We start from the raw sequence: 288,358 nt of genomic DNA, 5'->3' as shown, positions 1-288,358 counted from the left end.
AAATATCAATGACAAATTCAGCCACGCACTTGTTCATTTTCAATCGCCATCGAGCCCGACTTTGTGGGGACCCCTTTTGGGACCCCTACCTCCTGTTCACGCGCGACTTGGGCCATTCGCCCGCGCGATCGCTGGGGACACGCAGTTCCAAGCCTTATTTTGGATAGCGTACATTCCCCGCGGCCGCTGGCACCGGCGCGACGCGGAGCCTGCTGCTTGCGCGCGCGGCTCACGTTACGCCGCGCGTAAGAACAGTGCCTGAGGAGCGGGCCTCTCTCGCCCTCTCTTAGGTTTCTCTCTCCTTCAGCATCAGAGGTGCGCGGGCGCTTTCGCCCGGACGCGTATTCGCGTAGATTGACTTTCGGTGCTCTTGGCTGTCGGACCCTCTTGGTCCCGCGCCCCACTGAGCAAGGCGGCCCCCTTTTGTGTGGCGAACCTGCTCGGAAGAGCCAGCGTGGCGGAGCAGACTTCCCGGGAGCTTTCACCCGTAGTCTGCAACTGCCACCCCAGTGCCGTATTCCTGTATTGTACACGCATTTTGTACATAGCAGGGAATAAAGCCCCATTCGTTGGTGCCACGGCTGGAGTCGTCTCTACGCCTTGCCGGTGAGTCAGCGAACCCGCCGCGGCGCCCCTTTGCGTGCGCTGAGGAGTGGGGACGAGCTACGTGTCTCCTTAGACCTTAGCTAGCCGGGTCCGGGCACGTTAGCCCGAAGCCCCACAACTTGGATCTACTTTATATCCCATATGGTGTCGTTCTATAGCTTTCGCAAACTAGCCAGTCGGGATCGACGAATTTTATCTCAACTGGGCTTGATCGCGATTGAAGTGCCCGTACCACAGCGATCAAATGGGACGCTTCCCATCGCGATTGAGATCGATCGGTACAGAATTATACAATCACGACTGGTTTTTAACAGTGACCGTAAAGAGCCTGAATTGTACAAACGAAGAATGCGAACATTCTACTTTCGCAATACCGGTGTTACAAGTATGTGAGTGCTAGACTGTCTAACGGGTGATCGAATAAGGTTAATTCGGGGCTTTATGAGCCAAAACGGGCTTTCTGATGCGCCATTTCATCACCCATTGCTTTCTTTTATCGATTGTCCAAAGGAAAACTATGGCGGCTTGCAATGCCGTTTACGGTGCGGTTTGAGCGTTGCGGCACAGAGCACATGCGATTACTATTCTAATTGCTTCACGTTTTTTTTTAAATGCCAAAGTTTGACTCTGATGTTTCAACAAAATCATTGGTCATTCACTTTCTGCACGCGCAAGAAGTCAGGAAGGACAACGACGACAAAGCACAGATCGCACGTTTTCACCAAGCAAGTATTCGTTCTATCAATGGATGACTGCTTTCGGCAGTCACCTTGTGAGACCGCCACCGTACCTCACCGTCATCGTGATCATTTTGGGTAGTGGTGCCGAGGGTACCCCAAGCTGTTCCTGCAAATGCGATGTTTAAACTGAAGACGCTCACTTCAAGTCTGCTTCACAGGATACGATGATTAACTCAGTAGTTGCAAAACTCAACCAAAAGCGAAGTGTTCAGCGAGGTATAAGATTGTTTTCAGAGGTTTATGATTGGCAGGGCCTCGTTGTGATGAGGGCACGCCAGCAACTTGCATGTGTTTCGGTCATGCACTGAGGGGCATCGCTTCCACATCGTTTGCGTTCGTCGCATGCAGTTGTGAACACTTCTGTACTTGTGCTGGTATACGGGTGTTGCTTTTGCAGTTTTTCGCAGTATGAACCGTTTTGTGAACCTGTTTACCAGTTCTTTTCACCATGACAATCGAAACAAACGAGTGCAAGACCAAACCAACCAAACCAAACAAGCACGAGCGAGATCAGACGTGAGCAGACGATAGTATGAAACGAGCAGTCGGGCAGGTCGGCATGACAGCAGTTTCCCGCGCGCACGTTACTGAAGGAGCCACTCATTGGTCTCCGCCGTTCAGGGCTCGTGTCCTTTGATCTTCCCACTCCTCGTTTGCTCTTTCATCTTTCGCCCTGCTCGTTTGCTGATGACCCTTGCTGACAGCCCCAACACAAGCACGCCACCTTATGGAAACTGCTTAAGGCTGTTTCACATGGCGTGATTGGGGCAAAAAAAATCGTTCTACCACACACGTCACCGAGCAATTCTCGCTGATACCTTTCAAATGCGTTTGCGGCAACGCGATTTCCGAACAGAACACCTATAAAAACTTAGGGAAGGGAAACTGCACCTTCCACAGTGCAACGGAAATAAGATTAGCGGTGGATTATCATCATCATTACGTAGTGAGCAATATGGCCGCTACGGTAGCGGCTGGTTGAGTTCGTTGTCCTGCTCGCTCGCTAGTTTTGGGTGTTTTGCTACCGCTTTTGGAGCGGGGTTTGTGTGTACGATACTCTAAAATGACTATCGATACCTTTATTATATCGTCAGGTGAGCGAGAGGCCTCAACTGGCAAAAAAAAAAAAAAACACGTCAGACACTTGTCTGACGTGCTTAATTGTTTATTGTCAATCGTGAATGAAGCAGTACATGATCACAATTTTAGTACAGGTCAGGTGGAGCTAATGCTGTCATTTACTGAGTTTATAACATACAGGAACACAGATAGTAATCTATTTAACGGAATTGAAAGCTGAATTGAGCGAAGTTTTCTCATCGCGTTCGGCGTGCCGCTAAAGCAAGGACACCGATATTTTGCTCGCCTACACTAGTACTTGTCTTGCATACAGTGCTGTTTTACGTGTTACATACCATGCGTATGTTGTCTGTATTCGACAATTTCAGCTAGATTAAAAAAAAACCTAAGAAGTGCTCAGTAAACATGTACTAAGGTAAGCTCGAGTTGCAATGTCGCATTGTTTTCATAACACATTGGCGATCGGCACGAAGTCTAGAGGGAAAAGAACGTTATGCTAAATTTTAGATCACATATTTTGTGAGTGTCGATTCGGGCGCCGTCAGATTACACTGTTGGGACACCTAATTGACGCCTCAGGTCTCCAACCAGATCCGGAAAAAGTTCGCGCAGTGCGAAGTTTCACTGTGCCACATTCTGCTTCTGACGTGCGCTGCTTCGTCGGCCTGTGTTCGTGCTTTCGGCGTTTCGTCAAAAACTTTGCACACATTGCTCGGCCTTTGACAGATCTAAAGAAGAACATGCCATTCTCATGGGGCCTCGAGCAGGCTCACGCGTTCGCCGCTCTCATCGCGTTTCTGGCCACCCATCCCATACTTGCCCACTTTGATCCATATGCACCGACCAAAGTCCACACTGACGCAAGGGGCCATGATATTGATTGTACCGAGTGCGTGATAGCTTATGCCAGCCGCCTACTGTCGCCTGCCGAGAGAAATGACCCCATCACCGAGCGGCAGTACTTGTCTTTAGTTTGGGCGGTTGCCGAAATTCCGGTCATACTTGTGCGACCCCACGCTTTCGGTCGTTACAGACCACCATAAACTCTGTTGGGTGTCTTCCCTCCGGAATCCAACAGAGCAGCTTGGTCGCTGGGCTTTGCGGCTCCAAGAATTTTCATTTATTGTCAATTACATGACTGGACGTCTCCACAAGGACGCTTACTGCCTCTCTCGTGACCCGATGGATCCACCTGATCCAGCTGCGCATGATCCAGTGACCTGCGTGATGGCTTTCACTGATGTGACTGACATGAGAGCCGAACAACAACGCGGCGAGCCCTTACAGTCCATCATCACTGGAGTGCCATCAGCAGCGACGGCACATGCCGCATGTTCGTGCTGCACTACGGCATCCTCTACCACCGCAATATCAACGCTGACAGACCTAAGTTGCTCCTTGTCCTTCCTCGTCATCTGCAATCCGTCGCTCTCGAACAACTTCACCATGCACCGACGGCGGGGCACCTTGCAGTTTTGTGTACATACGACCGCATACGACGCCGGTTCTTCTGGCCGGTTCTCTACCGCTTCGTGAGCCGTTATGTCGCAACTTGCGAATTGTGTCAGCGCAAGAAGAATCCTCCCCTGCCACCTGTCGGATGACTCCATCCAATTGAAGTTCCCTCTGAACCGTTTTTTCACGTAGGCCTTAACCTGCTTGGCACTTTTCCGACGACGCCTAGAGGCAACAAGTCGATCGCCGTCGCTGTTGATTACACGACACGCTACACAATAACAAAGGCGTTGCCGACTAGCCGCGCAATAGACGTCGCCGATTTTCTCCTCCACGACGCCATTCTCCACCACGGTGCACCTTGACAGTTACATACAGACCGTGGCCGCTCATTCTTGTCTCGAGTTGTGGGCGACCTCCTCCGCTTTTGTGCCACTGAGCACAAGCTGTCCATCGCCTACCACCCACAACCAAACGGTCTTACGGAATGCCTCAACCGAAAAATCAGAGATGCTGTCTATGTAGGTCCAACGATCACCGCGACTGGGACGCCACGCTGACCTACGTGACGTTCGCGTATAACTCGTCCCGACATGACACCAAAGCATATTCACCCTTTTATCTCTTGCATCGTCGCGACCCCACATTGCCGTTTGACACCATCCTCCATTTTGTGCCACGTGTTGCAACTGAGTACGCTCGTGAAGGCATCGATCGCGCTCACATGGCATGTCAAGTCGCTCGATCTCGTTTGTGAGCCTCGCAGCATATACAAAATGAGTGTTATGACCGGTGTCATCGCAATGTTAAGTTCGCGCCAGGTCTTTGGGTGCTCCTTTGGTCACCATGTCGTCGGGTTGGTCTCTCCCAGAAGCTTCTCTCTCACTACACAGGGCCTTATGAAGTCCAACGTAATGTTAACGACGTAAACTACGAAATTTCCCCGCATCAGTTTGATGCATCCTCAAGTCCGACGCCTGATGACGTAGTGCACGACAACAGACAGCTGGGTAGAAGCATCGATAACTTTCCAGAAACGTCGGATACATGCAGGCGCGTCCCTCGCTGTGCGATTACAGTTGTTAAGCGGCGAAACGTGGTCGCCCGATAAACATAAGTACACGTGTCAATGCCCCCCTCTTAAAAAGCATCGACCCGATGCTGCAAACTAACGAAGGTAATAAACAAAAGCACTCGTAGCAAAGAAAAGAACAAAAATGGCGAAGTTCATCAGCGTCCGTCAAAGGGTTTAAGGCGCACCACGTGGACCACTTCAGATCGTGCGCGGCGCCGCTGTGAATGCGAAATGCCGTCTGGCACGACCTCATAGTCCAGAGCGCCAATACGCCGGATGACCTTGTAGGGTCCGAAATAGCGTCGGCGTATCGGGGTCCAGACCCAAACACGGTCGCCAGGTTGGTACTCGACGAAGCGTCGTCGGAGGTTGTAGTGTCGGCTGTCGGTCCTCTGCTGGCTCTTTATTCGCAGGCGGGCGAGCTGTCGGGCTTCTTCGGCGCGCTGGAGATAGCTAGCGACGTCAACATTCTCTTCGTCAGTTACGGACGGCAGCATGGCGTCAAGCGTCGTCGTCGGTTTCCTGCCGTAAACCAACTTAAACGGCGTGATCTGTGTTGTTTCTTGCACCGCCGTGTTGTACGCAAGTGTTACGTACGGCAGGACCGCGTCCCACGTCTTGTGTTCGACGTCGACGTACATTGCTAGCATGTCGGCGAGGGTCTTGTTCAGGCGCTCCGTGAGACCATTCATCTGCGGATGGTAGGCAGTTGTCCTCCTGTGGCTTGTCTGGCTGTAGTGCAGAATGGCTTGGGTGAGCTCTGCTGTAAAAGCCGTTCCTCTGTCGGTGATGAGGACTTCTGGGGCACCATGTCGCAGCACGATGTTCTCCACGAAAAATTTCGCCACTTCAGCTGCACTGCCTTTTGGTAGAGCTTTAGTTTCATCAAAACGGGTGAGATAGTCTGTCGCCACGACGATCCACTTATTCCCGGGATGTTGATATCGGAAACGGCCCCAACAAATCCATCCCAATCTGCTGGAATGGTCGGCGAGGAGGTTCGATCGGCTGTAGTATTCCTGCTGGCCTTGTCGGTGGTGTCTCGCGTCGTTGACAGTCTCGCCATGTCTTGACGTAACGGGCGACGTCGGCGGTCAGACGCAGCCGGTAATACCTTTCCTGTATTCTCGACAGCGTCCGGGAGAATCCGAGGTGCCCAGCGGTTGGATCGTCGTGTAGGGCGTGCAGTATTTCTGGACGCAGCGCTGACGGTACAACAAGAAGGTAGCTGGCGCGGTGAGAAGTTCTTCTTCACGAGTAGGTTGTTTTGTAGTGTGAACGAAGACAACGCGCGCTTAAATGCCCTAGGGACAACGTCGGTGTTCCCTTCCAAATACTCGACGAGGCCTTTTAGCTCCGGGTCGGCTCGTTGCTGTTTAGTGAAGTCTTCCGCGCTTATCCCAAGGAAGGCGTCGTCGTCCTCGTCGTCTTGCGGCGGGGGATCGATAGGGGTGCGCGATAACCAGTCGGCGTCGGAGTGTTTTCTTCCGGACTTGTATATTACCGTGACGTCATATTCTTGTAGTCTGAGGCTCCACCGCGCCAGCCATCCTGAAGGGTCCTTTAAGTTAGCTAGCCAACACAATGCGAGATGGTCACTGACGACTTTGAATGGCCTGCCATAGAGGTAAGGGCGGAATTTAGCTGTAGCCCAAATGATGGCGAGGCATTCCTTTTCAGTCGTAGAATAGTTGCTTTCCGCTTTTGACAGAGACCGGCTAGCATACGATATCACCCTTTCAAGTATTTCTTTCCTCTGGACTAGGACGGCACCGAGGCCTAGGCTACTGGCGTCAGTGTGGATTTCGGTATCGGCGTCCTCGTCGAAGTGTGCAAGTACCAGCGGCGACTGCATGCGTCGTTTGAGTTCTTGAAATGCCTTGGCCTGCGGCGTTTCCCACTTGAACGCGACATCACATTTGGTTAGATGTGTTAGCGGCTCCGCGATGCGTGAAACGTCCTTGACAAAGCGCCTACAGTAGGCACACATGCCAAGGAATCTCTGCACTGCCTTCTTGTCGGTTGGCTGCGGGAACTTTGCGATGGCAGCTGTCTTCTGTGGGTCGGGGCGTACTCCTGATTTGCTGATCACGTGGCCTAGGAACAAAAGCTCGTCGTAAGCGAAACGGCACTTTTCCGGCTTCAGAGTGAGCCCTGATGACTTGATGGCTTTTAACACTGTCGCAAGCCGCCTAAGGTGATCGTCGAAATTTCCGGCGAAGACAACGACGTCATCCAGGTAAACAAGGCACGTCTGCCACTTCAGTCCGGCTAACACCGGGTCCATGACGCGCTGAAACGTTGCAGGCGCCGAGCACAGTCCGAATGGCATGACCTTGAACTCGTAGAGGCCGTCTGGCGTGATGAAGGCGGTCTTTTCCCGATCCCTTTCGTCGACTTCTATTGGCCAGTAGCCAGACTTGAGGTCCATCGATGAGAAGTATATAGCATTGCAGAGCCGATCCAATGCGTCATCTATCCGTGGGAGGGGGTATACGTCTTTCTTCGTGATTATGTTCAGTCGACGATAATCGACGCAGAAACGTAGGGTTCCGTCCTTTTTCTTTACCAGGACTACAGGAGAGGCCCACGGGCTTTTCGAAGGCTGGATGATGTCGTCGCGCAGCATTTCGTCGACTTGTTGTCTTATAGCTTCGCGTTCTCGCGTCGAAACTCGGTAAGGGCTCTGGCGGAGTGGTCGAGCGCAGTCTTCGGTTATTATGCGATGCTTTGCGACTGGTGTTTATTGAATCCTCGATGACGTCGAAAAGCAGCCTTTGTATCGTCGAAGCAGACTTCTGAGCTGTTGGTGCTTAATCACGGGGAGACTTGGATTTATGTCGAAGTCTGGCTCGGGAACTACGGTCGTTGGGGTAGATACGACAGAATCCAAGAGGACAAACGCAGGTGATGCGACAGTGGCAGGCAAATTCCCCCCCCCCCAAAAAAAAAGCACAGGGTGTGAGCGATGATTGCACTTGTGGTTCTAAAAATCGAATGCACTCTACTGATGGCAGTTCAGCACAAGAGAGTGAGAGAATCTAGACCCTAATAATCTCGCTAGGAAGCATACTGTGGCTACCTAGTGGCAGAAATTCAGCAATTCGCAACCAACCAAACATTGCCGCTCGTGGTAGGGACATGTGTTCCATACAAGACGGCACCAGACCGCGATGTACGCATCTTGACATTGCACCAACCCGAGCGATGAGGCGAGTTGCATGGGTGGATGAGGGACCGCACTTTCAGCTGTAGTATTTGAGTATCGGCAGGACTGTTGCTTTGGGGGGCATTTTAACAATGTCGGCACCAACTTTTTTTGACGTCCCCATGCATTCAAGAATATCGCATGAGTGTACTGTCAGCAGCCGAGATGATGGTCAATGATAACGTTAAAAACAGAAAAGGGGCCGTTCCTACACACTCCAGGGTTTATGGTCGCGCTGCTGCTAAGGAAATGAAAGCCACACGTGTAGGCGACCAACCCACACATTTGGAATGCACCAAACGCCAAATGTAACGCTTGAAAACATTAACAGTGCATGTCCTTACACTGTTCCTCAAGGTAACTTGCACAATGAGCAGAGGCAAAGCGATGTGCTGACTATTCTGTAAGAGAATGTCTCGCAACCACGCAAGAACGTTCTGCAGCGAACATGGCAAGAACAACATCACAGGTCCTTCCAGGTTGAGAACCGTATTGGTAGCTCTTAGCACATTTCAGGTCTCCATTGTGTGGTTGCCAATTGGCGTCGTGGAAATTAGTCTACGTATAGTTCGTACAATTTAGGCATATTCCCTTTGCATGGGGTTGTGACGGATGGTATCTTAATTCCCTTTCCAGGAAAACATTGAAGATTTGAGGGAGCACCGGCCAACATGTCTGGCGCATGCTTTGTGGGGGCGCATGCTTGACGTTATCTGCTCAAGGCTGTTGTCAATTATGGAAAGAGCCTCAAAAGTCTGTGCAAGAGATCTGCCATCGTAGCGGAGACGCTAGTTTCTCTTCCAATATCTTATTGTGTAGAGCAATTTTTACAACCGCTGGATCTTCAGTGGCAAGGCTATGAGACATAAGTTCGTACAGACACCGCGCAAAACTGCGAAGGTACCTCATAAGAGATCCCCGCCGTGGTGGCTTAGCGGCTGTGGTGGTGCACTGCGAAGTGCGAGCCCGGATGCATTTCGATGGGGGTGAAATGCGCTAACGTCCGTGCCCCGTGCGTTGGGGTCACGTATAGGACGGTCACAACTGATCTGGGGTCCCTCACTACGGCGTGCCTCATAACGAGATCGTGGTGTTGGCACGTAAAACCCCAGAATTGCCACATGAGACACGACGCTGCCTGTCGCGTACGTCAAGTTCCTCGTTTGCGCCTTGTCATTGCACGAGCGAGGCGAGTCTATTTCCCATTGGCACAAGCCACTGCCAGCACATTGTAGCAAAAAGGGAGGACAGCGTTGGCATTGTATCCACTTTCATTTGAGAATAGTCTTTACCTCGCGAGGTACGCGTTATACAGTGCCGAATGCACGACAAATTCTTCGTTCCACGACCATGCACGCTGCTCGCGGACGTCGTAAAGTTAAGTGTAAACTGCCGCCATGCGAGCCCTTGTGATAGTGTATATACAACAACCCACCTGCCCCTAGGTGCCCAATGAATTTCGCAAAACTTAGCGACAGCACGATAGGGTGACGTACTCGGCAGCCGCTGGGCGAGATTAGGCCTACCGCTACGTACTATGAACGAACGGAATGACACTCAACGACGCAACGGTACACACCTGTACTGCTACGCTATCTCAGAACTGTCAAAAATCCGATAAGCTATGCAGTCGTACGCCCTGCATAAAATATGAGCAAAAAATAACCTACATGTGCACAAGAACCGCACAAAGACACCAGCGCGTACTCGACCACTTTCAAGCGCCTCCTCGAAAGAAACAGGCTTCTTTTGTGATGGCACACATTCGTTGGAAACAAAATACCAGCGACGATGCAAAATATTGTACAAACCTTTCACACAACGCGTTGTTTATTCCAGAAAGACCGCTTTCACAAACATACCTACCACAGAATCTAAACAGCTGATCGGCCGCCATTTTGTTGTGCATTTTCAATGGGTGACTCTTGAAAAAGCATACAAAGTTTTTGGCAATTTAAGCAACGTCAAGATGCTTTGTAGCGCAATTCAAGTGTTCCTTGTAAGGCTCTGCTTTACAATATTTTGTTATTTCCCCGTACGCGGTCTTCATACTGCGCACTACTTTCTCGAGCGGCATAAATTGTTACACGGTCTGCATAGAGTTCTTAAAACAGCTAGGATGTGCCTCGATTTAGTCGCGTAGGCTGCGCCATCTGTTGAACAAAAAATTTCAAATCAGAGCAATAATTCAGCTAAAGCTTCCTCTTAAGGATCAACGCAGACAATCAATTTGGCAGCAAACACAGACAAGCAGTTTGGCAGCGGCAGCAGCGGAGCGCAAAAATAGGAAGGTTCAAATTACAGAGATAGACCAACCTGTAAAACAGAAGACCGTTCAGGCCTTCGTGCACGATACGCTCCACCGCTGCAGCCAAAATGACGCGAGGCGCCCCCCGCTGAGCTGGCCGTGTTATCTGGTCGCGTTTAGCGGATTTCCAGGAAAGGTGGCAGCGCAGGCAGCCAGGTAGTCTCGAGGCGCGCAGATCAAACCCGACTTCGCACTGGCCAGCACCGGCTTAGCATGCTCTCAGAAGTATTGTTTTCTACCGTTATCGGGAAGCGAGCGCTGGCTGCCGCAGGCAGTTTCGTGGTCCTCGCTCACTGTGGGCTTGCACGTTACAATATTTCGCAATTCTCACCGTTCATGCATCGTGCTATGGTGCACAACTACTTCAAAAACAGTTCCTCCTTTTAAATGAAACAAATTTTTGGGTCCTTTGGAGTTTGAATTTTCGAGATTCGACTGTAGTTAACTTATCTACAACTCAATCTGAAAGGGGTTGGAAGCCGGAGCTGCGCTCACATTGTCATTAATTTCTAGCGTATCGTCCAGTGAACGTATAGAACACCAAACAGCCAGTGGCGGCTTTTACTTATGTATGAAGTCCCCAGTTCAGGAACAAGGCGACGGGGCTTACCATTGCAACGACTCACCTCATTTTATTCGGCGTCCAAGAATAATGCCAATCACCACTGCCAGGCCTGCAAATAATGAGAGAAAATGCATGGTGGTAATTAAGTCAGCATTCTGATATTGAAGCTCTATGAAGGTAGCAAATCGCAAGCGCCACTCATAATATCTTCAGTCAATATCACGTGCTACATGACCCTTCTGGAAAACTTGGAAAGTATGTTTTATGCAAATAGATGGTTTAAGTGGAGACAAAATTGAAAATAAAAGGCGCTCACAATATTTTCTCCAATTCACGTCGTTCCTGCATGGCTTAATATAATAGCCTGCATCGGTGATCTAGATGCTCGAGATTTGCCTATCACTATCGTGCACCTGATCAGGGGGGCACTTAGGGAAAGCGTGTTCGTTCTGCAAATAATAACGTACCTTCATACAAGCGAGTAGGCTTGTAAGTTTTCTAGTTAGAGCGTCGAAAAGAGCAGTATGGATAATGGTGGCTTTGTCTTTCTTCCTATACAAATTCACATGGTGAAACTACACTTCATTTGATTAACCATCCAAACAGTTTAAAAATTCTATTCTTTAGTATGTATGTATGTATGTATGTATGTATGTATGTATGTATGTATGTGTGTGTATGTATGTATGTATGTATGTATGTATGTATGTATGTATGTATGTATGTATGTATGTATGTATGTATGTATGTATGTATGTATGTATGTATGTGTGCGTGTGTGTGTGTGTATGTATGTATGTATGTATTTACTTAAGGAAGGGAACTGCGCTAAAAAAGACACGGACGAGTAATGACATGGACGGGCGCAAACTCGCGACTGATTTTATTCAGAAAGAACATGAATATATATATACCTAGATTCTTATGCAATCATTGCCTAAGCGCACATGCCAAGAACGTTTTCTCTTTGTTATACAAATTGATAATAGAATCGCTTACGCATTCATCATCTGACTTATCAATGTAAAAAGCCTCTGCGAGTTCACGTGCTACCTGGTTACGACTGCGCCTTAAGATTTTGGTTCTAGGCAGCACAGGCTGGCATGCTTTATCAGGCGTAGCCAAAGGGCATGCGCCGCAATGTAAGGCCAAATTTGAACCTTTTTCGTTAACCATAGAAAGCTTATGTTCCCTTAGTCGTTCATTTATACATCGGCCCGTCTGACCAATGTAAGCTTGTCCACATGTCAGGGGAATTTCATAAACAGCCCCGACCGAACACCTGACAAACTGGGTGGCGTGACGTTTCGTGCAGTCTCGCACGCATTCCTCGCCGGAGACAATCCGGGGGCACAAAGAGGCCAACTTGCGCGGGGCAGAAAATACCACCGGCACACCGTAGCGATTGGCTACATTCTTTAGGTTGTGGGAGACCCTATGAATATAGGGGAGAACCGCCGGTCTGGTCTTCAGTTGACCGCCACCTTCTCGAGGTGTTCTAGGTTTCAAGCTTTGCAGAAGCTTCTCTGCCACAGCAGCCACGACGGAAACGGGAAAACCAGCCTTCTGTATCCTGCCAATCTGATTGTTGAGGCTGTCCTTTACCAGGTGAACACATGATTTCTGCAGGGCTTCCTTCAGGCACAGCATAACAATGGCGCGTTTTACCGTCTTAGAATGAGCGGACTCAAAAGGCAACAGGTCTTTCCGGGCTCGTGGTGAGTACATCCAACACGTGTGATCTGGTGTTAAAGTGATGTTAATATCTAAAAACTGCAATCTATCTTGTTCAGGTAATTCGTGGGTGAAGGCGCGCGCGCGCGCATCAAATTGAATTCAAGCAAAAACGATTCATTTATAAGACGGGTAAACACAAGCATGCGTGCCACTCATTCAATCAACTACGATTAATTAAGGCAAAATGAGACATCCACCCAGTCGTAGCAATTGATAAAACCAAACCCATATGGGTTCCTCGCGGTTGAACAAAAATTCGTACTGGTCGAGGACTTGAACCCGGCACCGCCCCCTTTTCGGGGGCAGGCGCTCTACTATCGGGACTCTTTAACATGCACCCAATGCATGGTACAGGGGAACTGTTTGATTTCACCTCCAACGAAATGGATTCGCTGCGGCTATCGGGCTTAGCAATGTGACGCTACTACATCATGACGGGCGAATGTGACGTGCAGACGTTCTTTGCAATTGCTACTAAGCGAACCCATACGCCTTCCTCGAAAGAAAAGCCTTGTAGTTGAAGAAAAATTTGTCCTGGTCCGTGACTTGAAAGTCTGCTCCCGGTCTCCGTCTTTTAAGCCCTTCGATGACTGGAAGACGCGTCATGTTCGGCCAATGGGAGAGCCCGCTCAGATGACGCCATCTTCGGCCAATAGTAGGCGCCCATGGGGTGGTGTCATATCCGGCGAAGAGAGTCGCCGCTTGGTCCCCCTGCGGTCTTGCCTTGCTGACTCGCGCGCCGTCACAATAGCCAGGTGGGGCGACGGTGGACCAAGGCGGGCAGAATTTCACGCTCTCTGCGGTCTTGCCTCGCTCGCTCGCAACGCGTCGGCACAATGAGAAAACGGGGACGACGCTTGGGCCGCAATTGTCCGAGGTCACTCTACTCCCGGCGGTATGGCCTCGCTGGCTTACAAATGCCCTCTTCAAAGGCGGCCGGTGCGACGCTGCCAGGCCTACCGGTACACCACAGCCGTCCGGTTGTCACGGCGCATTACAGCCGTCAGGTTGGGACCCACTTTACTTCCAACAGTGCCGGGCTATCCCCTCGCTTTCTGGATGAGTCAAGCAGTGAATAGTTCCCCCGGAGGCACACGAAGTGGGGGCCGCCAACTTGTTTGCACGTGTCTTGCCTCAGGAATGTGGCATTCGTGTTTCTGCATCCCTTACTTAGCAGTGGCGCGATTCGATGTGGTCTGGGGAACTCGAAGTAGCCTCAGGAAACGGCCCCATATCTAACACCGGCTGTTTAGCTCAGATTGTAGAGCGGCTGCCCCACAAAGGGGGTGGTCCCGTGTTCGAGTCCCGGACCAGGACGAATTCTTATCCATAGTGTAGAGTACATAGTATAAAGCAGTCTGTCGTATGTGCTCCGTCATTGCAATAGTGCTTAAAAAAACTGAGGGAAAGGTTTAACAAATATGGGCATTACGTATCACCCACCACCCACGACTTCAGAAATTATTATATATATATATATATATATATATATATATATATATATATATATATATATATATATATATATATATGTATATAGGCATCCCACATATGCATATGGCAAAACTGCGTCGTTAGAGTCCCAGAGGCCATTGAGCATACGCATTCGTGCAACTCTTTGGCGAGTGTGCATACTGAGTGCATAACTGAGTTGAAGGCGGTCACACAGTTAAAAGCGAGCAACTATGGCGGAGAGGGGACACCCTTCCCTGTGGCCTCCCCTTTTCAACAGCCCCTGCCAACCACCCATCCTTCCATGGGCGAATGTTTCCTCCCCCCTCGGTATCGTCCTAGCCTTCTCCAACTGTCCTACTTTAAGCTCCCACTACCCCACAATTATGATTTATTGCCATCCACTTCGAAACAAGGCGGCGGCGAATAGCCAACTAGCCTGCTTCAGCTTATGAACTAATGTATACATATTTATCAGTCCAGCATTTAACCTATATCTTCTTAATGTTACCTTTGTTCCTTAAAACTTGCCTGATATTCACTGACGAACACTGATAGTGACGACCGTGAAAGTGGCGGGCGTAGCTATCATATATATAAGAAGCAGTTTAACATTTCAAGAAGAGCCTGGAATATGGAACCATGAAAGTGCTTGGTGCACTACTTAATTGGATGATATGCCATTGTTAGTAGGTATTTGCAGGTGCCATGGAGAGCCTGAGGAATGCCTTTTGAAAGTGCATGAACCCGCCGTGGTTGCTCAGTGGCTATGATGTTGGGCTGCTGAGCACGAGGTCGCGAGATCGAATCCGGGCCACGGCGGCCGCATTTCGATGGGGGCGAAATGGGAAAACACCCGTGTACTTTGATTTAGGTGCACGTTAGAGACCCTCAGGTAGTCAACATTTCCGGAGTCCTCCACTACGGCGTGCCTCAGAATCAAAGTGGTTTTGGCACGTAAAACCTCATAATTTAATTTTTTAAAGTGCATGACTACCTACACAGCAGAATAATTAATTGTAGAAAGCTGTTATTAACTGATGATTTCAATCTAGGTGGGATAGACTGGGTTAAGTTGACTATCGGCAATGCAAAAAATTGTGAGCACCCGTTTGATACATTGTTCAGTTTTTCATTATCACAGATTGTTAAAGAACCTACGCGTGTCCAAGAAGACGCCTGCTCAGTGCTTGATCTTGTTTTAGTATAGATTCAAAATTCATTTATTTCTCCAAGAGAAAAAGGCCGGGGACAAAAAGCTGCCTTGAAGCAGCTTGACGGGGTCCGGGGCCCATTTACAAAATGGCAGCAGTGAAGGGAAAAAAGTACAATTTGACATACATCATGAATCAAGGAACCATACACAATGCAGAATTTCAATTAAGCTTAATGTAATACAAAGTAAAAATTCAAATATACAATGCACTGAGAAGTAACAAAAAAGCATAATACAGCGGTATAGCAGAAACAGAAAGAGTAAAACTTAATTGCATTTCAACACTACGATATCAAATGAGGGATCTCAAATCACACGGCGAAAATAACATTTTTTTCATCCTGAGTATGAGCACTAGCTGCAAGGCCAAAGCATCTTGAATAGCTTTCATAGAATATAGACGAGATAATGATGATAGTGTTAATGATAACTTAGATTACACCTCTGATAATTTCTCAGCTCAATCCTGCGGAGGCATTGCCAGTGTTTCGGTAAAACTGAAAGGGGGTATAATGCAGTGCGAAAAAAAATTTGAAAGAACTGCGCGGAAAACACCATGGATCACAGGAGCATAACTCACCTAAAACAAAAATCAGAAAGACGACAAAGAAAAAGGATAACTTCTGCAGAGGTAAGAGAGCTCACATGCAAATTGAAGGTAGAAATAAAAGCTGTATAATTTCTTTTAAAGTACGTTCAATTTCATAAGGAAGCAACCTCAAAAGTTTTGTTTTACTCGTGTAGCCAGGAGAGGGCAAGTAAGCAAGCGCGACTGATTGCGGGTGGCCGGACGTTCTCGCACCACGCTTATCGGCTGTGTTGCCTGTTCGCCTGTCTTTGCGCTGCATGTTAGCAACGATGGATGGCGCATTTTGTATGTACACAGTAAGGCAACCTTGCCAAATCTGCAAAAATGTGCGGTCACCCGCCATCACAGGTGCTTCCTTGCCTGGCCACCCCGTTACACGAGTAAAACATGGAAGCACGGCACTGCACTAGCTTCCGTGGCAACGTCATATTAAAACCACATAAGCATGCAGCGTAGCCTCTGCGAAGCAAACTAACGAGGCGGGAACTAGAACAAGGAAGCGATGAGTAGGCACGCGGCTTTTTTGCTGCGCATAAGCAGTGAACACCATCTCGAACCCAGCGGCTGATGTTATGGCGAATTCAGCAAATCGCACCGGTGAGCACCAGGGCGCCCAATGTGCCGTTTCATCCAATCATCGTTGCCCCAGGGCTCACGGGTGCGATTTGCTGAATCTGCCTTGCTCCACGGAGGCCCGACGGAACGTTCCAGACAAGGCTGCTCACGTCTGCACGTCACATTCGCCCGACATGTTGTAGTAGCGTCGCATTGCTAAGCCCGATGGCGGATATCAAACCCTGGCCGCAGTTGGAGGCGAAATGAAACAGTGCCCGTGTATTATGCATCGGGTGTATGTTAAAGAGCCCCAGGTGGCCGATATTAACCCTGATCACCTCCCTACGGCATGCTCATAATCGTATTGCTCTTTAGGCACGTAAAACCACCGAATTCAGCTAACATCGCCTCCTTCCTCATGAGTGACACGGCTGCATCAACCACAACATTCTTTCTTTGTGTGATTTGGTGTTTTGATTTTGGCATAGCTTGTGAGTGGTCAAGTGCACAAAGATTGAAATCCCATCAAATAATCTGACATGTGTAAAATATGAACATAAACATTACATGGGAATGATGGGATTACACATTGCACCGGATAAAATTGACACAACTGAACGGATCGCATTAAGTTCTGTAAGCTTTAAGTATACGCTCCAGATCAATTGACAGGTAAGCAAACATCTGCACATACTTGAATCTCGATATCTGGTAAAGGAAAAAATTATGAGTTTTTACGTGCGAAGACCACAATCTTATCATGAGCCAGGCTGTAGCTGGGGACTCTGGAATAATTCGGACTACCTGCGGTTCTTGTAAATGTCCATGTAATTCGAAGTGCACGAGTGTTCGCATTTCGCCCCCAATGCAATTTGGCCGCCGTGACATCTGACATTTTACGTATTTGACATTTGATCCCGTGACATTGAGTCGAACATCATAGCCACAATGCAACCACGGCGGGTTTTCGATATCTGCTTGTTTTTCGCATGTTATGAATGAATATATATATATATATATATATATATATATATATATATATATATATATATATATATATATATATATATATATATATATATATATTGTCACGTGGTGGTGACGTTGAAGAACACAGTAGCAATACTGTGAACAAGAAAACTAACTTTTATTGGGCGAACCTGTGCCCACAAAACAGGCTACACTTATAGCGCAACGATAGCGGCGAACACGCTCGGCGATCGTCGAAAATCTGCTCAGCGGGTCAAGCGCGTCGGCTTTTATAGAGCAGTCGTCGAATGTTCCAGACTAATCGTTTGGACCCGCGTGCTTTCCACAAAGTTCTACACCATTCGCGCTACGCGATGAAATCAGATAACACGAGGTTCGGCGACAACAGACAGCCGGGTAGAAGCATCGATAACTTTCCAGAAACGTCGGATACATGCAGGCGCGTCCCGCGCTGTGCGATTGCATTTGTTAAGCGGCGAAACGTGGTCGCCCGATAAAGATAAGTACACGTATCAATACCCCCCTCTTAAAAAGCATCGACCCGATGCTGCAAACAAACGAAGGTAATAAACAAAAGCACTCGTAGCAAAGAAAAGAACAAAATGACGAAGTTCGTCAGCGTCCGTAAAAGGGTTTAAGGCGCACCACGTGGACCACTTCAGGTCGTGCGCGGCGCCGCTGTGAATGCGAAATGCCGTCTGGCACGACCTCATAGTCCAGAGCGCCAATACGTCGGATGACCTTGTAGGGTCCGAAATAGCGTCGGAGTAGTTTCTCACTGAGTCCTCGTCGGCGTATCGGGGTCCAAACCCAAACACGGTCGCCGGGCTGGTACTGAACAAAGCGTCGTCGGAGGTTGTAGTGTCGGCTGTCGGTCCTCTGTTGGTTCTTGATCCGTAGGCGGGCGAGCTGTCGGGCTCCTTCGGCTCGCTGGAGATAGCTAGCGACGTCAACATTCTCTTCGTCAGTGACGTGGGGCAGCATGGCGTCGAGCGTCGTCGTCGGGTTCCTGCCGTAAACCAGCTTAAACGGCGTGATCTGTGTTGTTTCTTGCACCGCCGTGTTGTAAGCGAATGTTACGTACGGCAGGACGGCATCCCAGGTCTTGTGTTCGACGTCGACGTACATCGCTAGCATGTCGGCGAGGGTCTTATTCAGCCGCTCCGTAAGACCATTCGTCTGCGGGTGGTAGGCCGTGGTTCTCCTGTGCCTTGTCTGACTGTATTTCAGAATGGCTTGGGTGAGCTCTGCTGTAAAAGCCGTTCCCCTGTCGGTGATGAGGACTTCTGGGGCACCATGTCGCAGCAGGACGTTCTCCAGGAAAAATTTCGCCACTTCGGCTGCACTGCCTTTTGGTAGAGCTTTAGTTTCAGCAAAACGGGTGAGATAGTCTGTCGCCACGACGATCCACTTATTTCCGGATGTTGATATCGGAAACGGCCCCAACAAATCCATCCCAATCTCCTGGAATGGTCGGCGAGGAGGTTCGATCGGCTGTAGTATTCCTGCTGGCCTTGTCGGTGGTGTCTTGCGTCGTTGACAGTCTCGCCATGTCTTGACGTAACGGGCGACGTCGGCGGTCAGAGGCGGCCAGTAATACCTTTCCTGTATTCTCGACAGCGTTCGGGAGAATCCGAGGTGCCCAGCGGTTGGATCGTCGTGTAGGGCGTGCAGTATTTCTGGACGCAGCGCTGACGGTACAAGAAGGTAGCTGGCGCGGACTGGTCAGAAGTTCTTCTTCACGAGCAGGTTGTTTTGTAGCGTGAACGAAGACAACGCGCGCTTAAATGCCCTAGGGACAACGTCGGTGTTCCCTTCCAAATACTCGAAGAGGCCTTTTAGCTCCGGGTCGGCTCGTTGCTGTTTAGTGAAGTCTTCCACGCTTATTATCCCAAGGAAAACGTCGTCGTCCTCGTCGTCTGGCGGCGGGGGATCGATGGGGGCGCGCGATAAGCAGTCGGCGTCGGAGTGGTTTCTTCCGGACTTATATATTACCGTGATGTCATATTCTTGTAGCCTGAGGCTCCACCGCGCCAGCCGTCCTGAAGGGTACTTTAAGTTAGCTAGCCAACACAATGCGAGATGGTCACTGACGACTTTGAATGGCCTGCCATAGAGGTAAGGGCGGAATTTAGCTGTAGCCCAAATGATGGCGAGGCATTCCTTTTCAGTCGTAGAATAGTTGCTTTCCGCTTTTGACAGCGACCGGCTAGCATACGATATCACCCTTTCAAGTCCTTCTTTCCTCTGGACTAGGACGGCACCGAGGCCTAGGCTACTGGCGTCAGTGTGGATTTCGGTATCGGCGTCCTCGTCGAAGTGTGCAAGTACCAGCGGCGACTGCATGCGTCGTTTGAGTTCTTGAAATGCCTTGGCCTTCGGCGTTTCCCACTTGAACGCGAACTCACATTTGGTTAGATGTGTTAGCGGCTCCGCGATGCGTGAAACGTCCTTGACAAAGCGCCTATAGTAGGCACACATGCCAAGGAATCTGCGCACTGCCTTCTTGTCGGTTGGCTGCGGGAACATTGCGATGGCAGCTGTCTTCTGTGGGTCGGGGCGTACTCTTGATTCGCTGATCACGTGGCCTAGGAACAAAAGCTCGTCGTAAGCGAAACGGCACTTTTCCGGTTTCAGAGTGAGCCCTGATGACTTGATGGCTTTTAACACTGTCGCAAGCCGCTTAAGGTGATCGTCGAAATTTCCGGCGAAGACAACGACGTCATCCAGGTAAACAAGGCACGTCTGCCACTTCAGTCCGGCTAACACCGGGTCCATGACGCGCTGAAACGTTGCAGGCGCCGAGCACAGTCCGAATGGCATGACCTTGAACTCGTAGAGGCCGTCTCGCGTGATGAAGGTGGTCTTTTCGCGATCCCTTTCGTCGACTTCTATTTGTCAGTAGCCAGACTTGAGGTCCATCGATGAGAAGTATATAGCATTGTAGAGCCGATCCAATGCGTCATCTATCCGTGGGAGGGGGTATACGTCTTTCTTCGTGATTTTGCTCAGTCGACGATAATCGACGCAGAAACGTAGGGTTCCGTCCTTTTTCTTTACCAGGACTACAGGAGAGGCCCACGGGCTTTTCGACGGCTGGATGATGTCGTCGCGCAGCATTTCGTCGACTTGTTGTCTTATAGCTTCGCGTTCTCGCGTCGAAACTCGGTAAGGGCTCTGGCGGAGTGGTCGAGCGCACTCTTCGGTTATTATGCGATGCTTTGCGACTGGTGTTTATTGAATCCTCGATGACGTCGAAAAGCAGCCTTTGTATCGTCGAAGCAGACTTCTGAGCTGTTGGTGCTTAATCACGGGGAGACTTGGATTTATGTCGAAGTCTGGCTCGGGAACTACGGTCGTCGGGGTAGATACGACAGAATCCGAGAGGACAAACGCAGGTGATGCGACCGTGGCAGGCAAATTCCCCCCCCCCCCCCCCCCCCAAAAAAAAAAGCACAGGGTGTGAGCGATGATTCCATTTGTGGTTCTAAATATCGAATGCGCTCTACTGATGGCAGTTCAGCACAAGAGAGTGACAGAATCTAGACCCTAATAATCTCGCTAGGAAGCATACTGTGGCTACCTAGTGGCAGAAATTCAGCAATTCGCAACCAACCAAACCTTGTCGCTCGTGGTAGGGACATGTGTTCCATACAAGACGGCACCAGACAGCGATGTACGCAACTTGACATTGCACCAACCCGAGCGATGAGGCGAGTTGCATGGGTGGATGAGGGAGCGCACTTTCAGCTGTAGTATTTGAGTATCGGCAGGACTGTTGCTTTGGTGGGCATTTTAACAATGTCGGCACCAACTTTTCTTGACGTCCCCATGCATTCAAGAATATCGCATGAGTGTACTGTCAGCAGCCGAGATGATGGTCAATGATAACGTGAAAAACAGAAAAGGGACCGTTCGTACACACTCCAGGGTTAATGGTCGCGCTGCTGCTAAGGAAATGAAAGCCACACGTGTAGGCGACCAACCCACACATTTGGAATGCACCAAACGCCAAATGTAACGCTTGAAAACATTAACAGTGTATGTCCTTACACTGTTCCTCAAGGTAACTAGCACAATGAGCAGAGGCAAAGCGATGTGCTGACTTTTCTGTAAGAGAATGTCTCGCAACCACGCAAGAACGTTCTGCAGCGAACATGGCAAGAACAACATCACAGCACCTTCCAGGTTGAGGACCGTATTGGTAGCTCTTAGCACATTTCAGGTCTCCATTGTGTGGTTGCCAATTGGCGTCGTGGAAATTAGTCTACGTATAGTTCGTACAATTTAGGCATATTCCCTTTGCATGGGGTTGTGACGGATGGTATCTTAATTCCCTTTCCAGGAAAACATTGAAGATTTGAGGGAGCACCGGCCAACATGTCTGGCGCATGCTTTGTGGGGGCGCATGCTTGACATAGTCTGCTCAAGGCTGTTGTCAATTATGGAAAGAGCCTCAAAATCTCTGCAAGAGATCTGCCATCGTAGCGGAGACGCTAGCTTCTCTTCCAGTATCTTATTGTGTAGAGCAATTTTTACAACCGCTGGATCTTCAGTGGCAAGGCTATGAGACATAAGTTCCTACAGACACCGCGCAAAACTGTGAAGGTACCTCATAAGAGATCCCCGCCGCGGTGGCTTAGCGGCTGTGGTGGTGCACTGCTAAGTGCGAGCCCGGATGCATTTCGATGGGGGTGAAATGCGCTAACGTCCGTGCCCCGTGCGTTGGGGTCACGTATAGGACGGTCACAACTGATCTGGGGTCCCTCACTACGGCGTGCCTCATAACGAGATCGTGGTGTTGGCACGTAAAACCCCAGAATTGCCACATGAGACACTACGCTGCCTGTCGCGTACGTCAAGTTCCTCGTTTGCGCCTTGTCATTGCACGACCGAGGCGAGTCTATTTCCCATTGGCACAAGCCACTACCAGCACATTGTAGCAAAAAGGCAGGACAACGTTGGCATTGTATCCACTTTCATTTGAGAATAGTCTTTACCTCGCGAGGTACGCGTTACACAGTGCCGAATGCACGACAACTTCTTCGTTCCACGACCATGCACGCTGCTCGCGGACGTCGTAAAGTTAGGTGTAAACTGCCGCCATGCGAGGCGTTGTGATATTGTATATACAACAACCCACCTGCCCCTAGGTGCCCAACGAATTTTGCAAAACTTAGCGACAGCACGATAGGGTGACGGACTCGGCAGCCGCTGGGCGAGATTAGGCCTATACCGCTACGTACTATGAACGAACGGAATGACACTCAACGACGCAGCGGTACACACCTGTACTGCTACGCTATCTCAGAACTGTCTAAAATCCGATAAACTATGCAGTCCTACGCCCTGCATAAAATATGAGCAAAAAAAAATAAACTACATGTGCACAAGAACCGCACAAAGACACCAGCGCGTACTCGAGCACTTTCAAGCGCCTCCTCGAAAGAAACAGGCTTCTTTTGTGATGGCACACATTCGTTGGAAGCAAAGTACCAGCGAAGATGCAAAATATTGTACAAACCTTTCACACAACGCGTTGTTTATTCCAGAAAGACCGCTTTCACAAATACACCTACCACAGAATCTAAACAGCTGATCGGCCGCCATATTGTTGTGCATTTTCAATGGGCGACTCTTGAAAAAGCATACAATGTTTTTGGCAATTTAAGCAACGTCAAGATGCTTTGTAGCGCAATTCAAGTGTTCCTTGTAAGGCTCTGCTTTACAATATTTTGTTATTTCCCCGTACGCGGTCTTCATACTGCGCACTACTTTCTCGAGCGGCATAAATTGCTACACGCTCTGCATAGAGTTCTTAAAACAGCTAGGATGTGCCTCGATTTAGTCGCGTAGGCTGCGCCATCTGTTGAACAAAAAATTTCAAATCAGAGCAATAATTCAGCTAAAGCTTCCTCTTAAGGATCAACGCAGACAATCAATTTGGCAGCTAACACAGACAAGCAGTTTGGCAGCGGCAGCAGCGGAGCGCAAAAATAGGAAGGTTCAAATTAGAGATAGACCAACCTGTAAAACAGAAGACCGTTCAGGCCTTCCTGCACGATACGCTCCACCGCTGCAGCCAAAATGACGCGAGGCGCCCCCCGCTGAGCTGGCCGTGTTATCTGGTCGCGTTTAGCGGATTTCCAGGAAAGGTGGCAGCGCAGGCAGCCAGGTAGTCTCGAGGCGCGCAGATCAAACCCGACTTCGCACTCGCCAGCACCGGCTTAGCATGCTCTCAGAAGTATTGTTTTCTACCGTTATCGGGAAGCGAGCGCTGGCTGGCGCAGGCAGTTTCGTGGTCCTCGCTCACTGTGGGCTTGCACGTTACAATATTTCGCAATTCTCACCGTTCATGCATCGTGCTATGGTGCACAACTACTTCAAAAACAGTTCCTCCTTTTAAATGAAACAAATTTTTGGGTCCTTTGGAGTTTGAATTTTCGAGATTCGACTGTAGTTAACTTATCTACAACTCAATCTGAAAGGGGTTGGAAGCCGGAGCTGCGCTCACATTGTCATTAATTTCTAACGTATCGTCCAGTGAACGTATAGAACACCAAACAGCCAGTGGCGGCTTTTACTTATGTATGAAGTCCCCAGTTCAGGAACAAGGCGACGGGGCTTACCATTGCAACGACTCACCTCATTTTATTCGGCGTCCAAGAATAATGCCAATCACCACTGCCAGGCCTGCAAATAATGAGAGAAAATGCATGGTGGTAATTAAGTCAGCATTCTGATATTGAAGCTCTATGAAGGTAGCAAATCGCAAGCGCCACTCATAATATCTTCAGTCAATATCACGTGCTACATGACCCTTCTGGAAAACTTGGAAAGTATGTTTTATGCAAATAGATGGTTTAAGTGGAGACAAAATTGAAAATAAAAGGCGCTCACAATATTTTCTCCAATTCACGTCGTTCCTGCATGGCTTAATATAATAGCCTGCATCGGTGATCTAGATGCTCGAGATTTGCCTATCACTATCGTGCACCTGATCAGGGGGGCACTTAGGGAAAGCGTGTTCGTTCTGCAAATAATAACGTACCTTCATACAAGCGAGTAGGCTTGTAAGTTTTCTAGTTAGAGCGTCGAAAAGAGCAGTATGGATAAAGGTGGCTTTGTCTTTCTTCCTATACAAATTCACATGGTGAAACTACAGTTCATTTGATTAACCATCCAAACAGTTTAAAAATTCTATTCTTTAGTATGTATGTATGTATGTATGTATGTATGTATGTATGTATGTATGTATGTATGTATGTATGTATGTATGTATGTATGTATGTATGTATGTATGTATGTATGTATGTATGTGTGTGTGTGTGTGTGTGTGTGTGTGTGTATGTATGTATTTACTTAAGGAAGGGAACTGCGCTAAAAAAGACACGGACGAGTAATGACATGGACGGGCGCAATCTCGCGACTGATTTTATTCAGAAAGAACATGAATATATATATACCTAGATTCTTATGCAATCATTGCCTAAGCGCACATGCCAAGAACGTTTTCTCTTTGTTATACAAATTGATAATAGAATCGCTTACGCATTCATCATCTGACTTATCAATGTAAAAAGCCTCTGCGAGTTCACGTGCTACCTGGTTACGACTGCGCCTTAAGATTTTGGTTCTAGCCAGCACAGGCTGGCATGCTTTATCAGGCGTAGCCAAAGGGCATGCGCCGCAATGTAAAGCCAAATTTGACCCTTTTTCGTTAACCATAGAAAGCTTATGTTCCCTTAGTCGTTCATTTATACATCGGCCCGCTGACCAATGTAAGCTTTTCCACATGTCAGGGGAATTTCATAAACAGCCCCGACCGAACACCTGACAAACTGGGTGGCGTGACGTTTCGTGCAGTCTCGCACGCATTCCTCGCCGGAGACAATCCGGGGGCACAAAGAGGCCAACTTGCGCGGGGCAGAAAATACCACCGGCACACCGTAGCGATTGGCTACATTCTTTAGGTTGTGGGAGACCCTATGAATATAGGGGAGAACCGCCGGTCTGGTCTTCAGTTGACCGCCACCTTCTCGAGGTGTTCTAGGTTTCAAGCTTTGCAGAAGCTTCTCTGCCACAGCAGACACGACGGAAACGGGAAAACCAGCCTTCTGTATCCTGCCAATCTGATTGTTGAGGCTGTCCTTTACCAGGTGAACACATGATTTCTGCAGGGCTTCCTTCAGGTACAGCATAACAATGGCGCGTTTTACCGTCTTAGAATGAGCGGACTCAAAAGGCAACAGGTCTTTCCGGGCTCGTGGTGAGTACATCCAACACGTGTGATCTGGTGTTAAAGTGATGTTAATATCTAAAAACTGCAATCTATCTTGTTCAGGTAATTCGTGGGTGAAGGCGCGCGCGCGCGCACGCATCAAATTGAATTCAAGCAAGAACGATTCATTTATCAGACGGGTAAACACATAGTTTAGAAGAACTTGTTGTTGGGCGAGTTGGTAGATATTAGCGAACATTGTTTAACTGCGCGAACAAACGAACCACAAAGACAGCGAACCACAAACACGAACCACAAACACAAGCATGCGTGCCACTCATTCAATCAACTACGATTAATTAAGGCAAAATGAGACATCCACCCAGTCGTAGCAATTGATAAAACCAAACCCATATGGGTTCCTCGCGGTTGAACAAAAATTCGTACTGGTCGAGGACTTGAACCCGGCACCGCCCCCTTTTCGCGGGCAGGCGCTCTACTATCGGGACTCTTTAACATGCACCCAATGCATGGTACAGGGGAACTGTTTGATTTCACCTCCAACGAAATGGATTCGCTGCGGCTATCGGGCTTAGCAATGTGACGCTACTACATCATGACGGGCGAATGTGACGTGCAGACGTTCTTAGCAATTGCTACTAAGCGAACCCATACGCCTTCCTCGAAAGAAAAGCCTTGTAGTTGAAGAAAAATTTGTCCTGGTCCGTGACTTGAAAGTCTGCTCCCGGTCTCCGTCTTTTAAGCCCTTCGATGACTGGAAGACGCGTCATGTTCGGCCAATGGGAGAGCCCGCTCAGATGACGCCATCTTCGGCCAATAGTAGGCACCCATGGGGTGGTGTCATATCCGGCGAAGAGAGTCGCCGCTTGGTCCCCCTGCGGTCTTGCCTTGCTGACTCGCGCGCCGTCACAATAGCCAGGTGGGGCGACGGTGGACCAAGGCGGGCAGAATTTCACGCTCTCTGCGGTCTTGCCTCGCTCGCTCGCAACGCGTCGGCACAATGAGAAAACGGGGACGACGCTTGGGCCCCAATTGTCCGAGGTCACTCTACTCCCGGCGGTATGGCCTCGCTGGCTTACAAATGCCCTCTTCAAAGGCGGCCGGTGCGACGCTGCCAGGCCTTCCCGGTACACCACAGCCGTCCGGTTGTCACGGCGCATTACAGCCGTCAGGTTGGGACCCACTTTACTTCCAACAGTGCCGGGCTATCCCCTCGCTTTCTGGATGAGTCAAGCAGTGAATAGTTCCCCCGGAGGCACACGAAGTGGGGGCCGCCAACTTGTTTGCACGTGTCTTGCCTCAGGAATGTGGCATCCGTGTTTCTGCATCCCTTACTTAGCAGTGGCGCGATTCGATGTGGTCTGGGGAACTCGAAGTAGCCTCAGGAAACGGCCCCATATCTAACACCGGCTGTTTAGCTCAGATTGTAGAGCGGCTGCCCCACAAAGGGGGTGGTCCCGTGTTCGAGTTCCGGACCAGGACGAATTCTTATCCATAGTGTAGAGTACATAGTATAAAGCAGTCTGTCGTATGTGCTCCGTCATTGCAAAAATGGTTAAAAAAACTGAGGGAAAGGTTTAACAAATATGGGTATTACGTATCACCCACCACCCACGACTTCAGAAATGATTATATATATATATATATATATATATATATATATATATATATATATATATATATATATATATATATATATATATATATATATATATATATATATATATATACGCATCCCACATATGCATATGGCAAAACTGCGTCGTTAGAGTCCCAGAGGCCATTGAGCATACGCATTCGTGCAACTCTTTGGCGAGTGTGCATACTGAGTGCATAACTGAGTTGAAGGCGGTCTCACAGTTAAAAGCGAGCAACTATGGCGGAGAGGGGACACCCTTCCCTGTGGCCTCCCCTTTTCAACAGCCCCTGCCAACCCCCCATCCTTCCATGGGCGAATGTTTCCTCCCCCCTCGGTATCGTCCTAGCCTTCTCCAACTGTCCTACTTTAAGCTCCCACTACCCCACAATTATGATTTATTGCCATCCACTTCGAAACAAGGCGGCGACGAATAGCCAACTAGCCTGCTTCAGCTTATGAACTAATGTATACATATTTATCAGTCCAGCATTTAACCTATATCTTCTTAATGTTACCTTTGTTCCTTAAAACTTGCCTGATATTCACTGACGAACACTGATAGTGACGACCGTGAAAGTGGCGGGCGTAGCTATCATATATATAAGAAGCAGTTTAACATTTCAAGAAGAGCCTGGAATATGGAACCATGAAAGTGCTTGGTGCACTACTTAATTGGATGATATGCCATTGTTAGTAGGTATTTGCAGGTGCCATGGAGAGCCTGAGGAATGCCTTTTGAAAGTGCATGAACCCGCCGTGGTTGCTCAGTGGCTATGATGTTGGGCTGCTGAGCACGAGGTCGCGAGATCGAATCCGGGCCACGGCGGCCGCATTTCGATGGGGGCGAAATGGGAAAACACCCGTGTACTTTGATTTAGGTGCACGTTAGAGACCCTCAGGTAGTCAACATTTCCGGAGTCCTCCACTACGGCGTGCCTCAGAATCAAAGTGGTTTTGGCACGTAAAACCTCATAATTTAATTTTTTAAAGTGCATGACTACCTACACAGCAGAATGATTAATTGTAGAAAGCTGTTATTAACTGATGATTTCAATCTAGGTGGGATAGACTGGGTTAAGTTGACTATCGGCAATGCAAAAAATTGTGAGCACCTGTTTGATACATTGTTCAGTTTTTCATTATCACAGATTGTTAAAGAACCTACGCGTGTCCAAGAAGACGCCTGCTCAGTGCTTGATCTTGTTTTAGTATAAATTCAAAATTCATTTATTTCTCCAAGAGAAAAAGGCCGGGGACAAAAAGCTGCCTTGAAGCAGCTTGACGGGGTCCGGGGCCCATTTACAAAATGGCAGCAGTGAAGGGAAAAAAGTACAATTTGACATACATCATGAATCAAGGAACCATACACAATGCAGAATTTCAATTAAGCTTAATGTAATACAAAGTAAAAATTCAAATATACAATGCACTGAGAAGTAACAAAAAAGCATAATACAGCGGTATAGCAGAAACAGAAAGAGTAAAACTTAATTGCATTTCAACACTACGATATCAAATGAGGGATCTCAAATCACACGGCGAAAATAACATTTTTTTCATCCTGAGTATGAGCACTAGCTGCAAGGCCAAAGCATCATGAATAGCTTTCATACAATATAGACGAGATAATGATGATAGTGTTAATGATAACTTAGATTACACCTCTGATAATTTCTCAGCTCAATCCTGCGCAGGCATTGCCAGTGTTTCGGTAAAACTGAAAGAGGGTATAATGCAGTGCGAAAAAAAATTTGAAAGAACTGCGCGGAAAACACCATGGATCACAGGAGCATAACTCACCTAAAACAAAAATCAGAAAGACGACAAAGAAAAAGGATAACTTCTGCAGAGGTAAGAGAGCTCACATGCAAATTGAAGGTAGAAATAAAAGTTGTATAATTTCTTTTAAAGTACGTTCAATTTCATAAGGAAGCAACCTCAAAAGTTTTGTTTTACTCGTGTAGCCAGGAGAGGGCAAGTAAGCAAGCGCGACTGATTGCGGGTGGCCGCACGTTCTCGCACCACGCTTATCGGCTGTGTTGCCTGTTCGCCTGTCTTTGCGCTGCATGTTAGCAACGATGGATGGCGCATTTTGTATGTACACAGTAAGGCAACCTTGCCAAATCTGCAAGAATGTGCGGTCACCCGCCATCACAGGTGCTTCCTTGCCTGGCCACCCCGTTACACGCGTAAAACATGGAAGCACGGCACTGCACTAGCTTCCGTGGCAACGTCATATTAAAACCACATAAGCATGCAGCGTCGCCTCTGCGAAGCAAACTAACGAGGCGGGAACTAGAACAAGGAAGCGATGAGTAGGCACGCGGCTTTTTTGCTGCGCATAAGCAGTGAACACCATCTCGAACCCAGCGGCTGATGTTATGGCGAATTCAGCAAATCGCACCGGTGAGCACCAGGGCGCCCAATGTGCCGTTTCATCCAATCATCGTTGCCCCAGGGCTCACGGGTGCGATTTGCTGAATTTGCCGTTAAACGGCGCTGCCTTGCTCCACGGAGGCCCGACGGAACGTTCCAGACAAGGCTGCTCACGTCTGCACGTCACATTCGCCCGACATGTTGTAGTAGCGTCGCATTGCTAAGCCCGATGGCGGATATCAAACCCTGGCCGCAGTTAGAGGCGAAATGAAACAGTGCCAGTGTATTATGCATCGGGTGTATGTTAAAGAGCCCCAGGTGGCCGATATTAACCCTGATCACCTCCCTACGGCATGCTCATAATCGTATTGCTCTTTAGGCACGTAAAACTACCGAATTCAGCTAACATCGCCTCCTTCCTCATGAGTGACACGGCTGCATCAACCACAACATTCTTTCTTTGTGTGATTTGGTGTTTTGATTTTGGCATAGCTTGTGAGTGGTCAAGTGCACAAAGATTGAAATCCCATGAAATAATCTGACATGTGTAAAATATGAACATAAACATTACATGGGAATGATGGGATTACACATTGCACCGGATAAAATTGACACAACTGAACGGATCGCATTAAGTTCTGTAAGCTTTAAATATACGCTCCAGATCAATTGACAGGTAAGCAAACATCTGCACATACTTGAATCTCGATATCTGGTAAAGGAAAAAATTATGAGTTTTTACGTGCGAAGACCACAATCTTATCATGAGCCAGGCTGTAGCTGGGGACTCTGGAATAATTCGGACTACCTGCGGTTCTTGTAAATGTCCACGTAATTCGAAGTGCACGAGTGTTCGCATTTCGCCCCCAATGAAATTTGGCCGCCGTGACATCTGACATTTTACGTATTTGACATTTGATCCCGTGACATTGAGTCGAACATCATAGCCACGATGCAACCACGGCGGGTTTTCGATATCTGCTTGTTTTTCGCATGTTATGAATATATATATATATATATATATATATATATATATATATATATATATATATATATATATATATATATATATGTATATATATATATATCTATATATATGTATATATATATGTATAACATCTAATACCCTCCCGCAAAATCCAGTACAATTTAAACACCAAAGCCTTGCTGGTTCACAACTCTGTACAGAATATTGCTAACATTAGAGTTACTGATTTACTCGTCATTGTTTTCTTGCACTAAGTGCAGTCAACTACACAAGAGAACGCATATGACGAAATATGTCTTACCAACCGCGACAATGGCGAAGATGATTATCACCACAAGATCGCTGAAACAAGAAAATAGAGAAGGTTGTGTCATGATAGAAAAATGTAACATTTTCGTTGTCTTCAAGCTCTTGCGGATTGCATGCACTCATTAGGTGAGTACTAATTGCCACTGGTACTAATAGCCATTTGGCCAAGATCACCGTGTGTTCCTGACTGCACGGTGAGACGCAAACGCGGCTTCAAAAGCTCGCTCAAAAAATAAAATTTCATTTTAAAGTTTTCTGATTTTATCATTGTCAAGCAACTTGCAGGAATCTGATGGGTCGCTCTGCCTTTGACTAAACTTTGTAGATTTCCGAAGTTCCATACAGCTGGTAACGTTACCACGGGCCAGAACCATTGATGATAATGGAGCTAATCGGTTCTGCGTTTAAAAGGGACAATTTTTTAGCTGACGCAAGCTGCCGATTTTTAGTCACACATTTGCATTCGTTTGTCTATTTTATGTATTCGTAACTTTCATCGGCTATAGAGAGTGCCACCACCATCCAATATGGTTGTCGATTAGATGATCACCTGCGTGGTGGCTGTGTTGTTTTGGCCGCTGGTTGCCATCGCTTACTGATAGTAAAATCATTTTGCATGGCATTGCACTTCCCATTCAGAAAGCAGCTCACGGTTCAGTGCATAATGTCACACTTATCAGCCACCACAGGGTCACCAATGCGCTGCCTCATAATCAATATATCAAGAAATATCAATGACAAATTCAGCCACGCACTTGTTCATTTTCAATCGCCATCGAGCCCGACTTTGTGGGGACCCCTTTTGGGACCCCTACCTCCTGTTCACGGGCGACTTGGGCCATTCGCCCGCGCGATCGCTGGGGACACGCAGTTCCAAGCCTTATTTTGGATAGCGTACATTCCCCGCGGCCGCTGGCACCGGCGCGACGCGGAGCCTGCTGCTTGCGCGCGCGGCTCACGTTACGCCGTGCGTAAGAACAGTGCCCGAGGAGCGGGCCTCTCTCGCCCTCTGTTCGGTTTCTCTCTCCTTCAGCATCAGAGGTGCGCGGGCGCTTTCGCCCGGACGCGTATTCGCGTAGATTGACTTTCGGTGCCCTTGGCAGTCGGACCCTCTTGGTCCCGCGCCCCTCTCAGCAAGGCGGCGCCCTTATGTGTGGCGAACCTGCTCGGAAGAGCCAGCGTGGCGGAGCAGACTTCCCGGGAGCTTTCACCTGTAGTCTGCGACTGCCAACCCAGTGCCGTATTCCTGTATTGTACACGCATTTTGTACATAGCAGGGAATAAAGCCCCATTCGTTGGTGCCACGGCTGGAGTCGTCTCTACGCCTTGCCGGTGAGTCAGCGAACCCGCCGCGGCGCCCCTTTGCGTGCGCTGAGGAGTGGGGACGAGCTACGTGTCTCCTTAGACCTTAGCTAGCCGGGTCCGGGCACGTTAGCCCGAAGCCCCACAACTTGGATCTACTTTATATCCCATATGGTGTCGTTCTATAGCTTTCGCAAACTAGCCAGTGGGGATCGACGAATTTTATCTCAACTGGGCTTGATCGCGATTGAAGTGCCCGTACCACAGCGATCAAATGGGACGCTTCCCATCGCGATTGAGATCGATCGGTACAGAATTATACAATCACGACTGGTTTTTAACAGTGACCGTAAAGAGCCTAAATTGTACAAACGAAGAATGCGAACATTCTACTTTCGCAATACCGGTGTTACAAGTATGTGAGTGCTAGACTGTCTAACGGGTGATCGAATAAGGTTAATTCCGGGCTTTATGAGCCAAAACGGGCTTTCTGATGCGCCATTTCATCACCCATTGCTTTCTTTTATCGATTGTCCAAAGGAAAACTATGGCAGCTTGCAATGCCGTTTACGGTGCGGTTTGAGCGTTGCGGCACAGAGCACATGCGATTACTATTCTAATTGCTTCACGTTTGTTTAAATGCCAAAGTTTGACTCTGATATTTCAACAAAATCATTGGTCATTCACTTTCTGCACGCGCAAGAAGTCACGAAGGACAACGACGACAAAGCACACATCGCACGTTTTCACCAAGCAAGTCTTCGTTCAATCAATAGATGACTGCTTTCGGCAGTCACCCTGTGAGAACGCCACCGTACCTGGCACTCATCGTTATCATCTTCGCTGTTGGCCTGGTCGTGGTGCTCCTGCACAAAAAAACAAAGAACAGGTGAATCATATGTTCACAAATGTGATGTTTAAACTGAAGGCGCTCACTTCAAGTCTGCTTCACAGGATACGAAGATTAACTCAGTAGTTGCAAAACTCAAACAAAAGCGAAGTGTTCAGCGAGGTATAAGATTGTTATCAGAGTTTTATGATTGGCAGGGCCTCGTTGTGATGAGGGCACGCCAGCAACTTGCATGTGTTTCGGTCATGCATTGAGGGGCGTCGCTTCCACATCGTTTGCGTTCGTCGCATGCAGTTGTGAAGACTTCTGTACATTGTGCTCGTATACGGGTGTTGCTTTTGCAGTTTTTCGCAGTATGAACCGTTTTGTGAACCTGTTCACCAGTTCTTTTAACCATGACAATCGAAACAAACGAGTGCAAGACCAAACCAACCAAACCAAACAAGCACGAGCGAGAGCAGATGTGAGCAGACGATAGTATGAAACGAGCAGTCGGGCGGGTCGGCATGACAGCAGTTTCCCGCGCGCACGTTATTGAAGGAGCCACTCATTGGTCTCCGCCGTTCAGGGCTCGTGTTCTTTGATCCTCCCAGTCCTCGTTTGCTCTTTCATCTTTCGCCCTGCTCGTTTGCTGATGACCCTTGCTGATAGCCCCAACACAAGCACGCCATCTTATAGAAACTGCTTAAGGCTGTTTCACATGGCGTGATTGGGGCAAAAAAAATCGTTCTACCACACACGTTGCCGAGCAATTCTCGCTGATAGCTTTCAAATGCGCTTCCGGCAACGCGATTTCCGAACAGAACACCTATAAAAACTTAGGAAAGGGAAACTGTACCTTCCACAGTGCAACTGAAATAAGAGTAGCGGTGGATTATCATCATCATTACGTAGTGAGCAATATATCCGCTACGGTAGCGGCTGGTTGAGTTCGTTGTCCTGCTCGCTCGCTAGTTTTGGGTCTTTTGCTACCGCTTTTGGAGCGGGGTTTGTGTGTACGATACTCTAAAATAACTATCGATACCTTTATTATATCGCCAGGTGACCGAGAGGCCTCAACTGGCAAAAAAAAAACGTCAGACAAGTAAGCCTAATTGTTTATTGTCAATCGTGAATGAAGCAGTACATGATCACAATTTTAGTACAGGTGAGGTGGCGCTAATGCTGTCATTTACTGAGTTTATAACATACAGGAACACAGATAGTAATCTATTTAACGGAATTGAAAGCTGAATTCGAGCGAAGTTTTCTCATCGCGTTTGGCGTGCCACTAACGCAATGACACCGATATTGTGCTCGCCTACACTAGTACTTGTCTTGCATACAGTGCTGTTTGACGTGTTACATACTATACGTATGTTGTCTGTATTCGACAACTTCAGCTAGATTAAAAAAAGAAACCTAAGAAGTGCTCAGCAAACATGTACTAAGGTAAGCTCGAGTTGCAATGTCGCATTGTTTTCATAACACATTGGCGATCGGCACGAAGTCTAGAGGGAAAAGAAGGTTATGCTAAATTTTAGATCACATATTGTGTGAGTGTCGATTCGGGCGCCGTCACACTACAGTGTTGGGACACCTAATTGACGCATCCGGTCTCCAACCAGATCCGGAAAAAGTTCGCGCAGTGCGCAGTTTCACTGTGCCACATTCTGCTTCTGACGTGCGCTGCTTCGTCGGCCTGTGTTCGTGCTTTCGCCGTTTCGTCAAAAACTTTGCACACATTGCTCGGCCTTTGACAGATCTAAAAAACATGCCATTCTCATGGTGCCCCGAGCAGGCTCACGCGTTCGCCGCTCTCATCGCGTTTCTGGCCACCCATCCCATACTTGCCCACTTTGATCCATGTGCACCGACCAAAGTCCACACTGACGCAAGGGGCCATGACATTGATTGTACCGAGTGCGTGATAGCTTATGCCACCCGCCTACTCTCACCTGCCGAGAGAAATGACCCCATCACCGAGCGGCAGTGCTTGTCTTTAGTTTGGGCGGTTGCCAAAATTGCGGTCATATCTGTGCGACCCCACGCTTTCGGTCGCCAGAGACCACCACGAACTCTGTTGGGTGTCTTCCCTCCGGAATCCGACAGAGCAGCTTGGTCGCTGGGCTTTGCGGCTCCAAGAATTTTCATTTATTGTCAATTACATGACTGGACGTCTCCACAAGGACGCTTACTGCCTCTCTCGTCACCCGATGGATCCACCTGATCCAGCTGCGCATGATCCAGTGACCTGCGTGATGGCTTTCACTGATGTGACTGACATGAAAGCCGAACAACAACGCGGCGAGCCCTTACAGTCCATCATCACTGGAGTGCCATCAGCAGCGACGGCACATGCCGCATGTTCGTGCTGCACTACGGCATCCTCTACTGCCGCAATATCAACGCGGACAGACCTAAGTTGCTCCTTGTCCTTCCTCGTCATCTGCAATCCGTCGCTCTCGAACAACTTCACCATGTACCGACGGCGGGGCACCTTGGAGGTTTGCGTACATACGACCGCATACGACGCCGGTTCTTCTGGCCGGTTCTCTACCGCTTCGTGAGCCGTTATGTCGCAACTTGCGAATTGTGTCAGCGCAAGAAGAATCCTCCCCTGCCACCTGTCGGATGACTCCATCCAATTGAAGTTCCCTCTGAACCGTTTTTTCGCGTAGGCTTAACCTGCTTGGCACTTTTCCGACGACGCCTAGAGGGAACAAGTCGATCCCCGTCGCTGTTGATTACACGACACGCTACACAATAACAAAGGCGTTGGCGACTAGCTGCCCAACAGACGTCGCCGATTTTCTCCTCCACGACGCCATTCTCCACCACGGTGCACCTCGACAGTTACATACAGACCGTGGCCGCTCATTCTTGTCTCGAGTTGTGGGCGACCTCCTCCGCTTTTGTGCCACTGAGCACAAGCTGTCCATCGCCTACCACCCACAACCAAACGGTCTTACGGAATGCCTCAACCGAAAAATCACAGAGATGCTGTCTATGTAGGTCCAACGATCACCGCGACTGGGACACCACGCTGACCTACGTGACGTTCGCGTATAACTCGTCCCGACATGACACCAAAGCATATTCACCCTTTTATCTCTTGCATCGTCGCGACCCCACATTGCCGTTTGACACCATCCTCCATTTTGTGCCACGTGTTGCAACTGAGTACGCTCGTGAAGTCATCGATCGCGCTCACATGGCATGTCAAGTCGCTCGATCTCGTTTGTGAGCCTCGCAGCATATACAAAAAGAGTGTTATGACCGGTGTCATCGCAATGTTAAGTTCGCGCCAGGTCTTTGGGTGCTCCTTTGGTGACCATGTCGTCGGGTTGGTCTCTCCCAGAACCTTCTCTCTCACTACACAGGGCCTTATGAAGTCCAACGTCAAGTTAACGACGTAAACTACGAAATTTCCCCGCTTCAGTTTGATGCATCCTCAAGTCCGACGCCTGATGACGTAGTGCACGACAACAGACAGCCGGGTAGAAGCATCGATAACTTTCCAGAAACGTCGGATACATGCAGGCGCGTCCCTCGCTGTGCGATTACAGTTGTTAAGCGGCGAAACGTGGTCGCCCGATAAACATAAGTACACGTGTCAATACCCCCCTCTCAAAAAGCATCCACCCGATGCTGCAAACTAACGAAGGTAATAAACAAAAGCACTCGTAGCAAAGAAAAGAACAAAAAATGGCGAAGTTCATCAGCGTCCGTTAAAGGGTTTAAGGCGCACCACGTGGACCACTTCAGATCGTGCGCGGCGCCGCTGTGAATGCGAAATGCCGTCTGGCACGACCTCATAGTCCAGAGCGCCAATACGCCGGATGACCTTCTAGGGTCCGAAATAGCGTCGGAGTAGTTTCTCACTGAGTCCTCGTCGGCGTATCGGGGTCCAGACCCAAACACGGTCGCCAGGTTGGTACTCGACGAAGCGTCGTCGGAGGTTGTAGTGTCGGCTGTCGGTCCTCTGCTGGTTCTTTATTCGCAGGCGGGCGAGCTGTCGGGCTTCTTCGGCGCGCTGGAGATAGCTAGTGACGTCAACATTCTCTTCGTCAGTTACGTACGGCAGCATGGCGTCAAGCGTCGTCGTCGGTTTCCTGCCGTAAACCAACTTAAACGGCGTGATCTGTGTTGTTTCTTGCACCACTGTGTTGTACGCAAAGGTTACGTACGGCAGGACCGCGTCCCACGTCTTGTGTTCGACGTCGACGCACATTGCTAGCATGTCGGCGAGGGTCTTGTTCAGGCGCTCCGTGAGACCATTCGTCTGCGGATGGTAGGCAGTTGTCCTCCTGTGGCTTGTCTGGCTGTAGTGCAGAATGGCTTGGGTGAGCTCTGCTGTAAAAGCCGTTCCCCTGTCGGTGATGAGGACTTCTGGGGCACCATGTCGCAGCAGGACGTTCTCCAGGAAAAATTTCGCCACTTCGGCTGCACTGCCTTTTGGTAGAGCTTTAGTTTCAGCAAAACGGGTGAGATAGTCTGTCGCCACGACGATCCACTTATTCCCGGATGTTGATATCGGAAACGGCCCCAACAAATCCATCCCAATCTGCTGGAATGGTCGGCGAGGAGGTTCGATCGGCTGTAGTAAGCCTGCTGGCCTTGTCGGTGGTGTCTTGCGTCGTTGACAGTCTCGCCATGTCTTGACGTAACGGGCGACGTCGGCGGTCAGACGGGGCCAGTAATACCTTTCCTGTATTCTCGACAGCATCCGGGATAATCCGAGGTGCCCAGCGGTTGGATCGTCGTGTAGGGCGTGCAGTATTTCTGGACGCAGCGCTGACGGTACAACAAGAAGGTAGCTGGCGCGGACTGGTGAGAAGTTCTTCTTCACGAGCAGGTTGTTTTGTAGCGTGTACGAAGACAACGCGCGCTTAAATGCCCTAGGGACAACGTCGGTGTTCCCTTCCAAATACTCGACGAGGCCTTTTAGCTCCAGGTCGGCTCGTTACTGTTTAGTGAAGTCTTCAGCGCTTATTATCCCAAGGAAGGCGTCGTCGTCCTCGTCGTCTTGCGGCGGGGGATCGATGGGGGCGCGCGATAAGCAGTCGGCGTCGGAGTGTTTTCTTCCGGACTTGTATATTACCGTGACGTCATATTCTTGTAGTCTGAGGCTCCACCGCGCCAGCCGTCCTGAAGGGTCCTTTAAGTTAGCTAGCCAACACAATGCGAGATGGTCACTGACGACTTTGAATGGCCTACCATAGAGGTAAGGGCGGAATTTAGCTGTAGCCCAAATGATGCCGAGGCATTCCTTTTCAGTCGTAGAATAGTTGCTTTCCGCTTTTGACAGCGACCGGCTAGCATACGATATCACCCTTTCAAGTCCTTCTTTCCTCTGGACTAGGACGGCACCGAGGCCTAGGCTACTGGCATCAGTGTGGATTTCGATATCGGCGTCCTCGTCGAAGTGTGCAAGTACCAGCGGCGACTGCATGCGTCGTTTGAGTTCTTGAAATGCCTTGGCCTGCGGCGTTTCCCACTTGAACGCGACATCACATTTGGCTAATTAGATGTGTTAGCGGCTCCGCGATGCGTGAAACGTCCTTGACAAAGCGCCTATAGTAGGCACACATGCCAAGGAATCTGCGCACTGCCTTCTTGTCGGTTGGCTGCGGGAACTTTGCGACGGCAGCTGTCTTCTGTGGGTCGGGGCGTACTCCTGATTTGCTGATCACGTGGCCTAGGAACAAAAGCTCGTCGTAAGCGAAACGGCACTTTTCCGGCTTCAGAGTGAGCCCTGATGACTTGATGGCTTTTAACACTGTCGCAAGCCGCCTAAGGTGATCGTCGAAATTTCCGGCGAAGACAACGACGTCATCCAGGTAAACAAGGCACGTCTGCCACTTCAGTCCGGCTAACACCGGGTCCATGACGCGCTGAAACGTTGCAGGCGCCGAGCACAGTCCGAATGGCATGACCTTGAACTCGTAGAGGCCGTCTGGCGTGATGAAGGCGGTCTTTTCGCGATCCCTTTCGTCGACTTCTATTTGCCAGTAGCCAGACTTGAGGTCCATCGATGAGAAGTCTATAGCATTGCAGAGCCGATCCAATGCGTCATCTATCCGTGGGAGGGGGTATACGTCTTTCTTCGTGATTTTGTTCAGTCGACGATAATCGACGCAGAAACGTAGGGTTCCGTCCTTTTTCTTTACCAGGACTACAGGAGAGGCCCACGGGCTTTTCGACGGCTGGATGATGTCGTCGCGCAGCATTTCGTCGACTTGTTGTCTTATAGCTTCGCGTTCTCGCGTCGAAACTCGGTAAGGGCTCTGGCGGAGTGGTCGAGCGCACTCTTCGGTTATTATGCGATGCTTTGCGACTGGTGTTTATTGAATCCTCGATGACGTCGAAAAGCAGCCTTTGTATCGTCGAAGCAGACTTCTGAGCTGTTGGTGCTTAATCACGGGGAGACTTGGATTTATGTCGAAGTCTGGCTCGGGAACTACGGTCGTCGGGGTAGATACGACAGAATCCGAGAGGACAAACGCAGGTGATGCGACAGTGGCAGGCAAATTCCCCCCCCCCCCCCCCCCCCCCCAAAAAAAAAAGCACAGGGTGTGAGCGATGATTGCACTTGTGGTTCTAAAAATCGAATGCACTCTACTGATGCCAGTTCAGCACAAGAGAGTGAGAGAATCTAGACCCTAATAATCTCGCTAGGAAGCATACTGTGGCTACCTAGTGGCAGAAATTCAGCAATTCGCAACCAACCAAACATTGCCGCTCGTGGTAGGGACATGTGTTCCATACAAGACTGCATCAGACCGCGATGTACGCATCTTGACATTGCACCAACCCGAGCGATGAGGCGAGTTGCATGGGTGGATGAGGGACCGCACTTTCAGCTGTAGTATTTGAGTATCGGCAGGACTGTTGCTTTGGGGGGCATTTTAACAATGTCGGCACCAACTTTTCTTGACGTCCCCATGCATTCAAGAATATCGCATGAGTGTACTGTCAGCAGCCGAGATGATGGTCAATGATAACGTTAAAAACAGAAAAGGGGCCGTTCCTACACACTCCAGGGTTTATGGTCGCGCTGCTGCTAAGGAAATGAAAGCCACACGTGTAGGCGACCAACCCACACATTTGGAATGCACCAAACGCCAAATGTAACGCTTGAAAACATTAACAGTGTATGTCCTTACACTGTTCCTCAAGGTAACTTGCACAATGAGCAGAGGCAAAGCGATGTGCTGACTATTCTGTAAGAGAATGTCTCGCAACCACGCAAGAACGTTCTGCAGCGAACATGGCAAGAACAACATCACAGGTCCTTCCAGGTTGAGAACCGTATTGGTAGCTCTTAGCACATTTCAGGTCTCCATTGTGTGGTTGCCAATTGGCGTCGTGGAAATTAGTCTACGTATAGTTCGTACAATTTAGGCATATTCCCTTTGCATGGGGTTGTGACGGATGGTATCTTAATTCCCTTTCCAGGAAAACATTGAAGATTTGAGGGAGCACCGGCCAACATGTCTGGCGCATGCTTTGTGGGGGCGCATGCTTGACGTTATCTGCTCAAGGCTGTTGTCAATTATGGAAAGAGCCTCAAAAGTCTGTGCAAGAGATCTGCCATCGTAGCGGAGACGCTAGTTTCTCTTCCAATATCTTATTGTGTAGAGCAATTTTTACAACCGCTGGATCTTCAGTGGCAAGGCTATGAGACATAAGTTCGTACAGACACCACGCAAAACTGCGAAGGTACCTCATAAGAGATCCCCGCCGCGGTGGCTTAGCGGCTGTGGTGGTGCACTGCGAAGTGCGAGCCCGGATGCATTTCGATGGGGGTGAAATGCGCTAACGTCCGTGCCCCGTGCGTTGGGGTCACGTATAGGACGGTCACAACTGATCTGGGGTCCCTCACTACGGCGTGCCTCATAACGAGATCGTGGTGTTGGCACGTAAAACCCCAGAATTGCCACATGAGACACTACGCTGCCTGTCGCGTACGTCAAGTTCCTCGTTTGCGCCTTGTCATTGCACGAGCGAGGCGAGTCTATTTCCCATTGGCACAAGCCACTGCCAGCACATTGTAGCAAAAAGGCAGGACAGCGTTGGCATTGTATCCACTTTCATTTGAGAATAGTCTTTACCTCGCGAGGTACGCGTTATACAGTGCCGAATGCACGACAAATTCTTCGTTCCACGACCATGCACGCTGCTCGCGGACGTCGTAAAGTTAAGTGTAAACTGCCGCCATGCGAGCCCTTGTGATAGTGTATATACAACAACCCACCTGCCCCTAGGTGCCCAATGAATTTCGCAAAACTTAGCGACAGCACGATAGGGTGACGTACTCGGCAGCCGCTGGGCGAGATTAGGCCTACCGCTACGTACTATGAACGAACGGAATGACACTCAACGACGCAACGGTACACACCTGTACTGCTACGCTATCTCAGAACTGTCAAAAATCCGATAAGCTATGCAGTCGTACGCCCTGCATAAAATATGAGCAAAAAATAACCTACATGTGCACAAGAACCGCACAAAGACACCAGCGCGTACTCGACCACTTTCAAGCGCCTCCTCGAAAGAAACAGGCTTCTTTTGTGATGGCACACATTCGTTGGAAACAAAATACCAGCGACGATGCAAAATATTGTACAAACCTTTCACACAACGCATTGTTTATTCCAGAAAGACCGCTTTCACAAACACACCTACCACAGAATCTAAACAGCTGATCGGCCGCCATTTTGTAGTGCATTTTCAATGGGCGAGTCTTGAAAAAGCATACAAAGTTTTTGGCAATTCAAGCAACGTCAAGATGCTTTGTAGCGCAATTCAAGTCTTCCTTGTAAGGCTCTGCTATACAAAATTTTGTTATTTCCCCGTACGCGGTCTTCATACTGCGCACTACTTTCTCAAGCGGCATATATTGCTACACGGTCTGCATAGAGTTCTTAAAACAGCTAGGATGTGCCTCGATTTAGTAGCGTAGGCTGCGCCATCTGTTGAACAAAAAATTTCAAATCAGAGCAATAATTCAGCTAAAGCTTCCTCTTAAGGATCAACGCAGACAATCAATTTGGCAGCAAACACAGACAAGCAGTTTGGCAGCGGCAGCAGCGGAGCGCAAAAATAGGAAGGTTCAAATTACAGAGATAGGCCAACCTGTAAAACAGAAGACCGTTCAGGCATTCGTGCACGATACGCTCCACCGCTGCAGCCAAAATGACGCGAGGCGCCCCCCGCTGAGCTGGCCGTGTTATCTGGTCGCGTTTAGCGGATTTCCAGGAAAGGTGGCAGCGCAGGCAGCCAGGTAATCTCGAGGCGCGCAGATCAAACCCGACTTCGCACTGGCCAGCACCGGCTTAGCATGCTCTCAGAAGTATTGTTTTCTACCGTTATCGGGAAGCGAGCGCTGGCTGCCGCAGGCAGTTTCGTGGTCCTCGCTCACTGTGGGCTTGCACGTTACAATATTTCGCAATTCTCACCGTTCATGCATCGTGCTATGGTGCACAACTACTTCAAAAACAGTTCCTCCTTTTAAATGAAACAAATTTTTGGGTCCTTTGGAGTTTGAATTTTCGAGATTCGACTGTAGTTAACTTATCTACAACTCAATCTGAAAGGGGTTGGAAGCCGGAGCTGCGCTCACATTGTCATTAATTTCTAGCGTATCGTCCAGTGAACGTATAGAACACCAAACAGCCAGTGGCGGCTTTTACTTATGTATGAAGTCCCCAGTTCAGGAACAAGGCGACGGGGCTTACCATTGCAACGACTCACCTCATTTTAGTCGACGACCCAGAATTATACCAATAACCACGGCCAACGCTGCAAATAATGAGAGAAAATGCATGGTGGTAATTAAGTCAGCATTCTGATATTGAAGCTCTATGAAGGTAGCAAATCGCAAGCGCCACTCATAATATCTTCAGTCAATATCACGTGCTACATGACCCTTCTGGAAAACTTGGAAAGTATGTTTTATGCAAATAGATGGTTTAAGTGGAGACAAAATCGAAAATAAAAGGCGCTCACAATATTTTCTCCAATTCACGTCGTTCCTGCATGGCTTAATATAATAGCCTGCATCGGTGATCTAGATGCTCGAGATTTGCCTATCACTATCGTGCACCTGATCAGGGGGGCACTTAGGGAAAGTGTGTTCGTTCTGCAAACAATAACGTACCTTCATACAAGCGAGTAGGCTTGTAAGTTTTCTAGTTAGAGCGTCGAAAAGAGCAGTATGGATAAAGGTGGCTTTGTCTTTCTTCCTATACAAATTCACATGGTGAAACTACAGTTCATTTGATTAACCATCCAAACAGTTTAAAAATTCAATTATTTAGTATGTATGTATGTATGTATGTATGTATGTATGTATGTATGTATGTATGTATGTATGTGTGTGTGTGTGTGTGTGTGTGTGTGTGTATGTATGTATGTATGTATGTATGTATTTACTTAAGGAAGGGAACTGCGCTAAAAAAGACACGGACGAGTAATGACATGGACGGGTGCAAACTCGCGACTGATTTTATTCAGAAACAACATGAATATATATATACCTAGATTCTTATGCAATCATTGCCTAAGCGCACACGCCAAGAACGTTTTCTCTTTGTTATACAAATTGATAATAGAATCGCTTACGCATTCATCATCTGACTTATCAATGTAAAAAGCCTCTGCGAGTTCACGTGCTACCTGGTTACGACTGCGCCTTAAGATTTTGGTTCTAGCCAGCACAGGCTGGCATGCTTTATCAGGCGTAGCCAAAGGGCATGCGCCGCAATGTAAGGCCAAATTTGACCCTTTTTCTTTAACCATAGAAAGCTTATGTTCCCTTAGTCGTTCATTTATACATCGGCCCGTCTGACCAATGTAAGCTTTTCCACATGTCAGGGGAATTTCATACACAGCCCCGACCGAACACCTGACAAACTGGGTGGCGTGACGTTTCGTGCAGTCTCGCACGCATTCCTCGCCGGAGACAATCCGGGGGCACAAAGAGGCCAACTTGCGCGGGGCAGAAAATACCACCGGCACACCGTAGCGATTGGCTACATTCTTTAGGTTGTGGGAGACCCTATGAATATAGGGGAGAACCGCCGGTCTGGTCTTCAGTTGACCGCCACCTTCTCGAGGTGTTCTAGGTTTCAAGCTTTACAGAAGCTTCTCTGCCACAGCAGCCACGACGGAAACGGGAAAACCAGCCTTCTGTATCCTGCCAATCTGATTGTTGAGGCTGTCCTTTACCAGGTGAACACATTTCTGCAGGGCTTCCTTCAGGCACAGCATAACAATGGCGCGTTTTACCGTCTTAGAATGAGCGGACTATAAAGGCAACAGGTCTTTCCGGGCTCGTGGTGAGTACATCCAACACGTGTGATCTGGTGTTAAAGTGATGTTAATATCTAAAAACTGCAATCTATCTTGTTCATGTAATTCGTGGGTGAAGGCGCGCGCGCGCGCGTCAAATTGAATTCAAGCAAAAACGATTCATTTATCAGACTGGTAAACACAATCATGCGTGCCACTCATTCAATCAACTACGATTAATTAAAGCAAAATGAGACATCCACCCAGTCGTAGCAATTGATAAAACCAAACCCATATGGTTTCCTCGCGGTTGAACAACAATTCGTACTGGTCGAGGACTTGAACCCGGCACCGCCCCCTTTTCGGGGGCAGGCGCTCTACTATCGGGACTTTAACATGCACCCAATGCATGGTACAGGGGAACTGTTTGATTTCACCTCCAACGAAATGGATTCGCTGCGGCTATCGGGCTTAGCAATGTGACGCTACTACATCATGACGGGCGAATGTGACGTGCAGACGTTCTTAGCAATTGCTACTAAGCGAACCCATACGCCTTCCTCGAAAGAAAAGCCTTGTAGTTGAAGAAAAATTTGTCCTGGTCCGTGACTTGAAAGTCTGCTCCCGGTCTCCGTCTTTTAAGCCCTTCGATGACTGGAAGACGCGTCATGTTCGGCCAATGGGAGAGCCCGCTCAGATGACGCCATCTTCGGCCAATAGTAGGCGCCCATGCGGTGGTGTCATATCCGGCGAAGAGAGTCGCCGCTTGGTCCCCCTGCGGTCTTGCCTTGCTGACTCGCGCGCCGTCACAATAGCCAGGTGGGGCGACGGTGGACCAAGGCGGGCAGAATTTCACGCTCTCTGCGGTCTTGCCTCGCTCGCTCGCAACGCGTCGGCACAATGAGAAAACGGGGACGACGCTTGGGCCCCAATTGTCCGAGGTCACTCTACTCCCGGCGGTATGGCCTCGCTGGCTTACAAATGCCCTCTTCAAAGCGGCCGGTGCGACGCTGCCAGGCCTTCCCGGTACACCACAGCCGTCCGGTTGTCACGGCGCATTACAGCCGTCAGGTTGGGACCCACTTTACTTCCAACAGTGCCGGGCTATCCCCTCGCTTTCTGGATGAGTCAAGCAGTGAATAGTTCCCCCGGAGGCACACGAAGTAGGGGCCGCCAACTTGTTTGCACGTGTCTTGCCTCAGGAATGTGGCATCCGTGTTTCTGCATCCCTTACTTAGCAGTGGCGCGATTCGATGTGGTCTGGGGAACTCGAAGTAGCCTCAGGAAACGGCCCTATATCTAACACCGGCTGTTTAGCTCAGATTGTAGAGCGGCTGCCCCACAAAGGGGGTGGTCCCGTGTTCGAGTCCCGGACCAGGACGAATTCTTATCCATAGTGTAGAGTACATAGTATAAAGCAGTCTGTCGTATGTGCTCCGTCATTGCAAAAATGCTTAAAAAAACTGAGGGAAAGGTTTAACAAATATGGGTATTACGTATCACCCACCACCCACGACTTCAGAAATGATTATATATATATATATATATATATATATATATATATATATATATATATACGCATCCCACATATGCATATGGCAAAACTGCGTCGTTAGAGTCCCAGAGGCCATTGAGCATACGCATTCGTGCAACTCTTTGGCGAGTGTGCATACTGAGTGCATAACTGAGTTGAAGGCGGTCACACAGTTAAAAGCGAGCAACTATGGCGGAGAGGGGACACCCTTCCCTGTGGCCTCCCCTTTTCAACAGCCCCTGCCAACCCCCCATCCTTCCATGGGCGAATGTTTCCTCCCCCCTCGGTATCGTCCTAGCCTTCTCCAACTGTCCTACTTTAAGCTCCCACTACCCCACAATTATGATTTATTGCCATCCACTTCGAAACAAGGCGGCGACGAATAGCCAACTAGCCTGCTTCAGCTTATGAACTAATGTATACATATTTATCAGTCCAGCATTTAACCTATATCTTCTTAATGTTACCTTTGTTCCTTAAAACTTGCCTGATATTCACTGACGAACACTGATAGTGACGACCGTGAAAGTGGCGGGCGTAGCTATCATATATATAAGAAGCAGTTTAACATTTCAAGAAGAGCCTGGAATATGGAACCATGAAAGTGCTTGGTGCACTACTTAATTGGATGATATGCCATTGTTAGTAGGTATTTGCAGGTGCCATGGAGAGCCTGAGGAATGCCTTTTGAAAGTGCATGAACCCGCCGTGGTTGCTCAGTGGCTATGATGTTGGGCTGCTGAGCACGAGGTCGCGAGATCGAATCCGGGCCACGGCGGCCGCATTTCGATGGGGGCGAAATGGGAAAACACCCGTGTACTTTGATTTAGGTGCACGTTAGAGACCCTCAGGTAGTCAACATTTCCGGAGTCCTCCACTACGGCGTGCCTCAGAATCAAAGTGGTTTTGGCACGTAAAACCTCATAATTTAATTTCTTAAAGTGCATGACTACCTACACAGCAGAATGATTAATTGTAGAAAGCCGTTATTAACTGACGATTTCAATCTAGGTGGGATAGACTGGGTTAAGTTGACTATCGGCAATGCAAAAAATTGTGAGCACCTGTTTGATACATTGTTCAGTTTTTCATTATCACAGATTGTTAAAGAACCTACGCGTGTCCAAGAAGACGCCTGCTCAGTGCTTGATCTTGTTTTAGTATAGATTCAAAATTCATTTATTTCTCCAAGAGAAAAAGGCCGGGGACAAAAAGCTGCCTTGAAGCAGCTTGACGGGGTCCGGGGCCCATTTACAAAATGGCAGCAGTGAAGGGAAAAAAGTACAATTTGACATACATCATGAATCAAGGAACCATACACAATGCAGAATTTCAATTAAGCTTAATGTAATACAAAGTAAAAATTCAAATATACAATGCACTGAGAAGTAACAAAAAAGCATAATACAGCGGTATAGCAGAAACAGAAAGAGTAAAACTTAATTGCATTTCAACACTACGATATCAAATGAGGGATCTCAAATCACACGGCGAAAATAACATTTTTTTCATCCTGAGTATGAGCACTAGCTGCAAGGCCAAAGCATCTTGAATAGCTTTCATAGAATATAGACGAGATAATGATGATAATGTTAATGATAACTTAGATTACACCTCTGATAATTTCTCAGCTCAATCCTGCGGAGGCATTGCCAGTGTTTCGGTAAAACTGAAAGAGGGTATAATGCAGTGCGAAAAAAAATTTGAAAGAACTGCGCGGAAAACACCATGGATCACAGGAGCATAACTCACCTAAAACAAAAATCAGAAAGACGACAAAGAAAAAGGATAACTTCTGCAGAGGTAAGAGAGCTCACATGCAAATTGAAGGTAGAAATAAAAGTTGTATAATTTCTTTTAAAGTACGTTTAATTTCATAAGGAAGCAACCTCAAAAGTTTTGTTTTACTCGTGTAGCCAGGAGAGGGCAAGTAAGCAAGCGCGACTGATTGCGGGTGGCCGCACGTTCTCGCACCACGCTTATCGGCTGTGTTGCCTGTTCGCCTGTCTTTGCGCTGCATGTTAGCAACGATGGACGGCGCATTTTGTATGTACACAGTAAGGCAACCTTGCCAAATCTGCAAAAATGTGCGGTCACCCGCCATCACAGGTGCTTCCTTGCCTGGCCACCCCGTTACACGCGTAAAACATGGAAGCACGGCTGCACTAGCTTCCGTGGCAACGTCATATTAAAACCACATAAGCATGCAGCGTAGCCTCTGCGAAGCAAACTAACGAGGCGGGAACTAGAACAAGGAAGCGATGAGTAGGCAGGCGGCTTTTTTGCTGCGCATAAGCAGTGAACACCTTCTCGAACCCAGCGGCTGATGTTATGGCGAATTCAGCAAATCGCACCGGTGAGCACCAGGGCGCCCAATGTGCCGTTTCATCCAATCATCGTTGCCCCAGGGCTCACGGGTGCGATTTGCTGAATTTGCCGTTAAACGGCGCTGCCTTGCTCCACGGAGGCCCGACGGAACGTTCCAGACAAGGCTGCTCACGTCTGCACGTCACATTCGCCCGACATGTTGTAGTAGCGTCGCATTGCTAAGCCCGATGGCGGATATCAAACCCTGGCCGCAGTTGGAGGCGAAATGAAACAGTGCCCGTGTATTATGCATCGGGTGTATGTTAAAGAGCCCCAGGTGGCCGATATTAACCCTGATCACCTCCCTACGGCATGCTCATAATCGTATTGCTCTTTAGGCACGTAAAACCACCGAATTCAGCTAACATCGCCTCCTTCCTCATGAGTGACACGGCTGCATCAACCACAACATTCTTTCTTTGTGTGATTTGGTGTTTTGATTTTGGCATAGCTTGTGAGTGGTCAAGTGCACAAAGATTGAAATCCCATCAAATAATCTGACATGTGTAAAATATGAACATAAACATTACATGGGAATGATGGGATTACACATTGCACCGGATAAAATTGACATAACTGAACGGATCGCATTAAGTTCTGTAAGCTTTAAATATACGCTCCAGATCAATTGACAGGTAAGCAAACATCTGCACATACTTGAATCTCGATATCTGGTAAAGGAAAAAATTATGAGTTTTTACGTGCGAAGACCACAATCTTATCATGAGCCAGGCTGTAGCTGGGGACTCTGGAATAATTCGGACTACCTGCGGTTCTTGTAAATGTCCACGTAATTCGAAGTGCACGAGTGTTCGCATTTCGCCCCCAATGAAATTTGGCCGCCGTGACATTGAGTCGAACACCATAGCCACAATGCAACCACGGCGGGTTTTCGATATCTGTTTGTTTTTCGCATGTTATGATTATATATATATATATATATATATATATATATATATATATATATATGTATGTATAACATCTAATACCCTCCCGCAAAATCCAGTACAATTTAAACACCAAAGCCTTGCTGGTTCACAACTCTGTACAGAATATTGCTAACATTAGAGTTACTGATTTACTCGTCATTGTTTTCTTGCACTAAGTCCAGTCAACTACACAAGAGAACGCATATGACGAAATATGTCTTACCAACCACGAGAATGGCGCAGACGATGATCACCATGAGGTCACTGAAACAAGAAAATAGAGAAGGTTGTGTCATGATAGAAAAATGTAACATTTTCGTTGTCTTCAAGCTCTTGCGGATTGCATGCACTCATTAGGTGAGTACTAATTGCCACTGGTACTAATTGCCATTTGGCCAAGATCACCGTGTGTTCCTGACTGCACGGTGAGACGCAAACGCGGCTTCAAAAGCTCGTTCAAAAAATAAAACTTTATATTAAAGTTTTCTGATTTTATCATTGTCAAGCAACTTGCAGGAATCTGATGGGTCGCTCTGCCTTTGACTAAACTTTGTAGATTTCCGAAGTTCCATACAGCTGGTAACGTTACCACGGGCCAGAACCATTGATGATAATGGAGCTAATCGGTTCTGCGTTTAAAAGGGACAATTTTTTAGCTGACGCAAGCTGCCGATTTTTAGTCACACATTTGCATTCGTTTGTCTATTTTATGTATTCGTAACTTTCATCGGCTATAGAGAGTGCCACCACTTATCCAATATGGTTGTCGATTAGATGATCACCTGCGTGGTGGCTGTGTTGTTTTGGCCGCTGGTTGCCATCGCTTACTGACAGTAAAATCATTTTGCATGACATTGCACTTCCCATTCAGAAAGCAGTTCACGGTTCAGTGCATAATGTCACACTTATCAGCCACCACAGGGTCACCAATGCGCTGCCTCATAATCAATATATCAAGAAATATCAATGACAAATTCAGCCACGCACTTGTTCATTTTCAATCGCCATCGAGCCCGACTTTGTGGGGACCCCTTTTGGGACCCCTACCTCCTGTTCACGCGCGACTTGGGCCATTCGCCCGCGCGATCGCTGGGGACACGCAGTTCCAAGCCTTATTCTGGATAGCGTACATTCCCCGCGGCCGCTGGCACCGGCGCGACGCGGAGCCTGCTGCTTGCGCGCGCGGCTCACGTTACGCCGCGCGTAAGAACAGTGCCTGAGGAGCGGGCCTCTCTCGCCCTCTCTTCGGTTTCTCTCTCCTTCAGCATCAGAGGTGCGCGGGCGCTTTCGCCCGGACGCGTATTCGCGTAGATTGACTTTCGGTGCTCTTGGCTGTCGGAGCCTCTTGGTCCCGCGCCCCACTGAGCAAGGCGGCCCCCTTTTGTGTGGCGAACCTGCTCGGAAGAGCCAGCGTGGCGGAGCAGACTTCCCGGGAGCTTTCACCCGTAGTCTGCGACTGCCACCCCAGTGCCGTATTCCTGTATTGTACACGCATTTTGTACATAGCAGGGGATAAAGCCCCATTCGTTGGTGCCACGGCTGGAGTCGTCTCTACGCCTTGCCGGTGAGTCAGCGAACCCGCCGCGGCGCCCCTTTGCGTGCGCTGAGGAGTGGGGACGAGCTACGTGTCTCCTTAGACCTTAGCTAGCCGGGTCCGGGCACGTTAGCCCGAAGCCCCACAACTTGGATCTACTTTATATCCCATATGGTGTCGTTCTATAGCTTTCGCAAACTAGCCAGTCGGGATCGACGAATTTTATCTCAACTGGGCTTGATCGCGATTGAAGTGCCCGTACCACAGCGATCAAATGGGACGCTTCCCATCGCGATTGAGATCGATCGGTACAGAATTATTCAATCACGACTGGTTTTTAACAGTGACCGTAAAGAGCCTGAATTGTACAAACGAAGAATGCGAACATTCTACTTTCGCAATACCGGTGTTACAAGTATGTGAGTGCTAGACTGTCTAACGGGTGATCGAATAAGGTTAATTCGGGGCTTTATGAGCCAAAACGGGCTTTCTGATGCGCCATTTCATCGCCCATTGCTTTCTTTTATCGATTGTCCAAAGGAAAACTATGGCGGCTTGCAATGCCGTTTACGGTGCGGTTTGAGCGTTGCGGCACAGAGCACATGCGATTACTATTCTACTTGCTTCACATTTGTTTAAATGCCAAAGTTTGACTCTGATGTTTCAACAAAATCATTGGTCATTCACTTTCTGCACGCGCAAGAAGTCACGAAGGACAACGACGACAAAGCACACATCGCACGTTTTCACCAAGCAAGTATTCGTTCTAACAATAGATGACTGCTTTCGGCAGTCACCCTGTGAGAACGCCACCGTACGTTACACTCATGGTGATCATCCTCGTGGTTGCCTGGTTGAGCCGCTCCTGCACAAAAAAACAAAGGACAGGTGAATCATATGTTCACAAATGCGATGTTTAAACTGAAGGCGCTCACTTCAAGTCTGCTTCACAGGATACGAAGATTAACTCAGTAGTTGCAAAGCTCAAACAAAAGCGAACTGTTCAGCGAGGTATAAGATTGTTATCAGAGTTTTATGATTGGCAGGGCCTCGTTGTGATGAGGGCACGCCAGCAACTTGCATGTGTTTCGGTCATGCATTGAGGGGCGTCGCTTCCACATCGTTTGCGTTCGTCGCATGCAGTTGTGAACACTTCTGTACATTGTGCTAGTATACGGGTGTTGCTTTTGCAGTTTTTCGCAGTATGAACCGTTTTGTGAACCTGTTCACCAGTTCTTTTAACCATGACAATCGAAACAAACGAGTGCAAGACCAAACCAACCAAACCAAACAAGCACGAGCCAGAGCAGATGTGAGCAGACGATAGTATGAAACGAGCAGTCGGGCGGGTCGGCATGACAGCAGTTTCCCGCGCGCACGTTACTGAAGGAGCCACTCATTGGTCTCCGCCGTTCAGGGCTCGTGTCCTTTGATCCTCCCACTCCTCGTTTGCTCTTTCATCTTTCGCCCTGCTCGTTTGCTGATGACCCTTGCTGATAGCCCCAACACAAGCACGCCATCTTATGGAAACTGCTTAAGGCTGTTTCACATGGCGTGATTGGGGCAAAAAAAATCGTTCTACCACACACGTCGCCGAGCAATTCTCGCTGATAGCTTTCAAATGCGCTTGCGGCAACGCGATTTCCGAACAGAACACCTATAAATACTTAGGGAAGGGAAACTGTACCTTCCACAGTGCAACGGAAATAAGAGTAGCGGTGGATAATCATCATCATTACGTAGTGAGCAATATGGCCGCTACGGTAGCGGCTGGTTGGGTTCGTTGTCCTGCTCGCTCGCTAGTTTTGGGTGTTTTGCTACCGCTTTTGGAGCGGGGTTTGTGTGTACGATACTCTAAAATGACTATCGATACCTTTATTATATTGCCAGGTGACCGAGAGGCCTCAACTGGCAAAAAGAAAGACACGCCAGACAAGTAAGCCTAATTGTTTATTGTCAATCGTGAATGAAGCAGTACATGATCACAATTTTAGTACAGGTCAGGTGGAGCTAATGCTGTCATTTACTGAGTTTATAACATACAGGAACGCAGATAGTAATCTATTTAACGGAATTGAAAGCTGAATTCGAGCGAAGTTTTCTCATCGCGTTCGTAGTGCCGCTAAAGCAAGGACACCGATATTGTGCTCGCCTACACTAGTACTTGTCTTGCATACAGTGCTGTTTTACGTGTTACATACTATGCGTATGTTGTCTGTATTCGACAATTTCAGCTAGATTAAAAAAAGAAACCTAAGAAGTGCTCAGCAAACATGTACTAAGCTAAGCTCGAGTTGCAATGTCGCATTGTTTTCATAACACATTGGCGATCGGCACGAAGTCTAGAGGGAAAAGAACGTTATGCTAAATTTTAGATCACATATTTTGTGAGTGTCGATTCGGGCGCCGTCAGATTACAGTGTTGGGACACCTAATTGACGCCTCCGGTCTCCAACCAGATCCGGAAAAAGTTCGCGCAGTGCGCAGTTTCACTGTGCCACATTCTGCTTCTGACGTGCGCTGCTTCGTCGGCCTGTGTTCGCGCTTTTGCCGTTTCGTCAAAAACTTTGCACACATTGCTCGGCCTTTGACAGATCTAAAAAAGAACATGCCATTCTCACGGGGCCCCGAGCAGGCTCACGCGTTCGCCGCTCTCATCGCGTTTCTGGCCACCCATACCATACTTGCCCACTTTGATCCATATGCACCGACCAAAGTCCACACTGAGGCAAGGGGCCATGACATTGATTGTACCGAGTGCGTGATAACTTATGCCAGCCGCCTACTGTCACCTGCCGAGAGAAATGACCCCATCACCTAGCGGCAGTACTTGTCTTTAGTTTGGGCGGTTGCCAAAATTCCGGTCATATTTGTGCGACCCCACGCTTTCGGTCGTTACAGACCACCACGAACTCTGTTGGGTGTCTTCCCTCCGGAATCCGACAGAGCAGCTAGGTCGCTGGGCTTTGCGGCTCCAAGAATTTTCATTTATTGTCAATTACATGACTGGACGTCTCCACAAGGACGCTTACTGCCTCTCTCGTCACCCGATGGATCCACCTGATCCAGCTGCGCATGATCCAGTGACCTACGTGATGGCTTTCACTGATGTGACTGACATGAGAGCCGAACAACAACGCGGCGAGCCCTTACAGTCCATCATCACTGGAGTGCCATCAGCAGCGACGGCACATGCCGCATGTTCGTGCTGCACTACGGCATCCTCTACTGCCGCAATATCAACGCTGACAGACCTGAGTTGCTCCTTGTCCTTCCTCGTCATCTGCAATCCGTCGCTCTCGAACAACTTCACCATGCACCGACGGCGGGGCACCTTGGAGTTTTGCGTACATACGACCGCATACGACGCCGGTTCTTCTGGCCGGTTCTCTACCGCTTCGTGAGCCGTTATGTCGCAACTTGCGAATTGTGTCAGCGCAAGAAGAATCCTCCCCTGCCACCTGTCGGATGACTCCATCCAATTGAAGTTCCCTCTGAAGCGTTTTTTCGCGTAGGCTTAACCTGCTTGGCACTTTTCCGACGACGCCTAGAGGGAACAAGTCGATCCCCGTCGCTGTTGATTACACGACACGCTACACAATAACAAAGGCGTTGCCGACTAGCCGCGCAACAGACGTCGCCGATTTTCTCCTCCACGACGCCATTCTCCACCACGGTGCACCTCGACAGTTACATACAGACCGTGGCCGCTCATTCTTGTCTCGAGTTGTGGGCGACCTCCTCCGCTTTTGTGCCACTGAGCACAAGCTGTCCATCGCCTACCACCCACAACCAAACGGTCTTACGGAATGCCTCAACCGAAAAATCACAGAGATGCTGTCTATGTAGGTCCAACGATCACCGCGACTGGGACGCCACGCTGACCTACGTGACGTTCGCGTATAACTCGTCCCGACATGACACCAAAGCATATTCACCCTTTTATCTCTTGCATCGTCGCGACCCCACATTGCCGCTTGACACCATCCTCCATTTTGTGCCACGTGTTGCAACTGAGTACGCTCGTGAAGACATCGATCGCGCTCACATGGCATGTCAAGTCGCTCGATCTCGTTTGTGAGCCTCGCAGCATATACAAAAAGAGTGTTATGACCGGTGTCATCGCAATGTTAAGTTCGCGCCAGGTGTTTGGGTGCTCCTTTGGTCACCATGTCGTCGGGTTGGTCTCTCTCAGAAGCTTCTCTCTCACTACACAGGGCCTTATGAAGTCCAACGTCAAGTTAACGACGTAAAGTACGAAATTTCCCCGCTTCAGTTTGATGCATCCTCAAGTCCGACGCCTGATGACGTAGTGCACGTTTCGCGGCCGACCGCGACGCAAAGGCCAAATCGGCACAGCCAGGTTGATCGGTGAAGAGCTCTTCGTGCTGGCATAACAGTGCCGACAAGCGAGTCTTCTGTCTATCATCCAAATGAACCGCACAGGCGGCCAGAGGATGTTGTGCCCCTTCGTGCCGTGTCGCTCGATCCCTATGGGGACTTTGAATCGACAAGCGCATAGCGCAGGGGCCTGCCCCCGAATTCTGCGCGCGACGCGGTTCGTGCCGTGCCTCTCGTTCCCAAAGGGGAGTCTTAGCAGGCGAGCGCACAGCTCGAGGGCTCGCCCCCGAACTCGGCGCGCGGCATGTTTTCGACGCCCCATCTGCACAGGCAAGATCGGACGCCGGCGGGCTGATGAACGGCTTTCGCAACGTGAACGGTCCTTCGCGATAGCCGCCATTCGCAATGTCCACAACGATTCCTGTTTTAAGGAGAAAGTCCCTTCCGAGAATCACAGGAACACTGAGCCCGGGGAGATGAACGAAACGCGTGCGTCTCATTCGCTCTCCCCACCTGACAGTCAGGCTTGCGGCGCCCGCCGAATGGGCCACGCCTTTCGCAAGATTGAATGTCGTTCGGCAATCCCGCAAGCGCACTGAGTGCTTCTTCAAGTAGGATAACACCTGTTCGCCGAACAACGAAGCGCTTGCGCCCGTGTCCAGCAGCGCAGAGAATTCGCGGCCGACAATGGTCACCGGAATAAAGGGCGCGTGCGCCCCAGCAACACAACCTGCTCGATACGCCGAGGGGACAAGCAAGGTTTCGGTCACTCGTGCCTTCACGAGCGACCCACGCTCCCGTTTCCCGACCTCGCAGGAGACCTGGGCGCGGTGCAGTCCCTTGCAATGTGCCCTCGTTGTTGGCAGCGAAAACAGCGCACTCCGCCGCGGTACCTTTCCCGAGGCGGAGCGGCCTCAGCTACCTGCCGGGGTCGACTCGCTGCTTTACCAAAGGGCCTGTTATCACGAGCGTCCGCCTCTGCGATGCGTTGGGTCGAAGTGCGTCCCTGCGCATGCGTTTCGGGCGGTGGTGCAGCACAGGCTGCCCGCCTCCCGTACGTGTAGCGATCTAGAGCGCGCGCGCTCAGCTCCCAGGCACACCCGCTTGTAGCCGCAAAGGCAGCTTGACCGGGTTGTCGCCATTGGGGAAGGGGCACATGCCCTCCCCACGCACCGCGTGGCTCAAGGGCCTCGCTGGCGGGCGGCGGTGGGCGATAGGGTCGCGCGGCGAGAATGTCGCCTTGAATGCGATTTGCCTCGGCGGCCAATTCTTCTAAATCTCGGAAGCGGCCGCCGCGCAGGTACGCCGACAATGTCGGATGTGCCTGCCTGATCACCCGCTCGACGCGTTCCTCGTTCGAAGCTTTGGGCTCGGCGACTACGAAAAGGTCTTGCATCGCGCGTACGTACTCCTGAAGCGACTCGTCAGGAGCTTGTGTACGTAGCTCAAGCTCTCGCCGCATCCTACTCTGGTAGTCAGCGGGTAGGAATTCGCGCACGAATGCCACGCGGAACTCCTCGAAAGTTGTTGCACGGTATCCGCAAAGCCGGTACCACCTAGCCGCCGTGTCAGTAAGTGCTACGGGAATGACGCGTTCAAGCACCTCCTGATCCTACAAACGATTAGCCATCTGGTAGCGTACCAGGGAGTCGCAGTAATCCCTGGCATTGAGCAGGTCACCGTATCCGCTGTAAGTCGGGACTGCCAACCGTACAGCGGGGTGCGCGCATTTCGGGACAGCGGAAAGCGCCTTAACTGCCCCCGAGAGTGACTGAATCATTTCGGCGGCGTTTTGCAACAGCGTCTGTGCGCCTGTTCCAAAGGGAACCGTTCCCAAACAACGCTACTGCTCCAATGGGAGCTGGTACGTAGCGCCTCGTGCTGTAGTCCCCACAGGGGGCTGCGACCGGTGAGGGCGCATAAGTTCGCTGCAAAAGGGGAGCACTGGCCACTGTTGTAATCGCACCGCTGGCACGAGTTGTTGGAACCTCAGTGCTGACGCCCGTTGTTGCAAATGGGTCGCAAGCCCCAAAGGTAGCGTTGGCCTGGCGGCCTGGGGCACTGGAAGCATCCGAAGGTCCCGGCAAAGCATGAGTCAACTGGTAACAGAACAACTTGTTTATTCTAACATCGCAAAAGAGCGGCCGGTCAGGTCGACCGAAGTGGAGAGACGGGAGAGCACGTTACTCAACAGAAGAAAGCGGAGCCTCTCTCTCGGCGTCCGGGGGCAGCTGCTCTTATACTCTCAGAGTTGAGGGCAAGAAGGAACGTCTCGGGTTGAGACCACGTGACTCTGGGCCCGGACAGGCTGAGAGACATGTTGAGACGAGTGTAGTGACGCATCGCCGAACCGGCGCCGATCAGACCTCCTCGCTTCACACTTGGGGAGCTCCTCTCCCCGGCTGCTGCGCTTTGACAAGCGTGGCACACACACACACACGCACACACGAAGACACGTGGCACTGAAACACGCCTGGACGCGCTTGGCGGGGAGGCGTATCGGCGGCGCTGAACGGGCCAAAATGTCCGCCGCTTTGAACGAAGCCCCGGCGTCCGTTGCATCCGCGCCGGCTATACCGCGCGTCGTAGGCGAAACGTAACACCACGTTATCGAGCAACGTGGCGTCTGCTCGCGGTAACAAGGGGCAAAAGTCACCTAACAAAGGTCACTAGGTCTAGCCGACATAACGCCGCGAGTATAATATGCTAAGGCGTACTAACTCGGCTAAGCACAGACAAAGGCTTAATGAGTCCCTGAGTCCGCGTTGGGCGCCAGTATGGGGGAGTTGGGCGCCAGTATGGGTTGGAGAAGTATGGGAGAGGCCTTTGCCCTCCAGTGGGCGTAACCAGGCTGATGATGATGATGATGGGGTCTTAAGGGTCTCACAGGAGTACCGACCACCGCGGGTTCGAGCTTAGCGAGCCACAGGGCCGCGTCAGCCGTCAGCCTCTAGCGCCGCTGCGCGCAAGCGCAGGCCGCAAGGGGCTACCGAGCGACGCACGCAAGAACACAGTATTGCCCTAAGTTGACGGAAACCGTTTATTAGAGAGTTTTAGCTTAGGGGACGCAAGCGGCTTGCGCACGCAAGAACTAGGGGCGACGGTACTGCGCACGCGCAGACCGCTACGTCTACTTGCGTCCTTGGGTTGTTTGGCCGACCGAAAACATCGCTGCCCCTAAGTGGTCACGTTACCCACGTGATTCTCGCGGTGTAGGACAACTTACGAGTAGCCAGCGGGTAGATAATCTAATAAATATTTCGCCAAGTGTCCACAGACGCCGTTTTTAATGGTACGTTCACACTGAGGAATCCGGCGTCTACAGTGAATGGAATTCTCCTGCCGATGAAAATCGCTTAGATCACACTGCTTGCGGACCGCGCCGCCGGAAAGACATACAGCGCCATCTGCCCCATAAAGTGCTAACCTCCAATCAAGCGCGATATATCCCGGATGTTCGCGCGGCTCGAAATTGCGCAGTTGTCTCCGCTCGCGTCGAGTTCGTGTGTTTATGTTGCGCGTCTCCCCCATTGCTTGGAAAGACAATGATGAACCCCGAGCAAGAAGAGGCAGTACTACTCGGCCTGTTGGCAAGCGCCTTTCAGGCGATGGATGACGCGCAGAAGCATTCGCCGAAGAGACGGCGGCAGCGGCGTTGGTGGGTTCGCCCAGCTCTGCAAGAGCGCTAACAGCTTGGTCACGCCACGCAACTGCTACCCCTCCTGCGAAATCGCGACGTGGAGTACTTGTCGCGGTGGGCTTTGATGACTGCGACATGACGTGAGACTCGGCCGCTTTCTTTGGAAGTTCTCTTTCGCGCTCCCCGATTGGTCAGCGCCGCGCGGCGGCGAGGCAATCCGGCGGCAGCTGCCGCAAAAACCGGTACGGGAGCGATCGGCGCGGAAGGGGTTATTTATGCTATCTTCGGCTGGTCGTTTCTGAGCACTCTGGAGTGCTCTCGCGAGCGGCGTTGTCTTCGACTGGTTGAAAGAGGGTGCGCGCCCTGCGTTCGGCTGGTTCTTCTCGATTGCTCTCCTCTATCTAAGATCGCTCTGAGGCGCTCCGAGCCCTGTCGTCGGAGCAGTCATCGAGATTGAAACGTCATCGCAGCGCCGCGTCGCTGCTGTTGGCGACGGCCCACCGTAACCTTGGCAACCTAGGCCACTGCATGCTGGCGTCTCGACGAACGTTCGTCCCGCCGGCACGTCCGCCGGCTTTTTGGGCAGCGCCGGGAGCTTTTGATAGGCGAAACATCGGACGTTGGCAGTAGTCAGGTGGTTTCGCATCAGCAATTTCCTCCTCCGAGAGTGAGTCGCACGTTCGGTTTGCGCGCTTGTCCCCTTCCTTTGAGCTCGGGAAACGACCGATCTACCCGACTCTGCTTCGGGGCATACAGGCGACCAGTCGAAGATACCATTAGTGTGTGCGGTATTCGGATAAGCGCAGTTGGGGTAGTTGGGGTGTTGGGGCGGAGCCATAAACGGGAGCGGCCTGCATGGTGCATCCACCTGGCGGCGCAAAGCTCAAACGGACAAAAGCAGCTAATATTGTTGTAACCAAGTATATTCTACTTCGCTGCTGGTGCAAATTTTCGGCACTGGCGTAATTGTGTTGCTGCCAAAAATTTATACCCTCAGCAAAGTAAAATACACTTGGTTACTGCAATATTAGCTGTTTTTGTCTGAGTTTTGCGCCACCAGGTGGCTGCACCATGCAGGTCGCTCCCGTTCATGGTTGACAAAAATTGTTACAGCGCAATCACATGCAACCACAAAGTACGAAGGACGGGACACAAGCGCTGGGACACAAGCGCTGAGACATCAGCGCTTGTGTCCCGTCCTTCATACTTTGTGGTTGCATGTGATTGCGCTGTAACAATTTTTATGTCAAGTATGCACCAACTCGCCCAGAAAAGTTTTAATGAAGTCCCGTTCACGCCCCAGCCTGCGTTTACCCGAATACCGGACACTCTAAACCTCTATATTAACTGCTTTTAATAAGAATAGTTTTATGTGCTTTACTTCATATGCTTGATTTCATGTTTTAAAGAATGATAACGCAGCAAAGGTCAGACGTTGATGGCGCTGCGAGCGCATGCGACCTCACTGCGGCTTGCGTTTGGGGCCGCTAACCTATAACGTGTTTCTGCTTGCTTACGCAAACGCACCCAAGCGCTAAGGGCCCCAACGCCTTGCGTCCCCTACACTGCACAAACGCCCGGTCCCGGGACGGCGGGGAACCAAAGGCGTCCCGCACCAAGGGCGAAAAATACAATTAGGGGCGCCTGTAGCACGTCGATGCGAGAGCACAGGCTCAAGCTGGGGCACGCCGCTAGGAAAAGTCCCGGCGGCTATGCTACTTGCTCTCGCGATAACCAATGGGCCAACTCGCGAGAGCTCGGGCAATCTCCTTCGGCTTGGGCCTCCGATAACTGCGGCTCGGCGTGGTACGACCTCGCGCGAGCACTAGGCACCCGTTCTTAGGCTTAGCGTCGGGATAGGCTCAACACGAGGTACGCGCTCCCCGCACGGGCAAAGGCATCGTGCGTGGGCTCAGTCCTAGTCACAAAAGTGTCGGCGGACGAGAGGAAGCATGTATGTACTCACAAAGATTTTGGGCCCGGCCTGCGCTGACGCTCTGTTGCAGCAGGTCGCCTGATGCTGCTCGTGCTCTGCTCGTACCCAGCGCGCGCAAGGCCAGAGCGAGCCACAGCGAGTGGAGCGCCACCGCTAAAAACTGGTTCGGAGCGAGGACGAAGTGGCTTGAAGGGACACTAAAGGTTACCAGAAACTCAAGTTAAAGTGGTAGAGCAATGTTCTAGAACGTCTAAGGCGTCAATATAATCGCGAACAGAGCTTTAGTAACCGAGAAATTGAGGTAAATGCATGACACGATTTGAGACCCCCAGCGACATTCCGGTACTAGCCCGATGACGAAAGCACTCCTCATAATTTGTGTTACTAATACTCAACTACTCGTATTAAAAATATCATTTCATTCGATTATAAGACGAAAAAAAATGCTACTTGTCTACGTCTATTCGATTCTAAGAAAAAATAACATTTGACGTTACCCTTTAGTAATATGGGTGTTCGAAAGGTTTCGTTTTCGCTCGACTCTGCGCGCTCAACTCTGCGCCGCGCACGCTTTGGAGTTTCAGTAGTTTCGTTATCGCGTCGTGCTGTGAGGGTTCTGCTGGCTCGCGAAACTTTTATTTGGAACAAGCAGCGAGAATGCCACGTCCATGTGATATCGTGGGAAGCCCTAGTTGCTTTCCCGCTCCGGTGAGCCGCCGTCGTAGTACGCAACGATGCCGGCAGTGCGAGCCGTTAGCAGCAGGTCGCGCTCGTCGGTGCTCAAATCGCTGAAGTTGAGCCCACCATCGCGAGCCAATCTGTCGGTGTCAGGGCCCATTGCGATGAGCGTCGAAGTTTGCGTCATAGAATCACAGAACACCTATACAAACTTAGAGAAGGGAAACTGTACCTTCCACAGTGCTACGGAAATAAGCGTAGCGGTGGCGTCGTGAACTAAAGTATGCGACCACAGGTGGCGCTGTACAACAGGAAACGGGTGATATGGGCAAAGGGTGACATGGGCTGGACTAGTTTTGAAGTGAGGGAAGCTCGCAGTAAAATTGAGTATGAAGAACGGCTGAGGAATATGGAAGAAAGTTAATGGGCTGGGAGAGTGTTCAGGTATCTGTACAGAAAAAACATTGATTCACAGTGGAGGAAAAGAACTAGGAAGCTTACCAGCAAGTATGCGGCCTGTAGGGTGGACAACACAACAACAAAGGTCAAGCGGAAAATCACAGAAGCTGAATTACTCTCATGGGTGGCGGCAATGGAAAAGAAACCTGCCATGAGTAACTACTTAAGAGGAAAAAAACGAAATCAGGAAAGAAACCATTTATGATAACTCAAAGGGAAGCTCATTACTTTTCGAAGCGAGATCAGGATGCCTTAGAACACGCACCTATACAGCGAGATATAAGAAGGAAGAAGAAGCATGTGCTTGATGTGGTAAAGCTAGGGAAACTACGGAGCATGCTTTATTAGAATGTGAAGACGTCTACCCAGCGGTCGATTTAGGCACCACTGGCCTCCTTAATTCAGAGGGAGCAGTGGTAAAGCAAACATGTCCGCAGTAGACATTAGTAAGAGGCGACTGGAGGATTGGTGGAAGAAAAGTAGGGAAACGACAAAAGACGGTGACGTACAAAAGCACAGTTCGCAATAGGGGAACAGAAAATTTGGGCGTGGTAGTTGATAGTGTTTTTTTGTGTGTCTTTTTCATTGTTTAACCTAGGTAGAATATTACGCAGTATAGTAGCAAGAGCTTGGTGGCGCAACCCACCGCCCCGTTCCAAAGGGGACGCTCATAATATCCATCCGGAAACGGGGTTTTGCACACGCTTTACCAGGTGTTCTGTGGCTTTACTGGGTTTCTGGATGCTGCGCCTCGATCGTGCTCCCGCCAGTTTAGTTGCTGTGTGCCAAACGTAGCGCCTACATTATGTAGGCGCTACGTTTGCCACACAGCAACCAAACTGGCGGGAGCACGATCGAGGCGCAGCAGAATACATGTAGCGCTGAGTCATATCGAGTTAAGGCACACTCTGAACTGACTTTTAAGGACATCCCGAGCGGTTTTTCGTTTATTACGCCGCCGTTACGCCGAGTTGTGCCGCCGCGCTCCAGCTGTTGCATTTCGTGTTGGGCTACTGACAGAATGCGGTTTCCAGGTGGCACGATGGCCTCGACTGGAATAAACGCACACGACACCAAAGATTGAGTAAGCCTGAAAATATTTTATTTGCATTTTACAAGTACAACAAAAAGCACACGTCTACGCATCCACACAAACGCGGTTACATAGTCAAGAACACAGTCAAGAAATGGCTCATTAATAAGGGTAGCACCAACGCACAAGAAAGAAGACCTAAGCTACAAAGCGTACGGTCGGCTGCTAAGTATAATAATTTCCCTGTCACCGCGTGTCACTTTTATACAGCATCTTTACAGCATCTTTACAGCACTACGAGGCCGGGTAGTTTGGCGGAAAGAAGGCAACAGCTTACGGCCGTCAGCTGCCTCTTCCTTACGGGTATCATAATTATCCTAATCTGCGCATCAACGTCGTGCAAGTCCGCATACAGGCATCTGTATCTGAACCATATGTGCCAGCTTAATACATGTGTAGTAAAATTATGATAACCACTGCGTCTTATCAAACGTATTGCTTTTGCAAATGCGCATTACAGCTGACGGAACGACATACTGTAAGTGAAGCACAAGAGAACAAGGACAAAAGGAGGATACAACACTTGAAGAAATGAAGAATTAGTAGGCGTACAGCAAACAAGCGATGACGGAGAACACACAATGATGCATCGGGTGTTCTGTGACATCGGTTTGCGTACTTACGGTGTTATGGAGATCATCATCATCATCATGAGCCTGGTTACGCCCACTGCAGGGCAAAGGCCTCTCCCATACTTCTCCAACTGCCCCGGTCATGTGCTAATTGTGGCCATGTTGACCCTCCAAACTTCCTAATCTCATCTGCCCACCTAACTTTCTGTCGCCCCCTGCTACGCTTCCCTTCCCTCGGAATCCAGTCCGTAACCCTTAATGACCATCGGTTATCTTCCCTCCTCATTACATGTCCTGCCCATGCCCATTTCTTTTTCTTGATTTCAACTAAGATGTCATTAACACGCGTTTGTTTCCTCATCCAATCTGCTCTTTCCTTATCCCTTAATGTTACACCTATCATTCTTCTTTCCATAGCTCGTTGCGTCGTCCTCAATTTAAGTAGAACCCTTTTCGTAAGCCTCCAGGTTTCTGCCCCGTACGTGAGTACTGGTAAGACACAGCTGTTATAAACTTTTCTCTTGAGGGATAATGGAAACCTGCTGTTCATGATCTCAGAATGCCTGCCAAACGCACCCCAGCCCATTCTTATTCTTCTGATTATTTCACTCTCATGATCCGGATCAGCAGTCACTACCTGCCCTAAGTAGATGTATTCCCTTACCACTTCCAGTGCCTCACTACCTATTGTAAACTGCTGTTCCCTTCCGAGACTGTTAAACATTACTTTAGTTTTCTGCAGATTAATTTTTAGTCCCACCCTTCTGCTCTGCCTATCCAGGTCAGTGAGCAAGCATTGCAGTTGGTCCCCTGAGTTACTAAGCAAGGCAATATCATCAGCGAAGCGCAAGTTACTAAGGTATTCTCCATTTACTCTTATCCCCAATTCTTCCCAATCCAGGTCTCTGAATACCTCCTGTAAACATGCTGTGAATAGGATTGGAGAGATCGTATCTCCCTGCCATACGCCTTTCTTTATAGGGATTTTGTTGCTTTCTTTATGGAGGACTACAGTGGCTGTGGAGCCGCTATAGATATCTTTCAGTATTTTTACGTACGGCTCGTCTACACCCTGATTCCGCAATGCCTCCATGACTGCTGAGGTTTCGACTGAATCAAACGCTTTCTCATAATCAATGAAAGCTACATATAATGGTTGGTTATATTCCGCACATTTCTCTATCACCTGATCGATAGTGTGAATATGATCTATTGTTGAGTAGCCTTTACGGAATCCTGCCTGGTCCTTTGGTTGACGGAAGTTTAAGGTGTTCCTGATTCTATTTGCAATTACCTTAGTAAATACTTTGTAGGCAACGGACAGTAAGCTGATCGGTCTATAATTTTTCAAGTCTTTGGCGTCCCCTTTCTTATGGATTAGGATTATGTTAGCGTTCTTCCAAGATTCCGGTACGCTCGAGGCATTGCGTATACAGGGTGGCCAGTTTTTCTAGAACAATGGAGATCAACGGCATGGAGATCAACGGCATCAACGGAATTATGGAGATCAACGGCATAAAAACGTACCTTCAAGCGTACTCCCTCAAGCTCCGCCGCATTCATTATGATAATCAACGCCTAAACAAAATGAGGCACTATTTTTTGCCAAGAGTAGACCTCTTTACAGCAAGTCCATGTAATGACTCGCAGACGAAACCAGCATGCTTTCGAAAATGTTTTACCGCCGTAGTATTCGAACGCCAACGGCCAGGAAACACATCGATACCAATAGGCAACACATCGATACCAATAGGCTGTTGGCTGTCGGTGGTTAATCAAGTACAAAAACCTTGACGCTATAACTAAAAAGCAGCTTCAACAATCAAATTAAAAAAAAATCAACTGCCTATTTGCCTGAGGTAACAAAACGTCCTTAGACACCTCGATTGTTTATGTCAATGGTTTGTGTAAAGTAAAAAAATTAGCATGTTCAGCGCCCCTAGCAGAAAAAGCACAAGAGAGAGAGAGAGACAAAGAGGAGGAAAGACAGGGAGGTTACAAATTAAAGTATTCGACCAAATTACAGTAGCTCCACTTGCGCGCTTACGCTGAAACACGCCTCGATTGATTTTTCGCCCTCTGTGGCCATTTGTTGAACTTGAGAGTGTGCGGGGCCTGATAGAATGAAGTACCAGCTTATGGGCGTCTTGCCCTGGAGGATGGATGGATGGATGGATGTTATGAGCGTCCCCTTTGGAACGGGGCGGTGGCTTGCGCCACCAAGCTCTTACTACTATGCTGCCTAATATCCTACCTAGGTTCACCAATGAAAAAAAAAAACCGCTATGAACTACCACGTCGAAATTTTCTGATACCCTATTGCGAACTGTGCTTTTGTACGTCTCCGTCTTTTGTCGTTTCCCTACTTTTCTTCCACCAATCCTCCAATCGCCTCTTACTGATGTCTATTGCGGACCTGTTTGCTTTACCACTGCTCCCGTTGAACCCAAGGGCTTCAAGGAGGCCAGTGGTGCCTAAATCGACCGCTGGGTAGACGTCTTCACATTCTAATAAAATATGCTCCGTCGTTTCCCTAGTTTTACCGCAGCAAGCACATGTTTCTTCTTCCTTCTTATATCTCGCTTTATAGGTGCGTGTTCTAAGGCATCCCGATCTCGCTTCGAAAAGTAATGAGCTTCCCTTTGAGTTATCATAAATGGTTTCTTTCCTAATTTCGTTTTTTCCCCTTAAGTAGTTACTCATGGCAGGTTTCTTTTCCATTGCCGCCACCCATGAGATTAATTCAGCCTCTCTGACTTTCCGCTTGACGTTCTTTATTGCTGTGTGGCCCACCCTACAGGCCGCATACTTGCTGGTAAGCTTCCTAGTTCTTTTCCTCCACTGTGAATTAATGTTTTTCCTGTACAGATACTTCAACACTCTCCCAGCCCATTTACTTTCTTGCATACTCCTCAGTCGTTCTTCATACTCAATTTTACTGCGGGCTTCCCTCACTTCAAAACTAGTCCAGCCCATATCCCCTTGCACAGCTTCATTTGTAGTCTTCCCGTGAGCGCCCAATGCGAGGCGACCCACTGACCTTTGGTTCCCGTCGAGTCCTGATTGTACCCCTGATTTAAAGCAAACAACCGCATTTCCAAAAGTAAGTCCTGGAACCATTACCCCTTTCCACATACCTCGGAGGACCTCGTACCTATTGTATCCCCATAGCGCTCTGTGCTTCATTATGGCTGCATTTCTCTTCCCCTTGACTGTTATGGTTTTTTCCTGTGTTTCCATATATCCGTTGCCTTCGTTTATCCATATACCAAGGTATTTATATTCTGTTACCCGAGGTATTTCTTGGCCCTGTATCTCCACTGTCTGTTCACTGTTTTCATTGAATACAATAACACCTGATTTTCTAACACTAAATTTCAAACCTAACTTGTTGCCTTCCTGTCCACAGATATTAGCCAGACGTTGCAAATCACTTTGCTTGTTTGCGAGCAACACAATGTCGTCCGCATAAAATAAACCTGGGAGTTGCTGCTCTATTACTGTACCTGCCTGCTCGTATGCGAGATTAAACCCGATATTACTTCCTTCTAGCGCCCTCTCCATCCTCACCATGTACATCATAAACAGCAGCGGGGATAAAGGGCACCCCTGCCTCAGTCCCTTGTTGATATGAACTTTCTCCGCGCTCCTCATCCCTTCCCATTCAACGCAAACAGTATTTTCTATGTAAATCTCTCTCAAAAGCTGTATACAATCGTTACCTAAGCCTTCCCCTTCCAGAATATCCCACAAAATGCTGCGGTCTACGTTGTCGTATGCTCCTGTAATGTCCAAAAAGGCCACATACAACGGTCTGCTTTCTGCTTTTGATATTTCAATACACTGAGTAAGAACAAACAAGTTATCATCCAAACGCCTACCTATTCTAAAGCCGTTCTGAAGCTCTCCCAAAGTGCCATTATTTTCTGCCCATGCTTGAAGCTTTAATTTGATTGCCTGCATTGCTAGCCTGTATATTACCGATGTAATGGTCAACGGTCTATACGAGTGAATTCTGTCTTTCTCCCCCTTACCTTTATAAATTAAATTCATTCTACTTTGTCGCCAACTGTCTGGTATTCGTCTATCTTTTAAAGTTTTTTTCAACTGCTTTCACGAGAGCTTCCTTACTTTTTGGTCCCAGTTCATTTATCAGCCTAACGGGAACCTCGTCTAGCCCTGTGGCTGTGCGCTTAGGAATTTTCTCTTCCGCTTTCTTCCAGTTTAAATTTGTAAGCACTAGCTCCTTTCCCCCTTGGGTCTCTTTCATGCTCTTTTTTCCTTCAAATACAACCTTGTCCTTGCCTTGGAAAGATTCGGCTGTTACTTTTGGATGTAATTTATTGCTGCTTCTCCTTCCAGTCTGTTTTCATCTTCGTCTAGGATATGTTGTTGTATTGTTGTTGCCTTCCTGCCTAATAATTTGATGTGATCCCAAAATATTCTAGGTGCGGCCTTCTTTTTCTCACGTATTTCTGACAACCAACGTTCACTTTCACCTTTTAATTTTGCTTGCACCAGTATTTGAACCATAGACTTTTTCTCCCGGTATATTTCCCATTTACTGGTTACTTCATCCTGTGGCAACTGCGCCTTCTTTGCCTGCCTGTGCTCTCGAGATGCTTTCTGTCGTTCGGCGATGGCTTCTCGTATCTCCTTGTTCCACCAGCTTTTCGGTTTCCTTTTTCCTTTCCAATGAACATGTTGTTTCTCTTTCCGTATTTCTGTCGTTACTACACTTAGAAGCTCACCATATTCCCACCCCTTACTTGGCGACTTGCCAATTTCTTCCTCCACTCTAGTGACTATATTTGCTATTTGTTCAGCGTTCAAATTTGGACTGGCCATTTTGCTTTCGTTGCTCTCTTTCCCAACTACATATCCCATTTTCAAGATGATGCGTTTGAGGTATAGTAGCGGCCCCTGGTGGCGGTGCGAGAAACGACGTCTGGGTCACGCCAGCTTGCGTATTTTCATCCGCTAGCAGCTACAACGGGGCGTGGCACTATAGGCCAAAGCAGGTCACGTGACTTCCGCTGCTTTGAAAAAAGTCAGCTAAAAAGCTAAGTGTACTGTGGCGTATGTATTGTTAAAAGATTTTGTAAATCACAAAAATACTGTACGCGACGCCCATTGCTGAAATTAACGCCTGTTGGAAGCTACGACATTTACGGCACCGCCAACTTCGCCCTGGCAAATGGCGACGCCCTAGGATGAGTACTGCTGATCGAGCTACCGAGCGTCGGTGGAGCGCCCCAGCCTGCAGAAAGCGAAATGTGAGTAAACTTTTACATCATTAGCTGTGCTGTCTCAATCGGTGCGCTCGACTGTGCTACTAGAAAGCGTGACGAGTGGGCTTGTTGGTATGTTACTTATGTCGCGTTCGTAGCTTGTTGGTATGTTACTTATGTCGCGTTCGTAGCATTTGCTGTGTTGACGCCAGGTACGCTTCAGCACGAGTTGGAATTGTCTGTGCTGTCTCAGTCGGTGCGCTCGACTGTGCTACTAGAAAGCGTGACGAGTGGGCTTGTTGGTATGTTACTTATGTCGCGTTCGTAGCATTTGCTGTGTTGACGCCAGGTACGCTTCAGCACGAGTTGGAATTGTTGGTCGCTGCGAGCGCGTGAGGTCCAGGAAATGAAGATGCAGTGTTTATCATAACAATAATAACTAGAGAGAGTCAATGTATGCAGCTGCTTGTTTAGATAGTCGCTCTCTCTTAACCGTGGGAAAGTGCAAGTAGAATGCTGGGAAAGTGTTGCACTTTTCTGTTCGCGCTTTTCGAGTGTGCAAAGAGGACAAAACGCGGATAATTGGACACATGCATGCAACATTACGAACTATTCGAATGAACCTTAAACAAAACTTTTATGGTGACGCTTTCTGTTACCGCCTTTCTGCGTTATCCGCATCATGCTTATTGCAGCTTCGGTGGATACTTCAAAAAGAAAACGAGAAACCCTCGGTTACAGAGGCAATCTTTATTTGCTGCATAAAGATACTCTGAATTAACTTCGATCATGCCATTCACAATAACACTGACAAATTTAATTACTTCAGGTCACTTGTTACTCAGTCAGCTGCATTGGCTGTTTTAGAGTTCCAAGAAATATGAAAGGATGTTAAAGACACAATTATGCTTCTACGGAAAAGATTTGCTGACAGCCAGCTAAATGAGCAAGATCAGCTGTGAAGCCTGCTTGAATAGCAGGCTTTACTGCCAGTGTACCCTTTGGCTTATATGTATCGCCTGTGTGGCACATCAGAAGGTTAAAAGCCATTGTTACAAGTCTCGCCACATACTGCTTGATGTTGTGCCGTGTTCAAATTCTGCAAACGAATGTAGTCCTTCGATTTCATGAAACAAATTATTCATCATGAGCAAGCAGCAAGGATTCTCAAAGGAATCAATGAGTCTGCCTCAACGAAATCTGCAGTCTCTTCTGATGTTCTTCAGCACACAACTTTTGGTGCAGGTAGGCTCTCGGTGAGACCAAGGTGCATGTTGCTCAGAACAGTGTTAAGCCATTGACATTTAAAAAAAGTGCTCCATTTCACAAAAAACAGCCACCTTTAAAAGCTCAGTATAGGCAGATGCACCCTCTTCTTTTTGCGACTCTGCTGAACCTAGTGCATCAAGCGAAACAATAAAAAGAAGACTGCTCAACAAAGCTGGGAGATGTTTTGATCGCCTCAAGCAAGGGCCTCTGTGAAGGAAATGAAGAGACATGTGAAACGCAGTCTATGTTAAAACATTGACGGCATTAGTACTGCAGCAAATAAATGTTACAGCATGGTCAACCAAGGTTGATCTTGAAGGTGGTACAATGTCATACAGTTTCTATATAATGATAGCTGGTACGAGGAAAGTACAAGCGAATTTGAGCCAATCCCAAAGACAGTGCCTCAAAGCACGAGGAGCTCCCGAGAAACTACCGCATGACACACTCGCCACACAACTCAAAGGGCTAGTGGGCTTCGGCACATTAGGAGTCTCCGTCCGATCATAGCCTAGTGGTTAGAGCATTTGGCTGCTGTGCTCAAAGGCAGAGGTTCGATTCCATTGTTGGTCAGGCATTTCTTCTTATTACAGAGGTCCAAGTTGAGTAGAGGCATTGCAACAAGGCTAGTGCATCTATGCAAACAGCAAAGTAAGCTAGATCTCCATGCACAATGTTTGAGGATGCAGATGCAGAATGCAAATCAATCACTGAATGCATTAATGTGGATGAGGTGCCCAAAGATGGAGCTTGCATTCCTGAGAACAGTAGACACTGCAGCAGCATTGGAGCATGATCTGTGCTAGAGCTCAACGAGGGTGTGCCAGTATAAGCACAGGCACTCCGTGTACAATATGACAAGGCAGCTGTCTACCGACACCGTTCCCTATGTTTATGTCATGTGCCTCCAACAAACATCTTTGAAAGACAACCCGCGGATCTCACAGGCTCAGTTGATCGCAGCACATTCAATGATGCAAGGGTCAGACGATGAGTGGAGCGGGAGAAACAGAAGAGCTCTGAAGCACAGACAGCATAGGTCTCATCCAGCGAGCAAACCGAATAACAAACTATATAAGTGAAATTCTAGCATGTAATCATTCAAGTAATACAGTTTTGTTATCATCTTAAACGAACCAACACGTCTTTTTCCACCATGTAATCATTCAAGTAATGCAGTTTTGTCATCATTTTAAACGAACCAACACTTGTTTTCACTGTCAGCATGCGGCATCAAGAGAGTGCTCAATGAGCTGGAGCTGGATATTGGAGTTGTACAACGAAGCACGTCCAGCAAGCAACTAAGGGGAGCAATTCACAAGCGCAGACAAGGGTGCTTGACAACTCTAAAGTTGAAAAAAAAAAGACAACTTGAAGTGAGTGTCACCGAGCAGTGTCATGTTGAATGGGGCCCAACTTATGGAGCAAGGGCCTTTGACTAATCACTACCCTCCTAAAAGTTGCATGTTCCACTATTTTTAAATTTATTCTCCTTTGCAAAAAGCTGCTCTGCTTTCAAGGTCGTTTCTAGAGTGAAATTTTCAGACTGGTATTCAGGCTAAGTCTGCACAGTGTAATCTCGCAACGGAGTCGCACCCAACATGAAAATACCTACATTATATTTTGTATGAGTATTTCATTATAAGCATACGTGTGTATACATGGAATGCAATGAGAAAGATTTTTAAAAAATTAGATTTACTTCGCTATACCTGGGTAGTACATGCAAGGAATAGTATTCTACGCTTTTACTGCCTACGGCCGCAAAATGCTGCAACATTTAAAGTTTTTTTAATCAAGAACTTCGTCAACTTGACGTTGACTGTGCATATGAGATGCTGTAGTACAGTTTTGTTATCATCTTAAACGAACCAACACTTGTTTTTCCAGCATGTAATCATTCAAGTAATGCAGTTTTGTCATCATTTTAAACGAACCAACACTTGTTTTCACTGTCACTTTTGTACTGTCACTTTTTTACTGTCACTTGTTCACTGTCACTTGTTTTCACTGTCACTTGTTTCACAACACTTGTTTTTCCAGCATGTAATCATTCAAGTAATGCAGTTTTGCCATCATTTTAAATGAACCAACACTTGTTTTCACTGTTTTTCGCTTTTACTGCCTACGGCCACAAAATGCTGCAACATTTAAAGTTTTTTTTAATCAAGAAGTTCCTCAACTTGACGTTGACTGTACATATGAGACGCTGTAACAGTTTTGTTACCATCTTAAACGAACCAACACTTGTTTTTCCAACATGTAATTTTAAACGAACCAACACTTGTTTTCGCTGTCAGCATGCGGCATCAAGAGAGTGCTCAATTGTCATCATTTTAAACGAACCAACACTTGTTTTCACTGTCACTTGTTTCAAAACACTTGTTTTTCCAGTATGTAATCGTTCAAGTAATGCAGTTTTGTCATCATTTTAAACGAACCAACACTTGTTTTCACTGTTTTTCGCTTTTACTGCCTACGGCCACAAAATGCTGCAACATTTAATCAAGAAGTTCCTCAACTTGACGTTGACTGTGCATATGAGATGCTGTAACAATTTTGTTATCATCTTAAACGAACCAACACTTGTTTTTCCAGCATGTAATTTTAAACGAACCAACACTTGTTTTCACTGTCAGCATGCAGCATCAAGAGAGTGCTCAATCGTCATCATTTTAAACAAACCAATACTTGTTTTCACTGTCACTTGTTTACTGTCACTTGTTCACTGTCACTTGTTTTCACTGTCACTTGTTTCACAACACTTGTTTTTCCAGCATGTAATCATTCAAGTAATGCAGTTTTGTCATCATTTTAAACGAACCAACACTTGTTTTCGCTTTTACTGCCTACGGCCACAAAATGCTGCAACATTTAAAGTTTTTTTTAATCAAGGAGTTCCTCAACTTGACGTTGACTGTGCATACGAGATGCTGTAACAGTTTTGTTATCATCTTAAACGAACCAACACTTGTTTTCACTGTCAGCATGCGGCATCAGGAGAGTGCTCAATTGTCATCATTTTAAACGAACCAACACTTGTTTTCACTGTCACTTGTTAACTGTCACTTGTTTCGCAACACCTGTTTTCCCAGCATGTAATCATTCAAGTAATGCAGTTTTGTCATCATTTTAAATGAACCAACACTTGTTTTCACTGTTTTTCACTTTTACTGCCTACGGCCACAAAATGCTGCAACATTTAATGTTTTTTTTAATCAAGGAGTTCCTCAACTTGACGTTGACTGTGCATATGAGATGCTGTAACAGTTTTGTCATCATTTTAAACGAACCAACACTTGTTTTCACTGTCACTTTTGTACTGTCACTTTTTTACTGTCACTTGTTCACTGTCACTTGTTTTCACTGTCACTTGTTTCACAACACTTGTTTTTCCAGCATGTAATCATTCAAGTAATGCAGTTTTGTCATCATTTTAAACGAACCAACACTTGTTTTCACTGTTTTTCACTTTTACTGCCTACGGCCACAAAATGCTGCAACATTTAATCAAGAAGTTCCTCAACTTGACGTTGACTGTGCATATGAGGTGCTGTAACAGTTTTGTTATCTTAAACGAACCAACACTTGTTTTCACTGTCAGCATGCGGCATCAAGAGAGTGCTCAATGAGCTGGAGCTGGATATTGGAGTTATACAACGAAGCACGTCCAACAAGCAACTAAGGGGAGCAATTCACAAGCGCAGACAAGGGTGCTTGACAACTCTAAAGTTGAAAAAAAAAAGACAACTTGAAGTGAGTGTCACCGAGCAGTGTCATGTTGAACGGGGCCCAACTTATGGAGCAAGGGCCTTTGACTAATCACTACCCTCCTAAAAGTTGCATGTTCCGCTATCTTTAAATTTATTCTCCTTTGCAAAAAGCTGCTCTGCTTTCAAGGTCGTTTCTAGAATGAAATTTTCAGAAACAGGACGAGGTACTTCACCAAAAATAATAATAATTTATTTCTGCCTCAAAAAATACAGACAGGGGGAGCTGCAGAAAAAGCTGTCGTAAACAGCTTGACTTGGCCGCAGCCCCGAAATACAAAGCAGCAGCGACAGGCAATCACATCGCTGACATGGTGGCTTCATGATAAAGAAAAAAGAAACAAAAACAACAACATAGCAAGAACATACGAAGACTAAACAAAATCTTATCTGCACTTACATGTGCAGAAACCAAGTTGCTTCGTCACAAGCAGGATTACACTTTAACATAATCGTCAAATAACATCAAATAACAGCACAAATGACAAAGAATAATGGAGACAATAAATATAGAACAAAGAAAACATCCTATATTAAGCATTAATTATACCTAGTGATTATTCAGTGGCACATTCGTGTGCATATGAATTGCATATGGCACGTATATCTCGTTGGGTACAGGTAAACAAGTTGATGTTAGCAGATTCGTACGCGTTGAGTAGGGAAGGAAGTGTGTGTTGAAGGCGCTCTTTCCCGGTATTGATGCGTGCTGTTGGCACCAACCAGTTTTCGGGGTGTCTGAAAGGGTAACTCTTTTTATTTTCTTGTAAGTTGGCTAGGTGCCGAATGTTACTTATATTATTTCTTGTTTCTATTTTAGAATGAACGCTGAGCCGATACTGATACAAATTAAAAATTTTGATTATACCAGTTTCAATAAAAAAGTGTTTGGTGGTTGCTCCGTAATTTGCGTTAAAGACATTGCGAAGAAACTTTTTTTGCAAAATATAAATTTTCTGTAGGCAGGACGGTGTTGCAGTGCCCCATACCAGCTCGCAATAGTTAATGTGAGAATAATATAATGAGTTGTAGAGAAGCAGTTTAATTGGTTTAGGAAGAATGTATCTAATGCAGCCAATTGCACCAGTTATTCTAGCTAATTGCTTGACAACTTGGTCCACATGTGCTGTCCATGACATAGTTGAAGAAAATACTACACCATGACATTTAAAGTGGTCAACTATTTCTATTTGTTTGGAGTTAAATAGGATACTTTTGTGAGGAGGAACCAGTTTATTTTTCGTCCTGAAGATTACCGTAAATTCTCACGTAAATTAAGTTTCTGCTAACAGAATGAAAATATCAGGTATTGTACATATGGCGACAACACAAAAAATAAACTTGGTTTTCAAGTGATGGGATATTTACAGTTTTTACACTTCCTAAAAAAGAAGTGGCTGATCGCGCTGTCACCACAGCAGCTGGTGCGCGCAGCGGCTATTCTGGCAAACGACGCACCTTGGCTTTGCTATAAGAGCCCTGTCTGGATGGAGCCAGCATCACTTGAGCTATCCAGGCAGCAAGTAGCACCTGCCATGTACTAAATCCGGACCTTGCATCTTTGCAGGTACGTAAGCGTTCAAACGTTCATCTCGAGTTCAAAGTATAGCTGCTGGATTGCTCTGAATTGTTGAATTGTTGCTCTGTTGTAGGAAAATTGTAATGGGTGAAAATCCGCTGAAATCATTTGGACAGGTTCTTGCGGACAAACCGCCGGGTACCACTAAAGAACTAGCCAAAGTCTTGGTTGACATAACCTCAAAGCTGGAAAGTATCACAACAAGCATCAGAGTTGACATAAAAAGCTTAGTAGCAGACAACAAACAGTCCCAGAGGGACATGCAGGACATCAAGACATCCATGGATGTCATGAATAGGACATTTGAGCAACTAAGGACTGACGTGCACAACGTGCACCGCGAACTATCAGAAGTGAAACACCAGCAGGCTAGCATTATTGGCGATGTGTGCCAGTTGCAGGGGGAAGTGAGAGAAATGCGACAGGAAATAATCGAGCTTAAGCAATACAGTCGTCGGAACAACTTTGAAATAAGAAATGTTCCATTGTCGGCAGACGAATCGCTGCCAGACATGATGCAAAACATAGTGACTTGTTTGAAGATGGAACTTCGTACCGAAGATATCGATGTAGTGCATCGAGTTCCGACCAAAAACAAGGCTCAACAGAATATTTTGGTAAGGTTTACCTCCATTGCAGTCCGAGACAAAATGATAAAGAATACCAAGAAAGAGAGATTGTCTACATCGGCCCTTGGCTTCCAAAAGAATGAGCCCATATTCATTAATGAACACCTCTGCCAAGAGAATAAGATTCTTCTCGCAAAAGCTCGCCAAGCGAGAAGAGAGAAAAATTGGAAGTATGTATGGGAATCGCAGACCAAAATTCTAATGCGGAAAACCGAGAATTCTCGTGTATTGCACATCATTTCTGAAGACGACCTGGAAAAGGTAGTTTAGAGCCTCTAGAGCTAAGTCTTGTTTGCCACACCAATCATGGCATTCTCAATCCGTGATGTTGAACGGGAATTCCACAAAACCCAGGGTATATCGATACTTCACTGTAACATTCGAAGTTTTGGAAGAAACAAAGATGCATTGTGTTCCTTTTTGGCACAGCATAATCTTACCTTTGATGTAATTGGCTTAACGGAAACTTGGTTAAAAGAAGGTGAGCACATCTCCATTCCGGGATACAGTCTTGTAAGCAATCCCAGGAATGCTGTATCGCGCGGTGGTGGCGTGGCTCTACTAATCAAGCAGACGGTACCGTTTAGGATTATCACCGATACTGAGATTAGTAACAGTACGGTTGAATCTCTCTTTGTTCTTTTAGATTGATGTTCAGTTGTTGGTGCGATATACCGGCCACCAAACTCGAGTCTGCCCGTTTTTTATCAATCGTTGGAATCTATCCTTTCCACCCTAAGCAGTAAGAGCTATGGTACCATCACTATTGTTGGCGACTTTAACATTGATATCAGCAAAGACACAAATTGTGAATACACACACCTACTGGAGTCATACAACTTTAAGAATACAATCTAAGAACCTACTAGATTGTCACCAAGTGCATCTACAACTATAGACCATGTATTGTGTAACAGTGATAACATACATTCTGGCGTATACGATACGAGTCTCACTGACCACTGCCATATTTTGTGTTATTACACAGTGCAAATAATACCATTTCAAAAAAGACCATCTTGGCAAATCGCAGGATAAATTACAAAATACTGCGGCAAAAAATTAAGGAAAAGGAATTTCAAGATGAATTTAGCAGTGACGCTCATATCGAATGCGCAAACTTTACAAATGCATTAGCCCACATCATATCTCAGTGTACCACATATAAACAAAACAAATACGAGGAACCTTTGTGCCCGTGGATGAATAACGCCATACTTGCAGCAATAAAAGGAAAAGACTGGTGGTACCAAAAATGGAAAAAACATAGAGATAACGCCTATTATTTGCAAAATTATCGAATATCTTGTAACCATGTAGTAGCTGTTATCCGGGGGCGGAAAAAAGAATACAATGCATTCTTAATAAAACAAGCACAAGGCAATACCAAAAAAATGTGGGAAATTATAAAAGCAGTAGTTGATAAACCAAATAAAAAAAACCGATCACTCTTGAACATGTTGATGCCAAGTGCGCCGACACTTTTAATGCATATTTTACTAGCATTGGCCCAAAGCTAGCGGAGCGTATTCCAGTTACTGAAAGCAATGTCGATTGCCCCATCATCCATGCATGTTTTTCCTTGGATCAAGTGGACGAGCATGCCATAACCTCAATAATATCAGGCATGTCTTGCTACAAAGCTACTGGCCACGATGGCATTACCGTAAAAGCATTGAAAGACAATATGGATATTCTTGTGCCAGTACTCACTAAAATAATTAATAACTGTATAAGCCGAGGCACATACCCTGACATATTAAAGATAACAAGAGTTCCTCCTAACCAGTTTTAGTGGCTCTTAGCTGCCGGCACATTCGCTTGGACTGAGTCACTTAATTTGTGCCCGCGTTTTGGTTTCCTTGTATTGCCAGCTTTGGCTGGTCGACCAGAAGGAATTCGACCGGACTTTCTGGTTACTCCGCTTCGGCGCCTTGCCGAAGCTGTTGGCTGGACCCGCATTTTTTTACCATGGTGTCTGTGCGCTCGAGCAGCAGCATTTAGCCTCAGGAGCATGCTGTATGCTCCACTGCTGCTGGAAACTTTTCCTATTGCAGCAGTAAAGCTCCTCAGCAACACTCCATAGCCGGGGTTCCCTTCTGCAAGCTTGTGCATTCTCCTGAATGCCCTCTCCAATGCAGTGTAGCTTTCTTCAGTGTCCTGCAAAATTATTTTACATCATATTGCACCATTCTGTTCACACAGGGAAACAGCACAAAAGCTCAAATATCAAGCAGAGTCAGACATGCAGCTTCACATAATGTTAACTATTGTAAGCAGTTCCATCGTGAAGTCTGTAATCTTTAGTTACATCACATGCCTATAGGTTATTTGCATTATGGGCAAACTTTGTTCTGTCTTTGCGTAGACGAACCTGTATTCTTATTGATTTGGCGTTGTCACATTATGCAATGTTCTTGCACATGCTTTGGTTGTCTGTTCGTTGTGTCCTTTTAATACCGAACATTACTGCCAGCCATATGCTGTCTGCATATGGCTGGCAAGGTTGGCAAGTAGCAAAGGTTGTGAGAAATAAGTCACCCTCAAATAGGCTTGGATGACATAAACACACTTTGTGGCCTTGAAGTACCCATGCGGTTTCAAATATGCGTGGAGCAATATGTAAAGAAGACTTTTGTGTTCGCAGCTGCCATTGTACACAATCAGCCACAATTATGTCAGCTGCAGTTGTACATTTTCGACTACTATTATTACTCTTCTACGCATGGGGCACAACTCAATCTTGGATATAAAGCACTGCACACTGTCATTCACACCTCGAAATGACTTCATATGGAAAGAGTCAGAATACCTCCGGTTGTGCACAGAAGTCGGGAGCAGTGCTTGGCCCTGGCTGAGGACAGAAGTCGGGAGCAGTGCTTGGTCCTGGCTGAGGACAGAAGTCGGGAGCAGTGCTTGGTCCTGGCTGAGGACAGAAGTCGGGAGTGGTGCTTGGTCCTGGCTGTGGACAGGAGTTGGGAGCAATTCTTTGCCATGGCTGTTGTTGCGATGGCGCGCCTGAGGCACTTTCCGCCATGTTGAGGGCTTCATCTTCTATTAGCTCACTGGGGGCATCGCCTTGTTGTGCTGGCCTCATTGGTAAAAAGAAATCCAGCGGGGGGCATCGCTCACCTAATGCAAGCTGCCCAAGCTGCTTACAGTCTGCTGGTGTAAGCTTAGGGCTATTAGGGAAGCACCCTCCGAAGGCCCTCTGCACTGCAGCCTGGTGCTTACAGAAGGCACCTTGGCTGCCTACCCAACAGGTGCAAACGCCCACATCAGCTTGTACCTGATATGTTGCGTTGCTGGAGGAACTGGGCACATAGTATGTTTCGCCAGATTTGGTAACACTCCCTGCGGGCAGCTCTGGAAGGTCTTGCAGCAGGTGTTCAAACGTGAGGCGATGTGATGCCTCTCGGTGGTGCGCATGCCGCAGAAGCCTGGTCTCAAAATACTTCTCCCAAGTCGAGACTATTATCTCGACCAAGGCAACTGCATTGTATGCCTTTGTACGGCAAAGGACAACATCTTTGAGAATTCTTATTGAGGCTTCTGAATAGTTATTTGTGTTGTGCCCCCTTGTTGCAAGATTTGTTCGGTACATCTGTGCCCATTCTTTTTCGCAGCAAAGAAATGCCTCGACTCGGTGGACATAGCCTTCATGGCCAACAGTGCGGAGGTGCTCTTTTGCTGCTTCCAGCTGGCTCTTGTCCTTTGCATACAGTATCTGCAAATTACAAGGCAAGTAGGATCTCGCTCAGGACATTCACGGTTATATACATACTTCACATACCCCACCCTGAGTGGGGATGAGGAAGACAATAAGAAGGTGCACCTAGCAAGTGGAAGTTATTGCTTAAAGAAAGGGTGAGGGAGGATAAATAGAAAAGGGGATGGTGTTTAGCTGATATAGAAAAACGACAGGTATGGGTCCTGCTGTTATTTGCAAGCAGGGCTGAAGAAAACAAAAGCAGATTCAAACATGCTAGCAGGGGCTGATCATACAATGGGCTTACCTTCCTGCAAAATAGGAAATAAAGGGAATTAAGATTAAAATAAAAATGGTAGACAAAACCAAGTTTCCCAAAGGCTTGTTCAGTTGGGAGTAGAAGTACTAATACAAATCTTTTTCAGTAGTGAGGGAGAAAGAAATCTGATTGACCAAATATTAAATAAAACAATCACTTTATGCTTGGTAAGATAGCATTTTAGTAAAACATGCCTTGTCAGGTAAGAAAGTCAAGAAATCTAACAACTTAGTAAATTAGAAAAGAAGATATGATCAGCTGTGGTCTAACAAGCTGTCAGACCTAATGGCATAAATGTTTCAAAGGTAGCCAATGAGTTCATTTGTTACACTAATGGACAAATATAACCAGCAGCCCTTCATTTTTTGCAGTCTGCAGATGGGCTTAGAAGCATTGAATCATTGAAAACAAGAAAAAAGCTGATTTTATAGAAATATATAAGTGACTTTTCTTTTGCTTCTAGAAACAAGCAATACTGCTCACAATTAGTAGGTCCCCTTTTCCTTCTTGTATTTGATTTCTTACTCTCCCATTAGAGCTGGGATATTTGCAATGGCGCTGCTAATTATAGTCATTAGTATGAGCAGATGGACATGTTATACCAAGTTCCCATGGTGAGTGCTGTTTATGCAGGCTTATTTTAGATTATTTTTCCCTCCTTTTAGGCTCGGCAATAATAGTTGCATTATGCACTTTTTCATGTTGAACATACAATCAAGCTTACTGAAATGCAAGAAAGCCTGTGGCAGCTACCATTGCAAATATACACATGCCCCAAAGATGTAAGGTTTTTTTTTTTCTAAAGAAAACATATGCAGTCTCACATTCAACACAGGATAGCTTTTAATTAAGTCTTGAGGCCTGTATGCCTGAATACCTCAAGGGCAGCCACTGCTTTATTTTTATTGGTAGTGGACTGTATGTCACAAGTAGAAGTAATTTGTGCTTCCTTGATGAGTGTCATGATGTATGCCACACAAATTTTTTTTACTAGGATGTCATAAAAAAATGTTCATTTCCATTGCACTTTACCTCATTTCAACACCTCTTGGTATGTACGACAGTCACTTCATCATGCAATTTTTAAGTGTTCATTTCTGTACCTTTTGGAAGGCAGCCATCAGTTGACGTCGGTCTTCCTTGGGGACTTTGTTACCCGCTGCAGTCAGCCAGCGCCATTCTGCTTGCAGCACATGAAACTGGCATAGGAGCTGTTCTGCTGCGGGCCATGCCTTTTTCAAAGCATCCTTTTCGGGACGGGAATTGTCCGACATCAGTACTAAGGGAACCTGCAATAAGGATTGCATAGATTGCAAATATATTCTAACATCTGGATGTAGATATCTAAGTAGGCTTTCTGCTGCCTATTCATTGCTAACTTTCCTCCATAACCCTATTTCATTAAACTAAAATACTGAATGAATGGTATAAGAATGATGTCGAATCTATGTGTTGTGCCTGTGCTTGTACAGAATTTATAACATTTTGAAAATTTGCTTTTTCAATGCATTTATAACACCAAGTTTGCTGTCTGGGCTCTAATGTTTGTTAAATACAACACCATTACAAGAACACTCACTGCCATACATTGAATGAATTAGCCACCCAAATGACAATAACCAATTGCAGTTAGAGTAGCAACAAGTTTGAGCTCCACCTGCTAGGCTATTACCTTCACTGCTATGAATCCATTTGTTCATACCAAATGCTATAATGCAGCTGGCACCGAACTTAATGGACATGTGTCAGTAAAACTATGGTCGAAACATTATTGTAGTGGCTATTTCTGATGCTAACTGCTGATACAAATTGTGAATAAATCAAATTATTGGAAAAGAAACTTCACCAATCTTTTGAAACTATATGCAGTAGCAACTGCTGACAACACTAGAACAATGTTGTTAACACTTGCTTCATGCCTTGCCCATCGTTTTTTATGCCACACAATTGGAACCTAAAACCAAAAAGCTTGCTCTAATTCCCAGAGAGTTTTATTTTTCCTATCATTTATAGAACTTGACAAATTTAAACCGTTATAAAAATGAAGAGTGGAAAATGAAAAGTGGGGGACACCATAATTTTGTAACTAGGTGCCCTCGGAATCTAGTTTAATACGATGGAGTGGAGATGCATTTCTCAAGCAACTTCCAGTTGCAGTAATCACTGAAGAGCTTTATTGGACTGCAGTGCATTGTTTGCTTTATGGAAAGCACCGCGCTCCACTTTGAAATCGAGGGGCAGCTTCAATGTCCTCATTTTTTCCACTGTCAGTGTTTTATTTGTTCTTTACCTGCCTTAACATGTCACCGTACTAACCAGCTCACATGAAGAGCCTAGTTCAGTGGGGCAGCTTCAAGTCAAGGCTCGTTAGAGAATGTGGCAGTTAGTGTGCACTTTCATGCATGTACTTATCCTCATTTACTTAAATCGCACCACCACAAGTCGCTCGTTCACAGTGCCGTTGGTCCTTGTGCGATATCAGATTTAGGTGCCTGTACATAATACTACACAACAGTAATGCATGCAATGGTGATCCTAACCAGTATTATTTTTAGGAAAGTAGCTCCTCTATGAGGCTTAAGCAGAACCAAAAATTCAGCTATCACAACATCGCTTTCTTCTAGAGTCTGGCCAAGGTAACTATGTTCATTTGCAGTTTATTTGTTAGATTGTCTGGCAGTCCCTAAAGTTCTCAACTCTGCGGCAGCACCAGAGCTAAAAAAAATAGTTTATTTCAAAATTCTGCAAGGTCCATGGCTTGGCCACACATCGCCACAGTGAATACTGGAGCATTAACAACTGTATTTTTTTTATTGAACTAACATTTGTATCTGTCGTAATTATTCAAAGTCAACTCATTGCTTTCTTCAGTGAAATAAATTCTGGTGGTATGCGTGGCAAAACCACTATCTGATTATGAGATCCTTCGCAGGGGACGCTGGATTAATTTTGACCATGTGGGATTCTTTAACGCATGCCTAAATCTAAGTATATGGGCTTGTTTGTGGCTGCCATGGTAGGGATTGAACTCGCAGCCTTGCATTCAGCAGCGCAATGCCATAGCCACTAAGCTACCTATTCAGCCTTGCTTACTTTCCTGGTAGTGTTCTTCTTTGTATTTTTTTACTAGAGCTGCCACATTTATATGTTATGGACACTAGGAACACAGTGTTCTACAGAGCCTATTATTTTCTGTCCAAGTGTGCAGGACACGTTGAGAATAAGCGTTATGAACAAAAAGAAAAATATTTCACAGAAGCTTTTTCAGAAACAGGGGAGGAACACGAGGCAGAAAACTGGAAGTGGGTTTCATCCCAAGGCACTTATATGCACAGACAGCGCTTGTGATATGTGAACCATGGGTGAACCATTTGCTTTACGCCACGTGCGTGACAACACTGCAGCCGGAGATGTTGCGTCAGTCTGTCTCCTCTCACCGTGCTTTCAAAAGACAGCGAGTCACTTGCCAAAATTCCTCCTTGTCCAGTGTTCCAGCTCTAAACGAACAAACGACGATTGCTGCCTGTCATTTAGTGTTGATAAAATACATTTAGCCAGAAGCTTTCTGCACAATACCGAAACTGAGCAAGAAATTTTTTTCCAAATATTTCGCCTGTAGACAACACTTGTCAATAGTTTTAATCTATGCAGCGAAAACGGGCATGTATGAGCCTATCTTCTAATTGTCTCTAGTGGTTGCCCTGCTAGCCTAAAACACTACTTGCCCACTCAATAGCCCTTTTACAATGCAAGAAACAGTCTTCTGTTTGAAACACCACTGTTGCTCAGAAGGAGCACTGAGATCATGATTTTTGCCATGGCCAACACTGACCAATAACAAATCTTATTCAGGATGCCTCAATAAATTATATGTATAGCTACTGATATTTAAGAAGTCAACGAACACTGACACCAAGGATGACATAGGGGAAATTAGTTGTGCTTAATAAATGAAATAAAGAAGCGATAAATTAACGTAAATGAAAGTGGACGAAAAAACAACTTGCCTTAGGTGGGGAACGATCCCCCACGCATTTCACGTGTGATGCTCTGCCAATTGAGCTACAGCGGCACCGTTTCCCCATCCACTTTCTTGGGTATTTATGTTTCCTAGTGGCTAGTGCAACTTAATGTGGATAGCTGCAAGATTGAATTTTTCATTAACAGGAACCTGTACCTGTCTGTTGCCGAAGCATGATGGGCAGCTATCCTTGAGAAGTTGGAAGGCAAGGCTGTAGCCCTCCGTGGTTTGAGAGCTGTGCAGCAACACAGCAATAGGCACGGCACCTGCTTTTGTGGCGGTAAGCATGATTGTCACTGTGCTTCTTGTCACATCACACGAGGAGGTTGAATCAACAAATATTATCTCCTGAGCAGCATCCAGAGACTGAGCTCGCTGCATGATAGGAGTGACCACAAGCACCGCCCAGCAGTCTGGTGTGCCAGCTGTGTAGATGCACGTCCCTGCATAATGCGAGCATACGGTCATCAAGTGAACTTCACAATGTCAAGCAAGAGAATCGGTGAATTGAAAAGCTTCTATGACATGTTACATAAATTTAATACATTGTTACGCGAAGAGCTTTTCAATTGCTTTTATTGCACTGTTTACTAAAATTTCTTTAACAGCTGTTATTGTTACTGTACATTATTCAGAGCAGCTTCTACGTCATATTGGGAAACTTGACTAAACGCACAAGTGAATACATAAGAAATTCAACTGTTTTCAACAGTTATATATAAATGTAAAAAGAGGACAAAAGTAATTTCATTCATTCTTTACACTTTGCAGCAACAAAATGTAGGCAATGGTGAAGTGGTGCATAAGGTGCTAAAATAGCATAATACCAATGCATTTTGAATGGCTGAATACTATTGCTAGTCTCAATTTTTACGAAGTGTTGCCTTGTGCTCTGGATGGACTAATTTTGTGATAGGAACGTGCCCTTTAGTGTTTTCATCGAGTGTGTTAATAGTGGGATTTAAATTGGTAATTACTGGCCTCCGACAGATCCTAATGTTCACCACTGCAAATCATAGGTTCATAATTAAGGACCCAAATGCTTTTGGCGCGCAAGAAAATAGTGGCCCCACAACTGTGCTCATGGAGATCCAAGGGCAGCTTTCTAGCTTTTTTAACTTCAAGAAAGAAAAAATACAGGCATGGCTGTTTGTATTGTTCTCAAGAGGAATGCAAAATTGCATGAAATCCAACATAGACAAAATGAGCCAATATTACGCCATATTTTGCAGAGTGTTTTTTTTTTCTCCATGGTACATTCTCGGTGCACCATGAACGTTATGCACTGAGGTCACATATCTCGCTACACAGTAGTTGGTCACTAATGTAAAATCATTGTCTTGGGCCTAATTAAATGATAAAGTAAACATAAAGGTAGCACCACCCATTTTAGTGCTGAGCGAGACATGCTGTTAATAGGTAAGAAAAACAGTGTGGACTATTTATGCAAAAATAAAGACATGCTTCACTTCTTATGCAGCACAATTACATAGATAAAGCCTAAGGCACTCACTAAGAAATTCACACACAGCCACATACACGCACAATAAATTGTCGTCTTATGTCTCACATACTCAGAAAAGTATGCATTCTTTGCTGACATTGTGCGAGTGCACTCATGTACCACTTTGTAAACAGACGCAATGCTGCTTCAATTCTACTTGCCAAGTGATGCAATCTTACTTCCCAGCTACGACTAAGCAAGCCTGGCTTTGAGGAGGAACATTCATTTGTGTCAATGCTTTGTCCGCATCACTGTGGCTTTAAGAGGGGATCACCGAGTAAACTGCCAAGAAGCTTTTTAGGTGTTAGCAGCAAAAAAATTAAAAGCAGCCTGAGAAACAAGACAGCACAAAGCCAAGTGTTGATGACCACTGTAAACCATTTAAAAAACAGTACACTGATATTTAAAAAAACAGTTTGAACTTGCATGTCATAACAGTTGTGTTGGTTGACACATTTTTTGTATAGAACAATGCCACTTTTTATGTGAAACGTATTTAGTTCGGCACATTTGCTACATCTTGCACCAAATTTTTATAGTGTGCCGGCTGTTGTAGTGTATTGCTTGCACATGACTTTTCTAAAATTGAAATTGCCCTCCCTGAAAAGTGAAGTCATTGTCACTTTGTTAATTTTTGCCTGTTTTCTACATATACCGGTCAATCTAAATAGTCATCTTTTTTATGCCTCATGAGAAAAGTACACTGAAATGCAAAACTCTGAAATCTGGTACAAAATTACACAATCTCTTAGAGATACCGCAACAAAAAAGTTATTAAAAGTTAAAGTAAAGGGAATATACATTCAGCACACAAAATCACGGACTAGGGTATGATCAGGAAAGGACATGGGGGGGTCCCAACTTTTTTTTTTTTTTTTAAGTGAAAATTTTGTATGAGGTGGGGGGCAAATATCTCTCTAGAATAGACTCAACCTTTGTTTTGCTAAACATAGCATAAGTTTCCTTGAAAAACATTCTGATTTACTAAAGGTGGAAAAGAGCATTTATTCAATACACATATTACAAGTTTGAAGACTTGTCACTCCAAAACTAAAACATTGTACACCACCAAACATTTTTGGTAATCTTATGATGTTAGAACTAGTGGCCCAACGAAAGTTGGATCTATATCGCCTAGAGTATTTTTTTTTAAATTGCTAAACTTTGCTTTTTGAGCAAGCGCATCAGTGACCCGAAGATAGGTGGCTTTTTGGGACCATTGTAGCTAACGTGATGAAGCAGAAAGATTTTAGGACAAACCTTCAAATAGTTTCTTGCAAATTAATGCAAGAAATGTGCAACTGCATTATGTATTTATTTCGTGATAAAATTTTAAAAAATGCTGAAATTTTAAAAGCAGTGAAAATTGGCCAATTTTAAAGGCATAAAAAAATTGCCGATATTGCGTGGTTTACATGGATTGTGCAAGGGAAGCTGTTTTGTTTTGCATAATGCGTTTCTTTACCCATGTTACTGAAAATGCTTCATCCATTTAGTTCCAAACCAGTAGCCGTTACTTTTTTTGCTCAGGTTTTGTTCTTGATTTAGATGCTCTTCAAAATTATTGGTTTGGTACTGTTCTCAATTCATGTTCAGTTCGACAGCTGGTATGACATCTTACCTTGTGCTGCATAGTCTGCCAACTTTTCTTGGAGTTTTGGAAGAGGGTTTCCTATGGAACCATACTTTGCTTGCCTCCATTGTTGGTGCCAGTGATAAACACTCCTTTGTTGTGGGTTCACCATACCGTTGGCAAGCAGAATGTGGCTGTTGTCTTGCATTGCCAGTGCCTCCTCGTGGTGCCGAATGGCAGCTGCAGGCGTGAAACCAGCCTCGAAATATGCATCGAATGCGGCCCTTGTTTCTGGGCTGGCACGCAGTAACTTCAGTGAGTCAGCACATTCTGTGCTGTGATTATGTGTTGCGGCCAATTTGATGACAGCTGGGAGGGGAGTGCTTCTGCACAAATACTTATCATTTCTTTGGGTGTCAGGGTTCACTTTCTTAATTTTTATATCGAGTTTTGCTGGGCAGTCAGTGTTGCGCCGTGCAGTAATTTTGTTTCGTTTGTGGTGTTGACACCGCCACACCTTGCGGAAGATCATTCTGTAACAAATGTGAATACAGATAAAGAATTTGTTTCACTTTTGTAAATCATATTCGAATGGCTTCTATACATAACAGCTCTGCCACACATCAAAAGCGTGGTAGCCATAGAAAAGTGGTAATGGTCGCATTTGGTACGCTCAGAAAAGGCCATCAAAGCAAGAAAAAAACCGCCCTTCCCGCCCTTCCATTCGAGAAAAAAATTGAAGGGCGGGTAAGATGGAGTTGCACATCGCCCTACACATTTTCGCAGAAGTTCATCAACGGTATAGAGAAGGCCCGCACGTATTGTCCTCAAGCTTCGCTACGCAGCGCGCTGTGTAATCGCACGTGCGTTAGATTTCCGTATTTGCATTAGACATTTAGTTACTTTGCGTTTCTTTCGTTTTCGGCTCTGGCAGCGTGACGCTGCGCTATTAGTGCGCCCAACCGCGCATTTGCCGGGCTGCTTAATTTGTCGCTTGCTTGTGACGTGCTTGAAACCGGAGTGCCTGTAAATAGCTAAGTCCACAATATTTGCGGACGCCTGCAGCACAAAGGCAATGCTGAACACGAGTCAGAGAGAACATGCACAGCGCCCTATCCTGCGAAAATCTGATACTTGCAGCGGAGAACGGCAGAAAACAGGCCACGGAACAAGTTAATTGCGACTGCCAACTCGCAGATCATGTTTGTCCTTCGTTTTCACGGGACTTGCATGTGCGATCTGACTCGCACAATTTCAGTTCCAACGCAAACGGAGCAATCACAGTTTATTAAGATTTATCCGCCCCGACGAACAACACTGTTACCGCGGAGCTTCGATTTGCAGCAAAGATTTTTTCACATGAGACGTCTTTTCTTGCGAACGCAATGAATCTGTAGGATTACAATGCAATGCAAGGTTGTTTTGGAGGTTTCGGTAGGAAATTCGAGAGGGTATAAGCAGGGTAGATCGCCGCGAGATGCTCGCTCGGCGAAGGTTTCGATTTCAAAGCAGTACGCTTCTTGAGAATGCCGTCAGTACGGATATCCAAGGGTGCAAATACCAGCGGACATGGCTTTATTGGATAGTTGGGGGCACAGTGAAGTTAATTACTAATTAAACGCTTGACGATAAAGGCGACTGTTGCCACACAGCGACGATCGCCGATCCGCTCTGCATGCAGGCGCTTCGCAACTATGCCCCAGAGAAGATGGCGGACGCGGCCATTGTTACACTATGCATTTTGAATATCCACTATTTTGACAAAATAGCTTACCTTGTGCATTTTGTGGCAACGAAGTCCACAATCCACGATGTGTTGGTTTCGGCGCTGTAGTTGCGCACCCACTGTTCTGCTTCTGCTGCATTACTCAAGTTGCAGCGGAGCACCTTCGTTTCCAGCGTGGACAATTCAGTGTCTTCAACACACTCAGGAACGTCGGCGTCGCACATTTTTGCGGTGGCAAGAAACCTCGGTGTTATCAGCTGTAACAGCACCGTGTTCGCGTCAACCGCGGCTCATTGGTGTCGTCTACTATAATGAAAAGCAAAACGTGTGGAGTGGGTAGCGAGCGCAGGTTGCAAAGGTACGGCTGATGGGACTCCTGCTTTACCCAGGGGGCGCTGCGAAAACGGTTCTTAAAAGCATCTTCTGTCCTGAACGGAGCAGTACCAAGCTCGGTCGTCTGCTTCGGAAAGCACGTTTACAATATGGATCCGCCACTTTCGGTTGTGTTGTACCACGGCTTCCAGCGAATATCGCGCGCCGAAGATTTTTTTCAGGGGTCGCACGCTGCGTAAAGGCAAGAAATTATGCAACACCGAATACGTGTCCGCCGTTCAAGAAATAGGCGGCGAAGTTTCAGCGCGGTGTCAATCGCAAGTGAAGAGAGTCGCGTACGAAGTTGAACTTCAGTTAAGGTTTGCACGCTGCTAAATTCAGGCGCACAAACGCGAGGAAATGCTTGCTATAAATGCATTCACAGCAGCGATGAGCAGACATCGTGTGCAAGGAACTGCTCGAGCGCACGATCGTACGCACCGCGACGGCAGCGGTCTTTCGACATGCCGCGGAACGGCGGGCCTCCTGCAATCTCTGTTGACTGCATGCCGCTAGACAAGTAGTTATGCCTGCGCTGTAGTAGCGGTCATCTGTTCCTTTAGCAACTGATAAATAACTGATGCAATGCATATGAGATCGCAGTAACGTACGTGCGAATCGCGCTGCAGCGCGAGCTCGTGCGCTCGTGCGCTGCGCGGTTCTGATGTTCGGCGCTGGTTCCCACGGTTTGCCATCGGGACTGTAGATGAAAAAGACCGAATTTTAGCAACGCAGATAATCAAGGAAGCTTCAAGACAGGCGATGCAGTCAGCATGGCGCGAAGTTTCGCTTACCCAGTGCCACGAACTGCAGTTATCCAGCGTGCCCGACGCTCGGCTTCGTGAGGCCTTGAAGGAAAACGGTAGAATCTGATCTTGGGATTCAGGCCTTGTTCATGGCAGCCCACGACGCAGCAGTAACGACGGTGACGCTTTTTCGAGGCTGAGCTAGGTCTCTCCGGATCGGCGTCGCCGATTCCTTCTGCTTTCAGCATTACGTCCCACGGCGCACGGAGAGTCCGTTTTCGTTAAACTATAGGCTGCGGCCAGCTCTCATCGTGGTCGGCGTGGTTTGTAAGAAGTGACCAGTCTTTCCGCACTCGCAACAGAGCAGAAAAAAAGTGCGAATCGACGCAAAACTTGGGCTAGAAACGTGTGATCGCCACAGCCAGGGATCAATACTACCCAAGCTTGTACTACCCAGATAATGTTTCTCGCCACCACCAGGCGCCGCTACTATTAGCGGCGAGAATTAGGAGTGGCGCCCTCTCGCGAGTGACGGCACGGCCAGGACGCCGCTCGCTCGCCTCGCTCCCCTGCCGCGCGCGCTCGTTCCCTTCGTGTATGCTTGGGGTATGAGTGGGTCGAGCCGTGCTTATTGAACGATATGTCGGCTTCTTTCTGCTGCCATGACTGAACCACAGTTCCTTCTCCTAAAGCGCATGATTCAATAACCTTTGCGGCCTGGATATCGCAAGCTATACGTAGCGTTGAAGGAGTCTACTGGCATTGCAATGGATATATGAGCCGTGCCTGCCCATAAACTTTGCGTAAAAGGAATGTCTGCAAATTCAACACGCGAAGTTGTGTATGATGCCTGGCTAAACATTTAACATTCCGTTATTATTTAGCTATGAGAGACACTGCATTTTACATAGAAGAAAAATCTTCATAATTGGCGTCAGCATGTTATCCGTGCTAGAAAGACACTGCCCAGCAAAGCTGTCATCATGATTCCTATTACTTCGGTGTGTTGTTCTATTCAAATATGGCCATTCATTAATGCGTAAAAGATAGTTAGGCGCGCATTTCTTATGAGAATGTTTGCTGCTACATTCATCCCCCTCTGAAACAGGCCTCTAAAAAACGAATTGCTCATGGCTGCTAACACGACGGCGCGTCATGTAGACTATTTACATAGTTATTTCACAAGCACCATAGTAGCAATCACCTGAGAGAAAAGTTTCGTTATTAAGATTGAGAGCCAATCAATTGCAAGTGATAAAATGTTTGATAGTGGCCCTCAGTAGCCTTTATCGACAATATGGCACATCCCTGATCACGTAGCGGTAGCAACCGACTGCTGGTATGGCGAGGCATGCTATGTTCGCGAAACCCATCAGTTCACTACAACTTCGAATTCAAACCATAAAGCATTTTTTTTACAGCGCCAACTGGAATGGCTATAGTATTCTCGAGCTACTACAGCGCAGTTTAGATTGCCTAGAAAAGGAAAATTCAAGCACCTTCTGTCTCACCATGTCTCGATCCAGTGTTTAATTATACAAACGGATAACTATTCACTTCGTCGGTACATAAAAGAGAACCTTGTCCAACTGCAGGATAAATAGTTTTCTCCAATCCAATCGCAAACATTCATAAAGAAAGCACTACAAGCCTTGCATATACTTTCACTTGATTTCTGACCCTCCGCTGGACAATTTTGATATCTTCAATATGTCCCATACTACTAATGATTGACGCTTCGACTTCTTTCTAGCTGCAGCCATGCGGTCCAACAGGCATATTTCACTAAAAAATTTGGACCGAACAGCCTGTGTCAGTTCGCCAAAAAGATTCCTCATGTATATTCCTCAAGCAACAAGCACCAGTAAATTTCTCAAGTGAGTTGAGGGAATATATATTGGTACATTCCTATTTGCAGTCTGTAGATAGCTATAAGCCTTCATTAACTTTACTTCAAATTTCCACCGCTTAAAATAAACACGCGAAGAACCGCCTAATGTTGACAAGCAGTTAAAGAAGCAAGTGGTGCTTGTAGAATCTAAACTGCAGTATTAGTTAAGTCCCCGTGTTACTGCCGAGCGTTTCTGTGAAGAAATGCAAAAATTCCATATTATATCATGAACTACTCGTCGTGAGCAAACCTGTTTTAGCGGATTAAAATCAACGTAACTGTTGTAGAAGTCATAGATAGCCAGCATTTGTGACATGTTGTACCGCAGCAGGTATGGTATCATAACTGGATTCTTATATGCTATGTTTTTGCGATTGTCCATCACCGAATAAAAAACCCGCAATGGGCTGGTCTGCGTTCCTTCGGCTGGCACTGTAGCATTGCCTTTGAGAGCTGCATTGTTGTCTAAGGAATTAGCTCTTTGAATAAATGTTCGCAAAGTGAGACGTTGTAAAAATATATTTGAGACAACCACCATAAGTATGCAAGCAGAGAGAACGAGGGCAAACGAAAATACCGCAGAAAGCGCCCAGACAACGCCCGAACTGTAGCAGACAGGCGCGAGTCCTTGCCCTGACGTCACGCGAGCGGCGCTCGCAGCACCCCTGTAGTTCGTTCTCGGGGCTAATACCTCAAACTCCAGTGCAAGACGCCCATATAGACGGCCGCAGACGCCAAACAGGTGAGATCGCCTTCGTATTTCATACCAGCGCTCTTGGCGGCTGGGCTAGAGGAGGAGTTGCTCAGGAAACGAAACTAGTCATGACTGATGGGTAGGCGTGAACCGACCGCGGCACGTGCACAGGCTCATCTCGACACGTTTCGGGATGCCTTCGAGGTCGGCTGCGTGCAGAAGTTCTTTGAACGGCAGGTATGACTGCATCGGCTGGGTGATAGCAAGTGGCCGAGGCGCTGTCGCGGTCATTCCCACGCAGAAGCGTGAACATCAGTCACCCGCGCCGCTCGTTGTCGTGTTTACACGTCTCAGACACCGCTCTCTGCCTGACAGCGCCGCATTGAGGAATACCCACGATTTTAAGAAAACGCTGCATACTTCTTTCGCGACAGTAATGTGTGTCTCAATACAAATGAAATCAAAATAAAGTGGCAAGTATGCTGAGTACTAACTTTGCATGATCGAAATTTCTTCAACAGTGCTATATGAAATTTGGCACACTAAAAATCTCCGTGCTTCTGTTCCAAATTATGTATTAGTAAGACATATAAAGCTTGTGGACAACTTTCTGTGGCAATAAACTAGAACAATAAAGACAGAAGTTCTGCACATGTCTTACTGTGCTATGCAGCTCGGAATTAATTCATAACCCATTTGGTTTCATGAGCAGATAATAACTTCACTTAGCTTCCACTGAAAATAAAGAATAGCCATGTCCAGCACACAAATTATTGTAATGTATATTAATCTTAGCATCCATGGAGTCGGTCTCGCTTATTTACATGAGGCTTTCACATATGCTAAATTTGAAAGGGAACAGTGATTTTCCAGTATTAAGTTGCACGTCCTGCTTTTCTCTAGTTTTGTACTGCAATTTAATAATACGCCAGTGTAATGTTGTATGAATCTCCCCAACAATAATGCTTTGTGAGTAATGTAGATATGTATAATAAAAAAATGGTATATACCTCTCGTCTGTGATAAGATGCACCCACTTTAACTCAATTCGTGTGATCGTGGAATACCATACTTTCCTATTTCAGTGCGTTGCAGTTCCATAAACAAATTTTTACGAGCTGCAAATGGTAGCGGAAAAAAAAAAACGTGAATCCCAAGCATTGCAAGAATCAGCATATGGTGCTAAGGCATAACTGCACATCTTGGTAATGACTGAGCAGTGGATTTTGGCGATGAATGCATTTCGTATCTTTGGAAACAATGGCGGACTTGCAGAAACAAAGCACATCACCTTCACCGACCATCAACCTGAAAGCTTCACTAAACAAAGGAATTTGAGTTGGTTTTAGACCTTGTTGATGCGATCATTTTTCGTCCAGTGCCAGGCGACTCAAGCCAGGTGATGCAGAACCCACCCAGCTCCACTGCCAGCTTGCACTGCCCTTTTGTGTGTTTTTGGAATGGGTCAAGATGCCATCACGTATACTAGCACCTTTTGTGCTGCTATTTTTCGGCTGCCACAAGGTGACGCCACCCAGGCAATTGTTCTTGTCAGGGTTGAAAGTGAGGCAGTGCAGGGGGCCATGGATTGGGCCTATTTTGGAGTCAGAAGCGCAGAGCAAAATTAGTTTTGAAGACTTGGGAACATGGATCAAAATGAATTGGCGGCTAATGTGCATAAGTACCTGTACCTGAAAAGCGTGGACACAGAATAGAGGAAGAGGTTAAGGAAGCAACCAAGCACACGGTGATTGAAAGTGTAAATACACAACCAGAACTCCTGAGAAAGAAAGTAAGAGAAACAGAGGCAGCGAATGGGATGCAGAGAATGGAAACAAAAAAGAAAAAGCCATGGATATTTACAAAAATGGGAAGAAAAAAATTGGAAGGGAAAATCAGCGCGATAACACAAAGGGCAGTGCGTTGCTATTTGAGGCTAGAGCTGTTTGCCCAAGTACAAATTCAGGGTCCTGATTACATGGCTGCGCGTGTTCAAAAAAAGATCTTGCTCTCATCGGTGCACTGGTCTTGTTCAAATTTTGCAGAAGGATTGCATTTTGGAGTCGACTTTGTTTAGTATAATATTGGGCACAGTTAATTGCCTGGTTTCCAAGAAAAAAAGTGCAAATTTGTCTCCGCTTATGGGCATATGAACTGCTGCCAGGACGATGCAAGCATAAAGCATAAACAGTGGCCTGCTCCAGCAGCGGGCAACACGTGGCAGCCCTCCCTGAAACGCTGCTTTCTGCAGATGACGACAGGTGGCTACACTGCCAGGGCTGCTTTTCAGACAATTTTTCCCATAGACGACAAGAGTTTCTAATTTGTCTTAAAAAACAGTTGACGACGGTTGCAATGTGGGCTTGTTGGTAATGCATCTTCTTCTTTATCTTCGAGTGTTGGAAGTTAGCGCTGTGTGTGTCCCTTTGTGTCTTCTTTTGTCCCGTCTTTGAATCGCGCTACTATACCCCCCTTAAAAAACAGGCGACTAGTCCTGCCAAGTGTTATACTAAAGGAAGTCAATGCCAAAATGCGATCGTTCTGCAAAATTTGAGCAAGAACAATGCAGTGGTGAGTGCAAAATCTTTTTTTTTTTTATTGACCACACACAGCCAAATATTCAGGACCGTGTACATACCAAAACAAGTATTCTCAGCAGAATGAGGCATGTGTGCGCTGCAGAAAAAATCCGGAGACAACTTTGCACATCCTGATGGAATGTGGAGGGATTCACCCAGTGGGACCCATAGGTAATGTACATAGTCCAGAAGCGCTTGAATTTAGCAAGAGATATGCAAGACATTTAAAGTATTGGTGGAAAAAAAGCAGGGAAGAGATTGATAGAACCGGATGTGTTACAGGCACAGGTAGCCACACAAGGTAGATAGAGCAGTTTTGAGGAGGAGAAGAAAGCTTCAGGAGATGTACGCAACAATGCTAGAAAGAAAAACATGTACAGCGTACCTAATTAAATTAAAGCAGGCTAGGTGGCTATTTCTCACCGCTCCATTTCAAAGGGGATGCCAATAATAATCATCATCAGTAAGCTAATAATTGTATTGCTAGGTGATGCCACCCTTCCATACACATAGAGTTATTGCTCTACAGGTGAGCCTGCCACTACATGTAATGCGCGCTTTTTGCACTTACAGCTGTAACCAAATGGGTAGAAGATCAGGCTATTACTTGTTTGAAATTAATAGCCAGATGCATTTCATTTTAAGTGATGCTTCCCTTGCCTGCTTTCCTGGGTCTGGTGTGCCTGCCTAGCTGTTGGGTTATTTGTTACTTCGTCGGATATATTTGTGAATTTAAGTACGACGGTTATCGGGAAGTACCTGCAAAGTGGCTTATATAGCCCTTGAATGCTCACCAAGCATGCCCACAAAAATTGTCTGCATACCCAAAAATAACTTCCTGCGTAAAGCTTCAATATACAATGTCAGCTCACGGGCATCTCTAAAGAACCTCGATCCCTTAATGGAATGGTGAAGTATGTTTAATGGATTCTTTAATTTAGCCGATTTTCTTTACATAGTTTATACGCAGTCATATGGGCACTTTCAAAGTCCTTCGAACCAAAGATCCTTTACTTCAAGGGAGAATGCGCACTGTCACACAGGCACAGCAAAGGAGCCCTACTGGAAGGGAGCTTTTAGTAAAGGAGTGCGCATTTGTCCTTGGAAAGCTCAAGGGAATACTCTCGAGCCTAGAGGGCGTCCAACAGCAGAAAAAAAATATCTAAAATATGAAAGTTCAATTTTTACCTCTTCAGAACAAGCTTATAAGCACTGAATACTATTGCTAAAGTACTAAACACTTTCGGGACACCCGCAATCATTATGAACGCGCCGGTACAGCAGCGCCGGCCCGGCCTGTCGTCAGCAGCAACATCGACGCAACACGTGTGCCATGCATAGAGTTAATAGTGCCATGTGCGATTTGGTTCTTTGGTTAGCAGTTGCTAGGCATCCCAGTCTCCTTGGCTTTTTTCTGCGCATCTTCTTCCCTTGTCACTTTTGTTTTGTAGTTCTTTATTTTACCGCGTTTACGCTTACCTACCGCTGCCTAGCCACAGGGAATGAAACAAAGCGGCTGAAGCAAGGGCAACACTGAATAATCGACGCCAACATGCGGTGTACGAAGCGGTACACATGGTGGACATCATTGCAATAAATACATCTGTATTTGGTAAAGTAATGCCTTTACTATGCGTGGATTTTGTTTTGATGTTTCTATGTATTAGGAAAAATAAATATTGCTGAAAAGGAATATGACAAATTTATTATAAGACGCATTTGGGCCATATTTTTTTATTACTATCGAGGTGATGGCAGCGCTAAGGATACGTTGCAGTTCCCTGTTAAAAGCTTAAACGGAGACCATCTGGAGACCGTGTAGCACCGAGACATATCCCTTGAACTAATGTGCCTTTGAAAGCTCGATGCTCCTTAACTTCAAAGGACCTTTGGCATGCTCATGTGACTGGGGCTAGCTCTCGTCAAACCAAACCAGTCCTTATACAGCATCAGATAGGTATCGCCAAAGCTTCACAGCATGTGTCTTGGATGTGCTTAACTTTTTTAGGAAGTGTCTACTCAGGGAGAACCCAGCCAGCAACTGATCAATCCACCCCAGAACACAGGATGGTGGACAAGAAAACTTTAAAAATGTTCAACAAATGCTCCTCTTGGGTACAGGAAGGCAACATTATTGCAAACTGTGACGAGGTGTGCTTTTAGGACAGGGACAGAGTAAGGCACAGATCAACAAACAAGAGCAGACAACATTTAGCTATGTGCCTTACTCTGTCCCTGAGTTAAAAACGTACCTCACCACAGGATTCAATTTCAACTTGCCCAAGAAGCAGCACTCTTAACTTTATGACACTTCATTCTATGTTCTTCTCCTGTGATGCAATGTCAAACATTTCAACTGCCACTGTCCCAGTCATTGGCCTCTGGATTGCGGCTGGGTTCCACTTCATTGTTGCACTCAGGTGGACATGCAATTAGGCCAGCTTTCCTGAAGCCTGTAGTGGCCCAGGCACTGTGGCCCAGGCTTTGTGGACTGATTTGGCCACTTTGTCAAATGAAGTGGCCTTCATGCGCCAAGAGAATCTGTAGCTGTGCTCAGCATCTGTCATTTGTAAATCGCACTGGCGCTGCAAAGCGGACATAGAGCTGTGTGGTAGCAGCAGTATCAAGTGGCTACAGCATTTTTGCCTTTCCACTGATAATAACCATGGATGTTCAGTTTGTTGCCTTATTTGATTTCGGAGTTGCAGCTGTGACGTGCCCTTATACTGTACCTCAATAGAAGGTATTTTCTAAAATTGACAGAGAGAGAGAATAAGCTTTAGTGAACCAACTTTCTACCAGGGGAGGGGCCCTTATTCAAAGGTTCTTTTGACCGCTAAGCAGGCACGGGCCACCAGCTCACGCTGGTCTTTCAGGCTGGAGCTGAGCAGCACAGCCTCCCATTGGGATTGGTGAGGGATAGGAGGTATTGTGGGGTTCCGTTGGCATAATTGGCACAGAATGGGCATTATTTGCTGTGTTTTTCAGGGTATGAATGGTGAAGTAGGCTTAGGTGTCTTGAGCGCCAGTAGCCAATTGCCGTTTCAGTATCATTTTTTAAATATAGTGGCAGCTTCATTCTGTCCACATCAGAGACATTGATGGTAGTGAAGTGGGGTCCTGTAAAGGGACTTTGTCCTTCTTGATGATGTGACTAGGGCAAACATTAAGATTGTCAATTCGTTCTTAAATTATTCCTTGAAGTTCTGCAGCTGCTGCTCAGTTGCCTGGCAGCTTTTGGCACATGATTGTGCAAACTCGAATCGCCAAGTCGTGCCTCGTGAATGTTGAAGACATGAACCATGCTGGTCTACTGACAAAACTATCAGCATTCATATATTTCACCAATGTCCCTGTGTTCAGATGCAACTGCACTGTTGATTCCCCTGCCTTCAGCCCATTGCACTGCAACCTATGATCAATGATGAGCTCCCATTTCCGGCCATTCTGCCTTTTTACCCTTGTTCAGGACCTTTTTGCCCTTTATGGAGCTTGTACTTTCTGAGGTTATCTGCCAGTCACAAATCATTATTTTGCTGACAGTGAAGTGCTATCCTGGTGCATGGTTATCATTGTTGACTGCCAGGGCAATAGCAGACAATTTAAACTTGGTAGTATAATGTTTAAATTTTCTTATCATTGATTGTGTTTGGCAGCTGATAACAGCAACAGCGTAGTGTGCCAGTGGCTGAGCCAATGATGAAGAAAATGAAAAATGAAATGTAGCTCCTGTAGAAACTTTTCAATTTTAAAAGCAGTTTCCTCCACTCTTATCAAATAAATTTTGATTTGAACACTCCTACTTCAGTTGTGTCGGTGGGCCTACACCGCCACCAATGCCAGTGGATTAGCTCGAAATAAGAACAACATGAGAAACAGGGACACACTCAGTGCTGACTTCCAACCTGTTTGGGCTTGTCTCTCGTGCAGTTCTTTTTTTTAAACATGAACTGCCAACACGCCCAAGTATGTACCCTTCATAGCCATGATTGGCTTCCTAGTGGAGCAGGAACATGCTCACACTTCTCTTCTTTTCAGCTCTGTGAATGTTTTATCTTCAACTTTTAGAACATTGAAATGATGTTACCTTTCGTAACTGCATATACTCAATTCCATACATAGCAGTCAACATTGTGGAGGCTAAAGAGACTTCTTGCAGTGGCTTCATTTGCACTTCGAGCTAGTTTGATGCTTTCTGACCACAATTGTGCACAACTGTTTTATATATAGACTCAGTATTGAACGAAACAAATTTTAATCCTTACAAACAAACGTACTGTGGTATACGGTGGCTAATCGTTGTTTTAGATCATTTTTTTTTTGTTCTCAAATTTTTTTATTTTCAACCCGTCGAGCAGCCTTGCGTACATGCTCGTGTGAGCAAAGGATAGATGGAACACACGGAGTGATAACTTTTCTTGACCGAACTTCTTGCGTAGCTTCCACAGTGTTGGCTGCTACGTATGGAATGGAGTATAGTGAACGTATGTGCCATTTGTGCCATTAATTTAGTGGCAAGTACAAAAAAAGCATCAAAATAAGTGGTAGGGCATCAGAGGTTGCACAATGTGGTGTGATGTTTCGCTACTGCTCCAAATCTGTCGCAGGCAGTTCTTCTACATTATGTTGCAGAAAGAGCACATTTTGCAAAGGTGTACTTATTTCTATAACTCTATTATAACTCTATAACTCTATTTCTATAACTTTAAATCTGTTCTTGAAATAGCTCTCTGCACCATTGCTGATACTTTCTTAGCATGCTTAGGATCCCTATTCTTTTACCAGTAATGCATAACATGCATGGGCCGAGTTGTGGAATGTGTTGGCACAACAGCAAAGCCGTGGGTTTCTTTGTGTGGTAGCAATGCAGATGAATATGGATTGCTTTTTTTTTTACAGGCGCATCTCATGGTGGTGCTGCTGCGTCAAGTTTTGCCAGCAAATGACCTTCTGCAAGTGTCGCTGACAGAATGTTCTTCCTGCTTTTTTTATCTATATTGCAATAAATAGCTTTTGAGCAAGATCTTTATTTTGCTTATGGTGCTATTTATTTTTCTTCAAGGACACACTTCATCTGCTTTGTTGCAATGGAATTAAAATCATGACAGATACAGTTATTGTGCAGTGAAAGCGTTCACTGCCATGTTGTGCTACGCTGAAATGACTTGACATGTGTTGAGCTGCATTGGCTGAGTAGGAGATTCATGTCTAAGTAATAATTTGAAGTCTCTACGAACTACAAAAACAGTGATGTGTGCATTGTGGTCTGCCTCTACAAACCTTTGTCGTGATTGACAGAAAAATTGGTACTAATTGAAGCAATCCTTAGAGTAAAATATTGCAGGGACTTCTTTTTTAATGGAACAACACAAAGACAGGACTGTGGACGAGACAAAATTAAGTGCCAACTCCAAAAAAAATTTATCGAAATAAGGTGTGAATATGTTTTCATTTGCTATGTGTTCTGAGATGGTTGACCAGGACAGATGCACAAGCTGGAATGGTTTGTATATATATTCGCACCTTGTTTCAATTTTTTTGGAAATCAGCCTTGTCCATCTTCATCCTCTGTTTGCCACATCAGTTCAGTATGGATTACTGACATGCCATTGCTTTAGTTACAGTGCATGTCATATTTAGGGCGTAGGGGGGCTCAGTGACATTGCGAAGAACATGGCTTTTTGGCGTGCTCGCCACTATCGTGCTAGCAAAGGCGCCACTGCAGTGTTTTGATTAACTGATGTCTGATATCCATTCTAAAATGGTTAGCCAAAGTTGCTGGTACAATTGAAGTGGCAACTTATAAGTGTCTCGAGACTTTGGCACCCCACTTATATGCTTGCTTCATAAAGAAGAAATGCAAGCATATAAGTGAGCAGGCGATCGCTAACCTCAAACAGCACTATACTTTGATGCCCTTTAGCGATGTCATCAATTCCAGTATTGCAACAACGTATTCCAAACACTCTTAAGTATTCAGGCATGGCTTGTACGTTCCACCACAGCAACACCATCCCAATGAATCCCGGCCGCGCTTGCTGCATTTCGATAAGGGTGAAATTAAAGAACGCCCATATACCATGCATCGGGAGCACATTAAAGAACCCTAGATGTTCCAAATTAACCTGGAGTCCCTCACTATGATGTGCCTCATAATAAAATCATGGTTTTGGCACAAGAAATGCCAGAATGAAAATTTTGATACAAGTGGTGCAAATTAACCGAATTCTCTCCGCCGCATGTGTTTCCATGTAAAATTCTTGACTGCTCTGGGAAAGGATTGCATAGCATTTAAGTTAATGGCACACTTCGTAAAGTGACAGTAAAAAGAACGATGCCATAAAAGAAACACACTCAAAGGCAAAAATTAGCACTGTTTAGAAAAATCTATACAGCCGAGACATTAAGCCTATAAGAGTCCTGTTTAGTAACTAGACTTGGGTCAGTAGGCCAATCCTCAAGTGTGTGGAATATTTTAGGTAGTTCACCGTACTTCTTTAGGAGCCACACAAACCTTAAAGGATGACTTCAAAAGTTTCACCCGTACCCTGTCCACTCTTTCTCCTGGTGCCTTTTACCAGCATAGGACAGGAAGTCATGGGGGCTGCTGATACTATTTTCCTCTGAATTTCACTTTAATTTGCAAGACAGTGTTTACTTGAGTGCATTTCAAAATGCTACATTTCCTGTGTAGTCCCTGCCCAGACAGAAAGCAATACAATATTGAACAGTATGCTGGGAACAACCAAGTCAAATATTACTGAAATGCGAAATGTGAAAACACCCGTGTGCTTAGATTTAGGTGCACGTTAAAGAACCCCAGGGGGTCAAAATTTCCGGAGTCCTCCACTACGGCGTGCCTCATATCAGAAAGTGGTTTTGGCACGTAAAACCCCAAATATTATTAAATATTACTGAAATAGAAAGTGCTGAGATCATCACTAAGCACAGCACTGTGCGAGGTTCTTGTGTATCCGAGGGTAGAATTAAGCTCGGCAGCAGACTGATTGCTGTGGTAACAAAAAATGTCTGCCATTCCTCTTTTGTTTTCAGGGCCTTTTTTTACTGGCACTTCATCTTACCCAATTTGGGAGGAATTTGTCTGCGGTACAAAGGTTTCTTGACGAGTCGCTTGTATGCCAGAGCGGCGAGCTCTATAAAAACGAATGCTGAAGTGAAAGTTGAGTCTTGAAATGTTACCTGTGGCAAGGATGATATATAGCATGCTAAAAAAATTATTTTGAGAACTCCATCAGCATATAATAAGGAAACTTTATGCCTTTGAACTTCATATTTATGCTGAAATAAATTTCCTTTAGATTTGTGTGGCATTCTATATTTCTGTAGTTGCCATTATGTGGCAAGTTTTAATTGCATTTCACGTTTTTTTATGTTGCAGATGCTACGTACACCTGCTTCAAACTGTGTTTCATGCTATGAAGGGTGCAAATAGGCTTTATTTTCTGAATTCCCTGCAATCACATGCTTCTTTTCTTGGGCAATGGAGGACTTGAGAAATGTATTTTCTAAATCTTTTATTACAGTTATTGTAATGAGTCAATGTGTAACACAAAAATGAAGCTTGCACCAAGTGGTCATATGGACGGATTGACTCCATTAAAATTGCTGGCTTTACTCCAATATTCTGAAGAAGACCTCCGAAGTCCATGTGCATTCTTGAGCAGCATCTGTAACGAGTGCAGAATTAGTCCAGCTTAAGACCAGAGAGAACAAGGCACTCATGTAATGGAACATTTGTCACATTTTGCAAAATGGAGGGGAGGGAAATAACTTTCACTACCGCGATTAGTCAATTCTAATCAAAATAGAATGTAAACAGCATATATTCTCTTGGGAACTGAAGACAGCACAGAGCCTTTAAGTCGGTTGTTACTACTACCGCCTGATAGGCTTTGTGTATCTGCCAACTCTTACGATTTTATGGCAAGATGTCCGATTCATAGACCACGTAAAATTACTGCCGTACATACGACAATCATAAACAACTTTTCATTTGCTTCCTACTTATGGCTGAACTGATTTCAGCAGAATGCAAATATATAGTCATCAAGATGTTTTTTCAGAGAGTTACTATTTGTACCCACTACACTATTCTGGATGGATGGAAGGTAGGAGAATCCCCTTTGAAACAGGGTGATGGCAGTCGCCACCATGCTCAGGTTTTTATTTTGCCTTCTATTTTTGTTTACCTGTGTTGTATGTTATTAAATTTGTGATTTTCTTTAAATACGTCTTCCTACCCTTTTAACCTTACGTCACCTCTGCTTTTGAGCCACCAATCCTCCAATCGCCTTTTGCTAATTTCCACCGCATATTTATTTACATGACTATTGTTATCTCTGAACCCTAGGCCTCGGGAAGCGTGACTGTGGCCGCATCGACATCGGGCTTGATACCATCACATTTTAGTGTGAGGTGTTCCATTGTTTATACATATTTACCACACACAGTACATGTGTCTTCTTTGTTAAATTTCTTTTTATAGCTCCACGTTCTAAGACATCCTGACCTAGCTTTAAAGAGTAGGGCACTGTCTCTTGAGTTATCATAAAATGCTTCCTTGCTGATCTGATGTTTCCAGTATCGATATAGTTCCACACTATGCTTCTTTTCAATTTAATTTATCCAATTTTTACCTTCAGCGTTTTTAACCTGTCGTTTAATGCTCTGTCTTTCTTCGTCCTCGTGTCTGGCATACTTACTGGTTAGCTTCCTAGTTCTTTTCCGCCATTGTGAGTCAACGCTCTTTCTGTATCGGTATTTAAATACCTTAGCTGCCCACTTGTTATCGTCCAATTTCCTCAGACGTTTTTCGTATAGGTTTTACTCTGAGCTTTCCGAGCTTCGAACGATGCCCAGCCCATATCCCCCTTTACTACTTCGTTTGTGGTTTTCCCGTGGGCACCTAGTGCTAATCTTCCCACAGCTCTCCGATTTACTTCTTTTCTTGACTGAACCTCTGCCCTTAAACACAGGACCGCATTCCCGAAAATAAGCCCCGGCATCATTACTCCCTTCCAAATACCTCTCAGTACCTCATACCTGTTGTACCCCCACAATGCCCTATGTTTCATTATCCCGGCATCTCTTCGCCCTTTTGCTATGCGAGACTGTTCGTGCTTTTCCGTGTACATCTGTCCTTGAAATACCCCGAGATATTTCTATTTGGCCACTCGGGGTATTTCATGGCCTTGTAAGCTCCTCATCAGTTGTATCGTTGAAAAACATGTATCGTTGACTCTGACCTACCAGCGGCAGCGCCACCACTAAAATGGCAGGTGAAATTTTGGCTCTCATTATATGAATATTCCATGAATAAGCAATATGAACATTTCTGTTTTTCAGTGATGCAAATAATGTTTTGATGCCAATTTCTGATGCTGATTTTTTGTGCATTCTTTTAAAGTGTCTCTACAGGTAATTCTTTAAGAATAATTTCTGTATGTCTTCACTAATGAAAGAACTAGTATTTTTCGAAAAATTTTAGTGTTTCTTGGCTTTAGCAGTAGTAGTAGTATGTTTTACATTCTAAAGTTGGCTCATCGGGCTTTTCATTAGAGACTCAAGATAACAAACTCAGTTGCACTGAATGCTCTTCTACTGTACTAAATAATGCAGTCAGGCATGGTCTGTCTTCCTGGCTTTTAAGTTGTTCACCAATTCAGTATCAAGCAGCAGGAAGTCGCCACCTTTGTGGCACATCTCTCTTTACACATGTGGTTTTGAACAAATTAGACAAATTGTCAGTTATGCAGGTTCATTAATACTGGACTGACCAACAGCTTTTGCATAATACTGCTATAGCAAGTAGACTTGTTTCTGCAAAATTGCTGGAAGTTGCAAATGGTGCATATTGTCAAACAGTTACAAGAATGTGAATATTTGAGACAATGTTGGGGTCTTTCTAAAGATAATGTGGCAACTTAAGTTTGAAACATACTTCTTGCTGCTGGTGTGTATTCACTGCATTTCCCAGTCAATCTCGTAACGAAGTTTGAACATCTCACGAATCCAAATATCAGAATTTTTATTCTAAATGTCTCTAAGAAAGATTATATATATATATATATATATATATATAATTTGCCTTATGGCAGCTTTGAAAGAAAAAAATATGTACAGCAATAATGCTTCGTGCAGCGATGCTGCTCGCGTGGTCATGAATAGAGCAAAGGACAATTATTCCTGGCGCTAGTACAGGGGCAGGTCGAATGTAAAGATGCGCTGTTTTGGTGCTCCTTTGTGCCATAGAAGTATCCAGCGAAAATTATGTTAAACTTCGCGGGAGCGTGTAGTTATTTCGTGGTGCGAAGAGCCCCGCGCTCAGAAGAGCTGGGTGCATCGTTGCAGAGCCAAGCATAAGTGCCACGTTGCCAACATGCTTGCTAAGACAGCACACGTATAATGCAAATTGTACTTACATTTCGTCCAGTGTAGTCCGAAGCACGGTAATGTGGCCGACGGGCATGCGCGGCTGTTCAGTCAGTTCGCATAAGCGCCGCCATTTGCACTCGGCAAGGTCGCAGCGTCTCCACCATTGCCATGACAACAGGCGTTAATTTCAGCAATGGGGCGTCGCGTACAGTATTTTTGTGATTTACGAAATCTTTTAACAATACATACGCCACAGTACACTTAGCTTTTAGCTGACTTTTTTTCAAAGCAGCGGAAGTCACGTGACCTGCTTTGGCCTATAGTGCCACGCCCCGTTGTAGCTGCTAGCGGATGAAAATACGCCACCTGGGCACGCCGGCTACGCCGTGACGCCGGACTGTAGACTGCGCGCTTTTCACCGACGTCGCTTAACCGCGCCTCGCGTGGCCGCGCGCGCGCGTTACGCCGGAGTATATAAGTGTGCGTGCGTGTGAGAGAGAGGCCGCATCGCGGACAGTGCAGGAGATAAACGAAAGAAGCCACCGAAGAAGGAGAAGACCGCGGAATGCAAATAAAAACGCCCCGTCCTCCCGGGGGCAGCACCGGCGAGCTTCTTCTTCTACTACTCAGGGGCCCAGCACGACGAGCCGACTGCGTAGAGTACGGGCTGACGGCTTCCTCTTTTCTTTCCGCACACATCGGGTCTGCGCCGTGTCGGGCCAACCCGCCTTAACGAAGGACGTCGGCTTTCAGTGTGCGGCGACGAACTGCTCGCGCTTACATCGAAGGTTTATTTGTGTGCGCACGGTAATCGCTTTATATATATACGTAGGAGCGCTACTTCAGGCGACCGCCGAACCCCCCTCCGATGAGCGCGAGATTGTGTTGCACGCGTAATATTCACGGCCCGTCGTCTTTTATTACACGCAGCGTAAAATACGCGTCATGCGTTATCGTACGATCGCCCGCTAAACTGTGTCACCGTGCGACTCCAACGTGCAACGGGGCGTAAGCGGGCTCGCGCTTAACGCAACGTAACCAAAACAGAAAGGTCGCCATTTTGAATGCGCGAGTACATGCATACGGCGAGGCGACCGCTGGGAGCGCCACCTGTAGCTCCGGTCTCGGGCGGTAATTGGCAGTGGCGCGGCGGTTAACGGAAGGTTCGACGAATGCGCAAGCAGGCCTATAAATTTTCTATGAGGCGCACTACAGGCTGGGTAACGGCGTTGCGTTGCAGAGCGTAGGACATATATATACCTCAGTCTTTGGCAGACTGAGGTACAGGAAAAGACGTGACAGCACGAATTTTCTCCGGGTCTGGTTGAATACCGGAAGCGTCGACGAGGTGGCCCAGCACTGTAACCTGCCGACGACCGAAGTGACACTTCGAGGAATTTAGTTGGAACCCAGCCTCGCGGAAGCCTTGAACAGCTATTAAGCGCTCAAGGTGTGTCTCAAATGTAGGCGAAAATACGAGAACGTCGTCTAGGTAGCAGAGGCACGTTGGCCATTTGAACTCATGAAGCAAAGAGTCCATCATACGTTCGAACGTTGCTGGGGCGTTGCATAGCCCGAATGACAACTTTGAATTGATATAGACCATCAGGAGTGACGAACGCGGTCTTCTATTGGTCTTTTTCTTCCACAGAAATCTGCCAATAACCAGACCGCAGGTCTATTGATCAAAAGTAGTTGGCACCGTGGAGGCAACCGAGGGCGTCATCAATGCGAGGCAAGGAGTAAACGTCTTTCTTGGTAAGGCGGTTTAGATGACGATAATCTACGCAAAAACACCATCTTTCTTTTTATCTTTGCTCAATCTTTCTTTTATCTTTGCTTTTTATCTTTTTATCTTTTATCTTTGCTATCTTTCTTTTTAACAAGCACCACGGGCGATGCCCCAAGGGCTCGACGAAGGTTCAACCATGCCTTTGGCAAGCATCTTATTTGTTCACTTCATCTTGAATAACCATACGCTCTGGAGCAGAAACTCGATATGGCCGGCGGTGAATAGGACTGCATCACCAGTATTTGTGATGCTCAACGATTGAAGTCTGGCCCCATTGGCGATTGCTGAGGTCGAATATGTCTTGGTAGGAAACCAAAAGGCGACACAGAGCTGCTGCTTGTTCAGGCAACAGGTCCGCAGCAATCGTAGGACGAAATGTTGCGTCAGGGCAAATAGCCTCCTGTGGACATTGTGAAGAATCTGAGCAGACGTGTACGGAAAACGTCGTGACATGGGGGGGGGGGGGGTCATCTCCGATAGCACGGAGCGTTGCAACCGATATACCTTTGGGTAGAACTTCCTTTGTCAGCCCTAAATTAACGGCAGGGAAGCATGTCCGTTTATCGATGACGGTGACGACGGAGCGTGGCACAGTGATATTGCGCATCAAAAGGACAGGAACAGATGTGGCGACGTGATAACCATCGAGCACAGGAAGAGATGATAGCAAATCGACGAAAGTCAAGGCTTTAGGTGGCAGGCCCACGAAGGCGGTTTTACTAAAGTTGTTCGGCAGTTCAGGACGAATATGCGCGAGTAGAGGAAGTTCGAGGCAAAGGCTACCGGCAGAAGAGTCGATGAAACCTGAATGCGCCGTAAGAAAGTCGAGTCGGAGAATTAGGTCATGGGAACAATTGGTTAGCACTGTAAAAAGAACAGGAACGTGGCGGCCGGTGATACTTATACGGGAAGTACACATTCCAGTGACGTCAAGAGTGCTGCCATCAGCCACGCGTACGGCTCGAGTAGTAGGAGGCGTGAGAACTTTCCTCAGATGACGACGGAGGTTACAGCTCAATATGGACACCTGGGCTCCAGTACATACTAATGCCGTCAAAGGGACCCCGTCGACGTGAACATCAAGTTCTGGTTCATTGGGAGCGTCAATGGATGAATTCGACACGACGAGGATAATGCAGTACTGCATCCAGGAGCTGCATGGTCTAGTTTTCCGTCCGGGATCATCCATAACTTGTCGGCGGCGAATAGTGGCATGGCTGGGGCGACAGGGACCGACGGCTCTGAGGTGACAGCGGGCGAGCAGGACTACTGTCATCGACGGATACATCAGAGGTAGGAGGCATACGGCGAGGCGAATAACGGCGCGAGTCGGCATATGGGCGAGGAGGCGGGGAAAAGGAGCTCGAATACGGCGACGTCCAGAAGGTGTGGCAGTTGCGAGCGACGTGGCCAATGCGGAGGTAACGGAAGCAAATGGGCTTGTCGTCAGGAGTTTTCCACTCGGTAGGGTTGCGGTAACTGGGAGGGGAATACAGATCGCCGTGAGGCGAAGCAATCAGCACCGGTTAGGCGTCAGTTCGGGAGACGGAGCAGGCAGCGGGAAAACCTAGGTTTGCAAATTCTTGCCGTACAACTGCCTGAATGAGAGAGATCGCTGGGGCTGGTTGGTCAACGGTGGGTTCAAGTGGGCGTGAATGGAACGGTGCAGGACTTGTAGCCTGGAGGTCGCGGTGAACAATACATGTGACGTGCTCATTTAAGAGTGGTAAAGCGATAAGGTCAACGCAAGAGGACGTCGCAGCCGTGTTAGGGAGCCGGGAGAACTGCGGAAGGACGTGGTGGCTTTTGGCCAGCTCAAAGTGGCGGCATATATTCCTTGACAATGACATCGATGGTGGACACATCTTTGAAGTCCAACAAGTTGAAGGCGTCGTCCGCGATCTCTTTGAGTACGTGGCTGAGTTTGTCAACCTCACCCATTTTCTCGTCGACTTTCCGGCAAAGAGCGAGCACGTCTTGTGTGTACGAGACATGCGATTCAGTAGAAGACTGAACAAGGGTAGCAAGCTCTTTTCCAGCAGCCAGCTGCCAACCGGTATGATTTCCAAAGAGGTCGACGAGCTTCTCCTTGAAAGCATCCCAGCTAGAGATCTCGTCCTCGTGTGTCCAGAACCAGACACGAGGAGTTCCGCCCAGGTAGAGTAGGACATTGGCTAGCATAATGGTAGAGTATCAGCTGTTGTTTTGGCTAACACGCTCATACAGGTTGAGCCAGTCCTCAACGTCGACATTATCTTGGCCGGAGAATATGCCAGGATCGCGGGGATTGGTAACGGTAACGTACGCTGTTGTCGGAGTCGCAGGAGTAGGAGGAGACGAGGTGTCACCGGGAGCCATGACAAAGCAGGACGGTGCGGAGTTCCGTGGCGAGGACGGGGAACGGTATCCTCCACCAAAATGTTACACTAACAAAGGATTAAGGCTGGAGGCTATTTACAAAGTATATTTACAAAAGGTAACTGCAGTGCTGGCCAGTTCAGCCGACAGCTCAAGAGCCAGAGAGCGTTCGTCGTCTTCGTCGAGGCGCCCACGTGCATCGGCCACAAGAAACACGCAATATGCATGTATCAATGATGTTACGGGGAGGAAGAAGCGTGCGTCTATTTACAGATGGCTTTTAATGGCTGAGCCAACAAGCGCAGAGCAGCGATATGGTATGGTATGGTATGGTATGGTATTCCTTATGCGATGGCGCACACCCACTGTGGGGGATTGGCCAAGGTTTGGGTGAAATTAGGCAATCATTATTAAATACTAAAATTGGTCAAGCTAACTGGAGGAAACGAACAAAAATAAAATGTTTAAGAATTCAAGACAATCTCTTTGTAGCAATTAGAAATTCCTCCACGCTTGAGCAAATATCCCTGTAGCACTTTCTAAGAGAGGAGGCTCCTAGAGAAAGGATATTTATAATTGAAAAGCTTAAACCAAGCTGTACGATTACACCAGCGATAATGCTAAACTCTTCTTCGTCGTCTCCAAGGCCACCATCATCGTCCTCTTCCTCCCACATTACCGACTGTGACATCATCAACATCCGTTAATGCTACGAAGTCTAGTCGAAAGAAGTAACCGATGGCGAGTTTGACACAAGAAGAGTGCCACCAGAAGCATTTTTAACTACTAAATACAAACACATGCAGGCATAATGTGTTTTTTTCTACATCGTACAGATCCTCCTATAAAATGTCTCTGAGCCCAGCGAACGAAGCTTTTATTGTAGATAAGTTCTTCTTCGAGGCGCTCATCATGTTCTGTGTTGCGTATTAACTGTGTGAGTTTATTGTTGTCCCACGTTCCATGAAATCGATCAGCAGTATCCCCTTACCATCCCAAGAAACACTGGCCATGACTTTGCTAGCAGAAGGAGTTTGAACTTCTTTGCGACTGGTGACTCTGGGTGAAACCACTGTTTCCATGCACTTTTGTTTCGTTTCGGGAGTGAAATGCAACACCCACGTTTCGTCTCCCGTAACAATGGAGTCCAACAATACTTCCATACCTTCTTGGCACTTTTGAAGAAGCTGGCCGAGCACAGTCAAGGCGTTTCTCTTTCTGGTATGATGTCAATAGCCACGGTACGCATCGAGCACAACACTTGTGATACTCCAATTTTTCAGTCAAAGCTCTGTCCACTGTACCGTAAACTCCTAGGAATCTGCAACACGTTCACGGATGGCGATCACGGACGGTTCTGTTTTGAAGCACTTTGCGTTGGACCATCTCGATAACCGCCTCCGAAACTGACGGTCTTCCACTCCATTCTTCATCGTGGACTTGCTTCCGATCGGCACTAAACTCTCTGCACCACTTTCGGACGTGTTGAACGGACATAGACTTGTCGCCATACACCTGTGTCAACTGACGATGAATATACACGGGTGGAGTCTCTTAGGCGCGCAGAAAGCGAATTACGGAACGAATCTCGCAATGTGAACCTGCCTAAGGACGGCTGCCTGCATATCGGACGGCTGCATATCGGACGCCAAGAATGAGCGCCGCCGCAAAGCGCGGCCGGGGGGAATCGAGAGTGGAGGAACAGCCGCGCACAGCAGTGTTGCCAGATTTCGCCTCGCACCTACCCGTGTGGCTGAAGCTCTTTGGGAACTTTATTTCTGGATCGACCCTCGTATGTTTATGGTAATCTTATAGGCAACCCAACAGCACAGAATTCTGTTAATATAATGAATGCCTTCCAATTAGCTACTAGCGAATCGAATGCCTTTTGATATTCACATTTTGAGTGAGAGAGAGTGAGAGAGAGAAATTTATTTACAGAAAGGCAGAGAGGTTGGCCTGAGCTATAACTTACTCTGGCCTGCTACTCTACACTGAGGAAAAGGGACGGGGAGGGATAGAGCTGATGAATGATGATGGTATAAGGAAGAGATGCGTATATACAAATTCACAGAGTTGTCGCATCTCTAAAGCCGTGCGTCCAGCCCAGTGGCTTGCAGAAAAGCTATAGCGGCTCTCGTTACCAGGGCTGCGCTGTTTGCATTAGGCCATGGACTTAAAATAAGCTCGTCTGATAGCTGTCTCTCATGGATTTTTTCAATGGAAGAGACAAGTTGTTGTCGTACTTGCGTGTACGCGGGACACACACAAAATATATGTTCAAGTGTTTCTGGCACCTCACAGCATTCACAATTTGGGCTAGTATCACTGGCACCTATCATGTGTCTATAATGGTTGGTGAATGCGACACCAAGGCGAATCCGGTGCACCATGCCCGTGTGGCTTCTTTTGAGCTTGTGAGGCATACGAAATTTCATTTCTTGGTCCCATTTGTGTAATCGCTTGTGTCGTCGATCTGGTTGGGTCCAGTGCTCCAAATTAGAGTTGCGGTTTACGCGACGAAGTAGGGCGTTTGTGTCTGTTCGTGAGAACGGAATGCGTACTTCACAAGCATTCTCTAAAGCAGTTTTCGTTTCAGCGTCTGCCTGTTCGTTCCCGACCAGGCCACAGTGTGAGGGTATCCACAGAAAGGTGACATGTGTGGTCAACTAAATCTGCATAGACTCTGAGTCAAATACACTTTCCTAACATTGGCAAACTAAATTCGTGCCCAGTGTGAGAGCACTGAGCCTGTCCTAACTTTAGTCAACTAAATCTCCACCGAGCGTATTAATTCGAAATTGACGTTGAAATGATTTTCCATATTGGCTCAAAATTATCTTGACGCACAGCCATTTGATTTGAATTGACATAGTCAATTGAACTTGGCGCGCACTTCACGGGGGCTGAGCCTGTGGCGTTTTACTGAACGAATCGAAGCTTTGCCCGCATAGCCGAGGTTTCGTATGGATCGTCGGTGGGCGAAGTTTGGTCGTCGGTATCTCGCTGACAGGCACGCGAGGCAGGCGTATATGGGATGTCCCACATAACTTGAGCCAAACTTTAAAAATATGCAAATGCCAAGTAGCTGGATAGAATCAACGTAATGTTGCTTGCCGTCCCTTAGAGATACACGGATTAATTTTTTTTGCATTCTCGGGAACTATGGTTGCCGAGAAAAACGATTTCTCCTTTCCCATGCATTTAGACAGGAGCCTCAGAGCTGAAGTTGCCCCGAGATGAGCGGTAAATTTGCGAACGCCATATTGCAGCATATGTCGCTGTAAACTGTTTTCAACGCCTATTCAGCTTTGTGTTACGGTGCTGCTGTTGGCATGCAAGGTTTAACCGTTTCAGCACTGGTACCGCATTCGATCCTTTCTGCTCTCAGCCGAATATATTGGTCACGATCGACTAAATCGGGTCATTACGAAGGCTCCATATTGCTCGGACAACCAGCGAAGTGCTATAAGGAAACAACTGAAAACAAAAGAATACATAATTCTGACCTCAATTTTATCCTTTCACACGCGCATGCTTTTGCAAAAGAAGCAAGCTTATTCATACCCACAAATGCCTTGTAGCCTGCATACAGCAAGGCCACTAATTATGCCCCCATGGCCCTATAGTAACAGATATTATACAGGAATACTGCTGCTGTCACCCCATTACAAACAACCCCTGAGTTGAATAAGAAAGTGTTCCCAACAGGATGGCCTAAACGCAGTAATAACAGTAATATGTAATACCAAGCACAATAGAATCATGAACGGCGGTCTTGTTCTTTCACGACACTAAGTCATTTATTCATCAATACAGAATTATAAAACTTTAAGGCTGTAGTACAATAATTGTGGGCATAAAGCTCTCTAAACTGCTAAGTGACACATAATTGTGCTCCTTTGCGCATACACTTCGACATCAACGGAGCAAATATTTCAGCGGCCATTCGCTTATGCACATTACGCAATTAACGCTGCACATTCAACTTCGTCACGATACGGTGAAATCGCAATTCGTGCAGCTCCGTCCACAGCAACACAGTACGCGCACGCCAAACGCCCTACTTTCGGTCTACCAGAAAGAGCATTTGCTCGGCGCGTTCATGTAGGCGTTGGCACTGCACCCGAACGCCGCCGAGAATTGGGGCATGTGCATGAGGGGCACGATGCAGCGGGAGCGACCTCTGGCGTATCCGGGGCTCCGGTGCACGGTCAGCGAGCGGCACCACTTGACGCAGTGGCCGATGAAGAAGAGCTGCTCGGAGCCGAAGCCGTGCACCGTGAGCGCGCGCCTGTGGTCGGGCAGGGACCGGAACGCGTCGTACGCCAGCGAGGCAGCGGAAAAGTCGGCCAGGTTCTCCGGGTCCTCGCCCACACCCAGCTCCAAGGCGAGCCTCTTCTGCTCCACCTGCGAACGTGGAGGGCGAGCGGTGCGTTGACGCCGCAAGTGCGAAGTCGAGTCATTTGGTCGGTGTTTATCTATGACGGGCACCAACGGGAATTATTACCGCTCGTCTGCTTTGCTTCGAGTGCACGTTGAAAACTACAGGTGGTGAAAATAAGCCCGGACCATCACCATACGGATATTCTTATAAACCCCTCTGCACTTTCGCGACCTTAAACGACACGATTTAAAGGGGCCCTCAAACACTTTTCTAACTAAACATAAGATGCCGTCGCTATTAAGGTACCTCGTCCCACGAAGCTCATGCCGCAGAAAGTTTATCGAATCCTTTAACTGTACGTGGAGTTATCGCACCAATACGCTGCTGTCTCTCTTTTCGTCTACGCTAGAACGCTGGAAGCTACATAGCGGTGAAGCCACGAGGGCAAAACCCCGCCAAAAAGTTTAGTGTCGCGGCGGCGAAAGGGCTCGGCGCGGCGCTCCGTGGCGGCCGCGGTAGCGTACGCTGTGCTGCACGCCCCTGCCATCGCGGAGGCCACGCGCAGCTGACGCAGCTACGCGAACCACAAAAATGATTTTAGTGCGCAGCTCTTCGGCACCCGTTCGCGTTTTGCGTCGTCTCTCGGCGTGACCGAGCGAACGAGCTCAGCACTAGATGAAAGAGCGAACGCGGAGCGCAGCAGGAGATGAAAGATCGCGATAGCGAAGAGAGCGCGAGGAGGAAAGTGGAGGAGGAGGTAGCGGTGGAACCATAAGGCGGAAAGCGGAGGAGGAGGCTACGGTGATTTGGTTAGGGTGACGGAATTGCAGTTGTGAGTGAGCGCATGTGGTGTGTGTTTCTTTTCCTCGCTCCTGTGTTTTTATAGTGCTCCAAGTTTTTTTTGTAATAATGCATTACCAACTGATCCACCTGTCTATCCTCGAAAACACACTCATTTTCTTAGGTCACCCTAAGTAAACCACGCGAGAAATCTTGGAAACCTATCATATCACCAAGAACGCCGCAGTATGTCTAAGCCAACCATCCTTATTACTACATGATAAAGAATTGAATTCTATTAACAGATGTTAGCACGTGCCTTAGATGTATGCTGGTTTTGTACATTGTAGCCCAGGTGCGCGATGCGTTCGTTTTCTATATATGTATTTTTGCATACGTGCAATAAACATCACTTGCGAGCGCGAGTGGTATTTGTTCTTTCTCTCCGTCCTGTGTCTTTATAACGCTCCGAGATTTTCGGAATAATGCATTACCAACTAGCCCACCTACCAATTCTTTTGTAATAAATTGCACAAGGACATATAGAACAAACTGGCATAAGTGTATGTTCTTGTCTCATTTATTCGCGTTTACTTTCCCAGTCAAGATGTCAGACGAACTAGCCCAAGTGTTAGTATTTCTGACGTATGACATACATGGCAAATCATGAATGATTGTTTAGACACTGAAGAGTGCCAACTATGGCATATTCGGGTGGTACTTCGTAGCGCTCTGGACGCGCTACAAAGGTCATGTCAAAAAGCAACTAAGCGCTACCCCTGGCATAACTAGCCTTAATTGATAACGAACCCGCCGTATCGCCACTTCCATGGCCCAGTTATAATCGTAATATAGCTTTGAAGCTGTTTTTCACCGCATTCGTAGCACGGCCAGAGCGCTCTCAAGCGATCACCCAGGTACGCCCGCCACAAGTTAGAACGCGCATAGGAAGTAGCGCAACAAACGTGAACATGGACTAGAAAGACCAGACAGGAGCGCTAAGAAGTGCCTTTGTTACGAAATAAATTGGTTCCAGAAATATTCGCTATTTGCAACATAGCCTTATGTGATAAATGCGCGACGACAGTAGAAAACACAGAGAGAGAAAAAAAAGGAAAGGAGATGATTATCAAAATATTCAAGCAGAAACTCCTATTTCAGTTCTCTAAGTATGCGCTATAAGCATTGTGTCTATTGCCCATCTCCACGCAGCCCGTTGTCGTTATCGATGTTGTTCAACTTGATCCGACCAGTATAGACGACAGCGCTGCGGCGACACGAACTGGTGCGGACGGCGGCGCAAGGTGCACTGATAACGCAAGCAAAGTACTGCAGGTGGCGGCGCCAAGTGCGTTGATGACGTTCCGATCATTACAAGCTGTTATCGCACCTTAGCGCATTATCCATCCGCGCCGATCCATTATGGACCATGATCAAACGTACTATAGCGGCATATGCGTATGGCACGACCTCGCAGACGGTATTAACGCGATAGCGTTAATGGTCCCTGTCGCAGAAAATCCGGTGTCGCACGTCGTCTAGGCAAAAAAAAAAAAAGAAAAAAAATTTTGAACCAGTCACACCAAGGGCCTCCACTTGGTCCAAGGAAACTACGGGACTAATCGAGCTTCTCCAGCTAAAATGCGTAGAAAATCGTAAAGTACGATTTACACGCAACCTACAGACACGGTATCGTCGCATTGTAATTTGACTATATTGCGATAAAACACAATTCATTTACGCAAAAACTCAAAGAAATGCCTTTTCCAACATTTATATCATACATAGACCGGCCACAACGTCCGCAATTTGTGGTCGCCGGCGCATGAGTATCTTGGAGGCCATGGCACAGCGGGCCCGGTTCTTTGCAATATCTCTTGATGGCGCTCGCCTCCGCCGCATGGGGTCCTACGCAAGAGGCCGCGTTTCTCCTAGAAAGCCCGCCTTCGTGCATAGCGCTCGCGGCCAGTGTTTCATGGTAAACATTACGGTTACATACGCTGCACTTGCCGGGAAGTGTGAGAGACAGTCAGGGATCTTTGAATGCTATGGCGTTCCACTTTTACACACGAAGCTTAAGCGTCCTCCATCTTTCTTTTTGTTAGAGCCATTTGCGACGCGCACAAAGAGTGCCGACTGCTGATAGCTCCGCGCGTTGTATTTTCGCCGCTTCACCTTGAAGAGAGACGCACGGGCCCATACCTTGAAAGCGATCTGCGAAATGGGCAGGGTGGGGCATGTGCTGAGAGCTGCGTGAGCGCTGTGTTCTCACGGCTTACTTCGCGTTGAAGTGACAGGTAGCACAAGGGTAAAGGCGCTCGCTGCTGCGGGCTCTGTCTAGAAAGCGATCGGTTTACACGACAAACGTGCGGGGGCACAGACGGACACGCTTTTCCACGTTGGGCAAGCATTGAAATGCTTTCGCATTTAGAAAGGTAAGGATAGGAGCATAACATCTCATCATAGTGCTAACGGCTCGGTCTAATCTTTAAACCGTTGCCCTCTTTAAACGCGGCTAAGATACGTGAATAATTTTTTTTTCACAGCGAAGTTGTTTCTGGCTAGTTCCCAGCGGATCGATGTCCGTGTACCAAACATCATCGGCCGATCCTGAAGATAGTGCAATACCGGGCCGATCCGCTGTGGAGGTGAAGGACACTTCAAGCACTCCGCTAACTTGCAAAAATAAGTTTTGCGATGTTACGTTGATTAGAACAGATACTACAATTTGACCCGCGTCGGCCATGTTTACGTTCGCACCGCCCTCTTTTTCTCGGCGATCCAAGAGCTTGCGTATCTCCTTTCCTCTCCTTCCACTCTCCTGTGGTGGCGGTGCCGTCGAAACCTCACGCGTGTCTAGTTTCCTCGAGCTTCTCTGGGCGGCGCTCCTGTCTTCCACGCGAATGTATATAAAAATCACGGCAAGTGAGTCCGTATCTATGTTCAAAATTCTGTGTCACCTCTGTGTCGTATGCTAAAGAGCTTCGCTGGTCATGCAGCTTCACAGAGTGGAATGGCTCATGATTTTTTTCCCTAAAGGCTGATAGTGGCTACGCTAGGTGACACCACATTTTCTCGATTTCTGGTGTCTGCCCACTTGGGATATTTTCCAGACCTTTTAAACCAACTTTCCCAGGGCCACACACTCTTGCAGTTTATCGCACTTAATTAGTGTAATGGCTTGAAAAATCTTTTTCAAGACGCAATCGGGCATTTATTTGGCGAGGAAAACAGTAGCCTAATGCACAAAGAATTTTGAGTGTAAGTGCTGCATGCTAGTGTCCGAATACCCTCGATCATACTACGCCTACTATACCGATTGCCTGCTAAATGCTCTTACGAATATCTCGAGAGTAAAAAGAGTTTTTTAAATACAGACCCTGATTGTTAGCTCGAAAAAATTAGGGAAAAGCATCCCTTCTACTTTATATATATATATATATATATATATATATATATATATATATATATATATATATATATATATATATATATATATATTACGTGTGGAAAGACACAGATGACAGAGGCTATATACAGGCTATGTACACTGGAGCCAGATCGCCAGGCCGACACTCGCTCACGCCAAGGGCACAGACCCCCTTCGTCGTCGTCCTCGCGGCGGCTCGTCTCTTGAGCATCGCTCGATGATATCGTAATACTACCCCCCGGCGGCAAAAGCGCCGTCACGGTGCTGTTAAATATCCAAGGCGCATGGAGAGTTGTAGGGTTTGAGTCGGGCGACGTGGACAATGTCACTGGTTGTCACAGCAGAGGACGTAGTGGGCGTGGCTAGAACGATTTCATAGGGGACATCGGTCACTTGGCGGAGCACGCGATATGGGCCTGTGTAGCAGGAAAGCAGTTTTTCACAAAGGCCAACTTTACGCGATGGTGACCAAAGCAAAACGAGGGTGCCGGGCACAAAATGGACATCACGGTGACAGAGGTCGTAGCGTTGCTTTTGTTTGCCTTGAGAGACTTGTAGACGAGCGCGCGCAAGTTGGCGAGCATGGTCAGCATGGGCGATAGCATCACGGGCATAAGCGCTAGTTGAAGCTGTGGTTGACGGAAGCACAGTGTTCAGTGCACGACCTACTACTGTATAAGGGGCGACCTGCGCGTGCGGCGCTGCGCCAGCGCCGTTGATTTGCTTTTGCTTGTGTGTTTTTTTTTAGTTTTCCAAACCGCCGCCGCGAACAGTGGCGCTAGTGCTCTCCCCCACCTACCCCAACCCCGTGGCCGGCCGCACGCACGGGCAGCAAGCATTTTCAGCGAGAGCACGGAAGGACGCAAACGCACGCGCGCGAAACAATCGATTAGCTGAGTGCTTGGTGATCTGTTGGTGTCGCTAGATCTTGATTACCAGATTCTATTTCAGTGACACTGTGATTCTCAGCCCCGTGGGCGCCGGCTTATCGCGTTTGCGGCTTCTTCATGCACGATGGTTTACTTCTAGCTGCATACCGTTGTGAAAGTCAAGCGGCCGAGCATCAAGAGGAATTTCATTTCATGAGTTCCCCGTGACCGATATTAGGAGCCAATGGTTGAAACCTGAACAAAAAAAAATTGGCTGGGGCTTAGCTAAGGTTAAGCCTGGATATCTTGAAGCGAGAAGGTTCGGTGATGCTTATGGTTTAGCTTATAGTTATGCTTTACGATTTAGCCTATGGTTATTCTTACGGTTTAGCTTATGGTTATGCTTTATGATTTAGCCTATGGCTATGCTTACGGTTTCACTTATGGATATGCTTTGGTAAGATTATGGTTATACTATACGTGTGCCTTGTGTAGTTATGCAAATTGCTTATCAATGATATATACCATAAGTTATGCAGGATTATTAATCTTCTTTATTCATCATTGTTAGGCACATTGTCTTGCTATTTCTGTACAGCCATAAACACAGCTGTCGTATCGGTAGTATCACTCTCTTCTCCTTCCATGTTGAATGCGCACGCCTGTTCTCTGGAAAGCGGTTATATCACCTGCGCCGACTCCCCGACTCCGAACACGCTTACGGAGCCAATTCTGACATACGCCGGCTCGCGCGAAGCGTGGTTCAGTGGTAGCGTCGGTTCACGGTCATACAAGAGGTAAAAGGCGAAAAGCCAGCAGTTTCGAGACGGGAAGAGTTGTACGCAAACGTAATGTAAGGTAGAGCCTGGTCCCAGTCACGGTGGCCGTCTGAAACGTATTTGGATAACATGCATGTAAGGGTGCGGTTCAAACGCTCAGTGAGGCCGTTCGTTTGAGAGTGGTAGGAGGTGATAAATTTATGCTGTATTGAGCCGGCACGCATGATGTCGTCAATGACATTGGCTAAGAACGTACAGCCACGGTCTGTTGCCAATTGACGTGGAGCACCATGAATCAAAATGATATCATGCAAGAGGAAGTCCACAACATCAGTTGCGCAACTGGTCGGAAAAGCGCGGCTTACGGCGTAGCGGGTCGCGTAGTCCGCCGTGACTGCAAACCACTTGTTTCCTGATGTAGATTCCGGAAATGGGCCGAGAAGGTCTAAGCCGACATGATGGAAGGGCTCGGCAGGGATGTCGAGCGGTTGCAGGCAACCAGCGGGGAGCTGGGAAGGCTTTTTGCGTCGTTGGCAAAGTTCACAAGCAGCGACGTAACGCCGTACAGAACGGGCAAGTCCCGGCCAGAAAAAACGGCGATGTACACGGTCATAGGTTCGAGATACGCCGAGGTGTCCTGCCGTTGGTGCGTCGTGAAGCTCTTCTAGAACGGTTGAGCAGAGGTGTTAGGTATGACAAGTAGGAACTCAGAGCCGTCCGGATGAAGGTTACGACGGTACAGAGTACCGTCGCGGAGGACGAAGAGGCGTTGAGTGGCGTCGGTGGGAGAGTGTTCAAAACGGTCGGTGAGTGCTCTGATGTAGGCGTCATGACGTTGTTTCTCGGCGAAATGAAGCAGCTGCGATACAGAGAATACGTAAGCAGCAGGTAATATTGGAGGAGTCAGGGTCGTCAACAGGGTAACGCGACAAGCTGTCAGCGTCTTGCTGCAAGCGGCCATACTTGTAGACCAGGGAATATGAAAATTCTTGTAGCCTCAAAGCCCATTGACCAAGCCGGCCTGTAGGATCTTTTAGTGATGAGAGCCAGCAGATGAGAGTCAGCGACTGCGGAAAAAGGGTGACCGTAAAGGTAAGGACGGAACTTCGCAACCGCCCAGACTACAGCAAGGCATTCTCGTTCCGTAATGGAATAGTTGCGCTCCGATGGTGTGAGGAGGCGGCTCGCATAAGCAATAACGCGATCCTGGCCCCGCTGACGCTGGGCTAAGACGACACCAACGCCATGACCGCTGGCATCTGTACGCAATTCTATAGGGGCATCAGGGTCGAAGTGGGCGAGAACGGGTAGTGAGGAGAGAAGAGTGACGAGACGAGAGAAGGCGGCGGCTTCTGCAGTACCCCAGGAGAATCGCACGCCTTTCTTCAAAAGATTAGTGAGGGGTCTAGCAATTGCCGCAAAATCTTGAACAAAACGACGAAAGTACGAGCATAGCCCTACAAAACTTCGAACGTCTGCGGCTGTCTTCGGAACCGGAAAGTCTCGGACCGCGCGAGTTTTGTCGGGATCAGGCTGTACTCCGGAAGCGTCAACGAGGTGGACCAGAACAGTAATTTGGTGGCGGCCGAAACGACATTTGGACGAGTTAAGTTGCAGCTTGGCCTTTCGGAATACATCAAGTATAGCTGTTAGACGCTCAAGGTGAGTGTCGAACGTGGGCGAGAAGACGATGACATCGTCGAGGTAGCAGAGACATGTGGACCATTTGAAACCTGGGAGCAAGGAGTCCGTCGTACGCTCAAAAGTGGCAGGGGCGTTGCATAATCCAAACGGCATTACTTTAAATTGGCATAGGCCATCAGGTGTGATGAACGCGGTTTTTTCTCTGTCCATATCGTCAAGAGCAATCTGCCAGTATCCAGAACGAAGATCAATAGAAGAGAAATAGCTGGAACTGTGGAGGCAGTCCTGGGCGTCGTCTATACGTGGGAGCGGGCAGACGTCCTTCTTAGTATTGTTGTTCAGATGACGGTAGTCTACACAGAAGCGCCACGTGCCATCCTTCTTCTTAACCAACACTACAGGTGACGCCCAGGGACTCGAAGAAGGTTCAATGATGTTTTTATCTAGCATTCTGTTCACTTCACTTTGAATTACTCGGCGTTCCGACGCAGAAACTCGATACGGTCGTGGGTGAATAGGAGTAGCATCGCCAGTAAGAATCCGATGCTTGACCGCGAACGTCTGGCCTAAAGGGCGATCGTCGAAGTCGAAAATATCTCTGTAGCACGATAATACTTCGTAAAGGGCTTGAGCCTGCGCAGAAGACAGGTCCGTCGCAACCATTTTCTATATCTTGGGATCGGCGGCCGAGGCTGGCACGATGGGCCTGCTAAGTTCGCAAGAAGCATCGGCCGATAACGTTGCCACGTGATGGTCGCCGAGACAATCAACGTTGGCAAGGCAAATACCTCATGGTAGAATTTGCTTTGCCAGTCCAAAGTTAAAGATAGGCATGAAAGTTCGGTTCGCAGTAATAGTAAGTATACTGTGAGGCACGGTAACGTCATACTGTAGTGGAATGTCGGGCAGAGGAGTGACGAGGTACTCCCCATCAGGGGACTGGTGGGTAAGACAAGAGTTCAATATATGCTATTGATTTTGGCGGCAGGCGAATAAAGCCGGTGGGGCGTAGGCGGCACTGGGGTGCGTCAGAAGGTTCTGCGGGAATGGGCAACTCAACGCGAAGGGTACTGGCAGAGCAGTCAATAAAAGTAGAATGCGCGGAGATGAAGTCGAGGCCGAGAATGAGATCGTGGGGGCAATGAGCAATCACGGTGAAGAGTACAGGAGTGTGGCGGCCCGCGATGCTAACACGTGCCGTACACATGCCGACAATAGGTACAGTACCGCCATCCGCAACGCGGACGACGGGTGCCGACACTGGGGTGAGGAGCTTGTTCAGTCGTCGTCGGAAGGCAGCACTCATAATAGAAAGATGTGCACGTGTATCGATGAGTGCCATGACAGGATAGCCATCAACGTCAACGTCAAGAAGGTTTTGGTTCGTGTGTAGCGTTAGCAGAGGATTTCACGGCAGGGTGGACAACGCAGCTTCACCACCAGAAGCTGCGGTGCCTAGTTTTCCGGGTGGATCCGGGAGGCGATAGGCAACGGAGAGAAGCGACGGGGTTGGGGCGAACGAGACTGATGGCGTCGTGGTGATAGCGAGCGGCTGTAGCGAAAGTTCGGGGCAGGAGCATCAGCGGCCGTGGGTTCATGGCAGGCGGCCTAGGGAACAGAAGGTCCAAAGGGGCGTGAATGAGCGGCGGTGTATGTCCGAGGAGGTGGTGGCTATCGGTGTGGCAGTGACGAGCGACGTGGCCGATACGACAGCAGTGAAAACAGATCGGCCTGTCATCAGGGGTACGCCATTCGGACGGGTTGCGGCGAGATGTGGCAGAAAAGGACTGCCGGGGACGAGGAGGGCTGCTAGAGAACTGGGGAACCGTGGGTGGAGACGATGAACACAAGGAGTTGAGACCCATGTTCTCAAATTCCTGTCGCACGACGGCCTGAATTAGCGCGATCGTGGTTGCTGGTGGATCGGGAGGCGTCGCGGAGAATGCTGGCAAACAGGCGGCCTCGAGCTCGCGGCGAACAATAGGGGTTACGTCGTCACAGGGGGTGGTCTGGCGCGGTCGACCTTCACATGTCGACGTAGCAGCAGTGTTGGGTAGCCGCGTGATGTGTGATACGGCGGCTCTTAGCTTGTTCCAGGCGACGGCATTCTTTGATAATGGCGTCGATATTCGAGACGTGGCCGAAAACAAGCAAATTGAAAGCATCGTCGGCGATGCCTTTTAGTACTTGCGACACTTCGTCTGCTTCAGACATAGTATCGTCAGCTTTGCGACATAGAGCCAAGACGTCGAGGGTGTATGAAACGTACGGCTCTGTAGATGTCTGAACACGAGACGCAAGAGCCTCTCTCGCGGCAGCCTTGCGCCCGATGGGGTCGCCGAACAGTTCCCTGAGCTTTTCTTTGAAACTGTCCCAACTGGTTATCTCGTCGTCATGCGTTTGGTGCCACACGCGTGGGGTGCCGCCGAGATAAAAGATGACATTGGCGAGCATGATCGTTCGGTCCCACCTGCTATTAGCACTGGCGTGTTCATAGAGCTTGATCCATTCGTCAACGTCCTCTCCCTCCAGGCCAGAGAACACACCAGGGTGGCGATGTTGGGCAACCGTGTCGGACAAGCTGAAGCCGTTGCAGAGGCGGTCTCGTCACCGGGAGGCATGGTGACAAGCTAGATGTACCGACCACTCCGGAGTTCCGTGGTGAGGGCGGGGATCACTGACCTCCACCAGAATGTTACGTGTGGAAAGACACAGATGAAAGAGGCTATATACAGGCTATTTACACTGGAGCCAGATCGCCAGGCCGACACTCGCTTGCGCCAAGGGCGCAGACCCCCTCGGTCGTCCTCGCAGTGGCTCGTCTCTTGAGCACCGCTCGATGATATTGTAATAATATATAGCACCTCCTACTCGCTCCACCAGTTCTTAATATGTCGCCATTGCTTTGAGAGTATTTTCGCATGTTTTAGCAGTTTTTCGTCCGATAAGGTTCCCAAACATCACTAGCTTGTCAATTCAATTCAATTATGGAGTTTTACGTGCCAAAACCACTTTCTCATTATGAGGCACGCCGTAGTGGAGGACTCCGGGAATTTCGACCACCTGGGGTTCTTTAACGTGCACCTAAATCTAAGTACACGGGTGTTTTCGCATTTTGCCCCCATCGAAATGCGGCCGCCGTGGCCGGGATTGGCCGGCCGCCGTGGCACGTCGAGATGGCGCGGGAAGTTTACGGCGGAGTTGCCAGCCTCCTTTCGTCCACGCGTCTCTTTCAGGCTTGTTCCAGTAAGGCGGCATTCAGACCAGCGAGTCGCAGAAATCGCACGACCACCTTGGTCACAAAGCGACTTTGGTCGAAAAAGCGGCCGCTCAGTTCAATCAGTGGCTCGCGGGTTGGATCGTTAAGCTCCGGAGTAGTATACCCGCAATGTTACTGAACCAATCAGGGACGCAGGAGCGGAACGTGGGTGCACGCGGACGCTTTTCGGGGTGACGGCGCGCTGCGAGCAGACGTGAACGGCACCAGTCGCGAGGTGTTTCGCGGGTGGTGACGGCTTGCCAGTGTGAACGTCGGTCGCCGTGGCTCGCTATTTGGTCACCAGTCGCGGTCGGTCGCGCCCCCTTCGTCACTCGGAGGCGTAAGTGCACCACTATGGTGGCCGGCTTTCCTTTTGCGGGAAGCACAACTACTTTCTAATCTAGCCTGATATTCATGTTTATTCTTTCTTTATTTAAGAAAGTGAAATTCGGGGATTTTAAGCACCAAAAACCACAATCTGATTATGAGGTACGCCGTAGTAGGGGACTGCGGATTAATTTTGGACATCTGGTGTCCTTTAACATGCACACAATGCACGGTGCACGCGAGCTCTTGGGTTTCGCATCGACAGAAATACGGCCGCCGCGGGTGAGGCTTCATCCCGCGCCCCGGGCTTAGCAGCGCAACTCTATTTTTTTGTCTTTTCTTTTATCTGCACAGAGCTTTTATAGCAGTTACAGAAACGCTGTGATTATGAGATCAAAAGAGTAAGCAAAGCAAAAAAAAAGAAAGAGCACTCTGAGGTTCACAAAATATGCTTTCAACTGAACAATGCAACTCCAGTGAGCATGCCATCAAAAATGGCTACATAGTCGTACAACATTAGTGTGCATAATTGCAGAAAATAAAACCGCTGAATTGCAATGGAAGTGCACTTATGCGCAATGTAACACAGCAGCTTTGACACCTGACGCTGCAAGAACTCGACGGTATGCGATGGTCCATCTCACCTCGACGTGGCTGCGGCGAATGCATTGAAGCCTTTGCTGGTACTCGCGGGCCGAGGTGATCGTCCAGGCCCACGGCCGCCCGTGGTGGTCAAACTTGCGACCATTCGTGTCGTACGCGTGCATCATCTCGTGACCGACTGCCTGCGAGTGTGTTCAAGTCAGTTCTGGCGGGCAAACGTTTACATTAACGTCTGACTCACATCACCACGACAAGCGAAACTAGGAATAGGGACCGTGTTGCTTATGTTTGGATTTTATTGCGATAGCAATTATATGGACACTGCAAGCGTATTTCTGCCGTCGCCGTCGCCGTGCTGTTCCGTAACAAGTCCAAACACAATGACGTCGTCGCGGTGCGCCGTACGCTGTATGTGCGGGTGAAAACCTGTGACGGTGAGCCAGCGATCGCGGCTAAATCTCGCGAGCGCGAGGGAGAAAGGCGGGACGGAAGCGCTCCTTCTGTCGCGCGACGCACGAGGTTGAGAAGAGGGAAAGGGGGCGTTCTTTTTCGGCGACTGCTGCTTAGGGCGCGTCTTCGCCGGGCCTAATTTGAATTCGTATTTTGAAAGCGATCTGCGACGTGCGCAAAGTGCGCGTCCACGCAGGCCTAATCTTCAAAGCGATTTGCGATGCTTGCGAAGTACGCCTGGTGCCGGTATCTTCGTATGCATGCGCCGGGCTTTCGACACTTCGTTCTGGCTGAAGCGAGAGAGAGCACAAACGTCCATTCGCTCGCTCGCTGCTGCTGCCGCGATTCCCGACTCCAGCGTTTTGACAGCGACTTTCCGGGGTCATCGAGCAAAATTCGTTCATGTTTACCTGAGCACGCGTGACAACGTGCTTGTTTTACCCCTGTCCCACGGCACGAACAATGTCATCCGCAGCGAATGACATCACGCCTCAATGCCATTTTTGTTGCTTCTACACGGGCATAGTGAATGGCATTCACAGCTAATGACACTCGGCCATTGAATAAGCTTCCCAAACCCATGCAAGTGCGACTACTGTAATCAAGCTTGGCAAAAATTACGAAATCGGTAAATTAAAATGAACTGTTATCAGAGTAAAGGCTGTCCTAATTGCTGTTATGAATAGTTTAATAATTTTATAACCTAAATCACGATAGTTGTAGCAATTTGTGCCAATTTTCCCACTCTCCGACAGGACGCTAGCACCTCTTGTCGGCCATGTTATAAACGGTCAGCTGTTTTTTTTTTTGCACTTCTGAACATTTTATTTTATTTATTTATTTACAAATACTGCAGCCCAGAAGGGCTATTGCAGGAGTGGGCGAATGCAAAATGTGGAGAAAAAAGCAAATCACCCTACAAAAGAAGCATATGTGAGTAACATGGCTAAGGGGAGCACTTAATAGCATCCCCAAATTCTCTATGTGGTAAACAACGGATGGAACCAGGCAGGTCATACCAGAGTTCAATTTTCCTAGAAAAAAGAACTGTATTTAAAAGTGTTGGTGCGAGCAAAAAAGACAGATAAGTTTAAGTCATTGCTGTTTCTCGTGATTAGGGGCTTTGCACGGGTAAGGTATGTGTTAGGGAAGCATAATGTGGAGAGTAAAATAGAAAATGTAGAAGTTTCAGAGAATTAATGTGACGACGGTGGGAAAGAGTGCTTAAACCGAGCATATGCAGATGAGATGACGGTGAAAACATTCTGTCATAACGGCGGTATATGAAACGAACCGCCTTTTTCTGAACATGTTCAATTTTGTGGATGTCCGAAATTTTGTAAGGGTTCCATATGGTAGCCGCATATTCGAGAATAGGTCTTACAAGTGTGTTGTATGTAATGAGTTTAGTTTCTTTGTGGGCAGCACGTAGGGTTCGGGTTAGGTAACCAAGTTTCTTTAGTCCTTTGCTGCAGGTTGTTAGAATATGTTCTGACCAGGATAACCTTGGAGTGAAAAGGAGGCCTAAATACTTATATTCATATGCGCACTGCAGAAAAGTCGATTTATAGGAGTAATTTAAATATGAGCAATTAGCATGCTTGTGAAAGGACATGACGACTGTTTTTTTTTAAGTTAATGTTCATTTTCCAGAGTTCGCACCATTCACAAAAACTTACACAGGATTGATTCAGAGTGTTATGATCGTTAGGTGAAGAAATGACATTGTAGAGAACGCAGTCGTCAGCGTAAAGCTGAATTTTTACTGAAACAGAGTTTGGAATGTCGTTAATATAAAGCAAAAAAATTAATGGCCCTAAAATAGAACCTTGGGGTACTCCGGAAGATACTGATACGTCAGGATAGTTGAATGAATTAAAGGAAACATACTGTGAACGATCATAAAGAAAACTACGGATCCAGTCAACGAGAAGAAGGTTATTAAGGATAAGGCTTAGTTTATATGTAATAGTTTAGGATGTGGTACAGTGTCAAATGCTTTGGAGAAATCAATGAAGAGCGCATCTACTTGATGACCTAAATCAAGAGCAAAACTGATGTCATTTGTAAATTCAGGTAATTGAGTCACTGTGCTAAAACCACTACGAAATTCATTGTTGTCAAACAAATACATCGTTTTGAATGTGTTGCCGCACTTCAGCCTATCCGCCAACCACGGAAGTCAACTCGGCAGCTTCGTCAGCTGAGAATTAGAACTGAAAAGCGCACTGGAATGTCAAGACGCGCGCGCTGCTGAAAATGTGGGAAGACCATATCACCGATTTGCGCGGGGCGAAGCTCAACCTGAAAGTATACATGTCGATTGCCAAGTGGGGGGCCGGTCTGCGCAAAGCTGCCGATAAACGTCGCCATCAATTGCGAATGCCATGCTGCATACCCGTGTAGACAAGGAACGCAAGACCGCAATGACATTCGGTATGAATGTAATTTACCGTGAATGCACATTACACGTGCCATGTCACAGAAGGATTATATTGGTAAGCGAATACTTACAAGTTTATACGGCCATAAAACTACTATCCCCACTTTGTATAGCTGTCGCAGTCGATGCTTCGCCTTTCGGGCAAAAGCTGCTACTTATTTAAAATGTGCTTTCAAGGGTAAGTTAAAATAGAGAAGGGCGTGCTTCCGAATCGTCCTCAAGAGGCTGTGCAATGTATTTTTAATGCGTTAGCGACATTAGCGTTAGGAATGTCAAAGGGGAAAAGGTGTATGTGAGCAAATTTTGCGAAGCGAGTCACGTGGTAGAGAGGGGGCCTAATGGGAGAGCTTTCGAGAGCGCGGATGTCTGTATGTGGACACACAAACTCACACACACACAAACTCACACACACACACACACACACACACACACACACACACACACACACACACACACACACACACACACACACACACACACACACACACACACACACACACACACACACACACACACACACACACACACACACACAAACACACGCACACACGCACGCACACACACACACACACACACACACACACACACACATATATATATATATATATATATATATATATATATATATATATATATATATATATTGATCCGTTACCTCAAAGAGGTGCAACGTAATAGCTACCGCATGTCTCACGCATTCAAGGCCATATCGGCACTGCATTATTTTTCTGTTTTTTTATCCACTCCAGGGAGTAGTGCTCTCACTCCTCTATACACTCTTAACCACCTTACGCTCAAAGTCGCGACAAAATCGCTCTTCGGCCTGATGCTGATTGTATTTAGGCGTAATAGGGACTTTGGAAAATTGTCTTCGAGTGTCCGCTGGCAAAACAGCGCACAGTTATTAGCACTCGCGTAGTGTTCCCCAAGTTATCCTATTGTAGATGAACCAGGTGCCAAGACCATGTACTATAATACACACTGTCTGGAAACATGTTTATAAGACAGCTTTCGAGAGCTCGAAGGAAGTAAGAAGGGAATCGAAAAGGAGAAACACTGGAAACAACTGTTAAACGTTCCTTTCATATAGTGATGGCCGTTGCTTTCTTGTTGAAAACAATCGAAATGTTTAACAGTATCATTTCTCCGACTACTACTAATTTTTCAATGAGGTAACTAGCTCTATGTATGCTCAGCAAACATCGAGCTGTATGCTGAACAGACTAATAGCTCGTTGCTTAAATAATACCTACCGTTAAAGGGAAGCTGAAGAGTCTGTCGAATTCAATACGACGCTCATATACGGATACGGGAACCTTATAAACCATGAAGGTAAAATTTTGGGGGGGATTTTTCACTTAGGAGCGACGCAATCGTCGGTTAAAATTGCGCTGTAGCTCCGCCCCCCGTCTGGCGCCGCGCGCTGCTGCTGACGCTGACGATGCGAGCGCAGACCGGAAACGGCGGCGTAGTGACGTCAACACTGGTGTTCCGCTCCTTCGCAGCCTCCGCGACCGTGCCTGACCGGGCTTATTTCTGCGTGCGTGCCGTCCTAATGTGCTTCGCTCGACCCTACATTCCTTTATTAGTGTGTATATAGGAGTGGTAGTTGACGTGCGCAGCATCAATTGAACTTTTAGGCCAATCATGCCGGCGTTCTGTGCAGCCTACGCTTGCACGAACACTGGCGGCCGCGACGATGTTCCGATGTTCCATTAGTTCCTGCAAGACAAGAAGCTTTCAGCTAAGTGGGAGGCTGCTGTGAAGCGAAACAACTTCAAGCGCTCAAGAACAAATGTTGGGCTCTCACCACTTCCGTGACGATTACTACCGGAGTTTATCAATAATGCGTACTTTGGTTCTCCTAAAGAAAAGATAGTTAGCACGCTGAACGGAAGGTGCATGTTTATCGCCCACCCTTGACGCAGGTTTTATCGCCAAGCGCCGCGAATTTTCTATTCGCAAGTGTGTTGTGAAACAGCCTGCATGCAGCTACCATAACGCAGTGCAAGCGTAAAGTTTGCGTGTGTTGGAAAGCCTGCTCACGCCAAGACGCTGCACTCCCCCTACTCTCGCACACATAAGAAACCGACCATCTCACGTAGCCGACGGAATTCGCCGGTTACGAGTAGCGTGCGGATGGCGCGCTGATGAAGGTTCTATACTACACGTGCTAGAACAGCCGCGTTTAAACCGTCTTTGTAGATTGCCGGCAGCTTTGGGGCAGCGCACAAATGCTGAAGATCCCATCACCGCTTACGTTCTACGAAGAGGCATGCAGGAACATAACACTACTGTTGTTTGCCTGGAAACGTACTCACTGGAACGCTGAATGCAGCTTAGCAAAAAACATACTCGCCAAAGAACATTTCCAACACAAGGAGATGCTAACACTTCGCCTTCGTTCGCGTGGAAAGCAGTGCTTGCACCAGCATTCTTTGCTTCTTGGAGAGGCCGGCTCTTCGCAATCGGCTCGTACATGTAGTATGTACAAGTATGTGCGCACGTGTAGTATGTACAAGTATAAACCCCTTGCAAGTGATCTTGCACGCGACAACGACAGCGCTACAAGCGAGGCGATGGCTGTCGCGTTCACTCATCGTCTGCGAGCCGAACTCCACGCGAGCGACGGCTTTGAGCGACGACTTCCCGGTATGAGGGCAGCAATATACGCGCCGAAACTAGCGTGACGCATGCTTTATCAATTTAAGTTGATGTATTTCATTGAAGAAGGAGCATAAAATATTTCTGAAGGTCTTGCACTAGGTTCGTATTCTTGCACGTGTAAATAGTTTGCTCGTTCCGTGCGACAAACAGTAGTATTTGAGTTATGTACATCCAGTTTCGGCTTCGCACAATTGGCTAGTCGCTCATAGCATTTCCGGGCGACGAGCGACGAGCTCTAGATTTCTAGAAACGAGTGATCGAGCGACAACACCGAGCGATTTGTTCAAGCAACGGCCCGTTTTGTGGCTTGAAGCCGTCGCCCGTCACCGTCGCGCGCAATATCGCTCTCGTGGAGCTTGGACTTAACGCCGAACTCCTCAGAGAAACGCAAGCTCTCGAAAATTTCCATGACAATCTCAGCAAAACACCACCAAACTACTTTGCACCGTGCTTCGTGTGTAGCGGCAGCAGTCGGTCCGGACGAACACCATTGTTGACGTCACGAGGCGCCCGACCGATCAAAGGCGGAAACGAGGCGCGAGCTGGGCGTGTCTGCTGCTGCACTTTTCGTTGAAATAAAATATGTTTGCGCTTTCTTTCGCTCAATTTCGATGCGATATTCGAATTCAGAGGGTTGAAAACCACGGCGTACTGCTCTTCACTCATTTTTTCTGGAAAAGCTTTCAGCTTCCCTTTAATAATAATGTTGAGCAGAGTCTCGCCACATTTCCTTTCTTCTTGCTTTCGTTGTTTGGAAAGGTCACAAGCACACATCCTACCGTAGTTAGCTTGCTGTTAATGACATTTGATTCCGCCTCGCGGTTAGCCTCTTAAAACACACCTATTCATATCAAAAGAATCGATAATTATTTATTTCTCATGCAATGTATGGGAATTTAAAAAATCGCAGTTTTGCCCGAAAGGCGAAACATCGATTGCGGTAGGAAATCAGTGGACAGCTGTACAAAGTAAGGATAGTGGTTTTATCGGCCGTATAAACTTGTAAACATACGCATAATAAGTAAATTGACAAGCATAGAGTCAAGCGCGCTAAAGCAAACGTGAACACATCTCACTCGATGACCGCGGAAACTCGCTGTCCAAACGCTCCAGTGAGGCACGAAAACGGCGCAGAGCGGACTCTGTACCCCTCGCCGCAGATGGCTGTCAAAATACAGCGGCCCTGCGGGATGCGCGCGGCCGCCCGGGCCCCCCGGAGAACTTCCCCTTCTCCCTACCCTTCTCAAGCCTTGCGCGCGACGGAAGACGGCACGTTTCCTGCCGCTTTTCTTCGCTGAGCGCGCGAGATCGGAGCCGACGATCGGCGACTCAACCCCACACATTTTCACTCGCACATGCACTATATGGCGAGCGGCGACGATTTTATCGTCCTTGGACTTCATACGGAACCTCACGGCGACGCCGATGCCGACGGCAGAAGTGCGGCTGGAGTGTCCATATAATTGCTGTCGCAATAAAACGTATACTGCGCAATCCGCTGTTAAATGGAACACACCAACGTGCGACTCTCACATTGTTGGCGCACTAGATACAAATGGCGGCTGAAGCTTCGTCAATCCATTGGCGCAGTGGTAAGTGCGAGCACCATCAAGCCCAAACCATCTGCTCCAAAGTTAGCAATTCTGCTATTGCCAGAGGGCTGAATATGCACGCGCACAAGACTCGTGTGTTCCCTTGGACAGGAGACAGCCCTGTGCATCTCTCAAAAAATGTTAATAAGCTCGCTGGAGCATCGACCGACACAGCGACGGGGGCCGTGCTACGGTGCGCAGCTGCTAAAGCAGTCAAAGCAGGCGCATGCGCAATGACAGTGCTCTTATCCGAGCACCGTCTGCTACGCTATCCCGTTATGCTCGACATAGCCCCTGCAGCTTATCCGCCTCTGGTGGAGTGAAAAATCTGCCCGCTGGGTCCTGCGCGCGCAGTCGTCATGTGTAAGCATTTGCAGGCATCAGAATAAGTGATAATGAGGAGAGACTCTGCCGACCTGAACGAAATAGTGCATAGCAGACGACGCTCGCACAGGACGCTCTCTGTGCACAGGACGCTTTACCCCCTTCAGTCACGAATTATGATCGACTGTGGATACATGTGTGAAACATAAATAATTCTATGCAGGGGTGCTTGAGACTCCGAAGAAAGCGAATCAAGGCGGCAGAATGCTCTTTGTTCATTTTGTGATGAGCGATCATAATTAAAAAGTAACTAAACATTTGAATGCTGTAAAGTCAGTCATGCTAAGTTTCTTTACGAAAAGTAATTAATCACCCTCTCGAATTGCATGCACAAGTTACTCATTTGGCGCAAGCATTTCAAGAAATAAAAAAAATATTTCGAGGTTGCTATTGACCGGCCGTATACGTCAAACGTCACATCAAACAAGAAGTGCCTTCACCAAAGCGGAACTCTGTAACGATACTTATCACTCGGAAGTAAAATGGAAGTAATTTATGTTAGCATAACGTTCAGTTTATCCTAGGCTTAATGTTTGTGATCTATACTTTACTACAACTGCACAGAAATGGCAAAAATACGTCGCGTCCACAAAACTGCACCCCGTGACTGAAGGGGATTGCTGCCTTCGCAGGGGAACTCGTGGCATGGCACTGACCGACGTGCCGGTCAATGATTCCATTAGATTATTAAAAAGCTATAAAATGCGGGCAAAAATAATTGAATGGCGCCATTTTTATTTATTTATATTATTTATTTAAAGACACCTTACAGGCCCCTAGAGGCATTGTGTAAGGGGGGAGAGTATACTCAAAGGTTATACAATAATTAGAATACATATGTCAATACATATACAAGAAATACAGTGTAAAAAATGCGCTAACATGTAGTAATGTAGTGTCAAAAATTATGCAAAAGAGAAACCGAATGCTTTAGAACGCGGGAGGTCGGTGAACAAGAAACTTTCACAAAGTAAAATATAACCAATAGAATTACAGAGCAAGCGGGGCAATATTTGGCTATAATAAAACAGTATTTAAGGGGTAGTAGCACAATAATAACAGGAAACAAGAAAAAATAACACGTTAGGTTATGTAGAGTTTGAAAAATGCGTTGCTGGAAGATGCCGGAATTTTTCCTGGTCACTCTCATAAGCGATGGCGCTAGGAAGATTGTTCCAAAGGCGAATGGCTCTTGGAAGAGCGGAGTAGTTAAATGAATTAGTCTTTCCGTAGATAGGCATGAAATTGAACTGATTGTACAGCCGGTGTGACCTGTAATGAGGAGATTCAAGAGGCAGGACTGATGGTGCTGTATTATGGACATATTTATGAAATAATGACTGCAGGGTTATATCACGACGATCACGCAAGGGCTGTAGTGAGAGGTCGAGTTTGATTTGTGTTATGCTTTTGTTATAGTCAGAACAACGTGAAATAAAACACACTAAGAAGTTTTCATTTTTAGAGAAAACCATTGAGGACTCCAGAGTTCGTTAAGCATTCCAAATTGCAGTCCAACGCCAGCAAGATGTCTGAAATGTTCACAGTGGTGTCAGCAGCCCGATATAATTTAGTCGCCTAAACACTGTACGAATCTCGCATATACAGACCAATATATTTCTTTTTCTTCTTATTAGGCATGCGACACATGGTACGATCGCACGTGGGGTCTATGGCAAGCCTAGTCCTACCAGCCATACGCATCCATCACTTCCCCAACTTGTTCCATTGTGTTTTAATCCGTTCCAACTGATTCCAACAGTTCGAACCGCCATCTTTTATATCCGCTACAGGTTACAGGTCTGATCTACAACACAGATGGACCGGCGACGCTGTCGGCTTAGCTGGGAATTCAACAGTACCCAATCCATATTGCCCGTAACTTCAGAAGCACTGCGTTTCAAACGTGTTCCGTTAATTAAATCAGGATAGAACGATGCGATAGAGATGAAAAAAAAAATATGGCTCGTTCCGAGCGCCATCAACTCTTGGGAGCGTATGAAAACGCTTAGGACCTGAAAGTAACATAAAGTACACTCTGTTTATCTGGTATGCAGTCGTCAGTAGACAGCTATAAGAGATGCAAGGAACTCTGCTGTCCTGCAATATTTGTAGTATCTGTTGCCCCGAATCGCAGCTAGTACACATTTGAGATGGTTAAACATGAAAGGGGAGGCTACATATTTGTTCCAGAATCAGTAAAATATGTGCGAATTCAAATGCAACTTTTTTGATACGGGTCACTAGAGACCGCATTTCCAGACAATAAAGACGTGGGTTTTAGGGGCTTAAAGGGAAGCTGAAGAGTCTGTCGAATTCAATAAGACGCTCATATACGGATGCGGGAACCTTATAAACCATGTAGGTAAAATTTGGGTTTTTTTTTTTCAATTAGGAGCGACGTAATCGTCGGTTGAAATTGCGCTGTAGCTCCGCCCCCCGTCGAATGCCGCGCGCTGCTGCTGACGCTGACGATGCGAGCGGAGACCGGAAACCGCGGTGTTGTGACGTCAACTCTAGTGTTTCGTTCCTTCGCAGCGTCCGCGACCGTGCCTGATCGCGCTTGTTTCTGCGTGCGTGCCATCGTAATCTGCTTCGATCGACCCTGCATTCCTTTGTTGATGCGTGTGCGTGTGTGTAGAGTGGTAGTCAACGTGAGTGGTAGTCAACGTGAGTGGTAATCAACGTGAGTGGTAGTCAACGTGGTAGTCAACAGATGAAGGTCACTACACGTACTACATGAACCGGGAAGCTTTTCACGCGTTTAAACCGTCTTTGCAGATTGCCGACAGCTTTGGACAGCGCACAAATGCCGACGATCGCATCCCCGCTTACGTTCCACGAGGAGGCATGCAGGAACACAACACTACAGTTGCTTGACCGGAAACGAGCTCACTAGATCGGCGAAAGATCGGCGAGATCACTAGATCGCTTTGCAAAAACATACCCACCAAAGAGCATTTCCAACACGAGGAGATCCCAAGACTTTGCTTTCGTTCGCGTCTAAAGCACTGCTCGCACCAGCATCGTTTGCTTCTTCGAGAGGCCGGCTCTTCGCAATCGGCTTGTACATGTAGGGAGTAACGCCGAACTCCTCAGAAAAACGCAGTCTCTCTAAATTTTCCATTACCGTCTCAGAAAAACAGCACCAAACTACCTGGCACCGCACTTCATGTGTAGCGGCAGCGGTCGGTTACTAGTGTTGACGTCACGAGGCGCCCGACCAATCACAGACGGAAAAGAGACGCGCGAGGTGGGCGTGTCCGCTGCTGCACTTTTCGTCGAAATAAAATATATTTGCGCTTTCTTTCGCTCAATTTTGATACGATATTCGAATTCGGAGGGTTGAAAACCCTTATGTGCAGATGTTCACTCATTTTTACTGGAAAACCTTTCAGCTTCCCTTTAAAACACGCACTTAAGCTTCATGTTAGGCACGATAGGGGCAGAAATAGGCGCTATAAACAGTTCTTTAACCACAACATGTTCTGTGTATTGTATATGGGCCACCAGTTTTGAAGTTAAGAAACTATCGCTGTGTTCCCTTGAGAAATCCTAAAGGGGGCCGTCATGTTATGTAAGCAATCGCTTCACAGTCCTTTCCTTGCTGCAGGCCTCCTATTTAGAAATCCGCATGACAGTAGCTAACGAACTCAATATATTTGTTTTGACAGTATTTGACCAGGTAGCGTCTATTTACCAGCCTATCTTTCCTGCTTACAATGGTGCATCAATTGAAGCGAGCATGAAAGAACCCAAAATACGTCACAAAAGCTTCTGAACGGTTAAATAGCGAAACAAAAAATTGTGCCCAATGCATGAAGTCAGCACATATAGTCCAGCAAGGGAAAAAGTGCTAAATAGTGTAAGTTTACGAATCCTTCCAAAATTTATATAACTTGCCACACGCAATTAGAATATCTAGGTTTTGAGGTAAAAAATCTTTTTTTTCAGAAGATAAGTTTGTATGCTGAAAAGGAGTGCTAAATATTGACAGCAGTGAATAAAGCATTTCTGCATTTTTCTTAAGTTTCACGGCTTCTCGCATTCTGGGACTCATGAGCTATAGGATACCTCCAAACTCATTTGAACGAGAAAAAAAAAGAAATCCATGATTATTGTCTCAGTAAGGCTGAACCAAAGGACAAACATTTTCTACAGCTATTCCCGTACTGGTTCATTAAACTTGTATTATGGTGTCAACTGTTGACGAGGAGCCTTTAAGCGCTCTTTGTATATCGCTATGACTTTATTCTTCGTTTTAATCACACGTTGAATGACAGTAGTGTGTATCTGCTTCCATAGACTAATTTAATTTTAAGAAGAGCTGGAAAAGGCGGAGTAATAGGCCGTATTTCTTAACGATTACAGTTCAGACACGCCGCCCTCCGCTTGTGTGTCATTGCAATCGGGAACCGTTGTATTACGAAAAATAGACCCATAAAAGCAGTCCACAGTACTTTCTGCAGTCTGCCTTTTGCTGCATAGCGCGCTGAGGTTGAGAGATAGCGCACGTCCTGTCTGCTTCTAGTCTTCGTCTGTGTCGTTTGCGCTATAAACCAAATATATATTATCGTACGAACTCGCCCAACTGTCCTTCCTTTCAGTCAATATTCAATATTCAGTCAACAACTTCTCAAAGCTAGAGTCTACGTTACATAGGGTTGCCAACTGTCCCAATTGAAGTGGGCGAGTTCTGGCTTCTGCATATATATATATATATATATATATATATATATGTATATATATATATGTATATATATATATATATTTGCCGCAGGTTCCCACCTGCGGCAAGTTGTTTTTTCATCCACTTTAATTTCCATTAATTCTTCGTTTCTTTATTTCATTTAATAAGCACAATAATTTCCCCTATGTTGTCCTTGGTGTCAATGTTTGTTGGCTTCTTATGATATGACTAATAAAATCGGGACCCTCGGTTAACCCCCTTTCTTCTCGTTTATATATATATATATATATATATATATATATATATATATATATATATATATATATATATATATATATCCCGTTTACCGAGCTCAGCCAGTCAAGACGGCCAAATGTCCCTACTTCCTTTTCATCTCCTGCTAGGTAACAATGAACAGACTAGATTGAATTTTTCTATAACGACATCCAACTTGCACATTCACACCGAAAGCGGAGCGTCTAAGCGGCCAAGCGGATTTTCAACGCGGCGAGGCGGTGAGGGTGAGGCCCGCGTCGCAGGGAAGGCGGAGTATCTAGCGTTCTCGTGGCACACGTGTCGCCATCTCTTGGCACCGGTCATCCGTCCTCAACGCGCGCGCGAGCGTCGTCACCGCGCCACCGTCTGGCCAGCCGATCCTGCGGCGAGCGTCGGTGTTCCCGGCGTAACCGAGCGATCGAGCGCAGCGGGTGAAAGGGCGAACGCGGAGTGCAGCGGGGGATGAAAAAAAGCGGCGAGAGTGAAAAGATCGCGATGAGGAAATCGGAGGAGGAGGCGGGAAATGGAGAGAGAGGGTATCGCGAAAGTGTGATAAGGGTAGCGCCACGCATGACGCGCAATGCGGCGACGATGCCTTCAATATGGCGCCAGAGTGTAGTGCGGGTCGTCTGGGACATCTGTCTGCGGCGACTGCTGTGGACCGCTCCACACGTCACCCACGCGCTGCCTCTCGCGATCTCCCGAACTGCGAGGCAGCCGTGCCGCACTTCGCTTCGTTTGCAACGTGCCGCACGAGACAGATTGTACGCGCCAGCCGATGTATTGCGAAATGAAAACACGTATAGAGCTGGGCTCAATTTTCTCGTTAAGGAGTATCGTAATCGTCGGTGAAATTTTGTTTGTTTAAATAGTTCCTAATCGCTTGTAACTCTACCAGTCATCTATATACATTTACATTATTGGAACGAAAAATTGTCTTTGCAAATAACAAATTTTTTTTTCAGGTAGAAGGCACTACACTTTTCGCGTGACTGTTCGCGTGACAGAGCTACGGTACTCGCCAAAGTATGCTGACGCATTAAAAAGGAACGGGTACTGTGCACACGCTGCACTCAAGAACCGTTTCAGCAGCTTGCTTGTATTATCGTTCAAACGGTAGTCACGATGTGGGAGTTCCGGGCGTCTCGTACGCTCCTCTACACGCACATGCCCCGTTTGTCGACGTCCAGAGAGCCAAATAAATATTCGCCCTGCTAAGGTAGCTACATTAAGAAGCCTCCATGGTGGTTCTGATTAATTCGCACGTTTTTCAACAGTATCAAAACAATGTAGAGAGCAAGTTTATTATGCAGTCCAAGCTGTGGTGTTAATTGATCTTGGTTCCTACCTTTTATGATAACGTGTTATTCCAAAGCAAATGTACGCCTGAAAGTGTGCAGTCCAAGTGTTTGCTAATGAAGCGTCCAGAAAGAAGCTGTATTGATGTCGAAGTTAAAACTTCTTTTTAAAGTGAGCAGTTTTCTGCCGCCTGCTCTCACTGTGAGTGCCTAAGCGCGAAAGGTTGAAGTAGTTAACGATCATATTTATTTAGAAGCCCAGTATTTGCGGCGTACCCATGCTACGCGCGATGAAGGTCATGTTGACAAATAACTATGGGTTAGCTAATTGCTTTTGCACTAGAAATACGGTAGACAGCCGTCGACCGCGCACATTTTCCATCTGTGTCGTTGCGGTGTTTTCGAACGTAGCTCTTAGGCACGCGTTCTTGCGTTACGCGTACCTCGGCGTCCCTAGTAACCGAGCGAACGCACACAGCGAAGGATGAAAGAGCGAACGCGGAGCGCAGCGGAAGATGAAAGAGGCGATAGCGAAGAAAGCGCGAGGAGAATTGAAGAAGCAGAAGAAGTTCCTCAGAGCGGCCGCTGCTCCTTCGGTGAGATATTATTAACGCGACAGCGTTAAGGAGTTCGTGTCGCAGAAAAGCCGCTGTCGTCGGCGTCGGTGTCGGCGTCAGCGGCGTTGGCCGTGAGCGATAAATCCCAGAAGGCAGTTCATAAATAAAAAAACATCTTCAAGATGGGCATCGAACCAGGGTCTCCGGAGTGTGAGGCGGAGACGCTACCACTCAGCCACGAGTTCGTTCCTTCAAAACGGGACAAAATCGCCTCTAGTGAATGCGGTGTCGCCTTAGAAACGCGCCGTAGAAAGTTCTACTACGGTGTATATCGGTAATTATGACCATGTAACTTACAGATGTCGCAGTTTCACGAGTAGCGAAGTACGTTTCCGCTACATTCCTTCTGCGCTCTGCGCACACGCAGCGCCATCTTGCGGCAAACACAGAAGGCCCCCTCCTCGCAATGTACGGCGCTGCCCCGAAACGTGGCGCGCCACTCGCCCCGAAACGTGGCGCGCCACTCGCCCCATGATCGCGTCCGCCTTCATGGCGCGTCGGGGCCCGGCTATTTGTGCCGATCGCGACGTTTGGCTGGCATAGCGCGTTTGAGTAGGCGGTACGAACGGGGTGCGATAACGCTATCGCGTTCCACTCTTGAAGGCGAAGCTTAAGCGTCCTCCAATTTTTTTCTGTTTTCTTCGAAGAATCAGTGCTGTGTTCAGGCTTCACTGTTGTCCAGGGAGAACAGACATCCCGTGGGATTCCTGTGTGCTAAAGATCCCGCACAATATCGCGTGGTTTGGCTGCGCTCCACAGCGCATCTACGCCTACCACGGCGGTAGGCAGCAAAGAGCACCGGCACGAGCCATATGTCCGACAGCGCGTTCCTAGGCGCATGAGTGCCGCAGAATCGGCGCCGCACTCGGAAGTGCCACAACAAGCGCCCAATGTCATCAAGCCGGCGACGCTAGTTTTCAACGCTGCCGTACCTTCCAGCGCACCTTCAGTGAATATGGCTGACACAAGCGAAAGTCAAGCCAAGAAACCACGGGTTGACGACGACAAAACATCTACCTATGATCTAAGTGAAGGTGGAGACATAGACTGCGATGAAACGCCGTTCTCCTTGGTAACGTATAAAAAGAAGCGGCCTGAGGGAATTCCAGTTGTATTTCGTCCCTCACAGGAAGGTCGCAACTTCTAGCAAGTGAATCCAAATCGAGCTGCATCGGAAATTGTCGCCGCGGCAAAAAAAAAGTGCAGTCTTTCCGCGTGAATAGAGATGGAAGTTTCTCTGTAAACGTTATTTCAGTCTCATCTGCAAGACATCTACTGTTGATAAGCGAAGTGGCTGGTTTGGAAGTCAAGCCATTTATTCCGGCGTCTTATACCAAGAATGTTGGCAAGATACGCCATGTGCCAGTTGAACATACGGAAGAACAACTGGTTGACTTCTTGAAGGATTTTGGAGTGACATCTGCCCGTCGTCAGGCACGCTACAATCGCCAAGAGGACGGAGCGGTAGAATCACGCCCTCTGAGAACCGTCATCCTCCATTTCAGAGAAGACAAACCAATGCCGCAACGAGTGCATTTAGATTTCACGAGTCACCCCGTAGAAGAATATCATGGCCCTGCTCTAAGATGCTACAACTGCCAGAGATTTGGACAATTATCGAAGAACTGCCGCAGTCAGCGTCGCTGCAAGATATGCTCAGAAGACCACAACCATTCAGAGTGCAAGTCGGTGTGTCAGCCAAAGTGTGCCAACTGTGGCGGAAACCATACAGCTTCCTACTCCGGGTGCCCTCAGAGCAGAGCTGCTTCAAGGTTACGCAGACATGACTTAAAATACGGAAGGCTGCCTCCTCGTAATGCGCCCCCAACCAACCTTGATGCTGTAAAATGCGCGCCTCCAACTCCTAACAAAGAAAAAGAGCAAGGGGTCCATATGAGCTATTCTGCAGCTCTAAAACGCTCAGGTCGACAACGTTCTGTCAGCGAGCGACATGATCTACCTTCAGAGAATGCTACTCATCGTGCCCAGGCTTCGAGTGAAATTCGCCGACCTCCTCAGCAACGCCCTCAGCCACTGACATAGCAAGCTCATCTAACATCTGAGCGACTACCTCAGCATTCGCCTCAACCAAACCAGTCATCCCAGCGACCATCTCAGCCAACTCTTCAGCGACCTGCTTCGAGCACGCATGGAGCTTCAGCGTCGTTTGGTGGTTACGTGTCTTTACCCGTAGCACAGATGATCCTGCTCATGCTATTCACAGCTCTGCGTGCAATTCTAAGTGCCATTCCACAAGCAAACAACCTACCAGAGGTAAAAGCACTGCTTTCTATGGAATCGTTGGTGCTTCTACAACTACCAACAGCTCTACGGCAGGCTTACAATGAATAATCGTTACAACAATGTTTTCGTATTTCAGTGGAATGCTAATAGCCTTCGAAATAAGTCAGCTGATTTTCGCAAACTACTAGCTCAACATATTTTTCCTGTTTTATGTATACAGGAGGCAGGCGTAAGAGATGACTTTCGTCTTTCAAACTATGTTATATATAAATCATCGCGCATTGCTGGAAGTAGGAGAGCGATGTTATGCGTGAGAAAGGACCTGTCGTCCTATTTAATACAGTCGAGCGATGTAAGTATACCGGAGTTCGTAGCATGCAAGATATCTTTTAGAAACACAAGCGTCACAGTGACCAGTCTTTATCTACAATGTGCTAGCAGAATATCAGTAGACAGCTTGGTGAATGTGTTTGGTATCGCAAACTCACTTATGCTGGTTTGTGGGGACTTCAACGCACATAACGTCATCTGGGGCAGTGAATATAACGATTCCCGTGGAAGCATCATAGAGTCTGCCGCAGAAAAAAGTAATCTGATCGTGTTAAATGACACCTCGCCAACGTTCTTGCGGGGGTTTCCTTACTCAAGCTGCATAGATGTTACGCTCTGCTCACAAGACCTTCTTGATGGCGTTGAATGGTCAACGGACATGGAATGGCACGGTAGCGACCATTTTCCGATCCTGGTAAAACATCGCCTCATACGGAGTGAGGGGACCCGGCGCTACTCAAGATATACTAATTGGCAAAGTTTTCGTCACCATTTAAGTAACTCATTGGGTGAAAATCCGAGCTTTCAAAGTTTTGCAAATATATTGCGTGAGTCTTACGAGATTTGCACAATGCAAGTCATTGTTCCAAATGAATACTGACACGTGTACTTATATTTAACGGGCGACCACATTCGCCGGCTAACAAATGTTATCGCACAGCGCTGGACGCGTCTGCATGTATCCGAAGTTTCTGGAAAGTTATCGATGCTTCTATCCGCTGTTTGTTGTCGCCGAACCTTGCGTTATCTGATTTCATCGCGTGACTCGAATGTTGTAGAACTTTGTGGAAGGCATGCGGGTCCCAGCGATTAGTCTGGAACATTCGATGGCTGCTGTATAAAAACCGACGCACTTGACCCGCTGAGCAGATTTTCGACGATCGCCGACTGTGTTCGCCGCTATCGTTGTGCTTTAAGTGTAGCCTGTTTTGTGGGCACAGGTTCGCCCAATAAAAGCTAGTTTTGTCTTTCACAGTACTGCTACTGTGTTCTTTGGCGTCACTACCACGTGACATCTGGTGGAGGTGCTTTTGTCCATGTACCGGACGCCCCCGACAAGCCGCGATCCAAGCCCGGACTGCAAAAAGGACACCAACGTAGTCCCGGACCATCGAGCAAGCCGCCGTCTTCAACAGCTACCCCCGAAGCACGGACTTCTACTTGAGAAGACCAAGAAGATTGTGGCCAAAGCAACCCCAATGGCAGCCCCAGCGTCCCCCATCGTGCTGCAGCAGCCCAGGGAACCACCGACGTTCCGCGGTTCCACATTTGAGGACCCGGAAAGCTGGCTGGAAACATACGAGAGGGTCGCTACGTTTAATAGCTGGAACAATGACGACAAACTGCGATATGTCTTCTTCGCATTGGAAGACGCTGCCAGGACGTGGTTCGAGAACCGCGAAGCCACCTTGACGACCTGGGACCGGTTCCGAAGCGGCTTCCTGCAGACATTCGCAAACGTCGTACGCCGAGAACGAGCCCAAGCGCTATTAGAATCCCGGGTGCAGCTACCTAATGAGCCAACCGCGATCTTCACGGAGGAAATGAGCCGTCTATTCCGTCACGCTGACCCCGAAATGCCCGAAGAGAAGAAAGTCCGCCTACTCATGCGTGGTGTGAAAGAGCAACTTTTTTGCCGGAATGGTACGAAGCCCACCGAAGACCGTCGACGAGTTTCTTCGCGAGGCCACCAGCATCGAGAAGACACTCGAGATGCGAAACCGGCAATTCGATCGCCGCACGAACTCTACAACCTACGCCGGGGTTCAATCACTGGCTACCGACGATCTGCGAGAGACTATCAGAGCGGTCGTACGGGAGGAGCTGCAGAAGTTCTACCCAAGGTCGCAGTCCCAAGTGGATCCAATCACTGAAATCGTCAAAGAAGAGGTTCAGCGATCGCTTGGAGTGCCTAAGGTGCAACCACGATCACCGCAACCTCAGCCAGAAGCAATGACCTACGCCGCCGTCGCCCGCCGTCAAGGTCCCCCTCCACGACCGCGCCAGGGCCCTGTAACGCCGCAGTTCCGTCGACCACCGCCGCCGCCGCCAGCACGCCCACCCGTCGCGCAGCGCAGCTACCCGAGGAAGACAGACGTTTGGCGCGCTCCTGACCCCCGCCCGCTCTGCTACCACTGCGGGGAAGCCGGCCATGTGTACCGCCGTTGCCCATACCGCGACCTGGGATTGCGAGGGTTCGCCGTCAACGCACCGCGCCCTCGGGAAGGTGAACGCCCTCGTGACATCGCCGACTACCTCGCCGCTACTCAGTGGAGCCCTCGACGACCGTCCCGTTCGCCGTCACCAGGCCGCTACCTGTCGCCGCAGCGCCGTCCATACACTGGCCCAGCCCGGGGCCGGTCAGCGAGCCCGTATCCGGAAAACTAAAAGCAGCAACCGATGGAGGTGCGGTTGCTGTTCGTCGAACTGACGAAGATCCTCCGCCGCCGACGAAGATGCCGAAGAAACTACCTCGACGACATAACGACACGCCGCCGTCCCGACGAAGTGTGAAAGCAAAAAATACGACCACGAAAAACGACCTGCCGACGCCCCATATCAGCCACAGGTCAACGCGACACAGCCGTGATCCGACGCCACGACCTAACTGTAACGCAAGACAAAGAACCACCGACCTCGACGTGCTTCTCGACGGCCACGCAGTCACCGCCTTAGTCGACACAGGGGCCGATTACTCCGTCATGAGTGGACACATCGCCACCCAGTTGAAGAAGGTTAAGACTGCATGGGAAGGCCCTCAAATTCGGACCGCTGGAGGACACCTGATTACGCCGACTGGAATCTGCACGGCAAGAATTACCGTTCATGACCGGACTTACCCTGCCACTTTCGTTATCCTCCAACAATGTTCACGCGACGTCATTCTCGGCATGGACTTCCTAAACCAACACGGCGCAGTCATCGACCTGAAGTCGAAGTCGATAACCCTGTCTGAAGATCAAGCGATACCACCGGAGAGCTCTCGTCGTCACCATGCCTTAAGCGTGCTCAAAACTCAAGTCAGCATCCCGCCTCGCTCGAGCATTGTCATTTCCGTCGGCGCCAAAACAACTGCCGACGTAGAAGGCGTCATCGAGGGTGACCAACGTCTACTACTAGACCGTGAAATTTGCGTCGCAAGAGGCATCGCTCGACTGCATGGAGGGAAAACTGAAGTGTTGCTGACAAACTTCAGCCAGGAGTTCAAGCACATCAACAAGGGCACGACGATCGCATACATCGAGGAAATTCTGGAAACCAGCAATGCGTTTGTCCTCTCGGATTCTGCCGCATCTACCCCGATGACCGCAGTCCCCGAACCAGACTTCGACATTAATCCAAGCCTCCCCACGCTTAAGCAACAACAGCTCAGAAGTCTACTTCGACGATACAAAGGGTGCTTCTCGACGTCATCAAGGATTCGACAAACACCAGTCGCAAAGCATCGCATTATAACCGAAGAGTGTGCTCGACCACTCCGCCAGAGCCCTTATCGAGTTTCTACGCGAGAACGTGAAGCTATACGGCACCAAGTCGACGAAATGCTGCGCGACGACATCATCCAGCCGTCAAAAAGCCCGTGGGCATCTCCTGTAGTCTTGGTAAAGAAAAAGGACGGAACCCTACGTTTTTGCGTTGATTATCGTCGTCTGAACAAGATCACGAAGAAGGACGTATACCCCCTCCCACGGATAGACGACGCATTGGATCGGCTCTGCAACGCTAAATACTTCTCGTCGATGGACCTCAAGTCTGGCTATTGGCAAATAGAAGTCGACGAAAGAGATCGCGAAAAGACCGCCTTTATCACCCCAGACGGCCTCTACGAGTTCAAGGTTATGCCATTCGGACTGTGCTCGGCGCCTGCAACGTTTCAGCGCGTCATGGACACGGTGTTAGCCGGACTGAAGTGGCAGACGTGCCTTGTTTACCTGGATGACGTCGTTGTCTTCGCCGGAAATTTCGACGATCACCTTAGGCGGCTTGCGACAGTGTTAGAAGCCATCAAGTCATCAGGGCTCACTCTGAAGCCGGAAAAGTGCCGCTTCGCTTACGATGAGCTTTTGTTCCTAGGCCACGTGATCAGCAAATCAGGAGTACGCCCAGACTCACAGAAGACAGCTGCCATCGCAAAGTTCCCGCAGCCCATCGACAAGAAGGCAGTGCGTAGATTCCTTGGCATGTGTGCCTACTACAGGCGCTTTGTCAAGGATTTTTCACGCATCGCGGAGCCACTTACGCATCTAACCAAAGGTGATGTCGAGTTCAAGTGGGAAACGCCGCAGGCCGATGCATTTCAAGAACTCAAACGACGCATGCAGTCACCGCCGGTACTTGCACACTTCGACGAGAACGCCGATACCGAAATCCACACTGACGCCAGTAGCCTAGGCCTCGGTGCCGTCCTAGTCCAGAAGAAAGACGGACTTGAACGGGTGATATCGTATGCTAGCCGGTCGCTGTCAAAAGCGGAAGGCAATTATTCTACGACTGAAAAGGAATGCCTCGCCATCATTTGGACTACAGGAAAGTTCCGCCCTTACCTATATGGGAGACCATTCAAAGTGGTCAGCGACCATCACGCGTTGTGTTGGCTAGCTAACTTAAAGGACCCTTCAGGACGGCTGGCGCGGTGGAGCCTCAGACTGCAGGAATATGACGTCACCGTAATATACAAGTCCGGAAGAAAACACTCTGACGCCGACTGCCTGTCACGCGCCCCCATCGATCCCCCGCCGCAAGACGACGAGGACGACGACGCCTTCCTTGGAATAATAAGCGCGGAAGACTTCGCCGAACAGCAACGAGCAAACCCGGAGCTAAAAGGCTTCATCGAGTATTTGGAAGGGAACACCGACGTTGCCCCTAAGGCATTTAGGCGTGGGTTGTCTTCGTTCACACTACAAAACAACCTGCTCGTGAAGAAGAACTTCTCACCAGTCCGCGCCAGTTACCTTCTTGTTGTACCGTCAGCGCTGCGTCCAGAAGTACTGCACGCCCTACACGACGATCCAACCGCTGGGCACCTCGGATTCTCCCGGACGCTGTCGAGGATACAGGAAAGGTATTACTGGCCGCGTCTGACCGCCGACGTTGCCCGTTACGTCAAGACATGTCGAGACTGTCAGCGACGCAAGACACCACCAACAAGGCCAGCAGGATTACTACAGCCAATCGAACCTCCTCGCCGACCATTCCAGCAGATTGGGATGGATTTGTTGGGGCCGTTTCCGACGTCAACATCCGGGAATAAGTGGATCGTCGTCGCGACGGACTATCTCACCCGCTTCGCTGAAACTAAAGCTCTACCAAAAGGCAGCGCAGCCGAAGTGGCGAAATTTTTTGTCGAGACCATCCTGCTGCGACATGGTGCCCCAGAAGTCCTCATCACTGATAGAGGAACGGCTTTTACAGCAGAGCTCACACAAGCCATTCTGTAATACAGCCAGACAAGCCACAGGAGGACAACTGCCTACCATCCGCAAACGAATGGTCTCACGGAGCGCCTGAACAAGACCCTCGCCGACATGCTAGCAATGTACGTCGACGTCGAGCACAAGACGTGGGACGCGGTCCTGCCGTATGTAACCTTCGCTTACAACACGGCGGTGCAAGAAACGACACAGCTCACGCCGTTTAAGCTGGTTTACGGCAGGAACCCGACGACGACGCTCGACGCCATGCTGCCGCACGTCACTGACGAGGAGAATCTTGACGTCGCTACCTATCTCCAGCGCGCCGAAGAAGCCCGACAGCTCGCCCGCCTACGGATCAAGAACCAGCAGAGGACCGACAGCCGACACTACAACCTCCGACGACGCTTCGTCGAGTACCAGCCCGGCGACCGTGTTTGGGTGTGGACCCCGATACGCCGACGAGGACTCAGTGAAAAACTACTGCGACGATATTTCGGACCTTACAAGGTCATCCGACGTATTGGCGCGCTGGACTATGAGGTCGTGCCAGACGGCATTTCGCATTCACAGCGACGCCGCGCACGATACTAAGTGGTCCGCGTGGTGCGTCTTAAACCCTTTTACGGACGCTGACGAACTTCCTTATTTTGTTTTCTTTGCTAGGAGTGCTTTTCTTTTATTACTTTCGTTTGTTTGCGGCATCGGGTCGATGCTTTTTAAGAGGGGGGTATTGACACGTGTACTTATATTTAACGGGCGACCACATTCGCCGGCTAACAAATGTTATCGCACAGCGCTGGACGCGTCTGCATGTATCCGAAGTTTCTGGAAAGTTATCGATGCTTCTATCCGCTGTTTGTTGTCGCCGAACCTTGCGTTATCTGATTTCATCGCGTGACTCGAATGTTGTAGAACTTTGTGGAAGGCATGCCGGTCCCAGCGATTAGTCTGGAACATTCGATGGCTGCTGTATAAAAACCGACGCACTTGACCCGCTGAGCAGATTTTCGACGATCGCCGACTGTGTTCGCCGCTATCGTTGTGCTTTAAGTGTAGCCTGTTTTGTGGGCACAGGTTCGCCCAATAAAAGCTAGTTTTGTCTTTCACAGTACTGCTACTGTGTTCTTTGGCGTCACTACCACGTGACAATACGCTGCAGTCGACGGGGAATATGAATGTCTAAGAGCAATTAGACGACACGCAGAACGGGCTTACCGCCGCAGTGGAAAGGTGGATGACTACAAGATGGCACAGAAAGTTCGGTCAACTTCGCGCAGGCGCTTACAAAAATTAGGTACGAGAAGGCGGCGAGAGTACCGCGCGTCGTTGTCTCAGTTTACTCCAGTTCCCAGAATATGGTCAGTTGTCCGATCTTTTAGTGGTCCAGTTACCCAGAGCCATCCCTTCCGAGCCCTTGCCGTAGCTCGAAGCACTCCGGAAACATCTGTTGCTGACGAATTCTGTCAACTTATATTCAGATCAAGAATTCCATTTCATCATCATCATCATCAGCCTGTTTACGCCCACTGCAGGGCAAATGCCTCTCCCATACTTCTCCAACAACCCCGGTCATGTACTAATTGTGGCCATGTTGGCCCTGCAAACTTCTTAATCTCATCCGCCCACCTAACTTTCTGCCGCTTGCTGCTACGCTTCCCTTTCCTTGGAATCCATTCCGTAACTCTTAATGACCATCGGCTATCTTCCCTCCTCATTACGTGTCGTGTCCATGACCATTTATTTTTCTTGATTTCAACTAAGATATCATTAACTCGCGTTTGTTCCCTCACCCAATCTGCTCTTTTCTTATCCCTTAACGTTGCACCTATCATTCTTCCTTCCATAGCTCGTTGCGTCGTCCTCAATTTAAGTAGAACCCTTTTCGTAAGCCTCCAGGTTACTGCCCCGTACGTGAGTACTGGTAAGACACAGCTGTTATAAACTTTTCTCTTGAGGGAAAATGGCAACCTTCTGTTCATGATCTGAGAATGCTTGCCAAACGCACCCCAGCCCATTCTTATTTTTCTGATTATTTCAGTCTCATGATCCGGATCCGCAGTCACTACCTGTCCTAAGTAGATGTATTCCCTTACCACTTCCAGTGCCTCACTACCTATCGTAAACTGCTGTTCTCTTCCGAGACTGTTAAAGATTACTTTAGTTTTCTGCAGATTAATTTTTGGACCCACCCTCCGGCTTTGCCTCTCCAGGTCAGTGAGCATGCACTGCAGTTAGTCCCCTGAGTTACTAAGCAAGGCAATATCATCAGCGAATCGCAAGTTACTAAGGTATTCTCCATTAACTCTTATCCCCAATTCTTCCCAATCGAGGTCTCTGAATACCTCCTGTAAACACGCTGTGAATAGCATTGGAGAGATCGTATCGCCCTGCCTGACGCCTTTCTTTATTGGGATTTTGTTGCTTTCTTTATGGAGGACTACGGTGGCTGCGGAGCCGCTATAGGTATTTTTCAGTATTTTTACATACGGTTCGTCAACACCCTGATTCCGCAATGCCTCCATGACTGCTGAGGTTTCGACTGAATCAAACGCTTTCTCGTAATCAATGAAAGCTATATATAAAGGTTGGTTATATTCCGCACATTTTTCTATCACCTGATTGATAGTGTGAATATGGTCTATTGTTGAGTAGCCTTTACGGAATCCTGCCTGGTCCTTTGGTTGACGGAAGTCTAAGGTGTTCCTGATTCTATTTGCAATTACCTTATTAAATACATTGTAGGCAACGAACAGTAAGCTGATCGGTCTATAATTTTTCAAGTCCTTGGCGTCCCCTTTCTTATGGATTAGGACTATGTTAGCGTTTTTCCAAGATTCCGGTACGCTTGAAGTCATGAGGCATTGCTTATACTGGGTGGCCAGTTTCTCTAGAACAATCTGCCCACCATCCTTCAACAAATCTGCTGTTACCTGATCCTCCTAAGGCTTTCTTTACTTCTTCCGGCGTTACCTGAAGGATTTCGAATTCCTCTAGACTATCCTCTCTTCCATTATCGTCGTGGGTGCCACTGGTACTGTATAAATCTCTATACAACTCCTCCGCCACTTGAACTAACTCATCCATATTAGTAATGACATTGCCGGCTTTGTCTCTTAATGCATACATCTGATTCTTGCCAATTCCTAGCTTCTTCTTCACTGCTTTTAGGCTTCCTCCGTTCCTGAGAGCATGTTCAATTCTATCCATATTATACTTCCTTATGTCAGCTGTCTTACGCTTGTTGATTAACTTCGAAGGTTCTGCCAGTTCTATTCTAGCTGTAGGGTTAGATGCTTTCATACATTGGCGTTTCTTGATCAGATTTTTCGTCTCCTGCGATAGCTTACTGGTATCCTGTCTAACGGAGTTACCACCGACTTCTATTGCACACTCCTTAATGGTGCCCACAAGATTGTCGTTCATTGCTTCAACATTAAGGTCCTCTTCCTGAGTTAAAGCCGAATACCTGTTCTGTAGCTTGATCTGGAATTCGTCTATTTTCCCTCTTACCGCTAACTCATTGATCGGCTTATATATGTACAAGTTTCTTCCGTTCCCTCCTCAGGTCTAGGCTAATTCGACTTCTTACCATCCTATAGTCACTGCTTCCGCTTACTTGCCTATAATTTACAAGTTCGACAGCACTAGCAGAACAGAAAGTTCGTGCGTGCTTTATGTCACAACATCCTCAACTTGACTGTGAGTTTAGTCTAAATGAATTGAAATGTGCTCTTTCGTCATGCCGTACAAAGACAACCGCAGGCCCATATGGTGTCAAGTATATGATGTTAAAGAACCTAGGTCCAGTAGGAAGAATGGCTCTCTTGGAGATATTTAATGATATCTAGATAAGAGAGACTCTTCCAGATTCATGGAAATTATCCCGGGTAATTCCAGTACTAAAACCAGGAAAGGCTCCCCTTTGTCTTGACTCCTACCGACCCGTCAGTCTCACAAGCTGTTTTTCCAAACTAATGGAGATGTAGGCCACCGACTGCAGTGGTGGTGTGAACACACAAATGTGTTTTCCAATTACATGACCAGTTTTCGACAAAATAGGTGTACAATGGATTCAGTATTAGACATTGCCACATGCGTCGAACATGAACGTAGTGGCGGAAATGTGACAGTAGCAGTATTTTTAGACATTCAAAGAGCATTCGACACTGTAAGTCACACACACATCCTTGCTGGCATGTTAGAGCTTGGCCTACACGGTCGAGCACTGCGATGGGTATCAAATTTCTTGAAAGACAGAAAAATATTTATGGAAACAATCGAAGGAGAGAGTAAAAATCACAGCATCACGCAGGGCGCTCCGCAGGGCAGTGTTCTCATTCCGTTTTTACTCAACTGTGTCATGACAGCCTTGCCACTAAAACTCCCGTCTGGTCTACAGTATTCGCTGTACGCAGATGACATCTGCATATGGGCCTCTGGATCTCATATACAAGACATTCAAAGAACGCTGCAAGAGGGTCTTGATAGTATCGACACATTTTTAAAAGAAAAAGGCATGAGTCTTTCATACGCAAAGACAGCCATGCTTCCTTTCACTAGACGACAGCTGAATAATTTCCAACTTACGCTTAATGGGCAAACTTTGATGTTTGTGAAAGAGCATAAATTTCTTGGAGTTATTCTTGACCGCCAGCTAACATGGGCTTCACACATCCGCGCAATTGAAAAACAGACCAATGCTGTAATAAACGTACTTCGGCGACTCGCTGGCACAACGTGGGGGGGGATCAGTCTCTTCACTACTACAAGTTCATAACGCACTCATAAAACAAAGAATTGCTTACTCGGCACCTATTCTCCATAGTTTATCGCAAACTTCTGAGGAACGTCTTCAACGTTTATTGGCAAGAGGGCTGCGAGTGTGTCTTGGGGTTCCGCAGGCTACCTCGAGTTCTTTAGTAATTGCAGAAGCTCGTCACCCACCATTTCCAGTCATACGAACGGTTGAAACATGCCAACATATTTATCGCATCTTAACCCAACACGAGAAGCATCCATTAAACCTCGCGCTTACCGAAAGAAACAAAAGCATGATTCACGATGTTGTTCGAGAACATAAAGCATTATTACCAAGATTTGAATTATGCAAAGTGGATGTTTGTTACCCTCCCTGGATGTTAACATGTCCTAAAATAGAAATATCGGTTGACGGGATTATATCTAAGAGAGACATGTCCATAGTAGCCGCACAACAACTGGCACTCTTCCATATTTACTCCTTATACCCCCAGTACATCCACGTTTATACAGATGGCTCGTGTCATAAAAATTCCTCAACTTCAGCATTCGTCCTTCCACATTTAGCGCTAGAGCAAACGTTCACATTATCCCGAGAGACATCTTCCACCGTGACAGAACTGTTTGCAATCCTGTGTGTTTTGCGTTTCATAACACCAGAAAAACATTCGCAAGAATGGGTTATCTTTAGCGATTCGCAAGCCGCTCTCACATTACTACAGAGCAATAAGAAAAATTCTTGGAACACTTTGCTGTTGTATGAGACACTCAAAGAACATACAAAAGCAAGCGCAATGAACCACGTAATTGCATTCCAATCGATACCTGGGCACTGCAATATTCCTGGTAATACTGCAGCGGACGCAGCTGCGAATCGGGCGCACAATAACGTGGAGACAAACAATCTTCCTCTATTGCGTAGTGAAGTCGTCTGCTGCTGAGACAGCTTTCTTGTCGCCTCAGCAAAACTACCTGGTTTGATCAGCAAACTAAAAACTCGGAGTTATACTTTATAGACCCATGTATAAACTCATCAATGCCGGAAAATCTAAGAGACAACAGAAAATTTGAAACATTGGTACACCCCCTGCGTCTTGGTACTGCATTTACAAAACACTTCTTGTACAGGATAAAACGTGTCTCTAGTTTGCAGTGTTCTTGTGGCCATCAAGACGAAGATGTGCATCATCTTCTTCTCGAGTGCACGAAATACGATACACAAAGAACGGTACTGCAAGCTAATTTGTTTATACTAGACAGAAGACCATTCACTCTAAAAAAGATACTTGGCCCATGACCAACTGCGCGCCTTCAAAAAAGAGCGTTTCTTGCTCTGAAAAAGTTTTTAGAGGACACCAACATTTTGGGAAAATATTAGGTATCAGACGATCCGAATACGCTAAAGGAGTAACACAAACGTTGTTCGTGGTTCATAATTGGTTTACGTGGTGATCGCAGCTTTTACGCAATATGTACAATTCTGTTCTGTACTTGCAGTGCATTACATGTGATGTGTGTTTTGGCTGTTCAAAACATCTGACTTTATATAAGCGTACGTGGACTGAACTAATGTACAGAACTTTGCGACTCATGTACTGTTGGACTGTATATTTTTTATTCATCCAGTGTTCTACTGAGTGTCATATTTCGTGTCGCTATTCTCCCTTTTTACGCAAATTTGGTTCCTTTGCCAAGTGACAAGGAGTAGCCGGTGCCACCATAAAGGCGCCAGGCTCTCCTAATATTCATTTCAATAATAAAAAAAAAGCGCGAGGAGCAATGCGGAGGAGCAGGCTACAGTGAAAGCATCAGGCCGAAAGCGGAGGAGGAAGGTATGACGAAAGTGTGAGAAGAAAAGCATAGTTCCACCCAAGATGGGCTGTGCGGCAACGACCGCTACGAGATGGCGCCAGAGTAGCGCACCGTCGTGTGTTGACGGAATGCCAAGCGGCGAGTGCGTCCACCGATACCATATGTGGAAACAGCCCTGCGTGAGCAGAGGTCTGTCTGCGGCGGCTGCTGTGTGCCCATTTGACACCCACGCGCTGCCTATGTGCCGCACCAGACATTGTCCGCGCGAGCGAATATATCGCGAAATGAAAACACGTATAGAGCTGCGCTCAAATTCCGCAATATGGAGTATCGCATTCATCGGTGAATTTTTGAGCAGAGTAACTAGTTGGGCTTGTTGGTTGAACGTAATGGCAGGCTACAGAGCGAGAACCGACGGAAACAAACGAAGCACACAGAGTACCCAGACACAGCGCTGACTTTCAACCAAAATGTTTGTTTTGCCTGTGCGCTGCTTATTGCACTTTGTACAATAAATAATGGTACTTTGTTTGCCTGCTTTGTCTCCGTCGGTTTCGCGCAGTAGGCTTCCAAGGTGAATTTTTTTTGTTCTGTTGAATTGCAATAAACACAAGGCGGATTTCGTATGTGTCGTACGTGGCTCTAGTTCCGTTTTAGGTCCTAACCATTCACAGTACCTCTACCGGTATTGGTATAGCCGTGTTAGTTAGGGAACTATACTGCATCTTTGTTGTTGTAGGTGGCGACCAATGGTTTAAAAATGAAGTATTGCTCAGATTTGTTGCGAGTACCGACTGGTGGCTCGTGACCCTCAGCAACGTTGGCGCCCTAACCGGCCCTCCCATTCCCCAGTCCCGACACGGTCCGCTCCAGAGTTGGAAATCTCAAACACCATCTGCAGTGCAAGGTGAATTGATGTGTCCACTGCCAAAGAAGAAATATTTTGCTGATCTTCTTTCTGGCATTGTTAACCAGTGTCACTCAGATGGTGAGAGGTCTTCAACTGACGTTCCCTAGGCAAGCGCTGATTATCTAGATCACATTGCGATTGTGCACGTTGCCGTTAGCAACAACACCGGTTAACGCTACGAAGTCTAATTTAAAGAAGTAACCGTTTGCGATTTGAAACAAGAAGAGTGCCACCAGAAGCATTTTAGCTGCTAAATACAAACACATGCACATATTAAGTGTTTTTTCTACATCATACAGATGTTCTTATAAATAGCCTATTAGCTTAGCGAACGTGGCTTGTATTGCAGGTAAGTTCTGCGAGGCCGACATAATTTTCTGCCGCTAATAACGCATCAGAAGACTACCTGACTAAACAAATTCGCAGTTCCGGACGAAAGACGAAGCACCGATTGCGATATCGAATTAGCTAGTGTAGTGGTTTTCTCGGCCGTATAAGCTTATGAACATTCGCTTTCTAACTAAATTAACAATGAGGGTATGCGTAAGCGGGACTCAACGAGGACGTAGAAAGTAACAGACACCCAGAGACAGCTCTGTATTTGTGTGTCTACTTCTTTCTACGTCCTTGTTCAGACGCGCTTACGTATTCTATCATGGATTCAAACCAACTAGCCGTCAACGTGTTTTAACTAAATTAACCAGTACGGTGTCACGCACGCACAGGTAAACATGAACACATCTCGCTCGATGACAGCGGAAATTGTCTGTGAGAACGTTGGTGTCGGTGAAAACGTTGGCTCGTAGCCGCGAGTCAATTGACCTCCTTGCATATGTCACTTGAAACATCGAATGCACAGCGCATACGAAGCTACCGGCGCTACGCGCACTCTGCAAACATCGCAGATCGCTTTGCAGATGAGGCCCGCGCGGGCGCGCACATTGGCCACGAGGGAGATCGCTTGCAAGACACACGAGCGCCGGCAACGCCTCCCTATTCGGCGTCTACCACGGCGTACGCGCATCTCGTGGCCAGCGCCGTAGTAGACGCCGCGGTTGTCTCCACTCTCTAGGGAGTGGCGCACGGGGAGCACGTCGAGGCACCCTAGCAGCCGCGGAAGAAGAAGCGCCCCTCCTCCCTCGCATGGCCCCCCTGCATCGCGCGTCACAGGAGAGTGCACGCATCTGGGGGGGGGGGGGGGGTCGAATCAAGCGTCCTTCCTTTCCTTAGATCACTATCATCATCATCACGCATCTGGGCGGCGTTCCTCGCTCGCGCACGCGAGATTGAGCCGCGTTCGCCGGCTCACCCTCACACGCTTTCATTCATATGGAACCTCGCGGTGACGGCGACGGCATAAATGCGCGTGGAATGTCCATATAATTGCGAGCGCAATAAAAGTGTTCATTGCAAACGCGTTGAGGTCCCCGTGCTGCAAAGAATCCGGCGGCGGCGATGTTGTCCTGATGAGAAAAATGTAGATCCACGCAGGCCCTCCGCGTGGCGCACAGTTCTTACTGAACTAATTGAATTTCTCAAAGGAAAATTCGTTAGAAAATTCATAAAGTGCTTCTTACACACAACCTCCAGACGTGATAGCGTCGTATCGTAATTTGAATATGCGAGGAAGCATAATTCTGTTACGCGAAACTCAAACACAAACCCCTTTTCTAGATGCCGTTTTATGTTTGTCTTAGCAGGAGGAGCACGCCCCAGAAAGCTCGCCTTCGTCAATACTGTTCGCCACCTGCGTTTCCCGGTAAACATCGTGGTTACATAAGCTGCAGTTGCCGGGAAGCATGAGAAGCAGTCAGTGATCTTTGAACGCTATCGCATTCCACTCTCAAAGGCGTAGCTTCCTAAGCGTCCTCCAAATTTGATTAACTGTTTCGCTAGAACCTTGTAGACATTTGTTTACAGAGGAAATTTGGCGGCAGTAACATTTTAATGTCCCGTCTGCTTTCAATAAATCTTGATGGTCGCGCCTAATTCGAGATATTCACCATCGAATTTCAACGCTCAGTTCAAGCAACGTAGAAATCCAGCACACACAGCAGCTGCGTAAGACACAAATGCCCTGTGACGATGTGTGTAACGAAGTTTGAATCATGACATGTCATTGCGTATACAGATACAACACGCCGCGGCAGATGGTTGCCGGGAAAAACGTGCCGGAGGAGTTTCTGCCGCGACTGGCCGCGAAGTTCAGTTTCAAGCTTCGTCACGGGGCGCTTTCGTCTGGTCTGATAGGGGGGCTGCCTTTTCTGCTCTCAAGGTGCTCTCTGTTTCGATATTGCCTGGATTGAGCGTTAAAATCCGATGATAAATTTCTTGAGTTAGGTGCAATTTTGATGATTTAAAGAAAAATGAGAGTGTATTAAAATCTGGCTGCCTACAAATTTGCCTTTTAAACAACCGCCCCCACGGTTCAGACTAAAAAAAAAAGTAATTTAACCCTTTCAGTGTCTGGTTTTTTTCGAAGGTGAGGCACCACGAGCATCGGATTTTTTTCTCAGATATTATGAAGCGAACACGGCGGATTATTTTTGGTTGCGCAGAAATGCAGAGAAAAAAAAAATAACACGAATAACGGCAAATTCTTCGTTTGTGCGGTCCTCTCATTCCTGTCTGACAAAAGGAATGTCAAAGGGAACCTGGCGTGACAGAAATGCGGTAACATAGCGGTATACGTGAGTGACGCTGAAAGGGTTAAAATATTGCGTTTATTAGTATTCTGTCACGTTATAAGCGGCAAAGTATGTCTGCCTCATCGAAGAACTTAACCGCAAGAACGCCATGTTCGGTACGCTGAGAGTGCTTTTGTAAAAATATAGGTGTATGTTGTAAAAACAAAGGATTAAAATAGTAATTTATAGGCGCAATAAAGTCAGTCATGAAACACATCCTACTCTCTAAATCGTGCTTGCGCGTGAAAAGGGAAGAGTCCCGTGGTACGGGAATCAATAGTCATTTGCGTGTAATCTGGTCATTAATGCTCACTTTTCTTAAATATTCTCTCGTCTCGAAGAACACACACCGCATATAGCCGCCTTCTCAAAGCACAAGTCGTGAGAATAGAAAATCTTTAAGTGCAAATTAGGTTTTGTACTGCGATATTGACATGTCTATATAACCGTGCCTCTTCCGTTTTATCCTATGTTGTGGCTATGTCTTGAAATGACTCGCTCTTTTATGCGCCTGTGAGTAAACGACTAACTTCAAAGCGAATGAAAAACTAATCTAGTTACATTGAAACAACGAAACAGTTAGCTATAGTGATAGCCTGTAACCACAACTCTCAAGAGTCCTTTGTCTGATGTAAAATTCTGTATAAAGATGTAATACCATACTTGTTACAATTTTATTTTACTGTATCGCTTTTCAGATGTCCTTAGCTTGCAAAGTGCACATAACGTACGGGACATGCGGGTATCTGTTACGCGCCAGCTTTCATTTAAGTTATGCAATGCTCAACTAGCTGCCCTTCAAGGTTTCGTTGACAATGGACAAATAAAAGCGCGGCGTCCACAGCACCTGTCCCAGCGCGCCGTAGTTGTAGGCGTCCGCAGCGTCGTGGAAGTACACGGGCTCCTGGATGATGCCGGCGGGGACCAGCAGCCGGTTGCCGGAGAGATAGTACGCGTTCACCTGGCGGACACGTCATCGAACGATGTGAGGACACAATAGGAAAAAGGAGGTCAGCTCCTGCAGTGACACTTTTACTTATTTGTAGCGAAAGAACGTCGAGAAATATTCTCACCTCGTAGGATAAAAAGAAAGAGCTCAACAAACATCAAAGCTAACAGGGAAGAGAGAACGAAAATGCACTCATAATTGTCGCAAAACATACGTGAAAATATGTTACGGGGTTTTACGTGCCAGAACCATGATCAGATTATGAAGCACGCCGTAGTGGGGGACTCGGATATTTGGACCACCTGGGGTTCTTTAACGTGCACGTAAATCTACGTACACGGTTGTTTTCGCATTGCGCCCGCCATTGGAATGCGCCCGCCATGCCGGGATTCGATCCCGCAACCTCGTGCTTAGCAGCCTAACACCATTGCTACGAAGCAACCGCGGCGGGTAGAACACACGTATCTGCCAATATGAAGCTGCACCAAGTTGCAGATGACGCGGCCAGGTACAGTAGCTGAATAAACAAACAACAATCATAAAATGCTCATGACAAAATATTTTGTCAAAAAAGATACTTAAACCAATAAGAGGTTGAATTAGGTACAGGGGGATATGATGATGATGATGAAAAACGTTTATTTGCTCTATTTTGCAGTGATTTTTGCGGCTTCAGATGGAGTCTTCCATCTTCTCTCCAGGGTCGGTTCCCCTAGTCTAGGGCTCCGCTGAGGGTAGCTGCCCTGCGTGCACGCCTTACTAGTCCTTGTTGGACTTTCAGGATGTCGCTGGATAGCATCCTCTCCCACTGTTCCGCACTCGGGTTTTTTATTATGGCTAGCCCAGCTATTTTCTGGCAAGCCCATGTGGTATGGTATAGGGTTGGTTTGTCTCCACACCATGGGCACTTGCTCTCGTACTGCGTGGGGTAGATCTTGCTTGGCATGTTTAGGCACGGGAATGTTCCCGTTTGTAGCTGTCGCCATGCTACGGCGTCTTCTCTATTTAGTTGTTTGTGAGGGGACGGGTATTTTCGTCTGATGCCTCTGTAGTAGTTTAGTATCTCTGAATAGCTTTGGGCTACCGGCTCGGGTTCCTCAGCGGGATTGTTGGATGCTCGGTTTGTTGCGTGCCCTCGAGCTATCCTATCCGCCTCCTGATTTCCCGTAATGTCGGTATGTCCCGGCACCCAAACTATCGTGTGTTTGGCCTGGTTGTTGGCGGTGTTGCCACTTGAGCGGAGGATGCGGAGCGCGCTGTGGCTGATTCTGCCGTTTAGGTAGTTGCGGCATGCTGCTTGGGAGTCTGTGAGTATGGTTAAGGACCTGTTGGATCGGTAGCCCTCCGCTGCCGCTAGAGCCAAGGCTGCCTCTTCGGCCTCAACTACCGTACAGTTCCGAATTGATGCGCTGGTGGTTTCTTTTAGGTCCGAGTTGATCACCGTTGCGACTTTGCTTTTCTTGTGGTTTCTGTCCTGAGTGTAGGTAGCGGTGTCTACGTGCACTGTGTCGTGTCTAGTTGCCAGTGTTCTTTGTACATACTCTGCTCTTGCTTGTCTTCGTGCCATGTGTAGGTTCGGGTCCATATTGCTGGGTATCGGTGCTACTTTGATGGTGTTTCTGTATTCGTCCGGTATCGTCTCCGTGCTTTGTGTCTCCTTTATGGTAGCTTCACCGCCGTATCTGCTCAGGAGTCTTCTGCCCGTTGCCGATAGCTTTAGTCTTTGCATTTGCGCGATTATCTGCGCTTCTTGGAGCTCCTCGAGACTGTTGTGTAGCCCCAGGGCCAGGAGTGTCGGTCGATGTTGACTGCGGTAGGTGGAGCGCCGTCTTGAGGGCTTTCCTCAGGATTGCGTCCGCTTGTTGCATTTCGTGCTTCGTACAGTGGTAGTACGGGAGGCTGTACGTCACTCTACTGACCACCAGGCTTCTGACCAGTTTGAGTGTGTCTGGTTCCTTCATGCCGTGTCTTTTCCGCCAGACCCTCGTTATCATGCGGGCCACTTGGTTGGCTGCAGTTTTAAGTAGTGTTAGGGTGTGGGTACATCGTTGGTTCGATTGTATCCACATTCCTAATATCCTAATGAGCGTCTTCTCCGCGATTGGCTGTCCCTCGAGGTGGATGTTCAACTTCATGTTTACTTCCTCTGGGACGGTGCGATTCCTCTTGCCTCGCCATACTCTTAGGAGCTCGGACTTCTTCGTTGAGCAGGCTAGACCTCTTGCCTTGACATATTCCTCTACGCATGTCGCAGCTTCTTGTAATATTTCTTCCTTTTCCCTGAGTGAGCCTTTGGTGACACATACAGTGATATCGCCGGCGTACATGGCGTTGCGTACGCCGTCGATTTGGTCTAGTTGTTGGGCCAGTCCAATCATGGCAACATTGAACAGGATGGGCGAGATGACCGATCCCTGCGGTGTGCCTTTGCTTGGGGTGTTGAACTTTTCGGATCTGAACTCGCCCAAGCCGATTGTTGCTGTTCTGTTGGACAAAAATGCCTTGACGTAGTTGTGTATTTTCATGCCGCAATTTAGGTTGTCTAGTCCTGTCAGGATGGCTTCGTGGCTTACGTTGTCAAAGGTGCCTTTGACGTCCAGTGCCACGATGATGTGCTCTCCGTTGAGCGGGATATTGCTCAGTACCTCTTCTCTGATTTGCAGGAGTACATCTTGGGTCATAATGGCGGCAACGCCAAGATGCACTACTTAAATCTGCTATTTTTTCACATAGGTGGGAAAACGCAACACAATGTCATATCGCAGCGACAACGTCTATGCATTCTTGCTGCTGTACCCACAGTTCCTTACGCTATTGTGTGAAATGTAATAAGATGTCACAGTTTCCCCGAGATCTTTACTGCTTCTCGGTTGCGACGCCGAACCGAATCTGGGCCCTACAGTGGCGTAGCAATTAAAAGGGATAGCTGAAGACATTCAGGAAATTAAGAACGGGAAGACTGAAACAAACGATAAGTTGAATGCAATAAACATACATCTTGAGAAAATTGGCGGGCTTAAAAAACAAGTCTGTGACTGCGCGAAAAGAGTAGCATAGCGGGAAAGCGAGCTTAAGTACGGCTACGACGGAGAGAGTAGACGCGCTAGAAAATAGAAGCTGGCGATCTAATCTTATCATATATGGTCTCAAATAGTAACACAATGAAACAGCTGAATCTTTGCGCGATACCGTTGAGGAAGGTATATTTGAAGCTGTATTGGAATTTTCTACCGCAGGAATCGAAAGAATTCATCGGCTGGAGGCTCGAAAGCTGGGTAAGGAACACCAAGTGAGAACAGCAATCTTAAAGCTACTGGACCTCCGTGACAAAATCGCCATTTTATAACGATACGCAAAATTGAAGGGCTAAAGCTATTCAATAACTGACGACTTTTCCCAACCTATTCGCGACGTCAGAAGGAAGCTTTACCAAAAAAAGAAAGGAAACTGCGATCACCCAGAGAAGGCTACATTAACTTACAATAAAGTCCGCATAAGTTGCCCTCTATTCATCAGGGAGAATGAACGAAATACCATATTTGAGGCTAAAAAAAAAAAAAAACTACCAAGCAAGGAGCGTAGGGACGCGCACGATTCGAAACCGTCAACGCTGACAATTTTTTATGTGAATTGCCGCAGTATTATTTATAAGACGCACGAAAACTAAACGGTTTTCCTGGCTTATAAGCCAGACATTTTAGCACTCAGTGAAACGAGGCTGCAATCCGGCATTTTAAACTGCGAGGTTGTACCGCCAGGGTGTGCGATTGTGCGCAAGGACAGGAAATCAAGACGTACCTCTGCTATTTGGTCACGGGATATTATGCACAGTTATGCACAAAGCTGCTGATACTGAAGCAGTATGGTGTAAGTTGTGCTTGAAGAATGTAGTCACCTGTGTTAGCGCTGTCTACAGACCACCTGATGCTGAAACGGCACTTTTGTAAACAATTTATGATTATATGCACACACATACCGCGCGTCAAAAAAAAAAATATCTATAGCAGGCGACTACAATCTGCCGAGTTAAACTGGAACTCGCTCAATCCGGCGACGCTGACTGGCAACATTTATTCTTGATCAAGTCGTCACAATTCCAATGCGTAATCAAGGCCCTTTGACTTCAGCAGTAGATCCTGTTTATGAGTGATCACTTTTCAAAACGTCCTTTTAATGTACAAACATTGGACCACAAGATTGTTTCGTGTTCCTTGCAATATCCAAGTCCAGCTCATATAGAAGGCACAACGAGACCGGCACTCGCATTTCAGAGAGCGGGCGACGTTGCCATCATGACATATCTTACTCATGAACTCATTTATTCCGCAACATTAAAAAAGCTCTGAGAAAACGCAATCCATGGATCACGGGTGAAGTAATTCATATCAAGCGCAAAATAAAGCAGCTCAGAAGGACTAGAAAAGCTCGCTCGCGCAGAGTGTCAAGGTCCCCGAAAAGTAAAGTGTGTGTGGCGAAATAACACTTCCTCAGTCACTCTCTGCAGAACTTTATTAAAGCGACTCCTCATAAGTTCTGGCGATAGACAAGTCTAAAGCGTAATGATCAAGCAACAACGCCTACCTCGGACGGAAAACAGAAGGCCACTCTTTTTACCAGTTACTTTCAGTCTATTTGCACTGCTGATAATGGCCTTTTGCAACCTACCCATCCACATCAAATGGTTAAGGTAAATCTTTATATATCCCCTTCATATCGCAGGCGGGCATATTGTCACTTTTACTGAACGTTGACGAAAAGTACTGGTCCAGATGATATTTACAACGTATTTTTTAAAGTGATACGTTGAACGCGTAAGCAGGTTCCTTCAGATCATATATTTAATATGACTTCGCGTTCGCCGCCTCCCAGCCGAATGGGAAAATGCAAAGGTCAGTCCTGTAGACAAGTCAGGTGACACTTCTTCCCCTGCTAATAACTACAGACCCACCTCACTTACATGTACCTCTTGTAAAATACCTGAACGGCTAATTCTAAAGAATCTAACAGAATACATCAAATCTAACATACTACACTCTAACCAGCAGAGTTCTCGTAGTGGCCTATAAAATCTTACCCAATCAGTAAAAACACTACATGACTTTGCCAAAGGCTTTAAGAACCAACTACAACTTGACGTAATTTTTTCTTAAATCGTTTGATCGCGTTTGTCACCTTAAACTGATCTGTAAATTATAATGTCTTGTAGGAGATGGTCCGCTCAAGTGGTGGATTGAAGATTATCTCTCAGATCGTTATCAGTATATAAAATATAATGACTGTTTCAAGACACCATTCCCGTTTTATCTCGCGTACCGCAGAGTTCTACTGCTCTTCTTCTTGTACATAAATGATATAACTAATAATATTGACGTAAACATTAGGCCATTTGCAGGTGCCTGTGCACTGTACCAAACAATCAAAATCGTTGATGGCCAAACAATGCTTAATAATTCTTTGAACGTAGTAGCTAAGTGGGGCACATGATGGTAAATGGTATTAACGCGGAGAAAACAATTTATATGAACATAAGAAAAAAGAAATCAACCATCCTCTTTCTTTACATCATTAATGTTCTCATACTATGGAATGTGTGACATTATATTTACCTGGGTGTCTTGATAAGCTGGGAGCTTAGCTGGAACACGCATGTGCAACAAATATATAAAAAGCCATCGAAGAAACTTCTTTTTCTTTAAAGTTCACTTACCCGTTCTACGTACGAAACACGACTTCTCGCTTACGCAAGTCTCATCCGACCAATATTCGAATCAGCGAGTGTTCCGTAGTTTCTGTACACTAAGGACAATATTCTTGCACTCGAAAGCGTACAAGGTAAAGTTGTGTGGTTAATTTTCATTGGTTACAGGCATACTGATTCACCAACTGAATGGCCGCAACTCGCTGACCTCGCAACTTTGTCCAGCTGAGCCAAAGTCCACATGCTAAAATTCTTGTACCTCTTTTTACACGATAGTTTCAAGCTAAATCGCAGCTGAGTCATTCATTAGAAACATTTCTTCCAGACAAGCGCCTCACAAACATAAACTCACCTCAGAGGAATTTTATTGTGTTAGTAACGTATTCCGCTTCTCCTTTTCCCCACATGCAATTAGAGACGAATTCCTTGGATGAATTTATTGGTGTTCAGCTCACGCTAGAACTCTTTACTGAACTCGAGGAAGAAGCGGTTCGCCACATTCATATATCGTGTTGCCGACTGTCTTTTTTTCTCTTGTTCTTGTCGTCTGCTTGTACGAATTTTTTGTGTAAAAATAGTTCTATTTGTTTTACTTGAATTTTTTTTCTATTATGCGTATATTCTGTGGTTAGCATACTTATGAGCATTTCATATATGTCTTCACTCCCGCTCCTGTAATAATTCCGGTGAAGGATTGACGGTATTTCGAAATTAATAAATTAAACTTAATTAGGCTTAATGGTGGCGATGATGACAGTGACGAGGAAGAACTAACTGTTATTGTACCTACTCTTACCTCTGCTGTATCATAAGTACATTACCTGTTACGTTTATTTTTATCAAATGTTCGGCTGTGCTCCGACATTTTATGTTTCTCTTTGTACTGACGTATACCTACTGTATTTGTTTTCTTCACTTTTTTTTCTTGTGTATTACCTATTCATCTTTTTTTGTCACGGCATTTAAGTGAAGGCTTTGTTGCAGACATCTGTTGCAACATTCCATGCTGCGTTCACGGAAATGAACAGTAAAACCTGGTTAACAAAGTTGAAGCGAATTCACAGTATATATGTTATTGCATATACTTCACTATGAATGTATATAGGGATTTCTAGGGTAATTTCACTTACTGCTCTATATCAATTATTTCGTTATATCCCGCTTCGTCATAACGAGGTTTGACTGTATCAGATGTCTTGTTTCGTTTTCTTGACTTCCTTGTGTTATTTTTTTGTTTCTGAAGTACTTGCGCAGCACACACTTGTAGATCATAGTAAAGTGCCAAGCGGGCCCTTAAGAGACACTAAAGAGATAAAATAATTAGAGTTGTATTGGTAAGTCCCCCTTGTACAACATGAAAAGATCTCTTACCAAAGAGGCGTTCGCTCAGCTCCAGTGTTTTACTTAGTCACACTGGCTCAAATACAAATAAAAGAACAACAAACTTTGAAATTAGCGACGTCACAACACCCTTACCGGTGTTGTGGCGCGAAATTTGAGAAATGTAATTTCGTATTTCATTTTTCTTGCTACAGTAATCAATATAATACTGCAAAATTAGGCGAAATAGAGCTTTGAAAGAATGCGTTATCAGTCAAACTGAATTAGTTTTGCTCCTTAGTGTCTCTCTAAATAACGATGAACTAAACGAAAACAATGTCGGCACCTTGTGCGCGTGCGTCACAGCCACGTCAGCGTCGTCGCCTCCAGCGCGGCGCTGCTGTTCCTGCAGGAAGTGGCGCAGTGCCAGCCACGACGACAGTGACTTGTCGGGGCGAACGTCGTCCAGCGTGGCGAAGTACTGGTCCAGCTGGGACTCCCGCGAGAAGCGGTTGGGGAATCCCAGCGTCACGGCCATGGCGGCCGCCTTGCTCAGCGCCTTGGTGCGCGTCGTACCGCGCAGCCAGGAAGAAGAGAGCAGCGCCCTCTTCAGGGCTGCACGCACGTCCTCGGTGAGATTCTCGGCCGCGGACAGAACGCTGGGCGTGACCGCTGCGATACAGGCAGAGCGAAGGTGACCGGACCAGTACGCTTCTTAGGGAAAGTTACGAGAGGGAGCTGTGACCCTGCGATGGTTTAGCTATAACGGAAATGATGAGGCGATCCATGCAACTGATTTCAACTACCATAACAACGGTGGTGTCGAATTTGCGAAGTAGCGCCGAATTCACTTTTAAAGGCCATCTGTAACAGCCGTATATTGGCAGGCCACTTCTACAATATCTGCCATTCTCAATCCACAAATGTAAGGCAGCATTAGCTTTGTGTGGCCGTACATCAGCGCCAGGACTTGAGGGAATTTCTTACTGAGCTCTGTGTAATCTCGGTCAGCGAGCGAGAGTGGTTCTCCTTGAGCTGTACAATGAATCTTGGCGAAATCGCACGTTACCGACAAGCTGGAAGACAAATCGTCTTGCTCCACTGCTGAAGCCTGGCAAGTTGCCGTTGGAACTATCATCATATCAGCCCATCCCTTTGGCAAGTTGTGTGTGCAAAGTAATGGGTAGTATGGTCCTAGTACGCCTGGAGTGGTACTTGGAGTACCACAACACCTACCCGGATGTCATGGCGGGGTTTCGACGTGGTCTATCATCGATCGATAACGTCGCCAACCTGGTCACCCACGTTCAGCGTAAGAAACGCCGTAAACGTCTTTGCGCTTTTGTTCCTCGACTTCAACGAGACGTATGATAACATTACGCATGAAGCCATGCTCATGAAGAGGTAGGAGTGGGTGGTCAGATGTTTCAGTGGATACGAAGCTATCTCTGCATACGATCCTTTTGTTTCAAACACCGAGGAAGGCCATACTTCTGTAGATTATAGCTACCGTGGCGTCACCCAGGGCGGTGTACTTAGCCCGGCGTTAATTGGTCGAGCTCTAATTACTCTCCTCGAGCACGTGCCAAGCACAGTCAGGGTATGAACGCACGCGGTGACATCTGCATATGCACGTCTGCAGTAAGACGCCTACAGTTGCGAGCGAGAATTCAGAGAGCTCCCACCCAAACTAATATCTACCTCCCTCACCGAGGCCTGGAAATTTCCTCCGAGAAATGCGTACTAGTGCCATTTACGCGCAAACCAATGAGAAACTACAGCGTAATGATAAATGGCCAATGAATCCAATATGTACGATCTTACACGCTTCTAGATGTCGTAATAGGCAGGGACTTGTCATGGAGCTGTCACGTATCAAACGTGAAAAAACTGTTAACAGGCATCTGCCACCTGTTCAAGTTTTCCACTGGCAAGACTTGGGGAATGTCGACAAATGCTATGCTACAACTATACAGGGTGCTTTTTATCGGCTTTCTGCGGTACAGCTTCACAGCAATAACCATCACAGGCAAAACGAATCTACCTAAAATACAAAGTGTTCAGGCTCAAGCACTCCGGATATGTCTAGGCCTGCCTCAGAGTGCATCAACAGTGGTGACTATAGCAATCGCTAGAGACCACCTTGTGAAGACCCACAGCACTAAGGACCCATATAAGGCATCTTGCCAGGACTCCTCGCCACTCTCTAGCCTCTCCACCAGCCGACAGACCACGCACCTCTTTCAGCCAAACGATAACCGCGCATGTTGAATCATTGCCACCGTGTTTCGCTCCTGCTGCGAGACCTTCTATTACTCCATATTGCCTCGCTGAGCCTAAAAATAACCTGATGATACCTGGCATCAGGAAAAAAGCTGATCTGTCATCACCAACCCTTAAACAGCTCACGTTACAACTTTTGTACAAGGACTACAGTGACTACGCATATCTACACTGATAGATCTCTCCTGCCAAACGGCTCCGCTGCGGCAATCGTGATACCAGCGAAAGCTACAGCTACCAAAGTTAGGACGACTCATGCGACAATATCGACGGCAGCAGAGGTCGCAGCGCTCCTTACTGCGCATCATTTCGTCGGTGATGAACCGCCACACAAGTGGACGATCTTCTGCGATTCAAAGGCGGCACTGCAGTCTCTACTATCCCATTTGCGAAGCGGATCGCACGAACAGCTAGTATTTCAGATCACAGAGACGATGCACCATATAGGTGCGGCAGGTCTCGAAATAAATTTCCAATGGCTTCCAAGTCACTGCGGGATTATCGGCAATCAACGGGCCGATCAGGCTGCCCGTTCAGCCCATACTGAGGACCACCACGTACCAATACGACTTTCTAGAACTGACTCCGCACAGAAGCTCCGCCTGCTTGCTCGCCAGTGTACCCCGTCACAACGGAATGAGCCACATTTCATGAATTCCCGACTATACTTTCGTGATCCCGCAATAAGTTTTCGAGTCCCATCAAAGCTCCGCTGTGGAGATGACTCACTTTTCCATCGACTGTGGTTAGGTGTTGCTTTTACTAATGCTATGTGTTCCGCATAGGCATGGCCGACACCGTAACCTGCGACCACTGCGGCCATGAAGAATCGATTGGCGATATTTTGTGCGACTGCCCGCAGTACAGTCCACAGACGGAATCCCTTCGCCACGAATTCATCCAGCTGGACGACCGACCACTATCGGAAGAAGGAATTCTACGCCATCGACAGGACCTAACGCCCCAGTATAAGGCCGTCGAAGCGCTACTGCGCTTCTTGCGATCTACCGGCCTTTGTGAACGTGTCTAACTGGAACGCCCTTCTTGTGTGTGTGTGTGTCTCTCTTTGTGAATTTTCTTTTAACCCTTTTAATCCTGTCCTCTTTCTAGCCCCTATATTCCAACCCCTGTGTAGGGTGGCAAACCGGGCACTAATATCTGCTTAACCTCCCTGCCTTCCCTCTTCATCTCTCTCTCTCTTGTTAGCGTTCAATTAAAACAATCTAATTGTGACCAAACGAAGCAAACAAAGACAAAGAAAGAATGTTTTGGTGGCTTTATTTGCTCATGAGAAATCCTTGCGTATTATTCCTATTCTATCGTAATTCCGTTTTTCCTTTCTCATTGCGCCTCGCTCTATTCATTATTTTACCTCAATTCTTCATTACGCTGCACATATACGTAATTCTTTGTTAATGGTTCGTTGCTGGCGTGTCGAGGGGGCATTCACCACTTCAAGCTACTAAATGTAGAATCTTACAGGGAGTGGTCCTTCCTTTCATGCAAAGGAAGAAATAAAGGACATTGAACCTAAGGATGCGATGAAATGGAGCTCTGGCTGAATTTCCATTAAATGAGTAGGACGTAACAGTATTCAAACATTGTCGGTGAAACGGCAGGGCTGGTAATTGTCTAATTTTTTATTATTGTTAGAGCCTTTAAATAACAACTAAGCAGGACCGTGCGCTTGGTGGTTAACCGTCATCAGGGAAATTCCAGCACGTTGACTACATGATGTTCAACAGGTCGCCGTAGTTACCTAGAGCAAGAAATTCCGACAGAACCCATCTCACGATGACTTCGACAGTAATGGAATTAGCATTCATGCAGCGTAACGAAAAAATCGCACTGCTGAATACACGTTTGTTTATAATTTCTAGTCATCATTCCGAAACTTCCGTTGCTTCGGGTATATGCGCATATACTGTTCTCTGGTATCGGCCCACCTTGCTATAGTACCTGGCTGCCACGGTGGGCGATTAGCACGGCGGCATGAAGAGGACCGTATAAAGACGATAGAATAACGAAGAAGGAATGACCTCGATGAAACGACGAGGGCGGTATGACGGCGTTGACATGAGGACAATTACGACGACGATGGCGCTAGGATAACAGCATTGCGAGATTTGTGTGACGACGACTGTGTGATGACAATGACATGACGAGAGTCAGAAGATGAAGCTGGAACGATGACAGTAGAATCATTCAACGGCATCATGAAGGACGGCTGACAACGAATACATGATATTGACGAAACAAAGACCTTGGCATGATAACAGCACGAGTACAATAGGCTGACAACCACGGTGTGGCGGCGATGGTATGATAACCACTGTAGGGGGCGTCACGATGACGGCAAGACGAGAGTAGAATGACGAAGCAGGAGCGAAGAAGATGGGCCGACCTCGATGACATTACGACGACGGTATGACAGCGATTGCCTGACGACTGTATGATGATGATGGCGTGATGACCATAGCATGACGAAGCTTAGAAGCATGGCGATAAACTTCCACGACGGAATCACGACGATGGTATGACAACGAACGCAAACGACTGCATGACGACCATGGCGTGACAACAACGGCATCACAAGAATAGAATGAGGAAGCTGGATTGACAATGATGGAACGACCACGATGACATTGCGACGGAGGTATGGACGAATGGATGGATGGTAGGATGGATGGCGAAGCTTGAATGACCAGGATGCAGCGCCCATAACGGCGTCACACCACGAGCACACAGACAGACAGACAGACAGACAGACAGACAGACAGACAGACAGACAGACAGACAGACAGACAGACAGACAGACAGACAGACAGACAGACAGACAGACAGACAGACAGACAGACAGACAGACAGACAGACAGACAGACAGACAGACAGACAGACAGACAGACAGACAGACAGACAGACAGACAGACAGACAGACAGACAGACAGACAGACAGACAGACAGACAGACAGACAGACAGACAGACAGACAGACAGACAGACAGACAGACAGACAGACAGACAGACAGACAGACAGACAGACAGACAGACAGACAGACAGACAGACAGACAGACAGACAGACAGACAGACAGACAGACAGACAGACAGACAGACAGACAGACAGACAGACAGACAGACAGACAGACAGACAGACAGACAGACAGACAGACAGACAGACAGACAGACAGACAGACAGACAGACAGACAGACAGACAGACAGACAGACAGACAGACAGACAGACAGACAGACAGACAGACAGACAGACAGACAGACAGACAGACAGACAGACAGACAGACAGACAGACAGACAGACAGACAGACAGACAGACAGACAGACAGACAGACAGACAGACAGACAGACAGACAGACAGACAGACAGACAGACAGACAGACAGACAGACAGACAGACAGACAGACAGACAGACAGACAGACAGACAGACAGACAGACAGACAGACAGACAGACAGACAGACAGACAGACAGACAGACAGACAGACAGACAGACAGACAGACAGACAGACAGACAGACAGACAGACAGACAGACAGACAGACAGACAGACAGACAGACAGACAGACAGACAGACAGACAGACAGACAGACAGACAGACAGACAGACAGACAGACAGACAGACAGACAGACAGACAGACAGACAGACAGACAGACAGACAGACAGACAGACAGACAGACAGACAGACAGACAGACAGACAGACAGACAGACAGACAGACAGACAGACAGACAGACAGACAGACAGACATTCCCATCGATCCAGTTTAATGGCCCAACGCAAAAAAATTTAACTATAAGAGATAAAGTAGCGCAGGGTTCTGGACTTATGTGGACCACATACATGAGCTAAATGTGACCGTAAAGTTGAGTACCGCCGAGTTGAGGCCATGCCTTTCCATGTCGCAATCATGCTGCGCCGATGCAATTAAACTTTTTGGAACCTAGGTACCAATACACCGTCTCTGAATTTAGAGGGACACAACGTACGCCCGTATAGATTATGTTCAAAGTTGGTTTCTTGGCAGTAAGCCTCTTACTACTGAGAAAACCACTTGCAGTGAACAGCATGAAAGCTCTTGCAAATGGGCTCACATAAATCTTGAGCGCGCGTTTCAGATTGAGATGTTTTATCTTTCTTTAATTTTCTCAAAGAAAGGTACAGAAGCTAAAGGTATGGAAATACCTGGCAGAGGCATCTGTACCGGTCCTACATATATATAACGCATACATAGCAAAATGTTCCCACCATGTGGCGATTCTCTTTTATACAACCAGGAAAGTGGTATATTCACAATTGACTCTTAGAAATTTGTACTCTACCTAACATTACAACTACGAGAGCCTCGTATAATATTAAAGGCACAAACACTGTTGCCGTCAGCGCTCTTCTACGCAATATCCTGCTACCATCCGAGATGTGATAACTACATGTCAGCGACTTGAGGAGCTCCGGTCCCTTCGGCTATGCCCCGATACCTCGGACATTCGTCTCCCATCTGCCATGGGCTTGCACACGCTGATCCGGGACATCGTCCGCGAAGAGCTTCACGGGCGGTGCTCTTCCAGCGCACCGCAAATTACCGTTCCTTCTCCACAGACCGGCTTGCGCGACGTCATTCGGCAAAAGATCACGTCTGCTTCGCGTCTACCGTACTCTGACGATCCCTGCCCTCATCATACAGCAACCATCAGGTATCGCACTTCCACCACTTCTGAGGAACCGCTTTATTCGAACCGAGCTCGTGATAGCACCACGAGGACCAAGCTGTGTAGTTGGTGATGACATATACAGATGAAGAAGACGTACAATGGAGGATGATATGCAGAGATGATAAAGTTGGAAGACAGGCACGTGTTGCGCTCACAATATATATATATATATATATATATATATATATATATATATATATATATATATATATATATATATATATATATATATATATATATTACATATCGCATGGTTAGCTTAGAATTGGGTTCCCCAGCAAAGAAGTTCGGTGCTATAACCATTACGTAGGAAGGCGAGAATTCTAAAATTTAGTGTTAAAAATACCTTCGGCAAAAAAATATAAATACTTTGGTATATGGATAAACGAAAGAAAGAAACATATGGAAAAACAGGAAGAACAATAGCAGCAAAAGGTATGAGAAATGCGGCCATAATGAAACACAGAGCGCTATGGGGATACAATAGGAGTACGAAGTGCCCCGTGGTATGTGGAAAGGTGTAATGGTTCCAGGAGTTGTCTTTCGAAATGCGGTTGCTTGCTTGAAGTCAGGGGTACAATTAGGACTACATGGCGACCAAAGGTCAGTGGTACGCCTCGTATTTGGCGCTCACAGGAGGACTACAAATGAAGCTGTGCAGTGTTATATGGGCTGGACAAGTTTTGAAGTGAGGGAAGGTCAGGGTAAAATTGATTATGGAGAACTACTGAGGAATGTGGAACAAAGTAAATGGGCCGGGAGTGTGTGCAGATATTTCCACAAGAAAAACCATTGATTCACAATGGAGGAAAATAACTAGGAAGCTTACCAACAAGAATGCTACCGGTATGGTGAGCAACAGGGCAACATAGAACGTCAAGCGGAAAGACGCAACTTTGAGGTCGTTTGCGGACTTTGGTTGCCTCTGAGAGGCAACCAAAGTCCGCAAACGCAGCAATTGTATTGCTGCGTCCCGCCATCTTGCTCCAGTTTCGCCGCACTTCCGCGTCTGCGAGCCGACGCTGCTGCGGGCGCTCCCATACATTCGGCTGGGGTGCCTCGATATCGTCCTCGCGCGCAGCTTCGTACAGTGTGGAGACAACCGCGCCGCCTACTACATCATCCGCCATTCCCATGCCCACTCCTATGGAAGCGTCGCCAGCGCGGATGTGAGTGAGAGATTCGTAGGCAGCACAGGGGAGTTATGTGGACAAAAATATTATGAAAACGCGTAATTACGTGTTTATAATTAAGCAGGCAATATTTTTGAGGTATTACAGTCAAGCAGCACTATTAATTAAGCTCCCTCGGGCGCTCGTGTAATGCTATACATAGCCTGAAATCGTTTTGAAACGCGTTACGACCGCGTGTTGGCTGATAGTTCGTGTATCGTCCAACGGGAACTAGGCTGCATCACACCCGCCGTTTTGTTCTGCTGGTGGGGAATGACGCGTTTAAGCATACGTATAAATGGACGATAGAATGTCGAATGGCCATATTACTGGGCATTGCTGTTCTGCAGGCAACCTTTGCGCAACGGAGCTGCATATATGCGTTAATTGAAAACAAAGAACAACTCATCAATAGTAATACAATTCCTTCAGAACATCTAGATAGCAAAGAAAACGAGCCAATAAATGACGAATCAATACGTGATTTTTGTCCCGAACTTTCGATCTAAGTACATGTTTTTATTATGTACTGCGATTTGTTACACGCCTTCGGCAGAGCTGCTCGGACCACAGAGCATAAACTAGGGAGATGAGGTTTTAATAAAGTTAAAGAAAGCAAATGGCAATATAACTGTGCGGCTGAACTTAACAAGTACAAGAAAGGACGTCAAAAATATGAACGAACGAACAAAATGTACATCTAAAAGGGTAACAGAAGTGAAACAAATGTTTGAATTTTGCCTATAGGCACCAAAATCCGCTTTGGAAGTTCACCGCAGGTTCACTCCCGAGAACGTATTACCCGCGTGCCCGTTACGTTGTTTCGTCGCGACCCCACGCGGGTGCACGCGCAGTGTCGGCCTGGCGCGGTTTGAAATGAGCAGCCATTTGACAGTTTTTCTCCGTGCGGTTGTTTCAGAAGCAATTCGCTAGTTGGCTGCGTTTTCCGTGCATTCCTTCCCGCGCAAGCTTTTGCCTGGGTTATAACTGCGCTTCGGTAAAGCCAAATCGAAACGCGGCAAGCGTTCACGTCTCGACAAGCGAGCTGGACATCAGGATGTTTCCACCCTGCACGGTGTGGCGGGCGAGGAAGACGTCGAGGCACCCTGGGCAAGCATTGCCGAATACAACCGGCATTGGCCGCCTCGGCCATAGCTTCCCAAGCCACTTCGTCATCGCCACACGGTCATCTTTCGGCCAAATGAAGGCACGAGAGCACCTGATATTCCCCACGACCAACGTGAAGAGTGTCTGCTTGACATTAACTTATCCCATGCCAATAGCGTTCGAGTCAGAATACAGATGATTGTAAACTTCATTACAGTTTCAAGAAAGCAACTGTGGACGCCACTCACGTTTCCCAGATCTTAACCGCAACACCATCGGTGATAAGACGCTCCACTTCCACCAATACGTTACGACACCACCAAACCAACGGAACTGGTGCGAACGACTGTCGTATCAACAATATTTCTTGCCGTAGGCACGAAAAGCGGTGGAAGCACGGCCGCTCGATGCTCTTGGCAAAATAGCCGTCGTCACCTTTGCACCACACACACGCCCACGCTAAGTGGCGTACCGTTGCTATTAAATGCTGATTACTTATTTCATCCGCGTGCCAGGGTTTGCACAAAATGCCACGGGGCAGGCCACAAGCACGACGTCTGTCCTAACAGCGTCTGTTGCGCAACATCTGGCAAGCCACGCCACCTACGAGCCCCGACGGATACCACGAGACGCCGGAGTGCCGCAACTGTGACAGAAGAGCATGCCGGGACCGACCCGAGCTGCCGTGAGGTCCAAAATGCCACACGGTTTCGACGGAAGGCCCGAGTACTGCGCTCGCCTCGCAGCACGTCGCTTGAAAAGGCCTTCAAAGCCTTCGAGGCCAAAATCCCAAACCTTGCAACATGCAGTCCACGCATGCCAACCTTTCGCTATGGATCACGAGAACATAGCAGAAGTGGCCCTCAATTTCAGAATGACCAATATTGCAGCCGCCCGTACCAGCATCCATTGAAGCCGAACAAGCAAGATACACACCCAAACGCCCCTCAACAAAATCAGCGCGACACAGCTGTCAATCTGAAGCAAGTACCACGCTAGGCTCCACCCAAAGGGATTTCTTCACCTCTTTCGCCCAAGTCATAGTCGGAAGCAAATTTTGAACTCGGGTCAGCTGCTCACCTAGCCCGAATAGGAGAGCGCCTTAATTAGCGCAGGCAAACTGAATTGATACGTTCAGCCGTTTGTTCGAATCACTGTTCGAGCGGCTAGAAGGCCTCATCTCATCAAATTTCAGCCTCCACAGTACCCGAATTAATGTCAACAATGGCTCCAGCTTCCAGTGCCGCAACTAGGCCCTCTGTTTTTCGTCTTCTTCATCGGAACTGCCGCGGTCTACGCGGTAAGAAGACGGAACCGCTTTAACGGTAGAATCATCTATATGAGCTAGATGGAAGCTTTCTCATTTCCATATTCTATTCCTAATCTCGTTCAGGATTGCTCTTCTTGCTCGATAGCCTGGGGTTGTGCACAATTTACACTAAAGTGATCGATTGCAGAATCCGGTTTTGCTGCTGTCCCACCTGGTTGTGGTCGCCGTGTTACGTTTCCCAGATCTGGGGGCCTGGTCAGTTGCATTGACAAGCAGTCTCTCGAGGCAAGCACCTGCTCCTGCAGTCCGCACAGCGACATAGATTCCCAAGTTACACACACCGTAATTGGTGCTCCCCGTTCGTCCTTTCCTGCTACAGCCGTCGACAAATTGTGCATCTGCACTTCCTCGGCCGTGATTGGGGATGAACGGAGACCAACGTAGTGCTTACATGGCCAGAAGTGTATGAAGTTGATAGCCACATAGGTGGAAAAGCCCACAAAAGTGGCTTCCAAAGGTGACGCCCAGGAAAACGACATGTCCACGTTGAAACACACTGGGGCACCAATTATGAGCGACACATTAGCGACCCCCGAAAGAAAAGAAACGTGTAGGCTGGAAAGCAGTTAACGCTAAATTGCCAGGTAGTCCATGTGGCTGTGTTGGCTGCAGCATGCGGCAGCAGATGCCTGTGTCACCCGACTGCTTCGAAATGCAAGTTGCTCATCTTCAATGGTGACTGTCGGTGCAAACAGGTGGGACACTGTCCAATCTGTTTGCGCTGCTGGTTGTCGCACGTTACAAGACCATGAGGGTTGCAATGTGGGCTTGTTGGTATATGCATCTTCAAGGGGCGTACGGTAGCGCGATTACAAGATGTGTTCCTGAGTGTCTTCTTTTGTCCCGTCTTTTAATCGCCCTACCATACACCCGTTAAAGTTACGAGACCACCATGTGTGACGACGAAGGTGTGTTGTTTACGAGCTCGCGTCATGATTCTAGCGCATCTCGCCATGCAATGCCGTTTCAGTTCTGCTCTTGAAAGAGAAGGTGCACTGCTTATCTCATGCCAATAAAGTCGCACGTTCTGTTCACTCACATGTGGCTTGTTTGTATGGGCGTCAGTAGAGGCTCATTGGTCTCCCGGCAATCGGTACGCACCAGCTACGCGGCAGCCAAGGCAATGAGGCACGCCGCATAGCCACCAGGGCGAGGGCGGCGCGTACCAGCACACGCCACCCGTGAAAAGAGGCCACGCTAAATTTTGCTCTAAAAAAAACTGCATTTCAGCTTTTTGTTTGAGCAGCGCCATCTGTCGTACACCGACGTAAGTCCCATGCGCTTCCGCTGCTTATTTTCGTACCACTGTGGAAGGTAAAGCTTCCCTTCTCTAAAGCTGGTTCTTCATGTTATGGTATAGATTTCTGCCTTGCTGCTCCTACGTCCCTGTTTGATATACCTTTTCGGAGTGAATAGTGGCACGTGTGCGGCAGCCGAAGATTCAAGGCATGTCGCAGAACCTGTGTTGTGTGGTGGGGTGCTCAAATACCTACAAAAAGCTCGCCGGCGACACGGTTCTACTCTTTCGCCGCGACTCCTCATGTGCGAGAGTGACGGCAGCAATGGATCGCCGCCGTTCGGCGGGGAGCTTATTGTTCCCACGCTTTCTATTTGTCGTTCCAGTGTTTGTTGTACTTGAAGCTTTCGCGGGTAAGCGAAGAAGTTGATCACGGCGAACCCATGTATTGGTTCGGCTTGTCTGCTGAGCAGCACAGCTGTTAAGGTCATTTTGCTTAGATTTTGAATGCCGCTTGCCGCTTCTAGCGTTTGCCGCTTTGCCGTGTTGCTCTAGCTAGGGTGCACGAGTGCATCGTGTTGTGTGTTAAAGCTGTTGTGGCTTGCAAGCACTTATACTACTGGTGTTATGCGTTAAATTGTCGCCAGGAAATAAATCTACTGCGCAGAATTCAACACAAGGACGTAGTGAGGGACACGAACAAGCGCTTTTCAGTTACTAGGTCCTTGTGTTGAACTTTGCGAATTATATTTATTTACTCGCAGTATGAACCAACTGGCTAGACAACAAGCTTTACAGAACTAAGTTGTCGCACCAGCTGTTGGATATTCTTGGGCCTATTTGCTACGTGACACCGCCAATGTTGAACTTTTGCTAGTTGCGTCACGCAGAGTTGTCACTTGTAGCCAGGTTAAAGTATACTGTGTATTATCAGAATGATTACAGGAAAGTGGTATTTTAACAGCTTGATCCTTTTTCGCCAGAGTACATCTTCGATATTGCGGTTACTGTAGCTGCATATGATACTACTGTTGGAATTCTCACTGAAAAACTTGCGCAATTTTTCTGAAGTCATTAAATTGTGCTGCTGTCTGAAAAGACTTACCACGCAGAATGCTTTGTTCGACAGCTGAATACCTGTTATGAGAGCATCTTGGAATCATTTTAATTTTTTTGATAACACTCGAAAGCACTCGAAACAAAATAATCAGAAGTTGGTAAGATTTTAGCTTTGTACGTTTCCGAGCTGGTCACTAAGAGAATTTCAAATTGAGAAAGCACTAACGGAAATGGCAGGTGGTCGACGTGCGCAGCAGAACTGCATCGGCGGTGCACGGTTAACTCGCTCTTGTATTCGCCCGTGCTTTTGACGGCCTCGTTGATGGTAATGGCATTTCCATTCACAATCGCTCTTCATGAGGTTATTCGGTGACGTCACGTGTAATCAGCGGTAGCAAGATCACTACAATCTTTCTGGCATTACGCCGTGCTTAGTCGATGGAGATATAGGTCTGCACGATGTGTGCTAATTATTGACGCACAGAAACAGTAATGCGGCCAGGGTAGAATAGAAGAAGAAACCAACCTGATATCGCATTAGTCAAAAAAGCGTAATGTCTACGTAACACAAGCTCCACTTAGTAACTGTGCTTTGTTGCGCTTGTCTGTTGGACGAACCTGGCACGCGCATGAGGACTGTGGGCTGTCCCAAACTCGAGTAGCAACGCGTACGTCTCCGCCCTCGGAGACGCCCGTGTCTTTCCTGCAGCTGCCACCGCAGAAGCAACAGTCTGACAGTTGAACAAAGAAGAAATCGCAGCCGCGAGCTTTTTTCAACCATCCTTGCTAAAAGGTGCTGTCGTTTGTTACTGCTTCTGAGAATGCTTTCGAACGCGGCCGCTTCTATAGGCGGTGCACTGCGTATAGGTTAAGTGATCAGTTGAAATGCCACCTATGTGCTCCTCCACGAAACTTGAATCGTCAAGACGTTACTCGGACTACCTTATTGGTCACTATGGCACTCCTGTATGTCTTACGCAGCGGTGGGGTCCACATTTTCGTTAAGTATGCGCGATTGCAGCGTCTGAATTTTGGTGGTCCATCGCTTACCAGTCCTAATGTGAAATTATTTCTCACAAGGCTTTCTCATATATCTGTTCAGAAGCAAAACAATCTACCTAATATGTGTAGACACCTCGCCGGAAGTGCCGCAGGGTATTTCATGACAAGCGTTCAGATCGTATTCGCTTCTGCCCGCCCGCAAGAAACCACGTGCTGGCCAGCGAAGCCGTCAGACGCCCACCGACCTCTGAACAGGTGGACGGCCCTGATGGCGAGCTCCAACTTGGTGGCCACCCGGCGCACGCAGAAGTGGTCCAGCGCCTGCGAGTCGCTGGGCAGGTAGCGCCCGCTGGCGTACGGCGCCAGCTCGCGCACCAACCCCCACCAGAGGAGCCGGCGCACCGCCACCACGCCTCCGCTGACGCTCAGCAGGCGCGTGAGCAACGTCAGCGCCAGGGGGCGCGCGTAGACGCTGTCCTCGGCCGCCGCCGACGGCTGGGACCCACGGCGAATTGCGCTCAGCCACCGCTCTGCAGGACACATGAAATGATCAATGTCTTGGCGCAGTTATGCTGGCTGCTCTTAGTAGGCGTCCATAAACAGCTGCACCATGGAATGCCCCGTAATATCATAACTGTTTTAATTAATTAATTGATTTACTTAAATACCTTCCTCACCGAAAGGCCTAATTACAGAGTTCGGACGAATATATATATATATATATATATATATATATATATATATATATATATATATATATAGCAATGCAATGTTTAACAAAACATGGTGGAGGTTATCCTCCAGTTCTCGGATAAGAATCGTGGCATAAACTTGTATGGTGTGGTTCATGCTTCTCGTAGAGGGGACGACGACGAAGTTCGAAGGAGGCTTGTGGGCTTTTATGAGTCCGTCTTTTTCGAAGCTTCCGAGCCTTGTTTGGTCACCTAGTGGTGAAAATTTGATATCATCGGATCCGTGAAGAAGAGAAGATTCAGCGGATACCTGATTTTGAGGTGGGCCACCCCTTTTTTGGACTTCATTGGAACTTTTGTGCTCACGCCACGCTGGCCGAGAGCTAGCGTCTGGTAGACCTAGCGCGGCATGGCAGCAATGTACCTTGAAGGGGAAGTGCTCCCGGCGGAGGACTTTACTGAAGACCTGGGATGGCGGACAGTGTCCAGCCGAAAATCTAGAACTACGACGCGGCATGGATTGGGTGATGGCGGTTCGCCAAGTGAGATGCCGGAACGACGGGGCGCAGGTGAACGGCGCGGAGGCTCGGCAATCAAGAATCGCATTGTGAAGGCGTCGCGCATGCCACCGATGCCACAAGAACACATCAAAATAGTCATTCGCCCACGGGGTGGACTGAATTTGGAGAAAGTTAGCTCTACAGCGGTGGGCAAGGCAATCGTAGAGGCGGCAGGCCTCGGTATTGAGCAGATTAGGGAAGATGATATTTGCCCGAACTTTATGCAAAATATCTTGGTGGCTAGTACGCCAGAAAGGAGCAACGCTGAACGATATGTGAGACTCAGGTCAATCAGAGTGGCAGACAAGGATTTTGAAGTCAGTGCGTACGAGACGGCCCCACACACTACGTGTAAGGGCGTCATTCGCAATGTAGACATTATGGATGGCCCCGCGACACTTGAGCGGAACATTGTTAACGATCGGAATCCGCTGGCTATGGCGGCCAAACGAATCAAAAACACAGGATCAGTCATCATTGTTTTCGACGGGTTAAAAGTGCCCAATTTCGTCAGATATGGGCCAACTCTGGTACGGTGCTTCCTGTATCGAAAGCAGTTGGATGTATGTTATGTGTGTGGCAAGCTTGGACATCGGGCGGATGTCTGCCCAGCGCCCGATTGTTTTGAATGCCGAGGATGCGGGGCTCGGAACCCTGAAGAGGATCACAACTGTGTGCCTTGTTGCAAGCTTTGTGGCGGACGACACCTGACCGCGGATAAACAATGCAGACAACGATACCAGCTTCCCTACGTCGTGCGTGTTCGACGACAGGAGAGAGCCAGGGCGGAGCTAACGGCGGAACAGGAGGCAGCCGAGATGGTGCAGCTGGTGAGCGCCCGCCAACGCTCTAAGGGACGCTCGCGCTCTAGGAGCCGCTCCAGGTCGAGGCAGCGGCCATCGACTGGGACTCCTACGACCAGGAGCCGATCCGTTTCTATGGAGGCGCGGGTGCGCTTTCCTGCAGCTGGTGGCGGCGGCGGCGCAGCTGGGAGCCAGACCACCTGGGCTGACAAGGTGAAGGGTGGCATCAGCGCCGGCCGAGCGCGCGAGCAGCGCCAGGAGCATGTGGATGGTAATAAGGATAGGGATAGGATTGCGCAATTGGAGAGAGAGAATCGTAGCTTAAAAGCAGCCATTGACGGGCTTATCAAAGAGATAGCTGAACTTAGGAACGGCTTACCTTCCGGTAACAGCGATAGCTTAAGACAGGCTAGGAAACATGATGACTCGGTTGAGGTACCAAGGTCTGTGGAGGTCGCAGAACAGAACATAGCGGACGAGGAGACGCCTGCTCCGAAAAAGAGGGCCCTATTCTCGACCGTACGGATTCAGGGCAAAGTCGGTTCCGAGCTTAAAGCGATGATGGCCACATTGCAAGAAAGTGTAAATCAGATCATTAGTAGACTGGAGCGGATAGAAGAACGGGAAAATATCACGGATCAGAGATTAGGCAAAATTGAAATATATCTAAACGAGACAGTGGTCCCTGTTATGGAGCGGGAGTGCACTCGGCCGCTAGCCCAGCAGGGTAAGCCGCCGAGTGGACTTGAGCTCGAAACTAGTTCACCAAATTTCCGTGGTCAAGATGGCTCTATTAAGTAGTTCATTTAGTATTTGGCAGTGGAATTGTAGGGGGTTCAATCATAAGAAGGCGTCTCTGCAGCAGTTTGTTAGAACGCATGGTGTCAAGCCTCATGTTATCATGTTACAGGAAACACTGACGTCTAACGTGACCTTAACGAATTTCAAAGCGGAAGTTAAGGATAATGAACAGGGCAGAGGACTCGCTACTCTCATTAATAGGAGGTTGCCGTATATTAGACATGATCTTCACATGGCAGATTGCAAGATTGAATATATTATGGTGGAAGTAATCTTAGGTCGGCAAAGGTCATGTCAGAGGAGCGTTTACCTGCTTAACCTGTACAGTAGCCCCCGAGACACGAAGCAGAGTGTCAAATCTCTCTTGACCAAGGCAACCAATCTGGCTAAGGATGCACCGTTGCTTATTGGAGGGGACTTCAATGCACCATATCATGTGTGGAAGTATGTTTATAGCACTACTAAGGGGGAGAGACTATGGCAGCAGGCACTAGACTTGAATTTAACTCTGATTACAGACCCCTCGTATCCCACCAGATGTGGCACGTCGACATGTAGAGATTCGACACCTGATCTTACTTTTGTTCGGGGGGTGGTGGATTCGTCCTGGTCCAATTCTAATATAGATTTTGGTAGCGATCATTACATACTTATGATTACTTTGGTAGTGGCTAATAAAAAGGAGCGCACATTCAGGATGGTTGACTGGGATGCATTTAGGAAACGAAGAGTGCAGAGAATCGAAGATGAGGGAAATGAGTTGACCTTGGAACAGTGGACTAGTCAGCTTAAAAGTGACGTTGAGGCGTCCACTAAAGAGGTTCAGACCGATATTGACACGGAACACATGGATAGTCGCCTGGCACATTTGTTGGAAGCAAAGCAGTCGATGTTAGCGAGATGGAAGGGTCAGAGATTGAATAGAAGGCTTAGAAAGCGTATAGCAGTGGTTAATCAGGAAATTGAAGACCATTGTCGGGTACTGTGCAAGCAGCAATGGGATGAAGTGTGCAATTCTATTGATGGTCGCATTAAGAGAGGAGGCGCCTGGAGTTTGCTGAGACATTTACTAGATGAGACAAACACTAAGTCTAATCAGAGGACTGTGATAGGTAAGCTGGTCCATCAGGCGTGTCGGGACTCCACGGAGCAGGAGTTGCTGAAGGATTTGGCTGAGAGATACCTTCCGTTGGAGACCTGGCACGATACACCTGACGTGATTTGGGAATATAGTGGAGACGAAAATGCAGCTATGGACGCGGAATTTACTGAAAGTGATATAAGGATGGCGCTGCAGAATCTTAATGGTCGATCGGCATCAGGGCCGGATGGCATTACGAATAAAATGCTACGGAATTTAGACGATGGGTCAATTGAGTTCCTTACGCGGCAGATCAATTGCCTATGGAAGGAAGGCTCTTTCCCGGAAGAGTGGAAACTTGCAACTACTGTTCTGATACCCAAACCGGGGAAGGCCATAGGGCTTGAAAATCTCAGACCCATTTCCCTGACGTCGTGTTTGGGGAAAGTCGCTGAGCATGCCATTTTAAATAGGCTAACGCGTTATGTAGAGGGCAATGGGGTCTTACCGCACTCGATGATAGGATTTCGGCCCGGCCTCTCGACTCAGGATGCTATGATCAGGATTATGCATCAGATCCTTGACCGGCGGACAAGGGATACTAAGGCACTAATTGGACTTGATGTGGAAAAAGCTTTCGATAAAATCCGACATTCTTTCATTCTACGGGTGCTATCGGACTTGAATTTGGGGCAGCGGCTTTTCCATTTTGTCAAGGCTTTCCTTACGGATAGAAGGACATGTCTCAGGTTTGGGGAGATAAAGTCGGAACTCTTTAAATTGGGTTGCTGTGGCACTCCACAGGGATCCGTACTCTCGCCTATGTTATTCAATCTGGCGATGTCGAAGTTGGCTAATAGAGTGGACACTGTCCAGGATATTGGCTATTCTATCTACGCGGATGACATTACTATATGGAGTGTCGGTGGTAGTGATGGAGAGCTTGAGGCTAGGCTGCAGCAGGTGGTAACGCTTACGGAGGAGTATCTGGGTCTCATGGGGCTCAAGTGCTCCACTAAAAAGTCGGAGTTGTTGATCTTCAAATCTAAGAAGCTAGGTCGAAGGCCGAGGGGTTGGGTACCGGAAGTTGAGCCTTGCATTAGAATTCATACTAGGGAAGGGTCGGTGATACCCAAAGTTGAAGCAATCAGGGTCCTGGGTTTTGTACTTGAAGCAAACGGATCGAATATTAGAACTATTCAGCGTATTACCAAGAAGACGGAGGAGGCCATAAGAAGGATCTCTAATAGGCATAGGGGTTTAGGAGAAGAAGGTGCAATGCGCTTAGTTCACGCATTTATTATGTGTCATTTCTCGTATGTGGCAGCTATGCTAAATTGGAATAGGGGGGAGAAAAATAAATTGGAAGCATTAATCAGAAAAGCCATCAAGGCTGCGCTTGGTCTGCCTATGACTACGTCAAACGATATGTTGTTACAACTGGGTTTGCATAACACCTTAGATGAAATTGCTGAGGCTCAACGTACCGCGCAGAGGGAGCGGTTGCTAGGTACACCAGCGGGTAGGTATATTTTAGAGTCAATTGAAGAAGCCGTGGCTGTGTCGTACGATAGGGCGCCCCTACACGAGTTGAACGTGAACCTTAGGGCAAATATCATGGTTCGTCCGTTTCCGCGGAATGTGCACCCCGTGCACAATGTAGGGAGGCGGGTCGCGAGAGCTAGGGCTTTGTTGCGAGAGGCAAAGGATCAGGAGGAACAGTCTGCGTTTGTTGACGCCGCATGGATTAATGGTAAAAATGCTTATTCGGTGGTGGTGGTAGATGGCAAAGGGAGCGTTAGAAATGCTGCTTCCATTTATACCAAAGATCCGGGGGTTGCTGAACAGGTGGCTATTGCTCTAGCACTAATTGATTCAAGAAGAGTTTTGGTGTTTAGTGACTCGCGATCTGCGATCACAGCCTTCTCGAGAGGACTTGTTGCGAAACCGGCTAACAGACTGCTACAGGGTAGGGATATCACTTCGCATACAGTTACTTGGTTCCCAGCGCACATGGGGACAGTGGAGGGAGCCCCGCGTAACCTCAACGAGGTGGCGCACAGGGAGGCACGGGGATTAGTGTGCCGTGTACTCCCTGAAGGGGCTGGATCTCCCGCTCCTGAGTACAGGGACCAACTGTTAACCTACAACGACATCACCAAGCACTATTACTTAGGGCGCAGGGCATTCCCGCTGCCACATCCTAAATTAAATAGGCCGCAGGCGGTTACATTAAGGCTTCTGCAGACACGAACGTACCCTAACCCGGTCATCATGAATAAAATTAATCCGGACTGCGGGGTTTCAGTCTATTGTAGTAAGTGTGGGGGTTTGCTCGATTTACAACACATGCTGTGGCGCTGCTTGGCGTTGGCCCGTGATGGCTCTCGAGGTGAACAGTGGTGGCAGCGCATGCTGCACAGTGAAGTGCTGGCGGACCAACTCAGGGCTGTCCAGAGGGCCCGTGTGATGGCAGAGGGGCTCGGCCTCTCTGTACCGACGTGGGAGCGGCCCGCATCAGTCCCAGACTGATCCCTCAGGACCAAAATAAAGTTTTTCATACCATACCATACCATAAACTTGTATGGCAAGAGGGCACACTGACATCTAAGCATTAATCAGAACGGGATCACATGTACGACGGATATATTAAAAGCTGCTCATTTAGGGCGTATTAAGTTGAAATGGTAAATTTTATACAAAAGGCAATCGGGGGATGCCGATCACAACGAGGGAGCCACTGCATGGACAGAGGCCGCGAGTTGCAATCGCGGCCGCGGCGACCGTATTTCGTTGAGGCTGAAATGTAAAAACACCCGTGTACCGTGCATTTGGCGCATGTGCACGTTAAAGAATACCAGGTTATTAGATTTGGTGGTCGGACTTGTAGGACGATCGGAGGAACTTGGGGCGACAGGACTAGGCGAGCAGGATTTATTTGCAGTATTTACATTTTAACATGAGGATATATGAGGAGTTTTTTTTCGAAATGGGTCAAATCCACGTAAACAAAAGTTGAGAAAAAAGCAAAAATTTGTTACCGCACCTAAATGCAACGCTAGCAAAGCTATTATATGATATGCTTTACATGTCGGCTAGGGCAAGTTTACGACCACAAGTAATGAAAAATTATGCGGCAGATATGCCCAATATTAGGGTGAGAACTCTGGATTTGGCTCGTATTGAATTGAAACAGTGGATTTTAGGCGGTATTGTTATGAAAACTTTATTAAAATTGGCTTTCCAGAATGGCATCATGTAATAATGACAGAAAAGCTATAATAACATTGGCAGCAGGGCTTTGCTGTGCTTCAAGAACAATAGAACTATACTTGAAGAGCAGGTGCGTCTTCTTGGCAGCATAAGCAGCTCTCTTCTAATTCTTCCGCAGGATCATTTCCTTGGGCGCGCCTGAAGACACTAACGAAGTACGCAAGCTCTTCATTGTCTTGCCAGGAATTTCCGAAATGCTTCACAAGAAGGCTGGTCACATCTCTGACTTTCATTTCGTTGACGTGGTGTGCGTACAGTGCACATCTTATGGGTGCTTGTGCAAGGGACCTTCCCCTTTTTAGCACTGACACGAAATTTGACACAGAAACTTTATAGTGAGGCTCTGCTCTAATTTGAGGACTCCTACCAGCTGCATTTCTTTGAATGTAGAAGACCTTCGTTTCGGTTATCTTGAACGGCAAGCTGGATGTCGACTTCATCACCGCCGTGCAGTAGGCCTTCCAGTCGTACGCATGCCAATGTTTTCCAAGCTCTAACACAGTGCCGTGATTTGAAAAAATCCTTTGGTAGCTTTGTGGATTCAGGATTTCTTCGTGTCGTCTAACATCTTTTTCAATTCTGCCAAATACCCTGTCTGGGGGTAAAAAACTGTGTCCTGTGACAGGAAACACAAGGGAAACTACTGAGACACCTGCTGGAGCCTCATTCTGGAGCCACCAAAGAAGCATGCAAAGCACAGTACTGTTCTTGTTTTGTCCAGCACAGCCATCGGCTACTAACCGCACCTCTCTAATTCCTTCGAAGTTAGCGCTTCGAAGTGTATTATGTACCGCACTGGCTACTTGGTTGCTTCCTTTGGAGCTTTCATCTTCGCTCCATGTGTAGGAATGGATGGCCTCTTTGGGCATTGATCCATCTGCCTGGTTTTCCACCACGCAGAGGTGGTACTGATAGAGCTGGCGGCTGTAGTAGGCTTCCTGGTCCGGAACTTTGGGGAGCACTTGATTTTGTTGGCAATCAAATGAGAATGTTTTCAAGTCTTCCCTCTTCTCACGCAGCAGGGAATAAAAAGCCTTATACTTCAACTTGTGTACACGTTGCTCTGTTATTTACACAGTCTAGCGTGACTCCCAAATGGAGCCCGCAAGACGAAGCATACGGCAATCGAGCACACAGCTCACGAGTGCATTTCGAGCACAGAGCACGACGACGAGCACTTCGCTCGACGTCATAGTTCGACATCATTGAAGATGACCCGCCCTTTTGGAGGAGGAGGGCTCACATACACGTGCCGCACAGGTTCAATGGTCCGGAGCCGACGTCAGAGGGGCTTCGTAGAAATCGGAGCCGAGCCGGGTAGCGCGCCCGAGTAGCACATTGTCTTGCGTCTTGGTCGGCGCGTGGGAAGGAGCCTTCGTCGGCGTTCCCGCGGCCACTCCCCCACTCATAGCAGAACAGGGCGGAGTTCTCTTGCGCACAAAGTCTGCTTCGTCGAACTCGGAGCCGATCAGGGTAGCGGGTCGGGGCAGCACATTGTCTGGTGTCTCGAAAAGCGCATGGGGAGGTTCCGCCGATTACCTCCCCTCGAGAACTCCCCTGAGCTGACCCCTCGCCGCGTGGCTGCCGGTTATCCGCAGTTCTCTGAAGTGCGCCACCGTCCCGGTTGGATCGGAACACGTGCAGCGGGTTGAAATAGCTGCAGGCCGATCCTAACAAGGTGCTCAAAATTAATCCGGAGTTTCCAACTACGGTGTCCCTCAGAATGATATCGTGGTTTTGGCAAATAAAGCCCCATGATTTAATGAAAAATTCTTGGCAGTTCGGCCACATCGAGAGCATGTTTCATGGACTTAACATTTAAAAGTAACGGAAATAACTGGTAAATATAAAACGGGGCCTTATTAAGAGCATATAAATTAAGCTGAATTAGAGCATAGTCAAACGCTTTTACAACGAAGTGCTCACGACCTCCAAAATCCTTCGGTATTCAAGTCGGTTCGTAGTAAAGGTTGCGCATCGTACCGCTCACAATAGAGCAGGCTAAGTACGTTCAACAAAAGAAACTTTATTGAAACTGGAATTTAGGACATACATAGCAAAGGAAGTACCTAATTTTCTTGTGCAAACCTCCTCTCATTAAATGTGCGACTGCAGCAAACCTTATTGCCTTTTGTTGGTATGCGCGTCCTTTCCGCCCTTGATGGCTTTGAAGACATCGTTGGTCGTCAGTTACGGTTGTATAATCACGTCGTCATCAACTGCGACGTATTCGTCAGCCATTGCACCCGCTGACGCGTTGCAACAAGCAGCGTACGAGTTTACTGAGTCCTGGATAAGTGTATACCAGGACTAATTCTGTCATCGGCATACTCGTCGTGACATACAGAGTTGGGGTCAGCACTAGTGCAGAGCGCGCCTCGGTGACGTTACACTGGCGACACACGGCATTCGTTGTTAAAGGCGCCCTGAACTACTTTTGATCGAAGTGGACAAAGGTATTTGAAGCGAAAATAGGCTATTTGAGAAGTACTTTGCCGCAGAAAAGTACTTCAGTACGTTCAGCAAAAGCGGAGTTATTGGCAATCATACACGACCTCCGCTGTGCTGCACTGCGAAGCCTACGGCGCAGTGGGGCTTGCCTACAACGCACCGCCTCCTAAATATCACCGTGGCGCGAAGTTCAAATTTCATTTTAGACGTTAACGTGGAGGCCACGACTTCCTCCTTTGGTGCCTACGACGCGCTAAACATAAGGCAGAAGCAGTTGTCCTCAGCGAGCCTGCTTATTCATTGGACTCGTGGCGGCACCCCACAGCGGCCGCGGTATTTACGCCATGTAGCCGACAGCAGCTTGTAGACCGCAGTCAATAGCAGCCAACAGCAGCCGCCTAAGGAAATGAAAAAATAAAGCGTGTAATGACGAAATAATTCTTCTAGAAGAGAGCGAGGACAGGGCCTTCTGTTGAAAAGAGAGCGTTTGCGAGAAAGGTGACTTCGCGATCCGCTTGCGAGCTCCGCGCACCGCGTACCACAGCAAAACTTAGCTGAGATGTTCACAGCAGCGTATGCTACCTGCGGACTATGTTATTTCCCGAAGCCCGAGAGGCGGTTCAGGGCCCCTTTAAGCAACAAATCGGCCTTCGGGGAACACCTAAATAACTTTGTTGTACACGCAAATTCGTTGTACTGGTCTCTGTTGTAGAGGCGTTCACAACACGTATGAAAGATAGCATTCGGCCGTGACAGAATCAATCCTTCGGTAAACAGGTCATTTTGCGTTGGAGGCGTTTTTTGCGTTTGTTCGACTAGGTTGATGAGCTTTAATGCGATAGCATTCAATAACTAGTCCAACCCATCTCATCCTGGCGGGCGTGGTTTGGCCTCAAGATGACGACCGCTTAAAGAGTTTCGCTTTAAGGCCGATGCAATGACTGCGATAGTAATGTTTAGTGTTGTGCCAGAACTTCTCGTACGGTGTTCTAATTATACGCGGGCATGCGCGGGTGCACCAAATTTTGGGGCACCTGTAAAAGTTTTACTACTCCATGTAGGGCCTGTTGTGACATCGAACAGGCGCCAATGCGCTGCCTGTAAAAAAGCCGCGCCAGTAAAACTACATCGCAGGCTCGAGAAATGGCAAGGTTTTGCACTTTTAATGCTTAATAGTCTGAGAAAATTTAAGATAAAGAGCGTGCGCTGCAAATATTCTGTCATGACATTTCTTTGTGGACTGCCATTCTCGAAGTTCTAAGTAATAACTTAGTAAAGAACGCAAGACCGTGTGTGATCAACTTAAGTGTTTGAATAGTGTAGGAATAAAACCTGCATATACGGAATGAATAAGCATATCGCATACGTGTACTAAATATACGCGAAACCCCACGGGGACGCCGACGGTGACAACGACGAAATTTAGATTTGAATGTACATACAATTGCTATCGCAATAAACAAAGCAACTCGGAAAATTTAGTGTATTGTGAGGAATGGAACCAGGGCCTGCAACATGGTATGCAAGAAACTATCCTGGGTGCCATGGTAACAGTTGACAATTGGTGCAGAATACGTGCAACAGTATGCCTCTCGCATAAGTAATAAGAATAAAAATTGGCTTACATACCCAGGAAAAAATAAAAACGGCGATATATAAGGAGAAGGAAAATCGTTTTTTTTTCTAACCTTTAAAAGAATTTGTTCACGACGAAGAATCGAATGCGGGTCTGCAGCACAGTAAGCGAGTAACTATAGCTTGAATTATATTGTGTGCGTGTGTCATGCAAATCGTCACGAATGAAAGCACAAATTAAATGTATACGTACTTCAGGTAAACTTGTTCAATACCTCAAGATTACTCGTACAACATATCGCAGGTTGATATTAGCTGTTGAATAAATTGAGTAATTAACCTTGTACTTATGCACTTTGCGGCACATGTCCATGTTAGAAAGTTTGTTGAGCAGAAATTCTGCTCATAACTCTTTATTGGCGAGGGTTGCCTACAGGCTACATGTCTGAAAAAAATTTTCTTCCTGAGTTTCGGTGTTGTCTACGTATTATCTGGCTAAATGTATTCGGCCAAGACAGCGAAAGGCAGCAAGCGTCATTTGCTGGTTTAGAGCAGGCATACAGGACGGGCGAGAAAAAGTTTTGCAGCTGACGCAGTCTCTTTTGAAAGCGTTGTCAGAGGAGTCAGATTGCTGCTAGATCGCCGGCTGCAGTGGTGTGATACACGGTATGTAAAGCAAATAAATGTACAGTTGTGGTTCACATATGACGAGAGCTGTCCGTTCAAATTCCTAATGACGGCATAGGTGGCTTCAGATGAAGCCCACTTCCAGTTTTCTGCCTGGTGTTTTCAGCCTATCACTCAAAAATCTTCCACAAAATATTTTTTTACTGTCATCGGTTATACTTATTCTCGATGTGTGTTGCATATTTAGATAAGAAGTAAAGGTTCCTTCTTGCATGTCTATTTGCTGTAATAAATGGTTAACGCGAGTTTCGAGAAACACGTCCTTCAATTCTATCTCGAAATGCATCGATGTAGCAGTTTGAAATTCACACGGTGGGAAAATGAAGTCTGCAAGTAATTGGCGAGGTGGGCACCGTGAGTATTTTTGGTTTTTGTTATTGGTTCTGGCAATTTTACTGACGCTGACAGGGACCCATAAAGACCTTGTAGCCACTGCAGGGTGCCAATAGTGAAAAAGATCCATCATCACGACTAATTGGCTTGTGCTATATTGTTTTTTATTACATCTCTAGACGATGACTAACGCTACGTATTTTCTGCATGCTGAATTGTCATTTAACATAATTTTCGTGTTGATACGAGATCTACAAGTCCCCTGACCGACGCCTTCTTTCTAGATGTGGTTACGAGATACTCAGATCTCGCATACGCTAAATCCTTCTGAAGTCGGCTAAGAAGACCTTGTCTTCAAAAAATAGCCCCGAGACCCATTCGCACGGCGGCAGAAAAATATTGACCCTCACGCACGCGCATTTTTCAGAAAGTGCGGACGCGCCTAACTACTGGGACGTGCGTCAGCGAACTTGACTCAGCAATGTTTAGGCTATTGCGAGTTTAGCTTTTTTTTAGTTTTAAGCGCCAGAAAGGCGCGAAAGAATCCAGAATAGAAGGGCTTACGACGTGCTCATACGCCATCTACACACATCCCAGCTTCATTAGGTGACACTGCCTAAATGATCATTTACAGATGATCCATTGTCACTTTTATCTGGCTGCAGCGCATATTTACTGTTTTCGCGTAGCACAACGAAGTAGCCGTTCTGCAACCGAACGGAAAAGTTATAAGAATGGTTTGCAACGCCTTTTTTTGGATACCACATGCACAGCCGTTCCATAGGTCTCGAATTATATCCACAGACGACATAGTGGGACATAGTAGAATAATGAAGCGGACTGTACCGGCGGTCTTCTAGCAGCCACAGATTGACAGTATCTTACCTGAGCTCACGGAGTTCTTGGAATAGTTGCCCATGTCCTTTATTGTGGTCCAGAACGCGATGATCTGCTTGCTTTCTTCCAGTGACTTGTTCACTTGAGCGAGGAACACCGCGACTACAAAGGAAGAACACGAGGGAAAAAAAGCTCAGTGCCCTTCCACTCTGTGAAGAAGGATGACCAGCGAAGCTGTGTATGTGGGCCTCTTAATGGGAAAACTGTACCTCCGCCGCGAGTCGGCCCGGTATTGCACTATCTTCGGGATTGGCCCACGTATTCCCCATACGTTTTGTGTCTACACACGCACACATTCCTCAGGGAACTAGCCTTAACAGTTTCGCTGTAAGATTGGCTACGACTTTGCGTAGCATAATTAATTATAATTAATTAATTAGTGACCACCACGAACGTGGGAACTCTGGCACGAGCGCGTTCGCGCGGTAGCGCTGAGGGGCGCCAACGAACCAGTTGTGGAAGAAGACGTGTGAGCCGATCCTGATGATGATAGTTTTGCGTCTATACGGAGCTGATTCTGGGGGCACTAGCCTCTAACAGCTTCGCTGTAAAAAACTGAAAAAGAAAAAAAAACACTGGCAACTTCACCCGATGGCGAAACGTTGCAAGTCGTCAAACCGTGTTCTAACTGCACCTGGAGGCGAGATGTCAGGGCGCAGCACCCGGCACTCCTGCGACACTGTTCGTGCTCCAGGACAACACGAACAGCGTCCCGGCATGTACCAGGCAATTCACAATGCAGGTGCGATGAGAAATGCCGGCAGCCGTGTTACAAGCGTCACACGTGCCTCGTTGGCGCACGAGATGAAAGCGACGGAAGATCGTCGGCGTTTGTCGTCAACGCCCCAATGAAAAGATGAGAGGGATTTAACTTGACGTTTATTGTCCGTTCCGCTCACACCAGTGTATGCGTCGGGGTTTGGTATGCCCACAGCTCCAGCAAGAAGGCTAATGTGAATGCGCGCCACGCTCGTGCCAGCAGTGGAAGCCACAAAGCAACCCTGACTCCGGCAGAGCCTATTGAGCGCAGCTTGAGGGTACGTCCACTGAACATCGTTGCTTTTGAAGCCAAGCGCACTTCGCGTCTCTGGAGGACTCCTACCCGCCGTGGTTGCTCAGTGGCTATGGTGTTAGGCTGCTGAGCACGAGGTCGCGGGATCGAATTCCGGCCGCGGCGGCCGCATTTCGATGGGGGCGAAATGCGAAAACACCCGTGTACTTAGATTTAGGTGCACGTTAAAGAACCCCAGGTGGTCTAAATTTCCGGAGTCCTCCACTACGGCGTGCCTCATAATCAGAAAGTGGTTTTGGCACGTAAAACCCCATAATTTAATTTAATTTTTTTGGAGGACTCCTAATCCTTCCCGCACGTGCCGCGCATGCGTCGTCGATAGCAGTACAGCACGACATCCAGGGCCGTTGCTCTGTCATACTGAGAAGTCAAATTGAACTAAAGAAGACAGGGATGAACATGAGAAGTTTGCGACATGAGAAGTTTGCCTGTCGTTGCGTCCTGTTGCTGTACCTTTCGCCAACCTGATGGACATTTGCCGCGTTAAAAACTAAACTATCTATTAACAGCAAGACGGGCAATAGACTCACATAATTATGTCATCTATGTTTCAGTCTCCTTTCGTAACTTGCTTGCATCTAGTACAATCTGCTAGCCACCATTTATGCCTATGAACATATAGAAGCACACCAAACATACACAAGAAAAGGCAAGCGTGAAGCGTTTCTTGATGACTGTATTGAATTGAGCGTTCCACGATGAGGCGTACAGAACATTGTGCCACCCCGAACATATACTGGCTAAAGGACGTACAGGAGCTGTGCGTCCAATGTGCCTACATTTGCCTATGTGTTTCCCTGCACTCAACCACCTCTAGTCAAGGTGCACCAACAAGCCCACATTGCCACCCTTGTCGAACGTATAGTTTGAAATTGAATTTAAATCACTGAAGGGTTCTTGTTGATAAATACAGCGTGTTTCAGCGAACACTTTCAAAAATCTTTAGAAGTTGCCTGTGGGAGATATCACAATTCTATAGTTCATGAGCTGGTCTACTCGAAGCGGCGGACGATACTTGCACAAAAAATTGAGATGCAAAATCCTAAAACTAATTACTAAAAATTCAATAATTAAGTTTTAACTAATTAAATTATGGCCCAAATTGCAATCTACAAATTATATCCGTGGAGTTAGCAAGGCGGATCCACTTGGAACGAATTTTCAAGTCCAAGCGTCCTCGGCGGCTCTAGGGCAGGACTCTACCGGTGATCTGCAAGCTATCGCCCAGCTGACACAACAGCTCGTGGTTATGACGACGGCCTTCGCATTCATCAGCGGTTGCGCCGTTGCATCTCACACTGAGACTGCACTTCGGTCTCTCCGTGTTGGACCCGTCCTACCTGAGAATGCTGTCCACGCTTCCCTTGGCGAGAATATCATCCCAGGCATTACTTCGACCTCGAAGCCACCAAGGTATGCCGTCGATGCTTCCTTCGTGGTAGAACCGGCTGTCGCGACTATCGCAACGACTGCACTGTTCATGGACACTGGCCCTGGTTCCTTGGGTAGCTGGAGAAGCAGCCTGGCCTACATGATGCGAACGACTTCCAGCAGCCGGCTGCCGCACAAATACCGCCGTTTCGGGGCTTTCAGGATGATGCCATTCTTTGGGTTCACCCTATCAATGCCTTAGGTGAACATCATGCTTGCACCGACCGACCAAAAGAGATGGCTGGTTGCAGCAGAACGACTTTTCTGTGCCGCCAAGGCATGGTAAAACTACGAAGGCATCAAGCAAGGGTCCTGGTCTGAATGGAATGCAGCTCTGATAGCTGCTTTCGGCCAGCTTCCGTATGCCTGCGCGGCCCCTACATCCCGGAGCATCAGCTGCGGCTCGTCATCGTTGCAGATCGCGGCCGCGAATAAATGGCTCAGCAACAGCGGCAGTAAGTCGAGCCTACAGCTGCCACCGTATCAGTCACAGACCTCCGGTTCAAACTCTACGTCGGGCTCCTCCACCAATCATAGCGAACCCGTCAGCAAGGCGCCGAAGACAGCGGATGAAGCTGCAAAAGCAGTGGCGTCGGTATCAGCAGTGGACCCAGCCGCCGTTGCTCTGCGGTTGCTGAAGGCCGAAGAGCAGCCCAACAAGAGCCCCGCCATATACTTGAACACGCCATACCTGCTGCAGGGGTGGCTTGTGTTTGGGCGCTCTCCGCCGAGATGCTTCACCAGCGGCACATCGACGAGACGGTGTTCGACTCACGCGTCAATCAACGAGATGCGGAGCAGGACTTCGACCGAATGGCCAGAGCCCTGTACTCCTCTGGGCTATAAGAGCAGCCACGTGCAGGCCTCCTCTACCTAGTGCCGTCGTCGTCATCGTCTTCTGGATTGTCAGTTATGCCAGGTCTCAAGGGAGGCATCACTGCAGGATGTCTGTTGCCCTAAGCCACCACCACACCAGTGGAGCCGTAGCAGCGCTTCGGCATCTTCTGGTGTGAAGCGGCAACCAGCACCAACACCTCGTGGTTCTAGCAGGCGGCGGTGACAATGCTTTAGTTCCGATTGCTGCTACCGGAGGGCAAGATTTGGCCACCAAGCGAGCGTCAGCGGCCGACAAGCGAGAAGAAAGGGGCTTAAGCGAGAGGCCCGATTTTTATTAGCCATATCATAAGAAGCCAACAAACACTGACACCAAGGACAACACAGGGGAAATTACTTGTGCTTAATAAATGAAATAAAGAAATCATAAACGATGGAAATGAAAGTGGATGCAAAAACAACTTGCCGCAGGTGGCGAACGATCCCACAACCTTCGCATTTTGCGTGCGATGCTCTACCATTTGAGCTACCGCGGCGCAATTTCCCCATGCACTTTCTTGGCGTCCGACAAGGCCATTTACCAGAACCATCAATTACCACAGTCCCATATTTCCCAAAACTGGCCTGTTCCGCTTTACGGCGCCGTCGCCGTTGAGCGCAGCGTCCACGCAGGTGTCAAGGTGTCACCACAGGGAAGGGGAACGGACGGTCCTGGCAGTATTGCTGCTCAATAGATACCGGTCTACATCCTCAGACGAATAGTGTGTTGTCATCCTCCTCTTCATTCAACAGTCCCCGCAAGCCAGACGAGAAGCGAGGTTGGCATGGCAGGCTACAGCTAGTCGCTGCTGATTCCAGCCATGTGGCAGCGCTGCTTCAGGATGGCTCCAACTGTGCCCTCCACCCATTCAGAACATCACCATCCATGGGCAGCCTCTTCAACTCTTCCTGTGATAGTCCTTGAAAACCGGAGGAGAAGCGGGGTAGACTGATAGCAGTCGCACCACACGCAGTGATCAACGAAGCACCCTTTAAGGAAATTTCCTCAACTTCGGCTGAAATTGAGAATGCTCAGCGGCAGTTCTCTGACAACAGCAAGCGCTATCCAGCTGCAAGACCACTGCTAACACACAAACAAAGCCCGAGCTCAGACTCGAGACCAGAGGACGACTGCGACCAGCCCTAAGACTTGCCAAGGATCAAGCTAAGCAATGCTGATTCGCCTCGGCAAGTCCCGACCATAGGTCCCGCCCGGCAGTGCAGTCGCCCACGCATGACAGTCCAGCAGGATGATGAACTGTGGATCATCGTCGGTGAGAGTTGCGACCAACGTGCAACAGCCAATGTCGCCAGCCACAGAAGATGGTTGCGCGCTGGACGGATCAGCAAAGACGACTTCACGCCCTTGCAAGTTGCCTGCACGTTTAGTGACGTGCTCGCAAGCCGCGCCGGAAACTTCCAGCGTGGTGCATTGTCAAGAGGACGAGATGCACTTGGACGCGGGCGCGTGGACGGCGAGTGCAAGAAAACGACGAGGCAGAGAATAGAACAGCCAGCCCAGTGAACGGGTGTTGTCTCTGTGCTCTCCTTCGCAATACACACACACACACACACACACACACACACACACACACACACACACACATATATATATATATATATATATATATATATACATATATATATCTATATATATATATATATATATATATATATATATATATATATATATATAGCCTTAACCTACTAGTGTTTGTTCGACTACGGGAGACCGAAAGACTCTCACTGCATAATATACGCAGTGCAGCGCTGCAGCAGTGAGAGAACAGCATCAATGGTGCAAATTAATCCTGATCTGAGTTTTAGAAGGCTTGAAATGCTTTTAACCTTCGATGAGCTTTTGAATGGTCTCGAAGGGCTAGCTTCCACGAGCAGAGGTGTAAAATGTAATCATGAGTGATTTACATCTCCCGCGCAGAGTGATCGTTTCTTTTTCGCCCACCAGGTACCGCCACAGACACTTTCACGGTAAAACCAGGGATTTAATTTCACGGTAGTGTTCTGCTCTCGCAGGGAGCAGGTTTGGGCACAACTTTTGCGGCGCCGCTCGTACCGCTATTCGCCGAGAGCTATCACCTGGTTCAAAATGACGTATAATGTTCAACTGCGCCGCTGCGAAGCCAACTTCACGGGCGCGATGCGGGCTCGTTGTTTCCGTCAGTGCCATCGACATTGCAATCAGCGGACCGTAGAGCGCGCGTTGCCTTCATCAGCTGTGGGCCGTAGGCACGTTATTCAAATATATTAAGTCAAGGACATTGGTGAAGTGATACGAACATATATGATACGATATGTGAATATGATACGATCATATTGACGCATGTATTCCAGTATGGCGGGGCGTAGCGCACCAAACTGCACAAGTCGCATCGAAGGTTGCAAAGCAAATTACGCGCTGAGGCGTGGCCGGGAAGACGTGCGCCGGCGACTAGCGTGGCTGCTGCATATCAGCCGCGACCGGCAGTCTCCGAAAGGGACCAGGATATGCGAGAGGCGTTCGCCTTTACACTGAAGCAACATTTATCTCGAGTAACACCCCTGAGACGCGCACGGGCGGCATGAGACGTTGGTCGCTTAAGCGATTTTTGGTGTATATCTGCAGCGCGACACAGAAGCGGGACACACAATGGACGACACGTCTGTGCTGCGCTGCACATATACGCCAAGAATGTTAACTTACCAACTCACCCAATTCGCTGTCTTGCTTGTACGATTGTTCTGATTATACGGCTCTAGAACAGTGTTTTCAAAATAGAGTAAATACTAGCGGATACAATTTGCCGGCTGCACCCTGGTTTTTTGCTCCTCTGCTTTTTATAACTTTTTTGTCGGCGATTTGATTTTTCATGTAACGTTGATTGATGTGCTAGTGTTCGTTGTTTTGTAGTAAGCGAAAACCTCGCGCGCTCGCGCTTACGAGACAGCTGTGGTAGCTTCAGCATTTACCACCCACAATATCTTGCTTGTTCGATCGGCCTCTAGTCGAAGTGAGCAATGTAAAATTATGCCTGTATGTTTAGTAAGCGCGGTGTTACAGCAAATTGACCCGAGTAATATGAAAAGATAAAGAAAGATGTGTCATACTACAGTCTGCATCGTGTGAATACTTTGCAAGTTTGACATCTTGACATGATTAGTGCAATAAAAATAACCTACTGTTTTTCTTAATAGCTTTTTGCCTTTCCAGTTGCTTTGAATTCTTCCCCTCAAGGCTCCAAAAACCAGCACTATTGGCCTTCTGCCAACATGCAACCATAAATAAATTTGATCTAGACGCTCTTCCAACTTTCATATTTTTCCATTGGCTTCTACGAAGCAGCTGGTAAGTCTGCAGTATGAATGAATCGTAAAAATAAGCTTTCCATAAAATGTGCGCATGTGAACATTTCAAATGCGTTTATATCTACGTGTCGGCACCGCATATTCGAAAACGTGTAGCTGGTGTGAACGACGGTTAGTCATAAAATACGCTCTGTTAACGGTCCGTGAGATAACTACAGGCACGATAGTTCTCTTGGCAACGATCATTACTCGTCGGGTTTCGGGTGCGAAAATGCGCTCACATAGTTTTTCACCTTACGTGCGTCAAATTTTCTTGAAACACCATTTAAAACATTTCTTGCCTTCCAGCGCTGGTGAGAAAACTTCATATGCATATTGGAAAACATTGCACTGCTTATTGTTGGAAGGTACAGCACGTTTGTACGCGAACTTTTCAGCTGTTAGAGCCACGGGCATAGTCAGGATTTTATTTCGGGGGATCGAGGGGGGGTCCTATACGCCCTATATGTACGCTCATGCGCGTGTTTGTATGTGTGTACAAACAAACCACAAGTAAACAAACCACAGGGTCGCCGAAAAAAGAAAGAACAGAATTTCTTCGTAATTAACATGCATAAACGGAAACTGACCAGTGCACTAGAAAAGCCTTAGCGCGAAGTTTGTACTGCTGCCTTTAATTTCAAGTTACTCACAGGCGAAGGATACTTTTGCTCACGAATGTACATACAACAAAGTTTATTCGGGGTGTTGGAACCCTGCCCTATACCAGCCACGCGAATTGTTCGAGCATCGCCAACATTAAAAAAGTGCCACCTTTCTCAGCGCTTGCGAACAATTGGCGCATGTAGCTCGCGACCAGCTAACAAAAAAATAATAAAAAAAAAAGCAAATGGAGCACCGCGCGGCATTTGCCTCCTGCGCGCGCTAGGAGTGGCTTCACTGCATCGCTGGGACACACTGGCGGACCTTTGCGCAAATCTTCTCCCTGCGGGAGAATACCTGCAATTGTGTCAGGGACCGTTAACAGAGCGTCATTTATCACTAAGGTAACACACAAGTTAAGGCTAAAGTTGTAATTACCCTATACTTTGTACTTCGCCTATACGTTACCGATAACAGTCCTTTAATTCCTTTATCTTTAAACAGTACCTCGTTTATGTCCGAAGAATTTCTGGCACAAATCGGTCCAGAATTTGGCTGGCTGGCCCTAGGGAACTGTAATGGCTGCCAAGATTGAAATCGGTTAAATTATGGGGGCACGTTATGGTGAATAAGCATGCGAATGCAAACAGGGACGCTAGGTCACGGTAAGTCGCTTGTTCGCGGTTGCATTGGGCGAGTTTCTGATGAAATCTTCGACAAATCGCACCAAGGCGCCCCGAGGCGAGAATGATTGCATCGGCGTCAACTAAGATTGCCCCGGGGGACCGAGCCACAACCGGAGTTTCCCGGAGGGGGCTTTATGCGCTTTAGAAATAAATACTCAATCCTCATTTTCTCCTCATTATCATGCATAACACCGGATTTGTAGTCGGTTTCACTGGTGTCTTTGGTGACATAAACGAGGTCTTGTTTAAAGTTATCGCAACTAAAGGACTGTTATCGTTAATTCCTTAACTTGCGTGTTTAAGACATCCGGAGCGTATGGGTGCGTTCTCCAAATGGTCCAGAATTTGGCTCGCTGGTCCTATAGAACTGTAATGGCCGCCAAGATTGAAATCATATAAATTGTGGGGGAACGTTATGGTGAATGAGCATGCGAAGGTAAATGTGTTGTTAATTTATAGCCTCTTTAAGAACAGCTTCAAGAATTAAGTGCTTGAAATCGTAAGTCGCACGTTATTGGCTGTTTCCAATTGGATAACTCAGCATGACGCCAGGCATAGATTCAGTGGAAATGGGGGCCGTCTACAGCGTGATGTGCGAAAAAAGCTTGAGGTTTCTGGCATAATTTGAATTACTGAAAATAATGATAAATAATCGTTTTCTGCCGATTTTCCACCCGCTCCACGAGGCAAGCTAGCTTTCCCGAATGAACTTTGCGAACTAAACGAAGAGCTTGTTTTGTATTTGGTGCAAATAATGGCGGAAAATGTGTAAGCATTGTTCAGAGTGAGTAAGTCAATTGTGGCCTTTTCGGTAAATTATGGGAAGAAGCCCTCCGGCGCGTTCAAAGTGTATTTTAATAACGGCGCAAAATCTTGCACGCCGTCTTTGTAGAACTGTGACTGCCACGCAGACGCCATTAGTTGAAAAGGAAAATTATAAAGAACCTGCATGCAGAATTAAATATGTGTGCACGAATTGCTCAGCCTTTGTAAGAAATGCCTTCAAGTGCTGTGATTTACAGCTAGTACGGCGGGTATCTGCTATTTTCCGATTGCCAAGAGAATTCCACCCCGCACCGTGTTGATATTTGTTGAAAATTGGGGGCATTGCTATACGAAATGTGAGGCCATCACTCGCCGTCGCTGTAGCACAAGTAGTAGGGCAACGAACGTGTAATGCGAAGATTGTGGGTCTGGTACGATCGGGGACAAATTATTTTTTCCCACTTTTATTTTCTCGTGTCTTCATTACTTTCTACATTTTCAATTTCAACCAGAGCTAATTACCCTTATGCCTTCCTTGGCTTCATTGCTTGCTGTCGTTATATGGCCGTGATTAACAAAAAAAAAAAAAAAAAAACATGCAGTTCCACTCAACGTGAAATCTGTAGGAATTTCGGAGTAGTCATTCCCAGTGTTTCCATTATCTTATTGCTGTTAGTACCTTGCGTTTATTTTCTCTTGATTTGTGCATTGCTTTTGTTTTTCTGTGTTTTATCAGCGTAAGTTTCTTGTGCTTAGCTCTTCCTTTTGTATTTTGCTTTTCTTTTTCTGTGTTTAGGTTTTCTTTTTCTGTTTCTTGCTTTTGTTTATCTGTTCTTTTCTTTTCTTATGTTTAGGAATTGTTTCTTTTCCTTTGTTACTTGAGGTTGACTTTAGATTTGATATTTTTTTTGTAATTTTAGTGCATTTGGTTTAAACTTTCTGCATATGTACATTACTAGATATGCACAATTATTTACATTTAGCGTTTCATTGGCAAGCGTTCCTGAGCTCTAACCGCAGGATTCGCTTTCCTTCGCTGTTGTTGAGCCTTTACTGGTGCCTGACGAAGCTGGGGATTTTCCTCTCTCCATTAAAGTTTGGCTTCTGTTTCACGTTGTCGCACAGACGGATCAGCTCTCTGGCATTGCTGTCTTTAGCGAGTAAGCGCCCGCTGTCACTCGATCCGTGCCAACTGTTCGGCGTCCATGGCGGGAAACACCAACGCCTCCCTAAAGATTTAAGGCCTGCGCGCTGACAGATGTCACGTGGGCAACGCCACATCCGGTAGGCGGTCGCATCTGGTGGGCCAAGCAAACCCCGTAGTTGGCGCAGCAGTGCCCGCGCTGGACCAGCAGCAACCAGCCCGACGTTGCATGTATCGTTCTGGCGTGGTTTTGTGTTTTTGTACTGGGTGTGCGTTCCTGCGCATAATCAACGCGCGTGGTGGTGCTTAAGCCGTGAATTGCGGCTATCAGCATGCCGGGGAAACTACGACGAAGACTTGAAAATTCAAGTCTTCGCATTTCCGAAGGACGACGCCAAGCGAAACAAGTGACTGCGTGCCATACCACGCGAGGACTAACAGCTTCTTCAAGGGTAAGGATTGCTATAGTTAGCTCCTTGTGTACCTTCATGCGGACTTTTACGGTGCGCAAAGTTCATTGACAGTGCGAACACACTGAGCGTTAGGCCTAATATCCGTTGCATCGCTGAGAGGGACGAGGCGTCGAAGGGACTCTTACAAAGCTTCCTACGGCTAACCGAGAAAAATTCTCGCATTTATATTTCGCACAGCGGTGGCGTCAAGCAGGCAGAGTTGGATTTTACTAGTTTTATGTTGTATATTTGCCAAATTTTTTGAGATTAATAATCAAATATGAAGGATGTCTTGCAAAGAAAAGGTCTCTAAGTAACGCCAGCTCTCGCTGTATAGTGCAGTCAAGAGCTCTCGACGTGTCGCTTAGTCTGCTCTCGTTCTTCTGCAGTTGGAAAGAAATAGCACTGCGGCTCGAGCTGCAGAGAAGTTATTTTTCAGTCGGACATCGCCGTAGACGGTGCCATCTACGATCTATTCTGTCATGCAAGTACGCTGTAAGTTTGCCGTAATAGAAAGGCTGACCACTAAATACTACGTTCTTTGCCATGATCCGCGCGAGCAAGAACCAGCTAGTGATATCAGAGGTTTTGGGCGCCCCAACTGTTTCTGCTATCGGCAGGAAAAGTAGATTGGTCACGGAAGCGGATTCAAAGCTTTATTTCTTGAAACGAGGCACATGGCCATTGATTTACGCAGTTGGTGATTAAGCTTCGTTGGTGATGCTTTTGGTTCTCGTCATTTGATCAATCCGGTTTTAAGTTGATCAGCCGTAACATTTAGGTTCGCTCTCATAGTTCATTTGCTTAATCTGCTTGTTGCACGTTCTTCTATGCTCTTCAGCTGCTATGATTTTCGTATAATGATCTTGCCGACCTTATCGACAAGACTAATTGTGAAATAGAAGCATGCCTTTTTGATCTTTTAGCACACGCTAACTGAGGAACACATGTGTTTCCTGTGAAAAGTTTTCGTTTAGCCTGTGCTTCCATCTCGAAAGAATCTAATCTGCCGGTACTAGAAAAACTACCTTGAGCACATATACATAATATGAGTAGTATCCTTTCGGAGACACTATGACATCGTTTTGTGATACAGTCCCCTGTTTTCGTTTTTGCAGGTCTGTGCGCTGCACTTCCATGAGAGTTTTATTATAAATAAGTATGTCTATCATGACCAAAGGATTGGAAAAGTTATCGAGACCGCTTTGCCGGTACCACGACTGGACCCTAGTGCTGTGCCTTCAATATTCAAGGACTGCACATCATACTTGTCTACAGCACAGTGTTCCAAAACAATACAGGAGCCAGAAGATCGACTGCAGTGACTGGAGTCCTCCCACCTTGCAAAGGCATTCGCGGATTCATTGTCGTCACATAGGATGGAAGTTGGCAGGTATGAAGACATTAAATAAGCTAAAGGCATGTCTGCAGGGATCCTCGGTGCCAGAGAAGTGGTCAGTACTGCATACTTCGTCGAGTGTAAGGTTCCTGTTGCTAACCGGAGGCACCAGGCCAAGCATTGAAGCTTCTGTTGTGATCAGTGACAGCATGGGCATAACTGTATGTCATAAAAAGGTCAAACTTACCAAAGTAAATTACTATCCTGCCCCAGCAAAGTTCAGGATATCAGACGCATCCTCAGAAATTCTAGAGAATCTTTAATTTTGAAAAACAATCTATTATTCCTGAGGATGTGGTAAAGGCTGTCGACACCCTGCTCCAGGTTTTGAAACAGCAACTACCAATGGAAACTCGAAGTGTCCCTAAAGCGCTGAAAGAACGGCTGGAAATAGTCACAATGAAAATGCCCAGATTTTCACCACATTTGATGGTTATTGCTAGTCTTCTCTTTACAATATCGCCACACGCTTACAAATTCCCGCGACACGCTGGTGTTATTACACTTCCTCACTCTGCAACCATCAGAAAGCTTTGTGCATCATGCGAGCTGTCACCGCAAGGAGAGACGGGTGAAAATTTTTCGTCTTACATGAAGATGCGTGTGAAGTGTCTCCAGCCTCGCGAGCGCATACTATCTTTGATGCTTGATGAAATTCACTGGAAACCATTCTTCGATAACAAGGGTGCCAATGTTTGTGAAGCTGCCTTTAACTCGTCTGACGCTGCCGCGATGGCCCACGTTCTTATGGTAGAAAGTTTTGTTTATTCTTTTAAAGAGGTCGCTCACATCCTTCCTGTTAAAACCATTGACGCTGCTATGTTGCTTAATATCATCCTAAAGTCGTGACTGGTGCGGAGTTGCACGGGTACAAAGTAGTATGTATTGTTACTGCCAACAATGCTATCAATAGAAAGCAATGTCAAACTTTTGCAGTCCTCGAAAGCTGCAGTTTGTGTATTCACATCCCTGCGACCAATCGAGACCACCGTTTTACATTGTTGACACAGTCCACCTCTTGAAATGTGTGCGGAATAATTGAATAAACAAAAAAAGTCATGGCACCAATTTCTATTACCCAAAGTTTGAGATCGCTAGTTATACAATTGACAGTGGTCAATTGTATAATTAGCGAATTATAACGACACGAATTGACACGAACTATAATGTACAATTCGTGTCAATTAGACAATTGACACGAACTGGAAGAAGGGTGTTTGCTAAAGTATGGCCACCAGTTAACCTCAAAAGATTTGAATACGTCAAAGTTAGAGTGGCAAAATGTGAAGATTGCACTACAACAAGTATTCAATCAATTTACTGCAGAAGGGCTTCTGGCGCATGCCAATGACATTGACAGAGCAGCAGGAACTGCAAACGGTATCAACATGATCGTTCGCTGGTGGTCAGTGGTAAATGTCAAAACACATTCGAAGCGCTTCCAAAAACGTGACCCTATTAAAGAGCCAGGGAAAGCAGTGGCAAATGACGAAAGAATCCAATTTCTTGAGAAGTTTGCAGACTGGCTAGATATATCGATTGCACTACGTTTTGACGATGATATTTTCACTCGTGGTATTTTCACCCGTATGTCTTACATCCTGGGGGCTTGTGGAATTCACTCGCTACTGCCTTGACGAACTTAACATGCGCTACTTGCTTCTGGGAAAAATTCAGACCGATCCACTTGGGGCGAAGTTCGGTCAACACAGACAACTTGTGGGTGGCCAGCACCATGTTTCTACTCCACAAGTGTGAGAGTGTGAGGCTAAACTTGGCTTGCAAAATTCGCTGCCAGTTCTACCAACTGAAGAACTCAGGCTTCCTCAACCGATCACGTGACAAAAGCAGAGCTTTGATAATGCCTTCAGCATTGAAGTCACAGATTCTGAACTGGATTCTTTGGCTTCAAAAATCCCAGTGATCACATATGTAGCTGGGTATTGGGTTCGTGCTGCTTGTAAGGCACTGAAATGTGAAGAATGTAAGAGAAACCTTGTAGTGGCTAGGAAACTGGAGGAATCCCCTTAAGAAAATAACCCCATCGACGCCCTTAATAGGGGTGGTCTTTGTTTATCAGCACCAGTTATTGTAAATGCTGTGATGCATGTGCATGCAGTAATAGAACAATTTCTATCTAAAGAAGACTGCCTTAGGCTCCTGAAGTTAGAAGACCAGCTAACTGCTCTGATATGTTTAACAACAGAGGTCTTACCAGAATTTGAAGACTTTGAGACTTGTCTGAATGACCATAGACCTGAACAAGTCATGGAACTATTGCTGCATTCAGCAGCAAACATTCTTCTAAATAACATGTGAAAAAGAAAAATGATCTGTCAACGTCATCTCATAATGCGGAATTAAAAAGAAGGAAGCTAACTGTCCTGTCCATAAGTTAGGTTATTTTCAATGCTTTCTGCTCTTTTCTGCACTTTTGCCAGGGTAATTTGCTGTGTTTTTTTGTTGATTTTATAACTGCAGCTTAACACCTAACCAGTCAATGTGTTGCTTGTACTTCACTGTGCATGTGCTTGCTTCTATGTGGAGTGTTTATTGCTTTGATTTGCTTTTGCAGTGCCATATTTTCGAAAGGAACCAAGTTCTTAATTCTAGTCGCTTGGAATACGTTTTGTGCTTAATCTGTATTTGCTCGAAGTTTTGTGTATTTTTTGACTACGAACCATGATTGCTTCACTACTTGACGAATCGCGAACACACAGAGGATAGCTTGCATTGCTGACAGCTGTGCATTGCTTCATTATTTTGAAGATGTTTGTTGCGGTGACCTGCTCTTCCCCCGTATGTGACATGCTCCAAATCTTAAGTGTGTTCATGAGTAGAGTTTCCTTGTCTTGATATCTAAAGGGCATGTCTGTTCTACAAGTCTGTTGTTGCTACCTTGCAGTTCAATTTTGTTACCTTGATGCCTTATTATTTTTTTTACTGTCTGTATTTTGATATTGTGTTTTTACTTGTTTATGGTGCCTTTGAATGCCTTTGACCAATAAACCGAAATTTCTCTTTTGGCTTACGACTTTCAATTTTGCTTCATTCTGGAATTTTTATAATAAACAACCCTGTGGGAGCGGCAATCTTCGAAAGCTGCAGTGGGTACTATTATGCATGTTGCATGAGCTGCTGAACACTGCCGCCATGTCCTCAAAAAAGCAGGTTTGAGAGTTCCACAGATTTTTACAAATGAATTAAATAATTGCTTAAAACACCCTACCTTGCCTCCTCCTCAGTTACAAGCCACATTGTGTATGACGTCAGGAGTTTTCCATGCAGAGCATTCTGGGATTATGCAGACTACAGTGGAGAAAGCGTCGAGGAATCGACGATGGTGAGCTGGTGCATGGCGTGAGGACTTGCTGTGGTGAGAAGCTGTGTTCTCTGTAGACGTAGGCTGCATTAACTTCAGCCCTCGCCATCCCCACACAGAATTTGAGCCGATGCTGATTGCGTTCAGCCGATGCTAAGCCTATATGTCACAGTCGCGTAGGCCTGAGCAACTGACATGAAGCTAATTAAGCCATCAGGACGAAGAAAACGTCTTCTGCAGTTCAGTTTTGAACATCTGGATTTGAAATAAACCATTCCTCATTTCGTACGGGGGCACACACAAAGAGCTAGAAGCGACGACACGGAGCAGTATCGACATCGGTACGTTGCTGTTTTCTACGGAATTTAAAGCTGCCCGCAGCACTCATCGGTGCCTCCCTAAATTAGATGCGACTACGAAAATGGGTGTATTTTTACGTACTGTCATACAGACTCATTATTTAGCTTCCGAGGTGCACTGCTTGCCTCGTATATACCAAATGGGCAGCAAGCGTAGGCCCCTCGATACCGCAGCGTAAATAATCGTGTAGTTCAGCTGCGAACGGTGTCTCTACTAGCATTGGCGTTACCGCGAGAAAACTACGCATTGTCACAAAGTCCTCATCAGTGTCCACTTTACGGAACACATTGTGTGCATTAAGAGAATACGAAGAATGATAAGTAGTCAGCACAACAACGCTCCTGTCTACGGTCTCCCAATCGCTGTTTTGGACGGTGCGGTCGCTCATATCAGTGCGATTCATAGTGATGTAACGGTGCTTACGCGCGCAAAATCTGCCTGTTTTGATATGTTAGACATTAGTTGATGTCAGGATTAGCGGCTATAGCAATATATCTCAAGCGAACGAGGAGTGGTCGCTGCACCTTCCGATGTACATAAATGCACCGTTCGATGCTTTGAACTGTCAGCGGCGTTCTTGTGGGATACAAATGCGGAAAGTTGTGCTCCCCATCTTACAGTAAGCATGTGGAGCGCTTCCCTGAGAAGGGGTAAAACACCTAAAATAGCAAGCAGCACGTGTAAAATCAGTGGTTAGGGGTACGCTTGCTCTTCGTGTTACAGCACGATATGTAGCGCATGGGCGCTGGCTCTCGTGGTGACGGGTCGAATGCGAACTGCGATTCGTGACTATTGAATTCGTCACAATCTTAACTGTCAATATTTGACAGATCCGAAGAGCTGGTGTAGCTGACATGTTGTCACCCGAAAGTCCTATGCTGTCACGATTCAGCCGAACGTCTGCTCTTCGCTGCCAGCGGGCGAGACCGGCATGCGTTGCACGCCTTTCCCGGTGGAGATACTCGCGACGTCACACGAAGAGGTTTGTTCGGCTGCTTGGTCAGGTTTTGGTTTCGTTTTTGCGTTTTTGTGCTTATTTAAAATTATTTGCGTATTTACGTAACAATCAGACGCTTGGCAGGGAGGTCTCGGGAGCCTAAATATTCCATTCCTTGTCTGGCTGTGCAGGAGTCCCCAAGCAGAAACCGGACATGCGCCCCTGACTTCCGCACGACTCTTACACCTCATACATAGCTGATGTCTTGGCTCCGTGCCGCCGAGCGAACCCTAGCATGACGGAAGCCGAACGCGTTCGACACTTTTTAAAGGCATTGGCTCTGTCGCGTTCAACGCCTTAATCGTGCAAAAAATCGGCTTCCGTCCACAACATCACTTTCACGTGTCAGTGCCCAGACGAGCTGCGGTAGCTTCACCTTCAAAAGGACGGCAGCAATCCTCAGGCTTCCCTTTATTCTGATCTACGTGCTCTCATCCGCACCATCACCCACGGAGAGCTTAAAATACAAGAACTGAGACGTTCTCCTGCTGCCTGCGTCCCAACCCCAAACTTCGACTTGCGCGATGTTGTAAAGCAAGTGTTGACAACGATGAATACACCCACGACGACTCTTACTCCGGTAGCGCGCGCAGTACTCACGTACGTGGATGTTGCTTGGCTACCAACCCCTACCGTGATCATTTGGCTTCGATGGCTACCAGGGCGCTTGCTGCACATCCCTGCCCTCAGTGACATCCACCTCATCCGGTTTGTTTTTACTGCGGTATACGCGGCCATGTATCTCGCTTGTGCCGCCGTCGCCAGAAGGATAAAAGACGGGGATATGTTGAGCCCGAGAGAGACCGTACCCGCCGACGTGACACCTACTATCCCGGACCGCACTCGATTCCTCAGCAGCGTTCCCCGTCTCTTCCAGCTGCCCCCAATCTACCTCATAGTTCCCGTTCGGCCTGACGTCGTTCTCCTTCGCCCTGCCGGCGCTCTACATCACCACTTTACATCTTTCTGATCAGCACTCGGAAAACTGATCCGCTGCGGTGCCTTAGCGGCTATGGTGTTGCGCTGCTAAGCGCGACGTCGCGGGATCAAACAGCGGCCGCGGCGGCTTGATTGCTATGGGGGCTAAACACAAAAGCACCCGTGTCACGTGCATTGGGGACACGTTAAAGATCCCGTCATGGTCAAAATTAGACCCCCACTATGGCGTGCCTCATAATCAAATTGTGATTTCCCAGAATTCTATTCTAGGAGAACTAATATATGCAGCTTTTAGAGAGAAAAATGCTTCCTGTCGGTCATCACAAATTACTGCTGTTCGCCCGGCCAACATGCTTCATGCAACTGTTGAAGATGTTCCCGTGTCAGCTCTTGTCGATACCGGTGCCGCCATTTCTGTTCTTCGTAGTGATTTGCGTTCGGGACTCCGGAGCGTTGCGTGCAGATTAAAAAAAATATTTTTAAGCAGGTCATGGACGAACAAAGAAATGGGCAGATGAAGTCACTCCAGCAACAGATCGACAAGTTCCTATTCAATTATAGGAACACGCCAACGGGGGTCACTGAAGACACACCGGCCCAGCTATTCTTTTCGTGGAAACCTAGGACTAGGTTGAGCGTTTCTCCATCCCGATATCGAGCAAAGGATGAAAGAAAAACTTAGGCGAACAAAGCAGTCGGCAAATCAGCGACGAGGTGCGTGGAGGGACTTCGAGAAAGGGGAGGGCGTCCTTGTACAGGACATACGCACCCGTGGAAGGGAAGTGGTTGAGCGGCAAGGTAAATAAACGTGTGAGTTCAAGCACTTATCTGTTCGGGATAGGGAACGAAGAGCGGTACGTTATTGTCGATAATCTGCGACCGGGAATATTCCAGGACTGCTTCCCGCAATCGGTTCATGCGCCGTCTTCAAACACTGAACCGCCAGCATGTAGCCAAGACATTGTGTCTCGCAGGTCTCTAGGTGCATACCCTGTAAACGACGATGGTGCGCGAAAGACGCCTGACACCGATCAAGTAGGTGAGCAGGCACTAGATACCAACAAACAAGCCACCCCTCCGGACCCATCGTCTGCAGGCAGGGAGTTCAGTGGTGGCGCATCACCATCTTCCCAACAGGAGCTTCGGCGCAGCACCCGGCAAGGACGACCGCCCGACCGACACTAAGAACACATCGGGGGGGGGGGGGGGGGGGGGGTGCCGTGTCGTCACCCCTTAGATAGAGTGTGTAGTGGCACTCTGACGTCACTCAGGTCTTGAATTCTTGTATCTGAGATGGAACGCACGTTCCTGTGCGTGTGTCTGTTCTGTCACTGATTAGTAGCTCTGTGTATTGGCGGGGAGGACTTACGGAGTTGCCATCTGTCGGAAGCGCATCCCTTGCGTAGTATGAGGGATCACGCGGCGCGCTCCTCATAGGTTTCGCTTACGGCGCTCAATAAAAACACCACGCGGCAGCCCTCCTGCACATTTATGCACAAAACGAGGGAAGTTTTTGACTGTCGATATAATAATTTTGGGCAAACTGAAAACACAGAATTGTTTACAGACGCTATCTCTTTACCGAATACGTACAGTGAACGCCACAGCTCGCGATCTCCGCGATGGAGTCTCCCGAACCGGCTTCTTGTGTGAAAGGTAGGCAAACACTGAGAGTAAACTATGTGAAATATGTACTCATAGTGGTTTTTCTGTATAACCAAATGGAGCCTAACAGAATGAAGTCTCATTGCAGCGATCCCACGGGTTCGCAGCGACCGACTGCGCATCTGCATGCATGTCCGCGCACAATGTTTTGCTTTCGCTGTGAGCGCGTTTTCGCACCGTGCCGTGCGTGAGCTTATAGGCCGCAGCATATGAGCATTTGACATTATGTACAATAGCAACCATTGCTGCATGGACGCTATCAGAACTGTTCAAAAATAATTTCGCTATAGAGACTTCGACGCCTATACGGCGAGTGTGATGTGCGGTCGCGACGATTCATTCTTTTTTTGTCTTCTAAATTCTTGGACATTTCAATATTATTTCTCAATTTGCGTCGCACTGTATGTTTATCGGTCTTCTCAGCGTGCGATTTCCCTCTGCTTCTTTTTCGTAATCCAGTGCATTAATTCATCACACAAACATGACCATATGCCATGCCTTCTTTTAAATGTACGTGTTACCGCTCCCTTTCCGTTCCAGTGAACTTGCCGGTATCTAGCATTAGCAAGTTCATATACCAAACCGTCATGACATTAGCCGGGCAGCGGGCGCGGGCGAGCATCTCACTGCGCGTTTTCTGCTACTACCGAACATCGCAGTCCCGGCGCCGTAGCAGAAATCTTCCTCGCATCTGTGCTTGCTGCGTACCCGAGTTGTAGCCGATGGCTGTCTGCCGGCTCTAAGCTTCGCGAGCCAAGTTTCATGCAGCTCCTTGTCCTACGGCTACGTGTGAATAAGGCTGACACCGGGCTCCGTTGCGTACGTCCGGCACTGCGGCACCGAGCAGTAGCCTACCATGCTGCACGCCTCCAGAGGCAGCCACTACCTATTATAGTGATTTTAAATGTTGTCAAGCAGACACCCAAGGCGGGTAAGCCTCACCACTTAATCAGAACCGCAGCGAAGGTGGGACTTTAAACCTTTGTTTTCAGCTCGCTTCGGTGCTTCTGAAGCAGCCGACGCCGCCTCTGTGTCCACGTGATCCCTCCTGCCACGCCACGCCGACGGTGGCGCCAGCTTTTTCAGTGGTGGAGCTCGTCCCCAACAGCTCTAAAGACGGCCGCGTAGGTGCCCTGTGGTTCTTTTCCGTTGTATTGCAAGTGGCAATAAACATGTGTTTTGGCAAGTAGGCTACTGCGTACTTGACGAAACAATATTATTACGATGTCATCGAGCGATGCTCAAGAGACGAGCCGGCGCGAGAACGACGAAGTTGGTCGGTGCCCTTGGCACGAGCGAGTGTCAGCCTGGCTGCCTGGCTCCAGTGTACATAGCGTGTAAATAGCATCTTTAGTCTGTGGCTTTCCACACGTAACAATCTATATATATATATATATATATATATATATATATATATATATATATATATATATATATATATATATATATATGTATGCATGTATGTATGTATATATGTATGTATATATGTATGTATGTATATATGCGTGCTTGTGTGTGTGTGTGCGTGCGTGCGTGCGTGCGCGTGCGTGTGTGTGTGTGTGTGTGTGTGTGTGTGTGTGTGTGTGTGTGTGTGTGTGTGTGTGTGTGTGTGTGTGTGTGTGTGTGTGTGTGTTTGCGCTTCGCCGTACCCCACTGTTCACGAGCATACAGGCTGTCTCATAAGCTGCTCGCACGAGCATTGCCACCAGCCATTTCGTAGATTTCGCACATAGCGCCACAAAAAAATGCTGGCTCTCCCGTAATTGGGAGTAGATAAAAGCAGGAAATGGCTACTGGCAAAGCACATTGGTTGGAGATGATACTAGCCACAATGTTAAAATGGATGTAGCGCATGTTCGCAACGGCACACCTCACGACACTGCGCCACACCATACTGCGCACTATACTCCGTTCCCTACATAGCAGTCGACTCTGTGGAAGCTACGCAAGGAGTTCTGTCAAGAAAACTTATCACTCCGCGCGTTCCGTCTATGCTTCGCTGGGCGTTCCGTCCATGATTCGTTGCGCGCGAACAGCGTTCGCTCGCACGATCTTGCACGTGAGGCTCCTCGCGACTGGTTACAAACAAAAAGAAAACCCCGAAAAGAAGAACAAAAATATAAATGATCTGAAACAACGCATTAGCAGCCGTATACCACTGTGTGTTTGTTTCTAAGGATTAAAATTTGTTTCATTCAATGCTGTGCCCCTATAAAAGACAGGTAGCTGCGCACAACTGAGGTCAAAACCCATAGAGCTATATCTAAGTGCGAACGAAGTCACTGCAAGAAGACTCTGTAGCCTCCACAGCACTGACTGCTATGTGTCGAAGGGAGTATAGTTTATATGGACATAATAGTTTCCTGTCACAGACAGAACCACATTGCAAGTCTCGTCGCGGTCTAATAGCCATCATCGATGCGCCGGACGCGCCGCGCCAAACGCGCCGCGGACCTCACGGACCGCTGGCGTTGAAAAGAGCACAGGCAACTCTGTCTTAGCAACAAAAGATGACAATCGAGTGTGTAGTGTCCTGTATCTTCCTTTTGAATATCCCCACCCGACAACCTGTTGGATATGACAAATAAAACTTCAGCAAACAAGAAGTTACAGCTTGAGTGATATTAGACAGTTTTAGCAGAACGTTTCCTTCGCCCCGCTCCGCTATGCCGCCGAGCGGGGGCGCAAGTGCGGCGAGCGAGACCAACACGGAGGAAGGAAACTAAGGAGAGGCCCTACCCCCTTCGCGCGCTAGGAGAAAAGTGTGGCGGAAATGACGTAGTAGGTTCTCATTTTTTTGCTGCTTTTTTGGTTTTTTTTTTGTTGTATGGCCACGCCTTTTGGGCCACAATGGCGGCGTTGTTATCGTTTTGAGCGCTCACACGTGTTGCTCTGGTAGGTTTCGGGCCGTGGCAAAGGCGCTGAGTGGGCGGGTTTGCGTTAGTCACCGTGTCTTGTTGCGCTGTGTTACCTGCACCGTGCTCTGCCAGATGTTGCGCGAGCGCGCGCGACACCACGCGCAACGCGGCGTGGTTTCGCGAAAGATGTAAACAAGAGAGGAGGGTGGCCCAAAAGGCGGAGCATCGCCATGAGCAACGCCAAATTCCGGCTTCACTTTTGCTTCACAAAGAGTGACGTCAGGGCCTCTCCTTAGTTTCCTTCCTCCGTGCCCTACCCCCTCCGCGCGCTAGGAGAAAAGTGTGGCGGAAATGACGTAGTGGGTTCTCATTTTTTTGCTGCTTTTTTATTTTTTCTCTTGTATGGCCACGCCTTTTGGGCCACTATGGCGGCGTTGTTATGGTTTTGAGCGCTCACACGTGTTGCTCTGGTAGGTTTCGGGCCGTGGCAAAGGCGCTGAGTGGGCGGGTTTGCGTTAGTCACCGTGTCTTGTTGCGCTGTGTTACCTTCACCGTGCTCTGCCAGATGTTGCGCGAGCGCGCGCGCTCCGCGCGCGACACCACGCGCAGCGCGGCGTGGTTTCGCGAAAGATGTAAACAAGCGAGGAGGGTGGCCCAAAAGGCGGAGCATCGCCATGAGCAACGCCAAATTCCGGCTTCACTTTTGCTTCACAAAGAGTGACGTCAGGGCCTCTCCTTAGTTTCCTTCCTCCGTGGAGACCAATGAAAGTACAAAATGGCTGCCGCCACTTCCGCGGTGGGGTGGCTAGCTTAGCCGTGGATTGGCTGATCTGCTCGGAAAACGCTTTGCATCTTTGACAGAGTGCCTAATGAAACGAGATGAGAGTGAAAACTAGGCGCTAGAAGCCCAGTAGGGAATACGACAATTTGTTGACGAGTAGATAAGTGACACATCAAGCGTCTTCGACTAAGAGCAGCCTCGCAGCCTTCATGTGGTAATGCACCCACCGCGAAAAAAAATAATAAATAGAAATCAATAAATAAAAACGGTAAATACCACCAATATTTGTTTTGAAAGTTGCAACATTAAAAAAATTTCGCTGCATGGCACTTGTCAACTCGAATATGCTATATGCTTTTGGCTGTTGTTTTATCTTGCACCACCAGGTGGCCCAGCATGCGACTGCACGCCCACCGAACGCGTGTACACACAGCTAAAATAGATTATTTTTCCGTTAATCCGCTGGGGCGGAGCGGGTCTACTAGAGCAGAGCGGGCAGCAGAAAACATTCTGCTAAAACCGTCTATTGGGAACAAGCATTTGGAAGTACTCGGAAGCAATATTTTCGAAACTAGTTTTGGAAGTAACTAGCCTATGTAATGGAGTCTCGACTGGTTGCAACGGGTGATGTCGTTTTATTCTCGCAACTTGCCCGGATGTTCTCGTTTGAGTACCCAGATAACGTTTCTGGCTTTTGGCTCAAGGTAACTTGAAGATCGCCGACAACGGGAACTAAAAACAATTCATGCTTAAAAAAAGAAATAAAATAACGAAAATGAGACTAACGGACCTTCACTTTCCGTGAATATGACGTCCGCGCTGAGCTCAAGCACGGCGTCCTTCTCCAATGGCGGCACCAGCACGGATATTCGTTCGCTGACGAAGCTCGATAGGTCGTTGTTTTTGATCATACTTTGCCGCGTCACCTGCCACGTGTTGTAATCGTCGCTGATGTCAAGCTGCAGGAGGAACAGCAAATGAAACTTAGATATGATGCCCGGTTGAGCTAGTGACCTATAAGTCTGGCATTATTCAAAAAACTGTAGTAGCAAAACAAGGCTAGAAAAAAAAGACATCACATGAACTCTACATCAATCGTTCAAGGAAAAAAAAATTATTGCTAGTGCTTAACCTCCGAAAGTTTCACACGGCCTACGAAAGAAACCGTACAGCGGAGAGGGTGGAGGGGGGGGGGCAGAGTTAACAAAACACCCACCTAAAGCTAAGTGCACGGGCATTTTCACTCAGCCTCCATCAGAATGAAGCTGCCGTTGTCTGGAATCAAATTCAAGACTTCGTGCTAAGCAGAGCGACGTCAGCTTAAGAGTAACTAAAAAAAAAAAGGAAGTATAAAATTGGAGGGAAGAACCGCAACTACTACTAATGCTGCTACTACTGCTATTACTATTACTACTTACTATTACAACTATTAATAACGAAAATAATTATGCTCACACACTCGCAGGACACTTGATGGTTGCAAAAATGTACATCCTGAGTGGCGTAATCACATCAAGTGCTTTATAGCGTAAACACGCACCATCGGTTGACTGAGATACGGTTTGTTGCTTGTCGTTACGTTGTACCCTTGAGCCGCGGCTAAATATCTACGGAATTCTGCTTCTGAACACGATGTCAAGGGTTTGATTCCCGGCCGCAGAGGTCATTTGGCGATGAGAATGGAACCCAAAAACTCTCGTGTACTCATGTTGGTGTACGGTAGATATTCACGGAAAGATATTCAGCTGGTCAAAATTAATCCGGGGTCCTCCACTACGGAGTCGCCCATAACCCACTCCGCAGTTTCAAATCGTTAAGCTCCTGTAGTGACCGCCCGTCACTTCATTGTCCCCGCTCCTTTGAATTGCACTTTCCCGTGAGGGTCGTTGCCCTTTGCTCCCCCACCGTACCTCAACGTGGGGTCATTGGCCCCTGCTCACCCAACGGGGGTGATACCACAGCCAATGCTTTTCCGTTTGAATAAAGCCTGTCGACTCTCCGTTCTCAACCTGTCAAAACACGCATTACTTGCCTCCACTAAACCAAGCTCCCAACAAGTGGTGACCCACGACATTTACGTTTTTTTTTTTTCGAACACTAGCCAAGGACAACGCTGCTCCAACTCGTGCTGACAGAGACTGCACCACGATTACTTCTCCAGTCATTGCCGCTGTTGTGCCCAGCGGCCCTCCAGATCGGGGGAGATGCCACACCTGCGACATGCAGTTGTCACGCCTCCATTCGCCACACCTGTCAGTAGCATGTGTGCCCGGCGGCCCTACAGATCGGGGAAAATGTTACACCTGCGGCATTCAGTTGTCACGCCTAAATTCGTAACACCTGTCAGCAGCCCAAATTGGCCTGTCCACGCCGGGCATCGGAGTCAGCGTGCGTTCCTCCTACTTTCCTTCTTGATGCCCAGGGTGGGGGCATGCGTTTCCGACTGGGCGCACCGAAAGGGACAACCAGCTCACCGACGCCGGAATTGGTCTCCTGACGCCATCTGTCTCCTGACGCCGGAATGGTGGAAACCAGGAACAATGACGACGCAGGCAAAAAAACGAATCCGGACGGCTGAGAAGGGGATGCTCGGAAACAGAGTGACTCGGACATGCTAATGCGCTACGATAGTATGCTCCGATAGTTGGAGCCGTTTTGTAATCTCAATCATGTAAACTTTTTTGAATATGTTCCTTTTTCTTCATTTTCTTAAAACGCTGCTCGGAACCCTTTCTCCCGGCACGTAGTACGGCACCATCGATGGAGACTTCGTTGACCACACGGACCCCCGGCTTCGCAACACCGCACAGCTTCAGCTTCCTAGCCTTTGGCCCAAGAATCCTCGAGTTTGGTTTATGCAACTAGAGGCCCATTTTCAACTCCAGCGCATCATTTCACATACAGCAAAGTACTTGAACGTCGTCGCCGCGATACCCTCCCATATCACCGATGCAATAGACGACTTGCTAGTGGGTACGCCTTCGGCCACAGCATACGACGACCTGAAACGCACGGCACTGCAGTGCCTCGAGCCATCACAACAGAGTCTCCAACAGCTAGTACCCGGGGAACTCGACGACCAACGACTGTCACAAGTCCTGCACCGGTTGCATGAGCTGCTGGGTGGCCACTCGGCAAAAGAGAGCCAGCTTCCAAGTTTGCGCGAGCTGTTCTTGCGGTGCCTTTCACAATCCGCACGCATGGTGTTATCGGGTTCCGGCGAGACGAGTCTCGATCGGCTAACTGCTTTCACTGACCGCATATGGGCCTGCTCGTCTGCGGCACAGCTACTTATTGCCACTGCTAGAGTCTCAGAGCCAGCAAACCAACTCTCACGCCAGGAGTAAACTGTGAAGTGCCTTACCAGTGCACTGGAGAAGCTGACCACGGGTGGCAACATTGGAGGCCAACTTTGGCGCAACTATTCGCCTTCACAGCCTCGCAGCGCACCTAGAGACTCGCCGCGGCAGTTGTGCTGGTACCGCTGTCGCTTTCCCGAACAAGAAAGTCGCTGCACTGAGCCCCGTTCGTGGACTGGAAGCGCACCGGCCTGTCGCTAATGTCGGCGTGCGACATCGGCCCTCAGGCTAGCAGTCTATGCTTTGTAGCCGACCGCATTGCCGGCACCCGCCTCTTCGTCTACACCAGAGCCGAGCTGTCTATCGTTCCCGCCACGGCCGCAGATCGCCAACGCAGCAAGTCTACACCCAGGCTCCACGCAGTGAACAACACTGCCATCACGTTGTATGGATTCCGGTCAAAAATGCTAGATATCGGACTCCGGCGATTGCACAGATGGGTGTTTGTGATCGCCGACGTCAGCTTTGCCATTCTGGGAGCTGATTTGCTCAGCCATTTCAACCTAGATGCGTATTCGCGATCGGCGTCTGAAGGCTTAAGTCACATCCCTCGATGTACTTGGCCCGCAGTCCAACCTCCCTTTATCTGGCATCCATGCGTTTCGGTCGGTCTCAACGTAGGACAAGATAGTTGCTGAGTACCCCCAACTCACGAAGCCCCGACACGATGCAATGCCCGTGAAACACAAGGTGACCCAACAAATGGGATGACCAGTCTAAGCTGACCCACGTGCCTTTCTACCTCGCCGACGTAGCCAAATTTTGGTTCTTCAACCACGAATCGAACTTTAAAAGCTGGTTTGCGTTTAAGACTATTTTAGCCAAAGTGTTTGATCGCCCAGCTGTGCGTAGGCAACGCACTGAACAGCGTATACGCCAGCGCGCACAGCAGCCTGGAGAGGTATTCCCTAGCTACATCGAGTATGTTCTGGATTTGTGTTAGCGGGTAAATCCCAGCATGTCAGATGATGACAAGATCAAGCATATCCTCAAGGGCATCGAGGACAGCACATTGCAAATGTTGCTGGCCAAAAGCCCAGCTAGCGTATCCGTCCTCATTAACCTCTGCCAAAGCTTTGACGAGCTGCGCCGCCAACGTTCCATCGCGCGCCACAACATTCAGCACGCCAATTCCGTCTCGAGCATCGCGGTTTCCACCGACATGACCAACTGGACCCTCTCGCAGCACATCAAAGATTTTATTCGTGAATAGGTGGTCAGGCAGCTGTCGCTGCTGCCTCACAGCGACGCACCTACGGCAGCTTTGCCTCCAACGCTGCAGCGAGCCATCCGGACTCAGATATCTGAAGCGCTTCCTGCAGCTGCGATACTGCAAGTACTACCACTAACTACTAACGCGATACTGCAAGTACTACCAAGCTAGCTTCATGAACATCTTTAGTATTTTAGATTTATTGGCTTACCGACGTTCTAACAACGGTAAGTTTGGACTTCCAAGTACTTCGACAACGTAATCCAGCGATCTAGAATTAGTTAACATTATTTTCGAGCCTTTTCAGAGGGTGTTTATTGAGCGGACGCGCAAAGCGATTACAATGGGTGAATAGGAGTAGAGTTACTGCATAGGCTCCCTTTAGTGAGCCAACAGAGCCTACACAGCAAATCTGAGTACAAGAAGAGCAGCACGCCCTCACGTGGTGGTAGCGGCCACTAGCACCGGTTCCGTGCGAGCTGAAGGACACGACGGGCTGCAGGCCGTACGTGACCGCCAAGCGGACCGTGGTCTCCAAAGGGTCCGCGTCGTGGGCAGCGTGCGCCATCTTGCTGCCAACAGGTGCCGGCTGCAGCCCGTGGTGAACGAGGAAGGCCCACAGGTCGGCGCCTTCGGACCGGTTCTCGGACACGAGCGACACGCATGCGCAGAAGAGCGCCGTCACCTTCTGGAGCGCCGTCTGGCGTTGGCGGGGCACTGGCGAAGCGCGCAGCATCCGCGTCAGGTTCACCATGTGTTGCTGCCTCATCTGCGCCAGTGCGTGCCAAAAGAGCGACCGCCATGCTCGGGAGAGATTACGCGGCTCTTACTCACACTTACTGTATTTACTCGAACCTAGACGGGCCTTTATTCTTGATCTACCTCTTGAATTCGAAAAGTGAGACAATAAGAATAAGAAACGTTTCATCGAATGTAAGCCATCGAATGTAAGCGGAACGAAAAAAAAAAGGTGTTTTATCGCAAAAAGAACATGCATTTTGTTGCGGTTCCTGAAGCTTGTCGAAAGCATGTGCACCGTTTACTTCTCGCCGTCTTCAGCGACATCGCGCTCTTCTTAGTCACCAATTCCTTCCAACAGCGTACTGACTTCACTGTCGTCCAGCGTGTTCAATATGTTACCTTACTGTGGTCGACAGTGCCTGGCGGTCGCAGTCAAACCGCCCGCACCTTCGAATCTAAGCCGACTCCCGGCTTTCGTAGCTCATTTTCTGTTCAGTATAATCCGCCATTCGATTAGATACGGTGCTTACCCGAGTTCACCCATGCACACACTTACAGGCATACAGTGACGAAGCGCGCGCTCAATTTCCATTGTGCGCAAGCAACGTGTGCGTGCAACTTCTGTTTGGATGCACAAAAAATATCGTCATACACGTGAGCGACACATTGGGAGTGTGCAAAACTCAGCAGACCATGTGATCTGATCGAGACGTCAAGAACGCTGTGCGTCAATAAAAATTCAATCAGAATTTTTTCGGTCGCCTGAAGGCCCTATAGCGTGTCAGCACCGGTGAGAGTGCCCCATTTCACCTTCATATCTTGATCCCACAAGTACGGTAACGAGAGTTATCGGAAGCCACGTGTGATGGTGGAGTCGTTCCATTTAAGAAGTACGTCATTATTTGCATTTCAGTACCTTAGATGTCAATTTTAGAGTGCGAGATTTATTTGTTTGCGGATGCCTCGTAAATTTATGAAAGTTGGCTTTTTTTGTTTGTTCCATGGTTATCATAAAAAAAAAACGGAAAAGCAAGGAAGACAGAATAAGCAGGTCCAACGCACATGTCGGAATATACATGGAGCGAGGCTTTAGTGAAACGGTAACTTAAATGCTATACAAGCAATGGTGACGCACACTATTTTGTTGCGAAAGTTGCTGCGAAGATTTTCGCGACGGTTCCGTGTGATGTTGGCGAATGGAGAAGGCTTATCGAGCTCGGTTTCGCACGACAAGAATAATTCATAAGTATGACTGCACGAATAATTCAGGTTGTTATTTCCACTGCGGCCTATCTGACCTTTGCGAGGCTCGAGCCGCCAGAACTTAACACCATACTCCTAATCGGTAACATGAACGCCAATCCGTTCTCGCAGAATATTCCTATATAATGGGGCCGACAAACGCGTCAACAAAAATCTAGTTCCCTTTCTTCGCCGGTTGTTCTCCTCCCATCCGGCCAAGGGCTGTCTGTCATCAAATCTACTTCCGTACCATCTTGAAGGTGTTCGCGTACAGCTGGTTGCTGCACACGTAACCGTAGAAGTCAGTGCAGGCGTCGGCCGACCGGTTGATGGAGACCTCCAGGAAGCGTGCCAGGCGCTGGCAGCCCGCACTCTCGCACTGCACGTCGGCCAGCCGGACTTGAGTGGCTGCCAGCTGTAATGGGCATTCTCCTAGTTAACGGAATCGTTAGGTCTGCTCGATTACTCTTGCGAGAATCTGCTAATGGCAGCATGGACCGTTACCACTCGCACACGATGAGCGTGACATTTGCGACACGTCCATTGTAATGGAATTACCGAAATGAGCATTGAGAAATGTTTTCGTAAGACAAGAAAAGATGAAAAAATAAGAGACGGGTAAAACGCCGCCCGTTTAATTCTGAGCTCAAGTCACCGTAAAGTTTTGTATCAAGGCTTCTGCTCAGGTGAGATACATGCTAAAGGTATACTAAAGCATGATTCTACAACTTCTGTGGCGCCATTATTGCACATACAAAATGAAAGTGATATCGAAACTCTGCCATCTAGCTATAGCAACGAGAACCTGCAAGGAAAACCAGTAAAGAAACCCGTGGGCGTTTGTTTCGTATAGTCTTCGTGCCACTCTTTGGCGGATGACAATATTGCTCTTTCATGAATCTTCCTCCAACTTGCGTGCTTCCACAGAGTTGGTTCACCATATTCGGTACTGTCCCTGTGCTGCGAGTTGCCGACTAAGTCGCCCTCGCCCATAGCTCCACTAGACTCGTGGTTAGCCTGGGTAGTACAGCGACCACCCCCGAAAAACTGTGGGTCCCGGCGTAGATCCCCGGTAGAGGACAAAGTTTTGTCAACTGCGAAGTTTTCTTTTCGAGAAATGCGCATGTTTATTTATTTATTTTCTTGTATAGTTGCACGGTACTCTAGGCGAATATTAATATTTTCTGTTCATGAATCTACTGGAACAGCTCCGCCTTGCGGGCTTCCAAAGAATTGATTGGCCAGATACGAAAAAATACTGAAATACGCGAGGGCACACTTAAATACGGGCGCTGAGTTTCTGGCATGAAATTAAAAAGAAAAAAGGTGGTGGGAGGTATTTGGTATCTAATTTGTTCCCGCTAAAATCACCTTCGCATCATCAAATGAAGAAAGCAGAAAAGATTCGAAAGAAAAAACGTTATCGGCAGAAGAAAAATGTCCGACGATTACGATACTCCCTAATGCGAAATTTGAGCACAGCTTTATAAGTTTTTTCATTTCGGGATATATTGAGGCAATGAAATTGAGGCCGAAATCACCGCTCCGACTGGGAGAGGGCCAGTGGCAGCAGCGCCTTCTCAGGAGGAGGGGCAGTATGGGAACACTGGCACGAAGAGCGGCATCGGAGCCAGCTGTGGAAAAAGCGCGAGCAGTAGCACGAGCGCGTTCCCGCAGTTATGCCGACGCCCACACTCAACCCAGAAACGGGCGCCTAAGAGCTGCGCTCTAAAAGCAGAAAAAAAATGATGAAATACGGCGCCTATTAAAGGAACACAGATAAAGAAAGACCACATGCCGATGCCGCATGCCGCTGACATGCCAATAAAAGCTGATTATGATTGAGCGCTGGTCCTGTTTGATGTCGATGATGTTTGTTCCTGCAGTCCTCGAATTCTTTTTCTTTCTTCTTCTTAGGCTGAAAGCTTCCGCTCATAATGAACCAACTATCCTACTCAAAGATTCTTTGAAAGAGTACTTGTCTATCTGCTGCAATCATGGTGTAAACGTTTGTGAACGCGATTTCTTTTGACCAGTTCTGTCCAGTGGAGGTAAGGAAGAAAACTTTTCCGATGTAACGTGGCAACGCAAGGACACGTTCTAGCTTCGTTCGCTTCATAGTGCACGCCCACGTGGAAGTGAAATCGGTGTGCACTGCGCACGAGGTGGCGTACCCACGAGTTGTAGTAGAGCAGCCCGGCAGTACCGACGACTGCGAGCAACGGTAACGTGGCGGCCGCAAGCACCACGGTGACCGTGAAGCAGTGCGCGACGCGATCCTTGCCCGAGTATGCCTTGGGACCCACTGGTTCACGATATCCACGAGCGGATGCCCAATCGTCTGCAAAGAGAAACGATGTTTACTGATGAGAAGACTGAAAGTAGGCCTGAGAAACCTTTAGTGGCAAAGGCTTTTAGAAGTCGGCATGCAAGACAAAACGGGGTTGCTGCAATGTAACGACTCTATTCATTTTATTCTCCGTTCTGCACTACATCACTGGAGCCAGCAGTGCTTCGCCTACATTATTACTGTGTTCCGTCGGTCATAGACAGTGGATGATGACAAAAAAATAGAATGGCACGAAAGGAACCGCTAGATTGTGCCTTCCCAAAATTCGTCACACCTAATGCATCGTTTCCCAAAATAAAAAATTTCAGTGGATAGTTTTCCGTAGGACCTATCACACTTCCAACGTAATACTGTCGGCTGAGTGGAGAATGCCACGAGGGAAGATAAAGTTCCCGCGAAACGGTTACTCCGCTCTTGGTAAAGGTGATAAGAGAAAGAAATGTGGCCAACCAAGAAGGGTGACCATGATGAATGAGGGAGCAAGTGAAGCACATAACGGGGCATGCCTATATAAAGCTCAGTGTTTGCAATCGTACAAAAAAGGAATGAAAAGAATTGCTCGGGTCATGGTTAGGGTCAACATGGCCCGAGAAATAGGTTTAGAGTAGCAAATAACGAGCTTTCAAAGACTGCTGGATACTGAGAGGGGCAACAGCGGCAGCCAGTGTCTGCAGATCTTGCGTGTATTGTGGACAATCACAAAGCTTATGATCCACACGTGCCTTTAGGAACATACCAATGCTCAGTCTGCAAAGTGCGTACATTTAGAGCGCGAATACCATGACGTGTCAGCGCCGCTTCCTACTTAAGTCTTTGCAGAAGACCGGCGCCACTGCGCTCAACTTTAGATAGTAGCCGATATGAAAACTTGTCCAGCAGCCATATTACGGGTAGTCGCTGTGTCTTTCTCACGTTTTGCGTATAACGCTTCAGAGTAGGCAATTGGCTTCCGCTCTTGAAAACGCGAATCACAATCAAGTGCCTCCAACTCGCTAAGAGTTGGAGGCATCCTTCAGCTTTGGCAATCTGGAAGTCATGCTGACCCCAATGGCCAGTGGTGCGTTTAGCTGTGATGGGATGGCTTATTTCTTCAACTAAACACAACGAAACTCAGCAGCGTGAAAGGGCTTCCTGTCATTACATGCAAGTACTTGCGCCGCTGATTTTTCATGTCTTTCCTGACCACATCTGAGGATGCCGCGAAATTAAAAAAAATCTCTCCTATTTCTTTACGTTCGGCTAATCTCGGGTAGCCAAAATGAATAGAAAACTCTCTCGTGTAAAGAGCACGCATTGATTCCGCCTACACTCCGACAATGTGCTTTGCGATGCTGCTGCCTTTTGGCCACCGTATGCGTGGGCGTCGTGGCACTGAGAATCGGTGCAATGTAGATAAAAAGGTCGCCCAGTGGCGCTGTTCTTACGGATTTCTGCTTCTTCCTGTTCATGGAACAGGCTGTCGTCGTCGTTCATCGCGGGACTGCCAAACGGTAGGCTCTCCTCGGTGAAATCAACGGTGAATCGCTGGCAATGGCCTGAACCAACCGCCGCTGCAGTGGATTCTTCTTCTTTCTTCTCCTCCTCCTTTTCCGCTGTGGCCGCCACACTTGGGCGCTATGCAGGAGGCCCCGAGCATGGCGCATGCCACAGTGCCAAGGTTGTCTAGGTAATAAATATTACTAGTTAAATCTGCGGAAGCCCGCAAGGTGAAGCTGTACGAAATGAAAAATCGTCATCTACCCAAGTACAGCACGTGCATCTACAAAGGAAACCCAATGTGTGTTTCTCAGCAAGAAAGCTCTCACGGTTAAAAAACAATTGGTCCTGGTCCGGGGATCGAATCCGGAACCAACGCCTTTCCGCGGTCGTCGCTCTATGCCATGTGAGCTAACCAGTATGCTAGCAGATCGCTGCGCCAGGCCTAAGTGATCGACAACTTGAAGCGCAGTTCTGTGTAAACCCACCACGCCACGCCTGTTGCAGTACCAATCGTTCCAATGGTCGCATTCACACAATCCTTTCTGTTGGTGCCTGATCGCCCATTGTGTGCGTCTGCCTCTCGGTAAACTACAGAAAATCACACGTGTCCCTGTGATAAAAATTGGTCTATGATAAATTGGTTCTTCCAGGCGTGGCCTCCCAGGTAGCGCCTCCCCACAGCACCTCCTCTATCGGGGGCAAGCACTTACGAGTCGCCATCTGTCGGAAGCGCCTCCCTCAGTTGCGTAGTATGGGGGATAACGCGGCGCGCTCCCCATAGGTTTTGCTTACGGCGCTCAATAAAAACACCAAGCGGCTGCCCTCCTGGACATTTCTTTAAGTACTCTCAAAAGGGGGGAAGTTCGTTACTGTAAAAATAATAATCTTGGGCAAACAGAGCAAAGAACCGTATACAGACGTTATCTGTTTACAGACTACGTACAGTGAACGCCACTGCGCGCGGTCGCCGCGATGGAGTCTCCCGAACCGCCTTCTTGCGTGACAGGTAGGTAAACGCTGAGAGTAAGCTATGTGAAATATGTTCTTATAGAGGGCTGTCTGTATAACCAAATGGGGCATAACAGAGTGAAGCCTTAATGCAGCGATCGCACGGGTTCGCAGTGACCGACTGCGCGTCTGCATGCATGCCCGCGCACAATGCTTTGCTTTCGCTGCGAGCGCGTTTTCGCACCGTGCCGCGAGATTTAGGCCGCATAATACGAGCATTTGACAGTACAGTATAAGCAACCATTGTCGCATGGACACGATCAGAGCTGTTCAAAAATCATTTCGTTATAGAGACTTCGACGCCTACGGCGACTGTGATGTGCCGTCACGACGATTCAATCTTTCTTTTTCTAAATTTTTGGACGTTTCCATATTATTTCTTAAGTTACGCCGCACTGTATCTTTATCGTTGTTCTTATATAGCGTGCGATCTCCCGCTGCTTCTTTTTCGTAATCCAGTACATTAATTCATAACATAAACATGACCATGTGCCGTGGCGTTGTTAATGTGCTTCTTACCCCTACTTTTCCATGCCAGTGAACTTGCCAGAATCTAGCATCAACAAGTTCATAGACAAAAAGGAAGTGTCATGACAGCCGGGCAGCGGGCGCGCGATGGCGTCTCAGTGCGCGTTTTCGGCTACTCATCGAACATCGCAGTCCCGACGCCGTAGCAGAAAACTTCCTCGCGTCTGTGCTTGCCGTATACCCGAGTTGTAGCCGCTGGCTGTTTGTCGGTTCTAAGATTCGCGAACCAAGCTTTACGCAGCTTCTTGTCCTGCGCCTACGTGTGGATAAGACTAACACTATAGGCTCCGTTGCGTACGTGCGGCAGTGCGGCACCGAGCAGTAGCCTACCATGCTGCACGCCTCGAAAAGCAGCTACTACCTATTATATTGCTTTCAAATGCTGTCAAGCAGACACCCAAGGCGGTAAAGCCCCACCACTTAATCAGAACCGCAGCGCAGGTGGGACTTTCGTTTTCTGCTTGCTTCGGCGCTTCCGAAGTAGCCGACGCCGCCTCTGCGTCCACATGATCCCTCATGCCACGTCACGCCGACGGTGGCGCCAGCTTTTCCAGTGGTGGAGCTCGCCCCCAATACTTTCAGAGCCCGGCGAAAGAGCGGAGGACAGTTAGCGGCGAGAATTTGGAGTGGCGCCTTCTCGCGAGTGACGTCACGGCCAGGACGCCACTCGCTCCGGCTCGCTCGGCTTCCGCGCGCGCTCGTTTTCTTGGTGCGTGCTTGGGGTATTGGCAGCTTGAGCCTACTTACAGAAGGTTATTTCGGATTATTTCTGTTGTCATGCGTGGACCACAGTTTCTTTTTTGAAACCACGTGGGTTTGAGCCACACCTGACGTGGTTCGCTCGGCTCCCGCTTTTTGCCATCGTTTTCGGATGTTTTTCGAATGTGTACCCCTGAACTTTCCACATTTCCGGATCTGTGAAGTCACGAGGAACACGCCGATACCCGACTTTTGTGGGTGGGTGGACTTTTGTGACATTTATTCCCGTTTTTCTTTCGACTACGCCATCACTGTGTGCTGAGCCTAACCGTGTTAGGGTTCGCGAGGCGAGGCATCGCTCGCCCACCTCTTCTCGTCAGAGGCTTTTTCCACGGAATTTGTGATGGAGTGTGAGGTGGAAGGGGAGCTTTTATCCCCCGAGGACTTCACTAAAGACTCCGGGTGGCAGCTCGTTGCCGCCAGACGTTCTTTAGGGAGCAAGAGAAATGCGGCCAATGCCAGTGCGGCCGACGTTCAGCATAACGCCGGTTCCAACGCTCGGCGTCCCGCCGACCGCGCGGGCATTAAAAGCAAGATAATTCGAGGGGCCAGGATGCCTCCGCTGCCCAAAGAAGAGGCAAAGATCGTCGTGCGGCCCAGGGGAGGCCTGTGTATCAGCAAGTGTGGACCTACCGCAGTCGCAGACGCCATATGGCAGGCTGCCGGCCTCGATCCGGCGTCGCGAGACACGGACACGATGTGTCCCAACTTTCAACAAAACATAATGGTGATCAGCACACCAAACCGGGACAACGCTGCACGCTGCGTCGGCATCGAAGGCATCTCCGTCGCCGGTCAACGTTTCGAGGTGAGCGCCTACGAGGCCTACGGGCCCGCGGTGCTCGACAAAAAACTCGTAAACCCGAGGAATCCCACGGCGCTGGGCGCCAAAAGAATCAAGAACACCGGCACCGTGGTGGTCCTGTTCGAGGGGTACCGAGTGCCAAATTTTGTCTCTTACGGCGGCACGATCGTCAGGTGCACTTTATTTCGCAAGCAAATGGACGTGTGTTACAGCTGCGGCAGGCTCGGACACCGCTCCGACGTCTGCCCTTCGCCCAACGACGCCATCTGCAGAGGATGCGGAGAAGCAAACCCTGACGCCCAGCATAGGTGCGATCCCAAATGCAAGCTGTGCGGTGGCGACCACCTTACCGCCGCCAAGGAGTGCAAGCGACGATTTCAGACGCCATATCTCGTCAGGCGCAGACGGGGGGAACGCTCCCGCGCCCTCAACGCCGAACATTTCCCGCCCATGGAGAGCGCGAATCAAGCCCGGCAAGCATCGCCTGAACGCCAATACGGTCGCAGCCGCTCCCGGTCCAGGGGGAGATCCAAGTCTCGTGGCCGCTCCAGGGGTCGCACCAGGAGCCGCTCCGTCTCCAGGGCCAGGTCGATGTCAAGATCCCGAGTCCGATCACGATCCAGATCCGGCTCCAGGGACCGCCCAGGTTGCAGAACCCAGCCAGCATCTGGACCTCAGCCGGCCTCCACGCGTTTGGGGAAGCAGCCGACCCTCCTTTGGGCCGATCTGGCACGTCCCAAGCCCGGTGCCAATATAGAAGCTGCTCAGGCACCTCGTAACGACCCACACCCAGAGCGAGCTAGGGACGCGGAAGTCATTCGCTTACGAAAAGAGAACGACGACCTCAAGAGCATGATCAAGAGGCTAGTTAACGAAATGGCAGAGATTCGGAAACTCGTTACGAATGCGTCTGATAACGTTGCGCCAGGCAGGGCCACAGAGACTCCAATCCCAGCCCCAGTAGACGGTACTGCGACGTCCTCCAAACGTAGAGCAGTAGTAAAACAAACAGGTGAATCGGGAGCGATGTCCTCAGAAGTCAGCGAGATTAAGCAATCTCTCACTGGGCTGGCAGATGGCCTCAAACAGGTCACTGCTAGCGTCAATTGTCTCACCGATAACGTTCGTCAAATTCAGGTTGCACTCGGAGACCCCAACAGGGGCCTCGGAGCTCTCGCTGATCGCATAGACGCCATTGAGGCGCGAATGGCTACACCCGCCTCCGTCGTACAACCGCTCACCGTTCCCGCCATACTAAAGGAAGCTAGACTTCAATATCCAACCAGGGCGGCGTCAGGAGGTCCCAGTCTTTGCACAGCCCTAACTGCCCCGTTAGGTGGTAGTCCATCCGGTCCGCCATAATGGATAGGTCCAAAGAAAGTTTTCGCATTTGCCAATGGAACTGCAGGGGATATTCTAACAAAAAAGCCCCTCTGCAGCAGTTCTTCAGGTCCTTCGCTGTCAAACCTCAAGTCATTGCTCTCCAGGAAACATTAGTCTCCGCCGCCTCGCTCCAGGGCTACAGGGCCGTGTCGGGCCTGCCCGGGGGGCGAGGGATTTGCACCTTGATTGATAAAAGGCTGACTCATCTCAGCCACGACCTCAAGCTGGGGTGTGGTAGAATTGAATATGTCATGGTTGAGATCCTGCTCGACGTACCACACCAGAATCAGCGCAGAAACAGCGTGTTCGTCCTCAATATCTACAGCAACCCCAGGGACTCGCGCCAGCAGTTCAAGACCATCCTCAAGAAAGCGACCGACTTGGCCGGCCCTCGACCCTTGGTCGTCGTCGGTGACTTCAACGCACCGTACGGCATCTGGGGTTACGTCTACGACACTACCAAGGGGCGCAACCTGTGGCAAGACGCCAACGAGATGGACCTCACTCTGGTCACTGACAAGAATTTTCCTACTCGCATCGGCAACTCCGTCACCCGGGACTCGACACCTGACCTAGCGTTCGTCAGGAACGTTGAGGACGTGGGCTGGGAGAACACCGCCATGGAGTTCGGCAGCGACCACTACATTCTCGAGACCAACTTCAAGGTGTCTCGGAGTAGGATCAAGGAATTCACGTTCATCGATTGGGACCACTTTCGCAAGATTCGCGAAGAACCCAGCAGAGCCAGGGCACCCGCCACCCTCGAAGAATGGTGTGAAGGCGTCCGGAACGACGCTTCCGCGGCTACCAAGAAAGTGGAAACCGATCTCGACGTCGAGCGGATGGACAGCAGACTTGCCCACCTGATCGAGGCCAAGAACGCCCTGCTCCGCCGATGGAAGGGTCAAAGGCTCAATCGCAGACTCCGAAAAAAGATCTCGGAGCTCAACAAGGTCATCGATGACCACTGCAAGGCGCTATGCCAGCAGCAGTGGGACGAGCTCTGCGAATCCATCGACGGACAGATGCGCAACGGCAAATCCTGGGGTATGCTGAAGCACCTTCTCGACGAAAGCGGCTCAAAGTCAAATCAGAGGCATACGTTGGCCAGGGCCCTACACGAGGCCACCAGGTTTCACACGGTCGATGAGCTCGTCGCAAAACTGGTACAGAGGTACTTGCCCGTCCGTCGCGACGGAGATCCAGTGACCCAACTCCCAGACTACCGAGGCCCTCCACGCCCCGAGCTCGACGAAGACTTCTCCATTGCCGAGGTTAGACAGGCCATCTTCGCGCTCAACCGCAAGTCTGCGCCGGGTCCAGACGGAGTCACCAACAGAATGTTGAGAAACCTCGAGGACACGTCGATCGTCTTCCTGACCGACAAAATCAACGAGTCCTGGAATAGCGGCGTTGTTCCTGCAGAATGGAAGATGGCCTGCACGGTGCTCATTCCCAAGCCCGGCAAGGCCCCGAACATCGAGAACCTCAGGCCGATTTCTCTAACCTCCTGCGTCGGCAAGGTCATGGAGCGCGTCGTCCTCAACAGGCTTAACGGGTACCTCGAAGACAACGAGGTTTACACGTACAACATGATCGGCTTCCGCGCCGGACTCTCAACGCAGGATGCCATGAAACTAATCAAGCATCAGATTGTGGATGGCCGTTCCAGAGACGTCAAGGCTCTGCTGGGTCTGGACCTCGAGAAGGCTTTCGACAACGTGCTCCACACCTTCATCGTCAAGACCATTTCAGACCTGGGTCTGGGTTCCAGATTCCACAACTACGTCAGCTCTTTTCTGACTGACAGGAAGGCCAAGCTTCGCATTGGAGACTTCCGCTCCGAAGATGTGCCCCTCGGAGGGCGGGGCACTCCTCAGGGCGCCGTCATCTCCCCAACATTGTTTAACATCTGTATGATTGGTCTTTCCGAGAGGTTGGCGCGCGTCGAGAACGTCAAGCACACCATTTACGCCGATGACATCACCATATGGTGCTCCCGCGGCTGCGAGGGCAGAGTCGAAGAAGCCATGCAGGAGGCGATTGACGTGATCGAGGAGTATCTCCGCCCCACCGGACTTCGATGCTCCCCCGCCAAGTCGGAGCTGCTACTTTACAGAAAAGAGAAGGGAGGCAGACCCAAAGATTGGAAGCCAGTCTCTGAAAGCAGCATCAGACTTCGCACTTGTGACGGGGGGGTGATACCCAGGGTCGACGTTATTCGGGTCCTGGGCATGTTTGTCGAATACAACGGCGGAAACGGAACTGCTCTCCGCAAGATTATCGCGAAGACGGACAACGCTTTCCGCCTCGTTCGCAGAATCGCAAACCGGCATCGGGGCATGAAGGAAAGCAATCTTCTCAGGCTGATCAATGCCTTCGTACTCTGCCACCTCACGTACACGATTTCTATGCACAACTGGCTCAGAGCGGAGCGAGACAAGCTCAATGTTCTTATCCGCAAAATAGTCAAGAGGGCTCTCGGGCTACCCATCAGGACCCATACCGAGGATCTCTTGAAGCTGGGGGTACATAACACCGCCGAGGAGATTGCCGAAGCCCAAGAACGCGCGCAACTCACTCGCCTGGGCACCACAGCAGCAGGTAAACGCATCCTCGAAGAGCTGGGTTACCACCCTGCGGGATTCCCGATGGTCAGTACCCCGATCCCTAGGTGCATTCGAGACAAGTTCGAAGTCGCCCCTGTGCCCCGAAACGTCCATCCCGTCCACAACGAGGGCAGACGCAAGGCCAGAGCAGCCGCCATCCTCAAACAGATCAAGCGACACGACATTAGCGCAAGCTTCGTAGACGCTGCGGAGAGAGAGAGAGATAGCACTTTATTTACACCCGTCAGAGAGTATGGGTGATCGGGTGAGACGCAGCTCTCCCTATCACCGTCTACCTCCCCCCTAGACGTCGGCCGGAATCAGTTGGCTTCCGGCGGCGGCCTGGGCTTGACGGATGGCCTGTTTTTGGGCTTGCTCTTCCTGGCTATGGAACGAGGATTCCCATGACTCTCTGTTTCCATGTAGGCCGTTTAGTGCTGGGCAAGCCCAAAGCATGTGATTTAGCGTTGCTGTGCCTTCACAGTTTTTACATTTTGGAGAGTGCACCTCAGGATGCCATTTGTGCAGAATATACGGGTTTGGGAAGGTACCTGTCTGCAGTTTTCGCCATATTACCTCTTCCTGCTTTGTGAGAGATCTATGGGGGGGAGGCAGAGTTCTCCTCCCCATTCTGTAGTGTTCTAGAATTTCTCTGTATGTGGTTAACTCTCGCTTTTTGGACAGGAAGTAATCCGCCTGCGCTGGGGCCCGGTGTGTGAGTCCTCGGGCGACCTCATTGGCGATCTCGTTCCCTGTGAGTCCACTATGAGCGGGTGCCCATATTATCCTAATTAGGTCGTTAGGTACGTTCTCCTTGCCTGCTTGCAGGATTTTGCCGGCCTCTTTGGAAACCTTACCTTTGTCATAGGCTTTGATTGCAGTTTTAGAATCGGTGATGACTATTCTAGTTGATGGGTGTGTGATTGCCAGGGCAATCGCCGCCATCTCTGCCTCATCTGGTGAAGAGTGTCGTACGCTACAGCTAGAGACTAGCGCGCCTTTGTCGCTCACTACTACTGCAGCATAATGCCCCTCTGGGTATTCTGCCGCATCGGTGTACACTACCCCTTGTGTTTGGAGGAGGGAGCCTTGGAGTCTTTGGACCCTGCTTCTCCTGCGTTCCTTGTTGTGTATGGGGTGCATGTTTCTTGGGATAGGGGTTATTCTTAACTTGTTAGCAATTTCTTTGGGGATGACGGTTATCCTATCACGTGATTCTGGGTTTTGATAGCCCAGGTTTCTGAGGATGGATCGGCCCGTTTTGCTGCCAGTTAGTCTGATATATTGTGCCGTGAGTTTCGCCTCGCACATTTCCTCTAGGGTGTTCGACACTCCTAGGTTCAGAATCATCTCGGTTGATGTGCATGCTGGTAAACCTAGTGCTGTTTTGACACCTTTCCTGATGAGAATGTCTACCTTGTCTCTCTCTGCTTTAGTTGTTTTTAAGTACGGGATAGCGTAGGTGATTCTGCTAATGATGAAAGAATGAACGAGCCGAAGTAGGTTTGCCTCTTTCATCCCCGCGTTTTTGTTTGCTATCCTCCTGAGAAGCCTGCATGTTTGGTTGGTCGTGGCGGCTAGTCGGTTAATTGTTTCGGTGTTTTTCCCATTTTGTTGTATCCACATACCCAGTATCCTGATCTTGTCCACCCTTGGTACCGGGGTGTTGTTGACCAGGAGCTGGATATTGACCTGCTGCTTGCCCATGATGAGCATCTCCGATTTTTCCGGCGAGCATTTTAGCCCTATGGGTCTCAGATAGCATTCCGTTTCCCATATTGCCCTTTGTAGGGTGCCTTCTATTTGGCCATCGCTCCCCCCTCTGTCGACCCAAAGGGTGAGGTCGTCAGCATAGAGTGTGTGGCAGAGGCCTTCTATCTTTCTGAGTCGTGCTGGCAGCCCGATCATTGCAATATTGAACAAGGTAGGGGAGAGCACTGATCCCTGCGGTGTTCCCTTGTTGCCTAGCTTAATGTTTTTTCTTATTGTGCCCCCGATTTCTATGTTCACCGTTCGGTCCGTGAGGAAGCTTTTGATATAGTTGTATAGCTTGCTGCCAACATTTAGGTGACTGAGGTGTGACAGGATCGCTCTGTGTTTGACGTTGTCAAATGCTTTGCTGACGTCCAGTCCGACTATGACTCTCGAGTCGCTAGTCTTCCGTTCCAATACTTGTTCTTTGAGTTGTAGCATGACGTCAGTTGTGGACAGTTGTTGTCTGAAACCAATCATGCTGTCTGGGTAGAGTTCCTTACTTTCCAAGTAATCGTTGAGCCTAGTCTGTATGACGTGTTCCATGAGCTTGGCTACACAGGAGGTTAGCGGAGTACAGTGACGGGAAGACCTTTGCCGTCGTTGTGGTCGACTCGGGCGGCAACATTTCCAATAGCGCCTCAATTCGCACTTCAGACCCCGGAGTCGCCGAGCAAGTCGCCATCGCCCTCGCCCTGCTAGACGGTCGTGGGTCCGAAATTTATAGTGATTCCAAAACGGCAGTTAGGGCTTTTCAAAAGGGTTGCATCGCCAAGGAAGCTGTTCGTCTTCTTAGCGGCTCGAGTCCACATGCTCTCACAAACCATTCAATTCACTGGTTTCCCGCTCACGTAGGATCGGACGAGGGTGCTCCCCCGAACCTCAATGAGTCTGCCCACGAGGCTGCGCGTGACCTCACCGACCGCGCTTCCTCTATAAGGAGCACTGACTCCCCTCCTCTCTACGGTCACAGGGACGCTCCCGCTACTCACAATGAGATTATTAAATATTTCTACATGTCCAGAAGGGTCTTTCCACCCCCTCACCCCAAGTTGAATAGGGCGCAAGCCGTTTCACTTAGGCTCCTACAGACCAGCACATATCCGTGTCTGTCCGCTCTCCACGAGGCTTACCCCGACGTGTATCGCGACGACGCCTGCCCGTCCTGCGGCCAGACCTCCACTCTACCTCACATGCTCTGGGAGTGCGGGTCGACATACCCCAAGTTCATCAAGGAGGAGTGGGACTCGCTTTTGCGTAGCCCCGCTCTAGAAAAGCAAATCCTGGCCGTCCGGCGTGCCCGCGACCGGGCCGGTGGGCTAGACCTGCCGGTCCCGACGTGGGACTAGCCGGGTGCGCGACGAGTTCGCGTCCTCGCCGGACCTACAATAAAGTTTATTCACTCACTCACTCACTCACCACGTGAGTCATGAAAATTTGCGACTTGGATATCGCAAGCTATGTAGCGCTGAAGGGGTCTACTGGTCTTGCAATGCATATATGCACCCTGTCTGATCATAAATTTTGCTTAAAAAGAACGTCTGCAAGTTCAACACGCGAAGTTATTTATGGTGCTCCTCTAAGCACTTAACATTCCCTTATTACTTAAGTATGAGAGACATAGCATTTTACATGGAAGAAATACCTTGATATTTGGTGTCAAAATTACATATCCGTGTAAGAAGGACACTGCCCAGCGAAACTTTCATCATAATTCTTATCACTCTGGTGAATTGTTTTAATCAAATGCAGCAACTGTATTAAGGCCTAAATGGAAGAGATAGGCGAGCATATTGTGTGAAAAGGTTTGGTACTACTTTCACCATTCTCTGAAATAGGCACTCACAAACGCATGGGCTGTTAACACGACGGCGCATCGTGTGTATATATATATATATATATATATATATATATATATATATATATATATATATATATATATATAGGTCACGAACACCATAGCAGCAATCACATGAAAGAAAATTGCGCGGTTAAGATCGAGAACCATGTAATCACCTGCAAGCGTTGAAATGTGTTGTAGTGGCCCTCACTAGCTTTTATCGACGATATGGCACACCCCTCCCGCAACGGAAGCAACCGACTGTCGTTATGGCGAGGCGCGCTTTGTTCGTGAAACCCAGCATTTCACCACAACTTCCAATTGCAACCATGGAGTAGCTCTTTACAGCTCCAATTACAATGCCTATAGCAGACTCGAGGCACTACAGCGCAGCTTAGGCTGCGTTGAAATAGAAAATGCAAACACATCCTGCCTCAACATGTCTCGATCCTGCGTTTTTTAATTACAGAGACTGAAAACTATTTGCTCCGTCAGTGCATAAAAGAAAACCTTGCGTACCCGCCTCTTAAACAAGGCACCACAAGTCTCACATGAACATTTGATCACCACTGGGGAACAATGATATTATTACGATATGCTCAAGCGATGCTCAAGAAATGAGCCGCCGCGAGAACGACGACGAAGTACCGACCAATTTAAAGTAATGCCGTTTGGATTATGCAACGCCCCTGCCACCTTCGAGCGTATGATGGACTCCTTGCTCCAAGGTTTCAAATGGTCCACATGCCTCTGCTACCTCGACGACGTCATCGTCTTCTCGCCAACGTTCGACACTCACCTTGAACGTCTCACAACTATACTTGATGTATTTCGAAAGGAGAAGCTGCAACTTAACTCGTCCAAATGTCGTTTTGGCCACCGGCAAATTACTCTTCTGGGCCATCTCGTTGATGCTTCTGGAGTACAGCCTGATCCCGACACAACTCGCGCTGTCAGAGAGTTTCCGGTTCCGAAGACAGCCGCAGACGTTCGAAGTTTTGTAGGGCTATGCTCGTACTTTCGTCGTTTTATTCAAGATTTTGCGGCAATTGCTAGACCCCTCACTAATCTTTTGAAGAAAGGCGTACAATTCTCGTGGGGTACTGCAGAAGCCGCCTCCTTCTCTCGTCTCGTTACTCTTCTCTCCTCACCACCCATTCTCGCCCACTTCGACCCTGATGCCCCTACGGAATTGCGTACAGATGCCAGCGGTCATGGCGTAGGTGCCGTCTTAGCCCAGCGTCAGCGTGGCCAGGATCGCGTAATTGCTTATGCGAGCCGCCTCTTCACACCATCGGAGCGCAACTATTCCATTACGGAACGAGAATGCCTTGCTGTAGTCTGGGCGGTTGCGAAGTTCCGTCCTTACCTTTACGGTCGCCCTTTTTCCGTAGTAACTGACCATCATGCTCTCTGCTGGCTCTCTTCGCTAAAAGATCCTACAGGTCGGCTTGGTCGCTGGGCTTTGAGGCTACAAGAATTTTCATATTCCGTGGTGTACAAGAGTGGCCGCCTGCACCAAGACGCTGACAGCTTGTCGCGTTACCCTGTTGACGACTCTGACTCCTCTAATATTGCCAGTGCTTCTTGCGTATTCTCGGTATCCCAGCTGCTTCATTTCGCCGACGAGCAACGCCGTGACGCCTACATCAGAGCACTCATCGACCGTTTTGAGCACTCTCCGGCCGATGCTACTCTACGCCTCTTCGTCCTCCGCGACGGTACTCTGTACCGTCGTAACCTTCATCCGGACGCCTCTGAGTTCCTGCTTGTAGTACCTACACACCTCCGCTCCATCGTTATAGAAGAGCTCCACGACGCACCAACGGCAGGACATCTCGGCGTATCTCGAACCTATGACCGTGTACGTCGCCGTTTTTTCTGGCCTGGTCTTGCCCGTTCCGTACGACGTTACGTCGCCGCTTGTGAAGTTTGCCAACGACGCAAGAAGCCTTCCCAGCTCCCCGCTGGTTACCTGCAGCCGCTCGACATTCCTGCCGAGCCCTTTCATCGTGTCGGCTTAGACCTTCTTGGCCCATTTCCGGAATCTACATCAGGAAACAAGTGGGTTGCAGTCGCGGTGGACTACGCGACCCGCTACGCCGTAACCCGTGCTCTTCCGAGCAGTTGCGCAACTGATGTTGCGGACTTCCTCCTACATGATATTATTTTGATGCATGGTGCTCCGCGTCAATTGCTAACAGACCGTGGCCGTACGTTTTTGGCCAAAGTCATCGACGACGTCATGCGTGCCTGCTCAATACGTAACAAATTTACCACCTCCTACCGTCCCCAAACGAACGGCCTCACTGAGCGCTTGAACCGCACCCTTACAGACATGCTATCCAAATACGTTTCCGCGACCACCGTGACTGGGACCTGGCTCTACCTTACATTACCTTTGCATATAACTCTTCCCGTCTCGAAACTGCTGGCTTTTCACCGTTTTACCTCTTGTATGGCCGCGAACCAACGCTACCACTGGACACTGCTTCCGTCCGCCACAGCTTCCACTAGCGCTTATGCCCGTGATGCAATCGCCCATGCTGACCACGCTCGCCAACTTGCGCGCAGTCGTCTACAAGTGTCCCAAGACAAGCAGAAGCAACGCTACGACCTCCGTCACCGTGATGTCCATTTTGTGCCCAGCAGCCTCGTGTTGCTTTGGTCACCTTCGCGTAAAGTTGGCCTATGTGAAAAACTCCTTTCTTGTTACACAGGCCCATATCGCGTGCTCCGCAAAGTGACCGATGTCACCTATGAAATCGTTTTAGCCACGCCCACTACGTCCTCCGCTGTGACAACCAGGGACATCGTCCACGTCGCCCGACTCAAGCCCTACAACTCTCCACGCGCCTAGGATATTTAACAGCACCGTGACGGTGCTTTTGCCGCCGGGGGGTAGTATTACGATATGCTCAAGCGATGCTCAAGAAATGAGCCGCCGCGAGAACGACGACGAAGTTGGTCGGTGCGCTTGGCGCGAGCGAGTGTCAGCCTGGCTGCCTGGCTCCAGTGTAAATAGCCTGTAAATAGCCTCTTCTGTCTGTGTCTTTCCACACGCAACAATATCTTGAATACGTGCAACACTACTAATGAATGGCCCTTAGGCTTCTTGCTGGCTGCAACGAATCGGTCCAAAAGGCATATTTCCCTCAAATATTTGACCGCAGCAGCACGTGTGAGTTCTTCAGACCGATCCATCATGTCTGTTTCTCAAGCAAGAAGCACCAGTAAATTACTCAAGTGTGTTGAACGTGTAGCACGGAAAGGGAATAAATATCAGTACATTCGTTTCTGTGTGCTGCAAACAGCTGTAAACCTCAGTCAGCTTTGCTTCAAGTTACTGCCACTTAAATTTAACCGGTGAAGAACGGCCTAATTTTGAGAACCAGTTAAAAACGCAAGTGGATGGATGGATGGAATAACTTTAATGAAAGGTCCTGTGAGCTATGGGGCGCAAGGTCCGATAGAGCGGGCTACTCCCACCTTGGGACCGGGAGTTCTAACTCCCTGGCTGCACTGTGGGCTCGCTGGACGGCCCAGAGCTGCTCCGCCAGGTCTGTGCTGCGTAATGCTTCTTGTAGCCTGGCGGAGTCTTGATCCTTGTTTGCGTGGGTCCGACCACACGGCCAGAGCAAGTGATGTACGTCTAGTGTGTTATAGGAATTTTCGCAATATGATGTTTTGTGTAGGTCAGGCATGTAGTGATGTAGTCTGTTCTGCGTGGGGTACGTGTTTGTTTGAAGCATTCTGAACGTGAGGGCTTGAGGCCTGTTCAGCTTATTGTAAGGTGTGCTGTATATTCTGCGGTCTAGATAAAAGTGCTTTGTGATTTCGTTATATGTGGAGGGAGGGTCCCGATCCTCGCTGGGATGGTCACGACCAGAATAGGTGGCGTTGCGGAGGGTTAGGTCTCGCGCGCTCCTGTGAGGCATCTCATTCAGATTGGGAGGGGCGTCCTAGATCTCTCCGAGGTGTGCCGGGAACCAGCAGATGGTGTGACGCTGCAGCGGTGCGGATCTATTGATCATTTGTAGTGCTTGGCTTGTAACTGCTCCTTTCTGAAAGGCTTTGACGTCCGAGCGTGAATCGCTGTAGACGTGGGTGGTGGTCGGGTCTGTGAGCGCGAGTGCGATGGCGACCTGCTCTGCTATCTCGGACTTGTGGGTCTTGACTGTGAGAGTGTTTGTGACTTGACCTTGCTTATTGATCGTGGTGGCAACGAAGGCCTTCCTGGTCGGGTACTGTGCCGCGTCTACAAAACAGGCTAAGATCTTCTTATCTCGTATTCCACGCAGGATGAACGATCCGCGTGACAGCCTTCTGAGTTGATAGTGCGCGGGGTTCATGTTCTGCGGGAGTGAGCGAACTGTGTAGGAGTCGTGTGTGTCCGTCGGAACGCTTTGATATAGATTCTCGATTACTGTGGTGACATGACGTAATTTGGCTAGGATTTCTTACCCGGTTTGGTTCCAGAGAATCTTGTCCATTGAGCCCGTTCTTGAGCTTCGGCGATTTCTTGAAGTGTATTGTGTACCCCCAGTTGCAGCAGGAGCTCTGTCTCGGTGTTCTTGGGGATTCCCAGAGCTAGTTTGACTAGCTTCCCCAGTTGTACATTGAGTTTGTCCTTCTCCGCTACCTTCCATCTGTGCATGGCCGCGTCGTAGGTGAAGTGGCATAGCGCAAAGGCGTGTGTTAGCTTGAGGAGATTTTCTTCTTCAAGGCCGTGTTGTCTGTTTGCTACGCGTCGTATGAGATTCAAGGCATTATTCGACTTTGTCACGATCTTCTCCACTGTCGCGGCGTTAGAGCCGTTGCTCTCAATGAGCATCCCAAGGACTCTGATTTTGATGACGTGTGGAATGGTTCCTCCGTCTTTTCTTCTGAGAGTAATGGCGTGTGTGTCTCAGATTTCGTTCTTTGGCTTGGGACCGCTTCTCGATGGTTCGTAGACGAAGAGCTCCGACTTCGCAGATGAACATCGCAGGCCTTTGGGAGCGACGTATTCCTCGATCGCGTCGATCGCTTGCTGCAGAGCCCTCTCAATTAATCCCTAGCTACCTCCGGGGACCCAGAGCGTTACGTCATCTGCAGACATGGTGCATTTGACGTTCTCGATTTGATCCAGTTTCTTGCCCAGGCCGGCTAGCGCAACGTTAAAAAGTGTCGGAGAGATGACCGAACTTTGCGGGGTGCCCTTGCCGCCGAGTTTGTACTTCTGGGACTTGATTTCCCTTAGACGGAGGGTGGCCGTTCTGTCGCTCAGTAGTGGTGTAGTAGTGTCGCCAAGTGGTGCTGGCCGAACCTGAACTGCAGTGAGAATGCAGTCCTCGTGTTACTGCCGAGGTTTTCTGTGAAGAAACAGAAAAATTCGATGTTATACCGTGAACTATTCGTCGTGAGCAAACATGTTTTAGAGGGTTAAAATCAAGATACATGTTGTAGAAATCATATATAGTCAGCGTTTATTTGTGACACACATATTGCACCATAGTTGGTATGGAATCTTAACTAGATTCTTGTGTGCTGTGCTTTTGCGTCTATGCTTTATTATTCACGCGAGCTACCACTGCAAAGTGTAGATCCGCGCATCAAAAGCCCCTTATGGGCTGGTCTGAGCTCCCTCGGGTGGCACTATAGCGTTGCCTTCGAGAAATATATTGTCGTCTAGGAAATAAGCTCCTTGATTACATTTTCGGGAAAGAAGACATCGTAAAATATATATTTGAGAGGCCCGTCATAAGTATACAAGCATTGAGAACGAGAGCGAACAAAGGGAAACACTGCAGAAGGCGTGCGGACACCACCGGAACTGCAGCAGACGACAGGGGCGAGTCCGTGCCCTGACGTCACGCGAGCGGCGCTCGCAGCGCCCTTCTAGGTCGTTATCGGGGCTAATTATAGAGTTTCTCACTACATTACCTAGAGGGAAATCTGGCGCTGCTGTGCTGTGATATGCATGGGAATGCTGGTATATTGTGACGTCGGATCGGCATCGTTCTCGGAGAGACAGGACACCTTGAAGACGCGCTTGGCAAGCACCATAGAGTTTCTCGCTATGGTAAGCACCGTTCCGTCTGTCACAATGATTCATTTTCTACTAAAACGGCACGTGAAAAACCGGTTGGGCTTGATTATTACGCAAATACATGTTTTGTTTAACTATGAGGACTTTGTATTGCGTGTATGATTATATGCTACGTAAAAAGTATCAGCGGGCCGCTAAAGTTGGAGGACAGACGACAAGGTTCGCGCTCGCCTTCAAGCAGTTTGTCGCCTGTTCTTGCTTTTCTTCGCTTGGTCATGCATTGTAGGTGAGTAAAGATGTAATATGCGTGAATGGAAACATTTTATGAAGATTTTACTTTGAGGACGCGTTATTTGTGTAGCCATATCCACGTTTTAGACGAAGCCTCTTACAACACCAGCCAATGCCTCCTTTACTAGATGCCTGCCGCGTCGCTAGTCTTCCCATTGGAGCGGAGGTTCCCGTAGTTCAGGGTAGTTGCGGAGAGACGGCGCTCGCAGCCGACCCACTTCCTGTTGCGGAGGAAGTGACGATTACTAGGCTGGCGCGCGCTCGACCAATGGCTTGACGAGAGACCGCGGGTCCTATGCCTCCGGGATCGCAACAGACGCCGCTAAAATCTTGGAGGCTGGTCTACGTGATTTAGGTTTGCAGCGGCCACCGCAGCTAGCGCTCGCAGCCGACCCGGGTTAACCCGCGTGGGGAAGAGTAAAGAGGAGAGGGGCAGGAACCAGCTTCTCAGCTCACGCGGCAGGCATCTAGTAAAGGAGGCATTGCACCAGCCAACGCGAGCCTCGCAGACACATATACCGTCATTCCCATGACGGCACGGTGCCCCCTTAAGAAACTCCCATAGACGGTGGCGCCAGATTTCCATCTAGGTGTTATAGTGAGAAACTATATGGGGCTAATAGCCCGCCACCATCGGCGATAGTACAACGCATTGCCGCCAGGTGCCTCCACCTAAATAGGGTTCCCCGACGCTGGTTTACCAGGGCAGCGGAGGGGCGGAGGCTGTGCGCGTGGTGGCAAGTGACAACGCAGCGGAAAAAAACACAGCAGGACGTGTTCTCCCTCTTTGCTTGTCGCAGATCTGGATAAGTGACGATGTTTATTTCAACATATCTTGCATCACGAGGAGCACTGAGCAAAGATATAAAAAAAAGAACAACCGAAAGACAACCGGAGCAGATGCAGATATTAGAGTATGTGAATAAATGTGACATGCATGTCTTTTTCTGGCGCCAGTTGAATCCATTGAGAATTTAGATTTACTGCATTTCTAGCACCTTAGGATAACGCAACGTGCACAGCAGCAGAACATGCTAAGAACACTCAATTCAATAAACGATGTCGGGTTGGAAGAATGCACACACCATGCTTAAAATCACCTCAACAGAATCTGTTCAGTGAACTGTCAAGCTTACAAAATCCGAACGCCATGCAAGGACCTTCTAGAATGAAGTCATATATGAAAAGGTCCACCATGTAACATATGGTGTGCTCAGAAAGAGCCTCTCTGGCTTCTTCAGTGGCATACTTGAAAAACAATGAAAAGTGCGACACTTATTCAAATCTGCAGAATAAATCCAATCAGAAGTGTTTCAGGTTTAATGCAATACATAAAAGGGATGTTCATTTTCAAACTGCTTTCGCTTTTTATCTTTATGTGCACAATTGTGCAAAGAGCACCTGAAGGTGTTTACACTGCTTATCGCAGTTTTAGACTATTTCTGGAAAGTGGCTATTGAGCAAAGTACTTGTAGGCATCGTGCTTGTCTGTGATGCTAAATGCATAGTTTGCAAGGAGAGGCTTCACAAAACGCCCTGCAATAAGTTCCATCAGCTTCTGTCGGTGCATCATGTCTGTGCGCATGTCAGTGCTCTTTACAGTGCAGTAACTTTGAGGCACAAATAGCTGGAACAGCGTGTGCCACCAAGCTAGTCATGGATCTCTGAAGAGGTGGATTTTCCTTCAGGGCTTGCTCAGAGTAAACGCGCAAGATGTCCAGGACAAAAAGCAGCTGGTTAGATGGATGTAAAAGTCGCCCAGGGTCCTGGCTGCGAGTGAACGTCTGCAATGGCTGATTTGTTAGTGGCTTGGATGCGATTGCCACACAGTTCTCGCAGTTTATCTGCTCACTGATGACGCGGACAATATAGCCACCCACATAAACGGTCCCAGATATCTGCAGGGAAGGAATTTACACAGGCAAAACAGTTGTGTTGAGTTTTTGCAGAACATTCGGAGCAGCTCTTCCCAGTTGCGAATGAGGTTGAACAGATGTTTCTGGATTCTCAGATGATACAGTTGGTGACATGACTACCAGCTCACTGTGTGCCACAGTCGAAAGGAGATTGGATGCAGCTATTCCAATTTTCAGCATCTTCTGAAGCTCTGAAAGGGTAGCACGAACATCTAGTGCATCAATGCACCCAGCTGACCTTCGCAGTGTTCCAAATAGAGACTCTATCGGGTCACTGTTGAACTTCCGTTTCAATACAAATGCAAATTTTTAAGCTCTCGATAGGTGTTTTATGCAGGCCACAGCACTGTACGTAGTGGTCAAGAATGCCTTGTATGTCTCCTTTGTCAGAAACTCATGCGGATGGGTGCACATTGTTTTCAATTCATGGAGTTACATTGGCATTGTGACCTCTAGCCACACAAGCCGGGCATCTTCTGTGCTGTCGTACTGCTTAACATCTGGGAACCTCTGGCGCAGATGTTGAACTGTATTACTGGTGTCGTGGAGAAAAAAAACCAGCGATAGAAGTTCTCTATAAAAGTGATGGTCGGGCCTGCACTTGCGAATGAAATATGGCAAGTGTGACCAGCTTGTTCCTGAAGGTGTTGCAAAACAGCCTTTACTGCAGGAGATATGATTTGAATAGCCCTCACCACGTTCATTTTTTCTATGTTATTAGGAAAAAAATGTTTCCGACTGAGATAACGCACCGGCTTCACAATCAAGTTCTTTTGGAGCTCATACATATATTTCGGATATGACGCTGAAATGTCTCCTTTGGGTCCGACGTCGTGTGCCAAAAATAGAGACCGCACATTTCTTAGCACATGACTGGGGTCGAAGCTCATAAACAGCGGCCTCTCCGGGTCACATGGAAGGTCAGTTCTGTAGGCAACGATGCCATTCCCTAGAAGTTTCATGGCTTGTACAGTTACCTTGTGGTTGTCAGTGGAATGTCTGATAATATGGAAACCGCAAGACTCAATTTTCTTCATTATGAAGACCGTCAGCGCATGAAGCTTGGTACCGGTTAAACCCTTTGTAAAAAAAGTAACCAACAGGAATCCTGTACGAGGATGAAAGTCCACTAATCACAAAACACAAAAGGCAGTTCGCTAACACAAGGTCACTGCTAGCATTCAGCAAGCTCATGTCTGCGTGCCCCACAAAGCAGTCTTGTTGCTTATTGTACTGGGGCTTCTCTTTAATACGCATCTCATCAGTGATGAGAGAACACATTCTTGACTGAGGCACCTTGAGATCTTCAAGCTCTGCCTTTAAGCGAGCTTCAACCAATTCTGTGAAGCCTGTTTCAATGTTCCATATTCCAATGTATGCAAACAGTGTCTTTCTGCCAGGAAGTTTGAAAATTCCATGGCTCCGCTTGTGCTCATACGCCCTTGTGGAAAGGTGGCTCAGCACAATACATTGACGGCTCATTTCTTCAGACGATGTTGGTCGTTTCTTCTTAAGATTTCTCACCTGATCAAGCAAAATTAAAGCAGAAGACTCATTTTCCGTTGCTTTCTGCCGTACGTAAGAAAGATCTGCAGCGAGTGAATCCTCCTTAAGCTCCTTTAGCAGCTGCTTGTACTTATCAACTGTCTGTGTCAGTCGCAATATTGGGCTTCTTAGGTCTTTCTCTTTTCTTTTCCACTTCGCTCTTTCTGTTGTCAGTAGACTTGTTGGTGCTCACAAGTTAGCCGGTATAGTATAACCTATAGTATATAGTATAGTGTAGTATAACCTAGTTTACAAGAACCTCTAATACTGCAGAAGCATCGCATGCACCAAGTATCGGGCATTACCAAATAATAGAAGCGCCTACTTTGAATAGTGTCGCATCAGCCTCGAAAGTTTCTTCTGAGAGGCCTGTGGCATTGCTTTCGCCAGCACGCAAGTCTACTGAAGGCACGCACCCTACCAGCAACCCGCCAATCACCACGCCAGTTTGTGAAACAAATCAAAGGCAAACTCCCATGGCAATGCTACCTCAGCGACTAAAATTAAATTATGGGGTTTGACGTGCCAAACCCACTTTCTGATTATGAGGCACGCCGTAGTGGAGGACTCCGGAAATTTCGACCACCTGGCGTTCTTTAACGTGCACCTAAATCTAAGTACACGGGTGTTTTCGCATTTCGCCCCCATCGAAATGCGGCCGCCGTGGCCGGGATTCGATCCCGCGACCTCGTGCTCAGCAGCCCAACACCATAGCCACTGAGCAACCACGGCGAGTTACCTCAGCGATTCTCGCCGCTACAATAAATAAAGACTAACAACAATAAAGACTAACGTAATGTACGTGGACTTCAGCGACCACAAGAAGACGACTTCTATTCAAATGACGATGAAGAGCGTGTCTGAAAGCGCATTTGCGTCAACAAGAAGGAAGAGAACACAAAAGCCAACTAAATCCAAGGCGAATCCAAGTGCGGCGTTTTCCTGCAAAGGAACATCACCAAGGGCCGTTTCAACAACGCCAGACAAGGCTGCGCCTATCGTGGACACGTTTTCGACGCCACCGATCGAGAGTGCTATTACGTCAACAACGTCTACGGCAATGCACTGCATATCAACGAAAATGACACGGACACTATCCCGGCATATCAAGCGAACTGAGACGTCGCCTCAAATACTCAGTTGACCGAACATTCGAGAAGGAGGCACAGCGTGTACACAAGTTGCGACGACAAAGCCGACGCCCACTACATTCGCGTTTTCACTTATGAAATACGTCCAGACCTTCCTTCACCGTGGCATGCATATACCCCCTGGTGTGCAACAGCCAGCTTCGGCAGCTTGAGCTATGCTACAGTATACCGAGCTGCCGCACATTTTTCAGAAGTTGTAATGAGTTTAGAGCAGTAATATTGTACTATCTGCCCTTTTGATCATTAGCTGCTTGTTCGCTCTCATGTTGCTTGCTGCGCGTGGCCTCTTTGGTGGACAGGAAGTACATAACGGTGGACGGTAAAACGGTGTCTGAAACAATTGGAAGACGAAGAATAACGCTAGTGTTCGGGTGACCATGTCTGTCTGCGTCCGCAACCTCCTGCTCGCATCATATATATATTGTAAGGAAGATAACGAACGTGCGCACTGGGTCAGCAGCATCGGCAGCACCAAGCGCGCAGCAGAAGCTCGAGCTCGGGAACTGCTCGGTGCATCGTAGAACCGGCGGTCGCTACGAACCCGAATAAATCTCCTTTACAAGTGGTGGAGCCGTGCTGGGTAACGTTCCACTCTACCATCCTGGAACTCCGTTCTCCGACGCTACCCTCTGCCATGCCGGACGCCGACCAGCAGACTCTTCCACCGCCACCCGTCCCTTGCCCTGGTACCGTTCGCCAACGGGAGCCTCCCATCTTCAGCGGAACCGACGACAACGACGTTGAAGAGTGGCTATCGTCCTACGAGCGGGTGAGCGTTCATAACAAATGGAATGACTCAGATAAACTGGCTTACGTATCATTCTATCTCGCGGGCGCGGCCAGTCTCTGGTTCAGAAATCATGAGAGGGATATCCGAACGTGGTCGGTGTTCAAGACTTCGATTACCGAAGTATTTGACCGACCCGCCGTCAGGAAACTCCGAGCCGAGCAGCGTTTGCGTACACGCGCACAGGACACGGGTGAGACATTCACCAGCTATATAGAAGACGTTCTAGATTTGTGCAGGCGCGTGAACGCTGCCATGACGGAAGCGGAAAAGATCAAGCACGTCATGAAGGGAATCGATGATGACGCGTTCCAGATGCTTCTGGCCAAGGACCCACGCACTCTTAGCGACGTCATCTGCTTGTGCCAGAGCTATGATGAGTTGCGTAAGCAGCGAGCTCTGACAAGGCGACATCCCACACCGAATGCGACGTCACTCTGCAGCCTGACCACCGACCCAGAACAAGCCTCCCTGATAACCCAAATCAAGGATTTCGTCCACAAAGAAGTTGCACGACAGCTATCTCTGGTGTCCGTTACTCAGGAGTCTGCCAGCACTTTGCCGTCTCATCTCCGTAACGTGATCCAGGAAGAGGTCGCGGAAGCGCTGCCGGCTGTTCACCAGCAAGATGTCGTGACTACACCACTCACTTATGCTACGGTTGCTGAAATGGCCCCTAGCACTTTGCCCGTGCGTCGCTTCCAGCAGCCTGTGTACCGCCCTCCCCCTCCCGTCTCCTGGACCACCACTGCCGTCACTAACCCGTGGCGTACGCCGGACAATCGCCCTATATGCTTCGCCTGTAGGTATCCCGGTCATGTCGCAAGGTTCTGCCGCCGCCGATCGCAGGCGTTCGATGGCGATCGCCGCGCGCCCTATGTGCCGCCTGATCCACCTGCGCCTTACGGCTCCTTCGACCCATCACCAGCTCGCTCCCAGACTGATCGCCGTCCTCGCTTCGAACGCCTCCGGTCACCCTCCCCACGTCGCCGATCGCTTTCCCCTATGCCTCGACGGCCCGTCTCTAACGAAGAGGGAAACTAGACGACGCAGTTCCTGAGGCAAAAACTGCGCAAGTGTCGACATGCCGAAGTCCTCATCCTTTACCTGCTAATGTCATTGATGTGCTTATCGAAGATGTCGCTACAGTCGCCCTCGTCGATACCGGTGCCGCTATTTCAGTTATGGATGCAAGATTTTGCCGTTCGCTTCGTAAAGTGACGACGTCTCTGTCTGGGTTGTCGCTCCGAACGGCGAGTGCTCAACCCATTCGCCCTACCGCTGCTTGTACTGCCCGTGTGACCATACAGGACGTTTTGTACACGATTGAATTCATAGTTCTTTCATCGTGCTCCCACGCCGTTATTCTAGGATGGGATTTTCTCTCACGCCACAACGCCATCACCAATTGCGCTCGGGCTGAGATTGAACTTTTCCACCTTGGTGACCTGGCCTCCGTCGATGCTCATCCTGCCGCTAAAATTGTCGTGAAAGAAGACACCTGTATTCCTCCGCGCTCTTCAGCATTCGTACCAGTCTTCTGTAGTATCATATCCGACGGGACGGTCTTCTTCATGCCCTCTCATCACTTTGTTACCCGAAAAGCGCTTCCTTTGCCCTTTGCAGCTCTTGACCTTGCCGCCGGTGTCAGCACGATGCCCATTTACAATCATCTTTCATCGCCGCTATCACTGCTCCGCCGCAAATGCCTTGGTTACGTCGAGTCGGTCGATTCAACACGAATTGTCTCCGTCCTCGACGAAGCGCCTGCTACTGCCGTCCATGAACTGAGTGCCCTCTCCGTACCCGACTCAACATGCACTGGTGTGTTCAGCCCATTCATCGCCGAAGATCTGCCGCATTCGCAGCGATCTCAACTTCTCGCACTCCTTCAGCACTTCCGCCGTTCTTTCGACGTTGCGCAACCATCTCTTGGCCGCGCATCGACGGTCGAGCATTACATCGACACTGGCTCTCACTCACCGCTGCGACAAAGACCATATCGCGTGTCCGCTACGGAACGTCGCGTCATTGCAGACCAGGTCGATGACATACTCCGTCGAGGCGTCATTCAACCTTCCCAAAGCCCATGGGCCTCTCCCGTGGTCCTCGTCCCAAAAAAAGACGGTTCCATCCGCTTCTGTGTTGATTTTCGACGCTTGAACAAGATCACGCTGAAGGACGTCTACCCATTACCACGCATCGATGATGCTCTGGACGGTTTACAGGGAGCCGAGTTCTTTTCTTCGCTGGATTCGCGGTCAGGCTACTGGCAGGTTCCGATGGCAGAGGTCGATCGCCCGAAAACTGCCTTTGTTACACTAGACGGCTTGTATGAATTCACCGTCATGCCTTTCGGACTTTGCAACGCTCCTGCTACGTTCGAAAGGATGATGGATAATGTTCTACGTGGCCTCAAATGGAAAATCTGTCTTTGCTATCTTGACGATATTGTGCTGTTCGCCCCTGATTTCGCAACGCATCTGCTCCGTCTCCAGCACGTACTCACTTGCTTGACCAACGCCGGGTTGCAACTTAACCTGAAGAAGTGTAGATTTGCTGTTCGTCAGCTCACAATTTTAGGCCATGTCGTGTCAAAGGAGGGCATTCGCCCGGATGCCGAGAAGCTACGTGCTGTTACTGCGTTCCCAAAACCTACCACTATGAAAGAGCTACGCAGTTTTATCGGCCTCTGCTCTTACTTCCGACGATTCGTCCGAAACTTTGCGTCAATTATATCGCCTCTCACGCAGATCCTTAGTGGCGCTAGAGATCTCTCATCATGGTCTCCGGAGTGTGACGACGCCTTCGCAACCTTGCGCCGTCTTCTCACGACGCCACCCATTCTTCGCCATTTTGACCCTCAAGCGCCAACCGAAATCCATACCGACGCAAGCGGTGTAGACCTTGGCGCTGTGTTGGCACAGCGTCAACCTGGCCACACAGAATACGTCGTCGCATACGCGAGTCGCACGTTAACCAAGGCGGAAACCAATTACAGCGTTACAGAAAAGGAGTGTTTGGCCATTGTGTGGGCGCTTGGCAAGTTTCGCCCATATTTATACGGCCGATCGTTTGACGTAGTGACCGACCACCACGCACTATGTTGGCTGTCGACGCTCAAAGATCCATCCGGCCGCCTTGCCCGCTTGGCATTGCGAATCCAAGAATATGACATCCGCGTGGTTTACCGTTCCGGGCGAAAGCACTTCGATGCTGACGCGCTATCCCGATCACCGCTTCCCCCGAAGGCCCGTGACGACTCCGCCTGCGAGTGTACTTTTTCCTCTCTGGACGTTGACACTATCGCTGCTGCACAGCGTAATGATCCCTGGACTGCATCTCTGCTCGACCTTCTCTCGGATACGGCGAAAGTTCCAGCGTCACGCACGCTTCGGCGCCAAGGTCCTCATTTTGCGATTCGAGACCAGCTACTATATCGACGCAACTATGCCCCAGAGGGACGCACCTGGTTACTCGTCATTCCGAGAACCTTGCGATCAGAGCTCTGCTCCTCGTTCCACGTTGACCCTCAGTGTGGCCACGCGGGAGTCTTCAAAACCTACGAAAGACTTCGACACCGCTATTACTGGCGGGGAATGTACAATTTTGTTCGAACGTTCGTCCGCTCTTTTCGTGAGTACCAACGCCGTAAAGCGCCACCACACAACTCCGCCGGTGAACTCCAGCCTCTGCAATGCCCATCCCGACCCTTTGATCGCGTGGGCATAGATCTCTACGGGCCACTTCCGTTGACTCCTACCGGCAACAGGTGGATAATCGTTGCGGTAGACCACTTAACCCGTTATGCGGAGACCGCTGCTCTACCAAATGCTACAGCGCAAGAGGTCGCCAATTTCATACTTCATCATTTTCTCCTTCGTGATGGAGGTCCACGTGAACTTTTAAGCGACAGAGGCCGCGCCTTCTTATCTGAAGTCATCGAACAACTGCTTGCTGAATGCGCTATTGTTCATCGTAAATGCACTGCTTATCACCCACAGACTAACGGTACCACGGAACGCTTTAATCGAACTCTTGGGTGACATGCTCGCCATGTATGTTTCACCTGATCACTCTAATTGGGACCTCGTTCTTCCGTTTGTCACCTATGCCTACAACACCGCGACTCAGGCCACTACCGGAGTCTCACCCCTTTTACCTTCTTTACGGCCGTCATCCTTCGCACACAATCGACACCATTCTGCCCTACCGGCCAGACCCATCCGAATGCCTGCCGATCTCGGAAGCCGCCAGACACGCCGAGGAATGTCGCCAGCTGGCCCGCCGATTCACCTCGGACGACCACAACCGTCAAAAAGCCGTTCACGATGCCCAGAACTCGACTCCCACTTTTCTCCCGGGCGCTCTCGTCTGGTTGTTAGTGCCACACCGCACGCCTGGGCTCGTTTCAAAACTCCTTCCGAAGTACGACGGACCATACCGCGTTCTCGAGAGAACATCACCCGTGAATTACCTGATTGAGCCGCTAACGCCGCCGTCCGACATGCGACGTCGTAACCGCGAAGTCGTTCACGTTCAGCGTCTCAAGCCGTATCACGATTCTACCGTCCTTCCAGAAACCTAAGTTGCCAGGATGGCTCCTTTACTTCCGCGGGGCCATTGTAAGGACGATAACGAACGTGCGCACTGGGTCAGCAGCATCGGCAGCATCAAGCGCGCAGCAGAAGCTCGAGCTCGGGAACTGCTCGGTGCATCGTAGAACCGGCGGTCGCTACGAACCCTAATAAATCTCCTTTACAATATATAAATATATATATATATATATATGTATACACACGCACACACACAACGGCTACTGCTTCTTCATAGAAGCAGCAGCGGTTGCCGGCGAACAATACAATTTAGTAAACAAACTTTAGCTCCAACGAATGAACTGCACCGAAACGAACAAACTTGTGCACCCTCCCTGCAATCGTCACCGTGGACAACTAACCTTGGCCCCGCAGGGGCGGACGCCACACGCACGCGCTCTTGCTTCAGTGGCGCGAAGCAGTTCCCGCGCTAATCCTTCTTGGTGATAGCTTATGAAGGTTTGTGTGCATTAGTTCCATGATGCGTAGAGGACCATGTGATCTATCTGCCGCCATCATCAGCGAACCATCAACACGTGGAGTCTACTGCTGATTCATCAGTCAGATTGTCGTGTGTGTATATATATATATATATATATATATATATATATATATATATATATATATATATATATATATATATATATATATATATATATATATATGATACAACAATAAAACCCGGCCCTCAGTCCCCAGCAGCTGCGAAGCAACTGACCACAGCGGTGGTCAGACCTGTGTCGCCGCAGAGGAGGCTAAGAATCTATGGATCCGGACAAGCCGCCATTGGAATCTGAACCTGGCAACGTTTAACGATAGAACGTTATATAGTGAGGCGAGTCTAGGAGTGCTATTGGAGGCATTAGCGGGCATTAAATGGGATATAATAGGGCTCAGTGAAGTTAGGACAAATGAAGCACATACAGTGCTAAAAAGCGGGCACGTCCTGTGCTACCGGGGCTTAGCGGTGAGACGAGAACTAGGAGTCGGATTCCTGATTAATAAGGATATAGCTGGTAATATAGAATTCTATAGCATTAACGAGAGGGTGGCAGGTCTTGTTGTGAAACTTAATAAGATGTACAAATTGAAGGTCGTACAGGTCTACGTGCCTACATCCAGTCATGATGACCAGCAAGTCAAAAGCTTCTATGAAGACGTGGAATCGGCGACGGGTAAAGTCAAAACAAAATACGCTATACTGATGGGTGACTTCAATGCCAGAACAGGCAAGAAGCAGGCTGGAGACAAGTCAGTGGGGGAATATGGCATAGGTTATAGAAACAGCAGGGGAAAGTTATTAGTAGAGTTTGCAAAAAGGGAATAATTTTCGGATAATGAATAGCTTCTTCCGCAAGCGGGATAACCGAAAGTGGACAGGGAGGAGCCCGAATGGCGTGACTAGAAATGAAATAGACTTCATACTCTGCGCCAACCCTGGCATCATACAAGATGTGGACGTGCTCGGCAAGGTGCGCTGCAGTGACCATAGGATGGTAAGATCGCCAATTAGCCTAGACTTGAGGAGGGAACAGAAGAAACTGGCACATAAGAAGCCGATCAGTAAGTTAGCGGTGATAGGGAAAATAAAGGAATTTCGGATCAAGCTACAGAACAGGTATTCGGTTTTAACTAAGGAAGAGGACCTTAGTGTTGAAAGAATGAATGACAATCTTATGGGCATCATTAAGGAGTGTGCAATAGAAGTCAGTGGTAACTTCGCTAAACAGGATACCGGTAAGCTACCGCAGGAGACGAAAGATCTGATTCAGAAACGCCAATGTATGAAAGCCTGTAACCCTGTAACTGCCTGTAGCCTGTAACTGAGGAGTAGAACTGGGAGAACTTTCAAAGTTAATCAACAATCGTAAGATAGCTGACATAAGGAAGTATAATATGGACAGAATTGAGGATGCTCTCAGGAACGGAGGAAGCCTAACAGCAGTGCAGACGAAACTAGAAATAGGCAGGAATCAGATGTATGCGTTAAGAGACAAAGCCGGCAATATCATTACTAATATGGAGAAGATAGTTCAAGTGGCTGAGGAGTTCTATAGAGATTTATACAGTACCAGTGGCACCCACGACGATAATGGAAGAGGGAATAATCTCGAGGAATTTGACGTCCCACAAGTAACGCCAGAAGAAGTAAAGAAAGGCTTGGGAGCTATGCAAAGGGGGAAGGCAGCTGGGGAGGATCAGGTAACAGCAGATTTGTTGAAAGATGGTGGGCAGATTGTTCTAGAAAAACTGACCACCTTGTATACGAAATGCCTCATGACCTCTAGCGTACCGGAGTCTTGTAAGAACGCCAACATAATCTTAATCCATAAGAAAGGGGACGCCAAAGACTTGAAATCTATAGACCGATCAGCTTACAGTCAGTTGTGTACAAAGTATTTACTACGGTAATCGCAAATAGAACCGGGAACACCTTAGACTTCTGTCAGCCAAAGGACCAGGCAGGATTTCGTAAAGGCTACTCAACAATAGACCATATTCACGCTATCAATCAGGTGATAGAGAAGTGTGCGGAAAATAACCAACCCTTATATATAGCTTTCATTGGTTACGAGAAGGCGTTTGATTCAGTCCAAACCTCAGCAGTCATGCAGGCATTACGGGATCAAGGTGTAGACGAGCCGTATATAAAATACTGAAAGATATCTGTAGCAGCTCCACAGCCACCGTAGTCCTCCATAAAGAAAGCAACAAAATCCCGATAAAGAAGGGCGTCAGGCAGGGAGATACGATCTCTCCAATGCTATTCACAGCGTGTTTACTGGAGGCATTCAGAGACCTGGATTGGGAAGAATCGGGGATAGGAGTTAATGGAGAATACCTTAGTAACTTGCGATTCGCTGATGATATTGCCTTGCTTAGTAACTCAGGGGAGCAATTGCAATGCATGCTCACTGACCTGAAAGGCAAAGTAGAAGGGTGGGTCTAAAAAATGAATCTGCAGAAAGCGAAAGTAATGTTTAACAGTCTCGGAAGTCAACAGCAGTTTACGATAGCTAGCGAGGCACTGGAACTGGTAAGGGAATACATCTACTTAGGGCAGGTAGTGACCGTGCATCCGGATCATCACACTGAAATAATCAGAAGCATAAAACTGGGCTGGAGTGCATTTGGCAGGCATTCTCAGATCATGAACAGCAGGTTGCCATTATCCCTCAATAGAAAAGTGTATAACAGCTGTGTCTCAGCAGTATTCACCTATAGGCCAGAAACCTGGAGGCTTACAAAAGGGTGCTACTTAAATTGAGGACGACGCAACGAGCTATGGAAAGAAGAATGATGGGCGTAACGTTAAGGGGATAAGAAGAGAGAAGATTGGGTGAGGGAACAAGCGCGAGTTAATTAAATCTTAGTTGAAATCAAGAAAAAAACGAATTGGAATGGGCAGGGCCTGTAATGAGGAGGGAGATGACAGATGGTCATTAAGGGTTACGGACTGGTTTCCAAGAGAAGGGAAGCGTAGCAGGGGGCGGCAGAAAGTTAGGTGGGCGGATGAGATTATGAAGTTTGCAGGGACAACATGGCCACAATTAGCACATGACCGGGCTAGTTAAAGAAGTATGGCAGAGGCCTTTGCCCTGCAGTTTGCGTAGCCAGGATAATGATGATGATAATAATAATATCAATAATTCATTTATTTTTTTTAATCAAGTGAGTTTGTCAGAATATATACCACTTGCCTTCGATTCCGCCCAGCAGCAGAAAAATTTTTAACCATTTTTTTGTCGTTGACATGGTGCCACAAACTGAGTGGCACATGCCGCGTTGCCTAAGTTCGCGCCAAATAGGTTCATGGAAGAGCGGCACATACTCAGCGACACATACCCAGTGACCCCAGTCAGCGTCAGAGAATTCAGTTTATCGAATAGCGGCTCATAGCCGGTGACGAAGTTGGTCCGAAGGTTGGTTTCGCACCGGGTTACCTCAGCACAGAAGCCCGATACTCAACGCATTAGACCAAGTTGGACCAGTTAGACCCGAGGACGCAAGTTGGAAGGAAGACGGTTACAGAGCTAGACAAACAGGCAGATAGACACCGAAAAGTGTATGAAGTGTCCTGATAATGTTGATGGCATTACTTATTAAATAGTACGATGACGATGATTTATGATGATAGTGGTGGTGGTAATGATAATGAATGAGATGATAATGAATGCTTATCTGTATACACTGCATTGTTTACAAGCTATGTTGTTAAACAGTAAAATAGCTGTCAGCCGACCTCCTGGGTATGGCGAAAAACAGCGCAAAAAAATGGGACAACATATTGACGGAACCCCTCCCCCTCCGCGCCTTTTCCGAAACTCCAAGTCACTGAGGCGTATATTCTGTTTTATCTATGTATTGCGTTTCTTCTTCTATATTGACTTCTTTTTCTTTTTCTTTCTTATATATTTCGCCACTCTGCAGTACATTTTCGTTGGAAGTCAGCGCCTGTGTCGTCTGTTCCCTTAATATTTTCCCCCATTGTTGCACTGTATGCCGCACTATGAGTTCAACAGACTTACCGATGTCAATCTAAAAAGAATATCGCCGATTTGTAACAGCAGAATACCTGCTGGTGAAATGAGATGATCTTCAGTGGCGCTACTTGAATGCCTCGTTGGTTGCTGGCTGAGCTGCATGCAGCGGTAGTTCGACGAAGCGCTTTCATTCCACCCCACGAGGCGCGCGATGCCCGTAAAAGGAGTCGGACACCTCTGCCCGCGAGTCGGAAATAGAGACGACGGTGTACGAACAACACGCGTGGAGGGTCCTCCGTGGCTTCGGCTTTGCGTTCCTATGCGCGTGCGAAAGCCCGCTTTAAAGTGAGAAAATTTGGGCCTGTTGGCTCCATACATGCGCTGAGCCTTCGAGCTAGTTGAGGGACTATGTCGACTCCGGCAGTGTCAAACGGCGTGAATGGTTCAGACAACAATACATGTGCAAGGCGATGCGCTACAATGCCTTCGCACGTATGACACGACACCCTCTGGTGCAGGAAGCCATCATAAACTCCATCGTTAGCCGACACAAACGTGACCGTTGCTTCGAGAGCTCAGCTGACAAGGGCACTGTTTCAGACGACAGGCGTTGTAAAAGAAGGGGTTAGATGTGTCAGCGCTCCATCTTTTACCACGACAAAAAAAAAAGGGGGGCCCTATGCATGTTAACAAACGTATGCCTCGTGATAAACATCGATGTCTAACATAAAGAGCGGTCCCCGCTAATTGTTGTTCCCGCTAATTCCCGATGCTCCTCCACAGTAAAGTTCGACCGCAGTCTAGTTATCGTCTTGTGATTTTCTTCCCATACGTACCGTCTAATTACGCCTCGCTTATGATGTTATGTAGTTTAAATAAAAAAAGAGACTGCTCCTGATTTCCTGTTTATATACCGAATCTTTCTTTTGTAGTTGCGACAATTTCCATTGACCTTTTCAATATCGCCTCATTCCTAAGAGTGTTAAATTCTTTCTGCTCGGAGTTATACCAATTGTGCATGGCTGCCACATAAACTATATGACTCATGAGGAAGGCGTGGAATAACCTGAGGAGGTCGTCTTCCTGAAGGCATCCACGCTTATTCGAGACTCTGTTGATGAGACTGATGATGTTCTCAGTCTTGGCTGTGAGCTCGTTGAGCGTCGTATTGTTACTGCCATTGGATTGGATGAACTTGCCCAGGACGCGAATGGTGCCTACCCTGGGGATGGTACAGCCACGTTTATTGTGTCAAAAAAGTACTAGGCATTTCGTCACGGGTGAGCACGGACCTCCTTATGCAACTAGGCGTGCAGAACACATTGGACGAGATAATCGAGGCCTAGGAGTAAGCCCAACTGGTCCGTCTATCCTGTATCCCGGCTGGAAAGAAGATCCTGGCGGTTCTTGGGACCAACCCTATCCTCACGGAAACGCTGAAATATCAAATTTCAGAAGATCAAAGGAACAACGTACGAGTCGCACCGTTTCCCCGCAATATTAATTCTCAACACAACCTAGACAGATGCGGGGCAAGAGCCTTCGCCCTACTCAAGCTTACCAAAAACGTTCCCCAGTCGGCATGTTTTGTCGACGCAACCCAATATGGAAAGCCGTCTAACTTCGCCTTTGCCCTCGTTGATCACAACGGACAGGCAGTGAATGCGGCTTCCCTGAAGTGCTCAACGCCAACCATAGTGGAGCAGGTCGCAGTTGCTATAGCACTCCTAGATAGCGGCAGATCACAAATCTTCACTGATTGGAGATCGGCGTTCAGGGCTTTCGCTTCAGGTTCCATCACTGAGGAGGCTCACAAGATTCTTAAGAACAAGATAATCTCTTCGCACACCATCACGCGGTTTCCCGTGCACCTCGATCCCCAGCTTGACTCCTTTCCCAATCCCAATGACATCGCCCACTCCCAAGCGCGCGCACTAACCCACCGCACGGAAGCAGGGTCGAGCCCAGACTCCAGGGTTCTCGAGTTTTGGGACACTCACTAATTTCAACGAAATCACTAAGTACTATCACCTGGGTAGGAGGGCTTATCCTCCCTTTAATAGCAAACTGGCTAGACCTCTGGCGTCCACTTTACGCATGCTTGAGACTAAGTCCTATCCAAACCTAGCCCTTTTCCATACGATCACTCCAGAGGCATTTAGCTCTACTTGCCCCGACTGTGGGGCTGTCAGCAATCTCGAACATATTCTATGGCAATGCCCCTCGTTACAGGGACCCAATCGGATCAAGGAAGAAGAATGCAGCTTTACCATCCAGAGCTCAGAACTTTCACGGCAAACTTAGGCTGTCCAGAGAGTCCACGATGCGGCGGTTAGGCTCGGCCTACCAATCACCGCGTGGAAGTGGCCCGCAGCTCTGCCCTAGGGCAAAGCTTCTCAGTACCTTGTAAATAAAGTTATTTGTCTGTCTGTCTGCCATTCCTAAGAGTCAGTTGTGCCGTAGAGTATATGCGTATACTTCTGCAGTTCATGTCATTTCGAATGCAATGTGAACACAAAACACCTGATGTGCTTGTACATAAAGTGAACCACTCCCTTAAGAACTCGTGAAACCTTAGTGAGCTTTGGGGTTGAATAAGGCATTCCGCGGGCTGTCCGAATGTCTATTTAAAGGCGTAAGCGCATGATATTTTCGACTTTCTGATTTTTTTGCGTCAATAAAGGTCCTGGGCCATTGATCCCTCTGAAAAATATCACCGACCATCAGACCACCATAAAAGATTTATTAAAGCAGCTTTTCCACAGGCAACGTTACTGTCGTTTCCATTGTGCCGTCACGTCCTGACGCATAGGGCGGTCACGTGATAGCAAGACATTGCAAAGTTGAGATACTTGCTCCAGCTTGACGTATCGTCTGCTGTGCTGCTACATCGACCTTCACAACGAGCAGCAGCATAGGAAGTTGTCGAACCAACCGAAGCGAGTGTCAAAATGCAGCGCTGTCTTTCTGCCACGTGAGCACCTTTTGCTTCATGACTAGGGACTGGAACTTTATACAAAATGCTATATTTTGCAGCGGCTATAGAGACATTTTAATGGCACCTTTTATCGGTACCTGTAAATGCCTATTTAAATGTTGGAGACTATATCGGATTTCCAGAGCCTACAAATGCACATTTCCGTGTTTTTTCTTAGCATTATTTTGTTTATGATCACTCGCCGGGGAACTTGGCTGAATGCAGCCGATTATTTTGCAAATACTTTGCCTGTGTTAAGGCTGTTACTAACAACATTGCGGCAGACGACAGCATCGCTATGAGAAGGACTCCAACGGCGAGACAAAGCGCGCGTGTACCTTGCGCACTGCTGGAGTGCACGGCGTCAGCACTGCTTCCGCGAGAACCACTCCAGCTCGGCCGGCCACTCGTGCTTGCAAAGTCGACGCTCCCGAAACTCGCAGGAGCCGGACAGATCCAGCCATGCACCGCGGATTTCTTGGCCATGCATACGACTCGCCGCATGCGGCCACAGAGAAGAACCTTTAATGAAGGTAACAAAAGTTAAGCGAAATATAAAGTACTTTTATTCCACGGTAGCCGCATTTAGCTAACGACCTGGAAATGCGTTGGTTCCAAGTCTGAGACAAAACACAACTGTTTCGTCAAATTTCGTCAAGTTTGCTTTACGAAGACAGTCACCTAAATGGGTGCTTCTGTAGCATAGCGCTACAGATAGCTTGACGGCGTTAATCTTTTTAAATGAATATTAGGTTCTACTTTGTTCACTACTGCAAAATTCATTCGAATAAAAAGTGTATTTTTGTGCATATATTTTGAGCAGGAATGGATCGAAACACATATGAGGAAAAACAAGGAGTAAAGCGGCAACTGTAGGGCTGCAGCGCTTCTATCTGTGCCTATATATATATATATAGAGTACTCAATGAAGACGTTCAGTATGGATGCTTGATCAGTCGACAGTTTGTTAACATGAACGACGAATCTGAACAAGGTTCGAGTGCAAATGTAGCAGGAAGATAAATCAAGACTCAAGCTCTGTGATGCTAGCTACTGTCGGGTTTCAAGCGAAATACTGATAAAATTCATCCAGTTATCCATCCATACCATATAGCATTTGTGCTATCACGAGCAGAAGCCTCAGAAGCGCAGCTGTCACGAAAAAAAAAAAAAGAAAAACTGTCATTGCCTGGGTATGTAGGTTGAAATCAAGTGCTACAGCCTACCTATGTCAGTTTTACCAGTGTTATCATCGAGACAATTCCAGGTTTCACGGCGACGCTAGAAAATAACTGAAATAGATCGCTATGTCATGCTTTCCAGATTCTTGCTCGCGACTGTACGTGCGGTATGACAGACGTTGCGAGATATACATATTACGAGGAGTATACATGTTGCTACGGAACAGTATTTGTGATGACGAAGAGGCGAGCAGTGTGAAGACGACGACGACGATTGGAGGCTAGCGTGGGCTGTTGCCACTTGGCCAAGTGCGGCGTATTTCCTTGTAAATATACTTGTATATAGCTTTTCGTCTGCGTCTTCTTAAGTAACATATCTGGTGGAGGTGGACGTTGATATTGATGCAAGTGCTCATTTAGCGGAGGAAGGAGCGAATAAACCAGCAGCCACCACTGACTTGTCCAGTGCGGAAGTTCTTTACTGCGACGGCGGCAGCTTGATATTACGTTCGCACCAGTGGCACGGGCCAAGCACTGACGACGAAAAAACGCTTTGTCATTAGACACTATGTATTAGTCGTTATGACCTCCTTTAAACGGGGTCATATAGTGGGCGATACGGAGAAGCGGGGAAGTTAAGGCGGCCGACGGAGCAAAGCGGCATTGTCCTATTATGCAAAAGCCACATTTAAGTATTTATGCAAAGCTACATTTCAAGCCGAAAGAGATGTGAGATCCCGTAGCAAAAAGTCCTCACAGAGGCAACACTCCTCAGCAAAAAAGTGTCCCCATTTTTGTCTAGGGACTTACTCGGTCGGGAAAATACAATAAACAAGCTCTCGTGCCGAGATGCGTGACATCTTTGCGCGCGCGGTATTCTGGCGTGCCTAGTTTGCGTTTAAGCGGGAGGCAGCACGGAGGGTTATTCACTCGCCTCAGCTGCCTCTCTTCATTGTGCCATCATTGGGACAACGAGTGTTCACGATCATCGAGTGAGATGTGTTCATGTTTGCCCATGCGGGGCGCGACACCATGCTTGTTCACTTAATTAGTAAGCGAATGTTTGCTGCAATTTATTCGGCTTATATAACTACGAAACTTGTTTCGTGTAGTTGTCTAATAGGTTTCCCGGGATAAAACCCGAGATTTTTGTCCGATAAAGAATGTTGTTTCGAACCCTAGCACCAACAGGTTCATTGGAATGACGAAAACCGTTGCGTAACGTCCAGAACAAGCTCCACCATCCCAGTCTAAGTGGCTCTCTAGCATTCGTGTTTCTTGATGTAGTCAGCTAAAAACGCGAAGTGAGCGCGCAAGTAAGCTAAGCCCCTTTAAGTGTATCGTCGCGAAGAGTTCTTGGAACCTCTTTTAATAGCGATGCTCTCGTCTGCTGCAAAGTTGTTAATAACATCCTTTACACCCGTAACGTGTTTGTGCACGAAGCAGAGCCTGTTTTTCAGTTTTTAAAAAGGCCGTCAAGCAGTCTGTAGCACAATGCTATGGAAGGCCCCATTTTGGCCACTGTCTTCGTAAAGCGAACTCCTCAATTGACGAAACAGTTGCCCTTCTCCCATTGTTCAACGCGGAGCCAACGCCTTTCCTGGTCGTTCGCTCAACGCCACAACTATGGAATCAAAGCACCTTATACAGTTCGCTGAAGCTTTTGTTACCTTCAACGAATCGTATCTCTGGCTGCATGCGCCGAGTGCTTTGCAGCCGTAAAAAACTCTGTGGCGCATGGCTGTGTCTGTCCAGCTCCCGCGTAATTCAGGAGTGTTTACTTTACGAGCACGTGTGGCAGGCTCAGCTGGTGTATTTGCAAGTGAGACGATGAGGAGTCTGTTTTTGCGAGATGGCGCTAGCGAAAGCAAGTTTCGATAGGAAATCGGGTGTTATGGTATTCAATGAAAACAGTGAACGGACAGTGGAGATACAGGGCCAGGAAAAACCTCGGGTAACAGAATATAAACACCTTGGTATATGGATAAACGAAGGCAGTAGATATATGGAAACACCGAGAAAAACCATAAGAGTAAAGGGGAAGAGAAATGCAGCCATAATGAAGCACAGAGCGCTATGGGGATACAATAGGTACGAGGTCCTCCGAGGTACGTGGAAAGGTGTAATGGTTCCAGGACTTACTTTTGGAAATGCAGTTGTTTGCTTTAAATCAGGGGTACAATCAGGACTCGACGGGAACCAAAGCTCAGCGGGTCGCCTCGCATTGGGCGCTCACGGGAAGACTACAAATGAATCTGTGCAGGGTGATATGGGCTGGACTAGTTTTGAAGTGAGGGAAGCTCGCAGTAAAATTGAGTATGAAGAACGGCTGAGGAATATGGAAGAAAGTAAATGGTCTGGGAGAGTGTTCAGGTATCTGTACAGGAAAAACATTGATTCACAGTGGAGGAAAAGAACTACGAAGCTTACCAGCAAGTATGTGGCCTGTAGGGTGGGCAACACAGCAACAAAGGCGGTCAAGCGGAAAGTCAGAGAGGCTGAAATAATCTCATGGATGGCGGCAATGGAAACGAAACCTGCCATGAGTAACTACTTAAGAAGAAAAAACGAAATCAGGAAAGAAACCATTTATGATAACTCAAAGGGAAGCTCATTACTTTTCGAAGCGAGATCGGGATGCCTTAGAACACGCACCTATAAAGCAAGATATAAGAAGGAAGAAGAAGCATGTGCTTGCAGCGGTAAAGCTAGGGAAAAGACGGAGCATGTTTTATTAGAATGTGAAGACGTCTACCCAGCGGTCGATTTAGGCACCACTGGCCTCCTTGAAGCCCTTGCGTTCAGCGGGAGCAGTGGTAAAGCAAACATGTCCGCAATAGGCATTAATAAGAGGTGATTGGAGGATTGGTGTAAGAAAAGTAGGGAAACGACAAAAGACGGAGACGAACAAAAGCACAGTTCGCAATAGGGGATCGGAAAACTTGGGCGTGGTATAGTGTTTTTTTTTTCATTGTTTAACCTAGGTAGGACATTAGGCAGTATAATAGCAAGACCTTGGTGGCGCAAACCACCGCCCCGTTCCAAAGGGGGCGCTCATAACATCCATCCATCCATCCGTCCGTCCGTCCGTCCGTCCGTGCGTCCGTCCGTCCGTCCGTCCGTCCATCCATCCATCCATCCATCCATCCATCCGTCCATCCGTCCGTCCGTCCGTCCGTCCGCTAGTCCGTCCATCCATCCATCCATCCATCCATCCATCCATCCATCCATCCATCCATCCATCCATCCATTCACCAGGCCAGTGCGCAGTGTCCGCGTACTCCTGTCGCTTGTCGCAACAAGATGTATGTGGTCCCCATAACATAAGACGAATAATTTGCTTTTGTAGAGAGAGAATAAGAGATGAAAGGCGGAAACGTTAAGCAGGTTAACCGTCCGCTTGATTTATCCACACTGGGGGATTAACTCTTGAACAAATGTACACCCTCTGGGTCGTATCTTGCCACACAACAATAATCGTCATCTGTCTTGCTCGCGTTTCCTTTCTTGAAGACGGTGCGCTTGCTACTTTCCTATTGAAAATGCCCTGTCATGCTTATGACGCACATGCCGTTCGTGACTTGGAAGTACCGGGCTCGCAGCGTTAAGGAAAGGAAATAAGGACAAAACAGATGATGATTATTGTTGTGTGGCAAGATACGACCCAAATGGTGTAATTTCGTTTGGGAGTGTAGGAAAAGAATAGAAAACATGCGGAGAAAGGTTGTGAAAATAAGTTGTCAGCACAAACACAAGGAAGGCAACTAGCTACTACAGTCTTATTGCAATAGGAATTATGCGGACAGTCCAGGCGCACTTTCGCCGTCGCCGTGATGTTCCGCGTAAAGTTCAAGTGCGATAACGTCGCGACCACGCGCCGTATGTTGTGGGTGTGAGTGAAAGCATGTGAGCGTGAGTCGAGAAGGATGGTGGCTCGACCTCACGCGCGCAATGGAGGAAGCGGAGGAAGCGTGCCGGCCGTCTTCCATTGCGCGCAAGGCAGCAGAGACGAAGCGGCGGCTGCGCGTGGGACGGCGGAGCGCGGCCGCGCGGACACTGTTCTGAAAGCCATCTCTGCGGGGCGTACAACGCCGAGTGCTCACGGCTTCGTACGCGCGGTGTTCCCCCGTGCTTTGTTCTCGCGCGAATTGCACGAAGGGCAATCTGCTGCCGCTCTTCCTCCCGCCAGCGTTTTCACAGCGAGTGCCCGCAGTCATCGAGTGAGATGTGTTCATGTTTGCGTGCGTGTGTGATTCCTGGCTGCTAATTTAGTTAGTAAAAGAATGTTTACAAGCTTACACTGCTGTTAAACGTACTACATTTACTTCGCTACGCCTTTGCTACGCCTTCGCGGCGCCTATGCTACGCCTTTCGGATGAAACTGCCACTTTTTAAAAAATTCTGTCACGGTGCTAATAAGGAACACAATGGCCCTTTTAGAGCCGCTCGGGTTGACTTCGGCTGCGACAGGGGTCCAAGAATTCTGTTTTTTCTAACGGGACGAGACAATTGAGGGGCATTGTAAAAGAGCAGTGAGCACCGGTTGGTGTTCGCACAGCCTTCGATGCGCATTTGGTATATCTACTGGGCAAGCTTTTGCCTGTGTTTGTAAGCATCATCTACTTTCTAAGTTAGCATGATTGAAAAAGAAAAGTACGAAAAAATAGTTCAGTGCAGTGATCAATGCAGCGCAGACATCTAAGCAACAGCAGTATATCACAGATGCGTTTCATCTGGTATACTCCATTGCAAAAACAAAACGCATCTGAATCCTCTAGCACCCTTGCAGGACATAAGCCGAAACCTTTGAAAATATGCTTCTCGTACACCCTAATTGAATACGTGTGCAACACGTGTCATTTCATACTACTGCTTTATGCTGAAAATTCGCCAATGTTAAGCCTGTGCCACGAGAGCTTTATACGACATTCTCCCATAAGGATGTAAATCCCTTTAGCGTGCAGATTGGATCACATATAGAGCCATAAGGAGGCGTGAGACAACGTTCTACTGCTTCATCACAATGCGTTTCGATTCGTAAACCCGCAATAAAATTATTCCGACTGCAGCCTCCTTTATTTATTTGTTTTTGTGTGGGCACGCTTTCAGCTGAAAGCGCGTCGACTCCAGCCGCTTTTCTGGCCCGTCTCCAACCAGTTCGTCTTGGCAGCTCTTGAACATTTTTTGAAAGTTTATCGAAGCCGACCTCATCTCGCCCTTCGGACCACTTCGCTTTTGGACCGCGGCGCTGCTTGGCGCGTCAGTCGGTGATGCTTCGCATTGCTTTCCACTTTTTTCTTCCGCTATTTATTCCCCAGATATGATATGTTGTTGCTTTCCTCTTTCTTGCGTGTGGGGATGTACGTGCCGTTACCGCGCTAGGCTGTACGCAAGGACGCATATATATCGTTCCTTCTCGCGCCAGGTTCTTTGAACCTCTTCTCGTCACCAGAGGCGCCTCCGAACCTCCGTGGTTGCCATCGCTTGCACCACTGGACTGCCAGCGACATGCACCTGAACCGCTTCCCGCTGCCAGACTGCCCGTCGTCGGCACGGCATTCACTACGCGATGAGAGGACGAGTCACATCAGCGGTGTGTTTTACCGTTGGAGTCGCCCGTCAAGGAACCATGGGAGAAAAAGTGGCAAGGCTGATGAAGTGTATGCGGTAAACGCCCAAATGAATATCGAGGCATTTGTGGGCGTTAACGTCCGGCACGGTTTATTAGAAACGCTGCAGCAAACAAAGAGTGGACGCGGATTATACCATCTGTGGTTCTTTAGCGTGCATCTTAATCTTTTTAAGTACAGCAGTGTTTCTGCATCCTGCCTCAATTGTAATAGCGGCCGGCGGTTGGCGAATTGAGCCCATGACTTCGCTCTCAGCAACAGAACGCCGTAACCGCTGAGTAACCGGGGTGCGTCAAACAAGCGAGATTGAGGATGACAATGCATACCATCAACGCTATGCGCCGCTCTGGAGCTGGGATATATAGGCTTACGAGGGCTGAGCACGAGGCCACGGGTTGGGTTAGAGATCCTATTTCCATTGACGCGGCGCGTAAAATGCTCGTATGCTATGCTATCGTGTGCGCATTGAAGAATATTCTGGGGGTGAAAATTATTCCGTAGTGCTCCACAACGGCGTTTTTCATGGATGGTGGTGGGCCTCGTGGTGGTGGTGGTGTATTGTTGCAACAGGCGGGTTTAGCATGGCGATCATCATCAGTAGTAGCCTACTTTTATGTCCGCTGCCCCAAGACGAAGGCCTCTCAGACCTTCGATCTCCGATTACCTTTGTCGTGCGCTAGCAGATTCCAACTTGCACCTGCGAATTTCCTACTTTCATCACCCTACCTAGTCTGCTTCCGTCCTCGAATGCGCTTCCCTTCCCGTGGCACCCATTCTGTAACTCTAATGGTCCACCGATTATCTACCCTACGCATTACATGGCCTGCCAAGCTCCTCTTTTTTCTCTTAATGTCAACTAGGATATCGACTAGCTCAGTTTTCTCGTTGATCCACACCGCTCTCATCCGTTAGCTTAACGTTACGCCTATCATTTTTCGTTCCATCGCTCTTTGCGCGGTCTCTAACTTGTTCTCGAGCTTCTTTGTTATCCTCCAAGTTTCGGCCCCATATGTAATCACGGGTATAATGCAATGATTGTACATTTTTGTTTACAACGAGAATGGTAAGCTCTCAGTCAGGATTTGGTAACGTCTGCGGCATGCACTTGAACGGATTTTGTTGTTCTGTAGGTTTCCGTCTCATGATAGCGGTCCTCTGTGAGTAATTGAATTAGATAAATGTCCTCTTGCACAGATATTAAGGGCTCACTGGAGATCACGAATTCTTGTTCCCTTGCCAGGCTACACAACCTTTGTTTGCTGCATATTAATCTTCAACCCCACTCGTACACTCTCTCTGTTAACGTCATCCATAATTTCTTGTGACTCTTCTCCAGTGTTGCTGAACAGGACAATGTCATCTGCAAACTGAAGGTTGTTTAGATAGTCGCCGTCGATCCGAGCCCTAAGCGTTCCCAGTCTAATAGCTTGAATACTTCTTCTAGGCATGCAGAAAATGGCATTAGAGAGATTGTATCTCCTTGCCTGACTCCTTTCTTGATGGGTAATTTTCTACTTTTCTTGTGGAAATACAAGGTAGCTGTCGAATCTTGGTAGATATTTTTAGAGATATTCACGTATGCCTCTTGTACTCCTTGATTACGCAGTGCCTCCATGACTGGTATCACTTCTGAATCAAAAGCATTTTCATAATCTATGAAAGCCATACAGTTTGGTTCATTGTTCTCCGCAGATTTCTCCATTACCAGCTTGGTGACATGGACGTGATCCATTGTAGAATATCCTTTCCTGAAGCCAACCTGTTCTCTTGGTTAATTGAAGTAGAGTGTCACCTGATATTATTGGAAATTATCTTGGGCAATACATTGCACAGCACTGTTAGCAAGCTAATGAGCCTATAATTCTTCAATTCTTGAACGTCTTCCTTCCGGTGAGTTAGTATAATATTGGCATTCTTCCAGCTCTTTGGTACACGTGAATGTCGCGCTGGTAACAACCTTACCGTTAGGTCCTTAAAAATATATATAAAGGATGACAACGGAGCTCTAACTAGGCGTGCGATGACAAAAGACATAATTGAAAACTATGTAATCGTTCTGAAAGCTTAGGGTGCACAGAAATCTCCGACAGGAGAGTTTCATATCTCTCCAGGTGAAATTCTCTTTTCGGATATTTCTGTGCGCCCAAGGATCTCAGAAGGATTACATAGCTTTCAACTAGGTCTTTTGTCATGACACGTTCAGTTAGAGCTTCGTTGTCGGCCTCTATCAATTTTTGTAAGGCCCTAAAGATAAGGGTGTCACCAGTGCAACAAGAAAACACCCTTAAGAGGGCGCTTTAGCTCAGGCGCTCCTATCTAAATAAATGTAAAAGGAGAATTCGGTTTTCTCGGCAACCACTGCACCAAATTTAGCGAGGTTTCTTGGACTTAAAAGAACAACTTAAGATATAGTAAATGATGATGTCTAATTTTTTTATTTATGTCGTCAATTTTTATTAAAAATTGGCAAAAATCAAACATTTTAAGGAAATAAAACTATCAAGTTTACAACTCTAACTCAGCAACGAAAAACGATATCACAGTTTTGTGAACTGCATATAATAACACATCTAAAGCGGACATTCCTATGTTTCAAACGAATCTAGAAAAAATTTAAAAATCCGCCGTGGTTGCTCAGCGGCTATGGTGTTCGGCTGCTGAGCACGAGGTCACGGGATCGAATCCCGGCCACGGCGGCCGCATTTCGATGGGGGCAAAATGCGAAAACACCCGTGTGCTTAGATTTAGGTGCACGTTAAAGAACCTCTGGTGGTCGAAATTTCCGGAGTCCTATACTACGGCGTGCCTCATAATCAGAAAGTGGTTTTGGCACGTAAAACCCCCAATATTTTTTAACGGGAATACAGCTTTTGCAGAAGCCTTGTACACAACATAAAAAATTCCCGTAAGATATAAAATGACACATGGAATTCTTCCGCTTTCAGTGATTTAATGGATGCCGTTTACAGAACCGCGGCATCTGTTCCTGACGCAGAGCTATGTAAACTTCGTGCTTATATTTATTTTTCAGACTTTCGTATTTTTGAAAATCCTTTTAACAAAATTCAGGCCCTAAAACGAAATTCTCCTTCCAACAGTCACTAAAATTTAACTTCATCTCTCAAATGCAACAAATTTTATTAAAATCAGTCCAGGGGTTATCCCAGAAAAACGCTTTTGCGTTTTACGCGTCCTTGAGTAGGCCGCGTTGGAGTTGGGCCCGAGCTAAAGCTTCCTCTTGAGGGTGTAAACATGTTCGCAGAGCATGGCGCATAAAGAGCCGCAAGCTTGCGAACCATGTCACCCCCATCTCTGATTATATCGACGGTTTTTCTATCTTCTCCTGCCGCTTTTTCTCCGGGACATGTCTTGCAAGGCCCTTCTAAGTTCATCGCTAGTTATAGAAGGAGCCTCTGTATCTGGTTCATCACTACCTCAGTGAAAGCTGTGTGGCTGCTCTGGGTACCGTAAAGGTGCGTATACAGTTATTCTGCTGCTTTTACCATATCATCTAAACCGCTCATAACATCACCCTGCTCATCTTTCATTGCAAACATTTTGCCCTGTGTTATGGCGAGCTTTCCTCGCACTGATTACATGACGCGGTCATACTTTAATGCTTCCTTAATCTTTCTGACGTTATGATTTTGAATATTGCTTACTCGTTATTCAGCTTGGCAGTTCAGCGAATTCTATTTCTTTCTGATTTCTTCAGTTAGATAGTTCATGGGGCTTTCTCCTTGGTGCCATAGCTATAGCTCCCAATTGAATTTCTGTTACTAAGATCAGCCTACTTACGGTTTCATTCATTACGTCTGTTATCTTCATCTTCCTGTTTTGAAGCTAATTCTTTTTTTACCAGCACCACCTGAATTCGTCTGCTTTTACCCTACAGCGTATAGGTTGGCCTGTTTCTTCTTGAACAAATTTGCTACTTCTCTCTTCGAATTGAGAGAAATTCTAGCCCTCACCCCCCCCCCCCCCCCGCCCCTTACCTATGATCACTGCCATTTACCCTACCTAACACTTCTACATCCTGCACTATGCTTGGATCGGCCGAGAGTATGACAGCTGTTTCGTTTATTGTTTCTAAATTACGGCTTTGCCAGGTTCACTTCCTGTTACTGTTCTTTCCGAAGAAGGTATTCAAATTTGTGCACCAATGTTACCCACTAAGTACACTGTGAAAATGTTTAAAACCTTAACGGTGTTTCTTTGTCCCACGGGTAACACCCCCACCGCTAGTGCTTTAAACTATTTTATAGGGCACGACAACGAGCTCTAACTAGACGTGCGATGAGAAGAAGCATGACAGGAAACTACGCAATATTGCTGACAGACTTGGTTGCACAGAAATATCAGACAAGAGAATTTGACAGCGATAACTTTGAAAGTTTGTGTAATTCATATTTCGTTTCGTCTTTCGCCGCTATCATCACTTTTACTTATCAGGAAATGTCGGCAAGCGAGATGGCATCATCGGTTCCCACCAACGATTCGATGTTACCCCATAAACGTCATGGTGTTAGCCATGGGACTGCCAAACACGTTCTCTACAAACATAAAGGTGTAAAAATGTTCTTCTACCAGCGCCGTCTTCCCGTGCGCAAGGAGTCCGTAGAGTGTATGGTCACCCCTCATGTGGCACCGCAGGTATCATCCCCCCCCCCCTCCCCGTACTCGAGATGTCAATAAATAAATCAACGAGCAAATAGGAAAATAATAATGATGGCTGTGAAAGTTTATGCTCATGGCACTACAACCGTTCACAAGCTGGGTGTTCAATATCAAAATGGTTGTTAGTTGGGCTTGAGTGACGACGTAGTAATACAGAAAAAAGAGCAAAAACGTGACCAAATATCAAGAGAACCCTTTCGCCAACGAGCGCATTCAGAATCGCCCAATCATTCATTTATCATTTTTGGCGTGCGTGCGTGCGTGTGTGTGCGTGTGTGTGTGTGTGTGTGCGTGTGTGCGCGTGTGCGGGTGTGTGTGTGTGTGTGTGCGTGTGCGGGTGTGTGTGTGTGTGTGTGTGTGTGTGTGTGTGTGTGTGTGTGTGTGTGTGTGTGTGTGTGTGCGTGCGTGCGTGCGTGCGTGCGTGCGTGCGTGCGTGCGTGTGCGGGCGTGTGTGGCGGGGGGGGGGTCACGTTTACTTTGCTTTTGTTTTCTGCACTATATATCGCTACTGCGCAATAAAGAATAGTTAGAAGACAACTCCCGTGTCGTCCGTTCCGTGAATCTGTTTGCGGCATTACGTGTTTAACGCGTGCTTAAACTAAACCCAATGTAAAAAGAAAAACGCGCATGATTTGTGACAGTAGTGTATCTGCCAGTGGAATGAGGTGATCTCCAGTGAAGCCAACTGACGACCCCGTCCGTCTTACTGATCCGCATGCAGCGGTAACCGAATCACGCGCTCTCATTCCACCCGACGAGATGCGCGATGCCCATAAACGGAGTCGAGAAGCTCGGTTCGCGTTCCAAAATAGAGCAGACGGTGCACGGAACACATGGGTGGCATGCCTTCCTTGGTTTTGCCTGTGCGACGCTGCGTGCGAGCGCTCGCTTGAAAGCTATAGAATGCGGGTTTCTTGGTTGCAGTTGTAAAGTCGTGAGCAACATGACAGGGAACAACGATTTTGTTTCCAAGCCATGATTACTCGCGATGTGACGATTGCAAAAGGACGTGTTATAATGTTAGAACGAGAGAAAGTTGATAGATGGTAGAGTTTCATGTCAGGAACTATTCTAATGTGACGTAGTAATATCTAAGAAGTAGTTTCATGTTGAATATTTAGTCTCATCAAACACTTCTGCATGGGACGTTTGTGTTTGGCCACCATATCCTCCTGAACGCAATTGGTTTGCTCCTCTTCATATTGCTTATGGGCAGCGGTGGCGTTATGGTCTTGTTGGTCGGTCATCGTGGAATGATGTGTGGATAGCGCAGCAAAACAGGGACACGAGAAGAAACGAAAGAACTTTGACAAGCGCTTTTACTTCGCGCTTTCTTTTCTTCTTGTGTCCGTGTTTTGCTGCGCTATCCGGACAGCATTCCATGCTTATGGGTGTACATTCCAACGGGCGACTTGAACGACTATACCGATTCGAGCACTGCCATATGGCACGAATGGCACAACCAACAGACAGTACAGGCTTAGAGAGATGTCCTGGTGTCCTTAAACATATGACACGGGATCCACTAGCGTGGGAAATTATCGTTTACTTCAAGGGGCGCAGGTCACGTCCGTGTTGGCTAACGCTGAAGGCTTGGTTTACGAGGGAACTGTCTGAGACGACAAGCGTTCTAAATGAAGGGGATCAGTGCGTCAGTGCTCCATCCGTCGCATCGACGAGGAAAGGAACTTATGCATATAGGTGCCTGCAATTACCGATGCCGTTCCGCTACAAACTTCATTGCCGTCTTCTGCTCTTCTTCCCATACGTTCTATATAGCCATGGGTCGTTAACGATACTGTATAGTTCAATTTAAAAAAAGAAAAAGATGCGGCAGAAACCATTCTCGATGATTATCTAAGTCAATGCAAAGTCCTTCTCATCTGAACGTGGCGCAAGGACCGAACGAACCCACGTCCTCCCGGGGAAGCGCTCATTCATGCACCGCCACATGCGAGGACCGCGAAACCCTGACGACATGTACGATCGGAACCAGAGGAAGCGCATCTCGTCGGCCCGTCGCTTCTTCGCCTCCTGCCTCGCGGGTTCGGTGCGCATCGCGCACTGTTGGCGCTTACTGTAAAAATGCTGCATTTTTCGTTGTTCGCTGTCTCTGGCCAATGCCTCCTTTGCTAGATGCCTGCCGCGTCGCTAGTCTACCCATTGGAGCGGAGGTCCCCGTAGTTCAGGGCAGTCGCGGAGAGACGGCGCTCGCAGCCGACCCACTTCCTGTTGCGGAGGAAGTGACGATTACTAGGCTGGCGCGCGCTCGACCAATGGCTCGACGAGAGACTGCGGGTCCTGCCTCCGGGATCGCAACAGACGCCGCTAAAATCTCGGAGGCAGGGCTACGTAAATTAGGGTTGCAGCGGCCGTCGCAGCTAGCGCTCGCAGCCTACCCGCGTTAACCCGGGTGGGGAAGAGTAAAGAGGAGAAGGGCAGGAACCAGCTTCTCGGCTCACGCGGCAGGCATCTAGAAAGGAGGCATTGCTCTGGCTAATGAAAGGCGTCAGGCGGGATATACACAGTCAGAGGAGAGCCTGTTCAGGCATGCTCATTGCTGAGCAGTTTCTTCAGCGTAGCCAGTGAGCTAGGGCTTGATCTGCTAAACTATTTCTTGTTCTTGTTCCCTTGTGGAATGGCGCAACCCACTCTGGGGATCGGCCATGCATCGGGCGGTGAAAGAAATGTTAGCAATTTTTTTAAGTAACCCATTCAGTCGCGAATTATGATCGACTGTCGATACATGTGTGAAACAGCTAATTTGATGCCAGGGTGCTTGAGACTCCAATGAACGCAAATCAAGGTGGCAGAATGAGTCTTCCTTCATGTTGTGATGAGTGATTGTAATTATAGGGAATAACTAAATGTTTAAATATTGTCAAGTCAATCAGGCTACGTTTCTTCATAAAAAGGAATTAACCACCCGCTCAAATTACATACACTAGTTACTCACCGAGTGCAAGCATTTCAAGAAATAAAAAAAAATATTTCGAAGTTGTTACTGACATGCCATACGTCAAACGTCACGTAAGACACGGCAGTGCCTTCACCAAAGCGGTACTCTGTAACGGTACATATCACTCAGAAGTAAAATGGAAGTAATTTAACGAAGCACAATGTTCACTATCAAACCCCGGCCCTCAGTCCCCAGCAGCTGCGAAGCAACTGACCACGGCGGCGGTCAGACCTGCGACGCTGCAGAGGGTGCTAAGAATCCCTGGCTCCGGACAGGCCGCCATTGGAATATGAACCTGGCAACGTTTAACGCTAGAACGTTATCTAGTGAGGCGAGTCTAGCACTGCCATTGGAGGAATTAGAGGGCAGTAAATGGGATATAATAGGGCTCAGTGAAGTTAGGAGGCCAAAAGAAGCATATACAGTGCTAAAAAGCGGGCACGTCCTATGCTACCGGGGCTTAGCAGAGAGACGAGAACTAGGAGTCGGATTCCTGATTAATAAGAACATAGCTGGTAACATACAGGAATTCTATAGCATTAACGAGAGGGTGGCATGTCTTGTTGTGAAACTTAATAAGAGGTACAAAATGAAGGTTATACAGGTCTACGCCCCTACATCCAGTCATGATGACCAGGAAGTCGAAAGCTTCTATGAAGACGTGGAATCGGCGATGGGTAAAGTCAAAACAAAATACAGTGTACTGATGGGCGATTTCAATGCCAAGGTAGGCAAGAAGCAGGCTGGAGACAAGGCAGTGCGGGAATATGGCATAGGCACTAGGAATAGCAGGGGAGAGTTATTAGTAGAGTTTGCGGAACAGAATAATATGCGGATAATGAATACCTTTCTCCGCAAGCGGGTTAGCCGAAAGTGGACGTGGAGGAGCCCGAATGGTGAGACTAGAAATGAAATCGACTTCATACTCTGCGCGAACCCTGGCATCATACAAGATGTAGACGTGCTCGGCAAGGTGCGCTGCAGTGACCATAGGATGGTAAGAACTCGAATTAGCCTTGACTTGAGGAGGGAACGGAAGAAACTGGTACATAAGAAACCAGTCAATGAGATAGCGGTAAGAGGGAAACTAGAGCAATTCCGGATCAAGCTACAGAACAGGTATTCGGCTTTAACCCAGGAAGAGGACCATAGTGTTGAAGCAATGAACGACAATCTTATGGGCATCATTAAGGAGTGCGCAATAGAAGTCGGTGGTAACGCGGTTAAACAGGAAACCAGTAAGCTATCGCAGGAGACGAAAGATCTGATCAAGAAACGCCAATGTATGAAAGCCTCTAACCCTACAGCTAAAATAGAACTGGCAGAACTTTCTAACTTAATCAACAAGCATAAGACAGCGGACATAAGGAACTATAATATGGATAGAATTGAACACGCTCTCAGGAACGGAGGAAGCCTAAAAGCAGTAAAGAAGAAACTAGGAATAGGCAAGAACCAAATGTGTGCGTTAGGAGACAAAGGCGGCAATATCGTTACAAATATCGATGAGATAGTTCAAGTGGCTGAAGAGTTTTATAGAGATTTATACAGTACCAGTAACACCCACGACGATAAGTGAGAGAGAATAGTCTAGAGGAACTTGAAATCCCACAAGTAACACCGGAAGAGGTAAAGAACGCCTTGGGAGCTATGCAAAGGGGAAAGGCAGCTGGAGAGGATCAGGTAACAGCAGATTTGTTGAAGGATGGTGGGAACACTGTCCTAGAAAGATTGGCCGCCCTATATACACAATGCCTCATGACCTGGAACGTACCGGAATCTTGGAAGAACGATAACATAATCCTAATCCATAAGAAAGGGGACGCCAAAGACTTGAAAAATTATAGACCGATCAGCTTACTGTCCGTTGCCTACAAAGTATTTACTAAGGTAATCGCAAATAGAATCAGGAATACCTTAGACTTCTGTCAACCAAAGGACCAGGCAGGATTCCGTAAAGGCTACTCAACAATAGACCATATTCACACTATCAATCAGGTGATAGAGAAATGTGCGGAATATAACCAACCCTTATATATAGCCTTCATTGATTAGGAAAAAGCATTTGATTCAGTCGAAACCTCAGCAGTCATGAAGGCACTACGGAATCAGGGTGTAGATGAGCCATATGTAAAGATACTGGAAGCTATCTATAGCAGTTCCACAGCCACCGTAATCCTCCACAAAGAAAGCAACAAAATCCCAATAAAGAAAGGCGTCAGACAGGGAGATACGATATCCCCAATGCTATTCACAGCATGTTTACAGGAGGTATTCAGAGATGTGGAGTGGTAAGAATTGGGGATAAAAGTTCATGGAGAATACCTTAGCAACTTGCGATTCGCTGATGATATTGCCTTGCTTAGTAACTCAGGAGACCAATTGCAATGCATGCTCACTGACCTGGAGAGGCAAAGCAGAAGGGTGGGTCTGAAAATTAATCTACAGAAAACTAAAGTAATGTTTAACAGTCTCGGAAGAGAACAGCAGTTTACGATAGGTAGCGAGGCACTGGAAGTGGTAAGGGAATACATCTACTTAGGGCAGGTAGCGACCACGGATCCGGATCATGAGACTGAAATAACCAGAAGAATAAGAATGGGCTGGGGTGCGTTTGGCAGGCATTCTCAAATCATGAACAGCAAGTTGCCACTATCCCTCAAGAGAAAAGTGTATAACAGCTGTGTCTTACCAGTACTCACCTATGGGGCAGAAACCTGGAGGCTTACGAAAAGGGTTCTGCTGAAATTGAGAACGACGCAACGAGCTATGGAAAGAAAAATTATAGGTGTAACGTTAAGGGATAAGAAAAGAGCAGATTGGGTGAGGGAACAAACGCGGGTAAATGACATCTTAGTTGAAATCAAGAAAAAGAAATGGGCATGGGCTGGACATGTAATGAGGAGGGAAGATAACCGATGGTCATTAAGGGTTACGGACTGGATTCCAAGGGAAGGGAAGCGTAGTAGGGGGCGGCAGAAAGTTAGGTGGGAGGATGACATTAAGACGTTTGCAGGGACAACATGGCCACGATTAGTACATGACCGGGGTAGTTGGAGAAGTATGGGAGAGGCCTTTGCCCTGCAGTGGGCGTTACTAGGCTGATGATGATGATGAATGTTCACTTTATCTAAAGCTTAATGTTTGTGCTCTATTCCTTGCTACCACTGCACGCAAATGGCAAAAATACGTCGCGTCCATAAATGTGGACGCCGTGACTGAAGCGGCTACGTTAGGGTGAAATGAAATAAGTATCTTGCAAATGGAATTCAAAGCGTCTAGTGTTACAGATAAGCACTAAATAAATACAGAATTATGTGAGCATAATAAGTATTCAAGAAAATTATAGCGTGCCATTCTTTTTGTCGCACGCAGAAATATGCAGAGGTCTCCACAAACGTTCCTGTGTCTGTGACCCAGCACGGTAGCCCCAAAGGTAAGAATTAAAGGAAGAGTCAAATTCAAGCCAAGCTTTTGGAAGGGGTCTTCTAAAAATATTTTCCGTTCAATAAAGAAACAGCGGCATGTGAAGAGGAAGCGTTGCAGAAATCCACTCTCATTGCATAAAGGACACAAAGGTCACAAAGGACACAAAGCCAGACCAAACCTGTGGAGGAAAAAAGTACAGTGGGGTGACTGGGCACCGTCACCTCATAATCGTTACTTCAGTTTTTCTAGTGGAGCACCATTTGTTGTTCCAAGGAAGAAGAAGAAGAAATATTTTAATGACTGGGAAATGTAGAGAGGTCGTCCGGATAATGGAGCATCTGGCCTGCTACTCTACGTAAGGGAAGGGGAAGAAGGGAAGAAAAAGGGTCACATTGGGGGATGATAACGGGAGGAACGAGGTGAAGGACACATTACACAACTGGTATCACAGGCGTGAGTCCAGGCCCGTGTCACCTAGGAAACGTGAACGAGCACGCATTGTCTCTGTCGTCTGCCAACTCTGTGGCCATGCGCCTAGCAAGAGGTCCTCCATGTTCCAAGGAAAATTTATATGCGGGAAATCAGATGCTGACAACGATGATTGCGCGAAGTCATTTGCAGTAGTACATTCTCTGAATCGTGCCGCAGTCATGAAAGCTGACGTAAGTAAGACGGGGATTAAAGGAGCACCGTGGGATGCTACTGCGAGTGCATCTGCATACTCGTTTAAGGCTAGACCTTTGTGGCCTGGCACCTCATTAGACGTAAGTGTCTTGGGAGAAGGGAACAGACAGTTTCGAATGAATATGACAACTTGTATGTAGTTAGTGAAGAACAGACATATAGACAACCAGGTAAGATTAAGGCTGATGACAGAGATGATGGTAATTTGCGTAAAGCTAAAAGAATCTTCAACGATTCTACCAGAAATATATGCGTGAAGTCAGGTAGCCGAAGGAAAAAAAAAGACCAATTTACACGTGGTGATACAATGCCCACACCTGCCTTTTCTTCGCAGACGGATACATCTGTAGCTATTACGGTATTTGTATCTAGGTGTGCAAGGTGGTCTTCCAAAATACTATACCGATATTGGTAGGGCAAATGTTTACCATTTTTGGAGAAGACATCGTCAAATTAAATTTTAGCGATTAGAACAGAGGAATTTTGTAAGACCAGCTCGCATAGGTGAATATTTAATGGGTCCAATAGTTCTTTGAACCTCTAGAATAGCTTATCTTCATTCTCTTCATTATTACCCGAATTCCATCTAGCCGCTGATTACATCAAAACTGATGTTAAAGCCCGAAAGAAAATGTAGTCGAGACACCTACAAATTACTCCGTATGTAGAGTTGCGAACGCGGATGAAAGCGACATGTCGTGCTTGCCCGAATATAAGATCTCATTTACAGCCTGTCACACCGTACCTCACGTGGCACTGCAGCGTCGCAGTGGCAAATTCCGAAGAAATACGATAAGCAAAAAGAGAGTCGCTGTGTATATCAATTTATTATTCCACCAAACCGATACGGCGATTACGCGTAGGCAAAGGAAAGTAAGAATGTATTTACAGGATACATACGGGGTTATCAAACAGTCCAGCCAATTGGCAACTCATGCAACCTCGTCTTTCTCGCTGCGTCACGACCACGTGATCTTTCTGGGTGAAGGCTGCTGGTCAATACTCATGATATTGATACATGCATATTGCGTGTTTCTTGTGGACGATGCACGCGGGCGCCCCAACGAAGACGACGATTTCTCTCAGGCTCTCGAGCTGTCGGCTAAACTGGCCAACGCTGCAGTTATCCTTTGCAAATATACTTTGTAAATAGTATCCAGTTCTTAATCCTTCGTTCGCGTAACATTTTTGGTGCAGGGTGCCGTTCCCCATCCTCGCCACGGAGATCCACAGCGGCCGCACCGTCCTGTTTTCCGCCATGGCTTCCGGTGACGACACCTTGTCTGCTTCTATTCCTGCTACCCTGACAACAACTTACGTTACCAATCCTCGCGATCCTGGCATATTCTCCGGCCAAGATAATGTCGACGTTGAGGAATGGCTCAGCCTGTATGAGCGTGTTAGCCGAAACAACCGCTGGGACCCTACCATTATGCTAGCGAATGTCCTATTCTACTTGGGCGGAACTCCTCGTGTCTGGTTCTGGACACACGAGGACGAGATCTCTAGCTGGAATGCTTTCAGGGAGAAGCTCAGCGACCTCTTTGGAAATCCCACCGGTCGGCAGCTAGTTGCTAGAAAAGAGCTTGATACTCGAGTTCACTCTTTTACTGAATCGTATGTCTCGTACATACAACACGTGGTCGCTATTAGCTGGAAAGTCGACGATAAAATGGCCGAGGTTGACAAAGTCAGCCATGTACTCAAAGGGATCGCGGAAGACGCGTTCAACTTGTTGGTCTTCAACAAAGTGTCCACCATCAACGTCATTGTCAAGGAATAACGCCGCTTTGAGCTCGCCAAAAGCCGCCGCGTCATTCCACAGTTCTCCCGGCTCCCTAACACGGCTGCGACGTCGTCTTGCGTCGACCTTACCGCTTCACCACCCTTAACTGAGCACGTCACACGTATTATTCGTCACACGTGTTTATTTAGTTGTTTTCTTTAATTTTTTGTATATTTCCTCTCAACTTATATTTGTTCTACTTTCTGACCTGTCTGTTAATCTCATGATATTGCTTTAATTTGCTGCCATATAGTAATTCTTCTCACCACCTAACCTTGACTGGAGGTACCAATAAAGTCTTTTACTATGGGAACTCGCGCTGTATTTCATATCCATCAAAAGTTGTAGCCACTGTGAGGCAATAAACTTACTTGACAATTCTGATGTGCTTTTTCATGAGAATCAGCGCAACAGCTCAACGTTGCGGAGGTTGAGCTAAAAGACTCAAGCCGAATGTTTATTGTAAATGTAGGTTGCTCGACTGTCGTTGCCATGCGCGAGCTTAAGAATAAAACAAACAACTTTTGGTTGTACGGTAGGGGAACTCTAGCTATATTACCGACATCTTTTTTTTTTTCATCGGGATGTTTCCTGAAGTTCATACGTCAACAAACGCAATCAATTCCCTTAAATTCTCAAACTCAAATATTTTTCCTCTTATTTGAACGGGAAAGGTTAAATTGCAGGGTGTTTACTTCGGAAGAAAAAAAAAAAACAATTGTACTGGCCGGTGGTGATCAGTGTAAAAAAAAAGAAAAGGAAAACTCGGAGTGACACCAGAAAGTAGCCGCTACTCCTTCCACTCTCGCTGCCGCTTTTAGTGGCTGCAGATTTCAATAATTTTAGCTACAGCTAACATCAACAGCCATTGGTCACTTTAGTCAGTTAAAATTGAGCTTGGACGTCCACCTGTGCTATAGGAACTTCCCGCTAGCGCACTTCAAAAATTTAGGCTATAAACCCACCACGCCTACGATCTGAGTGACCTTTCAGTACTCAAGCACGGCTAGTCGCAAGCAACGTTGAAAAACAAGCAACGCATGGCTGCATCTGCCCGGATCCCGCGTGGTTCCGGAGTGTTGACTTTACGAGCACGTGTGGCCGACCCAGCTGGCCTTTTCACAAGCGAGCTGCAGGGGAGTGTGTTTTTTGCGAAATAGCTCGCTCGAAAGCCAAAGTTGGCGCCGTTCACGAGGTAAGTACGCAAGGTAATCCCTCGTTCGCTAGTCGTACCGATGTATACGTGCTTCCCAATAAAATACGGCTATTTTTTATATTTGTAAGTTGTTCACAGGGCTCTAGCTATTTTAAGCGCACCATCTATATGAGCCTGCTGCGAATGTGTTCATTACAGTCAACTTATTGGAGGAGGACCAAGTTCAATGGTCAAGGTTGTCGTGGCGAAGTCGTAGTTCGAAGGAAAAGGCTTACAGTGATGTCCACTATGACGGAGTAAGTTCAGTGAAGTGCTTCATTACATTCGTTCGAAATACTGTACGTCACTTTCTGTGTTCAAGAAAAAGACGGAAGTGTTTTTCAACGCACATTTATTTTATCATTTTTTGTATGCCTAATTACTTTCTTTTGTTTTCTTCAAAGTTGATGTTATCTATAACACATGTTGTTATTTCAAAAATCACATGTATAAGCTGGAAGACATTGCTTGCGTAGTTCCCTGATGTCATTGGAAAACTAAATGAAGGGCCCTGTTTAAATTTTAAGGTAATGGGGCTACGTTATTGGTGATATTCTAGCAAATTTCTAAATTGTGTGGTTTATTTTTAATAACACGTATTCTCTAAAGAAATCCCGAGAATAAAAAAGTACCTGTCCATGTTTTTATCGATTTCACTCAGGCCGTACGGCTATCTAAATAACAATAGTCTTTTGACGATGTTAAGCCACTGCGGTATACGCTGTCTGCCGAAAAAACTTCTAAAGCCTTATCTATCAAATACATTTCAATTCCTTTCCATAGGCCATGCGACGTCGGCTAAAATTAGAATAATTTACAGGGCTCCTCAGGGGAGTCTTCGTTGTCCCGTACTTTTCAGCTTGTACATAAATGGCGTTGTGCAGATTTCTCCCGTTCTTCAATGTGTAATATATGCTGACAATATCAGCACAATTGTTGCCTCTTCATCTCCAGAGGAGACTTTTTTCAAATGGCAACGGCCGTCAGCGGCCGGGGTATTCCCGTGACCGCTGTCACTCTGCGCGGGCGCAACATAGAAGTTGCCGAGGAAATTGCGATCGCACTAGCTTGCGCTGGAATGGACGCGAAACTTGTGATCAGTGACAGCAAAACTGCCATACAAAATTTTAGCAAGGGAAGGATCTCGCCCTTAGCGGCCAGAATCCTAGGCCAGAGAAAGTTAGATAGAAAAATTCAAATAATTTGGACTCCGGCGCACGAAGCCGCCCCCGGCAACGAGGCGGCCCACGAGCTGGGAGATCTCTACCTCCGAGCCGCTACGGGGCCCCTCGATGACCGAGGGAGCGGAGAGCGCATGCTAAAGTATGGGGAGATCACGCAGCATTATAGATTGCCTCGTAGACTGGTATTCCCGGCAGACCCAAAATTAAACAACAGACAAGCAGTCGCGTGGAGACGACTACAAACTTATAAGTATCCGCACCCGGTTATGGCGAACCAGATGTTCCCCGATACCAGGAGCGATAGATGTAACCTTTGTGGGGCGAGAGGGACCCTCGACCACATAATATGGGAATGTCCGTACTCTCCCGGGGGAACGCACAAAATAGGTAGTAGAGACACCTGGGAGACCCTGCTGCACAGCTCGGACTCTGAGCCCCAGCTCCGGTTCGTCCAACTGGCTGAAGAGGCTGCTGGTACCCAAGACCTCCCAGCCTGCATCTGAGGTGGCGGCACTCGCCCCCTGACCTGCGTGTCGGGGGGTGGGTAGATCACCTTATCCGTTGGACAATAAAGTTTATTCTATCTATCTTTCAAAGGCGAACAACGTTATGGAAGCATTAGGTATGCGAACAAAAATAAACAAGCTGAATATTAACGCAAATAAAGCCAAAACAGTCATGTTCAGAGCTAAGCAGAGGCATATGCACGCGGAATATACCATTACTTCTCGTTCTTCGAAAATTGAGATCGTTACCTCTGTTCAGGTTCTTGGTGTTTACTTTTCTGAGATGTTAATGTGGGAAGATTATGTGGACCACATATTACAACAATCGCTATTCACTACCGCAGTCCGTGGAATTTCTAACCTGCAAACATCTTTATTTAGTGCGCTCGAATTTATAGGGTACTTCACATATTTTCAGGGGGCTATCTATGTTTGCTTGTATCCGTCTATGTATGTTTGTATCTAACCGTTTTCCTGTAAACCTGGTGTAGTCCATGGTCAAATTGATGGAGTACCGGGCTACTGTGCTGAGAAAACAGGGTTTAAAACCAACCGTCGGACGAACTTGAGTCACTGAGTATGTGACGATGTGTACGTCGGTGCTGCTCTTTAACGAACCTGTTTCCTCTTTCACGCCGAGATGGGTTACAGTGAATGCGGGACTAAGTAGGTACCATTATTCGAAGAAATACTTTGTTATTAGATAGAATTGTTCTAAATGTTCCGAATTTCATCACCCCACCTAGTCTTCTGCCGTCCTCGACCGCGTTTCCCTTTTCTTGGCACTCATTCTGTAACCCTAATCGGCCAGCGGTTATCTAACCTGCGCATTACGTGACCTGCCCGGCTCCATTTTTTTCTCTTAATGTCAATTAGAATATCGGCTATACCCGTTTGCTCTCTGATCCAAACCGCTCTTTCTGTCTCCTTAGTGTTATGACTAGTATTCTTCGTTCTATCGCTCTTTGCGCGGTCCTTAACTTGCTTAACGGTGTTCGCATTTAAGACCTTTCATCTCTCAATTTCGGTGTCTGGCCAGTTAAGTACCATTAAACAGTTGTAGTGCAAAGTGGTAATTAAATGACATAAAAAATTGAAATAATTTACATACCATAAGAGAATGAACATGCTTCACCCAAACGTGGAAAACGTTCTTCCGTGTCGTGTAATAGGTTCCCTCAATTTATTTCGTTTTTTTTTCTTTTTTGGTGTCGATCGAGCATGCGCTATGATCACACGGAGGAAAGGAAGTGTATAGAGCAGAAAATTTCTAAGGGATGCCAGATGGAATGTAAGCTTCTTGCCCTCTTGAAGGAGGAGTGAAAGTAACGGGAAAATTGGGAGCCATACATATTAGGTTACTTCCATATAGGGGATTCAAACGTTGCATAACTGGCACCCTTACACAACTCGAAAAAGACTGCTTCGCAAAGTCGAACGCATTTATCAGGCGTATAATTTGCAACATTGTACCACTGGCCACATGAGCCAAAGTTCCGCAAGGCGGAGTCCATTTAGCAATACGTCAGAAAATAGACCTCACGGGCTATCAAAGCCGAGCTTTGCCGGGAGGCTAGGAGCAGTAAGGGTGCCGGTCGGCTTTACATTAACGCACAGTCTTCAGTGCGCGTTTGCCATATCTACTGAGCGAATTCGCGTGTGCTAGTGCGCATAATCTAATTCCTAACTTAGTACCAGTGAAAGACAGAAGTTCGCAGAAACAGTTAGCTAAAGGGTGTGTGGATTTGGGGAATTCGACGCGCCATTGCGTGGGCGCATTTCACCTGTTTCTGCAATCCCTACGCCTCACTGGCTCCTCGCTTCGAACCAGTTGACAGCGGTGGCGCTCCACTCGCGATGGTTCGCGGTGAGGGCGGAGCTACGACGTCACGAAGCGGCCCCTGTTGGCTACTGTCGTGACGGTAGCGTGTCTCTTCTCCCTTGGGAGTGCACCGGATACGTATATGCTTCCTCTCGTCCGCCGACACCTTTGTGACTAAGACTGAGTTCACGCACGATGCCTTTGGCCATGCTGGGTGCGCGTACCTCGTGTTGATCCTTTCCCGACGCTAAGCCGAAAAATGGGTGCGTAGTGCTCGCGTGAGGTCGTACCACGTAGGCCCAAGCCTTCGGAGGCCCAAGCCGAAGGAGTTGCCCAAACTCCCGCGAGTTGGCCCATTGGTTATCGCGAGAGCGAGTAGTATAGCCGCCGGGACTTTTCCTAGCGGCGTGTCCCAGCTTGAGCCTGTGCTCTCGCAGCGACGTGCTATGGGCGCCCCTGACAGTATTTTCCGCTCTTGGTGCGGAACCCCTTTGGTTCCCCGCCGCCCCGGGACCGGGCGTTTGTGCAGCGTCGGGTGCCGTCGGATGCAATAAACGGTTTCCGTCAACTCAGGGCAATACTGTGTTCTTGCGTGCGCCACTCGGTAGCCCGTGCGTCACTCGGTAGCCGTCACTCGGTAGCGGCGCTAGCGGCGACGACTGACGAGCCCCTGTGGCTCGCTAAGCTCGAAACCGCGGTGGTTGGTACTCCTGTGAGATACGAAGACTCCACAAGGGTCACCAGCGACAATGTGTTACTTAACGCGCAGTTAAGCAACTGCAATGTCGCACTTGTGTTATATTACAGATACTCCATTGCCGAAACAAAACGCATCGGCAGCCAAAATCATCCTTGCAGGACCTAAGCCAAAACCGTAGAAACAAATTCACCGACGATTACGATACTCCCTAATGCAAAATTTGAGCGCAGATCTGTACGTGTTTTCATTCCGCAATGTATTGGCTGGCTCAGACAATCTGTCTCGTGCGGCAGGTCCAAGAAGGAGCGAAGTGTGGTGCCTCTGCCTCGCTAATCTGGAAATCCCAAGAGGCAGCGCATGGGCGACGCGTGGGCCCGGTTCACAGCAGCCGCCGCAGACAGACCTCCGCTCACGCAGAGCTTTGTTTCCACACAGACAATGCGCGCTACACTGGCGCCGTATTGTAGACATCGTCGCCGCACAACCCCTCCTGCGTGGTACTACGCTTTTGTTCTCACGCTTCTGCTTCACCGTCGACTTTAGCGGCCCATCGTCTCGGGGGTGGAAGGGGGGGGGGGGAGTCTTGTCACCAGTGTCAGCGGCAACAACACCCAAGGAAGCGTCACATCGAGCCTTACTCGTAGCCGCTCGCCATCGCCTCTTGCAGCAGCAGTGATCCCCGTCACACGCGTTGGTACCGCGGACTGACCTCAACAGCAGACGCCGCGTACGAGCGTATCCTTGGTCGCAGGAACGGGCTATTAAGAGTTGCGCTTTAAAAAGTCACAATTTCGCCCGAAACGCGAATCATCGACGGCAATAGCAAATTAGTGGACAGCTAAATATACGAAGTGAGGACAGTAGTTTTATCGGCCGTTTAAACTTGTAAACATAGGCATACTAAATAAATTAACAAGCATGTTGTCACGCGCGCACAGGCAAACATTAACACATCTCGCTCGATGTGTTAATCTCGCTCGATGTGTTAAAACGCTGGAGTAAGGAAGCGCGGCACCTTCGTGCTGTGTCTCGCATCAACGCGAAATGAGCTTCGAAAACACAGGGTGCGGTGGACGCTGTCCGTGTCGCAGATGGCTTTCAAGATACAGCTGGCCGGGCGGGCAGGCGGGCTGCTCGGAGTAGAACGTGCTCACCTCCTCCCTACCCTCCTGCTGGAGCTCGGCGTGCGACGCAAGACGGCGTGCTTCCTCCCACCTTTTCTCGCTTGTGTGCGCGAGATTGATCTTCCGATAGCCGGCTAAACCTCACACGCCTTCACTCGCACATACAGCATATGGCGTATGGTGATGATTTTATTGCCTTTGGAATTTGCACCGAACCTTACGGCGACGGCAGAAATGAGCCTGGAGTGTCCATATAACTTCTCCCGCAATAATCTGCTTATGGTACACACTCTTAAATCAATGTGTGTACCACGGGTCCTTTCACACTGCGTATTTATTCTGGAATTCGTCAAGGTTAAGGGTGTGTCTCGATAGCTTTCTACAGCCTAATTCCATAGGTGTGTAAATTGCTTTATAGTGCAGACTCGACCGCACGCAGAGAGGGAGGGAAGCGCAAGACAACG

The 288,358-nt window shown here is 47.8% G+C and overlaps 1 protein-coding gene and 2 long non-coding RNA genes across 4 annotated transcripts; 1 reads left to right on the top strand and 2 right to left on the bottom strand.

The window, feature by feature from the left end:
• Window positions 1–43,019: 43,019 nt before the first annotated feature.
• On the bottom strand, window positions 43,020–51,788 carry LOC129384635 (uncharacterized). Its single transcript, XR_011894612.1, has 3 exons — window positions 51,742–51,788; window positions 49,613–49,653; window positions 43,020–43,068 (listed from the first exon to the last, which is right to left on the bottom strand). It is a non-coding gene; the product is annotated as an uncharacterized lncRNA (long non-coding RNA).
• A 16,866-nt stretch (window positions 51,789–68,654) lies between these two features.
• Window positions 68,655–100,283, top strand: LOC126530297 (uncharacterized). 2 transcript variants are annotated; one of them, XR_011894733.1, is made up of 5 exons: window positions 68,655–68,918; window positions 79,747–79,861; window positions 84,316–84,449; window positions 84,526–84,671; window positions 100,154–100,283. It is a non-coding gene; the product is annotated as an uncharacterized lncRNA (long non-coding RNA). The 2 variants fall into 2 exon arrangements; XR_011894732.1 differs by lacking the exon at window positions 84,526–84,671.
• Window positions 100,284–113,577: 13,294 nt separating this feature from the next.
• Window positions 113,578–221,490, bottom strand: LOC126530370 (neprilysin-1-like). Its single transcript, XM_072288075.1, has 7 exons — window positions 221,187–221,490; window positions 216,963–217,131; window positions 193,472–193,585; window positions 166,766–167,091; window positions 159,300–159,413; window positions 125,919–126,059; window positions 113,578–114,209 (listed from the first exon to the last, which is right to left on the bottom strand). The coding sequence occupies exons 1-7, from the start codon at window positions 221,478–221,480 to the stop codon at window positions 113,874–113,876; spliced, it is 1,494 nt and encodes a 497-aa protein (XP_072144176.1). The 5' UTR covers window positions 221,481–221,490; the 3' UTR covers window positions 113,578–113,873.
• Between the last annotated feature and the right edge of the window lie 66,868 nt (window positions 221,491–288,358).

This window comes from Dermacentor andersoni, chromosome 5 (genome assembly GCF_023375885.2).
Source record: "Dermacentor andersoni chromosome 5, qqDerAnde1_hic_scaffold, whole genome shotgun sequence".
Classification (NCBI taxonomy): Eukaryota; Metazoa; Arthropoda; class Arachnida; order Ixodida; family Ixodidae; genus Dermacentor; species Dermacentor andersoni.
Note: the sequence above shows the minus strand (reverse complement) of the source record. Positions and strands in the feature narration are given on the sequence as shown.

What these genes read in the sequence shown, in the direction of transcription:
- LOC126530370 (XM_072288075.1), bottom strand. Translation starts at nt 221,480, where the DNA reads ATGCTGCGCGCTTCGCCAGTGCCCCGCCAACGCCAGACGGCGCTCCAG. An exon ending in CATATTCACGGAAAGTGAAG is followed by an intron (nt 193,586 to 216,962) that starts GTCCGTTAGTCT and finishes CTTCCTTTGTAG; the next exon opens with TCGCGGTGTTCCTCGCTCAA. An exon ending in CAAGAACTCCGTGAGCTCAG is followed by an intron (nt 167,092 to 193,471) that starts GTAAGATACTGT and finishes CCTGTATCGCAG; the next exon opens with CGGTCACGCCCAGCGTTCTG.